We start from the raw sequence: 284,222 nt of genomic DNA, 5'->3' as shown, positions 1-284,222 counted from the left end.
AAAAACAAGTATTATATGCATGCATCAGTAAAAGTGCCGATGAAGCAAGCAGGCAATTAAGGGAGGACTGAGGAGTGCATGCATGCCCCATTTAATTAGTCCCAAAAACAAGAGGGAATCATGGATGGGCGTATTTGTCTATATATATATATGCAAGTGTATGAGGCATTTAATGTATAGCCCCACGAGATCAAGCCAAAAACTTTGAATTAATGGGAGTGACAGTACCGACTTCTATACTGTTTGGTCATTTTCATTTTCTCCGTTGAAATTAATTTTCTCAGAAAATGTGGGTCTCAGGTCGACTCTCAATGTTGGGTCCTGATCTCACTAATTACCATACTTCAGATCTTCAAAATTCCGACGCGAAATCTTCATCATCTTAATTTGAATCTCATGACCAATATCAAAGAAATATGTTCTGCGCTATATATATATATATATATATATATATATATATATATATATATATATAATAATGTTACTATATGTCTTTAATTTGTTCCCTTATTTTGACAGCTAGCTCATGCATTTAATTTTTGTTTTCTTAATAGTTAATGAAGTGTCTATTAGTGTATTTGTTTTTAATTTTTTAAAAATATTTAAAAAATATTTGAAATAAAAAAAAAAAAGAAAAAGAAAAATACAATTTTCATTAAGCAACTTTAATTTTGACAAGTAAAAGCCTGCATGCAGAGTGTTTAATTGTTTATTTGTCGACCGGAAAGTAAAATTGATCGACTGTAGCTCGGTTGAGATTACATTGGTTACAGCTCTCTGCTAATTAATATCATGAATCATGCATCCTTTTTGTTTAGGAAATTGGACACTGATCTTATCAGATGATATCATCGTTTCTGTTTTCATTAATCGATGTACGGGGGAAGCTAGCTAGCTAGCTGTTAAATTACCAATAATGCTTTAGTTGATCACAGAAATATGCGAAAAAATAAATTTAAATTTAAATTATTTCTATAGCGAGTATATTAATATAAATTCTTGTAAATGACGGTGCCCATGCACAATCAATGGCTCGAGTACATGATTTCCTTCCTTGGCTGCGAAAGTTATTCCTTAAGATTTAAAATTCCAAGAGCTGTTTGTAATTTTAGTGGGATTCTGAAATAATTCAGTGGGACTGTGGGAGTACTCGGAGAAACCACTTTCCGGCGGAATATATGCATGCATGCATGCATGGCTTTCTCCAGCTAGTTTCGAATTGAAGGGAGTGATCAAATGCATTTCAACGTGCATTACTTATTTTCGGAGGGAAAAATACTGTTTGAAATTCATATAATTAAACAATCATTAAGCACTACTGATCATCGATCTGCACTGCTGAAATAAAATAAAATCAATGGCACGAGGTTTAGAAGCTTCGCCGTCGACAAGAATCCGGGCTCATAGATTGAAGAGGCATCGAACATGGAACTCTGACAATTAATTACTTTCTTCCTATATCACATGCTTTAATTAATTAATTTTCCTTAGATTATGGTAATAATTTATAAGCGCATATATATACATGCAACCTTAATGATCTTTTCCCGTAGTACTTCAACTTCATTGTTTTTGGAGCTATATATATAAAAATATATATATAATTAACCTAGCTTATTTTTCTTGTCACGGGCACCTATGACCTATAAATTACCTGTCCGGGAAGCATGGTTTATTAAGTGAGTCATACGTTTTGTAAAAGAAATATTGTGACTGATTTTTTAGCTAAGCATGAAGTTGAAGGTGTTAACATGGACTGAATTGAAGACAAAGATCTTTTGCCAAGTAAATTGAGGGATCTTCTTCACATGGACATAATTGAAATTTCTTATCTGTGAATTTCGTAGTGAGGTATTTGTTATATTGCACTTGTTTTTCTTTGTTATTATTCTTATTAGTGTGAGCTGACGTTTAGCTGCAGGATTGTCTTTCTTTTTAGTTTTTTAAGGCCGTTTGCTTTAGTGTATTTGATTGACCTGTAAACCTTGGATATTTGTCTATTATTCCTTTATTTTAAGTTTTTAGATATCTGAATTTTAGTCCTTTATGATTATCTGTAACTACAAGGGGTCAGCATGTAACTACGATTTTCCTCTACTACAAATGAGAGCTAGTATCAATAAACTTGAGGTACCATATTTTTTTTTCTTTTATTAATGACCCATAAATTACCTATGTTGACTTCTTAAAATTGGTCCATACTACATATAAGTAACTTTAAGCGAACACGTACAAGGGTTCGAGGGCGCGGTCCATGCAGTGGTAGTACAGCTTACGAGCTCCGGCCATACTTACGCGTGATATATTATATCATTACATCTGCAACTAATAAAAATGAAAATATGATAATATACGTACGGCCAGCTCCAGGCCCCTTCCACAATATATATATTATGTTTCGTTTCATTAAACAGGTAGCTAGCTGATTCGACTTGGATATATAATATGGCCATCAAAGATATGCAGACCTGATCGGCCATTGCGCTCTAAGAACTTAACATTAACATAACAAATTGGGTAAGATATTTTATCTGTTGGCAGTCATGATCCGCCTAAGGATAAAATCAGATTGGCACTATTCACTACATATCTGGTTGTGACATTCTCCACATCACCCACTAAGAATATTATGTCCGTCCTCCTTTGGTTTTTTTCCAAAAGCATTAGATCTTTATGTAGCGATCGAGGTGAATGGCGATAAATTACTAAGAGCATCTTCGTTGGCTTGGTTAAAGTTAAAAGATAGCTAAAATTTAGATAATCTGTATCAAAAAGATCCCACATGAGATTGGGCATCTCTAAAACAATTTGAATTTCTACTACAATGGTTGGCCAAAGGTAGAGAACCACAATTGATTCACCAAATATTAAAATATTAATTTCTCACTCTAACCACTTGTAGATGTTTATGTAGGTAGATTTTTTATTGATATTGAAATGGGTATGTTGCTAGATATTTGATTAGTGAATAAGAAATTTAGATAAAATTTTAGATAAGTTTAATCTCAATTTTTGGTTATTAGCATTAAATGGCCTTTGAAAATATGATTTTTTTAATATTAATTTAATTAGAATATAATTATTATTAATATTAAATTGATATAATTATAAAATGTGATACAAATAAATTAAATAAAAAAAAATTAATTTAATAATATTTTATTATTATATAGAGAGTGAATGACTAATCTAATGTGGAAATTGAATTTAAATAGAGTGAACAAATGTAAAAGAATATGATATTAACTAAATTTTAAATATATATTTGACCAAGCTAATGAAGATGCTCTTAAAAAAGAAACAAGTAAAGCCTTTAAATTGTTTTATGTGAAAATCTTGGAGCTAGCCATTAGAAATTATATAAATAGCTTTTCCCGCTAAAACAAACTTGTAGTTATTTGACAGTCAAGACAATGGATTTACATACGTTCAAGAGGATATAGTCACATAGAGACAGTGTTCTTCAACGCAGAGATAAATATTTTCTTTATTTCTGGCGCAACGGCGATAAATGCTGCAGCCTGCTCCAGGTGCGAGGATATGAGTGTCAGACCACGCCAAAATTCTGCGCTGGTATTGTACCTATCATTTGAAAATGACTATCTAGTTTGAAATGAACGGCCCTGATTGTTGCCATAATGTCAGAATCCATGTAGAAGGACTACTGCCTTGTGGAAGATATCCAATGGTGGATATTACTGCAACGCAAAATCTCCACATGTACTTGTCCCTGAAATATTGGTCTGCATTGCATGGGATCTTTTTTTTGCCTATAATTCAATTACCTAAGCAATTTATAAATTGTCGACATAAACCCATGCATGAAGTCATTTTATTTAACAGAAAGAATGCCGTTTAAGAAAGCTCCCAATTCATGTAACGTAACTAATTAATTTAACCTCGTTTTCTGAAGTATTTTAGTTTCATGCTGCATGATATCATGCATGCATCACCATACATATATATATATATATTTAATTTCTGTATTAAGAAAGACTTCTAATTTGTCTTCTGCAATAAAATAAGAGGTTTCGTTTTTCTCAGTATTTCTTCCAAAGCCAGCTAGGTTAAAAAATGATAATTTCCATTTCTCAGTAGCGCTTAATTTCCTTATGCGTAATAGAAGGTCGACGACTCATGTTAACCTCATACACCTGCACCGTATACTTTGAATGCACAGAGAGAGAGAGAGAGAGAGAGAGCATAATTCCTCGATCTATATCAAAAACGTTCTCACTATCAGTTGTCAAAGCTACTGGTATATACATAATTTTCAATTAGAATAGACATTTAAAGATGAACTATCACCTTCTTCTTTTTTCCCGATCCCCTCCTGACCTTCTAACAAAGATAAACAAGGACAAATATCGCTATCTTCCTGATCAGCTTCCATTGAGGATATGCAACGAGTGGAAGATGAAGAAGATGAAGAAGAATTATAAAAAGATAGAGGAGAAGAAGGGGAATGAGAACAACAACAAGAAGAAGACGATGTAAATGCAAGGCCAACCAACAAATCAACAAAAGCTCCAACAATATACCCGTGGCTGCTCTTTCCATTTAACCTCAAATACCAACACAAGAGGTCTTCAAAACCTTCCCATTCTTTCACCCCATGAGCCTCCACCATCTCTTCCATGGACTTGCGAAAATCCACGAAAGGGTCTTGGGACTCCATTGACAATATCAAGCTGTCCTTATAGGGAAACAACCCTTCCTTTGCCTCTTCCAATATCGAACTCGTCTCTCCCAGCTTGAAAAACAGCCTCTCCGATTGCAGCCCTCGAATAATTGTCTCTATCGGATCCACTACTCCGGTGCTTTCCGAGGTCGTTGAGAAGCTCGTGGACTTGGATATTGACTTGGTGAAAGATGATTCAGTTGTCTCTACTACATCAATGGGCGTATCTAAGTAGACTGAGTTCACGGTCTTGTAAATGTCACTGCTGGTTCGGAAAGAAAGGGTTCTGGGTTGGTTACAAGAAGGCCAAGGCCAAGTAGACCTTGCCTCCATATTTTTGAAAAGAAAGGGGAGTTTCATTTTCTTGCCCATCTCTGGTTTCTTCTCAAAGGCTTGGAGAGAAATGTATGTGGATTCAAATGCGTTTTTTTGGGAGGCAAGTTGTTTTTGTGGCATTAATGGCTATTCAGAGGTTTGCGAGAGAGATTTGAAGGGAGTGATAAAACGAGTACTGGGGGAAGACGTTGCAAGTTGCAACTGGGAAATAGAAGGCTGGTGGGGTACTGGGGTCTTTTCCATATGTGTATTAAATTTTTGGCCATAGAAGTAAATGACCTTCAGCCGAGCTAGCTAGGCCATTAAATAATAGAATAGTAGTACTCGCTATATATGAGTAGTTTTTTTTTTTCTTGAAAATACAAAAATTACAGTATCCTTTCTCTTTAGGTACTGTTCCGTGTTCATGATCTAGCTCAAGTAACAATTATCATGTTGTCCTAATTACAAGAGAAAGGATACCGTAATTTTTATATTTTCAATTAGGTACTGTTCCGTGTTCGTGATCTAGCTCAAAATAACAATTATCATGTTGTCCTAATTACAAGAGTTTCAAAATTAATTAGAGCCTCTTTAATTGATTTTTTTTTTTTCAAATGTAATGTAGATTTCAGATAACAGAAAGAAGTTGCAAGCATAAATGATCTTATATAATATTTTGTTTTTCTTTAAGTATAAACAAGAAAATATGATTTCAAAAAATAACATTTTAATTATGTTCTCTGAAAACATACGGTTTCACATTAAGAATTTAAGATGGATTTTATATGGGAATTGATTTATACCGTTTTAGAGTATACGTGTAAATTTCGTGGATTCTATTTGAAAAATAAAATAAAATTTAGAATTTAAGAAAAAAATTCAACTTTTTCATGATAAAATAAACTTTTTTTTCAAATAAAATGTGTGAAACTTACCCTGGCTGTATCCAAAATTATGTATATTACCCTAGCCTGCCAGTATGATCGGTACCATTTCTATCGATTTAGAGACAATAATGCAGACATATATAGTCGATTTTACTTATATAATTGTTTTCTGAATGAAAAGTGAACCGGTTTAAAATTGTTTTGCGGCCATTAATTAAGCCTGATTTTATGGTTGAAAACTTGACGGTCAGCTAGCAGTAATGTCTGTTTATAAGACCAAATTAATAGTTATATTATATTGATATATAAGAGATCGATCATTTTCGTTTATTTTTCTCTAGTTAAGATAGTTTCCAAGTTCCAACGGATCTTTTTTCGGCTTCTTTAAACACCTGGTCCCTACAACATTGCTTATACATGAGAAACCACAGACTTCAACAGCTTATAATAATAATCAGATAGAACTAGAGACTAGAGTCAATATCATGGCCTCATTTCCGGGTTACCCATGCTTGCCAGTAGTACTAATTTCAAATGGGATCGACGGCCGCTAGCTAGCTCTCTATAATTCAGACTGAGGCACTGACCATATTCAATTAATTTTTGTAACTTAAAGAAAACAGAATTCAATTGATGAAGAGGAGTTTGGAGGAGAAAGAGATCGTGAAAATATCGCAAAGACAAAAAATCGTATGGGACATATGTGGATGAATATCATGTGGACTTAATTTCTAAGATGTAACTCTCTTTCACGTGCCTCCTCAGGCATGCCAGACTGAAGATTAATGAAACCGGCCCTTGAAGGCCATCTATTTCCCTCCCTAAATATTCATGGACGTACGGGTGCATGCGGGGCGGGGGAATATTCTGCGGCGAAAGGAAGAGAGAACTCATGAGCTACAAGAGGTTGGCCATGCTCGGGTTTTCGTAATCCTTACATTTAATATATATACAGCATCATGTTCCTAAGTTCCAAAACCTCCAAAATAGGTCACATGATCCATCGGCTCAAGATAATCAGCTTCAAGAATGCAACTTTACTTTAATCCTAGTGTTGTAATGATCATCGAATGATCATGACCGTGGGATATATACAAATTAGAGAGACATGATTATATGCATATAATAGGATATCGTTTTGTTGCAATTCTACAGCAGTACCATGCGCGGACACTATATATATATATATATGCAATGTTTAGGGGACCATGCATATTGTTCGATCCCGACTTATATCTTGTGGTCCTAGTTATGTACTGCATGTATATCCACCCAGTTTTTAACGATAGAGAATATTTCAGCCTAATTATTATATAATGAACTTTAAGAACTTCAAGGAATAAGATTCAGAGGTTCCATTTGCAACCAGAGGCAACACGTGCAACACAGTAGTCGATCGGTAGGTGACAAACGTGCATTATTTATAAATTTGTGGCTAATATTGGCACTCATGTTTTGTCTGCCGATATCTGGTAATTAAATTATATATTAGATATATACGATGATCATCATGATGAGTGTAAAACTAAGGACGAAAGATTAATAAGCGAATTAGGTTTTTTTTTAATTTTTTTTTATTTTCCCATGTCCCTCTATAAATTTGGTTATTCCACGTAATGGTGTATATGCCGGGTAGGGTATCGTTTATGCATGGGTGCTATTACCTTATCCATTTTTCAGGATTTCTAGGGGACCAATCCTTATGTTGATCTTTTCCTTGGCCAGGGTTCTATATATGTCCTAGGAGGATATTTTCCATTTGAAAAGCATAATATACTTACAGACAATGCATATATGCAAATCAAATGTGGCCACAATATCACTCAAAATATGCATTTGTGAAAGGGAGATTTTGTGCATGCCAGCCTGGACAAGTCCGCCCACTTCATCAAATGCATGTGACTTGATGGGCCAGGAAACGAGGAGGGGAAACCCAAGCCAGCCCAGGATATGAGGAGCACGCAACACACTCTCGGACGCGCCTCATTAGAGAGGAAAAGGCTAGTCGAGATCCTGTTTTCTATAGAATCGGCCGCATTAAATGCAATGTCGAATGGCCGGTACCAAAGGTCGAGTACCTATTGGTGATAGAAGCGGTCGCATTAAATGTGAAGTCACACTGTCTAGAACATATGTGTATCATTACAATGACAGGAGGATCAGAGATCTATTGGAGGAACATATGTATAAATAAGAGGAAGCAGGTAAAAGAGAAGGTTAATCACTCTATATGCGCCTTTAACTTTTCTCTCTTTTTTCTTTCTCTAGTTCTCCTACGGAAACCAACAACTGACTTAGGTATCAGAAGTGTCCCGATCCTGAACACACTCGACCACCCCCTTGATTTCTTGAAATATGTCTTAATAGTTTGCCAATCAAATGAATGGTGCCAAATTGAGTGCCCCAATCAAATGAATGTTTCAATCCATTTGTCAGCAAGTGAAAATGAATCCATCTCTGGAATGATCTCCTGACTCAATTATTTGGTCCTTGCCCTAGAAACAACCAACAAGAAAATCCTGACATTGCATCCCTAAACCAATTATATATCAGTAATGCAATAGAAATAGTGACGTGAATAGTTGGACCAAGGTTCAATCTTGTTTCATATGCTTTGGTATAGCATAATACAGTAGTTCTGATACATGTAACTTTTCAATTATTTGGAATATATTTGGTATTGTCCGCAAGAATTATTCGACACTCTAGGATTAGTACTAACAGCATCTTTCGTACACCATTAATGCAGTATCTCCTTTGGCATGCACATGGTACAATGTCCTCTTGTTAATTGGATTCATATATATGCCATTGCCCTCTTCCTGGTCTTTGAGTTCAGAGTGGTCTGCCTTTTACTGTATAAACTGAAGGTGACTCTATTTACTTGATGTAGGAATATTCGTTCAGTCGTCTTTAGAATATAGTAATAAAGATAACTCAAAAACTGGGCAGAACTTCGGAGTAATGTCAACCGAGTCTGCAGAAACTTCACACGCCAACTGAGAGATCGGTAGTACTTCCCTAAAACGTACATACGCATGCACAAAATATACATTTAGGACAAACCCACTGATCGCATTAAGCGCATGACTCAGCGAACAATAGAAATGCAGTTACCAACCAAAATGAACGTTGCAAATTAAAACCTTGTCTTGAATCTTACCACGTTTCAACTGGCCATCAAACATGGTAAGAAAAGACCAAGCATGGCTGAAACTGCAGTGCTTGGATGTAAAGTTGTGCAGAAATTGAGGCTGAGATCAGCTCAGCCGACAAAATTATTAACATCAAATATGAGTTGAGATGGGACCGAATGAGTTTGTCCCAGCAATCGTCATCAAATCGACTAGCTGGAATTGAAAAGCATGCAACAGATTCGTCCTCTAAAGAATTTGTTGTCAAACAACCACCATACATCTCTTAAATACGCGTCATTATCGTTTACACTTGACAGTACTATCAAAACCACAGAATATACCGAAGGCTCAAGATAACGTTGGCTGCCAGAGTGAATATACAAAAGGCTCTTTGTTTCAGATCACAAAGAATTCATTAATATTGTCACGATCCTTTGGATCAATTGACAACACCTTGATTTCTTACTAAGAGAACCAATGATCGAATCTCCCTCTCCATATATCAAACAAAAAAAAAGAATTCATTAATATTGAACACGACATTAGGATCAATTACAAATCATTGATTTGCATCCATGCAGAATCATGCCATGCAGAGTACTTGTACTTAGCTTACTATCTACATGATATTCTTATGAAACAATGTTTTCAAGACGCAACGTAGCGGCGCGAGACTTGATCATGACAGCTTGTTGCTGGAAAGCAACAGACTGCCTTTGACACTCTCCAGAAAGGATAATACTTCATCCACTGACAAAAGCCACCGATGGTGGCTACCGATATAATTTTTTATTTTTTATTAAGGAAGTATTTTATTTTAATAATGTTGTGATTTTTAAAAAATATATATATATATTTAAGAGTATTAAAAAATGTATGAAAAAAAGGTCATTTGGCCTTATCGGGGATATCTCTAGTACTACAACAGTACAACTCCTCGGGGAATCTTCTTACACAGGAATAAGATCCATGCATCTCCCCAGAAATCCTCCTCTATTCAAATATCAGAGCTGGCATAGAGATCACGCTGAAAAGGTCAAATACAAACAAATGTCCATCGTGTCAAAATTACATTTTTAATGAAAAATAAAATCGTCATCTACAGAAGATCCACAAGTACAACAACGCAAGTTCCAAATTTCATGTTAAACCAGATGATATGATGAACAAAGAGCAGTAAGAACACGAGAGACAGTTGGCCCATTTATCATTAAGAAATTTAACAGTGATTACAGAAAGGGTAAAGAGTCCAGGCCCTTATACCTCCATTTGACCAAGCATCCAGAGATGCGGCATCGTTTGTTTTTACAATTCATTTCAACTCATCTCATCTTATCTAATTATTATAATTTTTTTAAATTTTCATACAAAATATAATAAACAATACAACTTTTTCAAATCTCAATTCAACTTTTTCAAATTTCAAAATAAAAATAATATTAAAAAAATATATTCTAACAATATTTTATTCAACTTTCAACTTTCATCTCATCTCATCTCAAAAAACAAACAAGGCCGAAGTCATTTCTATAATTACAGAAAACAAACCGAATATAGCAGACACCAGTGCCAATCACCACCAATTTTGCTTCACAAAATTTTGATTCAGGACATCCATTAAATATTCAATATAAACGTTACCAACGGAGAAATATAAGCCAAAGCTTGTCCAATTATGCACTCATGTTAATTAATGAAACAGTGTTACATCTTTGCCTTAGCAATCCAACCTAAGCAAAATACTGAAAACAAGCTTATGGTCGAGTCCCATTTTTCTTCTCGAGTGCTACATACTATCAGGGTGCCTAACATATCACGATTTCATATAAGTCATATATACTCGGTATATATAAAATGTATATCCTGGCTAGACGGTCCAATCAAAAAATTACATGTATGGGATTTTCTTTTTTCTTTTTTGAAAACAATCAAGTATTAGAACAACACGGTTATTTCTCTAAGGGCTTATTGCAGTTTTTTTTCCTTATTTTCCGATGCTTAATGAAGGTAAAAGCAGAACCATCATCCACAAAGAATTTCATTTCACAAGTTTTGCAACATAATAGGATCAATCAGTCTAAATCCCTGAAGACCTTGAGATCAGATTTTCTCATCTGTTAAATAACTACGATTGTGCAATATGACGTTTCAAGAAAATTAGTAATCATCCAGTGATATAATTCTTTTATTTTGTGATAGCACTGGATCTGCTTGGTTACATTTTAACTTTTACAGATGTCTTCATGAATGCATAAATAAGGAAAAGTATGATGTGGACTGATAATAGACAACACTGCCAAAATTTTCTCTACTGCTAACACAAAACTAAATAATTCCTATGACTTCCTGAAAATTTACAAGAACACTGAAAAAAATATAAGAATCTGAGCCATGATAAGATCAAATACTATAGACAAAACTAAAAGACAGTTAACTAATAATACTTCAACAATGACAAGTTGGAACTTGATTTTTAAAGATTCTTGATTCAATGATGTTACAAAGGATTTCAAGGTGAACATGACAGCTAAATTGCCCCTACAATAAACATTAACATGTCAGAAACCATATGATGAACCAATGGCCCTGGCTTCTGCACAAGCAATGCAAAACTACTGTTACTGGAAATGAAGCAAGAAATTTTGCGTAAGAAATACAATTATTTGAACACCTCCAAGTAAAACTAATGGTCTTAGGATAATTATGGCTATGAGAATAACAGCTTAGTAAGTGAATATTTCCTTTCTTCAGCAATGTGTCAAAGACTCGTGATCCATAAGCAAAATATAACTTCTCTGCCAGACAAAAGCTATAAGGAAAAAAAAAAAAGTTTAAGCTCGTCATACCTTCACCATAAATCATATTTCCTGGTCCACAGAAGAACTATAAACAAATCCCAGTTTCTTACCTATATAAAGTGACCCGCGACCAGAGTAAGACTGTCTTACATGTCATTACTGGTGTAACTAACTAATGGAATCACTAGCTACATCTGCATTTATACTGCAAAAAGATTAGCCAAGATATACAATTGCAACTCGTTGAAAATATCATAAAGCCTCATTCCACATTTTCACCTACCAAAGGACCAATGGAACTTGACACTCAATGCACCTCTATCATAATTCACCAATCCAATGTGGGACTTGACATGTCGTTACCATGAAGGCACAGCCATCACATCACAGCTTTGTCATCAAAGAGAAAGAAAGGACCATTTTAAGAAATAGCTGTGAGATCATTCACCATGCAGTCTGCATTTGCTAGATTAGATCATGGTGAATAGTTTGTACCTATCAAACAATAAGAATGGGCCCCATCTGACCCCGTTGAAGCACAAGAAGAATGCAGCAACGGCCTGATTGTATCTCCCACAAAGAGAAGAACCACATAAGCAACCTGTGGTGAAGCAGTTATAAGGAGCACCTTTTAGAATAATCGCCAAACTTCCATTCGATTATTGCAACCAAATCCCTACAAAGTCATTAACCATGGAAATCAAATCAAATTAACTCCATTCTCTGCTAATGGCAAAAGATGTCATTAGAAACCAAGTAAGGCGCATGATCATCTTTGTTTCAACACCCCGTAGGTAAGATCACCGCCCATCAAAATACAGTTCACAGCCAATGCCAGATGGAAAACATCTGTTTTTGTATGGACAGGAGGAACTTTGACGAAATTTATTAGGAAAAGATCCTCCTCCAGCAGGAATGGCAGACTAAAGAGGAACGGGGATAAAAATCAAGCCCTAATTAGCTTCTTTTGGGGTTTATTTCCTGCTAATAAGAAGACTGATTCATACCAAGAATTCTTATAAAAGAATACAGCTAATGGACTTCCAACTATGAGAGCCAGTGGTTCCCTCGTGGTTTTCTATCAGATAAAATAAATTCTTTCCATCAGCCAAATTTTCACACTAGCTACAAACAAAGCCCTATAGGATTGATCAGAATAACAAGTTTTCCTACATAACAAATGCCAAACAGTATGCCAAACACTCCGTGGTAAGAAACTTGCATCACCCAAATCTTCTGATTGCAAACCAAGCTCAATCCTTAAAGCTTCAACCATATAAATGAAAAGGAAAAGCCAATCAAAAGAACTCATACACCCTTAAAATCATCTTACAGCCTCCAAATTATCATCCACAGCAGCTTATAAGTGCTTTCGCAAAAGAGAAACAACCAAAATTCATTTTCTTTCCCCTTCACTCGAAGGGCAAACCAGGCCACCTTCAACCTCAGCATCCAAAGAATCGGTTGCTGAATACCAATTTTTGATAAAACACTACAAAAGTTCTTCGCAAAACTTCCACTCTTCCCCAAGAGAAACCACAAACACAAAAGCCAAACCATTAAAGTCTATTCATTCCACATCCTCAACACCAGCAGAAACTTCAATTTTCTCAACAAATTTCCTCTAAATTTCTAAAGAACTTGACAGTGTACCACCAGCCAAGCCCCTAAAATCCTACTCCATATAAAATACTACTTTGAAGCTTTGGATTTCTAAACTTCGCAATTAATTCTCTCGCCCAAAATTTATTTGGCAAAAAGCAATCAATCACCCGCAAAACCAGGTATTATTTCTCATAGAATATAAATAAGGATCAAACCAATGCATGAGGGGAGAATGGGAAAAGATTAAGGTAGCCAAATATAGATTAAATAATATATTATAGATTAAGCCAAATGTATACCGGTTTTACCTTTTCCTTTTAATAAAATGAAATCTACAAGCAATATATTTCATCAAAGATCAGAAACATCTAATCCATACAATACGCCAGCGTACTTTTCTATCAGATTATCTTTGCTGAAATACTCTTTCTTGATCTTCTCGAATGCGTGCAGAGTCAGCAAGCTATCTGACCCGGCTTGGTGGCTCTTCCCAATAATCCGAATCACGTTTAAGGCCTGGGATACCCGGTCCAATCCACCATAGAGACTCGCACAGAACCGCATCAAATGCTTCACGTCGAAAACCCTAGGCCCGAAGAACACCCTAACAAGGGCAAGAAATTCGTGCAAATCTTCCGGCAAGACCCTCTGAGTCAGCATCTTTACCAAGTATCCGAAATCGTATGCGCTATGGAAAGTGACCCAGGTCATCGAGTCGTTGCAGACTAGCCCCGACGACATCATCAGCTCAGCAAACCGGACGGAATCGATCCCAAACTCCCGGTTCCTTGCAAAGTCGATCCCTTGGCGCCTCAGCAACTCGACCGAGTCGTGGGCGTGGGCGTCACGCTCCACGTCAAAGTCCCTGAAGTTAAATTCCCATATGTGAAGGTTGTCCGTGCCCAGATCCGGGAGATTTCCCTCTTCATCTGAGAGGGTAAGACCGATCTGGATCAGATTCAAGCGGTCAACGTTGGCCTTGAGGACCATGTAATGACGGGCGGGCTGCCGACCCTGGAAGTCCCGGTCGTCCGACTCAGGTCGAACCACGACGCCGGGAAACTCTGTGTCCATCGCGACGAGGGGGTAAGAATCTATAACTGATCGGATCAAACCGAACTCGGAATCAAGATTTTGGGACCATACCGATCGTATGCGGACGGGTCGAGAAGGCGAAGGCGAAGGCGGAGGCGGTGAGTCCGACGTGTGCATGGCTTAGGGTTTGGTCTCTGATCTTGATCAGAAGTCACGAGGAAGAAGAAGGGATTATTTGAAGTGAATTGCAGGCGTCTTTTAGGGTAAATTATTCCGTGGAGAAACATAATACGGAACAGTTATATTTTAACAGGCGGAGAGGTTGTGCGAGATTGGAGTTTATAATATAGGAGGCTTTAAAGTCGGTTTGGTTTTGTATTTCGAACTGACGATGGATATTGGATTGGATGCTAACTCATCTTTTCTTTTCTTTTTTCTTTTTTCTTTTTTCTCTTTTTGATATTAACTATCATCTTTTTATTCTTATTGATTTTTTCATAATCTGTTCGGTTTTTTTTTTTTTTTGTTTTTCACGGGGTGTTATTTATTATTATTATTTTAAAATATAATTTTTTAGTTCTTAAAATGATTTATTATTTAATATCACGTTAAATATTATTTTAAAAAATAACAACTCAAAAGATAACAAATAATATTTTCAATTCGAAAGTTAAATTATTCAATTAAAAAATATCATGTTTATAATTTTCGCTCTAAAGAAATTAATCAATAGTATCACGAAGGAAACATGTCTCGTTTATTTTCGTAGATAAGATGAGATGAGTTTTAAGATTAAAATTAAAGTTAAAAGTTATAATTATTAGATAAGATGAACTGAGTTGTGAGAAGTTGTAAAAATAAACAAAGTCGTAGGAAAAAAAAAAAAAAGAAAATAACGTTGAGTTTTTAAAAAAGTTTTACTACAAATCAATTATTGTTCACTTCACAGTTCACACACCCTACAATGATGTGAAAATTTTTTTTTATTTTTTTTTATAGGATGGGGATGTTTTCACAAGGTGTATAAGTATATTTTATAGGATATATGAGTACTTTTTATAAAATATGAAGTGTGTGATTGTGAATAATGATTGATTTGAATAAGTTTTCTTTTTAAAATTATAAATTAAGTCTTGATTAGCAAATGTTAACATTAGTCATTAGACGATGACAGAGAACGGGAAAGACTTGACTTTGACCTTTTTAGCATTTACAAAGGAAGTTAGAAGAAAGAAACGAACATGAGTCAGCTAGACAAGCAGACAGTGCGAGGAAGGGGAAGCGCACACGGTCTTTCACGTGAAAAAGGTGCGAGTGTGAATTTAGAGGGACGTTCAATGAACGTGATGAGACGATACCATAATTCAAAGTTTGTTGGCCACAGGCCCACGCACCCTTTTTGTCTTGAACTGTGTCAATGACACTACAATTCATCCCCTCTGGCTCTCCCTCATTCGTGTATCGTATCGTCAGATGGATCATACAGCATAAATTTTCATCCAAATTCTTCTTGCTCTACCCAAACTAATACGAAATAGGGTGCGGCTACTAGGGGTGAACAAAAAATCCGTTTACCCGACCCGCAAACTTATCCGACCTGAAAATCCGACCCGTTTGTGTTCAAAATCAGAAATAGAAGTTCCGCATCCGTTCAGCTTTTTATCGGGTATTATCCGTTACCCAAAAAAATCCGGAATAAGACCAGCCTTGCTTTCTTGGACGCCAAGCCAGAATATTGCAATCGCCAATCGGAGCGGAGAGCTCTTGAGTGTCGCCACCTGATGAGGTTCTAGAAGAGTTGAAAAATGGACTCTGAATTATCCTTGAAGGCAATGGTGGTTCACAACAAAGAAAAGAATTTTTAACGCTGCGGAAGCTTCTCCAGAGTTCTTGACAAAAATGTTGTATGCATTAACAGAAATGGTTTCTGCAATCTTTGCATGTGCATAATATGTAACAAGTTTGATATCGAGGTAAATACTAGCCTGTGAGCTTACAGTGCAAGCAGTCGGTGTCCTTGAAAATATCTCTCATGCCTTAAGAATTGGGATGAGAGAGAAGATAGAAAAGGAATTACAACCGATAAGGCAACACCAAAATTGGGGGTCGAAATTTTCAGTTTTGGAATTAAACCAATAAAACCAATAACTTTGCAAATCCGATATCGTATCTTCTCAGTTTTGAAATCTGAGTCCCTCGACAACCTGCTGCTCTGTGTCTTGGTCCTCTGCAACTAGTTGGGTTCAAAGCAAAAAAGGAAGTCACAAATTTGAAACTCAACAAATCAAGGTGCATGAAAGCCACAAAAATTAGCCCTCCCTCCACTGGCCCCAACAAATCCAGACTTTTTTGGTAGAATGAAACTCCAAATATCGTCTTTCCAAAAACAAGGCTTGTGTTCTTATATTCATGATTTGGCTTGAACGTTATTTCTCTTTATCTTTACTTCTGTTAGTTTTTTACCTTTTATTCTTTTTCTTTTTTCGCTTCTTGATTCCAAAAAAAAAAAATCCGAAAATGCGAAAATAATTGAGTCGGGTAATCGGGTAACGGAAACAGTTTCAAAAATCCCATTTCGGAAGTGTACTCATTCGGGTCAGGTTGGAATATTTGCAACTCAGGTCGGGTCAGGTCGGATGAACAGTCCTGCCGACTACCATGCCGCCCCATGTTGACCACTGGACAGTACGTAAAAATTTTTTTCTTTTTCTTTTTCTTTTTCATATTTTAAATATTTTTAAAAAATTAAAAAAAAAATACCAATACGCTTTTTCCTAAGAAATATGCCCAGTTTGGATGCCCAGATGGATCTGAGCGTACGGCATGTTTCATCTATCTATCCACAGCATAATATAAAATTTTATTTGGAAAATATAATTATGTCCACTCTTTTTTATACCTTTATTTAATTGCTGGTTAAAAAATTTTTTTTTATTTAATGATTAAAAAAATAATTTTAAATGTATTGATATATTTTTTTATTTTTTAAATATATTTAAATATGTTAAAAAATGTGAAAAAAAAAAATCATCAACAATGTCTTAACTACTGCAATTACTGTCTAACATAAAACAGTAAAAAGACATTCGACAGTAACAAGCACAGCACTGCTTTCTTTAGTGCTTCCTGCAGTTCTTTTTTTTTTTTTTTTCATCTCATTTCGAATTGTCTTCCTCTCTTCACGCCTCTTTACCTCTGCCGAAACCCACCATTTCACCGGTAACAGGGGAAACCAACGCCATCCCACCACAATTAACCACCCCCGTGCTTTCATACTGACTGTGCTGTACTCGCTTTGCACCATTATTGGCACGCAGGTGAACACCGAGACGACATTGGTGGTTTATAGCTTTATAGGTAACCATTTTCGGCCCGCAGGTGAACACCGTAAAGGTAACCATACCCCTCTTTTCCAGCCAAACTGATTTTTGTTTTCTTCCCCTTTGCAAATCTGTTTTCCCCATTTGCACCATTTTTCGAAATATCTACCACACTTTTCATACATATAATTATCTATTACAATAATCAGAATTATTCTAATATATAATTTGAATAAAAGATTTCGAATTTCCTCTATTTATAGGAAAATAAATAGGTCAAAATTAGAATAATATATTTTAAGAAAGAAATTTTAATTTTTGAAAATATAGAGTAATTTCGGCCAACAAAAAATATTTATAATTTGAGATTTAAATTTGTTTATAGATTTTTAATTAATAATAAATATTATTTTTAATTAATACATTCATAACTATTACTTAATAATTATTAAATAACTTTCAATTATTAGTGTGACTCACTTCTTTATCAAATCTCAAAGAGTACTGTACAAATATATTTTTTTACAAATTATCTCATTTTATTTTAACTCAAAAATCTTATTATTATTTAAAATATTTTATCTTATTTAAACTGTGTAACAAACGAGGCCATCTAATGCTATCATATATTCTGAACTGGATTAACGAGGGGAACCTTGAATGCTTTCTATCTAAGGTTAAAAGTATCGCATGCCCGTTTGAGCCTCAATAGTCTAATGTAATCATCAGTTTTATGCACGCAAGTTAGACTTCAGAAACAACACGTTAGAGCACTGGTATTTAGCTAAACTTTGGGTAAGTAGCTCAAAAGTGGTATGTATTGAAGTAGTTAAAATTTTAAAGCTCTACTTTTAAGTTACAGTAAATTCATCACTTTCTTTAAATTTGACTAGTCATAATTCATCTCCAAAACAATAAACCCAATAGTTACTATTGAATAATTAAGTTGAGGAAAAAAATTGTTAGAAAACAATAATTTTAAGTAAAAATTAAATTATTAATTAATATATGGAGTGTATTTGTAAAAAATATAAATAAATAAAATAAATTATTATTAAAATATCTAATATTTTATTATTATTTTGACTTTTAGATGGATAGTCCAATATAGATTAACCTCTTCAATGATTTTGACTTTAGCTAAAACCTCAACTTTTAGTCAAATTTTAGACTTAGTAATGGCTAAACCATTAGACCATTGTCAAGTCTAAATTTTGGTTAGAATTTTAAGTTTTGGCTATAGCATTAACCTTTGGTTAGGTGAATCCACATTACACTAGCCATTTTAAAATCAAAATAATAATATAATATTATATATTTTAATAATATTTTATAATTTTTGTTAATATTTTGCAAATACACTCTATATATTAATTAATAATTTAATTTTTACTTAAAAATTATTATTTCATAGCGAGGGTAATTTTGGGCGAGATAAGACGTTGGCATTGGTTTCCTTTGATTACTATTAGTCCAAACTGACTAGTGATGCGATCATTATGTGGAGCGTTGTTATGTGTGTTAGCGGTCCAATGGGGTTCTCACCAATGCAGGCTTGTACACCTTCTTGTCTGTTCCTGAGGCTCCTTGGTTCGATGTCAATATAGACTTTGTGCTGAGTTTACCCTGGACCCAACGATCCATGGATTCTATTTTGGTTATGATTGACAGGTTTTCCAAGATGACCCATTTTGTAACTTGCAGGAAAATAATGGATGCTGCTCGGATCGCTCATATTTACTTCGAGAAGATTGTTTGTTTACATGGTGTTCCCCGACCAATCACTACAGATCATGACACCATGTTCATGAGTCATTTCTGAAAGAGCTTATGGGAGAAACTAGGGACAAAGTTGAATTTCAGTAGCACCTACCACCTTCAAACGGATGGTCAGACTAAGGTGGTGAATTGGAGTTTGGACATTCTTTTGAAGAGTTTGGCTGGAACTAAGCCAAATCAATGAGATTTGGCTCTTTTCCGAACAAACTTTGCCTATAACAGATCCAAGAACAAAACCACATGGCTGAGCCCATTTGAGATTGTCTATGGTTAGAACCCGGACTGGTATGCTGGACTTAGCCCTCATCTCACGTGTAGGTCGTTTGAATCATAAGGCATATGAGATGGCAGAACATCTTAAGGGCATCTGTGATCAAGTGAAACTAGCCATTCACAAGAGTAATGCCAAATACAAGGTTCAAGCAGATAATCATTGTTGTCAGTACTTTTTGATGTTTATGATTTTGTTTGGGCAGTATTAACTCGTGATCATTTTCCTGTTGGCGATTATAATAAGTTTAAAGAGCAGAAGATTGGACCATGTGAGATCCTACAGAAGATCAATGATAATGCTTACAGGTTACGCCTTCTCAGTCATTTGAAGACGTCTGATGTATTTAATGTGAAACACTTGAGCCATTGTTTTGTGGATCCCGATGAAGCTATTGTGAACTCGAGGGCGAGTTCTTTCCAACTCGAGATGACTAATGCAGGAGGATCAAAGTCAAATGATACTAAATTATCAGATTGCATGTTGACTGCGTTGAAATATCTTTAGGTGATAGACCAGCACAAAGATGGCTGGAAACCATGATCTTTCCTTGATTGGGGCACTTATGGGCACGTTCCGATATTTTGGTCATAATTTTGGCTACGGGTATTAGAATCGCGTATATGACCCAAATTCGGAAAGTTCTTTACGGTGCACACATCGTGGGCACCAAGCTATGCTTGGTGTGCATCATTTTAAGCCAAATTCCACTGTTTTCCCCTATGAATTTATAGTTTTAGTTATTTTTTGCTTTTATCGTAATATTTCATTTACTGTTTTGGAAGTGATTCTAACCGATTTGGGTCATAATTTTGGCAGATTATTTCTTTTATTACGTATTTAATTTTGGCATAATTATTGAAATTTTGCTATTTTTGATAAAATTATGATACGGTCGATTTTCAACTATTACAACCCAGCTTGTGGGTTGACAGACCATTCTTGAATTTTAATAATTTTGAATTGAACATCAGAGGCGTTTCTCTGCATTTTTGGACGATTATTCTATCTTCTTTCTTGTCAATTATCTGTTAAAACTAGCCTGTAGAATAATCACTATTTTATCCGATGTTAATTAGGCTAACTAAATGCTAGTGAGATCTAAAATGTAGCTAAGTTCTTCTTAAATGGACTGCATTGGACTAGCTAAAATCTTTTAAGTGAAACTTCGAGTTACAGTAAATGAAAAGGGAAATCCAAACTTGGCTAGTAATTGTTCACATATCAAACCTATATTTAACTTCCAAACTTTTGATTGTTTGCATTTTAATGTTAACACTAATAATATGTTAATTAATAATTTAATAATTTTTAAACTATTAATTAACATATATTTAGTATAATTATAAAATATGAAAAAAAAATTTATTATTAAAATATAACATTATATTATTATTTTGAATTATTTTTACCTATTCCAATGTGAGTTATACTTGAATGGCTTTTGGCTTTTTAGTTTAACCAAATTTTGACTTTTGCTTTCACTTGGCCAATGCTTTGGTACGGGAAAAAAGAAAACAAAATAAAAGAACCGTGACCAGATAAAAGAAGCTAGGGGCTCTTGACAAGTTGGAATCGGAAAGTTTCCAAAGAAAAGAGGCCTACTCGGGCGAGGGGACATTTTAATATTCGACACGCAATATATATATAAAACCCATTAATCAAACAGCATCTTTCAACAGAGTTAAAGAACATAACGAAACAACAATGAAGCCCTAGAGACTATAAGAGAAGCTTTCTAGGCCATTCCCCTGTATGTTCTTCACTTCAACAGGATCGACAAAGCATTACAAATTATATATTGCAGATATATGCAATATGATCCGTGATATCTATACGGTGGTCTCGAAAGCTAGAAGTAGGTGCCTTCTGGAGGCTGGACCAGCTTCCTGTTGTGTGGTGCGGCCATCTCCTTTTTCAGCTGGGTCAATATATCCTCCATGGTGTACTCTCGTTGCCAATTCGCGAGAAGTCCAAACTTCTTTGGTTCCACCTGTCCCATTTCAACTATCTTGCTGTAAAAAACTGCATGTAGGCTATTTTATTTTTCATAGAATAGACCGGATGATATGTACGGTGACCAAGGACCGATGTGGTACATAGAGGGGAAAAAAGAGTACATATGGACATATACACACACACAGACAAGTTGTCTCCCGAGCTAGTTTGAATTCAGAGATGAGATGAGATGGTTTTAAATAAAAGATAAAAGTTAAAAAAATACTATTAAAATATTATTTTTTAATATTATTATTGTTTTGGGATTTAAAAAAGTTGAATTGAGATTTAAAAAAGTTAAAATGTTTATTATATTTTGCATAGAAATTTGAAAAATTTGTAATGATGAGATAAGATGAGATGAGATGATTTCTGAATCCAAATAGAGCATATTGTATAATAGATCTCTCTCCACAAGTCCACCAATAAAAATGGAAATATAAAAGGATAAAACTAAATATTTGCAGTGATGCCAATATCTTTTAGACCAAATGACATTTTCTGTTGTCATAAATATGGAGATTACGGTGATAATTCAATCCCACATGGGTATGCAAATTGTTTAACTATTCCCCAAGAGAAGAAGAAACAACTAATTGCAGCATATATAAAATCCATCACAACATTGGAAGATCAGTTTAAAGTATACAATGGAATTATAACTTACCACCCCCGTTTCATGGTTCACACAAGTCATATTAATCCGTGAATGAAAACGAACGCTTGGGGGCTTCTCTGGGTAATCCTTATCACAAAATAGCTTCAACTGATAAATTCGACCTTCATGCACAGTCTGGCAAATAGAGAAGAGGTTATTGCACTAGCAAGTAGCCCATACTTGGGCAAAGAAGAAGACAAAACGCTAACAAATAAACACAAAATATAAGCACTAAGAGCAGAGGAATCCACTATCTCTTAATTATCAAAACTGACCAGAGGTCCAATTTGCATTAGCATGTAAACCTAGCAGACTACTCCTACATCACCATTCAAGTTATCACCAAAAAATGTTTAATGAGCAGCTTCCATTCGGAATAAGCATGACTATTTATGATATCCAAGTATCTAGACATGACGCAGCATATGTGTGCACAGACACGTGCACATCCACCCAAGTGTTTGTTCGTGAACACCTCCAAACATAACCCTATGGCTAGGCTCAGAAAAAGCACCTAAGCAAGCCAAGGAACTTAAAAACTAAAGTAGATTCCACCAAGCTCAGGCAGCAGGAGGCCGCCAAGGCAATTGCTTCAGAGAGCATTCCATGTTGCAATGAAAGGGGTAAGAACTGATTAGTTGAGTTCTCCTATACTTTGTTTTTTTGTTTTTTTTTGTTTTATATATATATATATATATATATATATATATATAAGGTCTACAATCCTTTGTAAGTTGTAACACGGGGCCACATGATTCAGGCCTGCAATGCTGCAAGTCATTAAGCAAAATAACAACCAGCCTTCACCTTACAGGTCAAAACCGATGACTAATTTCTAGGCAGGACAGAAGTGTAAGTAACCTGATCAATTCATAAAATGTTTTATCTGTGCATGTGCAAACAAAAGCAATTTTTATCTGCCGGAAAACTTTACAGATACTGACACACATATGTAAAGGGAGAGAGGAAACAAAAGGCACTTACATTGTGAGGACCGATAATGGTTCCAGTCCAAGAGCGCATGTAAATGTCATCTCCATCATCCATTCCATAGCTGACAGTGCCATCACCAATACCTTTTTCACCACGTTCAAGCTCCTCCAACAATCTGAAGTTCCTAGGGACTGCAGGGAACCTCATTCAGTCAACATTAGTACAACAGAGAGACTGGAATTGGACTTAAATATTCAAATGCCTACAAACTCAATGTAGGAGTTATGGTTCAAATACAGATTTCATGGTAATGAACTCTTTCAATGGCTTTCCATATGACAGAAAATTAATCAGAAACTCAAGACTGAAATCTCAAGGCAATTACAGATTCTTTAAACATTATTTATTTATAGTCTTAACTTATTAGATCCCTTAGTGGTTTTGTATTGGGTTCTTAAATGTTGCAGTCTGGAAAAAAACCATGACTATTCTCAAAGCTATACTTTCAGGTGTAACTTATGAAACTGCTTCCCAGGCTTCTGTAGATTTGAATGATACGTATGGATCCTATTTTGTAAATGTATATGGAAGAGATACAGACTTCATATCAAGGCCAACAAACTTCATATTGTTTGCAATAAAAATAAAAGTACTATAGGATGTACTACAATCATAAAGCAAGGTCGAGATGATGAAGACACAAATTTCGCTTGCATACAACTTCGACCGTATGCATTTAGTCATCCTTTGAACTACCTAGGTAACATATGAAGGAGAAAAAATCTGCAAAAATATCCCAGGAAAGCAAGGCTGGTAATATACACTTAGAACATTATTATTTAGTATCTGACAAAACAAAGGAGAAAACACAAACAATCATAGTATAAAGCCCAAAACTTTTGGCTCAAGCAAAGCACATAAAAACAATCGCCATGTCTGCATAAAATGCATTCTACATCAAAGCAGTCCAAACAAACCCTTGACCATGTCTATACCAAACCCCAGAATCAAAGAAGTATAGTCCCAAGACCCAATTATACAACAACTCATAACTGGATCGAACTACACGAGCATGCCATACGAAATCTGGACTAAATTTTAGCATAAATAAGCCGACCCAAAAGTAGTTTTATGCAAAAATCATTAATTGGCCCAAACAAAACGAAAAGTTGCGAGAATTAGGAATTTCTCAAAATTTCATCATGCAAGGGAGACAAAGTACACGCATATATAAACAAAATAAAGCAACCTAAAGAGCCACGTGACTCATATGCGCAAATCCATCACGAATTTCCCACCAGAAAATGCATAAACAACAAAATTCATCAAACCTAAGAGCGGATTTCTCAATATATCAAACCAAAGAACTGGATCACCGAAAATTATGGAAGAAAACGGTGATGGGTTAGAGGCTCACCCACGACACTGGATCCTCCTGAGCCGAGCGTCATGGATGACTTGCTGATACTTAATCTCCGTTTGGTATATTGGGATCTGATCGAAGTGGGGGTTTTAAATAGCTGGAGGGGGAGGGGGAGGGGGAGGGGGAGGGCAGTCAGATGGGCAGAGCTAGAGAATCTGGAGAAAGAGAAGGCGACCAAGGCAAAGGCGGAATAAAGAGGCAAGAAAACAAACAATGATCTTTAATGGGGATACATGTTAAAGATAAGTTGCCCGATGGGTGGGATTTCTAGAATAAAGTGGTCTATGTGTTTATTATTATTATTATTATTTGTGACTGCACTTTATTTATTATATAATTAATGTAAAAAATCACCTTACCATTCGATAACTACTTAACTCAATTGAGTGATAGTGGTTAAAATTTCAAAACTCAAGATTTTTTATTTATGATCATTGCATTAATAGTAAAACAGTTTGTAGCAAAAAAAGAAAGATAGGTAAGTTCTCGGTCAAATGCATAAGATAAGTTTTGCAATAGGATGATAAGCGGGTGAAGGTATTAACTATAAATAAGATAGGTAGGACTCACATGTCTACATTATAAGTTTGATTAAAAGAATTAGCTATATATATATATATATATATATATATATATATACACACACACACAAACTCCTAAGAGTTGGATCAAGTGATAAGGATCTTGATTTTGACTCATGGTGATATGTTTTCTTTTAAGTCTAAAGTTTGAATCATGGGAAATGCTTCTCCCACAGCACCAATTATATTTTTTATTTATTTTTGACTTAATTGTTAAGTAATTATTTTAAAATGATTTTTTTAAAATATTTACTGAATTTTAAAAAATGTTTGGAAAAAAGAAGAAGAAAAAAGACAAATTTTTTTACCTATTCGGTGGTTGGTTTCGGTGGACTCCCTCTGTGAGAGTAGCATCGTCCTTGAATCATATCAAGTGTAAATAATTTATAGAATTCACCGGGTGCACTTGCAGAAAATTATTTTCAAAAAATTGTGGGTTAGATTATATTATTATCTACCAAACGGTAATTAAAAAAATGAATATATAACTGTAGTTCCAAAAGTTAAGATTGGCTATCTTATTCTTCAAATTTTGACAAATATGTAACTTTTTCAATTTTAGTTAATCATTCAAAACTTAAAGTCTATATTAGATTAGTCATCACACTCTCTATATAATAAAATATTATTATTTTTATTATTTTTAATTAATTTTTATTTTATTTTCATAATCTTTAATAACTTACAACAATCATATTCATTTCTATTTTCACAATTCAACAATCTATAATATAATAATCTCATATGTTTATATATGGTAAAATCTCATATGAATAAAAATCTGATATCTATAATATAATAATTTTAAAAAATATTTTTAGACTTACTATAGTTTTTTTTATATTTGAAAAGAATAATGAATTTACTGTAACTTATATTTTAGATAAAAATACTCTAATTAATTCAATATAGAATAAATATCGATGATATTTGTTAAATTTAAAAATAAAAAAATATTTAACTAATTCAATACGAGTACTCTTAAATGATATATTTTTTCAACGAGATTCTACCTACTATTGAGAAAAAGTAAGTTGTTACTTAGAAACCTGGAAAGGCTATCTCCAAATTTCAATAAAAAAATTAAAAAAAAAAACAAATGTAAATAGTTCCTGAATAATGCCTGGAAGAATCAATAAAAAAGGACTTTTGAAAGGGTACTTTTTAAAAAGTTACATATAATATGCCTCTTTCAACTTCTCAATAAGGAACCTCCATTTTCTAGACAAAATTTCACAATTTCGTTTTCAACAAAATTCATTCCAACACTATAAAAAAAAAAAAAAAAAAAGTCATATAAAAAAAGTTTTATAGCCTTATCCAAAATTCCTGATGTGATCCATAATATCTTCGCATTCTCGAATCTCATACTTTCTCAACGTGTAGTATTATATTATTTCAATGCGTATAGATAGAGACAATCTTTTTATAATTATTTCAATATTGTGTTTTTTCATTTTCCTATATCTCAACATTTCAAATTAATAAAAATATATCCAACTTATTTAAAAAAAAATAATCAGAATTTTAAAAGAAAAGTCTAAAGAAAATTAAAATTGATAAATTCAGCCAAAATGTTGTGAATTGTCATGATCCCTTGTACCATCTAGTTATTTTAAGTGGTTAAAGGTTCAAAATGTTCATTTCCTTCGTATTCTAATAAGAAAGTGTTTAGGGCTCTATAAAAAAATTAAAAAAAAAAAGTGTTTAGGGCCAATCAAATATTTGTTAATTTTTTAAAGAGTAATTATACTCATTATCTTAATTTTTATCATTCTCTTATCTGATATTAGATGATTAAAAATTATTTATTATATTTTATTTATAAATTTATCATTTAATACCACGTTAAGAGGAGAAAATACATAATAAATATATATATATATATATTTTTTAAAATTGAGCAACACTACTATTTATTATAAATTTTAATTACTCTAATTTATATGATTGTCGGCCAAAATCACTTTAAAGCGAAGGTTTATTCGCACAGTGAAAATGCTCGTCGCGAAAGTAAGCTAAAGTTGACGTAGTGTCGCCAGCAACTGGCAAAGCAAGATTGACTTTCTATGAAATCTTCCATACGAGACATTGCTTTTCTATCGGAGTAAGGTTAGAAATCAAAGTATTATTAGTTATTTGAAATTTTGACTGGCTCGATAATAATGTTCAGTAATCTTAAAATTTTTTATTTTTGGAGGAAAAAAAAAAAAAATGATTCCTTGCCTATTTGTTGAAGTTTTTTTTTTTTTCTTTTAATTTCTGTGGCCTGGAAATCACAGAATCCTCTATGTACTCTTCAGGTGCGACGCGCCGGGGCTTCCAGGATTTCGTTGATGCGGTTTGAGTCAACAAAGCGGACCGGCGGGTTTGCAGATAGGAAGAAAAGGAACGCACCAGACTGAGAACTCAAACATCCAAAACCCGGTACTATTGCATTTCTTTTACTTTTTTTCGTTGGTCGGTATTATTGCATTTATTAAGAACCCTAATGTAAATTCAAAAGTTTTATTTTGCGTAAGAGTTTTTTATTGGAACAATCGAAGTTAAACCCGTATGCGGTTTTTGTTAAGAAGGTGATTATTGTGATTATCACTTTATGCACAACAGATGTTCAATGGAATTCCTATGTATGGTACATTATGATCTCGTTTGGTTGCTTCAAGTTCAAACCTGAAGAGAAGATAAATATAGACAATGTATTTTAATACTTTTGTTCAGTGTTTGTCGCTTAGTCACAGCTAGAACTAGGATGTGCTGGTAGTATATGCTAGTATATATATTCCATTGTTTTCGTTTATTTTTCTTTACCACTCCCTGCCCAAGAACTTAATTACTTTGATTTGATTTTGATTGGGAATCAAGTTTTATTTATGTTTTTTTTATAATAAGACATATTATACTTTTATAAATGAGCAAAGGACATTACAATATGTTTGATACTATCTGGAACATGAGCCAGATTAACAATATCATTAGACAGATGAATAGCCTCTTTAGGTAGAAAATGAGCCTCTTGGTTGACATCCCTTGGTACATAACTGAAATCCCAAGCTGAGAAAGCAGACACCAAAGGAAGAAATATCTTGAACCAGATGACCGCAGGAGGAGTGTAAACCCGAACCTTCTTTAATGAATTTCACCACATTTTTAGCATCACCCTCAAATATTACCTTGTCCAATCCCAGCTCCATGCAAAAAACTACAGTAGAGTAAGCTCCAAAGGTTTCTGCAACTTGAGGTGTTGGATTCCCATACTTACTAATCTGCTTTGAGGCAAGAACAACCCCCTTTTCAAACCATTAGTTTGAGAAGAGGTAGAGCACACTGAACTTGAGTTTAATTCAAGTTTAAGATAATATGCACTTCAAACTGTATATCTACCATCATTAGTACACCTCCAGATCAGTTTATCGTCCCTTGACAGAGGGCTAAAGCACATGTTAAGAATCATATCAGCTTCTTCTGCAGTAAAAATAGCTTGCACTAAAGACTTATTCCATTCATTAGTACCAGGAAGAATCAGTTTTGAAACCAGATCATCTGCACCTAAAATAGATATTAGAGATTGGACCTTATAAGTAGAAGGTGTTGGCAGCCATTTATCCTTCCATATTCGAATACTGTCACCATTTCCAACCCTCCAGCACAAACCAGCATTCAATAAATACCTAGCGGAAAATATACTTTTCCATGCATATGAAGCATTTTTAGGCAACCCAGCCTCAATAATGGATGAAGTGGGAAAGTACTTAGCTTTAAGAATCTCAGTAGCTAAAGTAGAAGGTTGTTGCAGAATCCTCCATAATTGCTTTGCTAACATAGCTGTGTTAAAAGCCTCCAAATCCCTAAACCCCAAACCACCAGATTTCTTCGAGATACACATCTTATTCCAACTTAACCAGTGGATCTTACGAGAACTATCCTGATGACCCCAAAAAATTTCTGCATCATATTAGTAATCTGATGGCACAAAGTCTTAGGTAGTCGAAATAGGCCCATGCAATAAGTTGGGAGGGCTTGGATGACTGCCTTAAGCAATATTTCCTTTCCAGTCTGGGACAGAAATTTGGATTTCCAGCTATTAAGCTTACCCCAAATTCTATCAACAATCCCTTTGAAAGCACTATACTTATGCCTGCCAACCAATGAAGGTAGTCCAAGATACTTTTCAAAACAGCCAGTAGATTTAAGCCCTGAGATCTCTTTGATAATGTGCCTCATTTCAACTGCACTGTTTCTGCTAAAAAATAAAAATGTCTTCTCTCTATTCAACTTTTGGCCAGAGATTCTTTCATAGCACAGCAGAATGTCCTGTAATCGACTCCATTCTACTGAGGATGCTTTGATAAATAGTAAGCAGTCATCAGCAAAGAAAAGATGTGAGACACGAACCAAACCTCTTGCAATTGGCACACCAGTAAGAGAACCATTCAAATGAGCATGAGAAATAAGCCCACTAAACACCTTGGCACATAAAATAAACAAATATGGAGACAAATGATTCCCTTGCCTAAGACCACTTGAAGGTTGGAATTGTTGTTGTGGTGCACCATTAACCATCACTGAGTAAGAAACTGATGAAACACATTCCATAATCAGACTTATCCATCGCTGCCCAAATCCCAATTTCTCCATAACAAGCTGTAGAAAGCCCCATTCGACCCTATCGTAGGCCTTACTCATATAAAGTTTCATTGCCATAAACCCCTCTCGACCTTTCAAAGCAGAATTCATAGTGTGGATTGTTTCATAGGCCGCCAATACATTATTAGTAATCAAACGACCAGGTATGAAAGCATTTTGATGGGTAGAAATAATCTGAGGTAGTATAAATTTGAGTCTATTGGCTGAAACTTTTGATATTATTTGTAGACAACATTACATAAACTGATAGGGCGAAAATCAGTTAATTTGGTTGGTTTTTTAATCTTAGGAATAAGGGTAATAAAAGTCTGATTAATAGAAGATAGTGGAACACCACAGTTCAGAAAATCTAAGACCATATTACTAACCTTATCTCCAATAGTATCCCAGTGAACTTGAAAGAAAGAAGCAGAATATCCATCTGGGCCAGGTGATTTATATGGTGACATCTAAAAAAGAGCCTGTTTAATTTCAATCTCTGTGAATGGCTTGATCAACATAGTATTCATATCCACTGTCACCCTCTCCTCCAGAGTTAATAAACAAGCAGACGGGTCCTTAGGATTAGATTTTTTTTTTTTTTTTTTTTATAAGTAGGTCCTTAGGATTAGATGAAGAGTTAAGTTTAGGAAAATACTGAGTGAAGGCAGTTTTAATGGCTTGATCATCTTGTAAAATCCTCCCATCTTCTGATTCAACTTCCTTAATGAAATTAGTTCTTCTTCTCTGATTTACACATGAATGATAATACTTTGTATTTCTATCTCCAAATCTGAGCCAGTGAACCTTTGGCCCTCTGCTTCCATCAAGTATCATCCTTCTCCAATAATAAATTCCTCTCTGATTGCAGCCCCCTCAATCCATCCCAAGCTTCCTTTGACCCAACATTCTGAATAGCCTCCATCCTTTCTCCTATCTGCTGTAACTCTTTCCTTTCATTAGTCCTTTTATCTTTGCTTCATCCTTTCAAAGCTACACGACAGTGATTCAGTGAATTTTGTAAGTTTGTCACCTTATCTTTTGTTTTATAAGTAAAAATATTATATATATATATATCAATAGGAGTAACCAAGTACACTGGACGTATACAAGAAAATATCTAGCCCATACTAGAGAACTCCTAATGACCCAAAAAGCCCGTGAAAATTAGAAATCTATCCGAAATACTCCAAGCCTGAATTGGAATAGAACACACCTCCCCATCCCCAACCCCTTGTTTCCCTTAAGACTAATACTCCTCCTGAAACTCCCTCTACGAGGAAGTCTTCATAAAGCCCTCCTTTTAGTCTTCCCTCTACTTGAGCTACCTCCCTTAGTGTCGTAGTTGATTGCCCAAGAAAGACGCTTAAATTCCATGCTTTTCTTAAAACTTGATTTGGTTTCAAGCGAGTGGCCTGCCTCAATCGTAATGAGTAGTACTTTAAATTGGTCTTCACATCTTCCATATGAAAGCCTCACAATATGCTGAATCTCGTTAACCTTATGTAGAACCCAATCCGATGGTGAACCTGCTATATGGTTTATCGGAGGGAGAGAAACTAGGGAACAACATTATCCCCAGACACAGTTCCCAACTGCACTCTCGACCCTAGACATTCCTCCTCACAAGGCACCAACGACAAATCCATAATTTCCTCCCAACCATATCCTGCATTCAAATCCCGAACCTCCTCAACAGCTATATTGTTGCTGTCCAATGTTGATGTCACCATTAAAGGTTCCTTCACCTCCGGCATAGGTGTCGTCGTTCCATCGATGAGGACATTGCTTGTAGGTGCCCCACCCCCCGATGATTCTTTCTGTGCCACTTTGTCAGACCCTACTGCTCCCTCAGTAGGCATAGAACAAGTAGGGGAAGCACTACCTTTTGTTACCCCATTTTCATCTTTTAAAAGCTCGTCTGCTTCTTCCAAAGTATTCAAAACCCTAGAAGGACTCCCATCTTCAACTCAAAGTGAACCCTGACAAAAGGTATCAACTCCATTTGCAATTGGTGACTGAGGGTAGTCAAATGGCGCACTTGAGGCCTTCAAACTTGTAGGATCTACCCCTCGCCCCCCCCCCCCCTCGTCCGTTTTCAACCCACCACCCAAACCTGTGACCAAGTCTAGCCCCTTATCCACTTTAATCATAAGATCTCTCACATACTCCATAACTCCCGTCAATTGAGCTCTTACAGCCCACAAGACCCCCTCCACTTCCCCACCCTCAAACACCTGACAGAGGCAGCCATTCCACTTCTCTCAATGTCACCTTACAACCTTTGTCTCCTCCAAGTGCCTTACCCTTTCCTTCCGCCGCGGAGCTATTCTCTGCTTGACTACCCGTCGGTGACCTTAACATCAAGGCATATGAGGCACCTTTGACCAAGGGAGGCCTTCCCACTGTCTTTCCATCAACAAACTCCCATTTGTTTGCATGCTTTAGAGCAATGGCTTTGGACCCAGTGATGCTTCGAATGGAATGCAGAAAACCTTTCCATTTGATGCCATTTGCGCCTTCTGAGATCACCAACAAACCTTTTCTCTTTCTATTCCGAAAATCTGAGAGTTGCAAAAAATTGTCCCTTGCGTTAATATAATGTTGAATGATGATAACTCCATTGCCCATCCTTAACTCCCTGAAGAATCCCTCATGACAGATGAGTTCTAAACAATCATCTATCCCTTTAGCCACCTATAAAGTTGTTGTCCCACATAGACACATGAACTTAGCCATCATTTTACTACGATTAGAGATGCGAAAACCATTTCCTCCCTCTTTTGTAAAAACGAAAGTTTTTTATTCCACCTTCAACCACCTCTCACCATTCATATGAGACGAATCCGCGTCGTATGTCGTCATCCTCTAATCCCAAATCATAGGATCATTCATATGCTTTCTATACGGGAATAGAAAGCTGATCACCCTCCATCAAAACAGCTCTAGAAAATACCAGAACAACATGCAACATTTATATGCACAAGCCTTCTGTGCATCTTTGAGGAAACTGAGAGGAATACGGCTAAAGAAGAAGGATCTGTGAAAATGAAATCCCCTCCACAGAAAATTCTCAGATTTGACGCCAGAGCGTGTCGCCAGAGCTCAGCCTTGTCTGCGACAGACTAGATCTACGTCACTGAAGCCTAAAGGAAGGCTTTCTGTGAGGATCCCGATCGCTGGAGGGAGGGCCGTCTCCAGCGTGTCCTCCGAAGGGTCGCCGGAGCCCATCGGTTTTGTCTGTGGTGGCCACAGGTTCGACGGCACCTGGCAGATCTCGTTTCTCTCTCTTGTCTTGTCTCTATAGTGTGTGGGGGCTGCACGTTCAGACTTTCTATGGTCCAATGACGACAATGACGGCATAGAGAGGTTCGACAGCACAACATGATCGAGTGGGTATGTTGAGTACGACGGCACAGTAGGATCGAGTGGGTTCAGTGGGTTCTGGTTCAATGGGTTTGACAGTGACAGCACAATAGTATCCCAACTATGTCTGATAACCTCGTTACAATTAGAATTCATATTCCAACTTGCCTCATATCTCCATATTTTCCTTTGAAAAGGAAGAACCTTATCTTGATCTGGAAAGGAACAGAAAATAGGAGAATGATCTGAACAAGAAGTGAGCAAAGTCTGTGCAGGAGTACTACCAAATAAATTAAACCATTCCTTATTTGTCAGGCTTCTGTCCAACCTTTCTAAAGTAAAATTATCATCCATTCTATTATTACACCAAGTAAATTTAGGTCCTCGATAACCCATATCACACAAACCACTATCCATCATACACTGTTGGAAATCCATCATCTGCTTCATTGGTCTTCTGGCTCCCCCTTTTTTCTCAGAAAAAGATACAATTTCATTAAAGTCACCCATGACAATCCAAGGGGAAGAGATATCTTTACTTAGAAATCTTAGTAAATCCCATCCCTCCTTTCTGTTATGAACCACAGGATGACCATAGAATCCAGTGAAACACCAACATGGTCTATTTCTGCACTGCATTACTTTTTTTTTTATAAGTAAGAATCTTTATTGATCGAATGAAACTAGGTGTAGCCCAAGTACACAGGAAGTATACAAAATGAGACACATAATTACATTCTAGGAAGCTGAAAAGAAAACAAAAACTCATGAACATTCCCTTCCTTGAGTACAATAGCAGAAAACCACTAAAAAAGAGATGACACAAAGAAATTCCAGATTTCCTCCATTGCTTGCTCCTTGTTGATAAAGCACCTGTCATTCCTTTCCACCCATAAACACCACATTAAGCACAAAGGAGTCATCCTCCACGCCGCTTGCAGTTGACAGCTATTATGATGCCTATTCCAACATGCTAGTAGATTCACCACACTCTTTGGCATAACCCAACTCAGCCCAGCTCTACTAAGAATGCCAACCCATAACTCCCTAGCCACCTCACAATGTAATAGTAAATGATCAATCGATTCCCCATTCTTCTTACACATGAAGCACTGCTCCATTACAATCATACCACGTTTCCTTAGATTATCAACTGTCAAAATCTTCCCAAGTGCAGTTGTCCATGTAAAACAGACAACTTTAGACGGCATAAAAACCCTCCAAATGCTCTTCCACTGAAAAGAGATGTGTTGTTGGACTGTTAACGCCTTGTAAAAAGATTTAATAGAAAACTTATTACTCCCCGTATGTTTCCACAGCATTTGATCTCTTCCATTTCCTCCTATCTTCACAGAATACAAAAAGCTGAAAAAACCTGCAATCTCATCAAGTTCCCAATCTTGAGCATTTCTAGTGAAAATAACATTCCAATGCACAGTCCCATTAGCACGACACGATGCCTCTGAAACAGTAGCCTGCTGATTTCCAACCATGCTGAAGACAACCGGAAAAACAGTATTAAGAGCTCTCTCACCACACCATTCATCAAACTAAAAACGGATTCTTGCACCATATCCATTACTTGAACATGAATATGTCTGTGAGAGTAATTAATCAAATCCACCTCCAATATATCATCCCAGAACAAAGCTAATCACCCAGAGTTACCAACACCATCAACAGTTAATACATTATTATAGCCCAACTTCAGTTTCAATGACTGCATACTACTGCCCAACATTTAGTTTCCATTAAAAACACCATATTTGGCTTATATACCTTTGTCATATGACAAAGTCTACGAACTGTGCGAGGGTTGCCAAGCCCTTGACAGTTCCAACTTAGAAGATTCATCGCTCTTGGCGGGGCTGGACCACTTATGCCAATACCATAGAATATTGTTGGTTTACTCACACATACAAATAAGTGCCAAAGTAATTTGCTTTTGGGTTCCTGGCAAACTAAGTTTTATCTGAGGTAATGGATTCATGTTTCTTGGGAGAAAATAAAATCAACTAATAAGCTGTACCAGTGTTTGGTCTAGGGTATCCCGCGTTTTATATTTTTTTATTGGTGAATGTCTAACTTTTTATGTACTTGAAACTGGTGTCTAAGAATAGAAGAAGGTCCACCTTCTCCATTTGGAGAAAGTGTAGTCTGTTAGCAATTAGCCATCAAGTTTCCTGTGCCATGATCATGTTCCATCCAATAGTCTTTTTCTTTTAAATATATCAATGGAGGTGCATGACTGATTTTCCTTCCTATCCAAAAGTAACTTTTTGCGCTATTATTATTTTGCCAGATGTCGTTGTATATTGGTAATCTATCAGCTCGAACTCAGAGAGGTGAACTCGAACACATTTTCCGGAGGTTCGGGAGTTGTAATGTGCAGCTTAAGAAAGATGGATATGGGTTCGTAGTATTTGACGTCCGTCCAGATGCAGAGAAAGCTTTGAAGGCTCTGCAGGGTAGGAAGATCTGTGGTGAGCCTTTGACTCTTACATGGTCTAATAAACAGCCTCGACCTTTTCGAAAATATGAAAGAGGTGCTCGATTATATGAGTCGCAACATGGAATGAATGCTGGAAGAGGAGGAGATTATGCCAGTAGAAAAATGGGTTCAAATAGTTGGAGAGATTACAAAATGGGTTTTAAACACCCAGATAGTGATGGAGGAAGGCTCCATTCTGCTGACATGCTTGATGATGAGACAGCCTACAATGAAGACATCATAAAACATAATACAGAGGAAAAATTTCAAACTTTGCATGATGAAGGTGGAAATGTCATAGCCAACCTTGCCGACAATGATAGATGGGGTGGGAAAGCTTTTGACCCCTCAAACTATAATGGGGTAGAAAATGGAATAGGATTTGACCGATATGAACCTTACCAGGGTTATGATGGCAAAGGTGGAAGTGAGACCCAAAGGGTAGGATATACAGGCGGTTCTCCTGCGACAAGAAGTTCTCAAGAGAAATTAGGCAAAGAACAGATTGATGCTGCAGCTTTAAACTCCCCCAATGATTCTAAACCTCGGAAAACTTGCTACATTTGTGGGGGTTCTGGTCACAAAGTGCATAATTGTCCCAAAGAACATTCTTCGTGGAGAAAGCCGACCAAGTTCGATCTTAGGGAGGATGATGATGCCAATAAAAGTGGTAGAGGCAAAGGAGAGCTGGATAGATGTGGATCCAGATCATGGGGAAAACTGCAGTTGAGTAGGGATGATATGTCAGCAAGGAGACAGAAGGATAATAGGATAGCATCTGGTTCACGAAACCATCGGAGGTTGATAAAAGGTGGAAGCTCCCCCATAACAAAGGAAGCTGATAGGGAACACGAAGTGGACTATGGAGGTAAGAAGAGGAGGAGGAGGGAAAACGGAAGTCTTAGACAAAGTGTTGCCAAGAAAGCTCGGAAGCCAATTTCGTCTTCTCACCATTTCAAGTATAGCACATCTAGATCACATACGACTTCCCAATCGTCAAAGTCTCCACCAAATTCAAATAGATCGAGATCTGCATCTTCCAGAGCCGATTCCTTGTCTTCTAATTCAAGGTCAACTTCTAAATCGCAGTATACTGCATTCAGAAGTTATAAGACTAGGTCAAGCCCAATCTTGCCAACATCCTTGTCTCTATCACCATCCTCTTTAAATAAGGTGCCATTATATCTGAAAGAGACTCTGCATAATGCTACTACTCCTGAATCCAAGGCCATTCTAGCTGAACAAGGACAACTAATAGACCGTAATGCTGACTCCAAGAATGTTAGGATTGAAAAGCCAACGATGGTGGGGAATGAAACTGTACCATCATCCTCTAAAGTAGAAGATTTGGAAAAGGACCATCATATGGAGAGGAATGAGATTGACAACCATATTATGTCTGGGTCATTATTTGAACTTACAAATCCAAGCGAGTTGCTTTTGGATAAAGGTACTCTTACTGCTCGGAGTTTATCTCCCGAGAGACTGGGAGAGAGAACTGAATTTCAAAATTCTGGGGTATTGGAGATGGAGCAAATGCCACCACCAATCAAGAAGCCAGATTCAGAAATGATTGCCATTACCCAGACTAGCTGTTCAACGAGCATATCGTCAGAGGAGATGTACCTGGCTCTGAAGCATTATGGCCTGGAACTCCCCAAAGAAAATGAAAGGCATTTATCCATCGAGGCATACTTTGGTTCTGCTAGCTTATGGCCTTGGGAGATCATTTACTTCAGGAGGCTGAAAAAGGGCCCTATGTCAATTGAGAACTATGCCAGGCGGGTTGCTCAGAATAAAGAGTTTTGCATTGTGGATAAGTATATCAGAAGCAGTAGTGGATGGGGAGAAATGGGTGAAGACAACTCTTGAAAGGTTTTATTGCTGATATGCTGAGTTAATTTTTGTACTTGTAGACCATGAGATCTATCTTCATGTTGATTCTACCATTTTGGGTTTCACATGCGAAATTTCTTGTGGATCCTTCAAATAGAAGTTTTAGACAGGTAAATTTGCAGAATGTGTTCTACATGATTGTGGTCCTAGTGTCATGTACAACACGTTGGAACTCATATGACTTTGATGAACTTTTCTTCTTCAAATGATCCATATAATGTTAATTGTATGCTAGATTTTGAGTAGTAATACAAAACTTTGGAGTGACAAAAAATTTGGAATTTTTTTTGTTTTGTTTTCTGAGGGTACCTTTAGAGTGATGCTCTTGTCACATATATTCTCTGAGCATGCATTTCTACTATCTTGCATCCTCCAATGCTGGAATTCTATGTGCAACCTTAGGGGTGATGCTCTGGTCGCATGCATATTTCGCCAACAAGCATAATATATCTATTAACCGAAAGTGATTTATCCTTGGTGGATGCATGTCGTGACCTCAAGTGTTTGACATACCAAATTGCCAATATTTTAATTGGAGAAGTGTTCTACGAATGATGGTTGTGATGGGAATCTATTTCTTGGGTGTTATTTGTGTACACTGCAAGAAACGCAAGGACCTGTTTCTCTGTTGTTTGATGTACTCACCTACTGTCCGGTGTATGGTTCAAATCATCGATAGAGTCAAAGATCGTTTAGTGACCTTTCCTTAAACTCAGAGTTAGTAGTTAGTGGGTTTTCGACAGCAAATGAAGTAATTGGTTTCTTTCTATATGCTTGCATTAAATGCTTGTTGATTGACTGATTTTAGAAGCTGACGCAATCATCCAAGCTTAGAAGAATGTGTCCGAAGCCTTATATAGAGGAATTATGGCATGCAAAGCAGTGGCTGAATTTTCTAAGCAGAAAAAAACAACTTTTTTTTGTTACTCCTGAGAATTAATTGTTAATTTCTCAAACTGGGAGTAAAAGGATATTGGTTTAAAATTTGTTACTAGAGGATAACAACTGATGCTCGGTTTCGTTCTCTGCTTACCTGTTCATTTAATTACATGGAGGAGAATATGGTTGGATTTCTTCAGTTGCAGGTAGGCAAGGATGGGCTTTCATTAGTTTTTCTTATTATTGTTATCTTTATCGAATTTTATTGGAAATAACCACCTAAATAGGCGAAGGAGGCTTTATTTCTAACCACTCAAAATTTTGTCGACCCTTTGTATTGAGATTATATGCTTCTGTTGGTCAATTAATCATTCAATTTGAATTTCAGTTCAGGGGTTCATGAAGGTATGTTTTTTGTTCATTGCTCTCTCTCTCTCTCTCTCTCGTGTTTGGAAATGGGCCAAATTCTTTCCTTTATATCTTGTTAAGCATAATTCAGCATCAAGCAAGAGCATCTATGAAACAATCTCAAGTTAAATGCTGCCAGTGTGCAGTGTGGATTGATCTCATCAGCATTTAGATTCCCCATGCTAAAGTTATTACACTAACTATCTGACAGAGAGAGAGAGAGAGAGAGAGAGAGGGTGCAGGCGTTTGACTGTTTGAGTAAGGGAAAGCGTTAAGATGAAATGAATATGGACTATGGAGAACATGCAAAAGAGTAAGAAGTTACCAAAAATAGTGGATGGCCAAAGGAAAGATAGCATTTAGTGTCTAGTGAGAAGGGGAGTGAAAAGGAAGGCACCGAAGGAAGAGATGATCAAAGAGAGGGGGGCGAAGGGTGGAATTAAATTTGTATTTATCAACTGACGTAATATCCTCATTATTCTCAACTGTCTCAATTACTCTTTGCATTTATGTGGTTTTAATGGTCTTTCAATCCAATACAGCCTTCCACCCATCCTTGTTTTCAATGCTCGAACTACCCCAACCCAACTCTCCTTTCTTGATTTACCAGAATACCCTCCATTCCTTTCTCACCTATCTGTAAAAACCCACTTTTTTCGACCCCACATAATGAGGATGTAAATAGGGTCACCATATAACATAAAGAGGTTGATTAGTTGGCAGGACTTTTAGATCGCTTCTTAACTAAAACTCTTTATCACCTAAATTGGGCATATTTTGCCTACTTGATATCTTTGCCACCGACTGATGTAGGAGAGACATGTTCTTCTCTCTTTTCTTTCGATTTAGCTACGAAACCGAACATCCTCAAAATAAGAGTGGGGTTTTAAGCAGCTGTTCATCCTTGAGAGGAGTATGATAGCAAGTACATAACAAAACATCTCCCATTACCATATTATACTGAGTTGTGGCTGTACAGAGACACAGATAACTACCACCGGACTTGATGCTGATATTGTCTAAAGATTGTAACATGCAATGCTGGCCAAATGACTTGTGCTGAGCCAAACTCGTTTGGTCATGGTTATTGGTTAGTTTAATGTTTGCCTAATAACCACGTGATCGTTTTCCAAAAGACAAAAAAAAGCCATGAGGTCGTCTCTTGGGTTATTTGATTGGGGCCCTACAAGTGACCCCATGGGGCCAGTGCTCTAGATATTTGTAAGCAGCAACACAAGGTCATCTGGATTGGGAACAATCACGGCAGTGGGCCCAAAGACATACCGTTCTTCTTTGTCTACCTGCTTACAACTTTTTAGAGGTACCACCAGTGTACCAGAAAATCTACTGCACATCACAGAGTTTAGCCTATCTTTTCTTCAGGCAAAAGACGCAGATCTTTCACTTTCATCTCTGAAAAACATTTGTGCGGCATTTTTTTTTACTGTGTATCGCACGAGAAAAATGAAAAAAAAAAATAAAAATTGTGGGGGCTGTAAGGCAAAAGCAAATATTACCTAATATTTTGATAAAGAAGATTCTGGGCCCTTACAGTTTAACCTGTTTACATCGTCCTCTGCTAACGAGGGAAGAAAGCTGAACCCAGAAAGAAACAGAGACATTCCTAACACAGAAGCTAGCCCACCTCTCCCCTCCCAACCATATGCTCCCCCCCAACCCCAAAAAAGATTGCCCATTTCCTATTTTCTATGATTTGCAAAGTAAAAAGATAAATAAAGGTAGTGCTATTCGCGCTCCACCTTTCCGCAGGGGCTCTGGATCCCATCCACCAGGAATAACCTTCCTCAAAACTATGGGATGGAGCTAAAAATGGAGCGCAAATAGCTCTGCCTCTTCGAGAGACATATTAAAAAAGAACAGAGACTAAAAGAGAATAAAAGCAGAAACGCTTAAATAAGTCCTAGCTCCGATAGGGAAAATAAGAGAGGGAGGCCTACTCTCAACTCTTTCTTGTCTTTATGTTGGGGCTGGTGGTGTCCTGAAGAAAGTCCAGCAAAACGGTGCTCTTGCATTTGGGGCATTTGGGGTCGTCCTCGGATAGCATCACGTACATGAGGCAGCGTGGACACCCCACCAGCACCATAGAGGTGGCCTCGGGGCTGTTGGAGTACCGGAGAGAGTCATCCTGGTTGAGCTCCATTGACACACACGAGCTTGGTGGTGATGTCGGTGACACTGTGGCCGAGCGGCTTGGCGACTCCACTCGTGGGTTGGGTCTAGGTGGTGAGAGGTTCAGCTTCAATTCTAGTTTTGGACTGCTTCCACTTCGGCGACTCATTTTCGTGTACTTCCTGCAAATATATGTCACCCTGCCTACAGAATTAACCAAAACGAAACAAGCTCATTCAACAACGAAAAAAAAATTATATCTTGAAAATCAATTTAATCGAACTTGCACCACACAAGTTTCTGATTACGCAGAGCATGCAACTGAATTCCAATTAACACGTGAGGGCTACAAAACCTTGGTATACCTCGAGGTCGAAACGACAATTGTGCCAACGCCAATTTCCGCAGAGGGTGAGTATAGACTGATATGGAGAGGATTATAAGAGAGAGTAGAAGGGATGGACGGAGACCGGCTAGTTATGAACCGATCGAGACTAGCTCCGGCACCATCAACCTGGCCTTTGCGAAGTGGGTATGGACCTCCAAGCGCCATTATATATATATAAGGGAAATGAAGGGAGAGCGATGGGTGATCTTTAAAGCTTAATTTAATTGTGGAGGGTATAGGTGGAGAGAGAGAGAGAGAGAGAGAGAGAGAGAAATGGAAATGAATTGAAGTATTGGGTAGAAGAAGGGTGTTAAATTGAGGCCAGAGAAATGTATTAATTGTTGGGCAAAAACAATTCTCCGGATTCATGCGGAAAATTGCAGTAAATATTGTAATTACAAAAACTGCAGAAAGACTTCCCTTCATTCATTTCTTTAGCAAGGCCGTCGGTGTTTTTACTTCAAGAATTTGTGAGAGAGCTAGCGGAGTGCAACACAGGTAAAACCCTCAACGGCTTTTTAAGTTTTAAAGCCAAACCCATATTTAATAATAATAATAATAATAAAACCCAACGCCACCTATAAAATTTATTGGAAGCAAGATAAAGAAAAGACCGACAATTTAAGTGAACCATTGAAAATGAAGTTTAACAGCTCAGCTAAACATGATAATGCTGTACCCAACATTACATTTATAAAAGACTTCCTAAATAATTTATATTATTGAAGTTCCTAAATTTTTAATAACTATATAAAATTACATTAAAAAATCAATTAAATTTTTTGGCATATATATATATTTGTTTTTTTTTTTACTTAAGGTCGCAACGATCTCATAAGAATTCGGTTTATTTTAAAAATAACGGTCAATATTATAATTGAATTTTTTTAGTAATTCATTTCATCCCAATTATATACTTAATCTAAAACATTACAACAAAAAGTTACCATTTATTTAAGAAAAATGGTTTGTATAAGTTTTAAATAGACAAACTTCATACAAATTATTATAAAAAAGTAGATCTCACTTAAAAAAAAAATAAAAAAAATTTTTTTTTTATTAATAGTACACACTTTTTTACAAATAATTTATATTAAACTTATCTATTTCAAACTTATACCTAACATTACTCTTTATTTAATATTAAATTATTCAGCAAATTATGCAGAATCGTGTGCATGCAGTGAAAGATCTCAGATAAAATTATTAAATTATAAGATTTTATTTATTTAAAATTATATTAATTTATTTGACATCCGTATCACGTTATCACCATTAATAATATTTCCATTGCGACTTCTCAGTAAATCTTTCAACTGAAAGACGGACAAATGAATCCTCCATTTTCTTTAAAGAAAAACTAACGCTTTATTTTATTTTATTTTATTTTATTTTATTTTTGATTAATAATATTAAATCCATCGATCCCTCAATAGCATGCCGGGTGGAGGAATCTCCGACAACCACCAAGACAGTAGAGAGGGCGGCCGGATAGTATTTTGTTTTTATTTTTAGATATCAGAAATACTTTGTGTCCTGAATTCGAGACTTAAATAGTATCTTGAATGATTTTTTGTTTTATTTAATGATTAAAAAAGTGTTTTTTAATGTTGTAAATTGTTTTTTTAAATGTTTATGATGATTAAAAAAATATATAAAAAAAAAAGATAAAATACACTATTTGATAAATTTATTCAAACTATTTTTTCAATAGCCGTAACGCTCTTTAGATATATATGTGAAAATATTATAATGCAGGAAATTATATTGGACCTCAAATAATCTTGCTGGCCTAAATCGGAAGGACCTCCGGCTCCAATCAAGTGACTTGTCCTCTAAACGTGGGACATGGCTTTAGAAAAGTGAATGGAGACATGTAAATGACGCATTAATCTATCTAAAAGCCTGAAAACGTACACATCAAAATAATAAATAAATAAATAAAAGGGGAAGAGTAAATTAGGTTGCATCCCAATCAAATTGAATAACACTGACAACCACGCTATCACGTAGCGACTTCTCTCTCTCTTTTTTTTTTTTTTAATTATTATTATTATTATTAAAATATAAAAATCGCTTATCGATTTTGTTGTATAAAATATTGACAAAGAGACACATTTTTTATTTATTAACAAACTAATGTAAAATTCCATTACATCAACTAGCATTAAGACTAGAATATTTATATTTTGAATTTTTTATATTCAACGATAATAAATAATATGTTTGTTTTGTAGCTTTGTATAGAAAGAACCCTATTGCAATCAGCTTTCGAAGGCATCACGCTTTCTATTTGCTTTCTGATAATTTTGATAATGAATCCTTTTCTGCTTCAAAAAAAAAAAAAAAATCGCATACAATTGGTTGGATATGAGGTTGTGCATCTTATTTAAATTTTATAATGTATTATATTTATTGAGAAATAATCTCATATTACTTGTGTACAAAGATTTAGGCATGTTTATAAGAATGTGTAATTATCTCTTGTAGAATCGATTTTATGAGATGAGTTAGATCTATAAATTTCTTCATGATATCAGAGTGTGCTAGATGACGAATGACACTCACACTATTTACTTCGTGACAAGAACTAGAAAAAAATATTGACATGCATGTGAGAGAAGATGTTAAAAAATAATCATATATTACTTATGAATAAAATCTTAAATATGTTTATAAAAAATATATAATTTTTTCTTATAAAATCGATTTTATGATACAAATTAAGCCTATAAATTTCTTCCTTTATAGAATTCTTGCCATGCACTTTCAAAAAAATAAATAATAGCGATGTAAATGATAACTGCATCCTTGTAAAGCCTGTCCCTGGTGAAATTCCATTTTTCAAGTAGCATAAATTAAGATGAGTGAGAAAGTAACACATATTGATATATATATATATATATATATATATATATATGACACATTCATATCTGCACGTACATTTTCAGCGGCAGAGCCTGCAAAGATTCATCGTACATTTCATGGATGACCACTCGTTCTAATTTAGTGATGGATTACAGCTTTTAATATTACGCAGGAGGCAGTACATGAATTTCTCGACAAATCAATCATCATCCTATTATCTTTGTTTTTTTTTTTCTTTTTTTTTTATATCATTCTTTTAATTATTATATTTTTATAATATGGGAAAAAATACACAACCAAAATTTTATCAATTGTAAAAAATAATAATTAATTTAATAATTAATGGATAATATCACATTATAGACCGATATAAAAAAATTACAAAAAGAAAATGAGAAAAGGACGATATATTTATCATAGCCTTTCACTTGGGTTGGATTGATGATGTTAGGTATATATGCTACAGTACTCCTTTGATTAAACAAACTATTTGACCCATTTGGAATTTTTCTTCTTTATGTCAACATTTAACTTCTCTTAATGTTTGTACGTAGAAGATGGAGAAAATTAACCTCCAAAGACCGGAAGCATTACTCCCTGCTTCGTATTAAATAAGCTGGATGGATTTGAATTAATGAACTACTGGTTATTTGGTTATTCGAATTAATAAATAGTAAGCTGCAGCTTTTCAGTTAATGAGCGTTAAATTAACTTGGAGCGAGCTTTTAAGAGCGCCACCAAGGCGAGGCCAGGAGAACTAGCTAGCTAGGTACGTAGATCATCAGCTCCCTCATTAATATTCTACATGATCTTATTTTAACTCGATCAATCTTGGATAAGTACGTATTTATGTTAATTAGTCATCTATACTATACTAATATTATGCCAGTACTTCTATTTAAACATGTAACACTTCAATATAAGGTTCAAACTATATAATCTATACTTTAAAAGAATTAGTCAATAATATAATTGGAACTTCATTAAAACTTCATAAAGAACAAAAACTTCTCATTCACAAGCAATGTAAGATTCCATGCATTACATACCCTTATACTTATCATATGAAGTATCACTATCTATGTCCTTAAATTCCCAACGTCCTCGTTGGGCCAGTCTGTCGTATGTGGCATGGCTCAAGTTTCATATTTCTGATTGTAATAGATTCTGATACCATTTATAACTCCCTAATAGAATATCCAAACCACATAACATATACTTCAAAAAGACTATTCAATAATACAATTGGAGCCCCATTGAAAATATAAAGAGTAAGAACTTCTCATTCCTTGAGGCATCACAAAACTAATGAACCAAGAAGAAATTAAGCAATAAAATAAAAGATAGTCTCATTAATGAGTGCTTAATTCCTTTGTTAATTAGTATAAAAATATATCAAAAACTTTATAAAAGTTATTTTTTGTTAAAGATCATTAGCGAGAACATCAATACAGAAAAATGCATGATCTTGGGAAATTTTTCCAACTCGGATGGACAAATAAAATGTTGAAAATTAATAATCATTTGGACCTCTTTTTACTGGCTGTTCTTGTTTTGGTAGCTTTAAACCGATAGTAGTGTTGACCCTACTTTTCAGCATCTTCCAGGCCAGGAGAGCAACAATTCTAAAAAAATATCTTGCCTCAATGTAAGTTAAATCAATGCATGCCCAGAAGTGATGAATATACAATTACCCTCGACCGGAATTTTAGAGCTAATTTATATAATATACCGAATAATTAACTACGTACAAGTGAATTTCTTGACTTTAAATGGGAGTGAGAAAAAGAAAATTAAGGCTTCATTTTAATGTTGAACTCAATTTGTTACGAATAGTAATAAGTTAAATAGTGAAGAGAGTTATGTAAGATTCATCTAAAATGAATTTAAAGTGTATTTGAATGTTAATATGAGTTTAATACTTTTTATGAGAAGTTAAAAAAAGTTATGAGTCTCACTTATAAAGATGTGTTAAGTTAAAAACGGTTGTGTGTTCTATGTGTAATGAGGTTTTGAGTTGAGATGAGTTTAGTAATTTGAGAGTTGAATATTTGGATTGTAGACTCAGTTTAAAATTAGACTGAACTCAACTGAGCCTTGCAACCAAACGCAGCCTAGAGTGGTTTGAATTCAGAGATGAGTTGAGATGGTTTGTGAATAATAGAATAAAAGTTGAATTGTTTATTATATTTTGTGTGAGAATTTGAGAAAGTTATTTTAGGATTTGAAAAAATTGAATTGTTTATTATATTTTGTGTGAGAATTTGAAAAAATTATAATAATGAGATGAAATGAGTTAAAATGAATTGAGATAAATTTTGAATACAAGCGAGGCATGAGATGGTACTAAAAAATAATAAATAAACATTTACTCTGTTCTCGTGGCAGATAATTAATTGTTTCAAAATAAGCATAAATTAAAGAGAAAAGATGGGTTACAATCTTCCAAATTTCAACAGTACTAAACATGATGTTCTTACCCTAATATTTTAAGGTTATTTTGAAATGGTCGTGGGAAGTTGCTCTTCTAATGTTCAGCCTGCTGAGAGGAAAACTGCCTAATAATAATTTATAGAAAGCCAGTATTGAACATGGAAAACTAATTTAAAACTTCTCGTCCTCCTGCATTACCATTATTCCTATCGAGCAACTGTTAGTTTTTTTTGGTTTAATGGGCTAATTAATTCTGCATTTAAGGCACAAGCTGGTGTATAGATGAACGTAGATCGATGGCATGCATGCCAGAACCCAGAAGAGGTAGGTGGTGTTTGAATGGCACAATAAAAACTCTTTTTGAATCCGCAAATGGTAAACATAAAAAAGCTAAAGAAGTGATTTCTGTTGTTGAATCGTATATAAAAAAAGGAAGTTACGAGGGCGGTAATACACACTTTTTCGTTAGAATGGCAGGGTACGCACGTACGAAGCTTTATTAAAAAATTAACAGACTCCAGATTATGCATATATGGGACCTTCTGCCTCTGCTAGGACATATATAAATGCGTGCCTGGTCGATGCATGAAGCTGGTGACAATAAATTCCCTCAAGCTGTTATATATATATATATATATATATATATATATATATATATAAAAGAAGAATGAATATTTATGAAAGATTATCTACGAATAAAATAATTATTTATGATAAAAATAAAATTATTTTAACAGGAAATAGTCATTTTCGTAAAAAATAATTAGTTATAAATAAATAATTTTCTTGTGAATTTAATTTTATAATCTGATGAATCATATAAAATCACATCAATTTGTAAGATTATTTTTATTTAATTCATTTATGACAAAAGTATTTCTCTAAATATAATATCATTGATGCCAAATCTCTTATATATAATGATCGAAGTTATTCGTATATACTTAGTAGCTTAGTCGAGGGATAAAATCCATTGCTTTTTTATTTATTTTTATGAGGCGACAATTATTTACATATTTTATTTTCATTTACTTAAGAGTACTATATTAGTTGACGTAACTCTCAATTCTCTTTAGCTCATCACTTCCACGGTCCACCCCCTCCCCATCCGTGACATTGCACGGGTCTGACATGGGTCAAAAGTATATATATTTTTTTTTTTTTAATTGTGGGGTCAAAAGTATACATTTTTAACTCTCCTACCTTGCATGAGTACTATTTGTGACTTATAAATTATATTTGTAATCATAGGTCGCGTAATTTTTTTAAAAAAATAAATAAATTATATAGAATTTAGATGAAAAAATTAATTCTGGGTCAGAGGCTTTTACGTGGAGAAACATGATCACTATGGTCTTTGCCTGCAAATAGGAAACGTCGGTAGGTAGGTGGCAGCAATCATTTATGCATTAACATATATATATATTTCACCCACTGATGAAGATCTCTTTAATCATCAAATTCGTGAAAAGGGGCCGGCTATTTGAGAAAGAATAATGATAGGTTTATCCTACTATTATTATTTTTTATTTAATTTTTAATTTTATTTAATAATTAAGAAAGTGAGTATTAGTAAAATTATATATTTTTTAAATTTTTTCTTAGTAAATAAGGATGTTAAAAAAATACTTTAAAAAAAATGATAAAAAAAAATTTAAAAAATATTTGAATAGTAAATAGACAGTAATAGAATAGTGGTACTACCCTTTGAGAAATTATTAGACTAACATGGCTGCAGCTTTGGCAGGACAATGCCACTTACCAAGGGCCGGCCAGATCAGACAAATACACATTTTGGTTTCAATGAGTCGATGAAAGCTCGGTCCAGAGACGGCATTAATTTAGATATTAGTGGAACATCTCAAGATCAATAAGCCATGGTTGTTGGTGGCAAACACTGTGTCTAAAGGCAAGACTGTAAAGATTTTGTATCATTAAATAATTTACGGAAGGAATCTCACCTATTTTTGCATTAAATTGATCACTATACATATATGTGCAGAAGTATCAAATACTTGGTAGAGAAAGTAGTTCTATGATTTAAGGCATTAGGCAAAACTTTGCAGACAGTCCCGCCGCAAGGAAGTTGGTATATTACTAGGCAAACAGCTACCAAACACAGCCGTGCGGTGCAGTCGCAACATTAATCATAAATGGGATCTTAGCTAGCTAGCCTGTTACCCAATATTAATCATAAATTCTCTCTCAAGTGAATTTATTTTACTTTGAGAGAGAAAAAAAGCGAAGTTAAAAGGAGGAATTTATAGTTCACACGATCCTAAGTTGTAGCATTTATATAAACTTTAAACGCAAGCTAGCGGTTGTATGCTATAAATTTTAGTACTCTTATCTATAAAACTCGAATTCAATTCTCAACCTCTCTCATGTTGAAATGGATGTCAAGCATTTAGTCTATGAATACGGAGAGAGAGGCTACGGCGGGGGGTGAAAGTTCCGTTCCTTTTAATTTGATTGTATTCACAGAGCAGATCAAGAAGCATTCAGACTTCATTAACAGGCACATTTTATGTGCCAACCATTCCCACCAACAACCTCTCAGGTAATTCAAATGCTTGCTAATTGCCATAATGGTGAACATTTAAAGTTTACTCTGTTTTAATATATATATTATACATATATATATATATATATGCGCTTTGTTTTTTATTATTTTCACATATTATATATTACACTTATTTTTATTATTTTTAATTTTTTTAAGTTTTATTCTTTCTAAATTAATTGAATTTTTTATTTTTTATTTATATACTACATATTTGATAAAAATAAAATAAAAAAATAAAAAATTACGTATGATCTGTGATATAAAAAGATGAGGACTAAACTTTCATTTTTCTACGTAAGAAACAAATATCTATGCTTAGGGAACCTGATGATGGGCCCATATCTACTGTATCACGCAGCACTTGTGCCTGCATGTTTTCCACATGTCGCATACACGTGCAATTTCTTTTGACAGATACATGGTTTAGATAGGATCCAGAGAATTAGCGTTGGCACAGTTGTATTGAGAATTAAAGCCAGAATTGAAAGGGGATAAAATATTCTCAGCCCATCGAAGGGTGTTTATTAGAAGATAAAAGAAAGATTGAGGAACGAAAGGCGAAAAAGGGGATAAAGAAAAAAAAAGTGGAAGGAAGGAAATGTGGCCACCGAAAGTTAGCTTCTTCAACTTCACGATAAGAGCTTTAGCAAAAATACCTCATCTAATAAATAGATCTTCAGCTCTCATTATACAGAGATAAATGAGAGACTATAAAATATTCATATTATAGTAGATTTTTCGTCCCTCAAACATCTGTAAACGTAGACATTATACTGAACTACGTAAATCTATATGTCTTAATTTTCTTTATTTTCCTTGCATTTACTTATTATCCACTATCATGGATGTACATATAAATGTTGCATAGCCGCATCGGACTATTGTTGGGGGCTCCAAATCACACCGATCAAGGCTCGAATTGTCATAGCGGGCTAGGATTGACTCTTTCTCCCATTCTGGCCTATTGTGCTATTTTTCAGCATTAACAGTTAGTACTGTCTATGAGATTTGAGTTACTTTCTAGATCAAAAGCGGGAGAAAGACGATTTTCTGGCAAGCTAAATAATCTCCGAAGAAGTATATAAAAGTTTTCCAGATAAGTATTCTTGGCCTTGCAACTTTTATTTTTATGAACAACATTATTGTAAAAAACAAGTGAGTGAACCTTTTCTCACCTAGATGAGAACTCAAGTTACTTGCCACGTAAGCTGCAAATGCTCAGTGCACTTTGAGTGCAAAAAAAGGGAGAATACATGGGTTAGTATTGTGCAATTTAGCGCACAATGCGTAACACACCCACTATGGCATGACAGAGGCACTAACGGCCACCATGTGGACCGTTGGCATCTACTACCCCCGTCATAATGTCCGCGTGCGCTAACAGCACGACGGGTAATGGATGCGTGCACAACACTGTGGGCATCCTGGCCAACTACGAGCATATTGGCCACCTACTACCCATTCGTGCCTTGCTCGGCCACAAAGCATCACTCATAGATGCATCTCAGTCAGAGTTACTTGGCCATGCACGTATGAGCAAACCTGCATCTTGACCATGCATCCCAGCCACAAGCATCACGGATGGATGGATCTCAGCCTGAGCTTGGAGTTGCTCGGCCACCACTCAGCTCAGCCAGAGTGAGTCCCTCGACCACACAGGTTGTCTGCCACAAAGCAGGGACCTTCCTCGACCGTCTCGTGGTAGGCATACCCCCAACGACCATAAAGCATCTTAACCACACAAGATTGCTTGCTTGCTCGAACAAAGCTCCTCGGCCATGAACCAAGTTCCTAGCCAAGCATGGCGGGTAACACCCTGTCAAGCTAGAAGTTGATCGGCCCCAGAGTAGCTCGGCCAATGCCTTTCCCGACCTCCCACTCCTCGATCATGGCCCAAACTCCTTGGCCTTCGTTAGCTACTTGCCCAAGTTGCTCGGCTGCCACATGCACGACCCCACTTGCTCGGACACAATTACATGGCCTAGGCTTGCCTGACAAAGCCTCCTCAGTCACAACAGTTCTAAGGCCATGCACGAGGATCACTTGCTCGGTTTGAACCACCTGCTCTTCTCCAGGTTAATCGACCACTGTTAGCAAACAAACAATTCCTACCGCATGAGGTCACATGGCTTGAGAAAAATGTCCTACCAATAAGACTCGTTGGGCCACACGTTGCATGGGACTTGCATGTCTCATGAAACGGCCAATCCACCCACGTAGTCAAGGCTTGTCTCCAAAACGAGTTATATGGTGCCCCACAGGCTCCTTAAAGAGAGAGAAGAAGAAGAAGAAGAGGAGGAGGAGAAACAACAAAGGGCAACGAACAATTTTAGTCAAGCAAAATCAGTTGCAGCAACTAAAACCCCTAGTTTGTGTCTCTCAAAATTTGTGTGAATTTTATTTTTTACTAATATAATTGGTTCATGTGGCGTGAAACATCAGCTACATAGCCCCACTTAGGCGTCACTTGAGCGTCTTAATATGTCTCCATCAAAATAAGTTGCTTGGCATTGCGGGCACCCGAATCTTCACCATCACCTAAACATGGCCGCCCATAAGCCTCACCGGCACGCCTCCAGCCTTCGCCACTCTCTAACAAAGCTATTCAAGTTTACAAATCTCACATTTGTGTTTTGGATTCTTTACGCTAACCAAGTTTGCCTTTTTAGTACGAACAAACGTCGTCTCCAAAAAAGCTAAGTTCCTTGACTAGCTGAGATGCAAAAGTGGAGTACAAGTTTCTTGACTTGTCGACTCTCGCTCCAATAAATTTGAGTCCCTTGACTCGCCGCGATGTACGCGTCGGACACAAGTCCCTAGACTTTCCGACTAGTCGGACACAAATCCTTTAACTTGTCGACCCTCGTGCCAACAAATGTGAGTCCCTTGACTCGCTATGATGTACGAGTCGGGTACAAATCTCTTGACTTTCCGACCAGTAGGACACAAGTTTCGTAACTTGCCGACCCTAGCACCAACAAAGCCGAGTCCTTTGACTCACCATGATGTATGAGTTGAACACAAATCCCTAGACTTCTTGACCAGTTGGGCACAAGTTTCTTGACTTGCCAACCTTCACACTGACAAAGCCAAGTCCCTTGATTCTCCAAGATGCAAAAGTTGGACACAAGTCTATTGACTTTTCGACTCTTATGCAAGCAAAGCTGAGTCACTGGACTCTTTCCTGGACAACAATACCAGCATAACATCTTCTCTAGTAAACACCAAGTGTTACACTTGTGCCACAACTGCTGCCATCGGGTTACCTTGAGAAAGGAGCCTCCTAGCTCCACAACCACCCCAGAGGGTCGACGAGCTACCTTCAGGAAAGAGTCAATGGGCTCGGAAACTGCCAAAGATGAACCAAGAGGGTCAATGGGCTCCTTGACTGCTTAGAGAAGGTTACCATCAACAAATGTCAACAACAAAACAGGAACATCAACGACGATTCATATCAAGGGGAAAAAAACCCGCTAACACCGTCAAAAACAAAAACGATCTCATGCAACTTATTAGGCAAACGTCTATACAAATAAATTCATTGGCGGGAAAGGTCAAGGTCTGCTCGACCTTACCCATTCCTCGTCGAGAGTCAACATGCAAGTCAAGTCACTCGACTGCTTGACCTCCCTCACGACGAACTCATGGGAAGGAAAATTCAGGGATCGCCGGGCGTCCCAGGTGACTAACGGTCAGGCAAGTCATGACTGTTCGACCCAAGCGCTCAAAGCCGAGTTTCGCTCTTGCACCTTACTCGGTCAAGCCCATCTCCAACAAAATCTGAGCTCTGTGCTCGCACCTGATACGATCGAGTACATCTCCTGCCAAAAGTTGAACTTTGCACTCAAACCTTAGGCGGTCGATTGCACCTCCCAGAATTTATTTCTTTAACGGATTTCAACAGACTATCTTTGTCGCATATTTTATTTTAAAGATTCTCAAGGCCTTCTGTTGGAGCAAATCGACCTTAAGAATCGCAAGCAACTGAAGGGGGATAAAATATCCCAGGCCCAGATAAACCAGGCCCAACCCATCAAAGGGTCCCACTAGAAGACAAGGGAAGAGAGAGGAAGAAGGGATAAAGATGGGATAAGGGAAAATAAAGTGTCAAAAGGAAGGGAAGGTGGCCACGGAAAGGAAAATGAGAAAGTGGAGAAAAGAGAAGTGGTTAGACATGCAAAAAAAATGCTGCCATTCCTCCCACGCCCAAGGCAAGGGATAAGACCAGGCGAGAAAGAGGGGACTTCTTCAGCTTCTTCAACCTGGCGATGAGAGCTCCAGCGAGAATACCTCATCTAACAAATAGATCTCTGACTTCCATTGTACGGTAAGAAATGAGAGACTGTATTTACTCTCCCCAAACGCCCGTGGACCTAGGCATTATGCCGAACTACATAAATTTGTGTCTTAATCCCTTTATTTTCCCTGCATTTACTTTTTATCCACTACTATGTATGTATGTATGTATGGATGATGTACAGTCACACCGGACTACTGCTGGGGGCTCTAAACCACACCGATCGAGACTCTAATCGTTATAGTAGGCCATGAATGACTATTCTCTCATTCCGACCTGTTGTGTGATTTTCAACATTAACAAGAATCATATTTAGTTTACTAGATATTTTGAAAAACAAATTCATTTTGGTTGTGTTAGATCTCAAATACATGCAACACAATGAACAAATATGCTAAATGCAAAGCAAGTAATGGGGCCACAATTTCTCCAGGGCTTCATGTTCAGGCATAACGACCGAATGTTATTGTTCCACGAGTTATTTCACGTTTGGACTTTTTTCCCAACATCATGGTGTACACAATCAACAACCATAGAGGCTATATATAACCACTCTATTTGATGATCTTTGGCATCAATGACCATGATCCTAGCTGTAACACACTACCATAAATGCCAAGTGTTATTGCTTGGTCACAATAACCAGAGGTACTTCCCATTAGGGTTGAACAAGAACCACCGAAATTGATTACCGTTGATTGGAATCGACTGCCAGATTCTAGAATAGGTCAAAATCGATGCAGAATCTGTTGGCCGACAGTCTAAATTAATAAAAATAGACATCGACTGATTCGGTTCCGGTTTGAATCATGTTCAAATTGATGAACCGATCGATATAATATATATATATCTATTTTATTCTTATATAAAACGACGTCGTTTAACTCAAGTGCGTTAAAGGACATCGTTTTGGTGTTAAAGCTCTAACCCAAGCCCCCTCCCCTTTTCCTCATTTCTCCTCTATATATCACGTTGTTTCTCTCTCTCATCTCTCATACCTCTCTTGGCTATCCCTCTGGCTGCCCACCTCCCAGCATCGTTGTTCACCTCGCCCCATCGCCCATTTGCCATCTCTCTCTCTCTCGACTATCAACGACTCAACGTCGCCATGTGTGTCCCCCCATAACCGGTAGGTCCCAAAACTGATCCGTATGTAATGTCTGATGGATTTATCTCTTGCAATTGATGCATGATGAGTTTATGTTGTATTGAGTACGCGGTGCTCCATTGATAAAGCCCAAAATTGACTGGAAAACCGTCGAACCAACTGGAATCGGTCCGGCTAGTTTTCTCCCTTTTTGGCAGTTGGTTCGACCGGCTTTATACAAAAAAAAATACTTGTCGGTTCGGTTTTGGTTTTCAGCCTTACTTCCCACTATAAGCATGATAGAGCACCCCGTGGTAAAAAAAATTGAACATGATTTATTTATTTATTGAAATTAATTATTACTTATGAGAATAATTTGATATTATTAACAAAATGCTAAAAGTGAATATTTCTCGGTATGATATTGCTCGAGAAATAACATGTAAACAAGGAAAAAAAACAGAGGAGAAGGAGAAAATGTACGTCTGTCTAAAGATTTGGGACCTCACCAAAAAGTGAGTTGGACTGGTCGATAAATTCCGTTTTAATTTTTCTTTCAGGATCGGTGCTGCTAGTGCCACTTAATATGGTATATGTGGTTGCAAGTGATCAGTTTCGTAGGGTTGAAGTGAAATGGTATTACTCATTAATATTTAATTTACAAGTACACGAAAATGAAAAGTTAGAACCACCATTAATGACACCCCCCCAAAATTAGTGTGATAAAGATCGATAGCAACAGATTAGCGGCCGTATTAATCTTTCTTGAAGCATCAAGGGAAGTTGGGTGACGAGGGTGGCCAACTTTCTCGAGAAAATTTATCCAGTTTTGATTGCACATGGTCTTGTTTTTTCTGATCTGAACTCTGCTAACCACCGATATAAATAATTGTCATCCGAAACCGATAAGCAAGTCTGTTTGGGGGCTCTAGAGATTGGGTGGGTGGGATTACAATTTAAAGTTGATGTAAACTAGACATTAAGTAGGAAAGGTGGTCCGTTTTGGAATGCAAGTTCAAGCAAGGGGAGATTAATGGGTCTTTATCCACTAAAATGATGTTTGCCCGAAACGCCTTTTCACATTTGGGAAATACTCTAGCCATAAATGGAAAGTAATCCCACAACCTAACGTGACATGATATAGTTCGTCAGATTATAAAGTTATTTTTATTGTAAAATAGATCTAACGAATTATATAAAATCACATCAATTTATAAAATTATTTTTATATAATCTCTTTGTGATGATAACTTTTCATTTGACATATGCTAAAACTGAATTATTGGTATATTGAGATATAGATGCCGATGGATACTGCTTGTGAAAGACGATTTTATTTTTGTGTTTTGGGGTTATTTTCTGTAGAAGTATGGGTTTGGGCAGTAAAATCCTTTTCTAGAAATATTGGAACGAAAGGTTGGGAAAAGCTTTCTTCTTCAACAAAAATCTTGGAAGGCAATGATCATCTTCTAAAAAGGCGGCTCGATTATAATTTATGGGTTGTCTGCCTGCCTGTAGACAGCTTCAGCTGAAAAGTAATTTCGGAAATATGAAGCCTAATCTAATTATTGGAGTACTTCAGTTGTCTAACCCATTAATGATGCGAATATCAGACTTTCCTAGAAGACACGATCTATATAGTCGGGACTCAGCAAGGGTTGCCGCTATGCGCTAAATTCTCGAGACAACCGATCGAGTTTTATGATTTATAAATTCCTCTACTTTCATTTCACTTCCATTTTCATATATATATATATATATATATATATATATAATTGATGTCATATTATCCATTAACTGTTGAATTTGGTATGTCGTTGGGGTCTGTATATTCATGTAATCCAACGTCATGATTTTGGCGGCCCATAATGATAATAGAAGGATTTAACTCTCTCACACATAATTAAGAATAAGGAAAAAAGGGCTGACTGTTTATGGAATCAGTTGTGTTTTGTATATTATGAGAGTCATCATGATCTTATGCCTTCCTCAACAATCCGCACAATATCATGCCTGCTTTGTAAGTCTTGAGTTCGAAGCAAGTAAATTAACAACGTTGTACATTACTGTCTGGGTTCTTGGGCTTGCAGGGTTACGGCTAAAGGGGCTGTTTCCTGGTTAAATATATAGATACCAACTGCGTTGCTCACTCTATCACGCAAGTCCTAATTTAAGAGCCATCTATCCTTACACAGGCCAAGCTCTCCTCACTTCATAAGATATGACCAGAAATCCATGTTGCAGTCCCGTTGAGCTTAAAAATGGGCTACAGAAAACAGATGCATGAACATTTAGGACATTGCTATAGTGTACGTAATGCTCAACCAATAAACATTTAGACATAATTGTTAAGTTGGGAATCGACGGCAGAAATACTAGAAATGGTCAGACTAATTCAATGTATCCTAGAGATCAATGGCTCATAAATTGCCGAAGGAAGCAGGGCCCTTTTTGAATAAATTATTCCCAAACGGCCTGAGATCCCAACAGGCAACAACAGTACAAGGTTCATATCCCAAGTTATCCAGTGTAGAAGTCCCCAATCCAAAGGAATTCATCCACGCCAACTGCATGTGGGGAGTTGGGTCCCTTAGGTAGCACGGCGGCTTATGAAGATTAAAGGCCGACATTAAATCGACTCACCAAATACAAAATAGTTGGATGGGGGTCTCTTAAGTTGTACAGCATCTCAAATGGGCGTGCGCGCATTTGTGCAGGAAACATTAACAATATGAACAGAATATATATATATATAACAAACAATGGTTGCCGGCAGGAGCCAAGATCACAATTAGGTATGACAAAGTCTTTTCTTTGAATAAAAGGAAAAGAATAGGTAGGCGAGACAGGCAAGAGACTGCCATGAACCATGAAATTTCCAGATCGAAATGGGAACTATTGCAACTAAATGCCTCCCCCGCCTGGTGTAATGGACTGAGAGCTAGAAGGAAGTATGTTGGTAGGTAAGGATACCCCTACTTATTCCTATGACAACAATCTAACATAAATTTATACTTAACCTTCGGCTTTTCCTCTTCCTTATCTCTAAACCTCTAAAACCTTCAGATTGAACGAAAGGGAGTGGGAGCTTCGGCTCCTTTCCCCTCTTTCTCCTTCCCCTCCCCCCTTTTCATCTGTCCTTGGTATTTTTTGTGTAGTGTTTTTTTTTTTGTTTTATTTTTTTGTTTTTCAGGCCGAAGAAGGGAGGTTCGCCGTTCGGGTCTTTGCAGCCGTCGCTATCCTACACGCGTCCCACCGGGATGAAGCCCAGCCGCCGATCTTCAAGACCACCAAATATAGCGTTCATCGGAGTGGAGCGTAGCCCGCACGCACGGGACGAAGCTCCGGATCTCGTCGACGCGTGCCCATTACGCGCCACCACGGAGCCCTCTGCCGATGCCACGCTCGGCTTCTCTGGACTCCTTGACTCCGGGACTTCCAAGATCGATCATCGATTTTTCCTCCCCAAGTGACTAGGACCCTGCACGCGCCACTGTCGTCGCGTCGTGCACTGTTTATTCACTTTGGTTTTCTGTTTATTTGTTGTTCTCTTCCAGTATTTTGTTACGTTTGTTATTGTGTTCTTCTGTTCTTTTGTTGACCCAAGTGAGGTGTTGTACCTTTGGATCGTACGCAATTTGGGGCAAGAGCTATTCGAGAGTGGAGGGCGATGTTATGGCTGGTGATATCGTACGACCAGTGCTCGCGCGTAGGTGCTACCTGCGTAGTGGAGGCTGTTGTGTCCGTGCGTGAGCTGGGTGTTCATGCCATCAGGGCTCGAGATGCCGATGCTTGCGGTGAGCGTGACGTCCGGGTCACACCGAGGCTTGTGGTTTTATAGTTTAGTTGTTAGTTAGTAGTTGTTAGGTAGTAGTTGTTATTTTAGTTTTTTAATAAAATAGAAATAGGCTATTGGATTTAGTGTCCATAACAGTGTCTCATACTCTTCCTACTTAGGAGGATAGAGGGGTCTTCAAGTTCTGTCTACAGAACGCTTTCTTTGTTAGGAGAGAGTTTATTGAGAAGTTAAGACAATATCCACCACAAAGAAATTTGTGTGTGAGGAAGCCCCAGAACTTATGCGTATAGTCTGGATTTTTTCATGTATTGATAAATCACAGTTGTAACTTTGATTCATTAATTAAATGAGACTATTTCCATAATATATATATATATATATATATAAATTTATACTTGAGAATATCTATGAATGTAGCAGTTTTTATCCTACTCATAATCAATCTCAAAAGGCATTTTGACAAGGTTTCTTCCCATTTCCGTGAAGATTTTCTTTAGAAAAGAAATGCCCCAATTTTTATTTATAATCCTCGCTTTTGGCAAAGATACCATATTATAAAATAACTTAGGGTTACAAAAGTCTTTAACCAAGGTTTCAAAAAATTCTTATATAAGCTTTACGCAATGTGAGCAATGAAAATAAGAACTATTTGCATACATAAAGAATTTAGAACATTAGTATTGGTTTCATCAAATTTATCTCTAAAATGTAATGAAAAATACATATTTTTCATAAATTTAAAACCTCCCTAACCATAATCCCACATTGGATTAACCATTGGATTAGTCAAGATAATAATATAATATTTTTATAAAAAAAATAATTTTTTTAATTTTTTTTCATATTTTACAATTACACTAACTATATGTTGATTAATAATTTAATTTAATACTTAAATTATTGTTTCCAAACTTAAATATATTGTGGATCAAAGTTGGGAAACAATAATTTAAATAAATAAAATAATGATTATAGAGTGTGAACAATTAGTCTTTAAATTTGGAGATGAACTTAAATGTACTGTAACTCAAAATTGAAAATTTTAGTGTATGCTGAATCCAATGCAGTGATTTTAAACACAAATTCATCAAATTTTGAAGATGACACTCATTTGACAAGTAAAATGCCAATACCAAGTGAAGACTTCAAAGAACAAGTAATAATTGTTCATGAATAAGAATAGAGATTAAAGCATCTTATAATAATAGTGGAATGGTTTGTGAATAGTAGTAAAATGCTTTGTGAATAGTACTAAAATGGTTTGAGTTAAGATGTTTATTGGGTTTTAGAAAATTTTAGAAAAAAAGTTGAATAAAAATATTATAAATTTAAAATATTAGTTGAGTATAATTTTTTAATATAATTTTTGTTTTGAAATTTAAAAAATTTGTATTCTTTTTTGTGCTTTATTTGAAAGTTTAAGAAATTTATAATGATTAGATAAAAAAAATTAAAAATTTGAGATTGAAAATTGTTTTGTGTTTACGTGATATTTGGGAATAAAAATTTTGAGAATATCTGAAAATATTTAATAATACTCTTGTATACAAATGGAGCACGTTTGTTTTGATGAGATGAGATAAGTTGAGATTAAAATTAAAAAGTTAAATAGAATATTGTTAAAATATATTTTTTTAATATTATTTTTGTTTTAGAATTTGAAAAAATTGAATTATTTATTTTATTTTATGTAAAAATTTAAAAAAATTATAATAATTAGATGAGTTGAATTGGGATAACCGTAAAACCAAACGAAGTAATTCAAAGAGATTCACGACACTCCGTCCATACAAAATGCTGAAAGACATAAGACAGGTAATCACCGTAAACGATGATGTCATCATCTGAAAATATAAATCCTCGGCTGAAACTTGAAAAAGACCATGAGTAAAAAAATTTTGTAGTTTGTAAAGTTCATATCGAAATTGGCTAAAAGCATTCCGAGGACTGATTTTCCAGAATAATAATTTCAGTTTCCTAGGCTTGTCAATGTCGCTACTGTCACAGCCCAAGGAGCAGGCCATGGGCCAACGTTTATTTTCGTGTTCTGTTATTATTGTAATAGATATTGGACTTCAGCTCGTAACATTTGGATCCTTTGCATTTAATTATCCTGTTGTTTAACTAGAACCAGTTCTGGCATCGCTATTTAAGAGCATTTCCAGGCTCTAAGAGGAGGTATCGAAATTGCACTAAAATTTTCTTTTCATTCTCTATCATTATCTCTTCTTTGGTAGAGATGCTCCATTCGGATTGAGCGATCCTCAGAGTATTTTAATCAAATACCTGGGGAGTGTTACAGCTACCTATCAAACTGGCTCATTGATCTTTAATGGCTCAAATGGGCCCAAGAATCTTCATGTTGAAAAAGGTTTTGATCACCATTTATTCAGTTTTTAAAGCAAAATAGTAGACCCATTTTGCCAGAAGGGCTAATACAAATTGAGGTTACAGTTTCATACCGAATTCCAACATTACTTCGAGAGGACATCTGAGAAATTAGGGTTCTCCAATGCAAGGCCTTCAGGTACTCTCACTCTTCTGGGTTACTAGATACTGAAGAATTCACTAACGCGTGACTTTCCATCAAGTACCTACGAAACCAAGACACAGAATAGATTCTTCTAACTGAAAGCCCCTACCCCAATGAGATCCAGTAGCATCTACAAGCCATGGCGAAAGAAAGAAAACTAGGTTCTAGAACCTTTCCGGGGTCTCAGTAATTGGAGATCACAATTTTAAAAATATGGTCATTCCTATCGATTCACAAGAGTTATATACTATACCTTCATCTCATTTTTGTCACATTGCGTTGATATAATAGTACCCATCAATAACTAAATCAATTTTTTTTCCCTAAAAATTCATCGAAAATGATGCATCAACGTATTAGAATAGAAATAAAATAAAGATGTAGTATATAAGATAATTCTTAATAGAAGATATCGTGCATGACGTCGGTTTCATCTTTTTTCAAAGAAAAAAGCTAAAGGCAGTCAGTTGGCATGCGCAATCGCCGTGAAACTGATGCCCATGTGGAAAATAAAATGCTGCCGTTTTAGTCTTAGAACTCTCTCATTCCTTCCTTTGAACTCTGCCCCTCCCTTCATTGATCACGAAGCTTCGAAGACCTAGACCAAACTCTCCCCCTCCCTGAATCCTTTTGAACTCTCCCTCCCTTCGAAGAACCAGACCACACTTCCGCCCCCCCAGAAAAAAGCTAAAGGCAGTCAGTTGGCATGCGCAATCGCCGTGAAACTGATGCCCATGTGGAAAATAAAATGCTGCCGTTTTAGTCTTAGAACTCTCTCATTCCTTCCTTTGAACTCTGCCCCTCCCTTCATTGATCACGAAGCTTCGAAGACCTAGACCAAACTCTCCCCCTCCCTGAATCCTTTTGAACTCTCCCTCCCTTCGAAGAACCAGACCACACTTCCGCCCCCCCCCCCCTCCCCTCAAAGACCACGAAGCACAAAGTTCATGGATCTGCCTCTACCTCGCCAAATCAAAATTTTGTTGAATATTATTGTAATTGTATTGAAATGCTTGTTATGACTATTGTTACGTTGGAAATTTGCCGTAATGGAATATGAAAAACCCAAAAACTCAAATTCTTTCAAATGATCTTTTGGTTTTCCAGAATATAAGGCTTGGCAAATAAACGAATTGAGAAACTGTACAATTTCTAAAAGGCAGTTTCTTTCTAGTTTGAAACCTGTACAATGAATCTTACTATTACTGTCGTTGGCGCTATGGTACTCCACCGCTTGGTATTAAAAGGACCGAAAAATTGCAAAAAAAAATTAGCAAGAATCACTACTCCACTACTTGGTACAAATGGCCATGGGCATCATCTTCCCCCACCGCATTCAAGAAATAGTAAAGTATAAAGTCACCCAATCAAGAAATCATGAAATAGAGGCAAGTAAAAAAAAGTATTTTACCATGAATGTCGTAAAAATCACCCAGTAGAAATGACCCACACAAAGATGACCCAGTAGACCACGAAGAAGACCACCGGACGACCTAATAGAAATGACCAAGACGACTACCCTTCCACGAAGAAGAAGACCACTTGACGATCTAGTTCAGTGGTTCCTTACGGACTTATCCACTTGAAGAGTGAGCACAGATCCACTTGAAACCACAAAGTCGAAAACGAGCTCAAGGAGAAGACCACGAAGCCGAGTAGAAGAAGACCACTGGAGAGAAAGCACCAACGCCATTATAACGGCTGATGTGGTATAACTCCTTCGCGATTACCATCTGGCGACTGTACGCAGAAGAACTGTTTTTCAAAAGGGGAAAAAATATCTAAATGACAATATCTTGCAGCTGCAGGGAGGCACAAGTGGCCATACCTAACATGACAATCAAGATTGTTATAGATAGATCCAGCAACTGTTGGCCAGGACAACCAAGAAACAACTTTGCCCACTCAATTTATCTTCTCATTTTGACATCTTATATATTTTAATTTTTTTCTTTACTTAATAGTTAAGGAAGTACCTATTAGTGTATTGATATATTTTTATATTTTTTAAAATTTTTTTAAAATGATAAAATAATATAAATTAAAAAAAATGAAAAGTCCAATTTGGCCTATCGGTCACTTGGAGCGGTGCTTCTCAGGCGGCAGAGTAGCACCGCTCAAAGAACAATATTAGCTTCAGTCCGAGCTTCCCAGGCAGGAATGACAAATTTGGGGATGGTAAACACCTTACTTGGTAGTCCAGAATCAAGATTAAAAAATATTTGTCCATTGAAAAAAAGGGGCAAGCATAACTGACCGAATTATGTTAGAATCCGGTAGCTGAACCGCATTTTCCATGTCATGGGTTCAATGATAAACCATCGCTGTCAAAATCCCTCTGCTGCGTCTAATTGTAGAACTTGCAGCCTTTGTATCAGAATAGAACGCCTACATCTTGGTATTGTTAGTGCACCGATAAATTAGGATTATAGTTTAGATACTGTCGTCTATAACAAGGAACCAGAAGTTTGAATTCTATAGAATTGAATTTCAAATCATATCCAATTCAACTGCACCAAATGTGGCTCTAAATCGGCAAAACCAGGGCACTGCATGAGAAGAGATTCCAAGAAACCGAGCCTTTTGAACTAAATCCAACTGCAACCAGGTATTTTCCTAACTCCTTTTTCCTTCATTTTTTCCCTCACAAGAGAAACATCCAACCATCGGTCAGCTGCTGCATAGATGTTGGACAACAACACATAATTAGCGGGATTATGTGGCTCAAGCTCAAGAAGGCGAGCAGCAATCACCTCCCCTAATTCCACGTCGCACTGTAGCTTACAGGCCCCAAGAAGTGCACCCCAGGCACCAGCATGTGGCTCCACCGGCATTGATTTTATAAGTTCATAGCCTTCTTTCAGCCTTCCTGACCTGCTAAGAAGATCGACCATACAAGCATAATGATCAGGAGAGGGAACTATGGAGTAGTCATATTTCATGGATTCAAAGTAGTGCCAACCCTCCTCAACAAGCCCAGCGTGACTACACACTGTCAGGATGACCGTGAAGGCTACCTCATCCGGAGCCAGCCCTTCGTTTAGCATCCTATTGAATAGGCGAACAGCCTGTTTCCCATGCCCACGATACGACAGTCCTTGTATCATGGAACAATATGAGATTAGGTCCTTCTTGGGCATCTCCTCAAATAACTTCGTCGCCAACTCCATGTTTCCACACTTCGCATTCATGTCGACACGAGCTGCAGCAACATGAGGTTGACAAGTATCTATTTTGCTCCGGCTCACATAGGAGTCAACCCAAATAGCCAATTCCAAACCACCCACTTGGGAACAAGCGGACATCAAGCTTACCATAATATACTCATCCGGCTTTACACCACTTGAATCCATTTCAAGAAAAACTTTCAACGCGTCGTTTGGCTGACCATTCTGTGCATACCCCGATATCAAGGCCGACCACACAAAAACATCCCTATCAGGGACCTGCTCAAACAAAAACCTTGCGGACGCCATGTCACCCGCCTTTGCATACCCATCAATCATTGTAGTATAAGACACCACATCCTTTTCGGGCATTTCATCAAATATCCGTCTAGCACCCTTCAATTCACCCAGTTTTACTAGCCCGCCAATAATTGCATTCCACGACACTATATTTCTCTGCGGCATCTCATCGAACAGCCTCTTTGCCTCCGCTAAATCCCCAACGGTGGCATACCCGACAACCATAGCCGTCCACGAAACAACACTTCTCTCAGACATATCATCGAAGATCTTACGAGCACTCGCAATCTCTCTACATTTCCCATACAAGTTAATCAAACTCGTCCTGACGTAGGCATCCCCTTCAACTCCACACCTCAACGCGGACCCATGAATTGATTTCCCTAACCTAACCTCGCACTCGCAGGAACAGGATTTAATGAGCGACGGGTATGTGTACTTATCGGGCATGCGCTCCTCCCTCTTCATGCGAATAAAGATCGAAACGGCGTCGATGAAATGAGACTTCTCGCAGTAACCAATGATGAGAGAGTTCCAGAGAAAGGTATTGGGCCTGAGAACACGGTTGAAGACGCTGGTAGAGTAGGAGAGGGTGGAGAGGGAGTTGGAGAGGGAGACGAAAAGGGTGACAAGGAAGTGGTCTTGCTCGAGGCCTTTGCGGATGATGTGGGCGTGGAGTTGGTGGAGGTGGAGGGAGGTCTTGCAGGCTCTGAGGAGGGTTGGGACAGAAGGGATAGAGAAGTTGGTTCTGGTGCCGGTGGTCGAGTTAAGTTTGGGGAGGCAATTGGAGGAGAGGAAGGTAGAGTAACTGCGAGGGAAAGGCATGGGAGTAACGATGTGTTGTCGACATGGCTGTTTAAGTAGAGAAGTCTTTAGGTGTTCCTTTCGCGTCTTAAGGCTTTTTGTTTCAGCCCTTTTCAATTTCGGGCATGGAAAACACAAATTGGGCTGGCATAATGTCTATAGAAGTTGCTAATCCACTTAAAAAAGATAGTTTCGGCCCAACATGGAATCAACTCCTTCATGAACCACCCAACTAATGTGAATACCAGCAAAATGTATAACAATGATTTTTCGATGACATGTTCTTGTAATACGGTATACCTCCTTGGATTAAAGTATAGAAAGGCTATGGACTGGCCCAGTTAAAAAAAACAAAACAAAATATCAAAATCAAGGTGTTTGGATCAAAGCCCAACCCTTTTTTTCTTTAATGACCTTGTCTACATGGGCTTTAGATGGATGCAATGGTATTGTTTTGTAATCTTTTACATGTGTTTTGGTGTATTATGCACCGTCCTAATAATATGCATGGTTAGGTGACTTCAGCCATGCCCCATCTATATATAGGGACCAATCTATTAATTAAAGCTAGCTATATATAAGTAGGCGGGTGATCAAGGGAGGAGGGGAGGGAGAACTCTTCTTAATTCCTACTCATGACTGAATTTGTAATATAACAACTTGGGAAAGCTGGTTCCCCTGAGAGACCTGCGCGCCTAACAAACCAACGACTCAATCTAACATGACCATCTAGTGATCGACCAGCTTGACTTTGAAAATCCAAAGTTATTAGTTGGGGACATCAGAGTATTTTACCTTGACATTTCCGAAATCCTCTTCTTTTTCATCTATCTCGGTCCAAACTCCAAAGAGGAAGGTATAAATATATATATATATATATATATATATATTAATTCCTACTCATGACTGAATTTGTAATATAACAACTTGGGAAAGCCGGTTCACCTGAGAGGCCTGCGCGCCTAACAAACCAACGACTCAATCTAACATGACCATCTAGTGATCGACCTTGACTTTAAAAATCCAAAGTTATTAGTTGGGGACATCAGAGTATTTTACCTTGACATTTCCGAAATCCTCTTCTTTTTCATCTATCTCGGTCCAAACTCCAGATAGGAAGGTATATATATATATATATATATATATATATATATATATATATATATATATATTATTTCGTGCTGAAAATACATTTCCGCCCTCTTATTAAATATTAGATGTTTTGCGTTTCACGTCTTAAGCTATTGGATTAATTGATATATTATATTCAACTATATATATATATATATATTAAAAAAAAAACTTACAATTAACATGACATTCATTAATTCGATTTTAATAATTAAATATGGATGAAAAATAGATGGATGATAATGATAAAGTTTGACAGATTTTGAAGACTTGCAGTCATGTATTATGTCAATTTCGATAATTAAAAGATAAAGTCTATGTCTCATAAATAAGGGAGACCAGATGATCATGCAGTATGCGGTCTTCTTCAGTTAGCCTTCAAAGTTAGGCCACGATTAAGCTGACAGGTCAGTGCCCTGTCTAAAGTTCCTGGCCGTAGGGGTTTCTTATTAATTTGTCGCTTTTAGTCATTTTGAAAGGGCAACGTACCTGTGGAAAATTGAGGGCCGTCCCAAAAGACAAAAATCACCCCCTGCCAAAACAAACATGAAACACTGCAGGATCCATCATCCATCAATCCAATTCGTCCACATCCTATTTTATACGTAATGTCTCCATTAGCATTAATCATGGCCGGCATGAATCCCACTTAAACATCATGTGCTTTGTGCAGGACTTCTTGTCACATTTTCGTGTCTTTAATTAGGTTCTTGCTAATTAGTTAAAAACTGTCTTCACACATGAATAAATTAACAATACTGTATATTTCAACCTATTGTTTAGAAGAAATAATGTGATTTTTTACTTGAGTATTAATCATGTGCATGGCTCGTATCAAGAGATGATTTAAAGACTTGCAAATAGCAATTGCAAATGTAGTGCCCCTTTACCGTACCGTAGGTAAGGCTAGCTTGGTGGTCATGTTCTCGAGGGCATGCATGCTCAACGTCACATAGTCGGTAAGGGAAGAAAGTTCAGCATGCATGCATGGAGTTTGATTTGTTCCAAGTTCTAGAACGCATGCTTTAGAGACCCCGCATATAGAAATGTCCTATACACAACGCATGCTTCATTACCATGCATTCCTGTGAATTAAGGCAAGTCAACGGAGCTCCTTTCACAACTAAGGGCCAGCTCTGTCCCACTCTTGGCAAATGGAGGGGTCATCCCCCTCCCTCCCACCAAACAACAAAGGGACCATACTAGCTATTAGCCTTTAATTTGTACAACCCTACATATATATATATATATATATATATATATTGGTCCAACACCTAATATCTATATCTATATTTAAATATATATATATATATATATCACCAGCCCCTCCCTAAACTACGTACATTAATCCTACACCACCACCATTAAGTCCCAATCAATGACCTAATTGCATTACTCATGATTTATATAAATCAGCGTGTGCGAATTTTTTGAAAAAAAAAAAATCGATCACATCATAAAAAAAAAAAATGTATATATAATTAAATTCTTTCTTAGAGACTCTTTCTTTTTCAAATCCCAAACTTAAACATATATATAATTAGAGCGCTCTTTGGGGAAACCGTGAACCTACAACAGTCCAGATGGGAAAAAAAACATGGTTCGAATCACTACTGATCTGGTGGGCCCAGTTCTAAAGAAAAAAAAATATTGATGTTGTGGGCCCAAGTGGAATAGCCTCCGCATGCATTCTGATGGAGTTGAATTGATTTCATGAGCCATTTAGGGCCAGGCCAGAGAGCCAGAAAAAGAGGAGACGTGGCCTCTTCTATGTATATTCGGCTCCGACAATTTATTTATTTTTTCTTTCAATTAACTAGTTATGGTCTAACTGCAGTCCATGAATGTTACCTCTGGGAAATTGTTACCCTGTTTGGTTTTCTATTCGAATATATATATATATATATTCATATATATTGGTTGTTGTATATATGTTAGTCTATTGCTAGCTGCATTTAGGGTGTTGTATCCAGTGCCAGATATTTGCGTGCTTGATTGCCGAACAATAGAGTAGGCCACATATATATGTAGCTAGGATGGTGCATATATGGTGTCACGATTCCTGAAATATTAAATAATTGGGATTGCGCGCAGTACTTTCAGACCAATTTAATAATTTCTTGGGCAAATTCATTCATTGCCCGATCGATATGCCTGATATTTTATTAATATATTATATATATATGTATATATATACATATAGGGTTCTGGAATACGTCGAAATTTTAAAGATAAGTCTTATTTCAACAATATAACAAAATAATCGTCATGGAAAAGGAATATACGAAAGCATCGATCACCAGTAGATGATGAATGCATGAAAGAGGGACTGATCGAGGGAGGACGACGTAGGAGGTGGCTGGAAAGCAACAATTTTGACTGTTGAATATGACACGATCTTAATTAATTTCCAGGCACAAGTTGATAGAAAATTTTTCTGCAACTTAATTTCCATGTACTTGCAGTAGTCTTTAACCTCATAACTAGGTATTTTCCGATTAACGGCAAGTTGATGACCTACGGAGTCCATGCATGCAGTATGCATACATGTGTCAGTTCAATTTATGAGAATTTATTCTTTTCTGATGTATTCTTTTCTGGTCAATAATAAATGTGTGATATTATTATTATTATTATTATAATAAAAATAGATCGATGGCAGCAACACAATTAGTCTTAAGTTACGTTTGAATGTTGAATTGAGTTGAGTTGAGATAATAAAATATTATTAGAATATTATTTTTTAATATTATTATTATTTTAGAGTTTGAAAAAGTTAAATTATTTATTATATTTAATATTAGAATTTAAAAAAATTATAATGATAAATTGAGATAAATTGATATGGATTGATGATCCAAACATACCCAACCAACCAATCGCAGCCAAAAGTGTACGTAACATATCATGTCTATCTCATGCCAATTCGCGTTACAAAATATTCATATAGATCATCATATATATATATATATATATATATATATAATATTATATGATCAGGGACCACAATTTCATATTTATCCACATCCTCGTGTACGTAATTGGATGAGCTGCAAGTTTGGTGTGATCGAGATAACTTACCCTGCAATTTAAATATTGAAATTATGCATAGGATTCTTTTTCCTTCTTCTTTTTATATTTGTAGTTTCCCATCTTTCTCGGATTTCTTAATAGAATATTTTATCAAACTAATTTAAAATTTAGAGTGAGAAATAAATAAATAATCCACAATATTTATAACTATTTGATAAAATAAATTCCTCGTACAACATCATTAAGTCCTAATTAATAAGTGTCATGGGGTTACATTTATGTGTCTCACTCTGTCATATGTAAAATTTGGTAAAAAAAGGGTGTAGTTTCTATCTACAAACTGGTTTTGGCTGCTTTTAAATCAAGCCCATCTATATATATAGCTTTCATGGCTGTTAGCAAACCCCCAAGTCCTAGCACCAAGCAATATTTAGATCCATGGTATACTACAACATATGCATACTGAGTCTACATGCGTAATCTATATATAGGAATGACAATATGTGACACAACCTATGAATTTGACAAAAACACAAATTTAGTAGGTTTGTATTTGGTGTTAACGGGTTCGGGTTAAAACGAGTTGACCCGTTAAGACAAGATTTATAAACGAGTCAACCTGTTTAATACGAAATCAACCCGTTTTGACCCATTTAAAATTTCTTTCAAAATTAAAATTTTATTATTGTTAAGTTGTAATATTGGTATTTCTCAATATGCTTATATTTTTATTTTTTTACTGTTAGAATTGTAATTTTAGACCTATGCTCATATTTGTTATTGTATGGTTTGTAATATTGATTTTATTATATGTTAAAATTTGAAAAATATTTATATATTTTTTAAGATATTGTGATTATTAATAAATATAAATTTTAATTTTTATATGAAATTATATTAATCAAGTTAAATAAATTATGTGTTTTAGTTCAATACATTTACATGAAACAAACGGGTTTAAATGAGTGATATTGTGTTAATATATTTCTAATTAATTACTAAATATGTCAAAACGAGTGACACGACACGATATGAACGGTTATCTAAATGGGTTGGATTAGGCTTTGGAACTTTGACACATTTATAAGCTTAACGAGTTTTCATTTGATGTATATAGTCGAATGTTTATAACTTGATATGACACAAGTATGAACCGAAAACACGACTTGTCACCCCTACCTATACATGTAGCACGTAGAAGTAGTACTCCAATCCATCCGCACAATTTTTCTTTCGGGGGGAAAAGGAGATTATAATATTAAAACTCAAATAACATATATTTTTGCCTATGCAGTCAATTATTTGCTATGAAAGTAATTATTTTTTATTAAAACGAGTCAATTCTTATAGCAAATAGTAATTATCTTGGCCATAAATGTTAGTTTTTCTCGTAGGGTAACCGACGTGTATTTTAGATTATTGTTTAGTCCACTCCCTCCTTCCCTATTATATATCCGTGTACACGTATATCTAATTAAGGCAAGGTCTCCTGATATCAATTAATTGTGCAGTTAGGACTTGGTAATGGTCATTGAACTTCGAAGGAAATGAAAAGGTGGTGCCTGCAAATTATAGTCAGCCCCACCATTTAAGTAAAAGTCCAAGATTGCGGCTCCATATATGAAATCTTTATGCTTCATGATCTTTATGATCAGAGTTACTGCTCATTTTTGATATTATATATATATATATGTTTCATGTACTGACATGCAAGCTAGATCATGCGTATCAAACTTTATATTATGATACATTGTTCTCGGCCTTTCAGTACATTTTTGGACAGTATTACTGCTACAATGTACTGATACAGGCGGAATCAACCTCTGAGATTTAAACTTCTTCTTTCTTTCTTTTTTTTTTTTCCTTCCTGAAGCTGGGAACTATGGATATAAAAATTGTAACAACTAGCTAGCTAGAGATCAGCCTCACGGATTCATCTTACAAGCCAGGTAGCTAGGCAGATCAGTTTTACTGGGGAATTGAGGAATTCCAAAAATGGAAATAATAAATGCTTTTTCTACGTCAATAATCAATATCGTCCCTTCATATCCGTCACTGCTTTCCTTAAATATCTCATGGGCCTGTCTTGCTCCCCAGTCTCTGAATAAACTACAAGATTTTCCTGATTATATTACATGAGAAACGCGCGTATATGCTCCACGAATTACATGACAGATTCCTCACCCGGCCAAGTTGTGGATTTCTTAATGGTCAAGGATTCCCGCACTCGGCCAAACAACATCTTTGGAGAAAGTTGAAGAAAAAACTCAGGTTTCGGCACTTTGATAAGAAAAGAATAGTCTCATCGATCGATTGCAGCTTTGTTTTTATGAGGTATAGGTGAGAAACTATTTTATTCACTACATTATGTCTACAAACGATAACCTTTGGTAGGCTATTTGGACTGATCGATCCATTGAAGACCGTGACTTGTCATTACTCATTACTGAGACGAATTGCATGATGTATATTGTATTTAATAGCATAACCAAGATGACACAACATGATGTTTTTATTAGATAATGAAATAGGAATACTGCGGCCTCAACAACCTCAATTATATATGTGACTCCAACACGTACTTAAATTACAACAGCCAGTCCAACCTTTTGTAGAGATGAAAAGGTGTCCGGATCTACGTGGAAATTGAGGTGGGTTTTGTCTGAAACTCACACAAAAGACATATAATCTAACTAAAAAGAAATGATCGATAGAATAGAAAACAGTAGCATGAGAGAGAGAGAGAGAGAGAGAGAGATGCCCAAAGAGTCAGACGCAAGTGAGTGTTGGTGATTAATATATGAAAGAAATTAAGAAAGAGAGACAGAGAGAGAGATTGGAGTGTGAGGAGAGGATTTAAACACGACTGCATGCCCCAAAAAGGGAGTTAGCTCTTCTCAATTTGACAAATATATATATATATATATATATATATATATATATATTATCCCATGATCTCTCTGCTAATTATTGGAAAGGTAAGGGATCTGTAGATCGATTTATTTCAGGTCCCGGCCAATTATCGTTTCCTTTCCTCGCTCAATTTTTCAAAACTAAATGAAGGGCCAAACACCAATAATGCTGTCATGCACGTGACAAATACACTGATCTCAAACACGGGTGACAAAAAGACACTCGTTTATCCTACAACAAGGACCACTACTCCTGAATAATGATCCTAGCTAGCTAATATCCAAGTTTTTCTTTACCAAATTACCCTATTCTCCATGCATATAGTTGATGAACAACCCATGTTTACCATGAGAAAGATTATATAGTAATAGCATGCATGGGTACTAATTAATGCTGTCATATTATATAATATCTTTTTATTTTCCTTAGTAAATGATCAGTCATATATAATAATAGAGTAGGAAAATAAAATATAACTCTTTGGATATAATATCACGTACGCCTATTATATCGATAAAAACAAGAGATGGTACTCTGACGAGATTAATCAGGTCCTTTGGAGTCACATTATATATTTATCAGCTTTTCTTGCAACGAACTAGAACAAATTTGTATCTTATAATATTCCTAGCTATATTTAATGATCGATCCCCATCGACAAGGCACTGCAAATTTATAAAGCATATAGGCAAAGTGCTAGAGGAACCGTTGGATCATGGCGTGGAAGCAGATGACTGTTACGTCAGGGTGGCCCGGCGCCCTTTTTATTTGTTTGCCAATCTAGTAACGTGGGGTGTTCCTAGCTAGCTAGCTAGTTATTCACTTGTAGCATTTTTCTTCTCTCTCCACATTCGTGAAGAAACATGTTCTGCCGAATCCTTTAATTTTTACTGTCATATATCCTCATTCCTCAGTTCACTGAATAATTTGACACATGAATTACAAACTTATTATTCATACTTTTCAATTCAAATTCCTGAGGTGAAAAAAGAACACACATGGTAATGGGGGGAGAGAGAGATAGAGAGAGAGAGAGCATATCAAATTACACTGAAAACCTTTAAGTACTCTCGTACTTATATTTCCCCCTACTTTCCTTTTTCCCTTTTCCCTCTCGTTGTCATATCTGTGTTGCTACATCAAATGGTTCCCACAGTTTCAACGTCAAACCCATAATTATCAGGCCTCTCCAATAAAAACCTCCTCTCTCTCTCTCTCTCTCTCTCTCTCTCTCAAATGTCCATAAACGACCTGTCTTCGGACCTTCCAGAAACACTCTGGTGGACTCAACTTCGGCAGCAGCAACCCGGCATGGAGCCAATCCCAAATCAACCTTCATCTTCTTCAAACACCGACCCTTCTTGGACCCCCCAACTCTACCAGCAACACCGGGCCTGGCTTAAGTCGACGACAACCTCAACCACCCCCATCGGCTTCCACCTGAAACGCGACGACAACGACGAAGAACTCGACGACCAAATCCCGGAAAACCCCTCACACCAAGAAGTAATCCTAGAACAAGAAGAAGAACAACAACAACCAGCTCATAAAACCGAGAAAGAACCCATGTTTGAAAAGTCATTGACCCCTAGCGACGTCGGCAAGCTCAACCGCCTCGTCATCCCGAAACAACACGCCGAAAAGTATTTCCCTCTCAGCGGCGAATCGGGCTTGTTGCTGAGCTTCGAGGACGAGTCCAGCAAGTGCTGGCGCTTCCGGTACTCGTATTGGAATAGTAGCCAGAGTTATGTGCTAACCAAAGGGTGGAGCCGCTACGTGAAGGAGAAACGCCTCGACGCCGGAGACGTCGTTTTGTTCGAGCGCCACCGGACTGACGGCGAGCGTTTGTTTATAGGGTGGAGGCGGCGTGGGGCAGAGGCGCAAGTTAGCAGTGGAGGCCATGGGATATTGGCGGCACAGCACAGTAATAGCAGCAGAAGTGGGCCGGGGTGGACAAGATCAGTGTTCTATTCTGCGCACCCTTATCCTACGCATCATCATCATAATCCCCTCCCATATCCACCTGACTGTCTTCATGCAGGTGTCATGTCTTTCACATTCTCTTCTAACCCTATCTCTTTCTAACTTCAACAAACAACCCAGAAAGATGGGCAAAAAACAAACCTTGATTATTTTTGAAAAAAAATAATTAGTCTTCTATATTTTGTTGGGCACATAAAAGTGCGTGAAGAACACCTTCCAATTACTTTTGGAAGAATGTGTTCGTGTAACTAGTACAATTGGAGTATGTTACTAATTAATTCCTATATATGAAGCGGTACCGTGTTAGATTATACACATTGGAAGCATTCCCAGATGCATTTTGTCAAAATTTTCTCGTGAAAATATACATAATGCGCGAGTCTGTTAAAGAAGCTAGAGAATTAATTAATGATGAGTTACTGATCATCGAGAAACCGAGTCCTTACTACATGCACGTGTGGTTAATATTTACAGGGTCGACGCCTAATCAGAGGCGCCAAACGACAGTACCCGCGGTGGGAAGCTCGAGGATACTGAGGCTGTTCGGGGTGAACTTGGAGTGCCAGCCTGAAGAATCCGAGCCATCCACACCTGACGGCTCTCCTTTGTCGAACCAGGGTCCAGCCTTCCAACATTCTTATAATTACGGCCTGCATCAACCTGCTTATTCTAGTTCCGATCCTCGTCACAGTCCCATGGTACGCCGACCGATATATATATAGTTATGGTTTCATCAATTTAATTATTTTCTTAAGTAAATCTTTATGTAGCAATAATCTACTATAATATTTTTCTACTAGGATTTTGTTGTTTCCACTAATCAGACAGGTTAATGGAATGTACGAATATTAATGAGACCGAGGTCTCATGTTAGTGTATATAACTAATAAAAAAATGATAATCTTGGTCCAAAATTCGTCTACTAGTAGTGTTTAATACGTCTGTTGTTTAGCACATGTGAATTTCGAATGATCATGATATGTCTGACTCTGCATGAAATTAATTATTTCGTTCAATTATTGTAACTTTTTGAGAAGCATTAGTAGAGCTAGCTAGGCGGCTGGGTTATATAAAAGTAAAAGGCCGTCTGATCTTTTCTTGCCAACAATGTTGTTTTTAAGCTTATTATAAAATTTATTTTGATATTTATAACGGGGATATACACACACACACATATATATATATATACATGTATATAGATGCATGTGATATGAATTAAGGAGCATGAAAATGCAACTTGGTATGATTAATTGATTACTGGGGCTAATGCTGAATAATGTGGAATAAAAAATTAACCAATGCGGGTTTGATTTGTTGTGGGCCAAAACCATAATATATTACAAACATATTCGATATAGTCATAATATTTAACTACTACTTCATAATTACATATATAGGGACTTGCATGCCTTAAATATATATTCTTACCAAATCGAACTTGAATAGTAGAGGCCAGTTTGGTTAATTTGGTAGTTTTTGCTTCGGCTGGTTCCAATTTGGAAAGTTAAGAGGGCTGCTATTTCAAGTTTCAGCAGTCCAAACAAACATAGCAATGATATATTAAGCCACACAGCTGACCTAATAATTGATGGCCAACTAGAAGCAATGATCATATTATATATATAACTTGTCATGCAAAACTAATACTTGCTGAATGATGGAAGATTTTGCATATATTTCCTTTGTCAATCAAGTGTAATAATTATTAGCTTGTGTGTGGATTGTAGCAGGATATCACTTTCTCCCGAGATGCCAACCAGATCATGAGAAATCACCGCGGATAAAGATCTGTGGATGTGACGCTCTGAAGTTGGTCTGATTTATTTTCATCTACTTGAAGCGTCCCAAAATATATAGGGATAAAAATATATCTATAAAAATTGAAAAAAAAAATCCGAGATTTTCAGGCCAATTACTACTTACTATTCGAGGCAAAGGTAAGGGGGGGGGGGGGGGAACCAAAGGAAGGTGGGAGTCGTGGGAAAAAGAGACTGCAGAATGCCAGATAGCTAGGGACGAAGGGATGGGGGAGTAATTGGGACCCACGGAAAAAAGCTGGGTTTTGGTGACGTCGCCCATTGCCAAATAGGAAATTTGGGTCGTTGAAAATCAGGAAATGAGGAATCTATTTTCCACTGTTGAGATTCTGCCTGAAGATTTTTCAGAAGGGTTCATCATAATAATGGAAGGGTATGGTGCTGGTAATGGTGGTGTGGTGTGGTGGGGTGGGGTGGGTGGATGGACGGACTTGAATAGATTGGTGACAGCCCAGTCGTACTAGACCACTCTTCTGTCTTTGTATCTGTCTTTAATTATGTCTATCTCCAAATGTAGCTAAAAGCTGTCTTTGGTGCTCTCCTGGAATCTGCATAGTAGTGAGAAGCTGAGAAGGAGAGCATATTTTTTTCGTTCACGAAAATTTTTGTTCAACTTGCAAAGTCAGAAGGCTAAATTTTTCCAAAACACCATGTGGGCATGATGTTGATTGGGGGTTGGTATTCTTCATTGTCTTCTGCGTTCAAATATGTGGATGGAAAGGGCTGAGATCGAAATGAAAAGGAAAACGATTTGTAATGCATGTGGGAAAGGGGGAAAAAAAAAAGATCATCTAAGGGAAAGTAACTAATAGACAACAACGAGGTAAATGAGAGTGGAAGGTATCGTACTAATTTAAGTGCAGGCCCTAATGGGACTGTCTTATTGTTAACAGGGGCAAACAGAATGTTCCGCCAATCATGGCTTTAAATCACCAGAAGCCAAAGCTGACTTTTGTTTTCAATAACTCAATGAAACAAACCTCTGTGCTTTGTGCTTATATCCCTTGGAGACAAATGAGGAATCTGGTTAGAAACTGTGTCAAAATGGAGATATGAAACAACCCAGCAAAGAACACCGATGTAATTGGATTTTATATTACTGGTATGAAATAAGTTTACATTCCAGACGTGCAAATGAAGAGGCCTAATAGTTAGAAAAATGGGTCTCCATCAACTTTGTTACTTTCATGAAGGACGCAAGAATCTCTACTTATAAGTACTAATACATCTGCCGAGGAAAAACCAATACTCATATCTCTATCTGATATCCGTCAAGAAATTTGTTCATACATATCAATATACTGCTTGTGCTTATTGGCGTTGTGGGTGGATGTCCAATCCAAAATTGAACACATCTTATATTGATCAATGATATAGTCAGCTGATTACACAGGTTTTTCACCAGTTAAAAGTACCAATAAACAACTTGGCTGCTATTTATGTGCTGAATATTAGCCCTAGTTTCGGTGCATGCATTCTGATTCATCTTCAAGCATGTTAGGCACATGAATTGAGCAACAAAGTGCAAAATACCTGTTCAGATAACAACTGTGTGCGTCATGATTATGGGGGCCCATAAGATTTTGGTTCAGGGAGATACCAATTGACCTCTGCCGCGATGGTGTCCAATGTTCAGTGGCTCTATTGCTCTGCAAGTGGGAGGGTCCCCAGGTGTGTGTTGTGATAATTGAGCCAGATGCAGAATCGAACAAAGGAATGAAGGGATTTTTTTTTTCTTTTTATTTAGTAATGAAGGGGCTATTCCTGTATAATGGGGCTGTCCTGCCAGACTAAATTGAATCTTACATGACTCAGTACAGTACGAATATGGAAACACCAAGTGAGTATTTCTTCATTCCACTTAGCTTTTCCTCTTTCATGCTTTATTGCTTTTGGGCTCTAGGTTCAATCTCGCATTCACCTCCCTTAGAATTGAATATCCTGAGGAATAAAAAGGGCATCCTTTCTAGAATTGAATATCCTGAGGAATAAAAGCAAGCAATGATGTTGATATCAGCATAGACACCATCAATGATCGCAAGAAAGCATAAAACCATGCAAAAGAATCTCGCATTTCTTTGACCCAACTTTTTATTTTTATGTTGCCGAGCAATCTCTTAGATATCTGCCTCTTTGCGGGACAATGATCGAATGCTTCTAACAGGAGGGAAATATTTTGTAAACAAAATGAATCTTGATAACTGCTGCCCACGGCCCCATTACAGATTTGAAAAAGGTATAGTTTATTGGTCGTGATTATGAATTTCCATATCACGTTCCAGAGAAAAGACTTAAAGCAAGAGGCATGTGCATGAAAAGACTTGAAGCAAAACCCAGTCATGAGGCAGGAAGGAACTAAGATGTGGCAACACCACCAACCACATCACTTAACAGAGAAGCCCACAAAACAGTCCCTCAGTGATGTAACTCTTCCCTGACACAGAAAGAGCAATTGCTACCTCAAAATAATCTCTCAGGATAAATGATGGGTTAAGAAAGTGCTACCATGCCGCACAGAGCAAGCGAGCTTATTAGCCGAAACAGAAGGGAATTTCTCATTGTGGGGGCCTTGATTTTCGTTCAATGATTCCATTTCATGTGAAGTCATTTTCAATACTCTTATCTCCACGATGTAGTGTACTTAAAAAGTATTACCCTCGCATCTCATGGCCCGATTTGTTTGTCACATGTATTCTTTCTGAAGTCAAAAATGGTGTCCCACTGCATCTTCTTCGATCTTAAACAGATCTTCACTGGGAATTCGGTCCATCAATTGTGAAGGATCCATTGCAAGGCTGAAAAGAATCTCCACATGGGAGGAGCAGCAGCAATAGAAAAAAGAATGTTAATAAACTATCCATGCTGAAGCAAGATATCTCACTCACTACCCCCACCTTGCCACCTTAAACTTGAGCTGGTGGCATTATCAGACGCTTGCACTTCATAGAATCATTAACCGATGAAGTTCCATCTTAAATATCTGTTCCGTTCATCATGGTTGTACAAGCAAGATTATGCCAACTATTCCATTGCCTGGAAAAACAAACAGACAATATCCTTACAAGTATGAGGCATAAACAGACCACAAAACCAATTTCCTTCGGAATCAGCACTACCGAGGGATGAGTATTTCTAAAGAAATTGGCTATACAGAATAATTTCCAGTGTATTTATAATTCTCAAATTTTGCTTTACACAAAGACAAAACCTTTCGAGTATAATGGATTATGCTGGTAGTTTCCTACAATCTGAGCCGTAGAAAACCAACTCATCTCCCTCGTCAATTCTTCTTTATCTTTTGTTGTTTCTCAGTTCCAAACTCCCAACTTCCAACAGCAAAAGCACAAAGCTCAAACTTTTTTTATTCATAAATGCACAGCACTCAGTTTGGATACCAAAACCATCTCAACTCTTCTCATCTCATCTTATATCATCTCATCATTACAATTTTCACAAATTTACACATAAAATACAATAAACAATTCAAACTTTTTCAAAGGCCAAAACACTAATAATATTAAAAAAAATATTCTAACAATATTTTATTTAACTTTCATTTAAAATCATTTCATCTCATCTCACTATGCAAACCCCACCTAAATCTAACCAGATTTCAAGCTCCTTAAAAGATCTTTTCCATAATAAATATAGTCATGGAAATTGAGGTGTTTAGTTTTAGTTACAAATGGTCAATATATATAATTATCATTCCTCATTACTGTAACTTTTTTTCTTGCATGGTCCCAATAATCCCAGCAGGAATAACACAATAAGGAGCAATCTTTGTTACAACAAATTTATTGATGTATATTATTTATTGATTTTTTGCAATAGTAACTCGATAAGAATGTGTTATAGTAGTACGTTAGTTTCTTTATTTTTTGTTTCAATTCTATGTTGTATAGAATAACTTTTGCACTTGTACAAGTATAGTTAGTTTACAATTTTCTTAAAGTTTGGTTTCGGTATTTTCGTAACCATCAACCTTTCTTCTTGTAAAAGGTATTTCTCTACCAAAAACAAAGACAATCAATAAAATTTGGGTATTAATGAAATAAAGTTTTTGTTTCAATAAAAAAAATTAAATAAATAAATAAATCGCAGAAACTTATAGCACGAAAATGTTTATAAATGACTAATATTCTCAAGCGACTGTATGCCGCTTGCACACTCACGACTGCAAATATTATTTCTCATTCTCTAAATAAAATAATATCATTGGGTTCTACTATGACGAAAAAACTCGTGAACTTTTTCATGCGTTCATTGTAGCTTGTTTTCTTTTATGGCGGAACCTTGTTTTTATCAATGCAGGCAATATTATTCTATCCTCTAAAATATCGTTGGGTTCTACCATGACGAGAAAACTTCATGTGGATTTGTTGTGTTCATTTCAGTAGAACCTTGATTTTATCTATAGCATTATTCTATTAAACTGCCCCAACAGAAAAATCCTAGATCCGCCACTAAATGCACACATTTATCATCGACAACTCCGACATCCTCCGGGGATTTCCATCAATTCGACACAATGTACGGCAACTGCTGGCTGAGCTGCAGTCGTTGTCAAGGCCTTGGAGTAGAACCGGGCTCCACCACCCTGGAAATGCCATAGCGCAGGTCAACCAACCCATCCTTCGCCGAAGAGAAGTGCATATATACACAGCCTTATTGTCGCTACAAACTTAAAGTTACCAATTTGAGTACATATACTTAAAAATATAAACAGGAAAGAAAGCCTAATAAGAATGAGCCAAGTAGCCCAGCATCATTAAGAGTCAATCAATCAAAAAACCACATCGAACAAACCCACTAAGAATCAAACAAAAAACCCAACAAATCAACCGGCCGAAAATATACAAGAAAGCACCAAATTCAAGCCACATCCCATAACGCAAAAAGGTGAGCAAAGTTACCGGCCGTGGTGGGCACCCCCGTCTCGCCGTCCAATCCGTGTACATTTTCCGCCCTCTTCCTCCATAAATTAGCGCTTCGGGCCAGACCCGTCGATTCGCATGCTGAGAGTGAGAGGTCCTTGACTGTCTTAATTACGTTATAAACATCATCAGTCATTCGCGTGCATTTTATACGAACGGTGAGTCGTTTTGTCTAATAACACCAGAATGTAACAGCTAAATGGGCCGCTGTTAAATAGCCGCAAATTGCTGTGACACTGAGAAATTAAACAGTCATTCGCCTCGGAAATTATCTGATCTTCCACTTAATTATCTTATCGCCTTGATGTCAATTTCAAAATTTATTATGGTGATAAAGGATCGATAAACCATAATGACTGAATATCCATTAATATACTTATTTTGAAATATCGATGATATTGCCCTGAATATGGGGGGTGAGAGAGATTTTAAACGATCATTTTTTTAAAGAATGTTGTTATGTTTGACCAATCGGCTTATGATCTCAACTACTGTTTTATAATCGAATGATTTTGATGTTTTCCAACCTAATTACTATTAGAATATTCTTTTTCTTTAAAGAATTTTATTAAACATGCAGTCCACCTTTTAGCGGCAACATCTGTGCGTATTTCACGTAAACAACGACAACAAAAGTTAATTTGGAGTCTCTTTTTAATAAGAGTCGGTATTTTTTGTAGATAAAATGAGATAAGATGAGATATGTTGAGATAAAATTTGAAAGTTGAATAAAATATTATTCGATTATATTTTTTTAATATTATTTTTATTTTTAAATTTAAAAAAATTGAATTATTTATTATATTTTATGTGAAAATTTAAAAAAATTGTAATGATCAGATGATATAAGATAAGATAAAATAAAAAATTTTGTTAAAGGGAACGAGGGATAAATTCCAAGAAAAACCCATCATGCACGTCCTGATCAGTGATCACGAGCCTCTCTTAATTTCACTTCATTATTGACCTCATGCATACAACTGCCTAATCTCTCTCTATCTCTCGGCCTCTCTAATGACCTCTTCAACTCCTTCCTTTTCTTATGGATCTTCAACCCGCCTCTCGGGAATTAACCATAGCACAAAAGCTCCAGCTTCTCGGCCTCTTCCCCATCCTAACCAAAAGAGAACTTAAATGTGCACTTCCTTTTCTCTTTCTTCTGATCTCTTCCGTTGTTATTTTTAGTTTTGTAATCCCTCTTAATTCTCAGTCAATTCTTCGTATTGGTTTCTTATCGCAAATCCTACCAAACAAAAAGCCATCGCTAGAAGCTTGCGACTATTCTAATGGCAGATGGGTTCGGGATGAAAGCTACCGGCTTCGATCATACACTGAGAACTGCCCGTTTCTTGATCCTGGCTTCCGGTGCAGTCAAAATGGCCGGAAAGACGAAGATTACCGCAATTGGAGGTGGCAACCAGAGGGCTGTGATCTTCCAAGGTAATGGTTTGACAATGGAGTTTCTCTGTTCATGCATGCCATGCATGGAATTAAATTGATAATCATTGATTTGATATTATCTCGGTCGGACCTCAATCTTTGTTAGCTGAATCCCCAAAAACGTGGGAACGATAACTTCAGAACCATATTAGTGGGTTTTACCGTTCTCATTCAGAAAATAATTAAGTTCATTTTGTTTTGTGGATGGTGTCATGTTAACTGCTTTATAACCTCGTCACATCGTGTAGTTGATCTTTTTAAAACTAGGTATAACTGTAAATTGCTGGGAAAAAAAAAATCCATCTTTTGTAGTTCCCCTTCAATTGCAAAAGGATGCACATGGATCCCATCTGCCTAATCACACATCCACTACTTGATAATACACCATCCACGAATCCATGCACCCAAATTGGCAATTAGAAAATATCCTTCTTTCCTTATCCTCTGTAATTGCGAAAGACACGATATTATTGTTTGGTTGAGTTTTTAAAAAAATATTTTTTTTTTTTTAGGGATGCTACTTATCATCCCACACCACACATTTTATATATTTTATTTTATAAATTTTTAACTTATTTTATTCTTAATAAACTAATTGAGTTGTTCTACTCATCATCCATACACCACAGAAAAAAATAAAAAAAAAATAATTAAAAAATATGTGGCATGCGGAATGCTATGTATAATAATTCTTGTTCTTTTAGCTTTCTCAAAGGACAAAAACCAAAATTACAAAAAAAAAAAAAGATTTAATTTAATTTATTTTGGAAAATAGGATGTTTTCATTAAGTTTGCTTGATCTTCTTCGGAACAGCTAAGGAAATTTTCAATTAGTTTGCTTTTTCTTCTGAAAATTTAAGGAAATTTTCAGTTAGTAATTTCTAAAACATAAAAGAACATGTTTTGTTTTCCCCAAATCATAGATTTAATGCAAGCGAGCTCTTGGAACGAAGCAGAAATGGGCGTATAGTGTTTGCCGGAGATTCTATTGGAAGAAACCAGTGGGAGTCTTTGCTGTGCATGCTTGGAGAAGCAGTCTCCAACAAATCCAGAATATATGAAGTAAATGGAAACCCCGTAACAAAACACAAGGGCTTCCTCTCCATGCGGTTCCATGATTACAACCTCACAGTTGAATACTACAGGGCACCTTTTCTTGTTGTCATAGGCCGCCCACCTCGGAACTCATCGGACCAAGTCCGGACCACCGTCCGGGTTGACGAGTTGCACTGGTACTCCAAACAGTGGTCAGGAGCAGATGTTCTAGTTTTTAATGCTGGACATTGGTGGAACGAAGACAAAACTGTAAAGATGTATGTACGTAAGAGCCTCCATATAATCTAATACATATATATTGAATTCAAAACCTAATTTCCCTTCAGTTTTTGTCATCCTTTGTTATGTGGTAACTAAATGCCGTACGTAGTAAATCAGAGACTAGTGATCATGAAGCTAATAAATCATGTTTCTTGCCTACACTTACTATTGTGTTTTCAGGGGCTGCTATTTTCAGGAAGGAGGCAAAGTTAACATGACAATGGAGGTGATGGAAGCATTCTGGAGGTCTCTACTAACATGGAAATCTTGGGCATTACAAAATTTAGATCCTGAAAGGAGTCATACATTCTTTCGTAGCTATTCCCCAGTGCATTTCAGGCAAGTCCCGTAAAAGTAACAAAGAATAACTTTATTTGTGTATGGTTTAAGTAACAATATTCACCAGTACTACTACTTTCACACAGCCCCAAGACTGCCCTTGATTACACAGTACTTGACTACTTGAACCTGTCACGCGTGTATAATTTTTGCAGGAATGGCACATGGGATGGCGGGGGTTTATGCAGTAACAATACAGAACCAGAAACAAACCGCACAATGCTGGAAGCTGAACCATTGAATAATGTATTTATTTCCAATGTAATCAAACAGATGAAGAATGGAAAGAGCAAGATGATCCAGTACTTAAACATCACCTATCTAACAGAATTTAGGAAAGATGGTCACCCCTCAAAGAATCGCGAGCCAGGGACTCCAGCTCTAGCTCCACAAGACTGCAGCCATTGGTGCCTACCTGGAGTGCCAGACACATGGAATGAACTCCTCTATGCTCATCTCTTGTCAAAAGGATTCAGAACCAACTGATCATCAGGTACCGTTAAGCCTTTCAAAGAAATGAAAAATTCATGTGACCACTCACAATTGATAACATCGGCTGGCTGTACCAAATTTGCATCGGCTTCTAGTCCGGCAAGTTCCTTATGTGGATGATTTTATCTGCCAAAACGCATATCAATGATATTCAGTCGACTAGGAAAAATACGGGTTTTGGCATCTATAGAAGTTTTTTCTTGATTTACGGAAGGTTGAGTAGTTGCTCCTATATCCCACTGAACGGTAGTTAAGACAATGGTTATTCTTCCTTTCCAAAACTATCGAAGTACATGAACTTTGAGCTGCGCTATGACAAATTACCCTTGGTGTGCTTCTTCAAAAGCCACAACAAAATTAAATCGAGAAATGCCTGGGTCCCCATTTTGATTTTGGATCCCGAGCATTTCTACCGATACTTTTTTTTTTTTACTTAGTAATTAAGTAAGTATTTTTTAATGATGTTGTGAGTTTTAAAAAAAATGTTTAAAAGAGTTTATAAAATACATGAAAAAAAAAGTAAAATAGCCTTCTTGGTGGACAATGTCGGGGCCACTCTCGATGGCTATAGCACTGCCCAATTAAATCTAACCCATTTCACAAAATTGATGGTAGATAAATAATATTTACAGTCTTGGATGTGTAAGCCTACCATATTCTTTTGAAAAAAGATAATATATCTATGACTCACTTAAAAAAGTTATTTTTTAATAGCACTAGATTTTACTTTTTTTCAAAAAGAATACATGGGCATGATTTGTACACTCTAAAGATATTGTATCTAGCATCACTCTTGATAAAAAAAAAAACTTGAACTAGCATTTGGTTAACAAGGGACAACGAGGTAGCTTTTTGCTTTTTCAAAAGCTTAAGCACTCTCAAGAAGCTGTGGAAAGGCCCGTGAAACCGTACTGAATAATTGAAAATACTAGGAAGGACATAAGGTGTTTGAGGAAAAGTCTAACACAATGCAGACTTAGAGATGCTTTCGGATTCCACGTTTTATACATTGAAAAATGTATTACATCATACTATTTATAGAAAATGTTCATAACAACCTTAATTCCTTCTCCTATCATATTTTGATAGATGTCACTCTAGCTATTACATTCTGTTATAGTCTAGATTCTATAACATTCCAGATTATTCTCTTTGTGGTGTATTGAGTGTGTTGTGCATTGTTGGTGCGGTGCATTGCACTGCTACTGTCAAGTGAGGGGCATAGCCTTATGCTGCTGCAGTTGACTAAGGTGCCTTATTATCCTCCCGTGATTCAAGTTGCACAGAGGCAAGTGTGACGCTTGAGACTTGCAGTGTCTTGGCAACAACTCATTCACGAACAAAGTGGTAGTCTAACTCCACATGTTTGGTACGAGCATGAAGAATAGAGTTGACAGCCAAATAAGTAGCTCCTAAATTATCATACCACAAAGTAGGTGAGTCAGTAAAAAAAATGCCTAATTCTTTTAACAAAGATTGAAGCCAAAGGTCCTCACAGGCCGTGTTGGCCACTGACTTATATTCTATTTCAATAGATGAGCGAGCTATGGTTGCTTGTTTCTTAGATCCCCATGAAATTAGATGAGAGTCAAAAAAGACACAAAAGCCTCCTGTGGACTTGCGGTCATCAGGGCATCCTGCCCAATCAACATTAGAGAATGAAGATAGTTTAAAGGTTGAAGAAGCAAAAAAAAAAAAAAAAAACCCAAATGCTGTGTGTTTTGAAGGTATCTGAGAATTCTCTTAACAGCTGACTAGTGGGATTGGTGAGAAGAATGCATGTATTGACACACCTTGTTTACAGCAAAATATATATCAAGACAGGTGAATACAAGTATTGAAGACTCCCTACTATACTTTGGTATAGTTGGGGGTCTTCAAATGTATGTCCATCAAGAGCAGAAAGTTGAACAAAGGTGGACATAGGAGTTGAAACAGATTTGTCCTTATGCATGTTAGTACGTAATAGAAGATCAACGATGTATTTTGACTGAGATAGAAAAAGACCAGAGGACATACAATTAACTTCGACCCCTAGAAAGTAATGCAACAGACACAAGTCTTTTACTGGAAAATACAAACTAAAAGAAGCTATAAAATCAGAGATAAGAGCAGAGCTTGAACCAGTGACAATTATGTCATCAACATATATCAATAGATAAATGCAATCAGATTGAGTATTCATAATAAACAAAGAACTATCAGAGCGAGAACCATGAAACCCTAAATCAAGCAATTTCTCTGTAAGCTTTGCAAACTAGGCCCAAAGGGCATGTTTTAATCCATAAATGGATTTTCTTAACTCACACACATGGTTCGGATGATAAGGATGGAGGAATCCAGGCGGTTGTTTCATGAAAACAGCTTCCTCAAGATCTCTATGGAGGAATGCGTTCTGCACGTCTAGTTGGTGAAATGGCCACTATTTAGAGACTGCAAGATTAATAAGGAGGCGAACGGTTACAGGTTTGATAACCATATTGAAGGTTTCAGAAAAATCTACCCCAAGCTACTAATGGAAGCCCTTGGTCACAAGTCGTGCTTTACGGTGTTCCAAGGTCCCATTAGCTCACCTTTTGGTCTTCAAGACCCACTTGGAACCCAATACATTAAGATTGGAGGAATGGGGGACAAGTTCCCAAGTCTGATTTTGAATCGAGGCTTGAAACTCAATCTGCATAGCAGACCTCCACTCGGGCTATTTTGAAGCTTCAGAGAATGAGTTGGGTTCTTCAGGGATGACTCTCGAAGAGGAAACAAAGGGAGTTATGAAAGAGGTAGAGGGTCGCGGTGGAGGCCAAGGTATTGTACCATTGGTGCCTTTTTTTGGACACTGTATGTGAACCCTTGACCAAGGAACCATGGGATGAAGGGGAGGCTGAGTATAAGGTAGAGAAGATGAAGATAACTCTTGCAGTGAGGAGGGAGGCGTGAGAGTAGGGCTAGGGTTTGGGAGGTCTGGAAGAAACATCGCTAGACGAAGAGGAAGTAGTGTTCTGAGTTGAGGACATGTCAGTTAAATGCCTGGGTGAATTGTGGCCGAGGATGAATCGAGAGGTGTGCATTTCCTCTTATGTTTCATGTACAAGCCAGAAGGTGATTCATTCTTCTCAAATGTTAATTATCAAGGCATGTATCAAAGTTGCAAATTGAATGTCCCTTGACACCATACTAAAATCATATCAATGATGGAGGGGAAGCATTACCTATAACGGCCATGAGTAATTAAATATCTTCTACTTCTTTTCCCCCGCGTCAGTGGCATTAGGCCCATAGCTAGAATGGCCTCATACAAGTTATTGAATCTAAAAGCATACCGGAACCCATAGAACCTAGGCCTGTGCAGAAAAAGTTAGAACTCGGCCCATCCGTCTATGCGGCCCGACCCGACCCGACCAAAAAAAGCGTTGGAGCAACTTGCGGGTCGAACCCGCTGAAACCGATATTATAAATTTATAAGCAATCTCAAATTCATTTCAAATCGTCAAATTTGAACCCGTAGAACTCTCAAGAAAACACTTTCTCGCCCTTTCCTATCTGCCAAACAAACCACCTATTCCCACGGCCTCTCCTCAGATCTTCTCCTCTTTCAAGTACTTCGACAGCCTCAACGTCGTGGCCAAGAAGTTGGAGATGATGAAAATCGAATCCTCCGCCAAGATCGCCAAGAAATCTAAGACCAAAAAGATGGAACGCGTCAAGACCAGCCTCAAGGAGTCGAGCCGCGACCTCTCCCTCTTCAAGTTCAAGTTCGGCGCCGTTGTCGCCCTTGTCCTTTTCGTCGTCTTTGGTCTTCTTCACTCGCTCTTCTTAGGATTTTCACCACCACGCGGCGGTAGCTATCTTCATAATATTTTCAACTAATAAAAAAAGATGGGTCATGAGAGAGGACCAACCATATGAAGCAACCAAGCGAGGGCCTAAGACGAGGAAGCTAGCCCAAAGACTAAAAGCAAGAGCAACACGATTCGTGCTGTTTCTGGTTAGAAATTGAAGCGGTCTGACAGCATTAGCATTCATGGAATTTGAATGGAGTGGTTTAAGGTTTCTGTTCATGGGATTTGTAATTTTTGCCTGATTGTGCATTTATCCATGAATTCTTGAGAAAATGAGCTCTGTTTGTATCGGCAGTGCTGGGTTTTGATCGGATTGTATAGAGATAGTGGGATTTGTAAGGTTTTTGTTGAATCTGTTTGTATACGATTTGGGTTCCCTTTCAATCTCGGGTCGGGTCGGCCCATATCGGTTTGGTCCGTGTTTAAGACGGGTCGGGTCGGGTTGGGTTGGTCCTAGTAGCACCCCCCAAAACCAAAGCCCACTATTTGCTAGCTCTAAGATCGATCCGTACTCTTGCAATATATATGTGTGTGTGTGTGTATATATATATATATATATATATATATATATATATATATATATACCGAATCAAAGTGGCGCTTAAAACAAATATTACATTGATCATGAGATGGTGATAGATCAATTACGAGAATCTGACCCCTCAAAAGGGAGTAGAAAGAGGCCATTTGGTGATGAAGTTAATTGTTCACAACGAAACTAATACTTCTATGGTATTTATTATACTAGAAGAGATCAGTTGATCATATCTCTGCTAAAGCTACCAATGATCCAAAAAGCAGTGCTTGTGTAAGATCCCACAGATTACAGTACCAAGGGAGTCAATGGGTCAATAGGATTGGAAAAGTGCATGCTTTCCAATCCAAGTTTGTATACCTTATTGACTCAACCCTTTTTTTTTAAGAAAAAAATGAATTACCATCACACTTCATCCAAAATTTATTCCCCCAAGCCCAAATATTCAATCTCTCACTGAACTTATGGAATATTTAAGCTACCTAAATTCGTAAATTAGACAGGACAGTTACTTATCATCCCAGCAAAATGAGTATTGTTAATGACTAATTATCACGCTTTGATCGCGATGAGCCGGTACCGTGTCTAGACTTGCCGACGAAAGATTTGGAAAAGCTCGATGCAAGCTGTTTATAGTTTGGAAGGTCTCTGATGTTGATGGGGGCAATTCATGATATCATATAAAAATAAAAATAAAAGTACTCGGTCATGATCGTATATATCCAAGTTAGAACTCAAAAGGGCTAAGACCATGCGCTCATTGAAAGCAACAAGTTGTATGTTATTTTTTCTTTCTTCCAATTAAATTTAATATTAATTGAAGTTAGTTGTAGTTCTGTAGAAGATTGACATCACATTTTATTTATAGGGCCGTACAATTTTACATTGTATTCGCACACAAGAAAAAATCTAATTATAAGCAATTATGCGCACTAATACGCGCACTCATTCAATATGATTGGTTAGAAAGTAGATTTTATTAAAAATATTACTAATTTAAAATTAGAATATGAATGCAACAACATTAGTACGCAGATTAGTACGCAAACTTGCTTGTACATAGTAAAACTCCACACACAAACATCTATCTATATTAATATATATATATATAGGGCGATACAATTTTCTTATTTTTCTGTGAATACAATGCAAAATTGTACGGCCCTATAAATAAAATGTGATGTCAATCTTCTACAGAACTACAACTAACTTCAATTAATATTAAATTTAATTGGAAGAAAGAAAACAGAACATACAACTTGTTTGTGTATATTTTTCAGCCGAAGTATCCATGCCAGCATTACTAATTTTATGTTTTTGTGAATAAAAAACGCAGATTATCGAATACCCTATGTAGAGTCAGCTTCCCCCATATGAATGGCCGGCGACAAAAACAAGGAATCCGACTTCATGATTAATATATATGATCATTTCATTAATTGCACGTTTTTTCGACTTTAAATAAATATGTAAAATAAGAACGACTAAACTACCATGCCAGTATATATATATATATATATATATATATATATATATATATAATATTAGTTTATAATGCATGCGTAATACATGATCGATGCTTTTTGTTTTTTCGTGGTACATGCAATAACGTTAATTAAATAACATGTATTACCTAATTCCCATAATCAACGAGTGAGCAATATTATTATATTATGCACATGACCGGGCTGAAAGTACTAATATTCATTTGCCCATGCATAATATATATGCAGTACTCCACGATTCACTTTTTTTTCGCATCAACAATATTTTCTATTTTTAATTACCAACAATATATTGTATATATACCATTTAATTTAGTATTTATCAACCATTAAAAGAAATTATTAGGCAACCTATAAAAAATACTCTTTTAATTTGCAAATATGTGGAGCCTGATCATCAGTAGCCAATTAAACACATCGTTTTTGCAATACGTGAAATTTGGATCAGATTCTACTCTCCCTAGAATTATTGCTTTCTAAACATTATTAATTAAAATTATTAAATACCCTAGAATGTTCTCATCCAATGCAAGATTAATTTTGTATGTAGTCGTACTCCTCCATCCTAATTAGCACCAAGAGGCTAATTCATTCCAGATAGCGCGCTGAGAAATACTGCATGCCGGCTAAAAAAAAACAGATCCTGGCCTGCGCGCAAACACCAGTCGTACTGACCAGACTTCCCTTCAACCTGCAAAGATAATGGTTATCTCTAATTGCTTAGGTCAGTTCAACCCTCATCCTAATCCTTTTCTTAAGAAAGTGGAAAAACACGTCTGCGTCACCGAACAATATATATATATATATAATGGGTCAAGCCAGATGCAATAAAACTGGATTTAAAAATAAAAAAATAAAATAAAATAAAACCGTGTTAACAATGACCAGCTGCAGTCAACTAACTTAATTGCGACAAGTAGTGAATGGTAGCCACGTGATTATTGCAAAATTGGGGGGGCATTCACGTCTAAACAAAATAAACCAAACCAAACCAAAATAGCAGTACTCTCGCACCAACATTCCTTCCTATTATCCTATATAAGCCTTGAGGCATGATAAACCTCTCCCTCACCAAACTGTGAAAAGCAAAGCAAAGCTACGTGAATACATACAATATGGCTCCCTCCTCCACTACTACTCTAACGCCACCCATCCTCTCCTCCACCACCGCCACCGTAGATGAAGGCGGCGCCACCACAATCTCCTCCATCCATCCTGATATTATTCAAACTCATCTATTGACCCGCCTGGACGGGCCCACCTTAGCCTCCGCCGCCTGTACATCATCCCAGCTCTACACCCTTTGCACCCAGGATATACTCTGGACAAGCATTTGCCACTCCACGTGGCCCTCAACCAACACGCCACGTCTCCTCCACCTCATCTCCACGTTCCCCAACGGGTCCCGCTCCTTCTTCTCCGACTCCTTCCCGCTTCTCACCAATTCCGATCCAACCCCCACAGCCGACTCCCCGCTTAACCCCGACACTAGTCCCCCCGAGCTGATCTCTGCCGTCGATCTTTACTACAAAGGAAAGCTCGTTTTCTGCAAGGTCATCGAGACCGAGACCGTGTCCAGCTGGTTCCGGTGCTCCCCGTTTCGGCTTGACCTTCTGGACCCAAAAGACGTGGTCTCAACGCCAATACGGTTCCCGGACTGCGAGGACGCCTGCCTAGAGCTCGAGAAGGACCTTGCGCTGAGCTGGATTATGATTGAACCGATTGGACGGCGGGCGGTTAACCTCTCGAGCCACAGGGCAGTGTCGGTTCAGCGGCACTGGCTGAGCGGAGAGATACAAGTACGTTTCGCGACGATCATGACCGGTGAAAGAGGATCCTCGTCGGAGTTCGTACAGTGCGGGACTGTGATAATGTGCGGCGGGTCGGAGGGAGGGGAGCTGCAGCTGAGGGAGGTAAGCTTGCATCTGGAAAACATGGATGGGAAGCATTTGAACGGGAAGGATAGTTTGGCCATACTTGGGAGGGTGTTGGAGAGCAAAAAGATAAGAGGGAAAAGAAGGAGAGAAGAGGAGGAGGGGGGAAGGAAAAGGTACCAAGATTATTTGGAGAGAACGAGGGAGAGAAAAGCGAGAAAGTTGAGAACGGAAGGGACATTAGACACGTTGTGTATGGCATTTGGGGTGTTGGTATTTTCCAGTTTTTGGATGTTCGTCTTGTGCAGATAAAATCATGTCTTTATTTATTTATTTTACTCTGATTTCATTTCTTTGTGCAATTACATGAATTATACAAACAAGGAATTATTGTAAACATGATACTCTACTAGCTGCTAAGGTCTATATTTTCCTCAACTAATAATCGTCTTAGTTATCTAATAAGTCTGTGAATTAGATAAAAGTAGCACACTTTGGCAAAAGAGTTTAAATTGGTAACGGTTTTAATTGGGCTCAAGTCAAGTCAAGCGAACAAACCAAAAATCAAATTACTTTCTTCATACGTAGCTATGCAGGAATTTGGAAACGAACCATGTAGTTTAGGGATAAAACAAGGACGTGGTGCCAAACAAAGGGTAGTAAATATGCTATTGTCAACAACCATTAGGTGTTTAGGTTCTTTCGAGCTATAAAAATGAGATTCTAATATAATTTAGGAGGTTTTAGAGTTGTAGGGTGGTTGGGTTGTCGTAAAAGCGAGGCAAGGTGTGAGGCCACTAGTTTTTGTCCCTCCAGGGAAATTAAATTCACAAAAACAGTTTACGACTCTTGAAAGAAAATTGGTAGGCGATGATTTTAATAAGCATGGGTTACAGACAGAATGATCTTTTAAGTGAATATTCAGGCTAGACATGATATTGTTGGAAATAGAAAATCATGTGACATGCTGCACTAGTCTAATATCGTTCCTATCCGATGATGATATATGATATTATTACTTCTCCATTGAATTTATTTTTTAAAAAAATAAAAATTGATCTAATATATAATTGCCACATCAGGAATAAAAGTGCAATTAGAATATTATTCCATACAGCATAACTTGTAAAAATTATATAACAAGAAGGATGAATGAAAGAAGACCATCCAATGTCATTTCTTCTTTAACAGGCTAACCATTGAAAGTAACAGCAGTTGAGCATCACTCTAAATTATCTTGTGTTCCCAGCACTAACACACATTTCTATAAAACGAAAGGAGAAAAAAACTGTATTCAAAGATTGTTCGGAGATGCGTATGATTTATAGGTATGAGGTAACCAATTATTCCTGATAGTGGTCCTTGCACAAATAACATCTTCATGTAAGTAATCAATTGTCAGCCACAATCGGTTCTGGAGGCCCTCTGGCTATTGGCATTCCACCCCCAAAATCGGATTTGGGCTTTGCATAGTCCACAAAGACGACACGTCCATTCAATGTCTGCTAGCAATCATCTGTTACTGTTAGTTTGGAATCTATAAGCTTAAAAGAGTCGTATGGGGAAATCAAAACAGAGGCTGACCTTTCCATTCATCTCTTTAATGGCATTATCGGCTTCGTCTTCTGATGCAAAGGTCACAAATCCAAATCCTTTTGATCTGTCTGAGACTCTGTCCGTCACAATTTTAGCTGGCCGAAAAAGAAAAAGAAAAAGAAAGTGTTAAGCTCTAATTGACTGAATATTGCTACTGGCTTGACGAGAGTACAAAATGAGTCAATGCCATAGCACATAAAAAGCCCACGGTCACCTTCAATAACTTGACCATGTTGAGAAAATGCTTCTGATAATCCTTTCTCTGTGGTGTAGAACGACAATCCTGCACCATTAAAAGTTGCAGTTTTAGAGATTCTAAGCGAAATAGGAGCTCTCTCTCTCTCTCCCCCCCTCTCTGGTTTCCGTGCTTTCCTTATTAAATTACAATGCAGTGGAAGAGCTACCGGACTAAGATAAAGACTCAAATGGTTCAGTTGTTGAAACCATTCATTGGTCTAAACTAGTATCCCCAATTCCGAATGTAGTACCAGCAGTATACTACATGTACTACACGTTAAACTCTGGCCAGGAAAATAAAAATAAAAGGCTGTTTAGTTAAATGACGTGAACAAATTATAAAAACATATACTACTCATCAGAGTAGAAGGAAGTTGGAAAACTGATATAGAATTTGAGTGTACTCTAGCCTGCCAGGGCCCCAATAGCGCAGTCAATTCATATCGGTTATGGATGGATTAAATGAGCGTTTCTATAAAAATGTCAGAAACTTATGCATTATCTGACTAAAATGAAACAATAGTCAAGAAAGAACGAAAGGCCCAAGAAAGACTCGCAGAAACATTACGTCGAACAGGTTATGGTTTTATTTCAAATAACTAAACCGGACGGAACAGTACATAGACAGTGAAACCCATCGCTGTCCTTCTTGTTTGGAGTCAGACAAGTAGTGAATCAATATCAACGAAAGGCAAAGAAAAAAAAACTATATCAACGAAAGAAATAATGAGATAGACAAGCAAGTACCTCCGACGAAAAGCTTGGAAGCTATTCCTCTGCAACAAATTAGAAGAGCTGGAGGAAGAAGGGAAGCGTATGATAAATTAGGATTATGAACAACAAGTCTTCTCAGCGCCGCCATTAATGTTGAGAGGGAAGAGGGGAAAGGGTATGTTCTGCAGCGAGGTATATGGTGTAAACTCCGTACGTATGAAATGTGGGTATTATATACAGAGAAGAAGGATTTTTTTTTTTTTTTGACCTAAGAGAAGAAGAAATAAGGCAAGATAGAGAGAGTGAGTAATTATATTTTACTTGATCAGAAAAAGGAAAAAAAGAGTAATTATATTTTTGTAGAATACAAGCATCGCGTATTCTTTTTAAAAAAAATGAATAACTATTAAATTTACATAAAAAAAAATTAATTTTTTAATAATAAGTCTCAATTTTTTTAAAAAAGTATGCGATATTTATAAAAAAAAACGGTAGGGGAGAGTCGCGACTCCAGTGGCAAAAACACAGACCTCCACCGTCCCCTTTTTTTTTTTTTTTGGTTATAACTTTGTTTATTTAAGAAATAATTGACATTCCATAATCATTCTGCTATAGAAGGAATTTCACAAAATATTAAGAGAACCCCCGACATTTAAAAAAAAAGTTTTTTGTGCATGCTAATGGCTAAGCTTCCAATAAACTTATTTTAACAGACTAATGGAAATCAGTACAACCCAGTGCAATCTAAAGAAATGACATCAAACAAATAAAGCTTTACAACCCCTAAATGGAAAGAAGAAGAAGAAGAAAGAAACAACTGAAATTTGAAATGAAAATAAATCTCTATTTCAACTGTTACAAGCATTATATTTAAGGAAAGATAATAACATAACGGAACCAACCAAGCGAGCTCCACCCTTCCAATCTCCAAGCAAACAACTTCTCAAAGTGGACAAGCTTCCAAAGGACCAAGAGGTTGAAGTTCTAGTGTCATGTTAGACCAATAAGATATTTAACTGCCTTTGTTTCTGAAATCCGAGTAAACAAGCTATATACAGAACTGATCCTACAATAGATTTGCCTCAGCAACATCCAGAAGGAGCTCACTACTTCTCTACGGGTACTCTACAGATGTACATCTTAAAAATCTTCAGAAGGAAAGCACACTGGTTCCCGAAGGTACTCATGGATGGTGTACCTTCAACAATGCCTTGTAAAACATGTCAATAAATTGATCGTCCTGTTTAAAGAACAGTCCCATGAGTCGACCAGAAATTTATAAATTTTAGTCTAAAAGGCTGGGCATGATGGAATTAAAAAACGACATTCAAGAACAAGGAAGCATGCAACTAACTGCCAGATAAGTTGCAGTTGCAGTTAATACACTAGACAATGCAGCAGAAATCAATAAGCCTAACAATATGAACACATTAATGCCTTACCATAAACCTCTATACCGTGGCTCATTTTAATTCTGGCATACTTAGTGGACATATGAGCAAAATTATTCAGTAAACATCCAGAACAGATTACCGATCAAGAAAAAAAACATCCAGAACAGATTAGATAATCTAGGGAAAAAGGAAGAAAAAAGAAAAATGGAAATACCTGAACAAGCATAATAAGTGCATCACGAACTGTGTCTCTGCTAATAAATGGTGCATCATTTTGAGGAGCAGAGCTAGGAGTAAGAGATGGTGGTGGAGTCGGTGGTGGAAATGGTTGAAGCATTGGAGTGCCATATGGACGTTGCAAATTCAGGGGAGGATGAAGAGCGGGAGCGGTTGGCACAGATGAAGAGATTGGCAGCATCATCAATGCAGACGAGGAAGATGGGGGTGAAAAAAATAAAGAGGGCTTTAGAAGATTAGCTACCTGATTGCTGTTGCTGATTGGATCAAAAGTCTCATGGAGGGGTGTCGGATTAGAGGAAGCCAAAAGAGAGAGTGATGAAACTTGTGGAGTTGGTGCAGGAGAGGAAACACTGGGTGAATGAGAAGATAGAGGGAGAGCTGTAGAAGAATGATAGGAGGGCTGTGATGACAGTCTTGAGTTTGCGAGGTTTAAACCACTGCTTCCAATATTTGTAGCTGCCTGGAATAGTAAACGTGAAAATAACTTGTCAGGAAAGGGATAAAAGTATTCATCCAAGGGCCAACAGGCAAGGATGGGGAACTTAAGAGTATCTCATGTTAGCAAGCAAGCATACACTATCATATAAATCAGTTTCAGACTATAGAGGGCCAGGGAAACATCCAAGCCAAGCCTACAATTTTTATGTAAAACAAGGACAATAGTGAAGAAACCTCACATCTTTAGATCAATAAACTTCTCAACACTGCACCTGTGCATTCACTATGTAGCATTTTGTATATGCTATGGTACTCAAGTAATGAAAAACAGTAATACCTATGCCGAATACATAACCTACGAAATTTCGCATGCATTCCAAGAAATAAGCAAAGACATCTATATTGCTTAAGGGGTTGTCTGGAAGAGGTTTCATCTCATCCCATCTCATCTCATCTCATTTCCAAACATCACTCAAACACAAAGACTTTTCAATTTCAAATATTCAACTTTTTCATCTAATCATTACCTAATCATTACAACTTTTCGAAACTTCTAAACAAAAGACAAAAAATAATTCAAATTTTTCAAATCCCAAAACAAATATAATATTAAAAAATTATGTTCTAATTCTCATCGACGTAACAATGTGATTGAGTCGCTTCATTCAGGTACTCAGGTGCTATCCTCTCCCACTGAACTAGAAAGTCATATTGCACAATATTATGAGACATTTCTCATCGAATCGGTATCTTGGAGGTCGAAACTTGATGATTTATCGTTTGAGGCAATTGATCCGCAACTTGTGAGTGTGTTGGAGAGACCTTTCGATGAAGATGAGATTTTCAAAATCATCTCTAGTATGGCTAAGGACAAAGCGCCGGGTCCGGATGGTTTCTCATTGGGTTTCTTCCAAACTTGTTGGGATGTGGTGAAAGGTGATGTCATGTGGGTGTTCAGTGAATTTCACGTTTCTAAAAAGTTTGAGAAATTACTTAACGCGACTTTTACTGCGCTCATTCCCAAGAAACATGGGGCTTCGCGTACTGAGGATTTTCGTCCAATAAGTTTGGTTAGTAGTGTCTATAAGATTATATCAAAGGTTCTTACTAACTGGCTTAGTCCAGTGTTGGAAAATATTATTTCCAAGCCTCAGAATGCTTTTATTCGAGGGAGACATATACTTGATTCGGTGCTCATTGCAAATGAGAGCCTAGATGCTAGATTGCGGGAGGGAAGTCCATGTATTCTTTGCAAGTTAGACATGGAGAAGGCCTATGATCATGTGAACTAGGAATTCCTTTTGTATTTGCTCAAGAGGTGTGGTTTTGGAGATAGGTGGATTTCTTGGATGCGTCATTGTATTTCATCGGCTCGGTTTTCTGTGCTAGTTAACGGCACTCCTGCTGGTTTTTTTGATAGTTCGAAGGGTTTGCGGCAGGGGGATCCGTTAGCTCCTCTTCTTTTTGTTATAGTTATGGAGGCGTTGAGTAGGATGGTGCAGGCTACTGTTGATGGAGGTTTTTTATCTGGTTTTCAGGTTGGAAATGGCTCTGGCAGCCATTGTATCATTTCTCATCTCCTATTCGCAGATGACACTCTGATTTTCTGTGAAGCGGATAGGAGTCAGGTCCAAACTCTACGTGCAGTATTACTTTGCTTTGAAGTAGTGTCAGGGCTTAAGGTCAATCTTGGCAAATCTGAGATGGTCCCTGTGGGTGTGGTTCGTAATATATGCAGTCTAGCAAGACTTCTGGATTGTAGTGTGTCCTCTTTCTCAATGAAATATTTGGGCCTTCTGTTAGGCGCAACTTTCAAGAGTAGAGCAATATGGAATGGGGTGGTAGAGAAGATAGAGAAAAGGTTAGCTGGATGAAAAAGGGTGTATTTATCGAAAGGGGGTCGTCTCACCCTTATCAAGAGCACCCTCACTAACCTTCCCACTTATTTTTTATCTCTTTTTCCTATGCCTGCAGGGGTGGCGAATAGGATTGAGAAACTTTTCAAGGCTTTTTTATGGGGAGACATAGGGGAGGAAAAGAAATTTCATTTGGTTAATTGAAAGACAGTATGTGCCCTAGTTGTGAATGGGGGGTTGAGTGTATGTAATTTGAGAACTTTTAATAAAGCGTTATTGGGGAAATGGCTTTGGAGATATCATTTGGAAGGGGGATCTCTGTGGAAAGAAACTATAGATGCTAGATATGGCGTTGCTTGGAGTGGTTGGTGTTCCAATGAAGTGAGAGGGGGGCATGGAGTGGGGCTCTGGAAGTTTATAAGAAAGGGGTGGACAAGCTTCATAAATCATATTCGCTTTGTCGCAGGGGAGGGCAACCGTATCAGTTTTTGGCAGGACGTGTGGTGTGGAGATCAGACATTGGAAAGGGTGTTTCCGGCTTTATATCGTATTGCAATTAATAAGGAGGCTTCAGTGGCGGATGTGCGGTTATCTGCTCATGGTTCGCATCAGTGGAATATTCTGTTTAATTGGGATATTCATGATTGGGAATTATCTATGGTTTCAGACTTTTTCAGCTTGCTACACTCCTTGGGGACTTCTATGGCACAGCATGACAGTTTGAAATGGAGGATTCAGGATCACAAGAAGTGCACAATAAAGGCGTATTATAAACTCTTGATTGCACAGGATCACACCCCTTTTCCTTGGAAGAACATTTGGAGATCTCGTGTACCCTCTAGAGTTGCTTTCTTTGTTTGGAATGCCGCCCTTGGGAAGATCTTGACCACGGACAACTTGAGGAAGAGAGGATGTGTAATGTTGGATTGATGTTACATGTGTAAAAAAAATGGGGAATCGATAGATCATCTTTTACTACATTGTAATGTAGCAAGGGGGTTGTGGGATGAGACTTTTAGAAAGGTTGGTGTAGCTTGGGTAATACCTATGAGGGTGGTGGATTTGATGGCTTCTTGGAGAAAATTGCAGGGCAATCCTCAAGTGGCAGCAGTTTGGAGAATGATTCCGTTGTGTATCATGTGGTGTATTTGGACGGAAATGAATGCGCGCTGTTTTGAAGACAAGGAACGAACAATGGTGGAGCTGAAGGATTTTTTTCTACATACTTTATTGCTTTGGTTTTCAGCTATTGTATTAAATGGGGATGACATTCATGAATTTCTATCCGTAGTTCATCGCTCTTAGAATGTATTTAGGAGTTCTATTGTATACTTCCTGTGTACATAGTACATGCCTATTTCATTCACATCAATAAAGTTTATCTCTTACTTATCAAAAAAAATAATAATATTTTTATTCAACTTTTTCTCTCTCCTTTCCCAAAACCCAATAAAAACATCATAACTCACACCATTTCACTACTATTCACAGATTTCTCATCTCATCTCATTCACAAACTTCAGTTGTTATTCGTAATTGCTTCTAAACTTATTCGTATCTAAACACATTGGCTGGATAGTGGAAATGTATACATTGGCTGTATACTTAACTCATTCGAAATTTATGTGTTACCTTCACCACCAGCATCACTATCATTCCACCCCCAATCATTCACACACCGGTTTCATCTTGGGATCCAATCACTAAGTTTTGCAGCTTAAGTAAAATCAGTTATTTAAGATCTTCGTAACCTCACCTCCCCCCCACCCCAAAAAACGAACTAACAATAATCCAGAGAAACTAATTCTTGACAATAATTATGTCTTAACAGAAAAAACAGTGATTATAGATCATTAAACATTTTTTAGAACAAGCTTAACATTAAGACATGGAATTAAGATCCTAAAGAATAATAATATCAGTGCTCCGCTAAATGTTAAAATCAATGCTAAACTAGACCACGTACACTAAAAATATTTCGGAAAGAAGAATCTTCAGGAGCATCAGTGGCAGATGATGATGGCTCAAGAGGACCTTCCATCACCGACATGGTTGGGACTGCTTCAAGTTCCTCAAACTCGCTGAATGCAGGAAAAGATTTTTTTTTTTTTTTTTTTTTTTTTGGGGGGGGGGGGGGGGGGGGGGGGGGGGGGGGGGGGGAGGGGGATAAGAAAGAAAGATAGTCATAAGATTATGGCTTGTTTGCAATCAACATGATCAAATTATGGATGCAGGTAGCAGCAAATGTTACTAAAATATTTTTGCAAAAAACACATTGTGAATAACCAGGAACCAACCTGGAAATCAGAAACATTTTAGAAGTTGCATAATTTTGAAAAGAAATAACAATAATACTATTCTTACTCTTTTATATGGTTACCTTTTGCTTGAAGCTACTTTGGACTTTGAAGGAACTTTTGAAAATGCATTGAGCATCCTGCAGAAAGAAAACATAACAATGAGACATATAAGGCATTTACTAATTATACATCTTGATCTCATTGGCAGAATTACAATGTACTTCCTTTATACAACATAAGCGAGTATAGCATCCAAGATTGGTTTGATAAATACAAACACACATTAACATATATGAGAATCTGTATAGGGAGTATGCACAACCCAACTCCACACATATAAGCTTCCTTAGGCACTCTAGTAGTTCTCAAAACCACCCTCTACCCTTCTATGCAAGTTATCTACATAGTTCCTTCCACAATATGCAATACCCACTGGGATGTTTAAACAAGAAGTTAAAAACCGAAAGCTAAAGTAACAGGGCTAGGCAAAGAAAATACTGTACCTACTAAATAGATTTGCAACATCCTCACACTCCCGTGGATTGTAAAACCAAATACCATTAACCTCTTGGGATGCATTCCGGTACAACAGATATGGAACTTGAACTTCATACTCAAAGTCTCCCAATAGATTCTCCACCAGGTTATCTGTTAACAAAAAAGGTCAAAGTGAAATAGAGATAAGAGAAATAACACGTCAAGGCTCATGTGACATCTTTGTTGGCAGTCCCAAGAAGTAAAAGTAGGAATAGCTTTATTTCCAGCAGGCAACCAACCGCTGGTGGATTTGAAATCCTTTTTTGGAGGATAAAACACTCGATTATCATGTGATTACATACTTTTTCCTAGCAAATTTCTTGTTCATTCAACACGATATGACCCTAAGGGCATAAGTGAGGTAGTGAAGGTAAGGGAGGAAAGAGTCTTCTTCTACATATGGAAATACGCAGGTTGCCCTAATCAGCATATAGGAGAGAATCAAATAATCCACCATTCTCACCTTCATATCAAATGGGCCCTGATTTTTCTATTCTATACAAAAAACTACCAAGATTCACCAGAGTTTTAAACAGCACATACACTATCATATTTAACCTAATAAAACAGTAAATTCGAACCTGTGTTACGCCGATTCATTACAATGAACTGGAACCGTGGTTGAGTATTCCTAACAACAGCATTAGCAAGATAACCAAAATCATTTATATGACCACAACTGACCACATGAACTCTAACACAACAAACTTAACTATGAAGTTTTAAGGACAGGAAAAAAAAAAAAAAAAAAACTATATAAACAGCATAAGTCATCACAAACCATAAATAAAAGAAGAACAATTGTTACCTCTTAACGACAAAAAGAGATCCTTCAACGTCTTTGCGACTCTGCAAAATAGTACTTTGCATTCAATTGTTTTACTAAAAGTTAAGAAGTGGAATTGAGTAGGCAATATAATGGTATTAGGCACAGCTGAATCGAGGTTTATTGGATTACCAAATACGAAAAATCTAAGATTCCAAACTTGTAATTTTCATTTACTTTCAATCATTTTCTCAGCATCTAAGCAGAGGGCGAAAAATAAAATTGAGAAACGAACCCATTGGTTGCTCTCAATATTGAACGCGTAGAACGTAACATGCGCCGCAGTGATCAGAATCTCTTCGATGAAGGGATCCATTCTCTGGAGCACGGTGAGGTTGAGCATTTTGGTGGTCTGCTGATCGAGATTTGGCATCAACTTTCCGGTCTGAGACATGTTCTCGCTGGACGGAGAAAAAAACCCTAAATTAATATTTTCCTTCTGGAATTTCTTTCCTATTTACTTTCCCGGGAAAGTCATTGAGAGAGAAACAGAGAGGGGGGCATGAGTGCCACTTTGTAGTTCCACGAAAATTACCAAACTAGCCTTTCTCTGCTGATTGTTTTAATTAACTTTTCAAAACAATTAGTTTAAATTTTTACAAAAATTCTTAGGCATCAATAACTATTTTTATTTTATAATTTAAAATACAGATTATCAATATGTTCTAATAAACAACATATAAAGCATGACGTGATTACATTAAGATCGCCATAAGATAATAATCATGCAAACAAAGTTATAGATCAAATGCTTAAAATAATAATTGTCAAGAATTTTTAAGACAATAATTATTGTTGGAATTGATATTATGTAATTAGGAATTTAAGGCTTGATTAATTTTTATTGGTTAATGATGACGACGATAATGATAACAATAATAATAATAATTGTTTAGTTTGAATTGATGAGGACTGAATTTATGATATTAAATATTAAATAAAGAGTAAACCTTCTGGTCAGTACATCTGAAGTAGGCTTGAAAATAGTCTTCAATAAAATAAGGCCACGTAGCCCACCTTTTACTGAAGGAATGGTCATGCACTGCACCAAAGCTCATCTCTCTCTCTCTTCAAAAACACATCGCACAGGAGTTGTTCTCTCCCTCATGCTCGCCTGTCTCTCTCGAAGAGCTCGTCTCTCTCTCTTCGAAATAGCATCGCACAGAGGCATTTCTCTCCCTCATGCTCGTCTGTCTCTCTCATCAAATACCCATCGAAGCTCGTCTCTCTCTCTTCAAAAACGTATCGCACAGAATTTATTCGAGTATGGATCTATGTGGGCTATGGAAAAGTGCAAAATTTATTATTGAAAACCCAATATATGCACAATTACTCATGAGAAAATCTAATATATTTTTGAAAAAAAGCACAAACTGCAGATATCACAACCCAAGAGTTGTAAATTGTAATGAAAACAGTGACCCCCAATAACAACTATAAATGGACAGACAAAAAAGGGAGTTGTAAAAGTAAACTATGGAGGATAACAGTGGTGGCTAGTGGTTGACTACATCGGTCTGGTGGTGGCTATGCCGGGCTGGTTACAGCGTCTGTTGGCGGCGGCAGGGAGGCTAGTAGTAGTGACTAGTGGCGACAACGTCTAGATGGGGGTGGGAACGTGCGGCTAGGTGAGGTGAAATGATGAGTGAAAATATATTCAGGAATTTTTGGAGAAAAATCTGATGGGTGATCCTCATAGCATGTTTTACTATATTAGTGACGTGGCAATTTCTTATTTGAGGCTGGTTTCACCCAAATAAAAGAAGGTACCACTTCAAAGCGGTTTTGTTAAATAAATTGTTATGACATATGATATTAGAATTATGCATAGAAATATATAATATCATCCTTTATAATTTGGTGAAAATCTGTTACCATATGAGTAATAAAACAAATATAAATTTGGTAGAAACTACTGTTCTCTATTAGTTGTTTGTTTGCTAGTAAAATATGCATGAAACAATGTCTTAGATTTTTCTAATAATAATAAGTTAGTTTTGGTTTATGGGCCTTGTGGCCCATATTTTCAGAGGGCCTGTCAGGCTTAGGCTCATGCATATTTCCAACTGAAGATCCTAACCACTAGTGAAAAGATAGCTTTGGATAAAAACAGCATATCGTTTGAGACATGTCATCCGTGGCCCGGCCCATAATGTAGTAGGAATAAAAGTTAAGGAGTAGTACTACGAGTCAGCCCACTATAGGGTGCACACTTTGAACACGCTGCATTGTTTGTAATTTTTTTTTTTTTAAAGGATATCTGAAAATCAAAACGTACGTTTTCATCTTACTGTTTTCTTCTTTCCCAATTTTGAGTCTCTATTCGAATTTTGATTCATATCCGCGCCCACCCTCCTCCCTCTCCAGGACCCATGTCGGCTTCCTCTTCCCAGCGCCACCTCGCAACGGTGTTTCTCTGTTCAGCGCCACCACGCGACTCTCCTTCGTCTACCACTTCCCGCGAGATGATTGAACGGGCCAAACCAGCGACACTACTCCGGTGGAGCTCTGTTTTGCCGCTGCCCCACCATCAGCTTCGTAGGTAAATGTTGTACTATTTTTCCTTCCATACTATTACGTTCTTCTTGTGTACTGAGAGAAGTGATTTTTGGGTTTTGTGAGACGAGGGTATTGTGGCTTAGGGCATGGAGAAAAAATTGTTCTTTGGGTTTGGAAGGCATGATTCTTGTTCGGAACTTGTTTGTTTTATTGTTTAATAGAGTTGAGGGATGAAAATGCCATCTAATTTCAAACAAATATACAATTTTAAGTTTTCATTATGGCTATAAGATCCACTATACCTGAATTTGAACTCTATCATGCCTCGTTAGATCGAACACGGAATAATCATATCCTTCAAGGTAAAGAGACCTCATTTTGGACATCATATAGAATGGAGAAGGAGCATAAGTTGTACTATAATCACCGCCAGCCCTGCAATAAGGACTTCATTTCTTGGGTAACTTTATTTCTTGGGCTTTATAAGGACTTCATAAATTTTCATAAAAGAACATGGGATTAATAGCGTTTGCAATTGGCTTTCTATGACTACGAATAAGTCGTACTTGTTGATTATTTTCATTGAAGTCTGAATTATCTGGACTTCCAAACTCGAACGACTATAAAAGTTAGTCATTGGATTTTGTTTTGTTCGTGAGTTCCTTCAATGAGGCAATTTTTAGATGGTACTTATAGAAATTCACAAGAAGTTTCAGATAGCAATAGTTTGAATGATGTTTCTTAACTTCCTAATTGTTGTATGAGCTACAATATTTGTTACCTTTTTTAATTCAATTGAGTCCAAAGATTTTCAATCCAAATCATTTTCAATTTCGAGAAAAAGATCTATGCATATTGTTTTTTCTTTAGAAACCCTTGGTATAAAGATGTGTTTAGAAATTTGTTAAGCTTGTAATTCTTAGTTGGTAGTCACTTCCTTTCTTTTTGTCCAAGTTACTTCTTTTTTTGTCCAAGTTTCTTCTCTTTTTGTCTAACTCACTTCCCTTTTTCTTTGTGAGTTTCGGGAATATCCCCATTCATAGGTCCGAGATCCACATCTATGAATTGAAAGGTCCGAATGATCAACTCTGCAATCAGTTGTTAGAATCAACTTTGGTTATTTTGCATAGGGAAGAGAACTGAGCTTTCAACCCAATGGTGTTTAAACAATATTTACGAATATCAAAATATAGAAATGGTGTTTGATTTTATCTTTGAATTGCTTATGTGATTATCTTTTTGATAATTAATTGCTTCTGTGATTTTTAATTGTGTATGTTTACATATCTTCACTTGATTGTCCTGTTCTATGCATCTTGTTCCAGTAGAGGTATAGAAAGAGTACCTTGCTTTTACTTCTTATAGCTGAAAAATGTTGGCAGCTAGTTAGGGAAGAAGCTGTTCTATGTAGCTCTACCAGTTAATGATGAGAAGTCCTATTTTCTCCATAAGTTTGTAACAATCTATTGGAAAAGGGACTAGATTCCGAGATGAATTAGAAGTAATATGTATATGGCTTATAGTCTATACACTAATTGCTTTGTTCATCTTATCTATTACAATATCGGTCGTTAAATTTCCATGCTTATTTCTTGGTAGAACATGGTTTTCTATTTAAGGCGACATTTATTTTTCCTGTTGTACGCTTGGATGATTATAAGAATGTTAAATATGTGCAGGATGTTAATTCACTATTTGATATGTTTGTTTCTGCTATTTTTCATATCTGGGTTTGAACTTTGGTAAACATTCCACCGAGTATTTTGAATGGCTTTGTGGCACTTCTTTCGGATGGAGGATTTTAACAAAATTTGAAGCGAAGACATGACCAGGATATGTTTTCATTTGCTATATATATAGTTCTTGTATAACTTTAATTTTGGTATGTGGTTGCTAAGTATGCACTAATTGTAAGTGATTGTAGGAGGGAAATAAAAGGGAAATGAGACCTGTAATATACACGAAGTAATATTTGTTTACTTTGTGTTTCATTTACTGTAATATTTGTGAGATGAATGAAAAGTAAGCTTAGATCTATATATCCAGATATCAGTGTACAGCAGCAGTACTGTTAATCTTGCCATGCTATTAACGTGAGCAAACCTATCCACCATGCTGTTAATGTCCAAGACATTTAAAAGTAATATAAGAAGGGCTGCTACTCAACTTCTCCAGTTATGAACACAATTCAAGAAATGTTAATTTACACAAATTTTCATTACACGTTATTTAATCCGATCCAATTACTAAGCTGTTTTCATTACACAACTTTTCATTACAACGGTTAATTTACAAAGATCATTACAAAGGTCACCACTTGAGAAGTACCATTACAACTGGATCATTCAAAAATTTGCAATTCAAGAAGAGCTACTCTCAACTTCACAACAAACGCATTTAAGAGAGGGACATTTCATGCTATGCAAAAGATAATTCTTTGGTCCCCAACATTTTTAGTAACCCGTGTCTGCATGTCACAACTTGAAGATGAGCTGATGCTTTCACCATTATCAGCGTGCCTGTTACGCTTACTCTTACCGATAGCAATATACCGGAAGTTATGGAGTCCAACATCACCACCATTGCTGCCACTTCCTATATCATTATTAAACATAGCAAGGGAGAGGGCTCCACCTTCACAACAAAAGGGAATGAATGAACAACTTTACTGCTAGAAATGCATATTGTTAACTAATTAATCACAGCTAAATAGCAATCTACAAACCAAAAAGTATGGCCTGAGCACCGAGCACCTAAAGAAAATTGAAGAAGGGTGGTGGGTTGGTCAATGTTCCAGATCTGATGCATTTAGAAGTTTTTTTTTTTTTCTTTTTTTAATGAACTTCCACAAATGATGCTGCCAAGAATCTAGACCAAAACAATAGCAATCTAATAAACGATAACCTAAACCTTACTTTATATGGAGTATAGAAACAATTTATTTGCGGGAGTGAGGTAATTACCAGATTCATAATCAAATTCTCATTAGGTAACTTCAATTTATATCTTACATTGTCAATAGTTGTCATCATAATTTGCATCACCTTCAGGCAACTTTCATGAGTTAATTTTTTTTGGAATACTTATGTCACCACCAAAAAATTCACCCTTATTTTCAAGGAAAAACTTGTGGGAATATCGTATAATAATGTAACTAGTTTTATGTATTTTCTATTTTAAATGCCTACAAATTCCACTACAAATCAATAGAATTTGGCAGATAAAGATAATAACATGCAACCACTTTCATATGTGCAGTTCCAAACTAAGAGGAAAACCTTCATGACATATAACGGAAGCTCGAGAGGTTAAAGGTGGAACCAATGTATCCCATATAACCACATTAACACCATCGGAACTCTTTCCAGCTGCAGCAATGACTGATCTGCCAGAAACATAAGTAACATTCCTACAAAACCTTAGTGATGCACACCTTAGTGATGCACACCTTACTTGTTTGTTATCTACTTCTTAGTCGGATAATAAGAATAATAAATGAATAAAGTATAGCCAAGATTCTCCAACAAAACCTTCAAGGTTCTCAACCCAAAGAAAAGAAGGTGCATGCCTAGCTAGCAAGCCAATCAAGTGATCAAACCTAGCTCCTTTCTTCCTGATTCATTCCCACAATCACCCCCCAACCACCATAAGTCAGGAACAGCCAAATGATGATGGATCTAATTAATCCTTTTTTCCTTTACATTGGTTAAGATTTATATGTATATATTCTTACACTACCATTAATTCCGAACAATATTTGGAAAAAAATCTTGAGGTAATTAACGTTTCCAGTAGTCAATAAAGTAAAACAGTTAAGTCAAGAAAATAAGAATTGAAAACAAAAACAAGACAATCATGTAACTGCCAACTCAAAATTCACTCCCTTACCAGATATCAAACAATCAACATGTAGCAAATATAGAGAAAAAAAAGAATGAAGTAAACAGAAGAAAAAAAATCTGTGACTCAAACCCTAAAATCACGGATTATTTACCCTCCTACAGATTTGAGGGCTTCGCGTCAGTGGACTGAGGGACGTCAGTGAATTGAGGGTGGGCTCGATTTGGACTGAGTAGGGCTTCCCCTTGGCGTCAAATGGACTTAGGGCTTCGGGTTGGTGGACTTAGGGACGAGAGCTGAGGTCGAGGTGGGGAGGGCTGGGTCGGTGGTTGCTTGGCTTTGAGGGAGGAGATCGAAGAAAAGACGAAGTGTGAGGTCGAGAGGGGGAACGAATAAGAGGAGTTTCGGGAGGGTTCGCGTTTCAAAAGGGGGAAAATCGAATTGGTGGGGGTGCGATTCGAATCCATCAAATGCTCAACCAAAACTGGAAAAACCGGTCCACTGGTTAGTGAACCCGGTCCACACGTCATGTGTGTGTTGGCTGATGCGCACAGTAGGCTGATGCTAAGATTTATTCAAAAGTTAAAACGTAAGATCAGACGTGAAAGTACTACAAAACAAAACAAGCTTGAAAGCGGATTGGACTCAAATTTTTCAATAATTTTTTCATTACAGCAACTGCCATGCGTACAATGAAATAAATTACATTTGCCAAATTTCACACGGCACGACAAAGAGTTGAAAGAAACACCGAATTAAACACCATATATAATTCATATATATGTAAAACAACAATACAAAGACTTGTATAGAAAAAGTTTATTAAAGCATGAGTAGCTAGCTGGTCCATCTTGATCTCAAAGCTTTCGGATGGCCAAAGCAGATAACAAAATAAGGAACATGAACACAACCACTGAAACGAACGACGCCACCACGGCCCCACTCACTTTCTGACAAAAATCACCAAATTGTTGACATATAGCCAGCCAATTCGTGTTGCTATTGCCGTTGTGAGCCAAGTAAACTATGGCAGCAGCTGCAGCGGCAGCAGAAGTATTTAGAGTAAGCGCCACCTGAAATTGATGAAAAAATGGATTTTCACATGCAAGCATTAAAACGAAAAGAATAATTTGATGGGAAATGAATATTAGTTGCGAGGAGGATGCAGGCATGCATGCTGAGTCAAAAGGGTTACTGTGTCTAAAATGAGGAGTAGTAGTCTTGGTCCGATTGCATGGGGCCGAACGATGGATACAATGGAAAAGGGGAGCGACAGGACTAGGTACCCACCAACTATTCCCATTGCAATGACGAAAAACCTGCATGTTTTAAAATATCTTAGAAAATTTGACAAGTTTCATACATTCGATCTAAAGCTAGGCTTTTTGGTCAGAAAATTAAGTTCACTAATCATATTTAGTACTAGCTAGTATACATAGATCATCAAAAAATCACATACTGAAAAGTGGGCAAATCATCGTAGCTAGCTTGGAACTGGAAGAACTGGGTGAAGAATGGGAGAGTCTCGTCGCTAGTACCCATGGTGGATGCGGCGGCTAAAGCAGCTACAATAGCTCCTAGTCTGAGAATGAAGTCGAATATGGCAACTCCTCTTTTCCATCCACCCTTCTGCTTTGCGACTGTCACCAGAGTTGCTTTCCCTTTAGGGACAGCGCTCGATTGTGGAACATTAACTGTGGTTGAATCACCGGTCCTCATTTTTTTTTTTTTTTTTGGCCAAAAAAGAGAGATTGAGACCTAGAAAATCAAAATGAGAATGGTTGATGAGAAAAGAATGTGCTTAAAAGCTGGGAATGATGAGAAGGAATGAATGAACGAACATTATATAGAGCAGCATGAATGAATTGGTTGAAAAAGTATGCATTTAAAAAATGAAAGTCATGACTACTTGACTTTATTTTTGTTATCAGGAATTGAGCAAGTAGAGAGGCATGACAGGCAGATCATGATCATGGAGCAAGTAGAAATAATATTAGTTTTATATTTTTCTCACAGGTTGGAGGTCAGCATGCAGTGGTGAGTGGGGGAGTCCATAGGAGGAGGCTCTCATGCATATAATAATTTAAATTAAAATGCCTACCTGATATAACTAACAAAGTTTCTTATTGATCTCCTAATCCGTCAACTAAACCATGTAGCTAGCTAGCCTCGCTAATCCAACAACGGAGTGTACGAATCTTTCCCACCCTACGTACTTCAAAGTCTTTATCCTTCACCCTTATTATTTTTATTTCAAAAGCTGAACCCACAATCTAATTAAAAAAAAAAAAAAAGGAAAACAAAATGCATCCTTTTATGGGCATGACTCAAAGCCATTTATCGATCATTTATTATTTTAAACTTTTAGTTCGAAGAGAGAGCTCAATAGACATACATACATACATATATAAATATATATAAATGATCGATATATATATATATATATAGACATACATATATATATATATATATGTATTTATGACAATTAACAACGTTTAATCTCCCCGGAAATTGCTTCCAAAATGCACTACTCCTAAATGGAGGGGATGGTTGACAGAAGAGCCGCCCTTAAATCATGCTCAAGCGATAGAAAATGAAAGGGAGATCAAAATGGTTATTAGGTTTAAAATACTGCGCACGAAGAATGCATCAACCCTCATTTTAACACATACACCGGAGGCCTTGGAATCGAACCCCCATATGCATAAATAAGCAAAGAGCGGAAAAATTCTCAACTAAACCAAACTAGTTGAATCACGTATCGGAAATTTAAAAGACAGACTGCTTTCCATTGTAATTGTCAAACATTTCAAAATCCTTGTGGTATGGAACAAAATCGATGGAAAGAACTAAAACAGGGGGGTATAAGCCAAATTGGCCAATCTGATCAGAGTGAAGTACTGTTGCAAAATTGGCACATCTTCACCCTCTGGAATTTCCAGGTAAAAGAATGAATGCTCCTGATTGGAGGCAAATATCCAACTGCTGGTAGACTACTGGGCTAGGTACTGATCATGCAATATAAGGAAAACCAATTAAGTGTGTATGCTCCATCCACGCTCGGCAATAGACGCATTCACACAACTAGCAGCCTCTATGTTGTCATTAAGTGGAGGATAGCTCCAATTATCTGATATCTACAAATCAAACCACACAGTGAATGAATATGTTGATTATGTTTAACGTGACCAGTTTGGACAAATATAGTCCAAGGCACATAGACATTTACTTCTGCAGCAGAAAATTGTTCTATCACATAAGAACTGATCACATTGATATTTGTAACTAGTAAACTTGCAGATGCTAGTTGCATTTACCTACTTATTTTTAAGGAATATTATAAAATTAAGTTCACAGTTGTGTAAAATTAACTGGTTTAGAGCGATATTGAATCATTAAGAGGAATCAATAAGCTAAAATTAGGCTCACAACAGGGGCCATGAGATAATTCTCCTAACAGGACCAACTTTTAGAAGAAATAATACTAAGGTAAAGCACAATATTTCAGCAGAAGAGAACAAAAAAGAAGACAACTGGCAACTTACATCCTCTTTACCAGTGAATGGTCGAACAGCTCCTCGATCTTGAAGAGACTTCTGAAAGTCAGAAAACTTCCATGTACAACGCTCAGCTCCAACTACATAAACAGGCTTCCTATAGACGGAAGAAAGTCTTATTAAAACATATATATATATATATATATTATCAAAACATATGAACTTCAGTCCAAAAGAATGACTCAACCCAAAATTTTCAGAGGTTAATCCTCAGCATCATACTTTAAACATACCCAGTAGTGCAAGCCTCACTCAACATGCTTACTGAATCAGCTGTGATGACAAAAGCATCAGCCCAAGCTAGATGTCCCATATGTGGATTTGAACCTAAGCAGTATTACATACATGCATGTTAATTAATCTTCCTTCTTATCAAATATTCTTCGTAATATAATTAAATATTCTATCTACAATTGTAGCAGCTTAGTACCTTTACCATCCCAAATGAAAACCTTAGGATTGCTTGTAAATTCTCTTACTAGAATGTCGGATACCTGTTGATAACAGCATCATGAATGACTGTGTACCCATCAATAATACCTTCAAAAGAAATTGTGAAAAACAAGTGTACCTTCTCAGGAGTTCTTCTAGAGAAAGATATCCTGACAGTGCCACAGCTCCAAAGAACATTCTGCAGCCTGGCAGCTAAATGATTGGCAAGATCCGCACCATATAGACAGTTTTCTAGGAAAATATTATTAAATACAATATGATAACCTTTCACACGGGGGAACATCAGGAAAAGGGGAAAAAGAAGAGGGGTTCAGGATGAAATTTTATTCAAACAAGTATTATTTCACAGTATAGACATAACCACCGTTGCTGATCTAGAAATACCAGACTAAACCATGAAACATCACAGTTCTCCATGCATGGAAATCAGATTGCTCTGACTTCAATTGAATTGGGGTTTGAAATGAGCAAAAGTTTGAAAGATCATAGGTGCAAAGGAAATTACTTGTAGGCCCTCCAACATTGACTACAAGCAAGGGCTTTGGAACCGGTGCCAACTCATCATGCCAGGCAGAAGCGGCACTCCTAAGTGCAGCAGAATCAGCCTGGTGAAGAGCTCCCACTGTGAGAACCTGAAATTCAAATTCCAACATGTGTGAATGTGAGCTTCATAAGTCACTGCGGCAACTAAGATCATATTCTACAGCCAAGTACCTACCACATTTTTTCCAGGAGATTCACATGGAGTTATCCACCGGCGGAGAAACCAAGGAATTTGCTCCTGTGCATGAGGAGTCAATGGGTAATAATCATGGCATGGAGTAATTACCATGTCAAACCTATTCAGATGTGACCTTGGATGTTGTATCTGAAATATATTGTCAAAGAAAAAACTATCTAGAATCAGACATTGTAGTGTTTGCATCCATGAATTCATTAAGACTGCATAGTAACTACTGGGAAGGTGGTGGAACAAAGAAAAACGGAATGAGAAGAATTACTACCGCCAAAATGAATAAAAAATATTAAATGAATTGTTCAACAACACCCTCACTTTATTACTCTATTAAAAGGAAAACTACCCAACAATTCAAATTACCGTTTTCCCAAAAGCACCTGTGCTGCCAGCATTATGGAAAGTTAAATCATCGCAAAATGGAAGTTTAAACAAATTTGTAAGGTATAACTCAAGTACATTGGAAGTATAAAAGATAGACACCAATTTAGGAGGAGAAAAAGATTACAAAAAAAACAAAATCAAATTTTCATATCATATCATTTAAAGATACTAAACTGTTTTATAATAATGTTTGACCTGAACAACAAAGACATTTTCTGGGGCTAAACGTTTTATGGAGCTCGCAACAGAAATAGTATCTCGGCCGGATGCAACCACCAACAATGGGCCCTCTCTGGATAAAAACAAAAATCACAAAACTATATTAAATTAAAAAAAATAACAAAAAAGAGGCACCAAAATGAGCAATTAACAGTCTGTTTTGCAAATATTTGTCTTTCTAATTATTAGTCAAATTATCATGTAAACTAGAGAATGCAAAAGTGGACAAATTAATGCATCAACGATGAATTATATTCCATTAAGTAAGGTTCCATGGAATATGCATGATGAATCACAATCGTTAATATGACTCCATTTAACCTAAAGTAATCCAGATATACTCCAGAAAAGAAAGGTTGGGGGGGGGGGGGGGGGGGGGGGGGGGGGGGGGGGTGTGAGATGCATACTTCTCAAACGTTTCACGAGCCATTTTTGAAATGTGCTTTGCATCAGCTTCTAGAATATTAGATAAGCCTGTGAAACCACCATTTTCAGCAGAAATAACTAATCAGTTTTGTCTTCCAGAATGCTATCTGAATTTCAATTCTAATCAATTTAAGAACAAATTGACCCTGTCCATCATAAGCAACCGCTGTCTTTACTATACACCCATCTCATACATATTTTAAGGGTGAACTGTGCTGTGTACGCTACCGCTAGTTTCAGAAGAGAGAGCCATCACTTTTTGCTTTTTAAATGTTGCTTGAAGCCCCAACTCGCCTCGGATTCGCTGCATGAAAAAGTATAATTTTTTTGTGTAGAGAAACTGGAAGCCAGTGAAGCCACTCATTGATTCCTCCTCTTGGCCGTGTAACACGCTGCAATATATATCATTACCAAGAACAATACATGAAATGCTCAGAGGCAATTAGAGCATTAGTAGTGAACTAGGGTTCACTAGGCATGGTCAAAATTTAGCTAGTTTGCTTAAAATACATCCACATCAAACTCATCATATCTACAGTAAATTTAACTATCTAGTTTTTGACTGGCCAAATGTAGCCAGCCAAAATTGCTGGCCAAATCATATTTTCACAATATTTTATTCTTCCCGCTTGAGACTAATGCTCAAATTCGTGCGCTCCTCAGTTTCTCTCCACAAAACAGCTTCTCTCAACACAGAGAACACCTTCGCCACCGTGGGTCCGTGAGCTCTTCATCTGCCACCGTTGACCTCCACGAACACCATTGCCGCCTTCTGGTAAGCTCAAGCCGTCGCCGAACTCTCCTTTTTTTTTTTTCTTTTTTGGTTTTGTTTTTCCTTCGATTTTGGTTGTTGATTTGGGTTGGAGGATTTGGGTTGTCTTGTTGATCTGGACCCTCAAAAAGTTTGATGCAAATATATTTTCATTTGTTGATCTGGAACCTCATAAAGTTTGATGCAAATATATTTTCATTTGTTGATCTGGAACCTCACAAAGTTTGATTTTGGGTCTATTTTTCCCTCTTCCTTCTTGTACAATATTTTCACATTTGCAGGTATACAAGTGTGTTTTCATTTGAATGTTACTTTCCTTAATTCCTGTGTATGTAAACTCTCTCCCCTTTCAGACTATGTAAAATATGCTTCCTGGTAGGATTTCTGAAGAAGAGCTGAAGCTTGAAGAGCTTAAGCAAGTTTAATGATTTGAAATAGAATTTCCATATAGGGTATGAACCATTAATTATGGTATAGTGGGTCGTGTTCCCAATTGGAGTGGGTACTATCCACATAAACTTTGATTTTGTTTTATTTTCTACTTTTCTATTTCTGAGGGTTAAGAAGATTGTTTATGTTGCTCACCAATTCCCTTTTCCATGCTCCATTGCAAATTACAAGGCTTTTTATAGGAGCAAATTTCAGGTGGGATATTTGCTTCAGTGAGAAACTTGATGTAGCAGTGGCAAGGGTGGTTGGAGTTTATATGTTTGTCGATTGGAAAGAAAGCTTTATATGTTTATTGGAGTTTCTGGTTTGTCGATTGGAGTAAAATATGTTTATATGTTTATTGTTATTTGCCAGCCAAGTGTTTGTGTAAATGACTAAGAAAGGCTGCTATATGATTTATTTTGGATTTTGATTCTTTAGATCAATACTTTCTAGTCTCCATCAAATCTCAGATCAATACTTTCTTCATTCCAAAGAGCTATTTTTTCCAGTACAATTAGCAGCATGAAGTTTTTTTTTTTGATAAGTAATTAGCAGCATGAAGTTTGGAAATGAGGTAGATCAATACTTTCTAGCACTCGCTTTGTTAGTGTGTTCAAAGTGATAGTGCTGCTAAAGAAATGAAGTAGTTCATTAAGATTTTTGTATAGATTTTAGTATAGAATTTTGTATTGGCTGTTTTGTATATTCTCAGCTTGCCTTTCCAGACATCTCTAATGGTAATGGATTCAAGAACTCATCAAGATGTCTACTTCACAAATCTTCTAAATAGCAATGACTTTTTGATGGAATCCAAAAATGAGATAAATGAACGGCAACCATCTCCATAGAGAAACTTGACCATTGGGAGAAAATGAAAAAAAAAAAGATCTCACAGAGAAACTTGAGTTGAAGTGAATAAAATTGTTAAGGAAGTGTTATGTTTCATAGTGTAAGAATATAACTGTTGGAGAAATATAGCCACTAAAAAAATATATCTGTTGAAAAAATATATTCGTTAGAAAAATATGACTGTTGTAAAAAAAAAATACCGTTAAAAAAGTATAATTGTTGGAATAATATGAACATTAAAAAATTAATATATACTTTTTTAACAACGAATAAATATTCTAATTACCATTAGAATTAAAATAAATGAAAATACTAAAATTAATATTTTAATAGAATAGCGATAGATTTAGAGAGTTTGTTATTTGGTTTTGTTGAAAAGCTAGCTAAATTAGAAAAAGTAAATTTTCTAGTCAAATTTTGGCTAAAGAATAGCTAGGCTACTACTAATGCTCTTACCGCATAAAGATCAGAATTATAGCAATGCCATTAAGAAATCCAAAGATGCATACATATATACATCATACACGTTTATATGTATTGCTCAAGGCTATGGACAAAGAAGAAATCATGCAAACAATTTCAAAATAGAAAGATTCGTCCCGAGAAATCTCAACTAACATTTATATTATATATTTTTTATTTAGTATATTAAAGTTATATTATATACTTATCCAGTGAAAATTAACTTTTTGAATTAGTTTTGCTCAATTCCGTGTTAATTAAGCCATGATTATATACACAAAGAACTAATGCATTCTCATTCATTTTCTCGGCAACCAAACTGAAACAATGAGAAAAAATGATAGAATTGCAAAATAAAATGGATGAAAAGAAAAAGAAATCGGTTCATTTGTAAATGCTTACGTATAAGGCTAGGCTACCAAAGAGACCGATAGCGCGAACCAAACCAATGCTCTGATTCTCTGAGCCCGCGAAACCGTTTCCAATTACGACCGCCCGTCTGATTGCGGAGGAGACCCCACCTTGAAAGAAGTCGGGCAAGCCCGAAAACCCGCTGGGCGGTTGGGGAAGCTTGATCGGTCTCATAAGATGGTCGCACAGCCTACGGAACACCACCGGCGATTGGGAGAATGTGACTCATAATTGAGCTCCGTCATTTCATTCTGGGCGTTTTCCGTTTCGCTATTCGGATTCGGATTCTCTGACGGAATGAAATTTGTTTCCGACCTGTCGTAGTCAGTGCGCAGTACACTGTACAGCACACTACACACTTCCAGGCGTTTTCAGTTTCTTCCCTATTGAGTTGAGAGCGAGGTGGGCCAATGCACGCGCATTTTATTAGTTAGGCCAGGCCCAAACAGCCCATTTATTAGCTCCAATAGGTTCCGTGTTTATTTAGACCCGCTATTTCACAGTTTTTTCAGTGTGAATTCGAGCTGTGACTTCTGAGCTCTAAAACAAATCAGTTCAGACACACCCCTCCGTCTCCGACTCCGTCTCTCTCTCTCTCTCTCTCTCTCTCTCTCTAAGATGTGGGCCAGCGCAGAAGGAGGGCCTCCGGAGGTCACGCTCGAGACGTCAATGGGTCCTTTTACCGTTGAGGTGCTTTCTTGTGCTTAATTACCTTCAGTCATACTATACCGAAGAAGTTTAGGTTTCGAACTTCAATTTATTTTCTTTTTTCATGCTCCTTCTTGCAAATCACAGCTATACTACAAGCACGCACCGAGAACTTGCAGGAACTTCCTTGAACTTTCTCGCAGAAACTACTACGACAACGTTAAATTCCACAGAATCATCAAGGTCTCTCTTTTCTTTCTGTCTATCAATGTATAGACACAAACCTATGCACGCGCATACATGGTTGTCTTTCCATTGTGCCTTTTTCTTTTGAGAAATTTTTTGTTCACATGCATATTGTTCGATTTTCCGAGTAGGATTTTATGGTGCAAGGTGGGGATCCTACAGGGACCGGAAGGGGTGGAGAATCCATATACGGGTATGCTTTGATTTTTATTTGATCATTTATAACATCTATATGTGGAAACTTATTCTTTAAGTAGCTTTTGAAATCAATGGCATAGCCTTAACATATCACATTTTTCAATCCCTTTCGACTCTCCTTTTATCCAATCTGTTCCCAGATTGTTTAGACCGCAGTATTTTTGCATTGAACCAATGAAAACTGTGAATGAATATTGTAATATTGATATTTAATTTGAGAGGAACTTCTTACATGACTCTTTTTATGATGCATTGCAGCCCAAAATTCGATGATGAGATTAAACCAGAGTTGAAGCATACTGGGGCTGGGATTTTGTCCATGGCAAATGCTGGTCCGAATACAAATGGAAGTCAATTCTTCATCACCCTGGCACCATGTCCATCTCTGGACGGTAATGAGATGATCCTGCCCATCATTTAAGATTTGTTCAAACGTATGGAATGTAAAATGTGGTAGTGCATTACTTTTATCATTCAGTTGCAGAAAATAGCAACACTCGACGTTAGAGGTGGTTTTTCTACTTAATGTACAGGGTGTTTAGGGCCAATTTGAGTTTTGATTGTACCTATCAAAAAAAAAAAAAAATTTGAGTTTTGGTTGTATGATTGAACTTTATCTTTCTTATTGTATTTATATCGTGAATGATACATTGGGTCTCAACTGCTGAAGTCACTTAAAAATCCGATGACAGTCTTAAAAGTTACAAACTTGCGTAATGAAACTGCCAATCAGAAACTCTAGGATCCTATCATCCTTGCAAACATAAGGTGAGTACATGCTGCATTTTTGGTCAGGCAGAAGTATCGTTAGGTGATAGGAAATGTTTATTCATCTTGTTGTCTTGCACGAAAACATAGCTACCTATTTTTTCCTTGCTACAAACAGTAGTGGCTGTAATATTTTTATTCCTTTTATCTTTGGATTTTTCTTCTGTCTTTGCTGGAGGAGGTGTGGTTGGAGCTTCCTGAATCCAATGAGTGTAAAGGAATAAGTGGTTCTCCTGTTCCAAGAATTCACGTATCATAGAGTCGAAAGAGTTAATGCGCTTTCCCTTCACCTAGTTCATTGTATTATTTTAAAAATTCTAAGAAATTTTTTTTTTGAAGGTCGTCGAATTCTCATTTGATGACAGCTCACAAATGTGTGGATTTGGGGGTTGGAGCATCTTTCCCTAACAAATTTTAAGTAAATTCCTTCATAAATTGATTTTGAAGCTGCTGACATGTCTGTAGTGAGAAGGGGAGAATCTCCAAAACTTATCCATGAATGGACTACTAGAAGTTGTTATTCCTATGTTTAGGGCCTCTTAATGATCGAATGTCATTTGAGCAACAAATATTTCTGACATTTATTATCTTTCTTATACACTACTTGTTCTGGATTGTCTCGAAAAATGATATTTTTATTATTGGATATTCCATCTGGAAAATGGTAATTATGGTTGTCCTTTTCTTGGGCAGATCCATATCAGAAGGTTTTTTGTTTGCTAATGGTGCTGAGCCGATGTTTCTGTGCAGGAAAACATACAATATTTGGTAGGGTTTGTAGGGGAATGGAGATAATCAAAAGACTTGGCAGTGTCCAAACTGATAATAATGATAGGTATGTCTACCTTGGATCTGTCAAGTACCTTTAAGGGCCTTGATTTGGGACACCTCGAGTTAACTGTGGCATTCTTATCTGGATATAATTTGTATTTTTTTTGGGTGCTAACAAACTGTTTGATAGAGAGCAAAACATGGATATTAACAATCACCCAAGGGTACCAATATTCTAAAACTCCATAAGTTACTGGCAAAATGTGGCCAGTTCACTTATTTACTGATTAAAAAAAAAAATTATTTACTGATTAAAAAAAAAATGTGGCCAGTTCACTTGGATTAATCCAAATAACTCATCACTGCTTGATTAGCCTTGGTTTTGAAAACTGAAAACTGAGAGAATAATTATGGTCTCAAAAAAGGTGGATATGATATGAGTGGTTATTGAGATGGCTCGGCATGGTTGCTGATCTATTTCATTGCTAGGCGCAGAGTGAAGTGAACTTCAAAAATAATGATAAGAGTAGATGATTGTCCCATTTAGCGAGTAAAAAATGTAAGGTAGGGGATTAAGTCGGATGTTGAAAAAAAATCCCATTTAGTTCTTAAAACGGGGCCTGGCGAAACATCATACATGTAGCTAATCATTACTTTTGCATATATGCTGAGTCTGCAGAAGTGAGTATCCCCATCGGCCTTGCAAGCTGACAACATTTTTTTATCTTAATTAGGAGATAGGAGATAGGAGATAGGTTCCCTCCATGTGTGTTAGATTTGTAAAATAATGCAATTACAGCTCGTAGGTTTCACTCAGATATTCTTCGTTGTAACTCTTGTTTCTGGTGATTGCCGTCTTCTGCACAGTTTAAAGGCTTCTCTTTTTGTGTTTCATATGTGCGTGATGTTTTTTGTTTTGACAGACCCATCCATGACGTGAAAATACTTCGGACATCAGTCAAGGACTAAAATGGTCAAGACTCGTACGGTGACGCCGTATTTGGAAGGGCTTGTAGGACACAGGCAGAAAGTTTTGAAATTGTTTGAGGATTTTACTAAGCTACTCTAGTGATGATGACTGCTGTTCTTTTTTAATAACTTGTTCTCCTTTACGTAAGTTTATTTATCTTTTAACCAAACTGTTTCTAGTCCCATGTCGTTCTGTCAGTCTTTAGATAAGTAAATGATAACAACCACCGTCGATTATCTTCGACCCAAGGAAGAACCCTCAGTATTGAGTTTTTTAACCAGCCGAATATTTTTGACTCACCCATTTCTGGATCACCTAACGAGCTTCAAAGAAGAAAAAGTACTTGACAGAACCATGGATGCATATTGATCTATACATGTACAATTGTGCTCACCATGACCGAACAGAATCTATGGTAAAGTTGACAAAGTTTGGTAGAAACTCTGCTAATGGTAAGTCAATATGTTTTCAATAATTAAACTATCCCAATCTCAGAACAAGCAGCTCTATTTAATCATGTCCATAAAAGTAGAACTCAAGAGTTTGACATCGACTCCGATGACTGCTCGCCCTTCAGTCATCTGATTATTCATGCCAATTCGTAATCAGATAAACAAGCCATGCAGCAAAAAAAAACAAAAACTTTCGTCATAATATACAAGCCACCACAACTAATTCCTATCGTTCAGGTTAAAAAAAAATGCAATACAGCTATATATAAAAAGTGGCAGCTAATAGCATCACCACCTCTTTCCTTTCCTCTATATCTATTTCTTGCACAGAAAAAGAAAAAAAAAATGACGAGCTATTGCCAGCATTCTTTCCCCAAAAAATGTCATCCTATGCAAGATTGCCCTAAGTTTTGCCGCAACAGTAATCACCAGCCTCAGTTTCAGCAGCCGCAGCCAACTACAAATATACACACGAGTTTAACCCCAACAAAGTAATGCAGCTTCAAACCAAAAATGCCATGGACATGCAACCGTCGGATAAATTGAAGTTCACCCCAGGTTGACCGATTTTATATTTTGACTCAACCGATCACCATTTCCTTGTCAAGTGGACGAGTTTGGCATAGATGGTGGTAGTGGACTATATCCATTGATCTTGATATCTCCAGGAGGGCTTTCTCTTGACTTAATATTCCTTGTAGGTTCTGAAATTTTAATAGCCGATTCTTCAGAAACCACCAACTTCTGTTCTAGCATTTCCATGCGCCTTGAAGACGGCACATCGCCTTTGCAGTACCTGTGCCACATGTTTCGGTATGCTGACTCAAGACCAAGGGTAAAGTTTATTCCATCACAGACGGGGGACTTGGACATGAGGTCACGGAGAGACATCCTCAAATTTGAGAGTGCTGTTGTGTCAGAGGCCAACTGCAGTGCCAATTGGACATATTCATCTTCACTTTTGGCAACAAGATGTCCCAAGCCTACAGCACATAATGGAGAAGTTCACCTTAATTAGAATATATGCTTGACTGCTGATGTCTAAAGCTTGGAAGATATATGCTTCTTCTAAGCCATCAACAAGTTACAAACTAGGCATACCACGACAATGCAAAATACAAGACACCAGATGTATATTAATCAAGAAGTGTGAAGGGATGCTTCCTCACCAACTTTGCTGAGAAGACTCACGCCAACATTGTGAGCATGCACTGAACCGGCCATAGTGACACAAGGGACACCCATGTACAAAGATTCACATGTCGTGGTAGTTCCAGCATACGGAAAAGTATCCAAACTACATGAAGAGAACATATATAAGAATCTCTAAATAGGATGCATGGGAAAAGCCACTAGAATTTACAGCTAACTGAGATGCCATCCTCCTTAAAACAGATGAACGCTAGGAGTGTGGAAAGGTTGTTTGATATCAAGTTTATAGATACATGGTCTTGGCGTTTCATACTATCATCGCCAAAATGATAGAATCTTAAGAGGTTATCCACCTACATCAGCACCCATCCCATATACATGACAAGCATTGAGAAATGCTGAAAACATAAAAAAGGGAAAGGAACTTCGAATCATAGTTTAGAGCATATTTTTATGGGCTCTACTGTCACTGGTCTTCGACAATATTGTTTGATCCAGAGAAAATAGGTTAATTCCAATCACAACACATCACACACGAGGTAGAAAAATGGAATAAAAAAATTTCCCATGTACGTTATTTGTCACATCAACTCAGATAAGCATGTCAGTAACTGGTATGCGAGCATGGAAAAAGAAGACAGCATAAAATTAGGTTTGCATGCCTGGCATAGTACAGGTAGTTTTGAAGTGTCCATTTCTTCCTAAAAGTAATTTGACTGGTCATTTCAAAGTACCTTGTGAGTCCTGAACATATTTTACCCTTTACCACATTCTTATATGGAAAATGGAGATGCCATTTGAGTAGGAGTTGAATTTTTATTGCAAAGATCTCCCAGGAGAACATATTTCCCTCACAGCGAAAAAGCTCACTAGGTATGCAACACGGCACAGATGTTTCTAACAGATTCCATCTTATGCCTCCTTGTCCGACACAGGTACTAGATGATTTCATGTGTCCATGTAAGAAGAGTATGAGCTTATGTCACAATTCAAAATATGAATTCGCATTAGGGAAATCAATTATATTGGTCAACTCACAAACATACCATACTATAGTTTCCTTGTATATGCCAAGCGTTACATTTACGTTCATAAAAAACTGAGTGTATGTTCAGGCACAAGTTTTGTTTTGTAAGCATAACAGGCGATGACTTCAGTGAACTGAGAACACATTCGATTACAAACTCGTAAGTGTCAAATTTATTATGGCCGAATGGTGGTTCCTTGAGCACATAAAATCAAATTCTAGGACAGTTATTACAATCAAATTCATTACTTCTGCTCTTACTTAAACTCCTACTTGCTCAAAAAATTTCCCACCCAAGATGTCCTAGAGAGGCCGTCTTGTAAGATCTTAGCAGCTATTGGAAGGAATGTCACTGACATAAAACTAATTAAAGCCAAATGTATGACAAAACAAGGGATAGAGGGTGAGGCCATGTGTTAAATCCTACACGGGTGCAGTAGAAATAATAGTTAGTGATCAAAGATAAAAACTATGCACACCAGCCCATGGTATAGAACAATATCCAGAAACCTACAGATAAAAAATATGGAAGAAAAAAAAAACAATTGGCATTTCGCCAGACTTACTAGCTCAAGGACTACAAATTGAACTTTACCTAATGTCCATAAGAGAATATGCTTGCATATGATCGTGGTTAAGAAGAATCAGTGGCAGAAGATCAACACGTAGAGGTTCCAATCCCAGTTGCTCCAGTGTTGAAAGAAATCTTTCCCGTACACTATCACAACAAAAAGGCTTACATTTTACCACAAGGCGAGAATTTGGAACTGCACAGAGAATCCTTGCCCAAACTTGCAACACCTTGGGCGTAATCTAATGAAGGGCAAACAAATAGAAAGGAAGACAAGGCATTAAATCAAAAAGAAATCAGTATGACTTTAATAGATACACATCTACAAGTAATTTGATTATCTCATTATAATTTAAGCAATACCTTCGCTAGATTATTAAAGCTACCAAAAGTAATAAAGCCATTGGAAAGAGCAGGAGTTGGGGAGACTGGCCCAGCCTCAGGAGAAGGAGTATAACAAAGAAAGCATTCTGGTAATCGAACTAACTCCTCCACATGCCTGCCATTTAATAATACTTCCGTAAAGAGAGAAGAGTGTGAATGCAAACGCCACTAAGACCAACTTTAGCACAGTACTTAAGCATGGAGATAAGAAAAAAGGAGACCTACTCTTGCTTTGTATGAGGAGAGTCTGCCAATGAATCAGTGATTCGATAATCAATTGCAGGCAAACCAGTTGTATTTGGGTAGCCAATCCAAGTCACCTACAAGTTCAACAACAGCAGAACATATCAAGAACGCCATACCACCGATGCAACCATTGTCAGATATGCATAATGAGCACATTTCACTCCATAAAGATGGAAAAACTCTGAACAAGGACACAACATCATGGACCATCAATGCTCGCCATTCTTTTAAGTAATGATGCATGAATAATTAGATAGCAAACAGTATGAAAAAATAATCTCATACAATATGAACAAAATAAGGTGATTATTCTCTAAGGAAGCAAGTTCCTAAGTTTCGGCTCGCATAATATTAAGTGTTAGAAGATAATGTAAATCAAGAACTGTCTTTTCATAAGACATATAATACTCACATAAATTTTGCGGAGAAATTCTTGAAATAATTCAATCATTTGAGCTTCTTAAATATAATAAAAAGCATAAGAAAATTATTTTACACAGAGCAAATTTAAATTACACACTATACGATAAGAAGATCTTTTGCAGAAAATCGTGGAGAAATTTTAAAAATGAAAAAGATAATGGCCCCTAGCATACCTGGACAGGTGCAGGTCGACAAGCCATCATTCCCAACTTATTGTTAGCAGTATGACCAGTAAGTTCTACCAAAATGTCAATTTTATCTTCTCTAACCATGATTGCTACCTTCTTTTCGTCAATCCCATATATATCTCTCCATATCCCACCTTTTTTTATGACTTTCTCCTTAAACCTAATGGTTTTTGCGTCTGCCTGTAACATCATTTAAAAATAAAATTCAGACTGGGTTAGGAAAATCCAAGAATGAAAAGCGTATATAAACAGATATTTGCTTATACAGTAAAGCTATCTTAGCGTAAACATAATTACAAACAATTCTTAAGCCACTCTTAAACTAAAACATTACGAGAAAAGAAAGGGCATTTCTTCTGAGCACGTAATGCTATAATTAATCTATGCAATATAAGGAACTGAATACCCAACCTGAAGTCTCCTTTGGGCTTCCAAGTGGAAACAGGAATTGAAAGCAAAAGGTAGCTTAATTTTAAGATAGCAAACAAATATGGCAAATATAAAGGTACCTATCACAACAGCAAGCATAGAGCTACAAATAACACAAACATCTGGACTTCCAAGGCAACATGAGCAAGTTGTAAAAAATATTTGTGGTATTAAGTCTGAAGATAATACCTTCACAACTGCTGAATAAACAACCACCTTGTAATTTGCATAGACATGATGGACAAGGGGGGCTTCTATAAAATAGGATACAGAATGAGTAAAAAAATCAGGAGATACATATCCAATCACAAGCGGCCTTTCCAGATCCTTCGCATTGTCCCATGATGTGTACTGTGGATATAACCGCATAAAGCGCTTACCCCAGTCCCTGCATGTATACATTTCAATTAGATCAAATGCGTCCCATGCTACATAACATACTAATGCTCAGGCAACCTTAAATTGTCAAACAGACATAGATGTAGGACTATATATGAAATGCCCAAAATCTGGTATTGAACACATGCAATTGAACAAGAGACCATCTCTTGTGTGAGTATCAATTTAAGTAAGGTGTTTTATCCTAAATCATGGTATGAGCCCTTTTATAGCAATGGATTGGTGTTGTATGTGCAAAAAAAGTGGAGAAACAGTAGATCACTTGCTACTTCACTGCGAGATCGCAAGTGCCCTGTGGAATGATTTCTTCAAGAGAGTTGGGTTAGCATGGTAATGTCCAAAAGGCTGGTTAATCTTCTTGCATACTGGAGAGTATTATATGGCAATCCCCAAGTCGCAGCAGTCCCCATCTGCTTACCATGGTGTATTTGGAAGGAAAGAAATTATCAGGCTTCCGAAGACCGAGAACGCTCATTGGATGAACGTTGAAGTCTCTTTATCAATACCTTGTTTTTATGGCAATAGTTACAGATTTCAATGGGCTAAGGGCTTATTTCGGAACACAACTGTTCTCAGATATTCTCATACTACATCACTATTATTCACAAACTATTTCACTACTATTCACAGCTCATCTGAGATACTCTTAGTATCCAAACAGAGCCTAAGTCTCCGTGATTTCCCTATATCAGTATCCGTTTCTAATCCTTAGCTAGGTGCTTTCTCTTGTATACGTTCCGTGTACTTGGGCTAGGCCCACTTATCATTTATCAATAAAGTTTTGTTGCCTAAAAAAAAGCCTACACAACCCCCATACAGAATTTTCATTTAGGTGGAATGATCCATCTTGCACAGTAAATGTAATCAATAAGTCCAAACAGATGCATTCAAAATAATATTGCTTAAAGCCTCTTGCTTTTAAAAATGGGAAAAAAGTGCTTGTTTAAAGTTTCTTGCTTTTCCTAATTCTTTTAAAGAAACTAAAACTAGAAAATAAATAAGGAAAGGTCAACATTAGAGTTGTGAAGTTTGATAGTGAGTAAATTGTCACCACTTCTCTCAGAAAAATTCTACTTATCATCCCCTACACCATGCACCAACATGTGATTTGTCATTCTTGTCCTTCTACGTAAACACACATTTTTTTTTTTTTTATCGATAATCAAAGATATTGTATTTATAGAAATAGGCAAAGTCCAGGTACACAGGAAGTATACATGAAAAAAGCCTAACTAGAGGTTACAATAAAAAGAAGAAGATCATGGACACAAAGTCCATTACAAACTATAGCCCCCACCTATAGGAACAAAGACTTAAAAAAGAAAACTTTAAGCTCATCCATTGTTCTCTCTTGATCATCAAAACATCTAGCATTTCTCTCCCTCCAAATACACCAACACATGCATATTGGTACCAATCTCCACATTGCCGCTACCTGAGAATCTCCATGTAGTCCTCTCCAGCTTGCAAGGAAATCCACCAATCAACAAGGCATAACCCAAGACAATCCGACTCTTGAGAAAAAATCATCCCATGGCACCTTGGCTACCTCACAATGTAAAAGTAGATGATCAACTGACTCCCCATGCTTCTTACACATACAACACCAATCTAAGACAATAACCCGTCGTTTCCTCAAATTATCTGTGGTGAGAATCTTGTCCAAAGATGTTGTCCAAACAAAGAAAGTTATTTTTGAAGGGGCTTTCGTCTTCCATATGCTCTTCCACGGGAACATAGACATTCCAGAGTTCGTGAGCTTTTGGTAAAAAGAACTGACTGAGAAGATACCTTTCTTAGAATGATTCCAAAGCATCTTGTCTCCGGAGCCCCCTGGAATACTTGCGGAATATAATGCCGCAAAGAACTCCGTAATAGACTCCAACTCACAATCATGAGCTACCCTAATGAAGTCAATATTCCATTGAGGGGTGCCATTTGAAAAGGTCAGAAGATCGGCAATCGTTGCCTCCTTTACTTTGGCAAGCACAAAGATGGCAGGGAAGGTATCTCGTAGACAATGGTTACCACACCATATATCAAACCAAAAAGGGACACGCGAACCATCGCCTACAACAAAATGTTCATGTCCTCGGAAGGTCCCCCAAAGGCTCCTTATGTTTTTCCACAAACTCACTCCATAAGTGCCACATACTTCATCGAGCACCATCTTCCCCAAACTGAGAGTCTATAACAGACTTCCATAGTGCCTCCCTTTCATTTTGATACCTCCACAATCACTTACCCAAAAGAGCTTGATTGAATTTCATCAAGTGGCGATCTTCAACCCTCCCCCAGAAATTGGGATACAAACAATTGACCAATTAACCAGGTGGAATTTGAAACCTTCCCCAAATCCGCTCCATAAAAAATCCCTTTGTAGCCTCTCAATGCGGTTAACCATTTTTGTGGGAAGCGAAAACAAAGACAAAAAATATGTGGGTAAGTTAGAAATAGTGCTTTTAATCAAAGTCAACCTACCACCTTTCAACAAGTATAGCCTCTTCCAAGTAGCCAATCTGCGCTCCACCCTTTCAACTACATTCCAAATCCTTTCAGATTTAAACGAGGCACCCAATTGTAAGCCAAAATACTTCATAGGAAGCAAAGATATCTTGCATCCCAAGGTAGTAGCTAACATCTCCACACCAGGGGCAGCCCCCACTGGCACTAATTCCGACTTTGCGAGGTTAACGCTCAAACCTGACATGACAACAAAACATAGGAGTAGCACCCTCAAGTCTTGGACTTGACCAAGGTGAGCACCACAAAAAATAAGCGTGTTATCAGCAAATAACAAGTGAGAAATGTTGAGATCACCATTCCCTACCGAAAATCCATGGAGAAACCCACCATCCACCAGGCCCTCAATCATCTTGTTGAGAGCTTCCATGACAAATAAGAAAAGTAGAGGAGAAAGCGGATCTCCCTGTCTCAGGCCACGAGAGGAGTTGAAAAAACCTACCGGTGAACCATTTACCAAGATAGAGAACCGAGCTGAAGAGATACAAAATTCTACCCATTTCTGTCATTTCCCCCCAAAACCACATCTTCCAAGTAAGTAAAAAAGAAACTTCCAGTTAACATAATTATATGCTTTCTCCATGTCTAACTTACAAAGTAGCCCGGGTTCTCTAGACTTCAATCGACTATCCAAGACTTTATTTGTGATAAGTACGGAGTCTAGAACTTGTCTACCTTTGACAAACGCATTTTGCAGCTTCGAGATTAGTTTTTCCACCACCGAGCTTAGTCTATTTGCTAAAACTTTGGATAGAATCTTGTACATCCCATTCACAAGACTAATGGGACGATAGTCTCTCACATCCCTAGACCCCACCTTTTTAGGAATGAGGGCTAAAAATGTGACATTGAGACTCTTTTTAAAACTAGCATTAGAATGAAATTTATGAAAGAATTGCATAATATCTTCCTTGACCATTGCCCAACAAGCTTGAAAGAAACCCAAAGTAAACCCATCTGGACCAGGAGCCTTATCACTTGCCATACTTTTGATAACATTGCCCACTTCCTCTTCTGTAAATGGCCTTTCTAACCACCCTACACTCTGCTGGTCTAATGTGGAAAAAGACAAACCATCCACTCTTGGTCTCCAATTATGCTCTTCAGATAAGAGTTGTTGGTAGTATTGTTCAACGTGGTTTCTGATAACCATCTGATCCGAAGAAGCTGCCCCATCTACCATTAGTGTATCAATAGCATTGCTCCTCCTGTGAGAGTTAGCCATCCTATGGAAGAGTTTCATGCATTTGTCCCCTTCCTTAAGCCAGAGTACCCTAAATTTCTGTCTCCATGAAATCTCCTCCATCAAAGTAACCCTTTCAAGATCAGCAACTACCTAGCTCTTACGAATTTTATCAAGTTTAGAAAGGGTTCTGGCCTCCTCCTCGCCTTCCAGACCCTGAAGTTCCTCCATAAGAGAATGCTTCTACTGAAACACATTGTCAAAAACTTGTTCATTCCACTGCTTCAGGTCCTATTTCAACGCTTTCAACTTTTTTGCCAAAATGAAGCTTGGAGAGCCGTGGAAAGTACAGGAAATCCACCATTGTCTGACCCTGTCTACAAAACCGTCAGTTTTAAGCCACATATACTCAAATTTAAAATACTTTCTACCCCATTGGATGCCTCCACAATCTAAAATGACGGGAAAGTGATCAGAGCATAAGCGGGGTAACCTTCTTTGAGCTACATCTGGGAAATGAGACTCCCAATCGGGGGTTAGCAAAAATCTATCGATCATCGACCAGGATGGACAATCTCGGTTGTTGGACCAGGTAAACGTGCCTCCTGATAGAGGAATGTCCATGAGCTCCTGTTCTGAAATAAAATAAAATAAAATCTCTCATAGCTGGAGTGATGTGATGAGCTCCCGACCTTTCGCTTGGAAAGCGAGAAGTATTAAAATCCCCCCCAATGCAACTTGGTAGCTCCCACCAACAAATGACTCCTGCCAATTCTTCCCATAAAAATCTTCTCTCTGAATCAATATTTGGGCAGTACAGACCAGCAAAAGCCCATTTGAAGCCGTCTTCTAGATTAACAAAAGAGCATGCAACCGAAAAATCACTCACACACTCCTCCACCCTTTCCACCACCCTTGTGTCAAACATAATTAGGACTCCCCCGAAAGCTCCTTTTGATGGTAGGTAAGACCGCCCAATATGTTGACCTCTCCATAAGTTGCGAACTACTTGTCTTGTAATAACTTCCAACTTAGTCTCTTGTAAGCATATGATGTCCCCTTTCCATTGGCGAAGTAAATTTCTGACTTGGAGCCGCTTATTAGGATCATGCAACCCCCTCACATTCCATGATATTATTTTCGGCTTCATGGGACAACCATTTTGCCCCTCCCCTTACTACGCTCCCGAGTAGAGCTCTTCTCACCTCCATCCTCTCATTGCCCAAACTAGCTTTTTGAGTTCTTTTTCCCTTTTTTTGGCCGAAGCCAAGGATTGATCGGACTTGGATTGGGTATTCACAGCCTCTGCAGCTGTAAGTGGGCCATAAGTTCAGCTTCGAAATCCCCGTAAGAAATTCCTACCATATTCTTAATGTCCATTGCTCTCTGGACAACCCAATTTGACACATTGGGATGAAAGGAGTAGAGTGGAGTTGGTTCATCCTCCCCACCCCTATTAGCAATGAACAGAACCAACGGGCCAACATTTTCAAAGACATAGCTCTTCTACCATCTCAACACCCGAAGAAATAACCTGATCCGACACCTGCTCTTCTACCATCTCCAACAAAACACACTGTGATAACTCAGGGACTACGAAAGAGTTTTGGCCAACGAGGGCTTCGACCACCGGATTCAAGGAATCTTCCTCCCGAACCAAGAAAAGGTCACGGTTGCAACCCAAGGGTGCGACAGGGCAAATCGGCCCTCTATGAGACAATGTTGAGCCTCCGATGTCCTGAGAACAGACGGCGGCGTCATTTAGACCCAGACCTATCGATGCCATCGACGACGTACCCTTAAGTCGCGCACTGTCAGTGCCAGTAGGGTCGACGGTGACGGTGTTAATGCCGGTAGGGTCGACGAGGTCCGGCGACATTTTCTGTGGTACCGGCAAGGTCGCCGGCGAGGGTGCCGGCGGGCTTAGGCTACACAAGCCTAAGGTGAAGTCTCGGGCCAGAGTGGAGGACTTCGGCCCCCAGACAGAGTTGATGGGCCTCGTGGGCTTCCCATTTACAGGCCCAACCCAATGAGGAAGGCCAGCGGCCTCTTTGTGCTTCCCAGTCCCTTTCCCAGCCCCCAACTCCCTGGCCCATTACCACTTAAGCCCCAATCGACTTTCCTCATAGGAGTAGAAATTTCTTCTGAAAGACCTGACAGATGGCCTCTGACCTCCCACAGCACTCCTTCTACGTCGCCCAACATAGGACCTGCAACAGAGGCTCCCATATCACCCTTGTTAGCTCTGTTAAAAAGATTTCCTACGCTACCCAGCCTTTCACCCACTGTCTTATTCCTGTCGGCCACTGTAACAGAATCACTCCTTGCCAGCAAACACAGTGCCGCTGCATATGATGCACCGTTAGCAGGACTCTCTTCCTCTAGGTCCCTAGCTGTCTCCCTTGTCGAATGGTGGCCGGCGAGTTTGCCCAAATGGTAAGCAAAATCCTCCCAACCACTACCCTTCAAACCTTCAGGGACCATCACCGATCCCCTCTTCTTCTCAAACCCAAGTTCTGCCAAGTGCAAGAAGCACCCCTAGCATTTACATGCCTTTGAATGACAAGGACTCCATTTCCCATCCTCTTTTGCCTAAAGAAAGAGTCCCGTCGACGAGAGGCTAAGCCGTCCTCCACCATCTGGACCACCCATGTAGCCAAAGCCCTGCTTACTACAATGGACGTGACCAATCTTCTGCTACGTTCAGTGATACGTATGCTACTACCCCCCTCCCACGAGAAAACAAAATATTTTGCTTCCACCTTGAAGTGCCTAACAAACTCCATATACCAATACTCTAACACACTAATCACCAACTGGATTACACTCCAAACTGGACTACACACTAATCACCGCAAGGAATTATTGCCATTGAAAGAGCAAAAAAAAACCAACGAAGCAAAGAGTGTATGGAGAGAAAATGTTTTAGGAGAGAGAAACGACCAATTTGATATGTAAACACACATATTGATGTGTAAACATGTATGTTTAAATAGAAGAGCAAAAATGACAAATCACATGTTGGAGTGTGGTGTGGGGATGATGAGTAGCATTTCTCCCCTTTTCTCAACTAAGAACACTTCGCTTTTGTGGATCAATAAGATACTAAAATACTCATTGCACGGCTCATACAGCACAAATGAAAAAGAGTATAAGCCGATCCCATATTCCTATGCACATAACAATATATAAAGACTTTTTCAAAATACAAAATTATTTCAATTCTAAACAAGTATGGCAAGATGGATCTCCCGATTTGGAGAAGGAAAGAAGGCCTCACTAATTCAGCCAGCAGACAGCTGCATAGCCTACCAAACAGAGCCATTATACCAACCATGTAATTATGCATCTGCCTAATAGCAAAAGAGAGGAGCAATAAGTTCTATAAATCTGAGGTGCAAGATGCATCAGGTAACCCAGAAAACTACATAGTTATCCTCATCTAGAACAAGCGGGTCACAAATCCTGCCCACCCTATTGAGTGCCCCCCAGTCCCCGGAAAAAACAAGAAAAAAGCCAAAAAACTGAGAAGTTCGTCAAGATTTGTAACAAAGGATGATGATATATAAATTCATACAAGAAGGTTTCTGGCAATGCAGGAATACTACTATGCTCCTGGGAATATATCATTAATAGCATACATTTTGTAATACATAAATATAAGTTCACATTAGTTATCATACAATGAAGAACAAGTGCATAATAGTTAATTAGAGATAGTTGAAACCTGTGAGCCTCAAAAAGTTTATCATCATGTCCTTCATTTATGTAATTCATTGCAAGCAATCGATTCTGCAAAAATAAAAAGGGGCCCGTCATACACAGATAAGAACACGTCGTTCAATAAATGGGGTCCAACAATTATTAGGGAAAAAAGGACAAATCTAGCAAAGAATTTATGAACAGGCATTAATTTGAAAATCTCCCAGCCACCCCTTGCCACCCCCTCCCCTCCCTAAAAACAAAGGCCAAGCCACCAAATACAAGAAGAAAATAGAAACTCAAGACTCTTAGTCAAGGCACTGCATTGTTGTGATATGGAAGATGATTCCTTTATGTTTGATGTGGTGCTTATGGTTGGAAAGGAATGGGCGGTGCTTTGAAGATAGAGAAGACTTGATGGGAGAAATTAGAGAGTTTTTCTTTAGTACTTTGTGTATTTGGGCTAAGGTTCTTGTATTGAATGGAGATAATCTTCATGATTTGCTTTTAGCCTACTATAGTTCCTAGCTTGTTTTCTCTTGTATACCTGTGTACTTGGGCTATACCTATTTACTAGTCAATATTTCTTATTAATTATCAAAAAAAAAAAAAAAATTCTGGGCACCCTGAAAAACCACTAGAGGCCCTCACCAGCTTCCCAACCTCAAAGGTTTCTGCAAGTACTACAAACAATTAACCGCAACCGTGGTTCCACATACAACCCATCTTACATTTTCCCACATAAACTCATCAACATTACAAGCATTGTGGCTCAAATAGATGGTAAATTTCTATGTTGCAAGAATTCTCCATCCAATATTTATGTGAAAATTTCTTCTGCACTTGAAATTGCAGTTGCTCATCCTTGCTCCGGTTGCTGCTGGCTGCCCTCTTAGCCCAATGCCTTGCTTCGCTCAATGGCTAGCGGAGACAACTAACACAATGAGGACAGGAGAACAACTTGGCTCGAATTAACACGCTCTTGGGGCATCAGATATCAATGGTAATCATCTATCTCATTATCCAAATCAAGCCCCGTTCAATAGCGATCCATTTCATAACCATCCATCAATCCCCAGTCAATATATCACGATATTAACAAAAACATATTCAGAATCAAACCACTACCAAAAACACTCTTCATGCACTGAAAAACTTTAAAGTCACACGATCACAATTACTGACAACACTTAACAAGCACCTCGCATTCCCGGGACTTTGCAAGAGTGAACATACCTGTCCTGCATTTCGAGAGTCAGGATCTATCTTAAGGCATTGCTCATACGCATCAATAGCAAGAGATATATTGCCAGCATCTCTATAAAGAACCCCTACACAGAACAATACAGAGGAATGAATCTACAACAGAATTACTTTAAAATGAATTTATAACAGCAGCTTTCAAGTGATCGTAGTAAAAAGATATAACCAAAGAAAATCCCCTGAAAGAATACAAAGGAAGTGGAAAACAGGAAGTAACAAGGTGCCCTGACGGCTGAACCACAATAACGAATATCCTAGAAATTCCAAAACGCCAGGTCACCACAACAAACTTTGGCATCCAATCCTGAATTCACTATGCATAGCATCTGCCTGGCCAAACTTTATCCTTACCATCCTTAGAATCAGGGGAGAGGATTCTGCAAATTCACAAGGAACCTCTAAGCAGCTCTTAGGTCCATCCTCCAATAACGGAGTTAAAGCCCCTCAGATTCTCCAGATTTCTGTAAGCACCGACCTTTTCATATTTACCTTCACAATCTATACGTGTATAGATTGAGATTTATTGCACTAATTCTACTCAATAGAAGGCTAATTCCCAGGGTTGGTCGCGCCAAAATAATATATCATTATGAATTCATCATGGGTTCAGATAACCAAAGCAGCATAGACTTCCTCATTTCCTAGTTGAAGATGATCCTTCTAATGCAATCAACTACGCTTAAAAAAGGCTTCCAAATGCTCACAGATAGATTTTCAAAATAACGCACCATTCAGATCAGACCTAAAAATTCATTCTTCCAGCATACAGAAGCCTAAAAGTGGCAACACTTCCCTCATGAATTAACAGACAATTACTTTCACATCATAGGAATATCAATTTTACAAGATCATGCACTGTCCAGTGAGTGATGTGTATGAGAGGGATTCAGAAACAAAAGACAGAAGATTAAGAGAGAGAGAGAGAGAGAGAGAGAGAGAGAGAGGGGGGGGGGGAGACCTAAATTATTATATGCCTCTGCATATGTGGGATTTGCAATGATGGCTTTCTCGATCAAGCTTGCAGCAATATCCATTTTACCCTGTCAATGAAAAAGAAGGTTGTGACTGTCTTAGACTATGTGCATTTCACACGAGTCGTCAGAAAACATTCAAATCAAACCTGGACGGTGTAAACAACACCAAGATTGTTCAAAGATTGTGAGAAGTTTGGTTTGATCGACAAAGCCAACTGCAAATGATCATAAATAATGAGGATAATGTAGAGGATGTTGACAATGGTAAAGTTAACTCTATACACAGAGAAGGGAAGGGAGTGATGGGGAGAAAGAGAAAAAAAGTATCTTCCACAAGCATTGAAAATTGCCTGATAACACTCTACAGCTTTATCGAGGTTGTCTCTATCTTTGTATATTACTCCAAGATTGTTGCATGCCTCCGCACATTGGGGATTGAAGTGGAAAGCAAGTTCATAGAATACGATAGCCTACACATATATAAATTGATTATTTGATTATGGGATATAAGTTCCCAACGGCTGCAATCAATAAAACAAAATAGAATGGACAAACAGGCTGTGTGTAGAAATCGAGATAATGTAGTTTCCCCCAGGAGTCACTTACCATATCAAATTTAAGCATTTCACCATAAGCAACCCCTAGATTATACATAGCATCAGCATAGTGCCAATTATAATACAAAGCCTTCTTGTAATATCCCACGCCTTGATTGATGTCTCCCTCCAATTTAACCTAAAAAGGCATCCCAAATCAAGTATCAGGCATAGATCAACTGAAAAGTTGCTAATAAAAGAAAACCAAAATCAGAGCACAGATAACCCATTAGGGTGTCTGATAACACATTCATATAAACAATCTATGAACAAATCTCAGTGGAATGATACCATGTTAGGATATCCAACTAACACATAAGGGGGGAAAAGAAAAGAAACATGGAGACTGCAATCATAGCAAGTGCTTACCATCATGTTTACCTTTATGGTCTAGATTAAGCAAAACAACTATTTTTTCAACTGGAAAAAGAGAAAGGCTAGTGATAAAAGTGCAAAAATGCAGCATGGAAGTTAAGAAATTTGAAATGGCCTAGTGATTGAAGGGGTTTCAGAGTCTTGCAAGATGTCGATCTATTGGCAATGCACTTTGTGAGCTTTTAAAAATAGTTCTTACTAGCATATACATAATGAAAACTTGAATATGGCTACAAGAAGACAAGTCAATGAATAATAAATGAATGAGAAACCACCTTTGTTCCTAAATCTGTCAGGGCTATTGCCATATTGTTCTTTGCAATCTCAAAATTTGGCGAAACGGCTAGACACCTGAAACGGGAAGGCAAGCAAGCACACATAGCATCAGCACAGGAATTCCGTAGAAAGAAAAATAAACAAATCGCATGCAAGGTACAGCTCGAATCTGGAAAGATTAAAAAATACAGGCCCAGCAAACAGCAAGCAGCAAGCCAGACAGCTTACTCACATATTACCTCTCATAACAAGCAATAGCTGACTCTAATTCTCCACGATTCTTGTAAATGACACCCATGTTGCAATATGCTTCAGCATACATAGGCCTCTCTAATGCAGCCTTCTCGTAGCAATTAAGGGCCAAATCGAATTGCAACATCTCAGAATAGACAACCCCAAGATTATAATATGCCGGCTGCATGTATCAAAGTTTAAAGGATATATACTTGTGTTAAGTACCAAAAAGAAAGGCAGACAACCGCAGAAAGTGTGAGTAAACAACAATATTAAGTTACAGCATAGTGTGGATCTATTTTGAGTGCTTCGTGGTACTTCTGAATCCCCTCTTGAACACTTCCGGCAAGCTTTAAGCTGGTCCCAAGATCTGTTAAGACAATGGCCAGGCATTCCGCAGCTGGTTTGTATGATGGGTCTGCTCTCAGAGCCTTCTGATATGACTGCACCAAATCAAATTGATCAAGGCTAGAAACAATAACTCAGTATAAGATTTTCAATCAATTACTCAAAACACAATGTAGATCTAGTTCAACATAAAGTACTTTGTTTTCTTCCATTGATAGGTAAAATAAGTCATGCACCCATACAGAATTGAACCCATAACCTCACCCTCCACCCTTTACTTACGAGTTACAGGGCCTTGTGTGACCAATAAAGCTTGGGACTGTTATGCACGGTAAATAAAAATTAAAAGAACAGCTTATATATGGGTAAAGCCAGGTCAAGCTGAGGATGGCTTTAGCTTATAGCTAGAATCATCACACTCAAAACAAAACTCAGCCGTAGCCCCGTTCAGCGCACAATGGTCATCTACCTCAACCATATGCTTTTTTTACAAGTAAATACACCAAAATTTTATTAAAAAGGGAGTGTAAACCAAGTAAACAGGCATCTACCTCGACTATATACAAAGACGGCAGTGCCTATCAATGGGCTCTTGACATTGATATTGACTATAAATGATACCACAGCAGATGTGGAAAGAAAGATGCAGTCAAGAGAAGCCCTGGGCCCATATAAGTGGTGTAGAAGAACAACATATTACTAACAGAGCGCTAGGCGCCCACCCAAGTACACGGTAAGTATGCAATGGAGAACACCTAGCTAAGGTGAGGGAGAAGAACAAGAATTTAGAACACCTAGTTAAACGGTCTTACCCAGCTAATGAAAGTATTAACATGATCAGCGTCAACAACTTACAAATAATCATTATAATGGCACTCATACAAAACAAAATCGGTTCTTTGTGGTAAAATACAGCAGGGAGAAGAGAATAATACAGATCCTTGTGTATCTGTTGCGAGTAATATGTTGCATGTCACGCCTATAAATGAAACTTTGTTGCACACATCCTGCAACTAGCCTCCGTTATATACTCCCCCTCCCCCCACAAAATAAAAAAGGAAAACACTAACAGACTATTGTTTTACCATGAAAGAAGTGACTTAACTGTCATGAGCATACCTCAGCAGCCTCTGCTAGGCAACCCTCGTCTTTGTACACTATACCACAATAAGTTAGTGCACAAGCGTTCTGTGGGTCCAATCTGATTGCCTCGGCAAAACTGTGAATTGCAAGCTTTGGGATATTCTGCATCTGCAGGCATATTCCTTTGCCAATGTGAGCTTCCACATTACCACTCTCTCTCTCCAAGACACTCTCGTAGAGATCAAGAGCCTCGGCAAATTTGTTCCTCGAACGAAGAATGTTAGCATAAGAAATAGCATCTTTTCCTTCAAACCTCTTCTGCACCGGGGAGACACTCACAGGTGAGCCACTATTACTGGGAGACGGCTGTGATCCGTTTAAGAAACCATTATCTCGAACCGGGTCCCTCTCTATCCCATTACCAACAACTTTTTCCGACCAGGCCATCAGAGCATATCAACAACCTTACTTTCCTGAACCTGAACCATTATACACAGACGTTCATTCTTCACAATTCAACTTCAACCAGAAATACAACATCCCTAGCCAGTACATTTGAAAATTGTCATCTTTTATAAAATGAACAAAGCAAAAAACCAAGGTTTGAGGCCTTGGAAGTGATAAGTTCATAAAAAATAATTCAGTTTAATCCAACTACTACATGACCATCGGTAAGAATAATAGAACACGCAAAACGGGTAAATTTAAAACGCTAAGCTACAGCAGGATCGCAGTAGTCACTCTATTTAGCTAGCTATAATCTCTAACATGAACTGATCATAAGAAATAAAAAAATAATAAATAATAAAACAAATAACAAGATATAATAAAACAAAACAAAAAAACCGCGTGGATAAATTATAGTAACAAATTGACATTAAAAACATGATAGCACAGTAGTACAGCGGGTTAAATATTAGGGATTTATAAGAAATGGGATTCAATTAGAGCAGAGGGAGGATGAGAAATTGCGCGAACGATTAAGATTCGACGCTTACAGTCAAGGTCGTGAGCTTCTTCGAATACTACACGCACAAGGTAAGGTTTTCTTTCTCGGCTCAGGCAGTGAGAGAGAGAGAGAGAGAGAGACGGTCTCACCCTCTCTCCGACACAGTGCTTCGATGTCTCCCAAAAACCCCAGAGACTCTCCCTGATGTTCCGTCCGCTATTTACAACGTCTGGCATATAGAAAAGTTATAACCTGTCTTTTGAACCTTGTTTTCCGTCGGTATTTGCTTTTATACCACTGCTGCTGAGGCCGCTTAAATCCTTAAAATAACCCAGGCGTTCAATTTCAGGGGTGTCGTTGTCTCGCAGATGGTGAAAATGATGACGTGGCTAACGTGCTCCGTCTCGACGGTATTATGATATTATCCAATATCCGGAGGGATCCTTCTTCTCTCTCCGCTGAGTAAGCGTGGGTTTAGAAAATTAAACGAATAATATCTTTGAATAGAAGTGTTTGGAAGGTGACACTACCCCTATTATTTATAAATAATTTTATTATTATTATTATTCAATAATTTTTCACTCATATTTACGAATTATTTAAAATCACTTCAACATTTAATCGTAATTTAAACTTAAGACTAGTTTGAATAGTAAAATATTAATACTCATGCTATTTATTATTTTATTATTATTTATTACTATTATTTATTATTAATTAATATTTTATTATTATTTTTTAATTATTATTCATATGATATTTGAGATCACCTCATTGTTAAAACCAAACCTTACACCTTAAAATTTAGGATACGGAACAATTTTGGGACCCAAAACTTCTACAAATTGGCTTCCAATTGGAGAGACCTGAAATAAAACATCGTGGTTATCGTACCCCCATTTCGAGTGAACAGTTAATAGATAATTAATAAATGGGTCATTACTCATTTCCCTACTCAATTGTTTTTGTCATCATATGTTTCCATGTTGTCTTCACCAATATTTGATTATAGATGTTTAAACATCATCCCAAGTTTCCAACTCACTCTCTCTAGCCGATACCAATTGTAGAGATTCCATCTCTCAACTTTTGAATGCTGCCGCTACTGAAAAATATAAAGAAAATCTAATTGAGATATTAGGTTTTTGGGACCTAAATTAATTAATTTTTCTTCATTAGTTGACTTTTGGTGCCCCTAATATGACCCTAACTCTTTATAAGACTTCGTTTGGTTACACAAACAGGAGTAAAACTAGGATTTGGTATATAAGGTGGTGATTAGCAAAATGTGTTGTATGTATGAGTAAATAGTAACCGACATTTATGATAGCAAAATGTGTCACCGACATTTAATATTAATCATATAGGGTAGCTATCTAGTGACAAACTAAATTATTAAAGTTTTCAGTCTGAACCTCTCACTTGAGCTCCAAGAAACTCAAGTGAACGATAAAAATTAAGATAGAAATATCTATGTGACATTTGTTGAAACAAACAATAAAAATTAAGTAAACAAAATATACAAATTAGCTATATCGTTTTATCTTTGCTTTCACTCCTAATTAGAAGTTTAAATTGGTCGGTCCGGCCCAGTCCAAGGGGTGATGGATCAAAATTTTTGGTCCATCATTTTTTCAAACTAGACCGAACATTCATAGGGACTGAACCAGACCAGTAGATATCGGTCCAGTCGGTTCAGCCCAAATAAATTTTATTTTTTTCTTCTTTTTTTCAAATAAATCAACAAAAAAATTATTTAATTTACTAAATTAAAATTAAGTGATTTATTAATGTGAATTATGTAACTAACTCATTAAAAAAATAATTAATTATAATTATATTGATGATGTTAATTGCTAATTTATTACTAACTTAGAGTGTGACAATGTATTATGATAGTCAATGCATAATGAGCTCTATTAAACTTTTTACATTTTGATTATGAAGTATAAATAATTGAGTTATCCATAGCTCTCCGTCCATACGTTCTTTATATTTACTTACAACTTAAAAACTTTATCTAATAACTTTAATTAGATCATAGATGTAGATGTTAGTAATTAATTAATAGTGAGTTGATGATAGGTTAATTGATAATATACGATAGTTAATTAATAGAATATTAATTTGTAATTACATATTTAAAATTTTATAGTATTAATAGTGATAGGTTAGATGAAAATTATATAATTAATTATACAATTATTATATAAAATAATATATTTAAAAACTAAAAATATATATTTTCATATTCGGTATGTCCGGTCCCAAAAAATCCCACCCCAGGACAGGACCGAAAATTGAAAAAATGAAATTTCTTGGATCGAGACTGACCGGTCCCAACTTCGGGTCCGTCCGGACCAACCAACTTACCTCCCTACTCCTAATTATTAATTAGATGGTAATTTATATGTACTTACTAACAAAACTAATCCAAAATAATAAGCTAGATTGTGGAAAACTTGAAATGAAAAGTGTAAATAAATAAGAAAAATGAGATTGTAAATTTACCAAATAGCTTATAAAACGATATCAAGATATTCTATTGCCTCTTACGAGATGTGAAAAAAATGAGAATGTGAAATTCTATTAATGACAAAAAATAAGTTTAAGTATGAAAAAATTGATAAAAAAAACTAAAAGAAATTTGGACAACTAAGTACTAGGTAAGATTTTTTATTTTATTTTTTTTAGGGAGGGGGAATTATCTTTATACTATGACATCTTTTAAAAAAAACCATATACTAAAAAAAGATGTGGTTTTTTAAAAAAAAAAAAAAAAAAAAAAAACCATATACTAAAAAACCATTTACTTATAAAAAAAAAAACCATATACTAAAGCATGTTTAAAAAAAAAATTGGGGGGCCAACCATCAATGTAAGTCCGCCCCTGTACACAAATAAGATGAGATAAGATGAAAATTAAAAGTTGAATAAAATATTATTATAATATAAATTTTTAATATTATTTTTATTTTAAAATTTGAAAAAGATAAATTATTTTTTGTATTTTATTTGAAAGTTTAAGAAAGTTATAATAATTAGATAAAATGAAATAAAATAATTTGTAAAACAAACAATTCCTTAACAGTATAACAAAGTAAACATGACTTCAGAGCATTCATATCCCATTTCCCATAAAATTCCCCAAATTTTAACTAAAATATATCATTTCCTAAAATTTATCCCAAATTTTACCTATCTTCAAAAAACCTCTTACATCATATTTCCTATCTTTTTCCTATTCTATTAAAATAACTTTTATCTATTAATTCTTTATTAGTTTTTTCTCTCACTTCTATTTCCATTCTTAACTATTAACTTTTTTGTCTCTTTCTCCTTCTTTTTAAAAATCACATTTTTAATCTTTTTTCCAACGATAATTTTTTTTGTCTTATCTCTAACGGTAACATTTTATCATCATATTTTAATAGCAACTTTATATATATATATATATATATAAATAAGCATTTTGGTTACAATCACATTCTCCTGAATATAACCCATATTTCATCTTGCAAATTGCCAATTTTTTACTTTATCTCACACTCACTTCATCAAATGTCCCGTTCGTTCTTCCGCAAGTTGTTGCTTAACTCTCTAAAGATAAGTTGGAGGTTGTTCCTAGTAACGATGACGGATCAACATCCCGGTGTGGTCGCAATCGCCAGCATCGTAAATATATTTGGTGTGATCATAATCAAGGGTATGAGCAGCTATTTTGTGACTATTTTACAGAACTACCAGTATATTCCTCAAATATTTTTCGAATGAGATTCCATATAATTCATTCGCTATTTCTTCGTATTCTTAATGAGGTTGAGGCTAACTAGCCCTACTTCATTAAAAAGAAAAAAGAAAAAAGAAGAAGAAGAAGATAACGTTGGAAGACTTAGTTTATCTTTTAAGCAAAAGATAACTACTGCAATTAGAATGCTTACATATGAAGTAACTGCTGATTTTATAGATGAATGTATACGAATTGGAGAAATCACCGCAATGAATAGCCTAAAAAAATTCGTGAAGATAATCGTTATTGTTTTTTCTAATGAATATTTGCAGTCTCCAAATGCTAATTATATTGCTCGATTGCTCACGATTGATGAACAACATGAATTCTCTGGGATGCTCGGAAGCATTGATTTCATGCATTAGAAGTGAAAAAATGTCCCGCTGTGTGAAAATGTATGTACTCTGGCCACTATCGTGAACCAACAATTATTTTAAAAACGATTACTTCATATGATCTTTGGATATGGCATGCATTTTTTGGTTTGCTTTATTCACATAACGATATCAGTATGCTAGAGAGATCTTTTATTTTCACGGAACTGGCATAAAACTGTGCTCCTCCAGTAAATTACTCAGTCAATGGCAATGAGTACACAATAGGGTATTTCCTTGTCGATAACATTTATCCAAAGTGATTAACTTTTATGAAGACAATTTCATCTCCACATGGGAATAAAAGAAACATTTTACAGCAGCACAAAAATTAGCACGAAAGGATGTAGAACGTGCATTTGGTGTCCTTCAACAATGATTTGCTATCATTCGTGAACTTTCACAAATGTTCAAGATCAAAGATCTTACAAATATAATGCAAGTATGTATTATTTTACATAACATGATCAACTTGATGATAAAGTCCTGGAACTATCGCACAATCGTACAACTAAGCTTATGGATTTCATCGAGCGTCATTATCAAATTAGAGATAACTCGAAATATCATCAGCTCCAAGCAACATCAATGGCAATTCTATTCCCAACAGTAGACTAGCAGCATAATATTTGTATTTCCTTCATGTTAGTATTGACTATATTTTAGTTTATCAAATTTTTATTCTCTAGACATGTTCCATCAACAGAAGATATAAATTATGATATGTAATATAAGGGGATAATCTATAATAGTTTATGTAATTGGAATGGTCAATTTTCTGTTTTTAAAATATCCATGCAAACAATCTAATATCTATATCTTTAACCTTCTAGCATAAATTTTAGCTGCATTAAAAAAAATTAAACTGTCTCAATATCAATAACATCCAACTTCAGTAGAAATTGTAAATAGTACACTCATCCATACAAAATTTTAAGAAACATAAAATATAGAAATAAACTTTTTAAAAAACCAAATCATAACAAATCGGATATGAACCCATATGAATGGAATCCCTTATAGGGGTGCTACCCGCCCTCGCATGGGCGGGGGTTTGTTTTTTTTCCTCGTACCCCGCCCCGCACCCCGTCCGTTCAATGGGGGCAGGGTGCACCCCAATCCATTTGCCCCCCCTAATGGGCATTCGGCCCAGTACATTTTTCTGTGCCATATTTGGGCCCAGAATTTAACTAAAAAAGTTAAATATATTTAAAAATTGAAAACATATATAGTATATACATATATATAGATAGAACTATATACTAAATTTCAACTATTAACTACTAAGTTATTACAAACTATAATTTACAATTATACAAATTAAGACTCTAAGAAAACTAATAAACTTAAACTATTACAAACTCCTCTAAAAATATTAAAGATTACAAATTGTAGCAACATTATACTTAATTGTAAATTAACAACTATAACACATAACTTTTCAATTTGATCAATTTGGGATGGCGGCGTGGCGTTGTGGAGGGGTGAATTTACTGAGTGATGAGTTTTGTCGATTGCTGTGAGACTGAAAATCAAGATCATAAACGTTAATAACTTATAAAACCTTAAAGGCTGAAATATTAATAAGTTAAAAATAAAACAAATTAGAATTATAAAGTTATAAAATGAAACAAAAATTAAAAAAATTAAAATACAAAATATTAAAAGTACCTTTTGAGATGAGATTGAGATTGGGCAATTAGAATTTGAGATGAAGATGAGGCAGATGAGCATAGATCGGTCATTAGGATTGGGCATATGTATAATTGTATATTGAGAATATGAAAGCTAAAATAAAAACAAGCAAAATAATTAGATACTAAAATATGATATAAAATTATAAATAAAAAAAACAACTAAATGACAAATTGTGCAAACCATGGCAATGGTGGGTCCAATACAAAGTCATACTACATAAGAAGTAGCCGTAGACGTCGTCTCATGTATCACTATAACAATAAATTTTGAAATTAAATTAATGAATACTAATTAAATGAAAATAAATAAATTAATAAGAAATTAGAAAATAAAATTAAAATAAATACCAGATACAGGCTGATCACCACCCTCCTTCTCGACGTCGGCCTCCTCATACTCAAGAACATCCAGAACATGAATTAGAGTTCCCTTGATCCAATTCTGCGTGCAAATCAAAGCCTCTACAGTGGTATGAGCTAATGAACTTCGAAATGAATTCAATACACGCCCTCTGGTGCAAAAAGCTGACTCCGAGGCTACGGTGCTAACAGGGATGGCCAAAAGACTGTGGGCTAGCTCTCCAAAGATGGGAAACTTCACGGCATTCACCTTCCGCCAACTTAATATATCGAACTCTCGTGAAAATGTTATTACCTCCACTGCTAAGTATCTGTCTATCTCTGACTGAGCTTCTACATAACTCCGCATTAAGGGGGTCTGCTCAAACCTCTAACTCCAGTCCAATCTACGTCTTTTCCCAGTATTGACTTCTTAAACTGGTGTGGGAGTAGGTGTAGGTGCCGCAATATTACCACTCCGCAGGACGGTAAACTCATCAAATAATCTACAAAGGGTTTCCTGAACCCTTGCTGCAATAAGCTCCGCCCATGCTTGCCCATACACAAGGCCCAATCCAAATACCATGCCATCCACCTTACACATCGGGTCAAGGACGACAGCTACATATAACAAAATATTAGCCCTAGTAAAATCTCTTCAATACTTGTCGTACTTTGACATCATAATCAATGCCATATCCCGCAGCGAAAAGTGACCACCCGCGACCATGTCATTCAATTCTTCTTTTACCTTACATATTTGCTGACAGAATTGATGGGATGTAAGGTACAAAGTTCCAGATATTGTCGTGGTGACCTCATAAAAAAGCCTCAAAAATATATACAATCTCTCAATAATCATCTACGGGTTTCCCCAATCCCCCGTGATCATCAAAATATTTAACATATTGGATGTCTTCATCACCCAATATTGCAAATGCCTGCCTATATTCTTGAGCCGCCTCCAACATAAAAAATGTTGAATTCCATCGTATAAGCATATCAGTACAAAGGCCCTTTTTGGATGTTAGGCCCGCAGACCTTGAAGCAATCTTGAATTTCTCCAACCTCGAAGGAGAAGATCTCATCCATCTCACAGCAATTCTGACTCGAGCAATCGAGTTATGAAAATCCCTCAAACCATCAGTAACAATAAGATTCAGAATATGTGCCGCACATATCACATGCAGACACTCACCACTCAAGATTGTCTTACTTGCCTCTCTAAGATAGGTCTTCAAATATCCCAATGCGACATCATTAGACGAGACATTATCAACTGTGACTGTAAGTACTCGGGTCAACCCTCACTCCTTTATTGCGGCCTCTAAGGCCTTATCAATTGTCTCACCTTTATGATCGGTGATTTGACAAAATTTTATAATTTTCTTATACAATGTCCAATTACAATTAATAAAATGCACAGTTAAAGACATATAATTAAAATTTTAGACTGATGTCCAAGTATCAGTGGTAAGACAAACAAATTGACCGGCCAATTCACCCCTCAACTTCTCTTTTTTTGACCAAAATTTTTTTTTACATATTTTGCTACCGTGTGACGAGAATGAATATTAAACCTTGGTTTCAAGTAAGGAGCAAATGCTTGGAACCATTTCCCATCAACAACTTGAAAATGTAGCTTGTCCATGATAACCATACGAGCTAAGTGTCTTCTACACTTATCTAGATTATACTTAGTATACCCCTCAAAGTTGTACCCCCACTAGTCCCATCCGTCATTTTTTAAAGTCTAATTTCTAGCTTAGATTGGCTTTTCTCTTGTAATGACCTTAATATTGGACTTTTTTACATTGGTCTTCTAAGTGCACCTTTAATTGTGAGGTGTCATGTTTCTTATTGTGGCATCTATAGATTTTTCCAAAATAATTACATTTGGCTTGGGGGTTATTGGGGTCACCACCCTCTAGTTTGGTGAAATGAGCCCAAACTATAGAAGCAGGTTTCTTGTTGGGCTTAGGGGCGGGGCGAGGTACCGTAGGGGTAGGTGTTGGGCCAAGAGTAGGTGCAGGGGTAGGGGTATGGGTAGGAGTAGAAGTAGGAGTAGGTGTAGGGGTAAGGGTACCCTGGGCATCGAAAAGAGAGCTCGCACTAGAATCTGTTGGTATATCCATTAACTCAACCAAACAAGAAATCAAGTGAACCACATGCACAATCAAGTCTCCACAGCACACAATTCACAAAATTTCATCATTCATCTCCGATTACACCACATCCTTCCTCCAATCTTCATTTCATAAAATAAATTACACAATAAATTGTAAGAGATGGGTTTCTTACGGTCTTACCTTCGGGCCTCGGAGACGGAGATGAACTGTGACTGACGGAAGGCAACGGCGACGGCGAGCGACGGACCACAGAGAGCGCGACGAGTGAGCGACGGAGCTGCGAGAGAGAGAGAGAGAGAGAGAGAGAGAGAGAGAGAGAGAGAGAGAGAGAGAGAGAATCAAGTGACTGGGAGGGAGGGAGTCGGGGGGGAATTCTAAACAAAAAGGAAACGACTCCGTTTCACCATTAAGGAAACGGCGTCATTTCCTAATGAGTATATATATAAAATAAATAAATAAAAAAATAACCCAGGCATGAAACGACGTCGTTTCATGCCTTGGTTATTTATATATATATATATATATTTATATATATATAAACTGAATAGCGGGGTTGCCCCTATCCCTCCCTCGCCCCAGCCATGGGGGTCAGATGTGGGCGGGGCCACCAGCCCCCCACATCTGATGGAAGGGGGGCTCCGCCCCGTTAACCGGGGGCGGAGCGAAAGCGGGGCGGGGCAGCGGGGTGGCTGCCCACCCATAATCCCTTAAACCCATAATTAATTTGAAAACTCGCCCAAGAAAGTCAAAATCAAGCCAATGGAAAATTTAGACCCATTGAGGATCTCGTTTCAAGAACTTATATTATAATGAAAATATAGACCCGTTGAAAAATCTGTCTCAAGAACTTAAATTATAAGGAAGAACACCACAAATGTGGTGATTTGCCTTTGATAAGTTTAAAAGTCTATTAAAAAATAAGAGGAGATAAACTTAACTCACAATAAATAAATCTTTTGCAGCATTGTGTCTCGTCACGATTTACCTTTGTCGTTGCTGGAAATATACCCGCTACAGTCTAGGCAAGTTACTCCCGTTGATCATCATAATGCGCTCATCCGCTTCCTTTTTGGCAAACTCTAGTTTCTCTGTCTCCAACTTCAGTCTCTCGTCCTCTTGACGGATTTTATTTTCCTCTTTTTTCCGGTCATATTCCATCTTCTCGGCCTTGAGGCGAAAAAACCTTTTCTCTAGAGCACGTGACTCCTCTAGAAGCGTATACTTCAGCTTGCTGAGCTCAACAATCTCCTCAGCTGGCCTACCTTCGGCCTTTTATTTTCTTTCTCAGTTTTCCTTCTAATTGGTCACTCCAAATATTGAATCTCATTGTCCAGAACATTCTCTACCTCAAGATCAAAAACTGAATTTATAGTAACTCCCGAACATCGAGTTGGGGTCGAGGACAGGGACATCGTCGACCTTCACTTTGGACCCTCATTTGTGCAACGTTGAATCCATTTAGGTTGGTTCTTAAACTGGTGTCAATAATACTCGAACTGGAAGGAGCATTTGGTATATGATCTTGGTTTTGTCAAACTTGCATGTAAACAAAGGAAGACAATTAAACCAAATGAGATAATTATTGTGTAGGACAAGTAAAAGCATCAATATTCTACATTATCTTGCTCAATCATGTTACTTTGATTCAACCCTTCAACCTGGGCTAGTTTCGCAAAAAATTTGCTCATTGCCATTTGATTGGACAACCACCGATGTATTAAAAACTAAATTATCCAGTCATTTGCGGTTTGTTTAAATTGCTGGAAGTATTCAAAAGATTTTTTCCGAAGTTGAGAGTATTTTTTGTCTGTTCTCTAGATGGCATCAAGGTTACAATTAAACAATGCGGAAACAAATAACTTGATAAGAGATGTCATGTCTGGTACCTGGAATATTTTTGGGATGACATTCAAAATTTGTTGGAAGGAATGAATGTGAAGTTTATTCATGTTTATCGGAAAGGAAATTCTTCGGCAAATTATCTTGCAAAACTAGGCGCAAAAGGTTTGTCAGATCATTGGGAGATATATGAGGATATTCCAAAATTGTTTAGAGGATTTTTGAAAACTGAAAAACTTGGTCTCCATTAGCTTCATATATTGTTTGGTTTATGTTTAGGCGTTGTTTTGTGTTTGTGATGGTTGTATTGTAATTTTTCATAAGTTAGTTGTTATTGTAACCACAGTTTTCCTTCGCCACAAGTGAGGTTTCTTTAATAAAGTGCTGGAGGTGCCACCCTCCTTTTGGTAAAAAAAAAAAAAACTTGTCTTCTTTAGGGGTGAAGTTCACACCCCTAACTGCTTTCCTTACATCGAGATGATCATTATGGGGTATAGGTGGAGAGTCATCAACAGTAATATGAGACTGTCCACTTTGACCACCGTAAGTGGGGTCGAGTTGAGGATCTTGACTTAGGAGGTTGGTGAAGTACATATATCCAGGGTCTTGTGAATCCATCTCTAAAAGAGCATATATATATACAACATTTGGTACAAATGTTATACACGTAACAATAAAGTCTGGGGTGATTTTGTAGGCGGCTTAGGAATCGAGTGGTAACATGTTAGAAATTTGGCACCCTCCAATGGCTGCAAAACCGGTTGGCATAACTTATTGGCAGTCCAAATTACCATGCCATGAAGGAGCTAACCAAATTTCCTGTGTCACCATCTTGGCTTTGTCATCATCACAGTCGAGGAAGGTAATACAACAAAAGTTAGGTGGGGTACATTACTTCTCGATCACAAGTCTTATACCCTAGTTGCAAGTATTAGGTGAGTCACATTACTTCTCTATCACAGTAAAACTAGCAACATATCACAAAATAGCTGCAAAATCTTAAATCCCGATTGTCCTCTGTGAAAAAAATCACAGAATGTTTGATGACTATCCAGGTTATGACTGCCATGCCATATGTATGGAGCCCTACTAACACTTATGAATTAACCATCCCAAGTATACAAATTGCTATGTGTTCTTTCAATGTTATGTTCTGTTTCAATGCTTCGGGTTGGTCTGTGAAAACCCATTCCGTGGTATAAAGTTATAAACAATTAACCATTAGCATTGAAACAACAAATAAGACTTGACACGACACATAAACAATGATACAACATATAACATTGAAACATCGAATAAGCATTGACACAGCAGAAGGACACTAAAACATAACACAACATTGAAACAGAACATAACAATGAGTTTGCACAGACCAACCCAAAGTATTGTCACGGCATATGGCATTGAAACATAACACATTATTGAAACAGACCATAGTAATGGGTCTGCACAGACCAAACCAAAGCATTGACACAACACATAGCATTGAAACATAGCACATAGTATTGAAACAACACATTGCTTTGAAAAAACATATAAGAGCATTCACAACCCATTCTACAATGACATAACACATAATACATTTGGTACAACAAATAAGCATTGACACAACACATATCAATGAAATAACAAATAAGCATTGACATAGCATAAAGACATTGAAACATAAGACAACATTGAAACAGAGCATATCAATAGATCTACATAGACTAATCCAAAGCATTGACACAACACATGGCATTGAAACATAACACATAATTGCAACAGACCATAGCAATGGGTCTGCATAGACCAACCCAAAGCATTGACACAACACATAGCATTGAAATACCATACAACATTGAAACAACACATAAAAGCATTCGCATCCCATTTTGCAATGACACAACACACAGTACGTTTGATACAACAAATAATCATTGACACAACACATAGAATTGAAACAACAAATAAGTATTGACAGAGCACAAGGACATTGAAACATAACACAACATTGAAACAGAACATAGCAATGAGCCTACATAGACCAACCCAAAGCATTGACATAACACATGACATTGAAACATAACACATCATTAAAATATACCATAGCAATGAGTCTGCACAAACCAACCCAAAGCATTGACACATCACATAACATCGAAACACAGAACATTACATTGAAATAGCACATAAGCAATGACATAACACATAGCACTGAAACAACAAATAAGCATTGACATAGCACATAGCATTGAAACAACAAATAAACATTGACAAAGCACGAGGGCATTGAAACATAACACAACATTGAAACAGAACATAGTAATGGGTCTGCACAAACTAACCCAAAGTATTGACACAACACATGGCATTGAAACATAACACATCATTGAAACAGACCATAGCAATGGGTATGCACAAACCAATCCAAAGCATTGACACAACACATAATATTGAAACACACACGAAGCATGCAAACATAACATAACAATGGGTCTGCACAGACCAGCCCATGGGTGTATAGATTAGTCTTGGCATCAATCGAAACATCACATGGCAATCAAACCAAACAGAACGCGAATAATGTCAATGGACATAGCAATACCCATTTCCAACAAGAAAAATGCACAAATCGAACCCATCGTTGTAATCAGAGAGAAATCTAGGGTTTTTTTTAAAACCTTAGATCTCAAAATCTAGCCATGGAGGAACTGTATAGGGGGTCAAATGGGGTAGTGAATTTCGGTACAAACAGCCATGGAGGATCCTAGATGGAGGAGAGTTCTCCATAGAGAAAGCCGAACAGTCGTGACTACACAATGGACATGGGGAACCCATGAAATGGAGGAAACCAAATGCGAGGGAATGGATTGGACTTACAGTGATGAGAGGATAGAGATGAGGCCGTTAATGGTGGCCATGGTGCAAGAGAGGGGTCAAAACGACGAGCGCAACCTACAGTCGAAGGAGGGGATGCAGAAAGGAACCCAATAACCAACTAGCAAGAATGGTTTGGGGGATGAATAAACTGTAACATCATCATCCATTCACTTCAAAATGGGGAATGGGATGGAGAAGAGTTTGGGGCAAAATCCCCAGATTGTTTTCTAAAATTTAAAGATTTTGAGAATTTAGAGAATCGGCTACGGAGGCTCTAAGTATTATATAACAAAGTAACACATAACTAATAATGCTAACTACCGTAATCCCAAGAAATATAATTTGGTCTGATTGAGCGACAACATGTCAGAGTGTATAACAAATCCATTAGCCCGTCTGGACGAAACTTCGACCCAACCCGATAGGTATGGGTCGATAATCCACCTGACTATCTTTCCGTATTACTCGAAATATCAAAGATTCTGTGTTAAACGATATCAGCAAACTTTAATTAAAATATAAATAAGTAAAAATAAAATTGAATCCAGTCGGAAATACCCATTTTTTAAGCGATATTTGAGCAAAAAATTCGGGCAGGTATATTTTGGATCGGAAATATTACTTACGGCCCATCGTCGAAGGTACGAGTAAAAAACTGACTAAACTCCAAATACAAAGTACAAACAAAACTGCAAATTGCAATTGAAGTACGAGTCTTGATGACGGACTAAACTCCAAATACAAGACACAACCTCTTCTATTGTAATCGAAGTAGGAGTCTTGATTCTTCAATAAAGTGGGACAACCCTTATTGTACAGCAACACCTGCGAAAACAGAGCTAAGTGAACTCAAATAATGATTAGACTGACTCGCGCATTACATGATACGATGTAAAATGAACCCCATGCCAACCAAAGAGAGTCATAACAGCTGGAAGGACAAGGAAAGGAAATAAAAAAATCAAAACTAGTTCGTATTTACTTGTGTTGCATATGTCAGCTTTAGATTAGCCTTTAATACCAGCGAGAAATGCACAATAGCAGAGGGACAAAGTCAAAATAAAGATTATTTTTCATTTTTTTCATTATCTCATAATTTCATATCAAATTATTAAAAATTGATGAGATATTTAATAATAATTCACTTCTTTGGAATTACTGTTTATGATGAAAAATTGAAAATTTTAATTAAAGTAGTTAATTTGATGGCCAGGCTTATTCTTGTGATAAGTGTTATTTATAATTTATTTATAGTCATTTTTAAAATTTTTTTATATGACATGGATGGATTTATAATGTTAAAAAATGACAAAATCTACTTTTTGATAGTCCACAATTAGTTGCCTTTATTTTTAATCTTTGGTGCAGTTGTTTTATTTGAAGTTGACTTGTGCTTAGTTTTGTTACATAAATAAGATAAGAAGAGACGAGATAATATGAAATAAAAGTTAAATAAAATATTATTATAATATAATTGTTTAATATAATATTATTTTATAATTTAAAAAAGTTGAATTATTTTTCATATTTTATTTGAAAATTTAAAAAAATTATAATAATTAGATAAATTATAAGATAAGATGATTTGTGAAAATAAATAAGTAGTGGACTCTTTTACAGTTTTTATCACTTTTACAGAATCCACTGTAGCAAACAGTGCCCATGAACCAATCATTTTGTCCTAAACGTTTTTGAGTTTTTTTTTTTATTACAAATATGAACCGAGAGCGTAGGGCTAGTTTGGGAATATAGTGTCTTAAGCTATTTTTAAATATTTTCTTTTCAAACCTCCCTCCATTACAAAATACTTTTTAATTTCAAATTTTTAAATTTTTAATCTAATAATTATAATTTGTTTCGAATTCTCAAACAAAAAATATTAAATTTTTTCAAATCTTTAAATAAAAGAGATTTGCTGTATATCAGCCATTATTCACCTTCATATCCTACATCTTATGAAAAAATAATAAAATATAGAGTGTAGGATAAATAGTGACTGATTAAAAGAATTATTCATTTCAAAATTCAATAAAATATACTAACTCAAACTATTTAACTCGTGTTTACAAATAATTCTATTACTATTTAGATATATTCTAAAATATTATAAGTGTACAAAAAGCAAGAAACATCGTGACAGATTGTTATCTGCAAGTTTAAAACAAGATTAGCAATTCGATAGTACTCACAAACTTGAGACTGAACGGACCAATAATCCAAGTAGGCTGACGAAATTTGTGATAGGACTGTTCATCTGGATTGAATTTTTTTTCGACCCAATCTAGAACCTGAGAAATAGGATTCCGGTTTCGGATTTTAGCCTGGAATAAATCTGGGCTGAAACCCGGATTTCAAAACCCAAGTATACCCGGTAACCAGAATTTTTTTTTTTTTTTAAGAGTTGCCTTTCCTTGCACATTCAACCTGACTTCACGTTCTAGTTCTTTATTTTCTTACGCATGACTTGCGCTTCATTGCCGGAAAAACAATGGGAAAGTTAACAAAAAAAAAAAGCAGCTACTTTTCAGCTATTCTTTTTTAATAAAACTAAGTACTTTTTTTGTATCTTTCTTTCTCTCTTTTGTCGTCGAGAAAATGATTCTAGAAAAGTCAAGACCAAAGGAAGAAACGCCTGTGTTGGGCAAACTTACAGAGCAAATGAACTCATGAACCTTGTTTTCTGTGTTGTTTCTGCACCACAAACCCCTGTGCTTGGTTGCTGATAAAGTGAACCAAAGCCCACAAAAGAATGATTCGACTACGTTGGTGGAAATCAGTTGTATTGGATTCACTTTAGTAAACATGCAGGTCCATACGAAGAACAGAGAAATCGACTGAGATTAAAAAGAGAGGAAAACAAATCCGGATACTCAGTTGTAAATTCGGATTCTGGGTTTACAATTCAAATTCATCTAGGTTCTGATCCAGGTCTAATTCGGGCTAATGTGGTCCGGAACTCAGACCGGATTTGAAATCCCGTTTCGGCCTGAATATACCCGAGTTTTCAGGACAGAATCCGAATGAACAGTCTTAATTTGTAGAGTGAAATTAAGAGTCGCTCGTTACATTTTTTGTTCAAATCAAATAACCAAGGTCAGGGGTCTCAATATAAAATTTTAAATTATAAATAGTGAGATTTTATTTAAAATTGTGTTCTTTAATGTTCAGATATAAACTTAGTCATCAAGTATTTTATCTTCAAAACTTTCCAATATATTTCAATGATTAGTTTGTGGCGGATTGATCGTAATAAGTAGGGGTATAACTAATTCGGTCCGGTTTTGAACAAAATTTAAGACCGAATCAATATGCACCGATTTTATATTTTTCAAAACTGATTACGCATCGGTTACCCTCCTAAACCAGTATTTCTGATTTTACCAATTTCCGATCCGATGTTCCAATTTTGATAAAATGCAATGATACTGTACAATGGTCTCGAGAAAGTATTGAAGATGGGCTCGTCAGTTAGCTACAAGACTATTCGACATGTGTGACAAATGGTAATAGCAATGCACAAAGTCTTTTAAGAATCGAAACAAAGATCAGGAAGTGTAAAAAGAATAGTCTCAAGATTAAGTTGTAAGTATATACCAGTCTTCTAAGGAGAAGTGTGTGGTTATTTGAGTTCCATCAGAAACAATGGATGAATATCACAATTTGAAACTGCACATACCCAATTAGAATATATTAAGTGCCACACCAGCAAGCAATATTCTTCAATTAAGATTTCAGAATGCTTTACTCTTTTACCAAATCATTTCATAATGCTTCATGCACCCAGATTTCAGAATATATTAAGAAAAATTTATATATAATTATAATTTATATAATTATATATTTTAAATAAAAATATTATATATAATATTAAAAAAATTATTTAAATACATATTATAGTGAACCGATCCGATCCTAAAAATCATAGAACCGGAACGGCCGGTTTTTTATTAAAATTTACACTCCTAGTAATAAGATTTTACTAACATTTCATACCCATATTCAAACTTTTTGCTAGAAACAATTCATGTACAAAATGCATATAAATTTTAGAGAAATAAAATCTGTAAGTTTAATGATGAGCAATCTTAACTTAGAACCATGATCAATTAAAATCAACTTGGTTGATAATAAGTATGATTAATTCAAAACACTAGAGCCTAGTTTAGATACTATAAAACAATCTCAACTTATCTCATATAATTATTATAATTTTTTAAATTTTTAAAAAGAATATAATAAGTAATTTATTTTTAAAAATTTTAAAAATTTTAAAAATTTTAAATAAAAATAATATTTTATTTAATTTTTATCTCATCTCAACTTACTATGTAAGTTAAATATATTAAATTCGGCCCTAACTCAAAATGTCTTAAATTATTTATAAAAAGTTCAGCATGTATGAGTTTGATTCATAGGATCGGCATAAAAAACGATAAAATTGGCAACTTTGTCTATGGCCCTCTGAAATGAAAGATTGATGTTTGCCTCTGTAGAGGGAAAAAAAAGCATGAAAAAAGAAACATAGGACTACTGATTTGGGCATGAAAGTTGGCAAAAAAACAAAGGAGGCGGCTACTATGCCGCACCATTTTGACCGCTGGGTATATCATACAACGTAAATTTTTTTTTTCTTTTTTTTTTCATATTTTTTTAACATATTTAAATATATTTAAAAAATAAAAAAATATACCAATACACTTAAAATCACTTCTTTAATTATTAACTAAAAATAAAAAAAAATAAAAAAATAAATTTTAACTAAGTATCAAATAGAAGTGTTAAATTAAAAAGGTAAAGTAGACTTTCTCAAAAATAAAAGTGTCATGAAACGAAAAGTACGTAACATCTAAAATGTGAGATACACGTTAATGCTAATTGAACTAGAGTGGCACTACCACCGAAAAGAGCAGCACTACAAATTCCAAAAAAATATCTCGAATAATTGTCCGGAAGAGCACATTTTATTTATTTTTTATTTTTTCATGTATTTTTTTAAATATCATAAATATTTTTAAAAAATTAAAAAAATTTACAACATTATTAAAAAATAATTCCTTAATCACTAAGTAAAAAAAAACTAATTAATTATTAAAAAAATAAAAAACCTTTCAGGCAAAATGTTGGAACTCATTTTCGAAACCCAAGCATTTCTCATTGAACTAGGGACAAGAGTGAAAATAACAAAACTTGTGCTCAATGTTTCCACTCTCGGCCTAAATAAGTGTAATAAAATCTTACTCTATAGAGCACTGGTATTGGCTAGGCACTGGTCAAATTTTGAGTAAGTAGTCTAAAAGTGATTTATATTGGATTAGTCAAAACTCTCCAAGATTCTATTTTTAAGTTACAATAAATTCATCAATTTATTTAAATTTGGTCAGCTATTATTTATTTTCAAAATAATATTTTATTCTAAAAATATTTTCAATGTCTACTATTGATAATTAGGTTGAGAAAAAAAAATTAGAAAACAATAATTTTAAGTAAAAATTAAATTATTAATTAATATATAGAGTGTATTTGTAAAATATAAAAATGACAAAAATGATTATTAAAATATATAATATTATATTATTATTTTGATTTTTAGATGAATAGACTAATATGTATTAAACTCTTCAATGATTTTTCTCAATTTTTAGTCAAATTTTAGACTTGGCAATAATTTTCAGTCCAATGCGTACTAGCTATTGCTAATGCTCTAATACATCTTAATCTAATAGCGCTGGCATTGGCTAGGCACCGATCATATTTTGACTAAGTAGTTCAAAAGTGGTCTGCATTAGATTAGTCAAAACTCCAATACTCTATTTTTGAACTACAGTAAATTTATCAATTCCTTCAAATTTGGCTAACCACTATTCATCTCCAAAATAATGTTTTACTTTAAAAATATTTCCAATGGCTACTATTGGATAATTAGGTTGAGAAAAAAAATAGTTGGGAAACAATAATTTTAAGTAAAAATTAAATTATTAATTAATATATGGAATGTATTTGTAAAATATAAAAATTATTATTAAAATATTTAATATTATATTATTATTTTAACTTTTGGATGTATAATCCAATATAAATTAATCTCTCCAACGCCAAAATCTCGACTTTTAGTCAAATTTTAGACTTGGCATAATATTGCCAATGCTCTAATACATCTATTTAATACCGAATATTACTGATTTTATTATTTGGGGTTTGTTCAAAGCTCAGTGATCACTTGCATGTGTCGATCAATTCTATTGTTCTTAGTTTTACCGGCCTCTCTGTGTAATTAACTTTTGATACATTGATTAACTATAAGCATATTTATTTTAATTTTTATTTTTTGAATATGAGGAGAAGAAAACTGAGTTTGGATATGACAAAGTTCAGATAAAAAAAATGAATGTGTCCGATAAAAAAAGGAACAGTTTGATAAATTTATTATGAAATCATGTACATAACATAACACGAGTGCAAATGAATATTCAGCTTAACAATTTTGCATATTAGAAAATGGTAAATTTTAATTATCTTCTATTGTAAAATTCCTAAATTTAACTGGCTTAATTCATTGTTCATCCTAGGCTCTTTTTTTGTTTTTCTTTTTCGATTTTTGTCCATCATATATACTTATAAAAAAAATCTCTATCGGCCTAACTATCGAAACCAATATATCAGAGAAAAAAATAATTATTTTACACTTTCTTTTATAGTGGAATCTATTTTTATACTAATATACTTAGAACTTGTTCAAATTATTACTCTAAACTAATATACTACAATGCATATTTATATGATAGTACTACAAGAAAATGATTGGCTTACAACTAGTTTACAATTCTATATAATATAATATAATATAATATATATTTTAATAAAGAAATTATAGAATATAAATATATATATAAGATCCAATCAGCTTTCAGCAATTAGTTACTTAGTTCCAATCAGCTTTCAGCAATTATGTCCCAATAAAGCAAGACAACAAAAACGCATTTTGAAATAGTAAGAAATTAACAAAAGAAAAAACTTTTTTAACTTCTGGAAAAAGCTAAAGTGGATGGGTCTCGATATATATATTTTTTTAATTTAGTAATTAAAGAAGTATATTTTAATAATATTATAGTTTTTTTTTTAAATATAAACAAATGAATGAAAAAAAAAAAAAACAAATGATCTTATTGAAACCTATTCTCGAGTTACACCCTCTGGGTAGCATGACTCTAAAACAAATCAATGCATATAAGGTAACAAAGGATCTGATCTCCTCAGATCCCCCACAAAAAGAATAGTTATTGAGAACTTAATCGTTAAATCATGTCCATGAGAGTGTCACGCATGCATTGTAAAATCACGAATATTTTACTGGTGATTCTTTATAAAATATGCATAATAATGCATCAATATTTGACCTAATTTTTCTAACGTTTTATATAAAATAAATAAATATTATGTTTAATTTCACAGTAAATCGAACAATAATAATTATATATAAAATTTGCGCATCGATAAAATCATATAATTTATGAGAAAAATATAGTTTGCCATATACATATAAAAATAAAGTTATAAAAAACATAACTTATCATCCATTTTAGAGGATGCTTGAAGAATAAGACGAGATGAAAAGTCTGTGCATAAGTTATATTTTTTTTATAAGATTTTGATAAATGAGAGAAAAAAAAATTAAATAAAAATATTTTGAAATTAAAATACTATTATACTATATTTTTTAATATAATTTTTTTGGGATTTGAAAAAGTGGAATGATTTTTTTTGTTGTGTTTCTTTAAAAGTTTAAAAAAATTGTAATAATTAAATGAAAATTTTATTGTATAATGAATTATAAATGATAAAAGTTCTCAATTATATTTTCATGCAAGATATCAATCTTAAATAATTATTCTAGTGTTTATTTCAGCACGTGTTCCATATTAAGAAATTTAATATTATATAATCAATAATTGTGGGGTCTATATTAATAAGTTTATTATTTTAATAAATTTAATTTTAAGTCTTTTAAAATCTACCCATCAAATTGAAAGAATTGTTGGGGCCAAAGAAATTAGTTTTGAAGGTTCCACATCATAATAAACATATGATATATGTAAAACTTAAATAAAATTTTTGAGTCATATAGGAAAAAAAAAAAAAAAAAAATGGAGAGTACATAAGAGTTACAATTTTTGCGGGGGGTCGATTTCTATATCAATAAACTTTTGACTAAAAAAATAGGTAGAAATTTTGAATTATAAAATTTGTTGGGTGCCATGGCCACTAGCCCATAAGGTTTGTTCCACCGCTCCTTAATTTGATGGTGCCCGTCCGGTCCAAGCTATTGGATTTGGTACGCTCGTGGCCTCGATATAGGTATACTGCATTTTCTACTCTAGGTTTTATTTTAAACAGATCGATGGGCAGGATGGATTCTACCTTTTATAATTATAATATGATTAACTGACTCAAGTCAACCATCAAACGTAATTCTTATTGTTCCGATTTAACTAATTCAATCCACGGCCCATCATTTCTGGTGGACGTGTTCTTGATCTACTCAATTCTAAATTATATTAAAATGGGTGGCCATTTGATTTTATAATAATTAACAATTCATGCGTAGCTCATATTTTGATCTGCTGTACTCTTCCTTTCTCATAAATATCCTGTGTCTTAGTTGTACGTTGGAATTATCGAGTCATAGCTTTAAGCAAAACGGGCAATTTTATACCAAATGTACAACGTGACGTCAAGCAGTACCAAGGTGCCGTACTGAGATGAAACGTGGCATCGAAAACATTGGAGGAATGAAATTCAACGTTATGACTACTCTCTACCCAACTTCCCCCGCCTAACAAAAAAATTAAAAAAATATAAAGAGTAAAGAGCAGTTCTACATCATCGAGAACAGTATTTTTTTAGATGCGATAAGAATAAAAATATTTTTTATTTTTTTGATTATTTTTTTTATATTCCTAATATTTTTTTTTAAAAAAGTTTCACAACATTACTAAAAAAATATTTTCTTAATTACTAAATAATAATAAAATAAAAATAAAAATTTCTAGAGACCCCTAACATTTTTGAATAGTAAAAGAGAGAGATCGAAAGAAATCGGACCTTCCGATGCGGGCTCGTGCTGCCGTGCTCCTTGACTATTAGCTTTACCTTCCATTCCTTAATTTTGAACGTGCTCTCCCATTTAATGCCTTAATCTCCCAGATTGCCTGAGCCGATACCAGTCTGCCTCGTTCCGATTATATGCAAGAGTCGATATGCTGCAGGAGCGAGCCCATACCAAAAACTGCTTTTCACCAATGTAAGTCTATCTTTCTCTTTAGCCATTTTAAGCTACTAAAACATATAACTACAGTGGCGCCCATGGTTTTTTTTTTTTTCTCAGAATCCTCTCTCTCTCTCTCTCTCTCTCTGCCCATGCATGTATGGTAGAAACTCAGTTGAAGATGTTCCATTCTTAGGTTTTTCAAGCTTTCTTCCTGATGCTTAAGCATGTACAGTATCCACATGATATGTTGTTTTTCCTCTCTCTTTGTATATATCTCAATTTTTCATTGCATGTTTTCTCCAATTTCTCTCCTTAGTCATGTATAATTATTAAGTTCTTGAATTTCCCCTATCAAAAACAAAAAAAAAAAAAGTTCTTAAATTTCCTGTGTCTAGCTCATGTATAGTATAAAAATAGAATATATACCAAAGGAAAAGTCAATAAAACAAGGAAACAGCACCGACATAATTAATATCTATAATTCCTTTTCAATTTTCTCAGTTAATTAATTATTTTTCGATCTTCTCGTGTTCGAATTTACTAACCCAGATAATTAATATTCCGACTAATTAATCACTAGATTATAATATTATCATAGGGACAATAACAATTTTTTTTCCTGGTAGAAGAAAAAGGTTATAATAATATTATCATATCTTTCAAGGGTTCCTCAATTGGTCTATATGGTGGCGAGGCAGTATCGTCCTGCATGCATTTATGGTTGACGACCTATATATATATATAAACAACTGCAGTAGCAGCAATGATTTTGCAAAACGCTTTTATTTATTTATTTATTTTATAAACAATTATCACAGAATTCATACTAATTAGCGGCCTTATAATTGATGTACATGTGATCATGTACAGTCTTGCCGGCGGCCTATTTATTGATCGAATTGGAGCTCGGAGTAGTACTGCACTGTTCTACATATTATATAAAATGATATTTTGCAGTTTTTCTTAAGAATATTTTATTAATCACCATACCTCCTACAATTAAAATTCCTCGATCGGAGTAATGCTGCTAATCGATCATGCAGCACTTTCTGGTATGCATGAAATTCGATCGACCATAATTCTCAAGTTTATAGCCTCCATGCATGGTGATGCCGTGATGGTACCTTATGCTTAACTCATTTTGCCAGCTGCTATATATATATATATTATAATTTTGATATTATAGATCAATAATTAATGTTTTAGAAAAAAGAAACATCTCGATCTGCCTAACTTTTGGTGTGCCTACAGTACTGCGTATTATTTCCTAAGTTCCAGCATTGGATGGCATTTGTCAGTACTGATGGGACGGTGTTGGGTCCCAAAAGCGTGAGTTCAGGCAATTGACCTTGATTATTTATTAAGGTCTATATTTACTGGTCATATATATATAGAGAGAGAGAGAGAGAGAGAGTTTAACATGCAATAGTACTGTTATTGTCGGCATGCAATAGTGTGTATATATATATAGCTATAATTAGTACTGGGTGGATATATTGGAGTAATTATATATATATATATTATATGTACGGCTTCTGCAAATTAAACAATCAGATTTATAACATGCAGTACTGCCAAGTTGCCAACTGCATTCAGAACTTTTATGACTGAAAGACGAATTTAATTAATCTGTTGAATCATATTTTTATAAAGGAATTTGATCGTTCTTTTTTACCGTTTGGTAAAATTTTTTATTTTTATTTTTATTTAGTGATTAAGAAAGTATTTTTAAATATATTGATATATTTTTTTTATTTTTTAAAAATATTTAAATATATTAAAAAATATAAAAAAAACAGCATTAATATATTATATATAACGAATCCAGAATTAATTAATTAACGTGCCATATATCTATCATGATATGCAGAAATTCCAGACCATAAATCCATTCATATTCAGTAATCCCATTACTTCGTTAACTCAGCATGCAAGGCTCACTAGAGAGAAAACCAGGGGTTTACACCTACGTCGCTCAATGGCCAATCTGCACACTAGCTTGGTCGGTCCGCCATGACAAGAACACTCGCCTCGCCATAGGAAGCTACCTCGAAGACTACAGCAACAAGGTGGAACTGGTTCAGTTCAACCATGCCACCTCTGATTTCACCACCGACAGCCGCCTTGTCTTCGACCACCCATATGCAGCCACAAACCTCATGTTCTTCCCCTCCGAGGACACCACGAATCCCGACATCATAGCCACGTCCGGGGACTATCTGCGGCTGTGGCAAATCCACGACGACCGCATCGAGCTCAAGGCCCTCCTCAACAGCAACAAGAGCAGTGAATTCAATTCTGCCATTACTTCTTTCGATTGGATCGAATGCGATACGCGCCGTGTGGCTACGTCTAGTGTGGATACGACCTGCGTAATTTGGGACATAGAGAAGGAAGTTGTGGACACCCAGTTAGTAGCACACGACAAAGAAGTGTACGATATTTCATGGGGTGGCTTCAATGTCTTTGCTTCTGTCTCTGGAGATGGTTCAGTCAGAGTATTCGATTTAAGAGACAAAGAAAGATCCACCATAATTTATGAAAATCCTATGAGGGACAGTCCATTATTGAGGTTAGAGTGGAACAAGGCTGACCCAAGATTCATGGCCACGGTTGGGATGGACAGCAACAAGGTTGTAATATTGGACATTAGGTTTCCGACAACTCCATTGACGGAGCTGAGCAAGCACAAGGGTAGCGTAAATGCTATAGCATGGGCCCCACGAAGCGGACGGCAACTATGCTCTGCTGGGGACGATTCGAGGGCTTTGATATGGGAAGTGGTGGGGACGGATTTTCGATCAGAAGCTAACGGTGATGTGGAGCCAACAGTGTGGTATGGTTCAACGGCCGAGATCAATCAAGTACGTTGGTCGCCTATGGAGTTGGATTGGATTGCTATTGCGTTCTCAAAGAAGCTGCAGGTCTTGAAGGTTTAGATATCTTTTTATAAACTAATTAATTAAAGAGAATTATTCCATGTTACTGAATAAAATTAGTGCAGCAAATTTAGGGTGGGGACGTACGGGCGGGGTTGACGTAATTAGTACATATTTGGGCAAAAAAAAAAAGGCTTGATAATTAAGATTCCTGTCCGATCCGATTTCATCATGTTAACGTACAAAAAGCTTGATAACGGCGATTATATTCTTGTACGTACTATATATCCAATTTCATGTTATTTGTCTGAACGTCAGGATCGATGATCACAATAATTCTGGATTCAACTTTCAAATATATGACACATGTTGGCTTTCCGGATCCCAACAATAAATAAATAAAACCATTTGTAGATCGGTACAATTATGAGCTAATTAATTAAAGTACATATATATCCATGATTATTGTTATCGAGTACTGATCATGCAGTGATTTGGCTCCATTTACGGTACTGTAACTAGTATATATACGATGATCAAGTGCCATTATTTCCTCATGCCATGTTCAATTTTCTTCTTCACCGTTAATGGCTTTGATGACTGCTTGCGCATCTCCCGTACATGAGTGCAAGAACATCAGCTATAGTAGGCCCGTTGTAGTACATTCTCAGATTTTCAAACTAATTTTCATAGATGAGTGCGTTTCGTCTAAGCCATGTCCAAATTCTCATTATGGTTGCCAGTTGCCACCAACTACTCTAGCTCCTCATTTAATTTGTAGCTATTAATTCATTATCAGTTTCTTCCACACAACTCCCAAAAATCTTCGTCCAATTAAGCTCGACCATTTCTGTACCGCCCGGCTAGTAGATTTTGTCCATACATTAGAGAATGGCCGGCCAACTGTTTCCTTGTCTCATTCACAGATTGGACATATGTGATTATCAATTATTTTCCATTTGAACAGATTTTTCTTGTTGGTAGAATGTCATTTCTAATTTTCCATAAAAGATTCCTAACAATACCCGTGACATGATTCAATCCCCGTATCTCTTTCCAATTTGTTACTGTTGAAGTTTGCATAAATTGAAGATCCTATTTATATTCTCCCCTATTTTTTCCGTACAGATATGATAGGAGGAGGAGCGTCCACGCGAAACTGACCCCCTCATTTATTGCAATGTAACGTATGATTTAATTACTACCATTCAATATGGTAATTAAAGGCTGGCCTTAAAGGGCCAGCCGTGTATAGAAGAACTATATATAATCTTTCTTAATTGATTTTTTAGAATCATCTAAAATATATAAATTTTTTTTTTTTTGTTATCTCTTGATAAGATATTTAGACTGTAAATTTGTTAAGTATTACTCTAGTTTTATACTACGTAGTACACTTCACCACTAAGAAAAAATACTTGTGATTTGTCAATTTAGAGAAACTTGTGGAGCAATTTTATAAACTGAACTTGAGATATTTTTCTACTATATTTTCTTACATTGCTATCAGAGCTTTTATAGTTGCTTTTGATTTATATTTTTTCTTGCATATGCTTGAAATCTGGGTACCATTTTTTTTTAAAAAAATCCCTATGCGCACCAGTGGTGCTACCCCTTTTTTTTTAAACTTTACTTTTTAAGCCAGTGAGCATCACAAGGTGCTGGGAGCACAACCAAGAAGGTGCTCACCACCATGGTCCAGCGCGCACTAGTGAGGTGGTGCGGCACCACTTTACCGCTTGGAGTTGTCATTCCAGTAGTGGTAGCAGCTAATGTTGCTTGTGATGGACCTTAGTGGTGGTTGCGGTGTTGCTGTGTAAGGGCTACTGTTCACGTGAACAGTAGCCATCTGTAGATTGAAGATGGCTGGGCCCTTCAGCCCGTTAGTTTTTTTAAAAACAGAAGAAACTGGGCTAGGCCATTCGGCCCTTCTGTGTTTGTTTTAAAAAAATGGCATTTTTTCGGAGCCCAATACTGTTTGAGCTCATTTTTTTAACAAAAAAAAAAAAAAGGATTAAAATGGCACCCCTGGGTTGCAACTTACCTTTGGTTTAGGTGTGGGGGTTTTAAATGTATTTATTATACATTTATTTCGTTTTATAAAAAGAATAATTTTTTTTTGACATGATTTAATATATACTTAGATATATTGTTATATTACATATAATCTTTTTATTTAAATATTTGAGATTAAATGTGATTACATGTATGTGTGAATTGAAAATGTGGATATGTGATTATTTTATCATTTATGAATGTTAGGTTTGAATGTTTAGACATTAGTCTTTATTTCTTTTAGTGATAAAATAGAAAAATTCACACTAAGTAGTCTTAGTTAGAATTTTCAGTGTAAATGATAAGCTGAAAGAATTGCAGTGACCCTAATAAGAACTGTAAATACATTGTATATTCAAAAGACCATGGTGGCCCCATTCAGAATTGTAAATGCACTGATAGAACAAGAAAAATGAACTGTAGTGGTCTTATATGAACCATCTTTGTGGACTGGCCCAATAGGTTGTTGTGGTTGGAGTAGCTGTCCTTGTAGACTGGTCCAAAAGGTTACTGCAATTTTAGTAGGATCCGTCTTTACGCGTGACTAGGACTAGGCGACTACTTAAGATAGTGGGAGTATGGTTGAGATTTATGATGATTAATTCTCCTATATTTGTTTTAAATTTGTGCGGAAATTAGGTTAGAAATTTAATAATTGGATATTGTGGCACAATAGATGATTATGAAGCCTAGTGATTTTTCGATCTTGCGACATGTTTAAATTATTATTTTTCTAGCTTGGATGGACGTGGCAGATTTCTTAAGTGTGTGTGTAATATCTATTTTTTGTATATTGTAGTGAAATGACATCCAAGAGTATTGTTGTCGACTTAAACCAATGGAGAAATCAGATGAAGAAAACTATGACATATGGCATGGCAAGATCCAATATGTCTTAGATGAACAAGAGGTCTTGGATGCCTTATCTCACTCCCTTACTGCGCCTAGGGAAGAGACCTCGGAACAACATAAGACAGATAAACCAGCCTATACTCAATGGGCTAAGAAAAGTCGGTGCGCACGCATAATAATGTTAAGCAGCACGCACAATGATCTAATGTATGAGTTTGAGATCTATGACACTGCCCAAAGCATGTGGGAAGCTTTGAAATTGAAGTTTGGTGGAACTTCAGCCACTAGGTTGCATGGATTAACTATAAGGTTTGACTCCTACAAGATACGCTCTGATCACATGATGAAGCAGCATCTTAGGGCTATGTCGACCATGATATGCGAACTTAAATCCGCAGGAAACCACCTGACTGATGAATAGCAAGTCCAGGCAGTGATAAGATCATTGTCGAATTCTTAGGAGAATATGTGTACGCATAACGAGAATATCAAAGACTTTGATGATGTCTCGCGTCACTTGGAATTGGAGGCGGAGCACCTAGAGACTGTTAAGCCCAATCATACGGACTATGTGGGTGATTCTGGTTCATGCAAGGCATTAATGCCTAAGCACAAGAAGTCCAAGAATGGTGTAGCTGCTGGACAAATTAAGAAGGTGTCAGGAACTTCTCAGCACAGCAAGAAGGGCAAGCGCAAGAAGAACAAGTCAAAATTAGAGTGCTTCAACTGCGAAAAGAATGGTCACTTCGCTCGTGACTGCACTGAGTCGAATAAGGTACACTCTGACTTTTCTTGCATTGTTTTTGTAACTAGCCATGTGATGGTTGCTCACTCATATCCTGTGTGGACTGTTGATTCAGGAATGATCGAACACATAGCGCGAGACAGAGTCGGGTTTGCGGAGTATCACCAGATTCCAGTTGGGAGTCGTGATATCAAGATTGGGAATGGAGCTAGCGTAGAGGTACTAGGACTTTGAACCTACAAGCTGGACTTGCGGGGATGCCGTACTCTTTTCCTCCACAATGTGCTATACACTCCCGAGATCCGACGAAACTTACTTTCTGTAGTCACTCTATTAAGACTTGGTTTTCGAATTGTATTTGAAAATAATTTTGTTTCCTTTTATTTGAGCCATGTGTTTCATGACAATGCTTTTCTTCAAGACGATTTTATGATATTGAATTTGGATTATTCAAATATAAATGAGTCTATTGTTTTTCTTTTTGCATCTGATAATTTGGATTCATATAAATGACATGCTAGGTTTGGCCATATAGGGCAAGATAGAATGACTCGATTACCTAGAAAAGACCTGATAGGCAATCTCACTAAGGTCATCTTGCCCACATGTGAACACTATCTAATGGGAAAAGCTAAGATAAAGTCGTTTGAAAAAGCCATTAGGTCATCTTTTTCACTGCAATTAGTCCACTCAGGCATCTGTGGTCTAATGAGTGTGAGGGCAAGACACAGAGGTGTCTACTTCATCACATTTATAGATGATTTTTCACATTACGGTCATGTCTACTTAATCTTCCATAAGTCTGAAGCATTGGAATGCTTTAGGTGATATCTAAGAATGATTGAGAATCAGTTAGACAAGAGTTTAAAAACTCTAAGAACTGATCGAGGACAAGAATATCTCTTTGAGCAATTTAAAAGGCTCTGTGATGAAAAATGAATTAAAAGACAATTGACAATGCCGAGTACGCCACAACAAAATGGCATGGCGAAAAGGAGAAATCGAACACTACTTGAGATGATTAGGTCAATGATGGCGCAAACAAACCTCCCAATTTCTTTTTTGGGGGATGCACTTTTCATTACTGCCTACATTCTTAACCGAGTGCCTTCCAAATCAGTAACTTCCATCCCATATGAACTATGGACTGACTAGAAATCCAATTTAAGTAACTTGCGGCCAAGGGGTTCAACGGGTTTTGTTCATGATCTTTCTCACAAGTATGTGAAGTTATGCCCTAGAGGGAAGAATTGTATCTTTATAAGGTACTCATAACACTTTAAAGGGTATGAGTACAATTTGATGGCAATGTGGAACAAGAGGTAAGGTTGATATGAGTTTAAAACTTCATGAGATTATGGAACAAAAGGAAAGTGCTCCAAGGAATTTAGTTGAGAATGAGGAATAAATTCTTCAAACTTCTACCAATTATAAAAAGGATTTGAATTCGAGTGGGAGCACACCACTTGTCAATCAATTACAACAACCTTAGTCGCGTAGAAACATACGTGAAAGTATTCCCTGTCATCTTTTTGAGATTGAATGGGAAGCTTTTAAGGTAGATCTGCATGATGATGACAAGCTTAGGACAATGCATGAGGCTCTCTCATATTCTACTAAAAATGAGTGGATGAAAGCTCTTAATGATGAGATTGAGTCTATGAAGACTAACAAGGTCTGGGATCTGGTTGATCTACCAAAAGGGCGTAAGACTATTGGGAACAAATGGGTTCTTAAGGTCAAACGCAAGTTGGATGGATCAATAGATAAGTACAAAACTAGCTTAGTGGCGAAAGGATATACCCAACATGAGGGTATAGATTATGAGAAAACATTTTCACCAATGGCGAGGTTTGCCTCAATTCGCCTAATTCTAACTATAGTAGCAAACATAGATTTGGAACTAGATGGACGTTAAGACAACATTATTTCTCAATGGAGAACTAGATGAGGAGATCTATATAGATCAACCAACGGGTTTTGTGGTCAAAGGTCAAGAGCACAAAGTGTGCAAGCTCAAACGATCTATATATGGCCTAAAGCAATCATCTAGACAATGGTACCTCACATTCTATCGAGTCATTCTCTCGAATGGGTTTACGATGATCACAGAGGACCATTAGTCTATGTCAAAAGGTCTAAGAAGAATTTCGTTATGTTTTCATTGTATGTTGACGACATACTATTAGTTAGAAATGATAAATGGTTGATAGTCATCATAAAAGAGTGGTTATCCTTCAATTTTGAGATGAAGGATATGGGTGAGACAGAATACATTCTGGGAGTTAAAATTTACAGAGTTCGCTCAAAGTGACTTTTGTGTTTGTCCCAACAGACTTACATAAAACAAGTCCTCGAGTGCTTCCTAATGAGTGGATGTAAACCAATTGACACCCATGTTGCAAGAAGCGAGAACTTGTCCAATGAGTTGTGTCCTAAGACTCAAAGAGAAAAGGAAAATATGGCTCATGTCTTTTATACTAATGATGTGGGTAGTCTGATGTATGCAATGATGTGTACTCGGCCTGACATATGCTATGGAGTTGGCTTAGTGAGTAGATTTCAATCTAATCCCAGACTGGCTCACTAGAAAGCAGTCAAGAGGATAATGTGATATCTCAAGGGAATTGTGGACTATGTGTTGTGCTATCAGGGTTCAGATTTGCAGCTGAGAAGTTGCAATGATGCAGACTGAGACAGTGACCTAGATGAGCGCAAATCAACCACTAATATGTCTTTCTGCTCAACAAAGTCGTCATTACATGGAGTAGCAAGAAACAATTCTGTATAGCTTTATCCACCATGGAGGCAGAAATAGAATACATAGCTTGTTCTGCAATAGTTCAATAAGCAGTTTGGTTATGGAGGTTCCCCAAGCATTTAAACATTGGCACGGATACTTCAGATCTGATGACGATATTATGCGATAGCATGGCAGCTCTCGCATATGTTAAGGACTCAAAGTATAATGGAAGAACCGAATACATAGACGTCAGATATCACTACATTAGAGACATGGTAGCGTAAAAGGAAGTGATTTTGAAACACCTTTCTATGAGTCGCATGGTTGTTGATCCCTTAACGAAGCCTATTGTAAAAGATGTTTTTGAGGCTCATGTTAGGAATCTATGACTACGTAGACTATAAATGTAATTTATGTTTCAAATGACATTGAGATGTAATCTTTCCTTTGGGATATTAATACAATATGATTAAATTATTGTCTTTATCATATTGTTTTTCTAAATACATACACAATATATGTTAACAGGCTAAGATCGGCTCACTCACACGAGCAATCGCCTTTAGCACTTGAGTAGCGAGTGGAGATGAGACATTATATCCCTAGGTACTTGTCCAAAGAGATAAGTTGGTTGACACAAATATATGTCGTCTTAGTGGGAGTTAAGATGAGGTCCATTGAGAGAACTATACATTGGTTACCCACTATCCATATAGCTTGTAGCTAGCCAGATGCGAGATCCTCTTTGACATCTTGGAGGCGTGCAAATAGAGGACCTCGGGTTAGACGCTTAAGGAGCGACTAGACTAAGATTTGTACGGTGTTGATATAGACATTTGCTCTTTGAGAAAGAGAAATCCACCATAGCATATGTTATATGCTTATACGACCATATGAGTAAGTGAGTAAAAGGTTCTCATTTTTCTCATTATGTGAATCTCATTTTTAAAATGTCATTTATTTTTTACTATGTCACGAGATGGAAGTTGTGATGTCTGCTACTTTGGCATGCTGTTTATAACCATGATTGATACGGTCTAAAGAGGCATTGTTGGGAAAGCAGTTTGACCAAAATTGAGTGATATGAGCAAAGTTTTAAATTTCGTACCGTACCGGCCGGTACGGCCGAAATTTTTCGTTTCGGCCGTCCGGCCGGTACAGGTACTATATCTGTTCCGTACCGGCCAAAATACCGGCCGTACCGGCCGGTACCGGTCATACCGGCCTCAATTTCGGCCTGTACCGGCCTATATTTCGGCCGGTACCGGCCGATATTTCGGCCTGTGTGTTTTTTTTTTTTTTTTTTTCGTTTTTTCATTTTTTCAAACTACAAACTTATTTTTTAACCCTCAATTCAGACTATACTATTTATAATTTATATATATATGTATTTGTATATAATTTATTTATATATAGACTATTATTTTAGAATATAATTTTTATATATATAATTTATTTATAGATCGACTATCCCGAAACGTTATCTCGAAACGCTATCCCGAAACGGTACCGGTACCGAAATATTTCGTTCCAGTGCCTTGACCGGTACGCTATCCGGTACGGTATTCAAAACATTGGATATGAGTGCAAAGGGAAGACTCTTTGATATCGTATCTTCGATAGTGTTTTCTGACGTCAAACTATGATGTTACATCTTGGTAGCGGCTAAAGGTTGTGAACACATTGAAATGATTTGGAGGTGGTCAAGCATTGTTCTGAGTTTTTTAACTCAAAAGGGTTTGAAAATGTTTGATCTTGATGTGATCGAATGAATCTAGGACATGACCAGACACTTTAAGAATATTACTATGCTAGTCTTCTCTGTGAGAGATTTGGTGTATGTACTCCCACCTTTCTATAGATGTGCTTGGTGGTCGCACAGCCTATTTACTTATATGAACAACATTGAGAATATTATAGAGATGCAGACCTGAGGTCATGCCCACTATGTGTGAGTGAGAGATGTTAGATGGAGGGGCGCCCACGTGGGGCTGACCCCTTCCTTTACTGCAGTGTAACGCATGGCTTATTTGCTTGTAACGCATAAATCCATGCGTTACTGCCATTCAATTTGGCAATTGAAGGCTGGCCTTTAAGACCAGCCGTGTGGAGGAGGATTATATAATCCTCCTCAATTGGTTTTTTGGAACCATCTAAAATATACAAAAGCTCTCTCTCTTTTTATTCTCTCTTAATAAGATATTTAGGATGTGAAATTGTTAAGTATTACTCTAATTGTAGATCAATTTTATAAGCTGAGCTTGAGGTATTTTTCTTCTGTGCTTTCTTATAAGATCAATATTATATACATCCCAATTTTATTTGACTCTAAATTATCTATCTAGGATCTTTACTGCATGGAGACTGAATAATACCATTTTAGTATGTACGTATTAATTATAAAGATGTGTTTTTTGAATTACCTATATATCTTTTTTATATATCCCCTTTATAGTTTTAATGGAATATTATTTATTGAAAAAAGGTAATCCAATGATCATTTCAACACATTTATGGGTTGAGAGCCTTCTTTTTAAGAAGAAAGATCACAATAATCATATATAATATCTAATAAAGAATCATCTGTATAATTTTAAGATATGTAAGTTTTATAATTTACATTTAAATAAAATAGACGGATATAGAATTCACATTAAAAAAATCTACTACTTTTACTATTGGGTCTTACTATTTTTCAAAGATAGTGTACAAAATTAATTTGTTTATTCTAAGATTATATCTACCATTATTCTATGAAAAATTGGAGTAGCATTACTCAATGAAAAATTGGATCTACAGTACGTACCATTAATAATATATATGTTACATAGCTAACTACAGAAAACAGGCATGTTGAAAAATATTAATAGTACACTCTAAATACAGGTGCCCTCTACTAAATATAATTGCATATTAAGTGTTAGTGAAATACACAATAATATAATAAAAATTACTATAAAATTAATATTCAAATGAAAAAAAATTTGGAGTGAACCACGAAAATCTCGTTCTCTTTAAGGAGATTCAATCCTTCTGCAGTGTACAAACTCTCAAATTAACAGATGTAGCAGAATTCCTCTTGACTTGACTCCTCCAGGATACAACAGCTCAACTGATCGTTATATAACCCGAACCAACTCTACATAAGTAGTTGAACCCTAAACTCTACTAAAAAAACATATTTCTATTATCCGAAAATACTCTTAAAAATGTATACATACCCCACCCGTACGAAAGAAATAACTCACCTTATAAATAAAGTTACCTTTCTTTTCTAGCCTCAATTGAATTAAAAAACAAATGAAAAAGATAACCCTTTTTTCCAAGAGATCCGGCCACTAGTAATTGATCAAGATAATTAATGCAGGCTAAATAACATTCAATCGATAAACTCATATTAACATCTAATAACTTAAAAGTTTATAACCGTAGATTTTTCAAACGGCTCGGTTTAAGCAATTGAATAATAAGACAAATATAATGAATAGTAAATAAGGATGCTTTTTGTAACCGAAAGGTATCAAAGGCAGCCAACGTCAATCTCAAAACGTTTTGGAATTCTTTTCGATTACCCACTTGAATGCCAAAGATAATAGAAGGAAATCAACGATTATGACCTCTTGAAAGAAACGTTATTAAAAAATATTATCTATTAAAAAATACCAACATTAAGTATTATATCTGGAATGCATTTTATTTATTTAATTTAATATAAGATGGTTTAATCGTTTTATTTTGTTTATCGGTCTATTTAATTATAAAAATACAATGAGAAGATATCTATAGCTAACAATAAACATAAGTTCGAAATGGAAATGCAAAGGATAATCGTAAGGAGTTTGTTATTAAGATATAAGATAAATAATAAAATTGACATATTCTCATTAGTTTAAGTTTTTTGGATAAATGATAATTTCACATAGTATCAGAATATAAATTTTGAGTTCGAATCTTGACTTTACACTCGATCATGTTTAGTTAAATATTCTACAATGGTCATCCATTAAGAATGAGTCAAGTGAGGGAAGTGTTAAAATATAAAATAAATAATAAAATCTATATATTTCTATTAATTTAATTAAATTTGGTATCAAGTGAGGAGAATGTTGAGATATAAAATAAATAATAAAATATATCTATTCCCATTAATTTAAGCTTTTAAAAAAAATAATTTTACATTTGTGTCCATATTTGAGAAGATATTTTACATTTTAAAAATATTTTTTTAATATTAATCATGTTTACTAAGGAACTTAATGGTTTAGCGGACCACCTTGCCACCTTACTTTTTCCTCAATATTTGAACTTCCCCAACATATAGTTATCCATAATTTATAGCATTATTTTATAATGTTTTCTTTTTTAGCTTTGAGTAATTTTCTGTTGTATTTATTCAACTGTTTTTTAAATAATATTTTTTCTATGAACATGATTTTGAGATTTTTATTGTAACTCTATGTCATCTTTGTACATGAGTATTAGCATTGGATTATGTAAATACAAATATAAAATTTGTATAATATGACATGATTTTGCATTTAGTTATTTCACTCAAAATTAATTCTCACATTAAATTATCCATCTACTAGTTAAAATAATAATAAAATATTTTTAATTTAATATTTTTATTATTTTTTACCTAATTTATTTTTATCATATTTTACAATTCTACAGTTCATATCTTAATTAATAATCAAATTATAATTAATATTTCATTTAATTGCACCAATTACACCAGTTAATAATCAATGACATTACGATAGTAGGAAAAAAAACCATGAATACTGAAAGCATATGGAAGGTTAAACAAAAGTAGTGATTGCATGCACTAATTCTTGATAAGCAGAGTATAAAAACAGAGGCAAAGAGAACTCTCCCAAGAAACGAAGCGAAAGTCATTGGAGTAAGAGAGAGAGAAAATCTAGGTAAAGGCTCGAAGTCTTCTATCTCTTATGTAGCCACCACATCCTGTTGAAAAAGGAACTCAAAGAAATTTTTATCACATTCTCTGATCAAGATGTGCGTCCATTTCTTCTTTGAGAGATGAATGTGCAAAAATTATACTGACATTTGGATAATTCAATACGAGTGTTCTAAGTATTTTTTATTAAGGATGATGCTAGTAGTACGCTGCTTGCTACAAGCAGTGTATGGCTAGTATAAATTTATAGATATTTTTTTAAAATTATTTTTTTAAATGTTTTTAATTATTATAAAAAATAAAAAATATTTAATTTCACTCATTTCTTTAATTATTAAATAAAAAAATTAAAATACTCAAGCGGTTATTTTTGAACGATAATTTTAAAAGGATTGAGTAGTATTTTTCTTTTATTAATAAAATTAGAATTCGATTCCGTTAAAAAAGAAAAACATTCACCGGCCGTATTTTTTGTTTTTTTTCCCTGCAGGGCTACCCGCTGACCACTGTGACTTAACTGGCCGTAATTAACATTTAGAACTGTGACTTAACTGTGATCGCACGTGTATTGATATATTTTTTTTATTTTTTAAAAATATTTAAATATATTAAAAAAATATAAATAATAATTAAAAAAGGTTACTTTTACATCTAAAGATAATACCGAGCGGTGATAATCGGCCGGCAGAGCCGCTCTAATATTTAATAGTCAGTCACCCGACAAGGTGGGTCTGAGAAGTTGAGTACGCTTTCGCATTCCTCTTCGCGCTCCCTTTTTCCTCTCTCGGTAAATACGAGGAGCTACCCCCTTCCAACTATGGCGATGTCCATTGAAGGTACGATTCCTACTTCAACTATCTCTTTTTCTATACAACTTTTGATTATGCAGCAAATTATCGCCCCGAAAGAATATGATAAGAGTTTCAAGCACAAATCCTTTCTAATATTATATATATGGGATCTGGACAGTGACAGTATGAGAGGCTAATGTAGATTGAGATAGTTAACCAATTTGATTTTCGATACAAGTTGCTAACGCAATCTTTTCTTATAATTTTGCCGGTATTAATTATTTTTTGGTATGCATCTATTGTTATGGCTCTAATAATTTCTTGTTGCGGTGCATGGATATGCTGGGATTGCCAAATATTTATGTTCTATACAGTGTGAGTTGGGAATTTGAACTCTTGTGATCTCTGCTCCGTCTGCAGCTTTTAGTTAAATAAACTTACTGTTTTCCTCCCCCGCTGCCCCCCATGCAGGCTTGCTGGGCTTGCTTTATAATCTGTAGCTAGCATCTTGCTACAGATCCTGGTATGTTTTCATAATAGACTGGTTCTAAGGTTGTGGTGGTCATGCGCTTTATTATTTGTTTTTTTTCCCCGGGATAAATAGTCCTAGGTTGTTTCTTATCATATCAATAATGCTTTATAATCCTGTATTTATTGACTTGCATGAGGTTTGGTATCTTCAAAATTTAACTAACTAAGAGAATCAAAGGAGCTAATATCTACTAGGAGGGTTGTGACAAGAGTGAAAATTTGTTAGACAAGGGTTCTAATGTACGTACTTCATTTCCAACAATATTTTCATGTGTGATGCTCATCAGTCACACAGAGGATTTCTATGGCGTGCTGTTGGTTTGTATCTCCCAGTACCTGAAAACATACTGTGATGGTCACGACTTAATTTTACACCAAGTTATTGCTAATGCTCTGGAAATAACTTTTGTATTTAAAAACTTAAATAGGTGTTCTTTCGGCGACCAGTGTCAAATTGGACTGGCAAAAGCTGTACAAGTTTCGATGACCATTATTCAAATATGAGTTTCCCCACAGAAGGTGTATTTTTTTTTTTATTATTATTTTGTTAGGACAATTGCCTTAGGGAATATCCTCTCCTTGGGAAAATTTACGGACGAGGCATGTTTTGGTAGTTGATTGGTGTTATATGTCACAAAGTTGTGGTGAATCTATAGTATTGACCATCTTTTGTTTCACCATGACGAGGCAAATGCTTTTAAGGAATCATAAATTTGGCCTTGTTTATTTTCATAACACATCTCATCTAATTATTACAATTATCAAATTTTCACACAAAATAAAATAAACAATTCAACCTTTTCAAATCTCAAAATAATAATAATGTTAAAAAAATATATTCTAATAATATTTTATTCAATTTTCAATTCTTATTTCATCTCATCTCATCTCATCTCATCTCATATGTAAAAACAAACGAGGCCTTAGTCTATTTGGAATGGTTTTAGTAATACCTAGAAGTGTGAAGAATCTCCTTGAATGTTGGAAAGAACATTGAGCTGCCACCATGGTGAACTTCTGCGGAAAGTGACTCCATCATGCCTAGTGTGTTGTTTATGGTGAGAGAGAAACTATCGGAGTTTGGAGGATGGTTGGATATCAGCGGACGGGCTTAAAGTACCTTTGGGTGGCCACCCATATTTATTTATAATAATGATCATAGCTTTCAGGATTTTCTTCTTCTTTTCCCTTTGAATATGTATTGGTTTGAGGATCGAAATATTTTGCTTGGTAAGTTAAGAGGTCTTCTTCGTATGGATATAATTGATCTTCCCTACTTGCATCTATTGTAGTGAGATATTTTCTTATTGCAATTGTCATTTCTTTACTATTCTATTATCCGTTTGAACTGACTTTTTCTTGCAGGTGGTTTTTTAGATTGATTGTCCTGAGTTTTATGTATTTTCTTTTCAACTTGAAATTTAGTTTGATGTCTAGGGTTTTTTGATACCTGAGTTTTGGTCTTTTTTGAATATATGTAACCCCTAAGCTTCACCGTTTCTTGAGTTTGAATGAAGGAAAATGCTAGTCCCCCCCCCCCCCCCCCCTCCCCCCATTGTTTTTTTTTTTAAGAGTGTTTTTTCTTAATATTAAAAAAAAAAAGAAATTGCCCCATATTATTTTTTTTTAAGAGTGTTTTTTCTTAATATTTAAAAAAAAAATTGCACTTGGGGGCTAGGGAACAAAGTTGGGGGGGGGGGGGGGGGGGGGGGGGATAGTGGCATTGTCCTTGAATGAAATTCATGTACTTATTACAAAAATTGAGGTTGCATATCATCTCGTATATGGGGAGGGTTTCGCCATTCTATCAGCAACTATGTAAGTGGTGCATCACCATATTGGAGATCAGGGAATGCTAAAATGAGAGAAGCCTAGAGCCTTTTATGCGAAATGAATTTGAAGTCTTCTTGTGTATTTGTTTACTCACTGCTCATCTTTTCTTCTCTGTTGCTAGGCTTGTGCAATATACAACAATTGGTGGCCCATGTTATCAGGTTAGTAAGGGTGTTTCGAGTTTGTTTTCTTGTTTATTTTAGATCATTGTAAATATTGGTGATGTGAACTTATTTTACCTGCAATGCCTTCCTTATTTTTTGGAGGTGCTCAGTTTCTGACTAGTCAGGACAGTGGGGGGTTAGTATTGCTCAATCTAATCCCAATTAACCTACACAATCTTTTTCTCTTCATTTAAACGATATATATGTGTGTGTGTGTATTGATCTGAGTGATAAATTTGAATCGTGGCCGTATCTTTAGGATATGCTGGTCCTATAAATACTCTATTTGTTTATTTTTATTTATTCTGTCTGTCAATTTTGTAATGCAGTTGGATAAATGCTGCAAAATTTTTTACAGGAGCTTCAGCTGTGGGGAGCATGGCCCTTCCTATAATCCTTAGGCATGCTAAAATGATCCAGACAGGAGCTATGCTTACCGAGTTCACATCCTTCTTCATATTTGTTTGCACTGTCCTGTGTTTCCACCGTGCTAGCCTAGAAGACGATTGGTGATAACCGTGTGTTTCCATCATGCATACACTGGCAAACATACAAAATTTCCTGCTATGTAAAATCCGCTTAATGTATATCTTTTACCAGGCTGTTCGATGAACTCGTAGTTTGCTTTATTCCCTCACAATTTCGGGTTCTTATGTAAGTCTAGATATTTGGAAGATGACGACAGAAATATTTGTAAGCCAGTACGGTTATGGTAAAAGGCAGATTGTTATGAGCACTTGATTGTACTTCGGGTTATTCGGATTCGTGCATGATTTGGATTCAGATAATTGTTTTAGATAAGTTAGATAAAAGAATATTATTTTTAATATTTATTATTTTTTAAAAATTTGAAAAAATTGAATTGTTTATTATATTTTGTATGAAAATTTAAAAAATTATAATGATGAGATGAACTGAAGTGATTTTCGAATACAAACAAGAGTTAAGGATTACATGATACAAGATTCAATAGGATGAGTCTCTAACAATCATCTCAAAACAAACAAATACAACATTAATGAAAATAAAAAAGAGGCATATGGAGTCAAAATTTAGCTCTCATTCATTTTCAAGGAGAAGTAGCTTAAGCAATTTTTGAATAGTCTGATATATAGACTATTAAACTAGGACTATAAGGCGCAGTGAGATGGTGTTTGCTGTAACTTATTTATCTAAACTGGTTGTACGAGTCTTCTACAATTACTTTATCTTAATCATCAATTAAAAAAAAGCAGGAATTAGAAACGTAGTAATCGGATGACCAGTCGATACACCGGCGTTTGCTGCTTTTGTGATCGTATAATTCTTTTCGATGTTGTAAGTTACTAAGTTCTGTGTTTCGTGTTTATAAAATTATCTTCCGTTTAATAATTTTTAAGTTGATTAATTTTCTAATTAATTTAGGGTAGGCCTATCCTATACTATAAACGCGTCGTCAGCTATATGTAACCCTTTTTTGATATTTTTCTTCGAGAAAAAAACAACTTTCAATTGAACCAAAAATGAAGGTGCAAGCAACGTGGCCCTGGCCAACACCACTAATTGACTGAAGAAAGAAAGACAATCCCTTTCCGTATTGGCCCACACGTTCGCACGTGTTGTTCAGCACGCGGTCCAAAGTCAGGAAAATGCGCTCCGATTCCAGTGTGAAAAGGGGGGAGAATTTATTTCTTCGAGCGAAAATGAGGGGGTCGACGATAATGCCATGGAAGTTTCATGAAAAGGTCGCAGCTCTAATGAATAAAGACCAGCTGGTCAGGCAGTCTGGCTAGCTAAACTTCCCACATATTTATTCTTTCCTCGACAATAAATAATAAAAAATAATTACTATTTTAAACCTTCGATTAAGATCCAATATTTAAGATTGCATTCCATTTTTTAGTTCTTCATTCATCTTTAATAATCTTAATTAACCGAGTTTACAAAATGTAAGTATTTTACCTTTGAATAGTACTGGAATATTGTAGCGAAAGAGTAGTACGAATTGGATTCCATTCTATAATTCAACTTCGAATCGACTCTGATCGTTAAAATCAACTTTGATTCACTCTACATGCATGCATGGCTCGATCTTGTAATTAAAAACCATGTTTATAGATTAAATTAAATTAATGGGAGTTTAATTTCCAAGTTGAAGAAAGATTGGGGCCGCAAAAACCATGTAATTTATATGAGAATTTTTAATGGATAGGCCGTGGGGAATTGATTAGTTGGGACTTGGGGTAGGATAATTAATAGAGTAAAGTACGTAGTAGTAGACGTGATTAATATCCTTCCATATATATATATATATATATATATATATATATATAATTTGCAGGAAAATGGAAATTAACTGATCATCTTGACGAAAGATGGATCGACTAGCGATGGAGTTGACAGATTGGTAAGAATAAAGTAATTTGGAATATATATATATATATATATATATATATATATATATATATATATATATCAGAAACAGTAGGTCTCGTTGACTCAGAAACTTTATTATTGCAGAAAAAAGAGGTAGATACAAAGTCCCCAATTTTGTGGGACACTGGGAATTAATATAATTATGATAAAGTGGAAAACTGTATAGGATCAATTATATATAGAGCATTTTACATAAGAGTATGTCTATTTTACCTCGGGGTCAATTCAGCTTAGCGTGGTCTGGTCTGCTTTCACACGGATTCAATTTGCCCGTTCTTGTCCAATTGCGCGTGAAGCCCTGCGAGACTTTCAATTGTATCAATATTTGGGATGGATGGATGGATGCGTCAAGTGTTAATTGACTTTATCTTGACTCCATTTTTTCTTATTTACCATTAATAATTTACACGTGCATCATCATGATGTATATATTGGCCTGTCACAAATTAACTCTCCGTTTAAATACTACGAATAGTAATATTTTAGATGATTTTTTAATAATAATGAGATAATAATATATAATTTATAAATAGTAATAAAATAGTTTAAAAATATTTAAGAATAATTATATTTCCAAACAAACTCTAACTCTCCCAGCTTTCTACCTCTCGACGTGGTCCATCTTGACTAACTATATATTAGCAAGGGCAAAGGGGGATTAATGAACATGCAATTCCTAACCTATAGTGTATTGTGCACCAAAAACAGACTTTTCTTTTTGGAAAATCAATTCGAAGAGTCCCACCTCTCATGCATGCATCTTCAACTAAGAGCATGTTTGGGATTGAGATTCAAAGCTTAAAAAGTACTTTTAACTATTTAAAAACTTTTTTAAAGAAAAAAAAATGACATATTTGATAAATTTATAAAAAAAATACTCTAATCACTTAAAAAAGTTAAAAGTGTACTTTTTAAAAAGCACCAAATTATAACTTTTATAGAAAAGTTCATGCAGATAATTATATATTTTTAAAAAATTAATGTAACTAATTTTAAAAGTACTTTAGATATATATTTATCAAACAGTAAAGAACTTTTAAACTATAGAGCTTATTATTTAAGTTATAAGTTATAAATCTTAAAGTTATAAGTTATATTTTCCACCACAAATTTAAACATGTACTAAAACCCAAAAAATCTATGATGATACTAGTCTAGAGAGTCTAGAATTTTTATAAACCCTGAACCTTCAGTTTTCAGAAAGCTTAATTTACTAGCTATTCAGGATATTGCGAGTTATCACTCTAGAGGTAGAGACAGAGTTGTTCTTTTATTTTTATTTTTATTTTTTATTTTGACTCCCTTTATAAAAAAAAAATAAATAAATAAAAGGAGGAAATAAAATAAAAATTAATTAAAAACAAAATTACGTACGTACCAAAGGTTTGGTCGAACCATCCTTGATTAAAGTTGAGAGGGTAGTTAACCAAGACTAGATTGCATGGGTCTCGGATAACCGTGTACCCCTTCGAGAGAATAGTCAGTCGTAAAAGGAGTGGATCGAGCACGCAGCTCCCGAATTCATGACCACTCTTAGGCCGATTGGCCACTCCAAAGGATGTTTGGAGAACCAATATCCCCAGTCTTGGGGTGGTTTGGTCATGATGATCTTTATTGTTTGTTTGTTTTTTTGTTTTTTTTTTCCTGAAGTACTGTTTTTTCTTGAGGAAACATTTTCTATTTTCATTTTCCACACCGTTATACATAGGAGTTTGATTTTATATGCGGCCGGGACGAAGTTTTCATGTATTCATACACAGATATAGGCTATAGCTAGTGTTTCGAAGAGAAGGAAGCCAGCAGTTCTCATATTGCGTGCGCGCGCGTGCGTCAACAATTAATTTCATCAATATCGGCGACAAAATTAATACACGAATTTGAGAAATTACCGATCATTAGTTTTTCTATACGGTACAAGGTTTGATAGAAGAATCTGAAACGTAAATTACTTTGAACAGTGGTGATGATTGGCTAAACTTGAAAAAGAAAAATCTTGCAAGTTGAAAATTACCCCCATGCAGTAGGAAAAAAGACAGCTAGTGCGCAGTCATGGTTTCGACGAGTGTGTACATGTGTCTGCATATATGTGTCATGTGTGTGTAAATTAGCTGGGTGCAGAAAGCCGTGGAAATTCAAAAGATGTCGGTTTGGAATCTGGATTCACGCCTAAAAGTACTCTAGGAATTTAAAGGAAGTCATGCGCGCACGGCACCGCACGCAACCACTCAACCTGACTCAAGTACGAACTGATATTTATAAAAAAAAAAGTATGCACTGATAAACTAAATTAATAAATTATAACGATATATTAAAGGCAGTCATTGGAATCCAAATGTAAACCGAATCCCATACACGCATATCCAGTCTAGTATTTAATTCCTCGATCTCCTAATTTATTTTTGACATCAATAGTAACATTCATTGACTTTTACCGGGAATTATCATGACTTTGTAATTTTTAGAGTCTTTAATTTGAACGGCCACTGCCGTGATTTCGAAAGTCAGTTTTACTTTGTTGGATTCTAGATAGTAGAGGGATTTCAGATGATCTGTAATAATAATAAAAAAATAATAAAATATTAAATAATAATTAAGTGAATTAATAAAAAAATATTAAATAGTAATGAACAGATCATTCCACTATCCAAATACAGCCTTAAATTAACAAGATCAAGGCCGCAAACTTAATATAAATTTCCATCGGATTAAACAAATTTCCATCAGCTTGTAATTTTGAAGTCATGGAACTTTTGATCATACATCTTGTTGTTTGCTGGACAACCACATGACTTGCTGTAGTACTAGCTGGAGCTAGCTAGCTAGGTTATATTATCCTTATCTTAGGGTCTGTTTTCAAATGTTTTTAGATTATTTTATTACTAATATTTACCAACAGTTTATTATTATTTTTAAATTATTAATTACTATATACATACAGATGATTTGAGATCAGAGCTTTAAATTTTTACATATTTCTTGCATTTTAAGATCTTGATTTGGAAGAGATAAATACTTGAATATTAATATCTGACCATTATATATATATAATATTTCTCAATTCAATCTTAGAATTCAGCTAAGATTTTTAAGAAGTATTTTTTTTTATCGGTATTAATTATATGATAAAAGACGTACGAGAACATGCAATATATTGGAAATATGTTTTGTAGTTAGATTGTAATTAGTCTCGTTTTGGACATTTTTTTATAATCGAATAAGTATCCATCGATTTTGAAAATTTAAGAATTGATATCGGATCGATTCACTATCAAAATCAAAACTTCTAATTTTTTTAATTTCAGTCTAATCTTTTCAATTTTATGAATAAACAAAATCAATTTCGAATAAAACTAGTTCAGCACGCAAGTGATTGACTCATATTTCTCGTTTTATGTTATACTAATGCTATATTAATTTTATGTTATAAAATTAAAATTTATATGTTATATCAAAATTTAAATGTTATATTAAAAATTATAAGATTAATTTATGTTATATTAATTTTATGTTATAAGATTAATAGACATTAATAATAAGATTTTAGAATTTTATTTTATATTAATTAACAATTCAACATGTAATATATAATATATAATATAATATAAAAAATCAGATAAAAATATTTTTTATATAATACAAAAAATTAAAAATAATATATACGTATATATAGGTCCAATTTGATTCGAATAGTTGTTCTAAAAATCAAAATTGAAAACGGATGGAACCCACCTGCTCACCAGCTTTTAATTTCTCAGGCAACTGTGCATCTATATATAGCACGTTAGCAACGTGTGCTGTAATCCGGATTCGTCCTCGGCAGTTCAACGAAAATTCTCGACATTTAAGACGCGCATTCCGAATAATTTAGAAACAAATCATACTTTATTAATGGCCGTCATAATCAATAATTTCGTGATTATGATCTTGTCCAATTTTTTCTGGTTCCTTGACCACAACTTGTAAGGCAGGCTCGTTTAGATAATGATAAATGAGGTAGTTTTAAATGAATTAAATAAAATATTATTAAAATATTATTTTTTAATATTATTATTATTTTAAAATTTAAAAATATTAAATTATTTATTATATAATAAGATGAGATGAATTAAAAATATTTTTATATATAAATAGACCTTAATTATATATAAAAGTGATAATTGACTCCATATATATATATATATATATGTGTGTGTCCCTTTATCGACGACAGCACGTAGTTAATTTGTAAGAAAGCCATATATGTATACATTTATGCTATCGTGGCCTAGTGCAGAAAGCTAAGGTGGGGCTATGAGCATCTACATCGAGCAAATTTTTTCTTAAATTTTAGTTAAAAATTATTATTCTCTAAATTTTACTCATCTTTTCAAAACATTTCACATCTTACTTTCTATTATTTTTCTATTCTATTAAAATAATTTCTCTTTATTTTTTTTTATTATTTTCTTCTCTCACATTTATTTATATTCTTTTTTTATGCTCTATTAAAATATAAGTTTAGAATAAAAAAATATAAAGAATGATTCAGGATTGCTAAATGAGTTGCTAGCAATCCTTAATTCAAATCTTATTTTTGGGAATGAGATGTAGCTCCCATTTTTCTATTTTTAATGTACTTTTCCTAAAATTTGGCTAATAATTGGTTATAGGGAATGGGTTTGCTATTGCTCCAAAGAGTACAGTCCAGATGAGTAAATTTTTTCCTAAATCTTAGCTAAAAGTCATTTTTCTCTAAATGTTTTCTTAAATTTTACTCATATTTTTAAAACCTCCTACATTTCAATTCTTATTCTTTCTTTATTTTATTAAAATAATATTTTTTCTTTATTATTTTTTTCTCTCACTTCCTTTTATATTGTCTCTTTATATTCTATTAAAAATCAATTGTACACATCCTAAAATCACTTACTATAGGAAATCAGATGTAACACATTTTTCTTCCATTTTCATATTTTTTCCCTATAATTTAACTAAGTACAATTATGAGGATGCTAGTGCTCCAAGAGCATTGTCATTGGACTTGCCAAATGCCAATGTATCTTTATATTTTGGCTAGGTATGAGAAAAATCATCTATATTAAACTAGCCAAACTACTAAAGCTCAAAATATGAGCTACAGTAAATTAAGGGGCTAGTCATATTTGAAGAGTTACTGTTCACATACCAAACAATTATTTTAATATTTTCAACCAATCATCCCTCTCTCTTTCCCTCACTCTTCTCTCCCTCATAGGAAATGTTTTTCACTTTTATGCATTCTGTGCATTCTTCTTCTATTTTCTTTTTGGATATTTTTATTTTCTCATTATTTCTTTATTTATATATTTTCCAGTAGTTTGAGAATTGGGGTCATTGTTTTTATTTATATTTTAAGCTGAAAGAAAATTTGGTTTATATGTGTTTGTTGGATAATTAAGTTGAAGGAGAAAATAGTTAGAAAATAATAATTTTAAGTAAAAATTCAATTATTAATTAATATATGAAGTGTATTTATAAAATAAAAAAATATATATATAATTATTAAAATATATAATATTGTATTATTATTTAAAATTTAAAATGACTAATCCAATATAAATTCACCTAACTAAAAATTAATGCTATAACTAAGACTTAAAATCCTAGCCAAAATTTTAACTTGGGAATGGTCATTGCCGATGCTCTACTTAGAGCATTAGCATTGGTCTATGCATATGCATATGCAAAATCACCTCTTTTGCATATTCACTTTTTCATTCAAATAAAATTCTCACATTGGCTTATGCATATTTGAGACAAATCCTCCACTTTACCTATTATTTTATTATTATTAATTTTTTGCTGATATCAATTTTTAATATATATTTTGTAATTAGAATTCACTACATACATTTGACATTAATAATACAAATGCAATAATAAAAAATATAAATTTTTTTATATATTATATTTAAAATATAATAAAATGAAAAAATATATAATATATTATAATAATAAAATAAATGTGCAAGTGAAGGTTTGTTGTGTTGTTGAATGAGGGAGAAAAGGAAATGATTGTGAGAGAGAGTGGGAGGAGAGAGAAATAATGATTAAAATATGATTTATAGGGTGAATAGTAGTTATCCAAATTTAGATAAGTACTGTTTATAAGTAGCTAAATATTTAGATATGCATGAACTAATGTGAAGGATTTTATGGTCATATTATATAAATTTGACTTTACGTATATATATATGTATAGATCAATACTAATAACCGGCGGGGAAATACTATGCTTGACTGATTCAACAAGTTCTTCACCGCTTGGTACGGACATAAGCAGGAGACATAATTCTTTCGACACAAGCGCGTGGAAGTTTCCCGGCAACCCCAAAGTCTCTCTCTATCTCTCTCTCTCCTGACTTTCTTATTTTTCACGGTTAAAGCTCTCTCTCTTTTTTTGCAATATTCTTGCCTAACTTTCATCAATTAAGCCTCACCAATGTCGAAGATGAGAAGTTGAAACCACAATATATAAGGAACTAGATTATCCTTTAGCATCTCCTAACACAGTTGTCCCTGTGTGTGCGTGTGCGCGCGCGTGAGAGATAGAGAACAAAGAGAGAGACCAGGAGTAATGGACGATTTGCCACCTGGGTTTCGGTTCTACCCAACGGAGGAAGAATTGATTTCATTCTATTTGCACAACAAGCTAGAAGGGAGCAGGGAGGATTTGAACCGAGTTATGGACAGGGTTATACCACTTTTGGATATATATGAGTCCAACCCATGGGATCTCCCACGTAAATATCTTCTAATTCTTTGATTATAAATATATATGTCTCGTTCTTGGCTGTTCATTTTATTTCTTCTTCTTTTTAATTTCCTAATCAAATTTCTATATGTTGTACAAATAGTCGGAGTTAGTTCTTGCCAGTTTGAGGCCACTTTCAATTCAATGCTTTGATCGATCGGCCTGTATAATTAATTACGTATATATACATGAGTACACACCAGGGAAGTTTCCAGCAGTATTTGTTTTTAACTTTTATAAGCATTATAGCTAGCAGCTTTCAATAATATCTCAAATTCAGTACAACGTTAAGATCTCCTTTTCCGTTGACCTGGCCGGATACATGTAATATAAGATGGTGATCTCTATATTGCATGTTTGAAGTCTCTGGATGATTATAGATTAAGATCAGAATATATAAAAATGCAGAAAACTTTAGAATCTTAGATAGAATAAACATTCTTAGCTAGCCCTAAATGTACGTAGTGATCAGATTCTTATTCCTTATAAATTTCTGCACCACGAGTAGGAATATAAATTTCTGCACCACGAGTAGGAATTCTTTCTTTCTTATAACCTCGTACGTATCTTGGAGCTTAATTAACCTTTTTGTTTGAATTGTTTTGTAATTTTTTTTTTTTATCTTGGATGAATACTACAAGCTTTTGCTTCCACGATTTCTTCTAATCTCTCTTTTTCGGGATAATCAGAGTTTTCGGGAGACCTGTGCTATGGAGACCCTGAGCAGTGGTTTTTCTTCATTCCCAGACAAGAGAGTGAAGCCCGCGGGGGAAGACCAAGACGACTCACTACAATAGGGTACTGGAAAGCTACGGGGTCTCCTAATTATGTCTACTCTTCCAAAAATCGCATTATTGGAGTAAAAAGGACCATGGTTTTCTACCATGGAAGAGCTCCAAATGGAAGAAAATCCGAGTGGAAGATGAACGAATATAAAGCCATCGAAGGAGAAGAGTCCGCATCTGCTGGTGCAGTTCCTACGGTGCGTATAAACTGAATATCTGTCAACATATATTCACAAAAGTCTTTGCTTAATTTTTTTTGTAGGGCTAGTTATAAATTTATAATTAGAATAATGTTTTGCATCCTCCTGATTGCAGGGTTTAATGTTTTCTCTGAGTATATATATATATTCATGTTGATATATATCTTGATCAAGATGATCGATAAAGAACCATGTCATGATAATTAATCAACATATCATGTGTACGTCGAAGTTTACAAGTATGAGCTAATGTAATCCAATTACATATGCCTTAATGGTGGGTCGGTCTGTTATACGTTACAGCTTAATTAGTTTGGTTTGGATCGGCCTGTTATGAAACCCTAGCATTTATAATTAATGATCTGGAAATTAAACAAGCCTTAATATCTTATATATGCAATATATATAAGATGAGTATGCTAGCTAGCTTTGAATATCGAGAGTACTACTAGGCCTGATCATGCTCATGATGATCATATGATTGGTTGGATATATATGATCTTTATGGTTTTTTTTTCAATAGTTATTATTATTATTGTGTATACCTTTCCACAGTTACGACAAGAATTTAGTTTGTGTCGAGTCTACAAGAAAACAAAATGCTTGAGGGCATTTGATAGACGGCCATCTGGATCAGTAGTAATAGGCCGCGGTGAGCCAGCAGCACAGCAAATTCATCATGGCGATGGTCAGGCAGTACCAAGGTCATCTGGTCTGAACCTTCCATTTACTGATCGGAGAACAACCTCACCGGAGAGTTCATCCTCAGGAGACCATGGCCAACCTGGCCGGGAAGGTAAGAACAAGGGAATGGCTGTTGATGATGATCAGAACTTGTGGGATTGGGATCAGCAATTGAATAATTGGTTCCGGCCCGATGGGATGGAATAGATCATCATGATCGCGAGTAAATGGAGAGGATTTTCTTCTGATGAATATTTATGCATGGCGTACTGTCCAAACATAGATATGACTTAATTTATTAATGTTAGTAGAATACCATTACTATTAATAATTATGTTAGTAGAACACCATCAAAGTCATGGTTAACCCACGCAAAGAAAGTAAGTATATGGTACTTTTAATTAGTACTGTATTTTTGGGGAAGGCTAATATTTTTGGTTTCCTCCTGTATTAATGTAATTCTCGTTACTTTATCGATGGTCGACGACTCGACTTATATTATATATTATGGCACGGGTACAAAAGAGTCGTGTTACAAATTAAGAGAAATTGGTAATAATTATATATAAGAGTAATATGTATAAATCTCAAATATGTAAGTCTTTTGTAAAAATATGAATCTTATTAAGAAAAATGAATTTTTCATATTTTTTTATGGTAGGATCAACTTTTTTTTATAAAGAACTTACGTGAGGTTTGTAAATTAAAAATTTGTATATATTATTTCTCTAATTATATATAAAGGATGTTTACGTACCTGCGAGTCGTTTTCTTCACATGACATAGATTTTTAATATTGAATATAATTTTAGGATGTAAAAATTTTACACTCTTTTACAAAAAGTAGATTTTATTATTATAAATTTATTATTTTTATTATAAATTTCTTACTTTTTTTTTCCTCAAAAAAATCGCGAGATTTATGGGTAGTCTCCCTCCAACAAATCCATCACAGTCACAGCAATTAATGATTTTAGGTAAGTAATTTCCTTCCAACTCTACTAAAGTGGAAAGCAATTAATTAATATAGCATAATTTTGTTTTTTTTTTCTTTGGACATGACATATATATATATATATAATTATATAATATTTCTATTAATTATAAAGATAAATGCTATTATCCGTCCCACTTATACTGTTTATTTAATTACCTTATTGATGAGGTAATGCTATGTGACTTATTAAAAAATTAGAAAAAATTTAAAATTTAATTTATTTTTAATGTTTGTAGACATTATTTAATTTTAAATATATATATTTTTAATTTTCTTAATAAAGTACGTGGACGGAGGAAGAGGCTAGGCAGTCTCTCTCCAACAAAGCCATCAGTCACAGCTGCTAACTGTAGAGCTCCGCCAGTACTACCAATGGTTTTAGGTAAGTAATTTCCGTCCAACTCTACTAGAAGTGGAAAGCAATTAATATAGAATAATTTTGCTTCTTTTCACTTGACATGATATGTATATAAAGATAAATGCTATTATGTCGTCTGTTTATTATGCACTATTGATGTAGTATGCACCATTGTGATTTTACGTGACTTATTAAAAAAAAAAACCATATATATATATATATATATATATAAATGGTACAAAAAACTTAGAATTCCAACCTTATTCTTTATATTTTTTAACGCCAGTTTATTTTGAGTATATATATATATATATATATATATATATATATTAATTCTCTTAGTAAGCGATGTGGCAATGGAACGCGCAAAGTGAGCGATATAATTGGGACTATATAGTTGTATTTCTCATTTATAAATTAGTATGAAGGACACACTCTTTATACTGTTAACATGGTATAATTTAATTTGTAAGAAATTTAAATTTTAAACTGTTTTTGCAAAGTTTTGCCATATCAACAATATAGAGGGTGTGTTTTACACATGACTTACCAATATAATTTTCCCCACTCACACATATGTATGTTGAATAATATATATCGATAAGTTAATTTAGCTACTAATTCGGCATATCTTTGTTCATGTATATTTCTTAATTAATGTGTGTTTATTGTTATTTTCCACGATCGATAAGCATACTGTATGTAATCAATAATCATGATAACAAATTAATTAAGCCGATCAATGACTAAGCTGTCATCCACGCTGATCTCTTTAAATATTGATTAAATGTTGCGAGTCTGATCAAATAACTACTGATAATTGGTAGATTGGGATTTGAATTTCCATAATTATATAATTACAAAAAAAAAAAAAAAAAATTGTCAGCTCGTTTCCATGCACTGAGTACTGTTTAGGATATGATTTTCAATTAGTTGCAATCACATTATTTGCAAAGACTTTGAAAGACAAAAAGACAAAAAATTTATGCAGCTTTGAATTTCACAGGATATGATTTTCAATTTGCATGATTTGAATTCACGGCTATATATAATATATCAACAACGTCGTTGACAGATCGCGCGATCGATCGAAGAACAACCTTACAATTTTCTTTACGAAACTTTGACAAATTAAAGAGAACCTCATCCATGCATGCATTTCAAAGAAGTTGTTGTCCACATGATGATTCATGCATGAGACAATTAATAATACTCTTGGCGTCCTCGCTGCATGTTGTCGGAGATGTACGTTTGCTGGTCACCTCGTGGTTGAAATTTGAATACCTTCCGTGCGTCATGTGGTACGTACGCAGGGCCGATTCATAAAAGGCTTGAAATGTTGACTATGCATGTTTCATGTTGGTCCTGCAAAAATGCAATCACTACTAATTTCATGAATTGCGTGCTGACTCGTTATTATCGTTGATTAGTTTTCATCATTGTTTTCTTATACAATAAATAGCATCCTTTATCCGTTTGATATATAATTTGTAAACACGCATACGTAATATTTTATATATATATATATATATATTAAATATATTTGCGGTCGGAGATTTATTAAACTCGTGACCATGATTTTTATCGGCCATTAATTAATAAATATCATAATGAGTTATTCTATTATCAAAATTGACGAAATCACATTTAGCCTAGAGGGGCTATGCATGGTTAATCCCCCTAGCCTCCCAATAAATAATTAATAACTATTATTCAAATTCAAATAAAATAAAAAATAATATTATTAATGATCCCAAAAAACTTGGAAACTTCTTGAAATCTTTCCAACATATGAAAAGTACTTCTAATCCCATCTACAATTATTAAGTACTTCATAAATTTTACTTCCAAATAGAAAAACGAGTATACTTACCTAAAAAATAATATATATATATATATATATATATATATATATCTCCACAAATTTAAAGACTTGAAGATACAAGTTTAAAAAATCCAAAATTCGGTTGCTAAATTATGACTTTACATATATCTATATGCGTTCATATAGATTTCTTTTATAAAATCCAAAAGTCATTTTAACAAAAATCAAAGTGTCTTTTTTAAACAAACGTTTGCATATTCTCTCCTAAGTTTCTTCAATCAATAAATCAATCAATCTTTCATCTAATGAAAAATACATGAACACAAATATACATTGGGCTTTCTTATTTTATTTGAATTAAAAATTTTAATATGATCAATTATCATGTTTGATAAAAAGGTTTGTTATAAATCGAAGGAATATGAGATCAAATTGCATCTATAATGTATTCTTTTATAATTATAAACAACAAAGTGTATAATATAAACATATACATACACATATGTATGTATGCAAGCATAGTCTTCTTCATATAGATCTATATAGCCCCCAACGTCAAAGTTTTGGTTTTGCCAATAATTCTCATGCCAGTCTGTAAAATAAATAATTTAAATCGCTTAAATGATAAGATTTGATTTATAATATCTAAATTTTAAAATTTATCCTAAAAAATTTATATTACATAAATACTTTTACTAGATATATTCTGTTCTGTATACGGATTTGTAAATAAAATTTTTATATTACAAATCATGGACGGACCTTTCGGCATACTTTGAGTCAAAGCCGATCATAGTGCTTGATATCCGTTAAGTTCCATATTATTTTCGCGTGAGGCCTCATTTCGCAACAGTTCCGGCGGGAACTAAGCCCATTACAATCGGGCCAGAACTCACCGGGCCTAGTCCACTAAGAGAATCTGTGAAATTAAATTAGAAAATATTTAAACTTCATCAAGGTAAAAGCAAATGAAACGATATAAGCACCGCTATGCATTTCGCCGCTAAATCATTTCCTTTCCCTGTTGCTTAGGGTTTCTGCCCGAGGTTTTTCTGTCTAGTGTCTTTCTCCTATGCTTCGAAACCATCTCTAAGCGCGGCCCTTAAGATCGCCTTCCACACTAAACAATGGAAGCGTTTCGAGTCATAGCTGCGCTAAATCAATTCATACGGTTCTCTCTAGGGTTTCCTTTTGAGTCCTCTTCTCCCACCTGGAAAGGGTTGTCCGTGAGGCATTTCTCTTTGCCATTGGATCTGTCACTTCCTCATTTTTCTTTGGAGCCTTGCGGTGGATAGCCTCCGTGCTGTTTCATTCGCGGGGGTTTCAGATTATTGATTGGGATTTCAGCTCCTTTGGTACTTTTTCTAGTCTCACCCTAAGGCGGGGAACAGTTTTTGTTTCTTTCAATATTCTTATTAACTGTTACTAACCCCTTTGATTTAAGAAAACAGAGATAGGATGGATTTTCAAGAATGATGATTCAATTAGATGTGTGAAAGGAGAATTCCTTGATGAACTCAATTTCTTGAGGCATATTTAATTGTCTGACTTGTTGTCAGTTTGATCCTTAAAACTTGGCTCCTCGTTATTTCTTATGTTGTTTTTTGGCGGTTATTTTTTCTTGTTTTTATATGTTTGGGTTTTGTATGCGATCTAAATTAGTAAATTGAGGTTCGGAATTTGAATGCTTTCGTTTTGAGATTTGAGTCATGGTATGCATGATTTTGAGTCATAGTATAAAGTTTTGCGGTTCGGTCGTCCCTGTGATCTTTTTGAAGTATCTATAATTCAGTGAATTTGTCCATTTGAATGAACCCGATGGAGAAAGATTTCTTCAATTACTTTTTATTACAAAGAACACAGATGATGTGTATTTGTTCTTGGTAGTGCGAGACAACCTTGGTGGATAAGTTTTTAGAAAATGGTCTTTATAGCTGGGTGTTCAGTCTGTCTGTCTTCGTGTATCTCTTTGAAAATTAGAGTGAAAAAAACTCCTGTATTTGGTACAGTGAGTATATGGGACATTTCGTGTATCTATAATTTTTCAATAAAAAGAAAACCATGTCAATATGCAGAAGGATAAGTCACTACGTTTACACTTTCGAATGTTATTTTTTGACCGTTTCTGCTAAATAATTGTTATTCTTGATTTCTGTTGCCGAGTTAGTATTGCTTTTGACTCATTTTGTTCTATTTTCATGTTGGCTTTTAATTTGCGTGCTTTTTATTTCCAGAGCAGATTTTTTTTTTTTTTTTTTTGGCCGGCACTTTCTATACTTTTGTTGTTTATGGATAGATTATGGTTTCGATTTAGGCTTCGTTTGGAAGCTAAACTCATCTCAACTCATCATTACAATTTTTTCAAATTTCAACACAAAATATAATAAACAATTCAATTTTTTCAAATTTTAAAATAATAATAATATTAAAAAATAATATTTTAATAATATTTTATCATCTTAATTCAACTCAACTCAACTCAGTTTAACATCCAAACGTAGCCTTAATTTTAAATTGTTGGGACTATCCTCTGTTTGTTTTGGCACAACCCACAATAACCTTGTTTCAGTCCGGAAGAATTGAAATGCAAAAGAGGAAGATAGGCTGGAGCCTGCAGAATGAACTGGTCTCAAACGATCTTTCATGCTTTTGTAAAAATGATACCCCAATTTCATGTAGGACGTCCATGTATGAGACCAAAATATGCACCAATTACGCACCGGAAGCGAACGATTGCTGCAGCGTGCAAACATCTTTTATCAGCAGGCAAGAACCAAGGCAAAGGTCCGAAAATATCAAGCGTCCAAGTGACTTGGAGAATGTTGACTACCCATCCCCCTAGTATCTATTGAGCAGGCTACCCTTTCCTCCAGCTCACGGGTGATTCAGCAGCAAAACTCCAACACAGCAGCTGATCTTCTAGAAGACCCTGGGATCACGTAGACTAGGTTGTATTGCAACGCACGTCAGGTGCTCGAGAATATGTCCATACGAAGTCTGTTAGAATCTTTCTTATATGTATATATACCTCATTGTATATCTTACCGTAATGAGAATCAGAAAACTTTCAGAAAACTTTTCTCTCAAAACTTATCAGTATCATAACTCAAAAGCCAACCAACAAGAATGGAAGAAGGGCATCTTAAAAATATAAACGGATGCCGAATTTCATCTAAGTTCTTGTCTTCTTGGTCCAAAATCTGCAGATAACATTAGAAAATTTCTATATATACACAATATTAGTAGGATAAATTTTTTGAAACATAGACCCCCCGTCCACCTAAAATTCTGAGATCTTAGTCCAAAAAAAAAACTGAGATCAAAATGCTCATTTGAACAAGAAAACCTCTTCTTTTCCACCAAAAGCAAAAACTCTGGCCAGAACACCTTCGCACTGGTATACCCGAAAGCTAAAGCATCAATCCAAAAAACCAGTTTTTCGCCAGATGGCATTTCTGACCTGTCGCAGATCCCTTCCCTTTAGAGTCCTTCCAACCCCTTCGAGAACCGAAAACGTCGTCTTCGGGGACACACCCGAGCCCCTGGCGACGATCTCGTGAGGCGGCAACATCTCGGCCTCGTCTCCGTCACCAACGTCCACGTCTTCAAGCTGTTCCTTCCTCCTCTTCGCCATGGCCTGAGACAGCACTGGTACCTTCATCGGTGCCGACTGGTGGTTGTTTCGGAGGTGGTGGAAGTTCCTGCCCTGTATCGGCTCGCAGTACTCCCTCTCCGGCGGTCTCGGGATCAACGGAATCGCTTTCGAAGACGAAGATGACGCGGTCGAGGGCTTTCGGCACAGCACTGGTCCGTCGTGGAGGGTCCGGAAGCTCAGATGATCGGCGTCGGGTAGCACAGAGAGGATTCCGGATCCCGTCTGTTGATGAAAATTCAACCGTCGATGGTGATTGTGGTTGCTATTGGAGTGAATCGGTTCTGTGAAATCAGCGGTCCAGAAGATCTCGGCTTCATTGAGCTCGTCTTCGCCACCGCCGGAGGATGCTGCACTTGAGGATAGTGTCGAGGAGAAAAGGCCGAGGAATCGGTCGGAGGACGTTGATCGGATGTGCCGGTAACCCGTGGACTCCATTTTGATTGCGCCTCACAGAGTCACCGAATAACAGAAATAGAAACAGTGGGGGTTGGAGTGGGGAACTGAGGTGGTGGAGACTGGAGAGTCGCGAATTATGGTAGTGGGTGGAATGTAGGTAAAAATATATATATATAAAAACAAACCGACTTCTTCCGTAGGCTGTATACAATAATATAATAGCTTGTTTTTTAAATAATAAGTTAATAACCCAATTTATAAAAAAAAATAACGCAATTAAATTCGTATAGGATTAATATTATAAGATTATAGTTACAATAATTTTTATTTTTTATAATAATATAATATAATATTATTAACTAAAAAATCTGATGCTTCCATCTAATTTCAAGCTAACAAAAAGTTATCAATATTATTTGGAATGCCTTTCATTTAATTTTTGATTAGTACTCGTTAAATTTTTATTAAATAGTGTAATTATAAAATATGAAAAAATAAATAAAAATATTATTATTAAAAAAATATTATATTATTATTTTGATAAATCTAATAGTTAATATAACATGATTATATGTATAGAGAAATTTTAAAATTATAAAAAATATATATTTTTTATTAAATTTTAAAGATATTATGATGAATTCAATCCAAATGCTCTAAAAAAATGAGAAAATAATGGACGTGCGACCCATGTGTCGTATTCGTATTGACGTGGCCGATGCAATACTGCTTCAATTGTTCGTCATTGGCCTCAGATGCAAATAAAGAAGTGGGGTGGGGGGGGTAAGGGTCACGTCAGATACTTATCTGATTGTGGGGGACTGCAATAATTTCGGCTTCATATGCTTATACGATGAAAATTGATGGACCCATACGATTATATGCGTATGGATGTGCTTGTATATGTTTGTTTCGAGATCATCGTCATCCGAATACGATGTTATAAGAAAACTACGCGACTAAATAACATATTATATTGAAGAAGGTGTTACTTTACATCAAAATATTTATGATCAAAGACTAAAAATTGAATTTTTAACAACAAACGAAAAAATTATTTTAAATCTAAATTTATTGGTCCCCTGTCTTCTTATTATCCCAAAGTGATTATTCTAAGATATGGATGAAGATTCTTAAGCCTAAAGGAAGTTATTTCGGGAAGAAAAATGTTACTTTATCTATTCAATTTATTTTCTCATTTTGATATCTTATATATTTTAATTTTTTTATTTAATAATTAAGGAAGTGGCTATTAGTATATTGATTTTTATATTTTTTAAAAATATCTTAAAATGATAAAAATATGAATAAAAAAAATAAAAGAGTGATGATAAGTTACAGCAAGCTACTCTGAACGACAGAATAGCATCGTTCTATTCAGGAAAGGATAGTGTGCCGTTGTTTTCGGAGTTGTTCCGTCCTTTTATTTGATCATTGACATTAATCTGGTCTCCTCTGGGATGCTAAAATGGCTTGATCATTTATCAACAGTTCTAGCTGGAACTAGCCTCCCAAATCGAATTCCATCACAGAGTTATTGTAGATAAACCACTCAAATAACGCCTAAGCTGCCGCTGCGAGGTGCTGGTACAGTGGTGTGTGTGCCATATGACATCAGTTGTTGCTGCTTGTTGATTTTGTCGGAAGGTGCTAGTTGGATCTGTTGCCTGGTGGCTGGTGCTAATTATTGACAGTCTCTGCTCAGTGTCGCTGCCTTGCTGCAATGTGTTGTCAATTGGTGATGCTGCTTCTGGCTGTTTCTTTGCCTTTGCCATTTTCACGAGACTCCCCGTGGTCGTTGGTTCCTACTGCTTAATGCAATTTGTTGCTGCCAAAGTCTTTTATTCATTCTGCCTGTTGGCATAAATACCCCCATCGGTCTTAGAGTTAGAGTACTTATCAATGGATGCTCTATAGTAATTTTTTTTTTTAAATATAAATAATTTTTTTTAAAAAGTGCCTTTCTCTTGGATTTTGTATTCCATCTTTCATTTTACATTCTGCTACAGTAACATACTAGATGTGGAGAGAGTTGTTCATCATTGTAAACATTTTAAATTAGTTTATCTCTCCTGTTGTTGATTTTCTCTATTTCTTCAAAAGTCATTTATTTTCATTTCAGATCCTCTCTCTCATTCTCACGCTTTCTTATTTGTTGGGCGCCAAAGACAAAATCTGAAAATGAATTAATCTCTTCTTTTCATTATATAATTTTTTTAATTAATTTATATTTTAGATTAGCTTATAAATTTAGATTAATTTAAAATAGAACATAATTATATGACATTGTATATGAAAATATATTGCAAATATTAAAAGATACGAGAATATCATTGATAGTTAGAGAAAATATTTGAAATGAATAAAAAATATTAAAAAGTATAATGTTTAAATGATTTGAAGAAAAAATAAATAAATTGATATATGATATATGATATATTATAAAAGTCAGTATGTAAAATAAAATAAGTAAATTTTGATAGTATATTTTAAATGATAGAATGAAGATTGATTGAGATGAAGATCAACTTGAGGTCATGTTAATCTTCATCTGAAGGTGCTCGTTAGGGTCGTTGGGAGACGTTCCTTTCCCAATTGCACTTCTATATATAATGCATGCTGTTGCAACTTGCCTAGCCGGTAATCAATGGATTCTACCATATGAATTAGGGCGTTGGTGTAGAATTCTCTTGTGAGGGGAAAAAATATCCATAGCCTGTAAACCTAGGGTCTAGCCTGCCAAACCTTTACTAAGGACAAAAGGGGGATCAGGAAGAGATAAGAAGAGACATGAGAGAGACATTAGGGTTGTATAGTGTCAGAGGATTAGGGAGAGAAGGCAGAGAGTTAGAAGAAGAAAGAAAAGTGTTCACGCAAGAGAGATCTGCCAACTCATGACAGGCTGGTATATACAGTAAAGGGTCAGGCAAGCCTATAAGAGGAGAGTCCCAGACAACATAAAAAGGGGAATTTTAGTAAATCGAAGACTAATGAAAGAGGGACATCGAGACAAAAAAGCAGATTGAGAGATCAAGAAGACAATCAACAGACCTTCTCTATACAGTGAGATATGAGAATCCATAAGTGATTGTAAACAGATATATATTATATTGGAGACTTTCCTCCCCAAACTCCCGAGGACGTAGGTATATTGTCGAACCATGTAAATCTTGTGTCATATCTTTTTACTTTCACATCACTTATTTTTCATTCACCATCATAGACGTACGAAATACCACCGAACAGCCGCACCGGAATACTGTTAGGGGCTCCAAATAATTCATATCGCGGTACCGGGGTGTGGATTTGCCCAAGCCCACGAGACACGACATCAACATCTCTATATATTGTTAATTTCATATGAAGTTTTCAACTTTTCACTGTGGGTTGAGTTTATTTGAATTTTTTAAAAAACAACTTTGTATCTTAAATTCATCATATTTAATTCTATTAACTTATGTGATGCTGATACAATTAAGGATGAAAAAAATAAAGTATGAAGACAATTTTTATTTTTATTTTATTTTATTTTATAGTTTTAGCACAAAAAGAAAATATGTTTCTTAAATAAACAGAATTGCTACAGCTACCCAGCATTGCATACCGTTTGAGGAATCGACTGACGTGGCCGGTATTATTTATATTACAAAAAAAAATAAAAAAAAAGAACTAAAAACAAAGGCAGAAGCAAATCAAACCCATCCCCAACGCCAAAATCATCTTAGTAGCTACAAATCCCCCAGTGCCAAAATCCAAAATCGGTCTCACTTGTAAAGCAAACCAAAGAAAAAAGCTGTAGCGTCGAGTACCTGTAGCGTCTCTTGCAAAATTGATCTCACTACAAAATGGAGACAAATTGTGAATCGTAAACACCAAATGCTCTAGTCAAAATTCGAGAAAATGTTCCCAAGAGAAAATGGGGTGCAGTGCGTACGAGAGAGAGAAAGACGAAGAGGGTTTCGAAGTCCAAACAAATGAAGGAGATTAGGAAGAAAATCCTATAGCGTTGATTTAGTAATATGAGCGAAAGCCAACGTCGGTTGGTTTAATTTTTAGGAAGGAAAACTACAACTTCACTCTGGAGGAATGTTGAAGATGTGGTAAAATGAGTTTCCAACTGTGCGGCATCTTCTCTTCGCTATGGGTTTGGTATTTGGGTTTCTCGTACCTATATTGATTTATTTTGCAGTTCTTCTCTCCATGGATTTTTTCTTCATATAAAAGTTGTTCTATAATATGAAGATAGGAGTGCTGCGAAAAAGTGAGAAGATGAAGATGAAGAGGAGAAGAAGATGCGCAGTAGATGCAAAGAAGAAGTGAGACGAAAAAAAATGGGTCTGCACGAAGAACCTGATCTTGTTCTTCTCCATGTTTGAACCAAATCGCCGTGATTTTGGGTATAAACGAAACTCCCCGTTTCATTTTGTACACGTGGATGGCCGTGTACGTCGGGTTCTCCAACCCCAGGTGCAAGTAGCTTTTTTAAAAAACAACTTTGTATCTTAAATGAAAAACTCTATATGCAACCGGCCTGGAAAACCACGAGAAAACCGCATCCCACGTGGCAAAATACTGAACGACGCCGCTTGTTTTTTTTTCCTTCATCTTCATTTTTTCCTCCAATTTCCTTCGTCTTCCACTTTCCCACTTAAATCCCCCATTTCCCCATTTGCAGAGCTCTCTTCCATCTTTCCTTTTCCCTTCCATCTTTCACCTTCATCTGTCTAAGAATATTCTTCTATTTCACTACTTTTATTTTGTGCCAAACCGCAGCCATTTTTTTTCCAACCACGTGCACATGGAGACACCCACACAAAGCCAACGAACAGATGCATTTACGAGATCTACCAGTTGTTGTCTCAAATCTCATATTTGTAGGATATTTGATTGTGATTTTCCTCTATTTTCTCGGCAATCAAACATTCTGTTACGGAGTATTGTTTTGATTTTCCTTTGTTTTCTCTGTAACCAAACAAATTGTTACGGACTATTGCAGACTATTGCATGATTTTTTTCTATTTTCTCGGCAACCAAACAGACTGTTACGGATTATTATGTGATTTTCCTATGTTTTCTTGGCAACCAAGTTATGGACTATTGTAGACTATTACATTCTTCTATTTTCTCAGCGACAAGCTTGAAAGTCTGATCAGCGAATGGGAGCTTGTTCTTGTCCAGATGGAGGAGCAGCGCGAGAAAGACGTCCACCACGGCCAAGATCTGATCGAACCCATCAAGAAGGGGCTCCATCTCCTAAGCTAAGATGGTGAAGTCTCTGGAAGGATATGTTTTTTTTTTTTTTAATATATCAATGACGTGGTATTATTTTATTTAAATATATGGCTGATTCCGCCAACGGTTTCACTGCTCGGTTACATGTATGTGATGCTGATACAATTAAGGATGAAAAAAATAAAGTTGAAGACAATTTTTATTTTTATTTATTTTTATTTTATAGTTTTAGCACAAAAAGAAAATATGTTTCTTAAATAAAAGATACGTAATTTCATACTCCATCAATTGAGTGCACGCCGAGCAATGCAGTCGTATTGGCAAAGACACCAGGTGTCCACCTAGACAAGCATTCGTTTCCCTCGTGTCAACTTTGCGGGCCAATTATCTGATCTGGCGAGCTGCGCACCGGCGCATCATAGCTAAAAAAAAAAAACAAAAAAAAAAAAAGAAGTCCAGAGTCCTCGCTGAGGTCGCAACGGGCCCTTGCCCTTTTGACCCTTCCGGTTGAAAGTTCGGTGGCTGTGGTTCGTATACCTCATTTCTTCTTCATCAATTCTCACTTCTCGAGTAGGCCATGATTGCCACGGTAAATTACGAATCTGCCACCTCCTTCACTCTCCTCTATCGAATTTATCTACCTCCATTTTCACAGTTTCCTATATATATTCGTTTGTTTGTTTTGAAAAGTAATTTTTTGGAAAATTAATGGAGCAGCAGAGAAGTGTATCGGGGTCTTCTCAGAGCCCTAGATCTCCGTCTTCGCAAACGTATCTTTCAGTCTCAGTGACTGATCCTGTGAAATTGGGCAATGGTGTCCAAGCCTATATCTCCTACCGAGTTATCACTAAGGTAATTTCTCAAATTTGAGCTTTTATTTTTTTTTCCCGTAAAAAGAACTATTCCAATTAGGTTAGGGTTCACTTAATGATAGTTAATTTGTGTGTATAAGGCTTTCTAGTTTCGAGAGCTATCTATGCTTTCTTGTTTGTTCATGTTAATCTCGAATCTACGATATTAAAGAGGTATTAGCTGATCGGTATTTTTTTGGTTTATCATATCATTGCGTGGAAGATGATATCTTGTGTTTGTAAAAAAAGGGAAATAAAATACGGAGACAACGACAAAGTTGCCATATGCTGGATTTTATTGATGTAAGAACGATAACATTCAATTGCCAAAGAACAATAATCAATTGATGCACACTTTTGGAGGTTGACACTGGGCATACGAAGTGCCGTATTGGATGAAGGTTTCTGATTGGGGATTTACTTGTCCAGACTTGGGACTTCATTTAATGGGGCCAGCTCCGTTACACTGATGCAAGGGGAATTGCTTTAACGAGATTATGAGGATCATCATGTAATTTAGATCATCGAGATATAATTTTCGTCCTGTTGATTTAACTCTTTCCTTCTGAGTTTAACATGTGGCTTTGAACATTGTGATGATGTAAAGTGAATAAGTTTTGCCATGTTACAATTTGAATGTTGGAATATTTATTTTTTTTCGCAGACAAATTTACCTGAATACCAAGGCCCAGAGAAGATTGTTATTCGACGTTACAGTGATTTTGTTTGGTTACGTGATCGTCTTTTCGAGAAGTACAAAGGCATTTTTATCCCTCCTCTTCCGGAGAAAAGTGCTGTAGGTAACAAGCTAACCATCATGTTTTTCCTCTAACACTTCGTCAACCTTTAAGGATAGGAAAATGCCGTGATGATAATTGCTTTTCAGGGTGTAAAAGATTTGTTCATATCCCTCAAGTTACCCTGTTGTAGATACTTTGGCTTCTGGTTACCATTATCAGTCAAGAATTGAGGCAATGCCTTGGCAGTTAGACCTCCACATTGCAATTTCTGTTTTTTTTTTTTTTTGTTTTTGGGTGGGGTAATTTAACTAAGAGAAAAAACAGCCAAGATAAAATAAATGAAAATTCTTGTCCTTACCATTGTCTTCCTAACATGACGGGTGCTATACTGACTAAAATATTTGCTTTTGGTGTGTATTGCTCCCTGTTTTGAGCAGTAGACTTTGTTTTTCTTCTTTTCCCCAAAGAAAGCAAGGAGAGGTCAAAAGGAAATTTTACCAACCCTCGTCATTACTTAACTAAAGGGAAAATCATTAGGTACACATGAATGACGTGCGCTTCCATCGTATCATAAAGTGTCTTGTCATTAAAATTGATTATATAAGCACTATTTTAATGACATGATATCATGTGATACAATGGGAGTACCATGTGTCCAAACTTTGGGACTAGTTAATGATTACTTGTAATTAAATGGCTATACCACTACCTATGGGCCCTACCTTTTCTTTTTGTTTTTTTAGATTTTTTTAAATAGATGAAAAGTTCTTTTTGGGAGCTGGCATGGATGGTAAAATACATATGAATTCTATGTATCCCATTTGAGGTTGAGAATTGACCCTGCAATTTGTTGGTGGAAGAGGACTATTCTGATTCTTGCATTTCAGGCTTATGTTTTGCTCACCAGGTTGTTTGAGATCTGTTATGGCATGTGAATGGCTAAACTGTATCTTGCGTTCAACTAATGTTTAAGAAAGTATGCTTCTTAGTTAGCATTCAAATTATCTTATGCTATGAAATGTTGTTTGGACTTAAATTATGTTTAGATCAGTATTCTTTGCTAATGAGCTTCATGTGCCAATGTGCTCCCTTAACATGTATAGCATGCCTAAAGGCAGCTTTAGCTTATATGTCTGTTGAAAGTGCAGTAACCTGCATTGATGCTATATGTGCTCACATGTTTTTTTTTTTAAATTTTTTAAATCATCATAAATACCCTTGACTTGAGGTAAAAGATGTTTCATTATGATTGTTTGTGAAGCATTGTGAAGTTTAATTGGGACTAACATCAGTTTTCTTATGACAGAGAAGTTTCGTTTCAGTGCTGAGTTCATTGAGATGAGGCGTCAAGCTTTAGATATATTTGTTAATCGTATAGCTTCGCATCATGAGCTCCAGCAAAGTGAGGATCTGAGAACCTTCTTGCAGGCAGATGAAGAGGTGATGTTTCTGAGTCTGATGCTTTGAGTTTTAGGGCATGTTTGGATGCTTGGAGTATCTCAGAATTTTGTGAGTAGTAGTGAAATGGTTCAAGTGAAGATGTTTTATTGGGTTTTGAGAAAGGAGAGAGAAAAAGTTGAATAAAAATATTATAAAATTACAAATTTGTTTGAATATAATTTTTTAATATTATTTTTGTTTTGAAGTTTTTAAAATTTGTATTGATTTTTGTGTTTTGTTTTGACGTTTGTAAAAGTTTTATTGATTTTTGTGTTTGAATAATGATTAGGTAATGATTAGATGTAAAGGTTGAAAATTTGTAATTGAAAAGTGTTTTACGTTTGAGTGATTTTTGGGTATGAAATTATGAGAAGTTTTGAGAATTCTTATGTTTGCCAAACATCCCCTTACAGTTCCATCCTTTACTATCCTATGAATTATAACACACTTGATAAAGAGAATAATTACTTTTTATTAGCATGGCTGCACAGCGTTTTTTTGAAGGAATCCAAGAACATCAATACTTGTTAGTACTTTTGTGTTGACATCACCTTTTATCAGCATGGGCCTTTTCTGGAAATCTTTTTTAGGAAGATTTTGCATACTTAGTGAGGATAGTAGCCTAATTATTTATTGAGTTTTGCTACTCATCATTCCCACACACCACACACCACACTTATTTTATTTTTTTTTTAATTTTTTTTTGGTTTTATTATTCTTTAACTAATTGAGTTCTTCTACTCGTCATCCATACACCACACATTTGATAAGAAATAAAAAATAAAAAAATAAAAAATTATGTGTGGTGTGATAATAATGAGTAGAATTTTTCTTATTTATGGAAGCTTTTGATGCTTGCACTGTTCCCCAACATTGCTTGTAATTCCTACTCATGTTTCCTTATTTGCTGCTGCTAATATTTTTTATTTGTTTGTTTTGCCTCTTGTTCAGACAATGGAGAGGTTAAGGTCACAAGAGACTGGTATTTTTAAGAAAAAGCCAACTGATTTTATGCAAATCTTCAAGGTTAGATAGATTCTCCTTGATATGAAGATGATTTGTAGAATTGAGCACTAACGCACATGTTTTCACAATGTATGACGCATTTGCAAACACTTCGACTAACATTTCTTCTTGATTTTTAAGGCTAAAACTTCTAATGCCAGTAGTGGAAAGCTGTAGAAATTGTCATGAACTATGTCTGAGGCATAATGCGCGACATGAAATTTTTCCATTTCTATTTTTCTTTTATCTGGAGAACAGTTGTCTGATCTGGTTTCTCAAACTTTCGGATTTTGAATACATGATATAAAAATCCTTGAATTCCTGGAAAATAGGTCTATGCTTTGAACCCGATATTGCATCCACCCTCTTCGTAGTTCTTTAGGTGTGTAGTTGCTTACAAGTTTTATTGACAGAGTAATGGTCAGTTGAAAGTCCATTCCTTAGGTCTTGGTACTATCTGCATAAATTTTATATGATAGTAATAAAAAAATGATAGTTGAAATCATGAAATGCAAGCACAAGAGGTCGCCTTTTCTTCCTCTGTATAAATGTTTATCTTCAATGCCTCCAGTATTAAATGAGCTACCTGAAAGTGTGTGATACATTTGAAAGATGATCGGATCTAGTAATAACTTGTCTGGCTGACTATTTGACAGGATGTACAATCTAAAGTGAGCGATGTTGTTCTTGGGAAGGAAAAGCCAGTGGAAGAGTCAAATCCTGAATATGAGAAGCTGAAGCACTACATTTTTGAGCTTGAGAATCACTTAGCTGAAGCTCAGAAGCATGCATATCGTCTTGTAAAGAGGCACAGAGGTAACAAGGATTTTAAAGGCTTTTTATGATTTTTTATATGCTTTTCCTGTTGATGTTATTCTTTCTTTCAGGTTTTTCACTTCCTTCAGTCTCATTTTAGAATGGACTTACAAAAATGACATTTATTGTTTACATTTGTTTCTTCAGAGCTGGGGCAATCTTTGTCAGACTTTGGGAAGGCAGTGAAACTCCTTGGTGCTTGTGAAGGAAATTCTCTGGGGAAGGCATTTTCTGAGCTTGGGACAAAATCAGAGACATTATCAGTTAAGCTGCAAAAGGAGGTAGGTTTCAATTGAAAACTTGTCATTCTTCCTTTAGTGAAATGTCTGTGTGTAGTTTGAGGGTTTAAAAGCTCACAACGTAATAAAGCATATTACCTTTTATTAATTTGCAGGCGCACCAGCTACTGATGAACTTTGAAGAACCCTTGAAAGATTATGTTCGCGCTGTGCAATCTATTAAGGTAGATTTAGCATGTCATTAAGGATATTTTGAGGATTGTATAATCTATTTAGATTGGTTGAAACACTGATAGCAAGTGATTATATGGGAAAAATTAATATCATGAGGGATCACTGGAAGATTGTTATTTCCTTTTCATCTTTTTATCCCATTGGTTATCCCTCCATCTATCCACTTTGTTCTGTTTTCTTGAAACAGGCAACTATAGCAGAGAGGGCCAATGCCTTTAGGCGACAATGTGAACTGGCTGAAACAACAAAGTTGAAAGAGATAAATCTGTATGGTTTTGTCGATAATTTTGTTGTATTTGTTGTCTATGTAACTCTATATGAGGGGGCTTTTGATAAGTTGCATTTTTATCTACAGTAACAAACTCACACTAATGCGTTCTGATAAGGTGGGGGAGGCAGAGATCGAGTATCAGGAGGCAAGTCGGCTTACATGATTATTCTTTCTTTTAGGTGTTTTGCAGGATTTCTTGTATTTGATTCAACTGGTTTGGTAATGCAGTTGAAGGTAGAAAGCGAGGAAGCAACGAGAATGTTTGAGATAATTGTACGACTGATGAACGAAGAGATTGTGCGCTTTCAGGAACAAAAAACTTTAGATATGGGGATTGCTTTTCACGAATTTGCAAAAGGACAGGCACGTCTGGCAAATGGTATTGCAAATGCTTGGCGTAGTCTTATTCCTAAGCTTGAAGTCTGTTCCTCCTCTTGATAAAAGAATTCCAAAAATAGAGCATAGTCAATATCCACTTTAGTGATGATTGCTAGGAAACAGACCAAGGTACTCGTTCACTTGGGTTGTTTCTCACGGATGAGAGGGCCAGCTCTTACCGTGGAAAAACTTCACCTTTCGGCTGATTCCGCTCTTCTGGTGTTGCACGAGATTGTGCTGGTTTTTTTTTCTTTTTCTTTTTTTTTTCCCCCTTAAAAAGAAATGTACAAATTCAAATCTAAGTAGGAAAGCAGGTCAATCTTCTGAACGTCGATTACATGGAAAAACTTTCCAGTTTTTTGTATTTCTTTCACTTCAGAGCAATTTTTGCGTTTAGAGATATGCCCATATGTGGAAGAACTTTTTCGGTAAATTTTAGAGCTGGTTCTTAAAAAATGATAGAAGAAAGAGAAAATAAAGATGATTTGGGAGGCGGGGCGTTTCATTTTACTTGTAGGTCAGGGAGACGTATTCTCTGCATCCTTGAGTTACAATGTAGCTCCATGTAAGAGCATTGGCATTGTACTCATGGAATTAGCTGCATTGAATTAGTCAAATTACTTCAACTCAAACTGTGAGCTACAGTAAATAAAAAAGTAAAGTCAAATTTAGTGAGGTACTATTTACCAATCAGAAGATTTTTTTAAGGAAAATGATAACATTACTATTATTTTTTAACTCCCTATACTCAGGTCCGTACCCTCTCTTCAAAATATATTTGTCTTTTTCTGCTTGCCATGGTTTGTGGACGGTTCGGATCTGCACGAGTATGAGATTTTTTTGGCTCTGATCTTAATAATTAATATGTTCTTTAAGGTTGATAATTTGTGTAGAATTTATAATAATCGTATAAAAAGGAAGTAGTGGAAGCTTGTGATTTGCGTCGTTTGATTTTGAGACCTTTGTATTTTTTTTGGAGCTATAGAGGCATTTAAATGGCATGTACCATAATATATAAAGTGTATTTGCAAAATATTATAATTTTTTTTTTCTGTAAAATATTATTAAAATATATAATATTATAATATTATTTTAATTTTAAGATGATTAGTCTAATGTGAATTCACCTAACTATATTGAATTCACTAACTAAAGGCAGCTAAATTTTAGACTTAGGTGGTTACAAATGCTCTTAACATCCATATATTTGCGTCAAAAGGTTTCAGAAAAGTGGGAAATTGTGTAATTTTTTCGAATCTTTTTTAGCATAAGATGAGTTTCAAAAGTACTCCCGGTTTTCATGTTCTCTGCAGTGCAATGTTTGAGGGAGTTGAGTGCAGTCACGAAAAGGTTTCCTGTGGCGAACTTTCGAAATATAGCGTCGAAGTCTTACGTCGCAATAATAAGCCTTCGTTGAGATATTACTGACGTGGCATGAAGTTAATTTGAATCGAATAATAATAGAGAGCTGTTCCCCACCTCAAAACGCTTCGCTCAGCTTCTTATCCAATCCAACGTCCAAATGCCCCATCTTATCCCACGCCCCCCTCCCCCTTCCCCCAACCCCTTTCTTTTCCGCCATTTCACTCAATTTCACTACTTCTCTACACATTTGCTCTGTAATTTCTCTCCTGCTCTCTCTATCTCTCTGAGAAGCCATGCCCTACGCTGCGAGGCTACTGCCCCATCCCTTACGTGTCAATTGGCACGTGCAGCTCTCCTCTCCTTCCCCTATTGCGGTTTCCCGTTCACCGTTACTCGCTGCCGGTTGGATCAAAGACCACAACCACCGCTTTCCCTATAAGCTCTGCCAACTCTCCTGCAGACGGAGTCTTACGTCAGTGCCCAAGTCTTCGCCGGAAAGTGACGGCATTGTGCCTGCTGACGATGCCGAAGACGGTGTCTCCTTGGGTACTTTGAAACTGCCTTCTAATACTGATCTTCAGCGATTCGAGACCTTGCTCTTCCAGGTACATTCACACCCTCACTGACTCAGTTTTTTTCCTCTACGATTGTCTTTAGATATCGACCTCTTAATTTGTTTACTTTAAACGAATATATTAAGGATTTGTATTCATATTTATTTATTAAATTTTCCTCCATACAGTGGGCCAACAGTCTTTGCCAAGGAGCTAATCTGCCACTTCCCGTACCTTTGAAGGTAGGTTGCATGTACATGACTTTTCATTTTATCGCGCACACGCGCAAACAACACACATTAATTAGGTCGGCCTACATGCTTCAGCATCAAGCAATAGACCCTTGGCCAATGCACATGATGTGCGTCGTCTGAGAATCTGCATCAACAAAATTGCTGGTATTTTACTTTGGAGCAGTGTGGAAGGTGGGTTGGTGTATTAATTTAGTGGTGAATTGTGGGTACGAAGAGGCTCTTCGGAAGAGCAGGTGAAACCCAATCAAAATTCATTGGATTATAAAGTCTTAAACTTCATGATCAGTTCATTAGAAAAAACTTTATCATGTTTCTGTTTGATATCCGATCCTTTCATCAAACAAGCCAAAAGAAAAATCATCTCATTATAAAGTCTGGTAATTAACTTAATTTGGAGCAACCCAAGTTGGACCGGGACGACATGCATGTAATCATGTATTACCAATGAAGACTTCTAAAACATCTCGTTTTTCTAACTGTAGTAATTTTCTTGTTCCCAAGGTTGTTCACACTTGAATGACCTATTTAAGAAGTCTAGCCGTATATGCAAGTTTGTGCTGGTTGAATTACTCTCGAATCTGGAATGAACGGAATAATCTGCATCCCAATATTGCAGGTAGACAAAGTACCTGGTGGAACCAGACTGGGTTTTATTTCAATCGGCGATGGAAAGACCGAGGTGCTTGTGTACATAGATTGCTTGGTTTATCCGGCAACTGCTAATGATACAGGTCCAATTTTCCGAGCAATAAGAAATGGACCCTTAAAGGATCAGTCACCCCTGGTGAGCCCAGAATCATGAGAAGTCTTCTACAAGCCCTACAAAAGTCAGTTGAGATCGCCAGAGTGTGAATGAAGTTCCAGATTTAACCAAAAATAGTATAGATTCTATTCAATTATTTGAATGCATCTATGCATACTTTGTACTCTGGGATATCCTGGTCCTCTGTCTCATGTCTCTGCTTGCTGACGGATGGATCAACCTGAGTTAGATATATATAGTCTAAACTTGATACTTTAGCCTATGTTTGTTCGTTCGCAAGTCTCGTGTATAAAACTATGAAGTAAGATTGGCTACGAGCCTGAGATTTTATCCATATTTGATCCGTCTTGAGATTTTAATGGCGAGTCTTCTACTGACTCCAAAGACTTCTTTTCTCGCTCACAGGCATGAAGTTTAGCAAGCCTGCTTTTAAATATTAGAGTTGTTGTGGAGGGTTTAGGGCATATTCGGACGTGCTGATTGGAGAAGAGTCGTATAGCAAGTATTTTTTCCCTACATTCTATCTCATATCACGTCAGCTCAGCTGCAGCCTGCCGGACGAGGCAACATTGCAACCAAGTGATAAGGGAATTAGGAAGCACGCTGATTAAAGAGGCCTGGAGTGGGGTAAATATTGAACCACTACGAAGAATACGGAGGATTTGGCAGTTAAGGTTATGATTGGACAGTGAGAATACTTGAGAAGTGTTGAGAATGTTTGTGAATAATAGTAAAAAAGTAATGAAAAAGTAATAATAAAATATTAAAAAGTAGGTGAAAAGTAATGAATAGTAGAAAAGTAGGTAAAAAGTAATAATAAAGTAAAGAATAGTGATGAGAATATCTCAAGTACTCTTACTTGCCAAACACATCCTAAATAATTTAATTTCAGATATTTTATTAAGTTTTAAAAAATAGAAAGAAAAAATTAAATAAAAATATTATAAAATTAAAAAACTGTTTGAATATAAATTTTGTATCGAAATTTAAAAATGTTATATTAATTTTATGTTTAATTTTAAAATTGATAAAAGTTGTAATGATTAGATAGTAATTATATGAAAAGGTTAATAATTTAAAATTAAAAAATATTTCTATTGTAGAAATATTTAAAAAAAATTGTGAAAATTTTTGAAAATTAATATCTCATAGTCTCCTTACGTTATAAACGTTTCTACTTTGTACCATTGCTCTGATTATTATGAAAAAAAAATTAGAAAAAAGCTACTTTATCACTTTTGACCGCTCTATTTAACTGCTGTTAAATTTTTTTTTTACTTAATAATTAAAAAAATAATTTTAAGTGTATTGGTGTATTTTTTTTATTTTTTAAAAATATTTAAATATATTAAAAAATATAAAAAGTAGAAAGGAAAAAAAAAAAACCCACCGGTCGGTACGCCAGCGTACGCCGCCCCACTCAAAAAATTATCGTTATTTTAACTATCATTTTTATATTATTTTTTAATTTAATGTCAAATAATTGAAAAGTTATTTTTCATCTTTTATATTTTTCTAATACATTCAACTTTCGTTTAGATTCAAAGATGAGTTAAGATCAATTGAAATAGGTTATAAATAGTAATGAGATGGGTTGTAAATAGTAACGAAATTTGTGAGTTAAAATTAATAAATAATAATGAATAATAATGAGATGAGTTGAGATAAGTTGAGATGAACTGAGATGAGTTGTGAATCAAAACAGTGCCTCAATCGAAGATGACGATAAATGATATTTTTTTAAATTTTATTTTAGATGACAGGTATTCCGTAGGGCCCAGACTCGAGAATCTAGATGCTGTGTCATTATTTATTTCTAGATTCCAACTTAAACCTCGTCAGTTCCAACAAAACACTCCGTCTCTCTCTGCACTTGTCACATGAGCGAAGGATAGCTGCAATGTCTACTCTCTCTCTCTACTCTCATCTTCTTTATCCGCCCTCTCCTCCGAAGTTGGGTTCTTCCAAATCCCTATTTTTCTCTTCCTCTTACGGTGGAAATGCGAAACCTTTCGTTTTATTCAAAGGCACCTCCTCCCGGACTCGCATCGCCTCTTCTTCTTCTGCAAAGGACGCCTCCAGCGATAACAGTCCTAGGTTTTTTCGTTTAAATTTTCGGCTTTTTTTTTTATCCTTTGTTCGCCTTACATCTTATTAAGTTTTTGGTTTTTTTTGTTATATTAGTTGCCTAGAAAAAAAAAAATGTGGGAAAGAGATATCAGTATTTGGGAATGAATTTGCGAGGGCTTCTATAAGTTAGGTTCAGTTGCATGCATCAGTTTTCCCATTGAATTGTATGAAAGAAGAAAAGAAAAACTATTCCGCCTATATAAGTGCTTTTCATTATGGATTTTGCTTTAGATTTGTAACAATTCTGTCTGAGAATAAGTTATTATCTTTGCATGAAATTTGATACGAATCTTATCTGTAAAAATTTTTGTTTTTGGTTTCATTAGCAATTTCTGCATCATAGAAGGTCCGGAAACCGTTCAGGATTTCGTTCAGATGCAACTGCAGGAAATTCAAAATAACATAAGGAGTAGACGCAATAAGATCTTTCTCCTCATGGAAGAGGTGAAGTTTGTTAATATTCTTTGCCTCGGTCTAAACTGTAAATAATGTTGCATGGCCACACGGACCAAGCCATCTGCTAGAGCCTAATTCCTTCATTCTGCACATTGCGCGGTCTGTGGTTAACCTGTGCTTTTTAAATTGATTTAAATAATTTTTTTGAAGTGGAGCTTGTATAGGTAAGGAGATTACGGGTACAAGAACGCATCAAGGCTGTGAAAGTGATCGATGAGAGCGACGAGGAAGAAGCAAATTATGAGATGCCCGACATTCGATCTTCTATTCCTTTCCTTTCTCATGTGGTGAGTTTCGAAATAAGCATGTGCACGTAGGGGAATCACCTTAGATTAGGGCTTTGCAATTCATCATGGACAATACAGTGAGGAAATTGCTAATGAAAAAGATGATGTTCAATATGTTTTACCTAATGCATTTCTGAGCCTATATTGTGGGAACAGCATGCCCTCACGCTCTGCTCTCTTTTGTCTTTAGTCATTTTGAATTTTTGTTCTCTTGTCTGTTTTGTTAATGGGACATTTATTTATTTATTTTTATTTAATATTAGGCTAACCTTGTTCATTTTCCATTCGAACTAGACGCCGAAGACGTTGAAGCAGCTGTATTTGACTAGCTTATCATTTATATCTGGGATAATCCTATTCGGTGGCCTTATTGCACCAACAGTAAGTCAATATCATTTCTTATTCATTTTGTCTAGTGTCGACTTTTGTTGTCCAAAGAGAACTGTTTTTTTTTTTTCTATCATTTTATTGTGTGGGTACTGTTGGTTTTAATAGTATGAGTGTTTATGTTCTTAACCATGATCCGCATGAAATATTTAAAGCTGTTTCGTTGCAGTTGGAGTTAAAATTAGGTTTGGGCGGCACCTCGTATGAAGATTTCATACGCAATATGCATTTGCCTTTGCAATTAAGGTATTCACAGGAATTGCATTTATCCGAATTCATGGATCTGAATTACGAGCAACCAAGGAACGCATCTGTTTGATTAGCGTACTGAACCACTCATTTTTAATTTCTTAAATCAGCATGGTTGATCCCATTGTGGCATCTTTTTCGGGTGGGGCTGTGGGTGTCATTTCAGCTTTGATGTTAATTGAAGCCAACAATGTAGAGCAGCAAGAGAAGAAAAGATGCAAATATTGCCATGGAACTGGTATGAATAGTTTTAATCAACCGACTGTCTTTTAATTTGTCTATTGATGGGATTTCAATTTTCCTGTTTGTGTTCATAGGCTTGGGCCGTGGTTCTTTTTTTTTTTTTTTTTTTTTGGCAGTGTATTATCGCTTATGTTTATTCAAAATTTTGGTTCTTTTATTAGAGGGTACAAATGAAAATGTTCATTGTTTTTGTTTATTTGTTTTTTTTTTTTTAATTCCTCTAATATTTATTTGTTTCAACAGTGTACCATATTTTCTGTCGTCCTGTGTTCAGGTTATTTGGCCTGTGCTCGATGTTCTGCAAGCGGTGTATGCTTGAGAATCAATCCTCTCTCACTATCCTCTGCTTCTGGTCGCCGTTTGCAAGTGCCAACAGCTGAGAGGTGTCCAAATTGCTCCAGTGCAGGGAAGGTATATAATCTGTTCGAAGAGAGCTTATTCATGGAAAAAATAATTTGGAATTTCAACTTAACTTGGTGCTTGATCCACTGATCAGTCCTAGGTGTTGTGTCTAGTTTTGGTCTGTGTCAACATGTCTACCGCGTATTGTGGTACAATCATTAATCTGTGTATGTGTTCTACGCAGGTAATGTGCCCGACTTGCCTGTGCACTGGGATGTTGATGGCCAGTGAACATGACCCACGAATAGATCCATTTGATTGAAGATGATTGGATTTCTTTCCTTTCCTTCTCTTTTAATTTATAATGTAGCTCGGGAAAAAAGAAACAAAGTAAACAGTTTGTTAAAAAGACAAAAAGGCAACCTATTTTTCCACTAAAATCTTCTGTTATAGCTGTCTCTGTATAATTGATGCGAATTTGCCCTTTAGCAATGCAGCATTTTGCACCAAATCATTCGTTAGGCAGCTTTGCCACCTTCCGTTCGAAATGTGGATGATAAAAATAGACTCAAGTAATATTCTGTTAAATAAAATGTTTGACGATTCAAGTAGCACGAAGACAGTTTGGCCGAGTGGTCTAAGGCGCCAGATTTAGGCTCTGGTCCGAAAGGGCGTGGGTTCAAATCCCACAGCTGTCAGATTGTATTTAATAATTTTGTTAAATTGGCAATCTTTACCAAATCGAGAATACGCCGTCGTCTGACCAAACCCTCGCTCCGTATCCCTCTTATTTTTTTCACTTGCACGCGTCGAACGGTAATGCAAGTGAAATGGCGAGAATTCTGAGAAACAAACAGCGTTTCCACCTCCTGAATCGGGCCCTGAACTCACCCAGTTCATCTCATCGTCTTGGAACCACAACACCTCTACAAACCCTAGCATACGAAGAAGTCCGAGCTTCGACGGAGACAAAGGGCAACTTAACGGCGTTTGTTCTTCATGGCCTCTTGGGATCTGGCAGAAATTGGAAATCTTTCTCTCGAAACCTCGTTTCCACTCTCTCCAACTCCTCTCCTTCATCTGGTAAACTCTCTCTCTCTCTCTCTCTCTCTCTCTCTCTCTCTCTCTCACAGAGGAGCGCGCGCACGTGCACTGCCCTTAATTATCGGGAAGATCGATGTGAAGGAAAATTGAACCCAAAGGGTGATACAAATGTGTAGTTTTATTTCTGAAACCGAAGCAATTTGGAATCTTGGATTCTGCCGTAACTATGGCTATCAATAAAATTATTGGCACCGTAGTCTTCCTTAAGAAAATGGATTCTTAAGGAATCTTGGATCATAAAATTTAAAATTTTTAGTTGTTCCCATACTGTCTTTTGTTTTATGTTTTTCTCTCGGGAACCAGACGGATGGAGAGTTTTTGTTTTTCGAACTCACCTATTTGCCTTTTATTTTTCCCGGCATGTATAGAATGGAGAATGGTGCTTGTGGATTTAAGAAACCATGGGAGATCAGCTGGGATAGAAGGCCTAGAACCACCTCATGACTTGGTCAATGCGGCCAATGATTTGGCTAATTTAATAAAGGCTCGAGGATGGGCTTGGCCTGATGTTGTTATAGGCCACTCCATGGGTGGTAAGGTTGCGCTTCAGTTTTCAGAGAGTTGTGCTCGTGGCGACTATGGTGAATCTGTTGCTTTGCCCAAACAGGTTTTTCTTTAGCAAAGTTTCACTAGTTATCCACTTTTCTTTTGTGCGGCGATTTATATTAAACATATACAGTTTTGTGGCAATGTATTATATGTTCAAATTTATAGTCAATTCTTTAATTTATGTTGTAGAGTGGAATGCACTTGTTCCAATCTTTGTTTATATGCCGACTTATATTTTGATTAATTTTTGTGATTGTCTCATTAAGCTTTAAATGTAACATATTATTTCTACTGAGAAAAAACGATAATATTATTTCAAAAATTTGATTATTTCTTCTTCTGCTTCATAGACCATAATGTCTCTGGAAATTCAATAATTATTTTGGCTTAAAGGTTACACTGTAAAGATTTTCATGTTAGTGTACTTTTCAAAAGTATTTTCATGTAAGTTCTATTCCATAATGATGTAAATTGCTTCATATACTGAAACTGGAAGCTTATTAATATGTATGTTGCACTTTTTTTGTGTAATTTGACTGCTGTTGTTACAAGTTTGGGTTAGTAATGTTCAGTTACTTGCACACGCAAAAAGTTTTGGGCCAATTTTAATTTCCCTGATGCAGAACAGCTGTGGGTACTGGATTCCGTGCCTGGTGAGGTGAACCCTGAAAACAGTGACGGGGAAGTTGAGAAGGTGTTGCTGACGTTACAGGGCTTGCCTTCATCAATCCCTTCACGAAAGTAAAACCCTCCCTCTTGTAATGTATTATTAGTTGTGGCAAACCTTAGGTCAAGTACTTTTAAGTAAAAAAAGGTCCCCATATTGACTGTAAATGTTTTGTTCAACACGCATACACAAAAATTAGAAATAATATGAGTTCATCCGTTAGGCTGAGTTTATTTTGTGACACATCTTTTTCCTGGCTTCAGGTGGCTTGTGAGTCATATGATTGAACTTGGGTTCTCAAAGTCATTGTCAGAATGGATAGGCAGTAGCCTCAATAAATCTGGAGAGCATGAGACATGGGCATTTGATCTAGAAGGCGCTGTGCAAATGTTCAATTCGTACAGGTAAACATGCGACTTTTTTCATAGAGATAAATTTGAAATCACTTTTTTTTATGGGGGAAAATCCTCTATGGGAAATGAGACAACACACAACTATCAAATAACTCTTCAATAAAATATATATATATATTTGAAATTTTAAACCGATCGAAATCAAACAAAATTCAAATATAAAAATCGTTTCTTTATCAAATAGTTGTGCAAAAGTTGTCTTTATCATTTTTTATCTTCTATTAATTTTTTTCTGGATATTACTATCAAATGACATAAAGATAAAAATGAATGTAAAAATCCCTTAGGGAGAAGTCTTATTGGTCTCTTTTGGAGCATCCACCAAAAGGCATGGAGATTTCAATCGTGCGAGCAGAGAACAGTGACCGGTGGGACTTAGATGTGATCCAGCGGCTTGAAAGCCTTGCCAATCAGGGAGGAGATGGATCTGAAGGGAAGGTTTCTGTCCACGTTCTGCCCAATTCAGGCCACTGGGTTCACGCTGACAATCCAAAGGGACTTTTAGAGATTATTGCTCCAAAGCTTGCATCTCTTACATCTAATATTGGTTGATTTCTTGGATATCGGAAGTTGAAAAACTACTATATTTATTGAATTCAGTATCAAAGTCTTACCTGTTTACTCATAAACTATTATACTTTATGTGCTGAAGTTTTATTGTTTATTCAATAATGGCATTCTTAGGAAAGAACCAAAATTGTGGATGTTGGGATGAGGCAGTGCTAATGGTTCTGAATGTATTTTATTTATTTTCTTCCTGTTTCTGTATTGCTTGGATTTTCTGGTCTGATCTCAGGACTAGCATGTTTGAAAAATGCCAAAACATAACCCATCTCACTGTACGGATGTGGCACTAGACCATCGAATTATTATTACATTTTAACAAGAGGTGAGCCAGTGGCGGTAATGCGACGTCAACAAAGTGAAAGTGAAATGAAAATAAGATAAGAGTGTAATATATATGTATATACATGCCCCGCTTTACTTGTTACACAGACCCGAGTTTAGTTTAGTTGAATTCCGATCATGTAGTTGTTCTGACCACGTTTTTTTGTTAGGTTTTTTTTGTTTTTTATACGTTACTTCTAATGTTGTTGGTGTGATGTTCTGAAGGAATTGGATATAGAAGCATGACTTTTTATTGTCTTAATGCATCTGCTTGTGCATTCATGCAAATTTAATTTCAATTTTTGGGAAATTTTTGTAAGGATACTTTTTTTTTTTTTTTTTTGGTGTGTGTTTTTTAACCATGATGGAGTGAAGCTTCCATAGTCAATATTTTAAATTAGAGAAATTACACCAAACAAGGAAGGGGGAGAGTGTGGGTGATGTTGGGTCCTTTTATAAATAATGATGTCTCTAGTATGGGCCCATACCAATCAATTATTCTTGCTGCGGCCCAATTTATCTGATGTAAACCCATAAAACAGCGCCTGGTTCGGGTCGGTTCAACTACTGAGGAAATCAATATCGAATTCCTAGACTGGACGTCGTGGCGTCGCCTCTCGAGACGTGAAGAAACCGAAGTGAAACCCTAGATCAAACTGTATTCTCTCTCTCTCTCTCTCTATATATATATATATAAAAGCGTTTCTGTCATTTGCTACTTCCTCGGCAATCCCTTTCGCCTGGAAGGAAATAGGTAGGAAGGAAGAGAAGGATGCAGATATTCGTGAAAACCCTAACGGGGAAGACCATAACTCTCGAGGTCGAGAGCAGCGACACGATCGATAATGTCAAGGCTAAGATCCAAGACAAGGAAGGTCCTTTTACATTCAGATCCTAACCCCTTTCTTTCTTTCTTGATTTAAGTGGGAAAGAAAATCTGAGCTTATGAGATGCCATGGTGTGCATGACTTCACAGGAATTCCACCGGATCAGCAGCGCTTGATATTCGCGGGAAAGCAGCTCGAAGATGGCCGAACCCTAGCCGACTATAACATTCAGAAAGGTCTACCTTTCCCACTTTCTGTGTTGAGAATTTATAACCTTTTTATGAGTATCGGGACTTTGGAAATTTTTTTGAGTTTCCTTTTTTGTGTTATTCAGAATCGACACTGCATCTTGTACTGAGGCTTCGTGGTGGTATCATAGAGCCTTCTTTGATGGCATTGGCCCGTAAATACAATCAAGAGAAAATGATTTGCCGCAAGTAAAAATGCTTTGTTTTTCAAATCCGTTATTCACATTTAGCATTTCCCTCACTACGTGTGGTTTATATAATTTTCTGCTTCGTTGGGTTTCTGAATTGGTTATTCTGAATGCTTGTAAATTTGTCATTTCTCTTGCTGATATTCTCACTCTTTGGTCGTTTGCTTGATGTCAAAATGTAGGACACGAATAGCGAGCCATGTAGTTGCATTTTTCTAGCATGTATCGTGCCAAGTCCTTGGTCATGTAACATTTATGTACTTTACCCACCTGTATTAAAGCGAAATCGTATAGTCGACAGAACTTGTATTCATGTACCTTTCCCACCTGTATTGGTCATGTATCATTGATTGAATGGCGGGTTCTTTTTCTTCGTGTTCTAAGAGTTGGAATTAATCTTTTGCTTTCTTCTGTGAAAATGGGTTGCTACGGGAAAAATAGATATAGCCTCTTCTGCTGACGCAATGCACAACAGGTTATGGTTTTCCCGATATTAATTTCCATTCATCAACTTTGTCAGCTGGACTTGCGAACTTGCAGTTGATTTTCTAGGGTGGGACATCATAATAAATTCATTTGATGATATAAGAGGGGTGACGCATTGTTCTTGTTTGGTCTTGGAATAGATGGGTGAGATTCAATTTGAGAGGGTGTCCGTGGGTGTGCTCGGGGGCTGTGCTTTGGGATCGTTTTAAGTAACTCGCATGTGTTTTGCGATGTGGGACATGATACATTTGTTTTTATACTGGCGGGACAATAACTTAGCCTCTTCTGCTGTTTCAGTGCAAAAGTGGTTATTCTTGCTCCCAATACTGATTTCCATTCTTCAACTTTGTCAGCTGAATTCATATAACTGCAGTTGATTTTCATGGGTGGTACATAAGATTTTTGTCAGCTATACTCGTGTCTGTTTGTGTGAAAGCACCAGTTGTAAAAAGTTGTCTTGATGAAATCCTTCCATGCGCATGCAAAGCTTTGACTTTAGCGTTTCCATGATGTGCTGTGTTTTGCATCAGTGATTAAGTTTGTATACCTCTTTAGTTATTTATCCTTATTTTTACTATATCGGTGCTGCTATATCTATTTTGTTAACCAAGATTGATCTTTTCTATTTTCGATCTGCTAGATGTTATGCTCGTCTTCACCCAAGGGCTGTAAACTGCCGGAAGAAGAAGTGTGGTCATAGCAATCAGGTATTTATGTATAATTAAAGGTTCTAATAACAAATTACTGTCATGCTAAGTATCGACGGAGCTTAGTCTCTGTGCTGTTGAAAATTATAACCCTATTTTTATATCATGCAGTTGAGGCCGAAGAAGAAGATTAAGTAAACTCTGGACCACTGTTGTGTTTTGCATCTCTGCGTAATTGAAATTCAATATTAGAACCAAGATAACCAGTATATTGTTTACATCGTTATTAATTTTTCTCTTAATCAAAACTAGTTGATGTGTTTAAATTTTGATACTGAAATATCGCAGTGCTTCTTATTAGCTATTATTTTCCCAATTTTTTCCTCTATCCCAGCAAACATTTAACTACGATGTACGAAAAGATTGTGCAAATATTGCAACTACCATGGCATAGTGAGCCCTCCAAAATTTGGATTGTCAATGCTCCAGGAAGGGGCTTGAACGTTTAGTGAGTTGTGAAATAATGTCAATTGTTTTGGAGAGATAAGCAGTTAAAAGGATCTTTTGTAAGTTAAATTTTCGGGGTAATGCCTAATACAAAAATTTAAATTGTATAAGCTTGGTCTATTTCATTGTATTCGTTATATAAATTGCATTGATCGAGTATACGTGTATACTTCAAAATATTGCATTGCATGGTTTCTTGGTTATGCAATGATGCATACATGGGCTATGTTTGCCAGTAAAGCAACCATAAAAATTGTACAGAGATCAGGTTGTTGAATCACAGAAAGGGATTATATTGGAGGAAACAACATATGAAATCCTTATGTTTGTGAGAGGTACTGTGCAATTGCACACAAGATGCTTTGGACAACATGATAATTCTTAATCGATAGGCTTCAACTCGTTAGTACTAGACTTTCGCGCCTCAATGCTTATATGCTTCGGCTTAGTTGAGCGCTATCCATGCAGTCTCAACGATAATATTCTCTGCCCCGTTGTTAAATGCGAACAAGTAATCGTAATGGAAGACTGTGTGGGATAAACCCTAGATGTGATGTACGGCCCCAAAACTTTCCACAGCAGAATGATCGATCTGCAATAAAACATTAACCAGAGAGAGACTAAACAAGACAGGCGTATATTCTTCTAGATTTTCTGAAGCCAATGTCAATAATCCAATGTTTGCATCATAGTATTTGGCATCTTTTTCATCATGCAAATAAGTAGGCATAATGTCTAATATATAAGCATAACAGAAATATACTGTATGAAGCAAACTTGAGCAGCAGTTATTCCTTTAATCTAGAGATGATCTCCCTTTTTGACCTGTCTATCGAATATTTGAAATTTTTCCCCTCTATAAGAATATTTATCCAATAGGCCATTGTAACAATTGCTTCCCACTAGTACCAAGCCACACCATTCTCGGAACAGCCTGATACAATTCTAATGAAAATCAAGTAATTGATCAGCAATTGAAATATAAGCATTGTTGTCCGGAACCCCAAAATTATTTATTAATTACCTGAATTCCAGCCCATCTTTTACTAGTTATCATCTTGATGTGTATCAGCCTCTTAGCCCAACCCCACAAAATCCTTCAGTTCTTCCCAGCATCGAATGATGTCTTTGAGGCATAAACGCAGCCATTGTCATATCTCAGCTCACTCCAACCATCAACAGATGTGGTATCAAGTACAATCTTTCTTAGGATAATATGTTCCAATTGTATAGTACTCATCCAGTAAGGTAAGACTCGCCTGTAATACATGCTTTACATTGCGCCCAAGCATTACATACGAGCATAGATAATCATAAGTTCGATCACCTGCCTATTTAGAATCACGTTACTGAATTGAGTCTCCCACATCAAGCATTAAGACTAGATGTCAAATGTATGTAAGCAGCAGTCAGCCAACTACCAGATGTGTGGGGCTAAGACCATCATAAGGATAGGTTCTCGTATTACTTCTTTCATGTTCAAGATACAACTATTACCTGTATAAGTTATGATGTGAGACTGTCCAAAGCATCAGCCAAAAAGTCTCGCTGCAAGTCCCAGATGGCCTCTATGGTAACAAATGTGTTTCGCAGATATATGACTGACATTCTTCTTCGATAACTTTGAGTTTAAACAAACTGCCCAAATATACCATTCATGCTTTGGCTGCTCTCAAGTAAGCAAGTTACCAATAATCATCGCACGAGCAAGCACCCATCTTGAAGTGGTGAAATCGACTGGCATCTCGAACAATGATCTCCCTGTGTGTAATGGCTGACACCATCTTACTGAATGTGTGACAGTCACCACAAACCCTAAGATTTTTTGTAATCCTGATAGGAGTTCCCTCGGGCGTTTTAAAAAGGCCGAAAGCTATTGCCAACTTCTCACTATGCGTGTACAAAATTCCTAGCTTAACTTCCTCTTCAACATCATGCAACACAAAATTTGTGTCAGGGACATAACCAGCCAACTCCAACCTCTTGCTCAAACTTTTCAGCATGCCATAGATCTCCTCTGACTGAGGATGGGTTTTGTCACCCACACTAAATTGATAAATTATTTTATCCACCTCAATCCAAGTCCAACCAGGAACCTTTTTTAATCTCCTTCGCATCATCATATTCCTGATCTTTGCCACATCTTTCCACCTTCCTGCTTTTGCATAAATATTTGAAAGCAATACATAGCGCCCTGGGTTCCGAGGCTGGAGCTTAAGAAGGGATTCTGCGGCCTTTTCAGCCAGGTCCATATGGCCATAGATCCTGCATGCCCCGAGCAAAGCACCCCAAAGCCCCTCATCTTTCTCAACTGTCATATTCTCAATCAGTTTCAATGCCTCGTCAAGTCTCCCTGCACGGCCCAAGAGATCAACCATACAAGTATAGTGTTTCACATCTGGTCTCACCCCATGATCATCCCACATCGAGGAGAATAATTGAAGGCCATCTTCAACTAAACCTGCATGACTACACGCATATAAGAGTGAAATAAAAGTGATCCTATTCGGTGATATCCCACTTCTCAACATCATAGGGAATAGAGCAAGAGCTTTCCTTCCTTGTCCATGATACCCATAAGCTGCAATCATAGCACTCCATGAGACAACATTCTTTTCTTGCATTCCATCAAATATTTCCTTCGCAGAATCAACATTCCCACACTTAGCATACATATCAATCATGGCAGTTCCCAAGGTGATATCCAAGGAAAACTTATTCCTACAAATATAATCATGAATAAATATCGCCTTATGCATAGCCCCAGTTTTGCACATGCATAAACCACCGTCAGCATAGCAACCTTATCAGGGACAATGCCTTGATCTCTCATCCTATCAAACAAAACCAACGACTCTTTAGCATTCCCATACTCAGCATACGCACCAATCATCATTGTCCATGTCACAAGGTTCCTATTTTGCATTTTATCAAACAATAGTCGAGCATCCTCCATTGCCCTACATTTCGCATACATGTCCACGAGTGAAGCACAGACGAAATGATCCGGCTCCAACCCGCATTTCAAACCAATTTCGTGAATCACTCTACCCATTTGGAGGTCCACTATATCCCTACAGGCCCTTATCATGAAAGGCAATGTATAATTATCTGGCCGCACCCCACATCGAATAACCTCCCTAAATATCCCAAAACAATTCATATAATCACCAGCTTTAGCAAACCCAGCAATCATTACATTCCAAGTAACGGAGTCTTTCTCTCTCATTCCACCAAATAAGACGTAAGCATCACCCATAGCTTTATGCTGTGCATATGTGTATAAGAGCTTGTTAGCCACAATGAGGTGTCGGAGCATCCCAATCACAGCCACCTGGGTATGAACTTGTCTAATCTGAAATACGTTTCTACAGTTCAGCAGCAGAGATATGCAAACCATGGGGTCCAGAGTCTGAGAAAAATGAGATTCTAGTGGTGGTTGAATCTGGGTACAAGGAACTAGTTGGTGAAAATAACGGTTTCTCGTAGAAGCTGAGAGTAGGCGAAGCGTATCATTGTTTGTGAGTAACAGGATCTGGGTTTTAAGTTTGAACATTAGAACATTGGAATATTGCCGGTAACGTCTAACTACCTTCGCAACCGGCAAGAATTATTCAAAGAAAGCCATGGAAATTCAAGCATTCAACCACAGCAGCTGTTGGATACGATTTTATAGTTTCCTTCCCCTCGCCAATGGCTAGAGGCAGGTGAAGGCGAAACATCCGGGCCAAATCTCCAAACTTACCTAGTCGGCCCATTAGAAACTATATCCTAAGTTTAAGTAAAGGTATTTTCATTTTAATTAAAATATACAGTATCTATTTAATTAAGATAAATGTTTTAATCACGGAAAGATTCTACAAAAAAAAATTCATAAACTGATATAATTTGATAAGAAATGTTAAATTGCAAAAATATTTTTATTGTAAAGTAAATATAATATATCATATAAACCTATGTCAGTTTTTAAATTTATTTTTATAACATTTTTTTGTAGTTGCAACATTTCTCATTAATATAAAGTATAGATTGTAAAGGAAGTTATGGAACAAATAGCATTACTTTAGAATTACCGTGTCAAATGACAGCAAGTGTTATTCAAAGAGCATTCCAAAAATAAATTTCAATCGTGAACCAAGCTTTTGCGTCAATATACAACATCCCTTTTATCAAGCTACAGATTGATAAATCCCAAGACAGGATTTACTCATACCCTGTACGGGACATGACACTACACCCTCTGCAGCACCAGCATTCTAAGAATTTCTCGTACAGCAACGGTAAGTGTACAAGAATAATACAAATACATATATCTCATTCCCTTATGCAATTTGCAAATGAGGCAAAGACCTCGGCATTTTTAGTTCAGTTGGATAAGCGGTGAGCGTGGTATGAGCGAAGGTTTCAGTTCCTTCACTTCCAATGATTCATATGAATGGTTTTCCCGGAATTCCTCAATAAGGGCTTCCATTGGCATGGCTCGAAGTGACTCGATGGTCCCCCTACTTGGAACTTCTGGCTCAAATCTTGTTGGTGTTGTGCCACTGGCCTCATAATCCTGCACGGTATTGCTTAATGTAACTATATCTTGCAGAGGCCAGTAACAGATTCGTACTAATTTGCGAGAATACTACGTAAATAGATGAAATTACTAGTTTGGCCGTAATTGTGCCAAAAAAAGTAAGGTGAAGCCTCAGGTTGACTTGTGACTGAGACACTCGGCCCAAACACAGCGGAAAATACGAATCAACATTCTCAGCATAATACCAAGTGTTAGATCAACATACCATATATTGCTGCTGAAAGGTTTCTCGTGCCTTCTCCTCCATGCATGCCGCTTGGCCAGAGTGATCTTCCCTTAGAATTTCGAGGCTATTTGCATGGGCTTTCACAACCTCCAAAATTCCAGATATCGATGCTCGCTCCTGCTCAGATACACCTGCAGCAATCGATGTCCACAAGGAAAACATCACATTCCTATTCATATGATGCAAAACAACATCAATAGTAATGATATATCATCAAACGTCAATCATCCATCTTTATTCATAGAAATTTGCATGCAAATAACCAAACCTAATTCAAATATAACATAAATCAAAGATATCACGTACTTGTAAAAACAATGATATTGAACCTTCACTATATTCAAGGCCAGAACTAGGTTTAAAAATTCACTCACAGTTCAAGTCCTGCAAACTTCAATCCTAGCATCATCACGTGATTTCCACACATTAACCAATTGCCTAGTGGTTGGATATACTTTCCTATTTTGTACAACGATCACTAAAGCCTCCCCTGGTTTTAAGTAAAATGAAATCGATACGTTTTCCTTCCAATTTCTTAGATTCTCCCAGGTAAAGGGCAGGTGTTAATGAACTATAAATTCTAACCATTAGCTAGCCCCTACACCACTAAAAATTCAGTGATGTGGGTTACTAGTTAAACCTAAGCATAGAGTGATCATTCACAATTTGCTCTATATTTTGAGATCAAAATTAAACGGATCTGCATCAGAAATGAAAAGCAAGCCAGTTAGAGAATCATAATAACAAGAATATGCATAGAAGTACATCATCCATTAACTTTTTTTTTTTTTTTAATCAGTAAATCATAGAAGTACATCATCCATTAATAACGGATTATAATATTACCTCAGTGGCATCTTAGGACACATCAAGAACAGTGCAACTTAAATTTCTATTTATTGGCTATTCTCTATAAGATTCAGGCTAGTTAACAGAGGGTGAAAAGTTTTCCTCAAAAAATGACTTTCATATCTACTTGATTTAATGGAAATTCCTAGGTTAATTGCAAGTTTGATATAAAGCTAGATTATATTCAAACAGGTCTCAACGCATAACACTCACTATCAACATGCTGTAGAACATCCTCGCTATTCTTTGACACATCTTGCTCAGCTGCAACCCGAGCAGAACTAATCTCAACATCATGCTGATCATTGCTATCAGAAGCATTCCTGCATCAGACATTTGAAATTAAACTAATAAAGTAGAAAATCAGACTAATGAGGAGCATAAAATCAAGAGAAGAAATGAAGATTCAGGCATCCTTTTTCTTTTTTTGGCCACAATAATGATGTGTCCTTAAGATCAAGTTAGAAAGAGTTGTCAAAGTAAACATTGGGCAGAGGCACCCACAAAATGTAATAAATCAAGAGGAATTCAATAGGACCCATCAACCACTCACCTGATAAGTGACACCATAGCAGAAACATGTTTACTGCCCATCTCATTCACACACTCGTGTGTCCTTTTCAAGTGTTTGAAAGCCGATTCAGCAGTATTTACACTAAACCAATTGGATAAAACAAATGTTAAAGAATAGATGAAAATATATGATTCAGAGTCAAAGGAAGCATTGAATCAAACTTACCATTGCTGCAGGAGTACCTCCATGCGACAATGTTTTGCAGCAGAGTATTCAGCACCATCATTGGCATCATTCTCTGCTTGTGTAGAAAATGCCTGCCACTTTCTTTTTGCATCTGTTGTGATACCCTCCACCGATGAAACATGTCTATCCAAGAATGCCTTGTTTGCAACAGCACTTTCTCTAATATCAACAAGCCTTGTGTCGACCTGTCAACTCCACTCTTAAACAATTCTCGACAAAAACATAGAAACAAAAATGGAAGATATATAAAGAAATACACACAACAGACCAGCTCTTTTTGACGCTGAATGTGATCGGAGACCAAACTGGTTACATCAGCAATGAGCTTGTCTGCTTCAAATTTTGATTGCTCCTGCAAAAAATAACCTTGACATGTTATTTCCACAGAAAAAGATATATCTGCAGTAAAGCTCATATCTTTCATACCTCATAGGCCTTTTGAAACTCAGCAATGCTCCTCACTTGAGTTTCATCAGCATGCACTGCATAATTTTCTAGCCTCTTTGATTCTTCCAGAAGCTTTTGAAGAAATCCGTGAATGTAATCAGAAATGTCCCGCGTTTGCTCAATACTAACGTTAAATCTCTTTTCAATACAAAGCGAACAAAAGAAAATATTAGATCATATTAGTGAAATAGTTTAAAACCAAAAAGGGGAGAACAATGGCAAGACCAAAAAAAAAAAGACAACTTTCCAATTCTTTCATTTATCAAACTTTCCACTCGTAGATCAATTAAGAAAATTTCACTAAAAATTTATATCAAAAGAACACCAAATTTCCATGACAAGGTTCCTGGCGTTAGATGTGCCAATCTATAAATTCTTGCTAAATTGTGAAGAAAACACTAGCAAACACTCCTTTGTTTGTTCATTGTCCTTTCATTTTGGTCTGTCAAAAATTGGATGTCCATCTTGAAAACTCAATCCACCAGTCACTCAACTAAAAACCTATTGTTAACAAATTTTCAGAAAACAATCATGGGGGAAAGAAAAAATGAATTTACAGCAAGACACCAACCTGTCGCAATTCCCTTGCAAAAACAGCCAATTCTCCCTGGTGAGTGGATAGAGTACCCTGAAGATCATTGAATATTGAAGAGGCTTCACAGGCCTCTGATGCTAAAAACTAATTCACGAACAACACAAAATTACAACAAAACCAATACACAACAGAAAAAGGAATTATAACCACAAAATAAAAAAAACCATTCATGAGGTATAGTAGGAGATAAAACAAGAGGAAACTTGATCCGTGTACCTACTTCTTCAATAGAGTGTGCATTAAAAGCAGCCAAAGAAGAAATCTCCTCTAGCCCAGCATTAGAGGTCGCCTTGTGCAAGCGCACAACATTTTGCACTGCCTCTGTATGAGACATATATAAAGCCCTCAAAGCTGTAACTTTCTTCTTGACATCCACAACAGCCTAAAGGCAGGAAAAAGGTGACTAGATCAAATATGAATGAAACACAATAGTGTGCTGAGGCAACACTACAATTCCAAAATATATATATATATATATATCATAAAAAATAGTTCAGGCGAAAACAAATAGTTAATGAGAATGAAGAAGCAAGCATCATTTAATACCTTATCATGTATGCCTGTAAAAGAATGGCATAGCTTCTCAACACTCTGAAGCTGCTCTTTCTGTTCATTCATTGAAGTTGCCACCAATTTGCAAAGAGAACCAACTTGGTGGGAAAGCTCTAATTCAAAATTGTTCACCACCAATCTGTTATCAGCATTAAGTTTGTCTTCTCTTCCTACAGCATATCACATAGGAAAGCAGAATGTTTTTCAGTGACAAGTCAATACAATTTGAAGCCTAGAGATAAACTGTGGACTGCATACCAATTTTTGAAAACAATAATGCATTATCTTGAAGAGCTTTTTCCAAGTCAGATTGTAAAACAGAAGCGTGATGAGCCAGTGCATTTTCTGTTCCACAAATAGAGCAACAATATGAATACGCGAGATAATATCAAAACATGAAAAAGAGTGATTCATGCATACCTGATTTTCTCTGTTCAGAGATGATAAAATTCTTTTCCGTCAAAGCATACCGACATGTATGGAGTTCCTCCTCAGTGTTGGCAAGTAATTTGTTGGTTTGATTCAGGTTTTTCTGGGTGGTATCTTCCACATCAGGATCAAAACCCACCCAAAAATTCTAAAACACATACAAAAACATATAACAACTGACCTCAGTAGCATCAAGTTTATGGCACAAATCAGAGCATTGCCTGATTTGGACATTATATTTATCTTGCAATTCCTCAACTTGCTGTTTGAAACATGATAAAAATATAATAGGTTAAAATTTAACAGCTATATGTAACAAGAAAACAATGTTTAAAAACTAAGGCCGCACACAAACCTTCTGATGTGTTTCTAGCATAATCCCCATTTGCTCAATCTGATCTGTCATAGCCTAAGCTCGAGGAAAAGAACACATTCCATATAAAGGAAAAAATAATGCATCAGAATTGACTAAGCAATGAAAAAAAAAACACAGAAGGTGAGCATCTACAACATTCAATATGTATCTGGTGCTTATTCCAAGTCAAATAAGGACATCCCCCCCCCCCTCTCTCTCTCTTAACAATACTGTATCCACAGCCACATTGAATAAGTATCACATTCACAGTGCAATAAAAATGAAACAATTTATGACAATGGCGATCAAAAGATACAAATGGAAGCAATAGCATTAAGAAAAAGAAGAAAATGGGAGGAGGGAGGAGGGGAGAATGCAATACCTTTTTTTCACTCTCCTCCTGATAGTATCGCTCCTTCGGAATATAGACACCATTTTTTTCACGTGCAGCATAAACCTCTAAATAAAAGGACAACGGTGAAAAAACAAGAATATAAGAAGCCCACACAAATTTCACACAGCACCACTAATTGCACGCAAATATACTGTTTTACCAAAAACGAACACCTATCTCACCTGCCTTCAGGCGATCAATTTCACCATAAAGATCCTTGATAAGAGTTGACTTCATCATTTTTTGGTTAACCTAAAAGTAACCAAAACAAAGAAAGAAACTTGCTATAGACATAATAATTAAATTTGAAATGCTTAAAACTTTGCTAAATTACTGAAAGTAACAACACAATATGTGCACGAAACCCATCCCGAACAAACCTACAAAGACGTCGAATTTGTGAATATCAGAAAACAAGAATTTGCATGGAACGCAAACGGACCCCCAAAGATCCCTCCACGCAATGTTCAAGGTCAACTATAACTTCAAAGTATAACCTTTCTGGCATTACTCCTAAAAATCCCAAAAGCAAGCAGAGAAAAATGGTGACACTAGGTTGTGTACCATTTACTCAGACCACAAAGGTATGAGCATTTACCAAGATCCTATCAACAGAACCCAACATGGAAACAGAAGTACAAAACAAAAAGTCATGATTAAAGGAAACTAATAAGAGTTTACTAAAGAAAAGGAAACCAGAAAGACGTGTCGCAGGGTATATCATTCAGTTGTTCATAGTATATAATGGGCAAAAATGCATGGAAATGCTAGCAGAAATGCTAGCAGAAACGTTTACTCTTTAAATCACACCAGTAACTAAAAAACATAGCACATAAAAAGGCATCCATACAGTAGACAGCAGGCTTATTCTTAATGTTTTGAACATATTATTCTCTCAAAAAAATCATGAAATAACTAACCTCGGGCTTATTTTTTATGTTCTTGGCCCTATGCGCGTAATCCAGCGTACTTAAAGTTTCCTCCAAACAGTGTACAGCTGGTGAAACCGTGGCTATAATGCATGTCTTCGTTCTTCCTCCCAGCGAGTCACGAAGTAAACGGGTAAGCTTGCTATCCCTAAATCACAGTTAAAAATTTAACCATTGGTGGGAAAAAGATAATGGAGATATAACCTCAATAACTTTAAAAAAGAAGTGCCAACCTGTACGGGATATGCCCAAGATGCTCAACGAGGGCATTAATCACTCTCCCTAAAGTCAGTAAACTTTTGTTGATTTCTCCAGCTTCTCTTGCACGGCCCTTTAAGAATCACGGTTAAAAAAAAAGTCACGTTACACAGAAGTTTTGTAAATTATTTAAAAAACATATAATTTTATTTTTTTATCCTCATATTTTATATTTTATGAAGCATAAAATATGATGATAAAAGAGTAAAATTACATATTTTTAAGTGGCGTGGAGAGTGTAGAGCTTATTTAATTTTTCTAAAAAAATAATCATAACTTTCAGCTTGAGGTGTAGCGCAATATCAGAGGTAAATACAAAGCAGAAATAGAATCATGCATCAAACAAAGTATGGTTACCTCCCGAGCACCAGAACGAGAAATGTTTTCCGAGCCAGCTAAATCAACTAGATTCAGCTTGCCACATTTAATTAGTTCTTCACCTTCTGGTGTTGCTTCCTTAATGTGTATTGTAATGGAAAACAAAGAATGTGATCGACTGCAGTGAAAAACATATTGTTAATTACAAAAGGAAGCATGAATTTCACTCTAAGCATAAAAACTACTTTAGAAACAAAAAGTACCTTGACTGCTTGTTTAGTAAAGTTTCTGCAGTGCGACGTTTTGCAGATCCTCTTTCAATAAGAGTAAAAATCTCACTTGCACTTGTCACAATTTCCTCCTCCAGACCTCTAACAAGAACTCCACCTTTCCCATCCTCCATCAGAGGCAACTGCTTTTTCGTCTTATCCTCCAAAGCAACTCTCGAAATTTCCTCAGGCGCAAGCAAATCAGTGATCTCCTCATTGTACAGTTCCAAGAAAGTTACCTTTACACTATATTCTGCATTCTGGCTCTCAAGAGTATCAAATATCTGCTGAACAGCCCTAGGTATAACTCCAGCTTCTGGAGGCAATTCTCCGTTTGGCCCACTCTATCACAACATCACGGGACACAAACAAGCTCTCATATTATGATTCACGCAGGAAAATGCACGAGCGTTAACATGAACCTAATGTTTAGATACGAAGATATTATACCTTTGACCTCTTGCATTCACCTTCCATTGTGTAAGTCTTTCCCGTACCAGTTTGACCATATGCGAATATGGTACAGTTAAATCCCTCTAGAACTTCATTCACTATCGGGATCACTGCTTGTTCATACAGATCTTTTTGTTGGGCTGAAGGGCCAAAAACCTTCATATATCCACACAACAAACTCTTAGCATCCACCACCAAACATCAAAATCGAGTTCAAAAAACATTGTTGAATGCTTCTGGCACTTACGTGTGAATTCTTTACATTTACAGCACTCCCTCGAAGAAAACAGGATTTACCAAAATTCAAAAATATATCGTAATCATTTTACCCTGTCTTCTAGAAGTGAAGTGCATACAAACACACGTGAACCTACTCTAGTGCTTACCCTAGACCAAATTGTATAGAAAATAATCCGCTGAAGCCAGCTAATCCCCAGCACCAAATAAAAACCTAAATTTCAGCAGCAATTCTAGTAGGAGATTTAAAACACAAAAAGCGCCTCAAAATAATCCTTCTAATTAAGAAAAGAGACTTCGAAAAATTGGAGGCTGATTAAGAAAAGGATTCTAAGAACCCAGTTGTGAAATTAACGCTGTCCCACAGCCCGATAATTTCATGAAATTGTTAATTGACCCACAAAATGGGGCACCGATAAACAGGTCCATAGCACTTTCCACAATCTCAAAAACCCACCTCGACATTTATGTCAGCAAATTAACCAGGCTTAATTTTCATACCTTATCGAAAGTGAAAACCCTGTCGATATGCTTCCCGGCAATGTTTTGGGACACAGCCACTTCTCTATTGTACTCGTTGCAAGTAACAACCTGCGGTGCATTGCTCCGCAACTCTTCCTCGCTAAAAGGCCTGAGAAAAAAAAATTAGAACAAAAGGACATATACTAGGGAAAAAACCACGAATCAGTTACATGTTGCAAAGCGTACTTTCCAATCCGAAAAAATAAAAATAAAAATACCCGATGATGAGTAATTTTAGTAGTGTATGAAAGAAGACTGAGTACCTGCACCGAAGAAGGACCTGAACGTTGACGCCCTTCTCTTTCTCGTGGCGGCCGGACATTTTGGATCGGCGGCGAGAGAGAGAGCGGGTCCGCTACTGAAAACGCTAATCTCGCTGCTATGAATGCGAAATGGTTCGCTATCGCAGTCCACTGTCCACCGGCTTTGTGCTCTCTCTCTCTCTCTCTCTCTCTCTCTCTCTGAAGTTAGGAAGGGAGCGGGCTGGGGTAGAAATTTGAATTTTTCTCGAAGCCGCTCCCTTCCTCACTTTGGGAATGTATCGACGGCCCAATATGAAGGAACAGTGATCCGACGATCAATATTCACAATTCTTTTTGTTGACTGGAGTACCCCTATTCTACTTCATAATGACGGACTAGCCCTATCGTTTGGATTCATAGGGTTCGCAAACTGGGTTGGGTTGAAAAGTTCTCTAAGGCCTGAGTCCGTATATTACGACCCGTTTTGGTTTTAGATGTCTCAACTCATCTAATCACTTTTCATTTCATCTCAATATCTAAATATCATTTAAACATAAATATTTTTCAAATTTTTCATCTAATTATTATCTAATCACTACAATTTCTCCAAACTTTCAAACAAAACACAAAAAACAATTTAATTTTTTCAAATCTCAAAACAAAAATAATATTAACAAATTATATTTTAACAATATTTTAATTTTATAATATTTATATTCAACTTTTTTCTATCTCATTTTCTAAAATCTCATAAAACATGTTAATTCAAATTATTTCACTGCTAATCATAAACTATCTCACTATTACTCACAGATTTATCATCTAATCTGCATAACCAAATGAGGCTCTCGTTTGGATTCGAAACTCACATCAATTCATTTCATCTCATCATTACAATTTTCTCAAATTTTTGCACAAAATATAATAAACAATTCAACTTTTTCAAATCTCAAAATAATAATAATATTAAAAATAATATTATAATAATATTTTATTTAATTCATCTCTAAATCTAAACAAAGCAGAGATAAAACATACTAATTACTTAGAACTAGATTATAAATACTTTTTTTCTCTTCAAATTACTATGGGAATGTTTGGATAATGAGTTGAGAAAATATGAAAGTTGAATAAAATATTATTAGAATATAAAAAAAAAATTTGAATTGTTTATTTTATATTATGTGAAAATTTGTAAAAGTTGTAATGATTAAATTAAATGAGATGATATGAGTTTTGAATTCAAACCTATTTTTTGCAATTTTCACCCAAACTAGCAATACTGATATATTGTATCCTCAAGTTATTGGAACCTAATTTATGGTTTTAAAACGCAATATATCAGTTTTGGCAGTTTATGATAAACATGGAAAATCATCGATAATTTTAGAGTGTATTTCAAAAATACTAGCTCAACATTTTTTAAATACTCAATTAACGTTAAAAAATGCTCTCTTAGCATGCGATACCATTACTTTTTTTGAACAATGGAAAATAACAAAAATAAAAAACAGAACTTGCCAATGGCTCGCTAAGTTGAGTGTCACCCGTGGAAGACCTTCAAAGGCCACCGTGGAGGTAGGCCCCTTGGCTAGGTTTCCACCCACAAAGGTGGCCAATAAGCCCTCTTTGGTTGCCCCAAAGTGGGCTCGTTATGAAGGTAGTCGGACTGATTTGAATTCAGGTATGAGATGAAATGGTTTTAAATAAAAGGTAAAAGTTGAAAAAAATATTATAAGAATATTATATTTTAATATTAATATTATTTTAGAATTTGAAAAAGTTAAACTGTTTATTATATTTTGTATGTGAATTTGAAAAAATCGTAATTATGATATGAAATGAGATAAAACATTTTCTGAATCTAAAATGTGTCTTATCAAATGCCACCAAAAAGTTGTGAATTTAGTTATTTTTTATTTTATTTTAAAGTATATATTCAATTTTTAGTTAGTTTTTCTAGATTTAGTTACTTAGTTTATATTTAATATTAATTTTATATGTTAAGTCTTAAAATAATGAATGTGTATCATCATGTGATTAATTTTGATATGGCAAATGAGTGTTATGTTAATATTTTTTATCACAAAATTAAGTGAAGTGGGATCAAAGGACCTATATGAAATTTGCTATATGCTATAATGATCCTAATTTTTTATTCCATAAAATGTACCCTAAAAAGTTGCTTAAAACTTCTAATGATCAAGGAATGAGTTTGCCCTTTTGCGGGTTAGTTGGATCATGTCCAATTCATGACCAATTATTATGGCTTTACATTTTAGTTTTAATACAAGACTTCGCATGTTACCTTGTATACCAATCTATACGTTTATAATCACTCGTAAGGGTGTAATCGGTCCGGTTCGGTCCAGTTTTAGATAAAATCTAGGACGAAATCGGTATGTATCGATTTTGTATTTTTCAAAACCGATTACGTCCCGGTTACGCTCCTAAACCGGTACCTCCGATTTTACCAGTTTTTGGTTCGAACTGGTCCGATTTTTCATTTTTTTAAAATGTAAAAAACATATAATAAAGTGTTACTTCTTATAATAAAATATTATTAATAATTTAATATATATATTATATTTAAAGTATATGATCAATTAAATTTTCATCATTAAGACTAAACTTTTATTTTATAAACTATAATAACATTATTTTATATATAATTATATTACTAACATATGATCAAACAAATTAAAAATGTTCATATTTAAGATTAACATTTTATGCTATAATTTATAAATTGTAATATGAAATTATTTCATATATGATATATAATTATATATATTATATATAAAAATTTAATATATAATTATATATTATATATAAAACTTATATATATATATAAATATTTTGTATAATATATAAAATTGATTTATATATATATATATTTTTCTAACCGGTCCGGTCCCAAAAACTACGGAATCGAAACCGGACCGGATTCGGCCGATTTTCATAATATAGGAACCGGTTCCGGACCGGTTTTCCAGTTTACCGGTTTAAATTTACACCTTAATCACTCGTTTAACTGCATCATTTATGGCTCTTTTGGATACAAAAATTATATCACCTTATCTCATCTCATCATTACAATTTTTTCAAATTTTTACATAAAATATAATAAATAGTTAAATTTTTTAAATTATAAAATAATATTATTATTAAAAAATAATATTTTAATAATAATCTATTTAACTCATCTAAAACTATCTTATCTTACTATCTAAACGAAACCTTAATCGTCCCACCTAACCATGTCAAATACTTAATAAAAGTCCCAAATCCATTTTGCATATTTATCTTATTTATATCGATTATAATTAACGTTTTAATAAAAGATTCTTGAAAAATCTTATACATGAATAAATACAGATTAATACATCTTATTAAGCCCTTGTTTGGATTCCAAACTCATTTCATTATTATAATTTTTTTAAATTTTTATATAAAATATAATAAAAAATTTAACTTTTTTAAATTTTAAAACAATAATAATATTATAACATTAATATTTTATTCAATTTATGTAAAATCATCTTAACTCATATCTGAATTTAAACGGAACTATACAGTCTTGACATAAACTTAGAGAGATAAATAAAAATTATTTTTCTTATAAAATAGATCTAACGCAATATATAAAATTACAAACTGTGAGTTTATTTTTATAAAATCTTTTTATAGTTATTATTAATAATAATGATCCCTTAAAAGATTTTGAGTTAGTCGCAGTTTTGATGATAAGATGAGATGAGATAATTTTAAATGAAATATTATTATTATTTTAAAATTTAGAAGAATTAAATTATTTATTATATTTTATGTAAAAATTTTAAAAACTTATAATAATAAAATAAAATGAAATTAAACACTTTTAGGCCCTGTTTAGATTTAGAGATGGATAGTTTGTAAATAATAAAATAAAATATTATTATAATATTATTTTTTAATATTATTATTATTTTGAGATTTAAAAAAATTAAATTATTTATTATATTTTGTAAGATAATTTAAAAAAATTATAATAATGAAATAAAATAAAATAAAATAAAATTAATTAAAATTAATTTTCAATCCAAATAAGGCTTCTATCCAAACACAACTTTAGATGAGGTTGTTGAGAACTTGGGAGTCGGGACATATGGTTAAGGTGAGTTGATTGGGGAGTTGGGACAAATGGAAGTGGGAGGCGTATCAATTTTAGCACATCGATGCAAAATGAATGGGGTGGCCGGGGAGAATGAAGATTGGGTTAGGAGGTAAAACCGTCTATACAACTATATTTATAGTTTTAAAATAATAAAATGGTAAGTTTTATATATATATTTTTTAAAAATATAAATAAATCTAAAATTCATGTAAAAAAATCAAATTTTTAATAATATATTTCATATTTTTTCAAGTATGCTATTTTTTTTTATAACCAAATTTTTCGTTAATAATCACCAAAATCATTACAAACTTTGTTTATGTTCGCAAACAATAGAACTGAGCAAACTCCCAGACATTCATATCTTCAATGTGCCAAGCATACTTGGCCAACTTGTGTGCTCCTTCATTGCCCAAGCGTCCCACATATTGGTTGAACACCCCTATCCAATATTTTGAATACCGTATCGGATGTCGTATCGGTCAAGATATTAGAACGAAATATTTCGATATTAGTACCGTTTCGTGTACTGTTTTGAGATAGTCGATATATAAATAAATTATATTCTAAAATAATACTCTATATATAAACAAATTATATATAAATACATATATATGAATTATAAATAGTCTAATCTAAATTAAGGATAAAAAAATAAGTTTGTGGTTTAAAAAAATGAAAAAAAAAATTAAAAGCCAAAATACCGGCCGATATTTAGGACGGTACGAAATATATATAGTACATGTACCGGTCGGTACGATATTTACAACACTACCCCCATCAGCTCTTTAATCTCCTTGACCAAAATATACGGTACTAGTCGGTATGGTCAAAATATACGGTACTAGCTGGGTAGTTGATACAGACAATTATATTGTTTCATACCGGTCAAAATTTCGATCATCTTGACCAGTACCGAGTACTGGCCTGTATTGGCTGATGTATCGGATTTCGGCCTATATTCATATTTTGATCTTTACTTTTTTTTTTTTCATTTCTTCAAACTGCAGACTCATTTTTAAACCCTCAATTCATATTATACTATTTATAATTTATATATAATTTATATTAATTCATTCACATATAAACTATTATTTTAGAATAGAATATATTTTTATTCATATATATATAAATTATTCTAAAATAGTATCGACGTTGAAATATCTCGTTTCAATATCTTGATTGAGATGATAGTCAAAACGATATTCAAAATATTGGCGTTAACTGTTAATAGCCTGAACTAACACAAGTGAATCAAATTCTATAATTCAATTGGAATGCCCCTATGTAAAAGCATTAGTATTGGTCTATGGATATGCATATGCAAAGTCATATTTGCATAATATGGCCCTAAAATCCTCTACATTGGCTTATGCATATCTAAATATTTAGCTACCTATGAACAATACTTATCCAAATTTGGATAACTACTATTCACCCTACAAATCATATTTTAATCATTATTTCTCTTTCCTCCTACTCTCTCTCTCACAATCCTTTCATTTTCTCCCTCCTTCAACAACACAATAAATCTTCACTTGCACATTTATTTTATTATTATAATATATTATATATATTCTTTTTTCATTTTATTATATTTTTAATATAATATATAAAAAAATTATATTAATTATTATTATATTTGTATTATTAATGTCAAATGTATGTAATGGATGCCAATTGCAAAATATATATAAAAAAATTAATTTTAGCAAAAATTAATAATAATAAAATAATAATATTTTATTATTATTTTATCTCAAAAAGCTAATGTGAAAATTTTGCTTGAATGTCAAAGTGAATATGTAAAAGAGATATTTTATATATGTATATGTATAGACCAATACTAATACTCTAAGCTGAGTTGTAACCCTAGTAAAATAGCTAGCAATTCAACTTCTCGAGGACCATTCACTGCATATTCTTTCTTGCTAGCAGTCAACTGTACGTAACGTTGCTCGAGTGTCAGGTGTAGGTTTCAATTAGGTACAATTTAAGATACAGTTGTAGAAGTTAAAAATTAAATAAAAATTATTAAAATATTAATTTTTAATATTATTATTATTTTAAAATTTTAAAAAATTAAATTATTTATTATATTTTATATGAGAATTTAAAAAAAATTATTATAACAAGATGAAATGAGATGAAAAGTTAAGTCTTAGAATAAATCTTCACAACCTCCTAACACCCCACACTCCACATTTTTTTTAATTTTTATTATTTTTTTCTTTTATCAAATATTTATTATATGAATAATAAATAGAAAATTTGAAATAATTAAAAAAAATAAACTCAAAAAAAATTTTAAAAAAATATTAAAAAATTTAAAAATTTAAAAAAAAATATGGAGTGTGGAATGTGGTAGAGATTGTGTAGCAAATTTTGGCAGTAAGATAATATGAGATGATTTTAAATGAAAATTAAAAGTTAAATAAAATATTTTTAAAAGATTATTTTTTAATATTATTATTATTTTAAAATTTTAAAATATTAAATTATTTATTATATTTTATATGAGAATTTTAAAAAAATTATAATAATAAAATAAGATGGAATGAATTGTGATTGAAAACGTTTTGAAATCCCACGCCTTAAATGTACAATTTCAGCGTCCATGAATGGTGATCTTTCTATTCTTGTGTAAGAATATAAAAGGAAGTAGAGTAGTGAAACCCGACATTAAAGAAAGAAAGAGAGAAAGTGAAGCGTCAGAGACATTAAAGACTCTCAAGATATATTACGGGAAGAGGACAACTGGACAAGAAAGCAAGAGAAGATCAAATTTATTGCCATAAGGCAATTGCTGTGAAGGTTGTGTGAATTCTATTCTGAAATCGGATCGAACACCAAAATCACTTCACTGCTGTTGCAGCATGTCTTCCCAGATCAGGCTCAAACCACTACCTTTCGTCGACCCCAAGGGCCGACCCGTTGGTGGCACCGAGTATAGTTGGTGCCGAGCGGTGCCTGGTGGCACTGGCATAGCCGTCCTCGCCATCCTCCTCTCCAAACCCCCAGATATTGCACTTCTCCAAAATGCCATCTACGAGCTTCAGAATTCCCACCCAATTCTCAAGTCCAGAATACATTCCAACACCAGCACAAACACAATCTCCTTCATCACATCTCCTAGAAGTACTGGTACTCCTTCCGTTCAAATAAAATCATTCACTTTGTCAGCAACCTCTAGTATTCTAAACAGCCTTTCTTGTCCTGCTAATACTATCTCAGCCTTCCATGCAATCCTCGAACACGAGCTGAACCAAAATGCTTGGTATAATATTCCGAATCCTTCGTCATGCACCACCGTCGACACGTTCTTTGCAAGCATATACGCTCTTCCCGACACAAAGTGTGCTGTGGTGTTCCGGGTTCACGTCTCGGCATGTGACCGCACCACGGCGGTGTCTATACTGAGAGAGTTGCTGGTGTTGATGGGTGGGTCAGGAGATGGAGAAGAGGAGGCCGGAGAGAAGGAAATATTGGGGAATGATGAGGGGAAGATTTCATTGGGAATTGAGGATCTTATTCCTAGCGGTAAGGCTAAGAAGACTCTTTGGGCACGTGGAATGGACATGCTTGGTTACTCTGTCGATTCTCTACGCCTCACAAATCTCAAGTTCAAAGATACGAGGTCGCCTAGATCGTCTCAGGTAGTAAGGCTCCAAATGAACCAAAACGAGACTCAGAGAATCATCGCTGTAAGTTGATTTATATGCATGAAAAAACTTATTTTTAAGCCACTTTTTTATGGGCCGTTGATGGCTCGACTCGTTCTTGCAGGGATGCAAATCAAGAGGGATCAAACTATGCGGAGCATTGGTAGCAGCTGGATTGATAGCCGCATATAGATCTAAACGCCGAGCCGAAGATCAACGAAAGAAGTATGGAGTAGTGACTCTCAGTGACTGTCGTTCCATTCTTGACCCTGCTCTTTCCACTCACCATTTTGGTAAGCCCCAGCCACCAACTCAGTCAGTATCTATTAGCACACGATAATTCTGCATTTTTTTCCCTTTGCTCGTTCAAACTCCTTAAATTCTGGTGGTTTGGATAGCACAAACAAAGTCTTTGATCAACCCAAAAAAAAAAAAAGAAGATCGAGTTCTTGCCATAACATGATTATAATTTATGATCTGCACTTAAAACTTCATCATCCAATTTGTGAAAAATTCTGCTTACTACATTTTTATTTCACTTTTTATTAATTATATTGTTGAGGTGACTTCTAATTTTTCTTTAAAAAAAAAAAAAAAAACAATCTAAGACGGATGAAAACTGAAATAAGAGTATGGATTATAGAATTATTTTAATTTAAAAAAATAGTATGTTATAAAAAAAAATGTACAAGTCATTAAGAGCTCGTTTGTTTTTAGAGATGAGTTGAGATTAAAGTTAAAAAGTTGAATAAAATATTGTTAGAATATATTTTTTAATATTATTTTTGTTTTGAGATTTAAAAAAGTTGAATTGTTTATTTTATTTTGTATAAAAATTTAAAAAAATTGTAATGATGATATGAGATGAGATGAGATGTTTCCTGAAAATAACCGAACGTTATAGGGACGTATAATAGAAATTTAACCGTCAGTTTCCACGTACTTGAAAACTTGGCACGTTACTTTTAACCAGCTGTTGGATAGCTTGGATTGGAGGCAAGCCTTCAACAAAGGTAGGGGTGTATAAAAAATCTGAACTGGTGGGTTTAGTTTGGTATCGAGTTTAGTTCGGTTTGATATTAATTTTATTCTATTTTAAATTGATCAAATTAAATTGATTCAGTTTTAATTTATTATATTTTGTATATAAATTTTAAAAAATTATAATAATAGAATAAGATGAAAAAAATTTTTCGAATCCAAACAGGACATATAATTGTAAAGGCCATACAAGTTCGCGTAATTCATTGAATGAAATATGATTCAGGATTAAAAAAATAAAAAAAATTTGCATGTTAGTTGCTGGCCGTATCTATTAAGCCACCTAGAACAGCTAGTACCACATAGCCAAGAGACAGGCTCAAATATTCAAGATTTTTTTTTTTTCTAAGCGAAATATTCAAGATTAACATATATATGTACTGGCTGTGTGACACAGTAACTAGTTGACTGACCTTGCAGTGAATAATTTTTGGGCTATTTTTCAGAACAATTCTAGGAACCTCTTAATTTGCCGTGCATGATAAAACTTCTAGGACCCTTTGATATTGTCACTATTTGAGTGCATAAAATTTAACAATATGGGCATTTTTTTATTAATAATTTTTGTCCACAGGTAATATTATATGGTACCGATCAATAACACTGTCAACATCTATAATATTCACATAACATCCCTGATCTGATAAATATGTATTAATTATTAAAAAAATAAAGTCAACTTTCAATACATGTATGTCACATTAATAATATTACACGAATGTGATCATATGCTATAATGTTGTAAAGAATACTGCTTAATTCCTTCAAACTGGTTTTTTCCTAAACAATACTGGGGAGACCGATCATGAAGTGGCCGATAAAAAAAAAAAAAAAAAAAAAAAAAAAAAAAAACCATAAAAGTGCGTATCGCGGACCATCGGTGCACTTCATCCATGCATGCAGTACCAATCTTTTTCGTAATACCCAATAAAACTACATATTAAATTAATTAATCTTTTTTAATTTTTCAGGATTCTACCACTCTGCCATCCTCAACACCCACGTCATCAGGGGTGGAGAAAAGCTATGGGAGCTGGCTGAGAAAACCTATATGGCATTTGCGAACTCTAAGAATTGCAACAAGCATTTCTTAGACATGGCTGACCTAAACTTCCTCATGTGCAGGGCCATTGAAAAGCCTGGCTTGACTGCGTCGTCTTCCTTGAGAACATCCTTCATGTCAGTCTTCGAGGATCCCGTGATTGATCAATCCAGCGAGTTGCGGCGAGATGTAATTGGAGTGGAGGACTTTATGGGGTGTGCCTCGGTTCATGGTATCGGCCCATCCATCGCAATCTTTGACAAGATAACAGATGGAGGCTTGGATTGTGTATGTGTGTACCCAGCTCCACTGCATTCGAGAGAACAAATGCAAGAGCTGGTTGATGCTATGAAGGGTATTCTTGTTGAAGGTGGAAATTACTATATGGAGTGAGCGAGAGCCTAGATGCATGCATCATGACTCGCGGGTTGGATTAATGGTTTACTAAATTCTGGATATTATTTTAGCAATGCGAGGGTACTTACATATATTATGTATGTGTTTCTGCATAAATTGTTTATTTCACATTAATATTTAGTGCTCACTGTTAAATATTAAAATAATCATTATTTTTTGTAGGGATGGACAACATGGTGCTGTACCCCGCTAATCTGTCCCTGCATGAGCGGGCGGGCTACCCCACCTTCCGGGGCGGGGTGACATGCGAGTATCACCCCTAGTTGTTTGCCCTTATGCTGTCAACTTTGGTCAAATTATTATTTGCCACTATTTCGTTAGTTAACTATTAATTAAAGCTAATAAATATATGATTCGTATGTCTTATATTTTAAAAATTAGAAAAACATATAAATAATATTAAAAAAAATTATTTAAAAATTAGAAATAAAACTTCTAAAAAACACATTTGCATCGCAGGAACAATTTTAGTATTTAATCTTGATCACTTTTTTATTTTCATCCAAACATACCAAAATTCTAGACACGCTTTATCTAAGCTCCCGCTTATTTTGGCGAAATGAGATTAAAATTAAAAGTTAAATAAAATATTATTAAAATATATTTTTTTAATATTAATTTTGTTTTGGTATTTGAAAAGTTAAATTATTTATTTTATTTTGTGTAAAAATTTAAAAAAATTGTAATGATGAGATAAAATGAGTTGAGAATAATTGTTATTTTATTTTGTATAAAAATTTTAAAAAATTTTAATAATTAAATTAAATAAATTGAGAAAATCTCAACACCACACACACAATGATATATCGTAATGTAAGAGCATCCTCAATGGATTAGTCAAAGTTAAAGAATATTTTTTATGAATGTAATATAAATTTAACTTTTGGCTATTCTATTTACATAAATCTCTACATTGAAATAGCTATTTTTTCATTATATAACAATAAAATAATGTAATATGAATTTGATTTTAGTTATTCACATCAAATATCTATATTGAATTATTTATTTATTCATTATATAGTAATGGGTAACTAATAATTTCAAAAATATTTAATTTTTTTAATTATTAATTTTATCATATTTTACTATTCTACCTATTATATATTAATTAATAATCATATTCTAATTAAATTAATATATCACTAACTCAAATTAATATTATCAATCGTAATAAAATATGTGATAGAAAAAAAATGAAAGAGAAATAATTGATAAAATATATATTTGATGTATGTATAATAACCTTCAAATTTAGAAAACATTTTGAAAGTCACTGTTATTTAAAATTGGGAAAAGCTTGTATGCCGCCCAAAATGTACCGCTCTAGTTTACCACTGCAAATTTTTTTTTTATATATTTTTTTTTATTTAGTGATTAAAGAAGTGATTTTAAGTGTATTAATGTATTTTTTTATTTTTTAAAAATACTTAAATATATTAAAAAAATATAAAAAGAAAAATAAAATAAAAAACTAAAAAATAACAAGCGGTAAAAACGGCGACAGAGTAGTACTACTCTTTAAAATTTAACTAATTTATTGTAAGTATATTTCACTCTTCAATAACTAAAAGATGAATAGATTTAGCTAATGTTTTGATAATGCTCTCAGAACCCCAAATGTAGCGAAGATTTTCAAGTAAAAATTCTCTCTCTCAGACGTCTAAGCAACATTTTCTTGCGGAATATTCCACTGAAGATGTCGAATAAACGCGTGGAAAAATAGTTTTTTTTTTTGTAAGAACGGGGAGAGTAGATTTATTTCTTTGCCTTCTATTTGATTTTGTCGATCTCTTTCACTCTCTTGCTCCCTTAATTTCTTTCTTGCTAGCATGTCTGACGAGAGCCCCAACCCAGAAGTAGCCGGGCCAAAGACTCGAACTGTGGGTGGCACCGAGTACAGCTGGTGCAAAGCCGTTCCCACCGGCACCGGCATCACTGTCATAGCCCTCCTCCTCTCTACACCCCTAGATATCTCGACCACCCAAACTTCCCTCCAAAATCTCCAAAATGCCCACCCTATCATCCGCTCCAAGCTCCACTTCCATACCACGACTAAGAATTTCTCCTTCCTCATTCCTCCCACCACTCATCTCCAAATCCGACCGTTCGATCTCTCATCAACGTCCCAAATCCTCCAAAGCCTCCGAAACCCAAACGACCACCACTCCTCCATCACTCCCTTCCATCTAATCCTCGAACACGAACTGAACCAAAACAAGTGGTTTGATTCCGACCACCCATCGTACACAGGCGAAGACGTGCTCTTCGCGAGCGTGTACACGCTGAGCGAAGCCCAGTGGGCCCTGACGCTCAGGCTACATACGTCAGTATGCGACCGCACTGGGGCCATGTCCCTACTGAGAGAGCTGCTGGGGTCTGGAAGAGAAGGGGAAGGAATGGAGATGGAATTTGGGGACAAAGGGGAGGTTAATTTGGGAATTGAGGAGCTTATCCCGGCGGGCAAAGCAAACAAGCCGTTCTGGGCGCGTGGAATGGACATGCTTGGTTACTCTTTAAATGCATTGAGGTTAACAAATTTGGATTTTAGGGACGCGAATTCGACTAGATTTTCTCAGATGGTGAGGCTACAGATGACTGCATCTGATACTGAGAAGCTTCTCGCAGTAAGTCGTATTGGGCAATATTTTCATCACTTTTGCCACTGTTTTATAGTCTTTACCGCTTTACAATTTCTAGTATCTGCTAAGGCTGCCGTTGGTTGCAAGTTTAATTTTAATGCGGTTGGTTGTGAGACTAGTTCAATTTAATTTTAAACTCAGTCTCTTAAATTATTAAATTTATTTTAATTAAAAACCTCTTACAAATCTATAATTTTTTTTAACTTAACACATTTTTCAACTTTCTATCAAAATTATTAAATTTATATTAACGTATAAACATATTTTAAATTAGATTTCACGTAATTTTTTCCTAACCAACTCATTATTCTTTATAAAAAATTAAATTCTGCTCAACTTAGAAACGCAACCTACATCCCCTACTTTTTAACGTCAACTGTTTATTTGGCACCGAAACTCGCATTTTTAGAAATGTAATACCAATTCTCTTTATCTTAAAGTTTGATATTTTTCATATTATATATATATATATATATATTTTTTTTTTAAGTAGTATAATATATTTATTACGATATTGGTTGGGACGATAATTATGCATTTATTTCGTTGGCATGATGTGCGGCTATCTTAAGTTGCGTAAGAAAGATGACAATTAAATGTCCAAAGTACGGCCTGGGCCAGGTCCTTATACTTGAGCAACGTACACGGACCCTTTTCTCTTTGTTCAAATGGCTTCCACTTTCCTATCACCAGCAGCAAAGATGGGGCGGTGTGGGCCTATGGGGCTACTACACCTGTGCAGCCCGTCGTGTTCATATTGAACTCTAGACGTAGACAGTAGACTTGATATATTGGGTTTTTATGATATATATTTTTTTTTCAGTGAACCTTATCCCCTGGTATTACTCCCTTTCTAATATGATATCACCTGTTTCCCAACATAAAACATAAGTTGTAATTTACCCAATTGTAAAGAGGTGACTTGTAAAATGGATGAAAAATAAGTGATGTGACACGATCTCAACAATTTTATGCTAAACGAGGATGAGCAGTTTGTTAGAAGGGTGGTAGTTCAAGGGTAAATTGATAACTTTAGTTATCTGTTGGTCATCTTTAGTTAGGAAGGGACAAGTATAATTTTCCCCAACTTTCAAATCAATGTTTTTGTAATGCTGTCAAGGGCTGGCTAGAATAATTTTTGTCTGTTCTTCAAAGGCTCAAAGACTGACTTATAACCTTACTACCATATGGTATGAAGCACTAACCCTCAATGATTCATATGATAAGATCTGTCAAAGGTGCATTAGGGGTCACTCATATGCGATTCAAATTTTCAACTACCTAGATGCTTAATATAAGTTCTTCAATTCATAAAAACATGAGCGAAAATGCTTTGGTCCATAATCTAGGTGAATTTGTCAAACAACGGCATACTCTTTATAGCTATCTTAATTAAGTTGGTGAACTATATCTTAGAGTTCCAAGTTTGGTCATTAGCATCTTCCGTTTGTCTTTTCTTGATTCGCGACCTCGCCACTTGTGTTTTGGCACAAATTCTGTAGAAATGCAAGTCAAGGGGGATTAAACTTTGCGGAGCCTTGACGGCGGCTGGATTGATTGCAGCTTATACCTCTAAACAACACCTTCCTGATCAGCAGATGGAGAAGTACGCTGTGGTGACCCTCGTAGACTGCCGTTCAATTCTTGATCCTGCCCTTTGCAGTCACCATTTAGGTAAACCTCGTTCCTAAGAATCTTATGCATGCTAAATATATAAGGGGTTATGGAGTTGTTTTGTATGCCCAAGTCTTCTTTGCTCAACTTGAATTAGCTCTATACAGAAGTTGGTAAGATGACAAAGGTATTTGTAACAAGCAGGATTCTACCATTCTGGCATTCTGAATACACACGACATGTCGGGGGAAGAAAATATATGGGATCTGGCGAATAGATGCTACACGTCCTTTGCAGCTGCTAAGAAAAACAACAAGCATTTCTCAGATATGTCTGACCTGAACTTCCTCATGTGCAAGGCCATTGAGAATCCTAGTTTGACCCCATCATCGTCCTTGAGAACCGCCTTAATCTCAGTGTTTGAGGACCCCATTATTGATGATTCTAATGAAATGCATCAATTGATTGGGTTGGAGGATTATGTCGTATGTGCTTCAGTCCATGGTGTGGGTCCCTCCATTGCCATATTCGACACAATACGAAATGGTTGTTTGGACTGTGCATTTGTGTATCCAGGGCCCCTTCATTCAAAGGAGCAGATGCAAGAACTAATTGATCATACGAGGAGGATTCTTGTGGATGGTAGTAATCAATTGGAGAGTGAGAGCTAGACGCCTGCTTTCTTTCTTGGAGCTATATATTTTCTTACGAGCTTGTGATTGTGAAATGCCCCCTTTCTTTTGTTTGGGACGATGAACATACAATCGTTGCATTTGATCTTGATGCACATCTCATTCATTTCCCTTTCCTTAAAATGTTGGAATTTGATCATATGTGGTCTTCAAACTTAAACGGATCAAAATGATCCATTATCCAACTAGCTGCACCAAACCGTGTCTCAAAACCTGCAGTACTCCAACCGCACCAAAGATACATATGACTGCATGGTTGAGCAGGTGAGAACACAGTCCTGCATATAACTGCATCAATCATGAATGGAAGCCAGAGTTCCAATGATCCATCGCTTGGGTTAGAGAACTTATCGGTTAACTTCGCTCAATCAGTGGTTTGCTTGGATATTTGATTCCGATGTGCACGAGATCAGCAGCACTATCGGTTTTTGTGAATTATATATATGAAAAAATTTTCTCATCAGTTACTATTTACCATCTCACATCTTATGAAAAAACTATAGGTGTGGGGTGTGAGTAAATAGTGGCTGATGCATAATAAATTACCTATATACATATATTCAGTGATTCACTTAGCAGTTCTTTAGATATCTTTTTGAATCGACATGTAGATTGCAGAGGACAGGTAGTCCAGCTGCAAGTATTAATATACCCAGCAAAACAATCCCAGCTCTTTTAAGGTCTATTCTTTTATTTTACCGTGTGGATTATATGGATGAGTATAACCGTGGAAATCTACTATCTGTAAAAGGGGGGAGGGAATCAACGTGTAACCCTTCCATTTCGTTCGAGAAATTGGAATTATGTTCATAACACATATGATCAAAATTACCTCAGCCATTTTGAAGAACTGACTTGTATTTCTATAATACATGTCAAATATCTACAACCACTGAATGGTAAGCACCTATTAGAGATCATTATAAGGCCCATGCACTTGCATTGGTATAAAAGTACGTACTGGTTCTATATATATGCTATCTATCTTCTACAATCTAAACAAATTCCTCAACTAGTTTCCCGAAGTCAAACTTCCCGTTACTGCATTCTACAGCGTTTAAAACCTCTTGAAAAGTAGAGACACTGCATGGAACCACCAAACCAGTGCTTTGCTCGAACCCAAACTCGTTGCATGACTTCTCCAACAGCATCTTGAAAAGGGGGTGCGAGAGAAAGCTGGTTGGAACCACGAACCTTTGGCGCTCGTCACCTACATACACAGCGAAGAAGCCTGTTGGCGTTGTGGAAGAAGGGGAACCTTCCTCAAATTCCTGGAGCAAGCATTCATGATGTGATGGCTCCTGATCAACTCCACCCATAGCCTTTACCTTCTTGGTTAGCTTCTTGAAAGATACCATTTTCTTCCCCAGCATTTTTTCCCCTTATCCTACAGTACTTCAAAGAGGGGAGAAGGGAGAGGGTGGTCTAGCAAGAGGATGATGAAGATTTTGAGGTCAAACAGAGAGCTAAAGGGGAAGTATTCTCATGACTTTGGGCAGTGGATCAAATGGATGGGTGGAGAGGGTTTTATTTGCAAAGTAGTATGGGTGGAATGTCGCGTAAACTGTTGTATGTTTGACTCTATAGAAAAATGTGGAATCTATGATTAGAGGGATTTAATTATTGATTCATTTATATTAGGAAACTATTTGCAGTTAATAGAAGTCTAAGGTTAGAAGATATTCTCAAGTATTCTATGAATAATAACAAAAAATTAATGATAGAATATTAAATAGTAGTAAAAAATATGTGAAAAGTAATAATAAAATAATAAATAATAATGAAATATTATGAGAATATCTGAAATATTTTCAATATCTAAACTAGGCGAGCAAACAAGCATCTTTGCTTAACGATTTAAAGAAAGATAACCCATGATGGGATGGCACTACATTATCCTCCACATTTGTTGGTGGCACATTGTTGAGTGGCCTGAGAATCCTAGTCAACTGTTTTTATTTGGAGGTCGGTAAGAACCCCAATAAAAGTGATACTCGATCTCACATGACGTGCATGTAAATCTGTCAGGTCCATTAGGGGGTTGGGGGAAAATGATAAAGGTGGCCATTTGCTGAAGAATCAATTGAGCTTAATTGAATAAATTAAGAAAAAGTGACGACCACTGATTGTTGCTTAGTTTAGTGAATTTTTAAATCTAAGCCACCATTTCTACCTTATCGGAATCTTAGTTCAATCAGTAATCAGAACAAATAAATAACTTCCACATTTTAAACCAAACTCCATATTTTATGCCAAAAATAAGAAGAGGAAGGTTGGGTTGCTCAAAGGAGGGAGCGCGCCTCTTAAACATCTGTAAATTCTCTTCTCTTTGCTATGGGGATTTTGATAGAAAAATCCCATGGCCATGTAGAAAAATGCTTTGCCAACCATTAAAATATATATATATATATATATATATATATATATTCTTCTCTGGAATTTAAGGGCAGAGAGAGAGAGAGAGAGAGAGAGAGAGAGTGTGTGTTATGGTGGGTGGCATGATATATACTTGGAGCTCCATTATTAGCATCAATTTAGTAAGGAATAATCAATAAAGTATGTTCTTAAATATTATCAGTACTTATTAAAATAATGGTCAAAAGACCACTCAAACGTGTGAGGTTGGGAAGTCCTCTCACCTACAACACAAAAATAAAGAGCCGGAGAAATTATAATTAAGGGAATAGTTGACATCCACGCACAAGAGCCAAGAGATCAACACGAATTAGGCTTCGAGTGGGGTTGAAAATTCATTAATAATACGACACGTTGACTCGTTAAGTCGCATGCCGGCGTGAGTCTTCCGTATGTCCCCCCCCATCGTCCAATTTGTACTTTGAAAGTAGAATGCATGCATCATGTACCGATTTCACTTCGACTTTTGGATGCCTACTTCCACTTGTTTGCCTAAGAAGAAAGTCAGAGAAAAAAGAGAGAGATACAGATACTCTCACACTACTACAAACGAGTTGGACTTTTGCAATCAACAATCTCATTGGTGATAATCACTTTCTGTATGCAATTGTGTAATTGCAATGATATTACTTCATTTATCGTGAAGAAAATTCATGAACTAAATATGAACTAGATCTATAAATTTTTTCATGATATCAGAGTCTACCACAGGATGAATAGAGATATTGTCTACATGCAATATGAAATTATTCTTCAACATATCGGTTGCTGAAAAAATTGCGTGGATAAAGTTCAATCCGAACAAAAAATCTTGTCATTAGATGTTAATGATGATATTCTGAACGGAATTTAATAAATTGTTATAAATTATTCTACCCTTACAACCATATTCTATTGTAGTGTCAGACTAATTTGTCAATTTCAAACGTCTTCTAGTTTGAGAAATATCATTGGGCCACTATAAATTAAAAGTTTCGTACATTGTAGACTTTCGTTGGGGTATAATTCAAAAGTTCAAGTCTATCGATTGATCACTTTTCTCATTTGGCATTGTAATCTCAATATCAAACTTCACATTGAGTGTAACATGGAATTACTCCACTTGCAAGGTCCCATCTTGTCTTCGTCATACCAGTACCTTATTTTTATCTTAATTTCATTATTTTTACTAAATTCAATTTTGAAGCATTATGAACTATGAATACATTTTTGAAAAATGATCAAGTATTAATTTGAACCATGATTTTCAATCAAGTAATATTAGATACAATCACGGAGTGCGTAAGCGTTACGCAATCTTTTTAAAAAAATGTGAGATTTATTATTATAAAATTAAATTTTTTTTTTCATGTAAGTCTCATATTTACTTACTTTTTAAAAAAAAATTACGTAACACTTGCGAATTCTATGACTGCAAATATCATTTACTTTTATTATTGTTGTTGTTATTACTATTACTATTGTGTCTCTTGATTTCATTTTGATAGTTTTTTTTTTATTATTCAGATTCATGTTTTACAGTATCAAAAAGTAATGCTAATCAAACTCCCAAGCAATTGGGTGTTGATCAAGATCCAGAAATAAAAAAAAAAAACAGTTAGTGACTTTTTAATTTAAAAATTTTAATGTGTTAAATTGAAAAGAGCGGGTGTTTGGTCTAGTGGTATGATTCTCGCTTCGGGTGCGAGAGGTCGCGAGTTCGATTCTCGCAACACCCCAGCACTTTTTATTTTATTTTAAATTTCAAGGGGCCAATTTCGTCTCATTGAGGCCCATTACTACATCTCCAGCCCAATAGATAGCCAATGTAATCCAGTCCAGCTACTAGCAGAATATTTTATTTAGGGTTTTGCGGAATCCCGCCCGCGCGTCCTCCTCCCCTCTCTCTCGCGCGCGCGCGCTCTTACCCGCTCGTAGGCCCTTCAACATGAGCAGATCAGGCCAGCCACCGGATCTCAAGAAGTAAGTCTGTCACTCATTCTCTCCAGAGCAGTTGGTAACTTGGTTCTGGGATTGTAAATTTAGATTCTAACTCTATATTTTCCTTGTTATGTAACAGATACATGGACAAGAAGCTTCAGAGTAATAACATTTCTGCCTTCATTTCTTTTCCATTTTCTTTTTTAGGTTTTGTTCTATTATGCATTTTTTCCTTTTCTTTGGTCCCTGAGAAAATCCAGGACTCGATGACCAAGTTGACTGTGAAGCTTAGTTGTAGCCATTTTTTCATTTTTTTTCACAGAAAGTAAAACTGCTTAGAAGTTAGTACTTGACATTTAGCTTCTCATTTTGTTCGTCGCCGTCTATTAAATTATTTAACTGTAGCAGTTGCATTCTCGGAAAGTGTCTATTATTTTGTTGTTGGGCTTGTGAAATATTGTGTTGTATTGTACTTTTTGTTTGTGGTCCTTATAAGATAACCCTGCCCGGGGTACTATTGGTATTGCGGTCGTTTGGTGAATGTTTTGTACCGAAACTTTTTTTTGGCGTTGACTCTTTGTTGCTATAAGTGTGAAGGTAAATGTTACTTACACTGGCCTGCTCTTGTCTTAATCACTAGTCACGGGTTTTACATTGTGGTTAATTCGTCTCGGGGATGTCTTTTCAAGTTTGTTTGGTTGTCTTCTTTCGTATTTGTATTCAACTATCGGGTATACCATAGGTCTCAATAAGATTATAAGAAGTAGAGAGTCGTAGAGACATCCTCCATGTGCCTAAGGATGCACATATTGGAAGTCCTTGGAAAAGTAGTTTAAAGTTTAGAAGTGCTCGTTTGCAGAGGTTCTTTTGCAATTTTTTGTTAGGGTTTGTGGTTTATGTTCTCTACAAAGTCTTTTTTTTTATGAAACTCACTTGATATCTTGAGACAGTGATGTGCATCTCATCTCCTGGGTTCGTTTTGAATAACACAACATGCTGACATCTCAAGTCATTTTAAGTTTCATCCCTGAATTATTTATTAGCCCATGTATGGATTTTACTGAGGACTTTTAATTAGATTTCTGTTTCTGGTGCCTAGTAATATTGGATACATTTATGAGCAAGCAAAGATGTAACTGATGCACGTGCGCATGTTTATGTGTACCCGTGTGGCGGGTATGTAGATTAGGTAATTAATTGGAGCAATGCTAGGTACAAACCCCAAATAGGCAAGCCTCATGCAGGCCTTTTGTAAAAATGTGCGTCTCACTAAAACAGGAAAAAAAAAATTTACACTTTTTTTATGGTGGGGTCCACTTTTTTACAAAGTGTCTACACGGGTCCGTTGGGGCTTGTACAAATCATTTCTCAATTAATTGTGTTTTCTTTGGACTCTGAGCTTCTTAGGCTCAAATACTCTATATTTACAATATTATTATGAGCATTCTTCTTGTGCCAATAAAGGAATGATTGACGTATATAGTTAATATATTTGTAATGGTACCAACTAGTTTTATTTTTGAAGCAATTGGTGTTTTATATTGCAGTCAAGTTGAATGCAAATCGGATGGTTGTTGGAACGCTTCGTGGTTTTGACCAGTTTATGAATCTAGTGGTTGACAACACCATGGAAGTGAACGGAAATGAGAAAAATGATATTGGAATGGTGGTGGGTACTTTCTTTTTTTGTTTCCTAGCTAGCTGATTAAACCACCATTAGAATAATGATAAGCTAATTACCGCTTACTTTTTAGCTCATATTACTTTTACTGCTGCAGGTGATCAGAGGAAATAGCGTGGTCACTGTTGAGGCTCTTGAACCAGTAAACAGAACTTAGTAGTTTCATAATGCTGCGTATTCTCTGTGTGATCTAGTGTTTGCTTTGGATATTATGGCTATTATTGTGGTAAGGAAGGTGTTCTGATAATCTGGATTAGGTGCTGACTTTGTGGAGCAGTTTTAGAATTTATTTCTGCATTCCCCATTTTCAAGCAGATTTAATAGTATTGTTTATTTGTATGGATGCTGTTGGAATAGCCATGACTTTGGTCAATATAGTTCTGATACTTTATAACGATTGGCTTATATGCTTTGCTTCTCCAGCTGTGTCATTGCAACTAATTTATATATTTTTTGACTGTGACACGTCTGTTCGGTATCAAGGTTTTGGCGGATTATATGTCCTATCAAATCAGCCTGAATATTTATATTTGGCTGTGGTTGAGCCCAAATGTCAAGCTATATTACCATTATTTGTTTAATCTTCATTTTTGTCCGGTCAGATGAGGTAATGCTTATTCATAAAATTTAAAATTATTCCTAGCATTTGCAGGTTGCATTTTATCCAACAGAGAGGCCCCCTCTTGCCGGCTCCCTAGACCTATCCCCCTTCATCTCAAATGCATTGGGCAATTAGAATAAGAAAGGCTTTCTTTCAAATTTTCCATTGAACGTTGTATTCCGTTTATTAGGATGCAATATGAATGGAGGTTGATATTGTTCGCGTTTCATTCTTGTGGTTAATATTCCTAGGACTACTGGACTAGCCCTTCGGTTTTAGGGCACACAAAAAGATGAACAGCTGCCCGCCCCGTGCAATTTGAATTTTGAATAGTGAGTAACCTTGTGAGTTACAACGGTTGTCTTCTATTGAAGTTCGCTTTTCCAATCCAATAAAACAGGTCTATTTTGCTTTTTCCTTTTTCTTTGTACGCTCACTGATAACTGAAGAGCTGTCTCAGAAGGGCATCAAGCACCTTTTGGTAAGCAAACTTAAAATTGAAACCGGCATCGAGCTCTAAAAATCAAAGTAAAAAACAACCAGCTATATATATGCTGGGAGATGCTTCACACGAAGTAACAAAGATCTATGCATTATGTTATAATAGAGTCGAAGACAACTCAGACCCACCAACCACTGGAGAATCTCTCTGTTCTTACATTATTACCACTTGCTAAAAATTTGTGTGCGTTAGAAAGGTGGCACATGTGTTTGCCGGCAACAATACTAGATTAAGGTCATGATGGCAGTGTGTTTTTACAGCTGCACTTTCATTGCTTATACAATACTTTATATCGCACAAGTTCTTCTTAACCTTTTTTTTTTTTTTTTTTTATATCAGAGTCGGAAGTTTTTATGTCTTCTGGATCTTGGAAGAGGGTAGGTTGTTGTTGTGGTCCAGAGGCTTGTTTAATCATTTGAGAAGAAGAACGAAAATAAATTTTGGTTGTCACCATCTTTGGTTGGTTCCATGCATTAGTTAATAATGGGGTTTCGGATAAACATGCTTGTGTGGATAGCTCCTAGTCCAAACTACAAAGTTTTCTCGTCCAAAACGATCATTATTAGGTCCAGGAAATCCCTTATTGTAAGGGATTCAATCATCTTAAGAACTCATTAAGCTTTGATAAGGAACCAAGGAGCACAGTACAGACAATATTTTCTAGTTTCAAAATAGAAGAACCAGCAAACGTGTTTTCAGGAAACTGGTGGACCCAGTTTCAGACAATATTTTTAATGTCTCTCATCGAAACTTATTACTAGGTCTGGAACTAGGTGGCCTTAACTCTTCGACATTACTCAACGAAACCCCCCCAAAAAACAAACGAGAATAAACGAAAAAGATTAGTCTTTGATGGTCTAGTTGGTCTTTGATTCTGTCTTTACCTGTCAGAATCATGCGGCTTGCTTGCTTAGAAGACCGTTTGTGCTTCTAGACGTGTAACTGTCTAATTACAGTCTGCATCCTAAAAAATGTAAGCATATCTAGTAGAATTATGGTTATAAAATAACAGCTGTTTTGTTTATTTTCAAAGATAAAATAAGATGAATTAAAATAAAAATTATAAGTTGAATAAAATATTATTAGAATATATTTTTTAAATATTATTTTTATTTTAAGATTTGAAAAAGAAAAATTATTTATTTTATTTTATATAAAAATTTTTAAAAAAATTATAATAATTAAATGAGATGAAAATAATTATAAAAATAAGCTATGCCTAATTATACGAAAAAGTTTTGATATCACAATACTTGACAGATTTTCATTAATATCCTTATAATGATAATATTCTTTTTCCCCTTGAAAATTCTAAAAGTCATCACAAAACTTTGACAGTTGGAGATAATGATGGATAAAACACAAATGTGGAAGTAAGCATAATGATTGCAATCAGGAATGGTATATTCAATTTCCGTTTTGTAATTTATATTTCTGTAATAATTGTATTAGACAGAAATTTAAAATTATACTGGAATCTTATACTGGAATCTACCATATTGCAGTTGACTTAACACAAAAATGGCAGAGATCAATTTCCAAGCTAAGGCTCTGTTGAGATATAGAGATGATTTTGTGTCATTATTATAAATTTTTTAAATTTTTAAATAAAATATAATAAATAATTTAATTTTTAAAATTTTTAAATAATAATAATAATATTAAAAAATAATATTTTATTTAATTAATATAAAATTATTTCATTTTATCTCAATATTTAAATGAGCATTAAAATCTACAACCTATATCATCATAAAATCATCGTCCCCGCCAGGACTATTGACCATCGTTGTTAGTATAACTATTAATCTTGTTTCCTTAGGGTACAATAAGTGCACAAAGCCCTACAATCCCAAGGTGATTAGACGGCTTGCTTGTGAAATGCGAAGCACAAACAACTACCCACCTCCATTTTCTTCCCTCGAACTAGAATACGAAAGCAAATTATAGTTCTCTCTCTCTCTCTCTCTCTCTCTCTCCATTTCCATCCTACCCTACCCCCCCTCCCCTTCTCTCTACCGCAAATTCCATACCCGTTCTACTTCTCTATCTGTCTCTCGCTTGCTTCAAACCTCTGCGCAAGAAAAGCCTGCAAGGATAGAGGAAATAAAAGAGACAAAAAAGTTGATGATAGGCACATCTTACCCTCCAAAGACCTTCCTTGAATCCAACTCTACTCCACATTCATTCCCAAATCCTGGTCTTGCCATAGACCCCTCCGAAAAAATTCCAATAAAAATTAGCCAAATAAATTTCGACGAAGAAAAAAAGTGGAAAAAGACTGTGTCTTGCCCACCAAATAATTTCCCTAAATATGACTGATGTACTCCAATCTCCATCTCACTTCCCTTCGCCTTCAAGCTCTTCCACACCGAATGATGGGTCACACCCTCGTGCCCTTATTAACAGTCCTACAATAGAGGACCATTCGGATATAGAGGAGGGAGAGGAAGGTGTTGGAGGAGGAGACAGGAAAAGGAAGGAAAGGGACAGAGAGGGGGATCAGCTGTCTCTTTTAGCACTTTTGGTGGCCGCTTTTCGGAAGTCTTTGATTGGGTGTAGCACTGCTGGTTCAGGGAAGCTCTCTTCCATGGAGATTGGTTGGCCTTCCGAAGTCAGGCATGTTGCCCATGTCACGTTTGATCGCTTCCATGGTTTTCTTGGTTTGCCTGTTGAGTTTGAACCTGAGGTCCCCAGAAGGGTCCCTAGTGCCAGGTCTGTATATAAATTTCGTGTTTTCTTTCATATTGTCTTTTCTCCCACAGCGTGTATGTTATGTTTTCACTTAGAAGTAGTTTTTGGTCTTTATGAAAAATTTTACTCTGGGTTTTCATAATCTGGTCTAACACATCCTTGAAATTCCGTTCTGAATTTTGGATTTGTTTGTAATTCTAATTATTTCTGTTTTCCTGTCAATTCCTTCAAGTAAGTCACGTTCTTTGCTTATACAAATGGGTAGCTTTGGATTTAAGTAAAGAATCTGGTTTTGGGTTTTATTTCTTGAATTATAGAGGGTTATGCCCCTCGTAAGGCATCGTATGATGATATTCTTCGTAATCTTGTGTATGAATTATGTGACATTATTATGTTCGATTAGCATAGTACCATGTCTTTAGGAGTTGTAAGATTTGTGCGGGTTGAATAAACTAGAACTGGGGCTGGATTGGAGTCACTAAGAATCATCTTGACCGTCTGTTTATTTTGGTTGTGTTTCTGATTTGGAGATTTTCTCTATCCTTTTTGAGTTTATTTACTTGGCTCTAATTTCGTTTTAATAATATGGCATTATGTTTTGCTTTGGTCTTTGGTATTAGACCTACTGGCGTACCTCATGTTGGGCTCGGTAATTCAATTTCACCAATCATCTTGCCTTTTCCTTTTTAAATGTGACCTACTTTTGAAGGGTGTGTTTTCAAGCAACCAACTGGACCTTTAGTCTCTATTTTCTGGTTTTTCATTGTGATCCAAAGCCAATTGGAATAACCACTCTAACTCCTCTTTCACGAACAATATATTGACAGTTCCGTTAAAGAAGGAAATAATGTGGTTTTATGTGAGGGTAAAAACAAGTATCCACTTGATGCTGTATACCTGGGTGGTCCTTTGCGTTCTCTCACTCCCCCCCTCTTCTGCACACTTATGCAAAAGTTTTCTTTATTACCACCAGAAATCACATCAGTCTGCTTCTTAAATTCCCATATACAGGACAACTCTTGGGCGATCTCATTCTCTTTCATTTTTCATATATTCATATGACATGCTTCTGTTGTCAGTACCTTTGCATTTGCTACTATTTTTTTTCAAAAGGTTCATGTTACATAGTCTACTTACTATCTGTGACATTTATATACATGTTTGGTTGTCATTCCGCAATGATCTGTGTGTATCTTCTCAAGTCATATGGCATATTCTACTTTCTCATTTTCAATGATGACTGTTTCCAAGCTATTTATACTAATGACATAGATAATTTTCATCTGCAGTGCAAATGTTTTTGGGGTTTCAACGGAATCTATGCAGCTTTCATTTGATGCAAGAGGAAATAGTGTGCCAACAATATTGCTGATGATGCAAAGGCGATTGTATGCACAAGGGGGCTTGCAGGTACTTGATTATTAGTCCTTTGTTGTCCCTTTATTCTTCCATCACGATTGCTTCTTGAATGGGATTTTATAATGTAGCACTGGAGCTTTTAGAAATCTTCATACTGTTCCACTCAAGTAAACATTAAGGTATCGTTTGGATTCGAAGATGAGTTGAGATGAGTTGAGATGGGTTGTGAAATGAGTTGTGAATAGTAGTGAGATTTGTGAGTTAAAGTTGATGAATAATAATGAATAGTAGTGAGATGAGTTGAAATGAGTTGAGATGACTTGCGAATACAATCTGGGCCTAAATGACTGTGAACTCAAACATGCAGGCAGAAGGAATCTTCAGAATTAATGCTGAGAACAGTCAGGAGGAGTATGTTAGGGACCAATTAAATCGAGGTGTGATACCAGATAACATTGATGTACACTGCCTGGCCGGTCTTATAAAGGTACGACATTGCTGACTGATCTTCTCCTAATCTGTTCATGACTAATGCTTCGTAATAAAGAACTTGTGTATTGTTTACAACACGCCAACTGAGTTGTTTTTTTTTTTCCTTTTGTGGTACTGATTTTCTAATGTTAACTGTAAACTGTCAACGGTTCTGGTTCATCATTCATAGGTTGCAGATACCCCCCCTCCAAAAAAAAAAAAACCAACCTCTCAATTTCTTCATGCTGGTGGATTCAAGGTTGTCAACTTCAACTTCACATTTTATGTTAATCTGACCTTTTTTGTGCTCCAATAGGCTTGGTTTAGAGAGCTCCCATCTGGTGTTTTGGACTCCCTCTCACCGGAACAGGTGATGCAATCCCAGTCAGAAGAGGAGTGTGCTCAGCTTGTGCGACTACTTCCACCAACAGAAGCTGATCTGCTGGATTGGGCGATAAACCTAATGGCAGATGTCGCACAACTGGAACACTCGAACAAGATGAATGCTCGCAATATTGCCATGGTATTTGCACCCAACATGACTCAGGTGAATGAAAGTTATTTTCTTTCTTACATTTGAGTCACATATATAAGCCCAATCCATCTGTGTGGAGTGGAGTGGTGCTGAGGTTTGATTGTATCCATGTTCATATGTTCCTCAGTGGTGTTCATAGTTGTGCCTTAAGCTTGTGAAAATAACAGAGTTTGTTGACACGACAGGGAATTAACTAGGAGCATGCCAAAATCTTCCTAAAATCAGATAATTGTCCGGATGTTTTACTAACATGAAAATTGCGTCACGATGTTTTACTAATAATCTTGTTCTGCCGTCTGTCTTAGTAAGAACCTTATCTTTCATTGACCCTAGTGCTCAGGTTATTATACCAAAATATGGTTTTGATCATGCAATCTGGTTAATTTGAAGTGCAATAACGGCCTTCCTAAATTTGATGCAACTGCAGATGGCAGACCCTTTGACTGCATTGATGTATGCAGTCCAGGTGATGAACTTTCTCAAAACTCTTATTGTTAAGACGTTAAGAGAAAGAGAAGAATCTGTGGTAGAGTCAACTCCTAATTCACACCTGGAGCCTTCTGATGAGGATGGATATCAAAGCTCTTCAGAACTATGTATTCAGGGACCCAAAGATGAGGAAAACGGTGTTGAAGAGAAATCCTTTGCTGCTGAAGAACCGGCATTAGAGAGCCCTGGTCACTCAATTCAAGGTGACACTACAATTGAACGTGGAGCAAGAAATTTCCTCCATTCTAGTGAAATTGTCACTCCTGGGGGGAATCAGTCTCTGGTTGATAACTGTCCCTGTGAAGTTGTTTCTCAAGTGAATTCATCCTTTGTAAGCGGACTGGAAGAGGGTGGTTCAACAAAGCCGAGTGGAGGGGTTCCAAAAAATATTTCCAAGAGCAAAACTGGCCAATCAAGTATTTCAAGTATCAAGAGGGGATCCAAAAAAGTCAACGAAGGCATCATGTCTCGTGCACCAAGACCTGCAGAGAAAACCAAGGGGCAAGGAATTGTTGGGCGTATAAACTCAAGGACGGAGCTGTTTGAAGCCTGGCGTTGAAGGGGCCTTTTGATTGCTGTTTCTGGTGGGATTGGGTGGTGGGTGGGGGTCGGATGGCCAGCGGGTAAAACCAGTTTGGGATGTTGCATTTTCCACCTCTGGAAAAAATGTGTATGATCTTCATGTGTGCTTTTTACAATGTGCTTCTGAGTGGGGGGTGGTGGGTGTCTTTGAACTTTTCTTGCTTCTTTAACTTGTCCTTAACCAGTTCTAACATCTTTGTGTTTCCACTTCCATGGTACAGCAGCCCTTGTTCAATTGAAAATTCCTTTGACCACTGAGCTGTGGCTTTTGAAAACCCTCGTCAATTCTTCTTCTTATGATAAATATATATATTTTTTAATATGATGATCTATTATAGCAGGACAAAAAAAAAAAAAAAAATCTATGGAAGAAAACAAATTTTCAATTATCATAATTCCTCATAAAAAGATGATTTGAGGAGAAGATCGTCAAATCATATTCAAGCAGTAGAGAGGGCCCTTAAGATTGACTTGGTACTGGCCTAGCCCAAAGGAAACGGATAAGTTCTCAGACCATCAAAAAAGCCCGACCCAGTCAACCATACCGACGCGCGTCCGCCCGAGCTCCTTCGTCAAACCTTCGTCTGGCACTGACATCCAGTCTGTGCGGTAAAAGAGATCCATTTCAAGCGCTGTCTTCTACACCCCTCCATCCAGCCTCCAATCCGAGCGGTAGATTTCTTTTCCTCTTACTCGAATAGGTTTTGATCTACAAATCTTGGACTGGTACTCAAGAATTCGAGTGCACTTTGATCACTACTAAGCAGTCTAGAACCAGTGGCAACTTAAAAATAAATAAACAAAGTTTGAGAAAAGGTAAAAAATCTAAGTTACATTCATTGTGCCATGATTAAGATCTAATGTTAAAAATCTGTTTTTTCATCAAAATGCTCGTTTTCTGTATATCTCCAATTAGGAGTGTAAAAAAAAATATACCGAAAAGCCGGCCAGACCGGTCCGATTTCAGTTTTAAGCTTTTTAAGACTGAATTGGACCGGTTTCATATAATATATATTTTAAATTATTTTTTTAATATTATATATAATATTTTTATATTATATAAAATACATAATAATTTAAATTAATTTAAAAATAAACTGAAATTGATAAATCACATCAATATTTTTTTTATCACTTAAAATCAATTTAAAATCCAAAAAAAATCCTAAATATCAAAATATTTGAATTTATAGACCAAAGTTGTAAATAAGATCACTAAAATATTATTTATCAAAAAAGAAATAAAATCACTCAAATATTATTACCAAATTTTTATGACCTAATAAATTCTCAATATATTCTTTTTGATAAGTACATAATACATTAGTAATATTAATATATATTAGTATATAATGTATATTAATTATAATTTACATTTTATGGCCTAATACTAATTGTCAAATACTGTATTACTATTAGTAATATACTTTATGTTTATATATAAATTAGTATATAAATCATTATATTAAATAATTACATGTGAAATAATGATATAGTAATACTAATACTATCACTATAGTCTATCAATAATTTAGTTATAATAAATTAAACTCACTATAACAAATAATAATATATAGTTATTCTAATCACTGTAACTAATACTAATACTAATAGTCTAATATAGACTATAGTTACTCTACGTATATTTTTCTTTCAATTGAAGCTACTGCAACACGAACAAGGCTTATCTCTCTCTAAAACTCTCTCTCTTTTCTCTAAACTTTCCCAAGAACCGAATTCAGCTAGAGGGGGTGGGAGATTCAGCTCCTTCCCCCTCCCTTCACCTCTGTTTTTGCTTTTGGTGTTGTGTTTTTTTGTTTCGTGTTTTATTAGGTTGAATAAGGGAGAATCTTCGATCTGGGACTTTCGGGTGACCAACAGACTACATGCGACCCACCACGGTGTTCCCCAGCCGCCAATCTGCAAGGCCACCGAACGTGGCGCCAAACAAAGTAGCGTGTAGTCGGCACATGCGGCGGATTGAAGGTTGGCACGTGGCTCTCATGCGCCACCATGAAAGCTTTTTGTTGACACCACGCGCGCGCGGCATTTTTTGTGGCCTACGACTACGGGACTATCCAGATCTACAGTCAGCCTTCCTCCCAGAGTAACGTGTCCCCTGCACGCGCCACTACGATCCCTTCTCCTATGTATTTCTTCAATCCAAGTTTTATTTTGTTTGTAGATCCGGTTTCTCCAGTTCTTCTATGTAATTTGCAATTCTGTTGTTTGTTTTTTAGGTAAAAAAATAATAAGGAATAGACTATTGGACTTAGTGTCCATAACAGTAGAGTCTTGTTCCTCATTTGGCAGGAGTCGGAGAGATAGATAGTAATCCTCCTCTTAGGGAGGATGAAGATAATATTTCTCTTCTTTTGGAATAGGGGGTGATTAGTTTTGTTTTACAAAGCGTTCTTCTCTGTTAGGAGATAGATTTTATAAGTTAAGACAGTGTCCGTCATAAAGAAATTTGTGTGGGGGTGCCCCATAGTAGATGCATTAGTTTGGTTTGTAGTCTGAATTTTTTCCTATATTGATAAGTCGCAGTTGTAACTTCGGTTCATTGAATGGATGAAGTCTATTTCCATAAAAAAAAAAAATATATATATATATATAGACTATAGTTATAGTTGTTAGTTATACTAAATCACTATAATTAATACTAATACATAGCTATACTAATAATCTAATATTAATATTATTATATAATCTAATATATTATATAGCTATAAGTAGTACTAATAGTCTAATATAGACTATAGTTTTTTTGTTCTTTTTTTGATAACCAAGCAACAAACTTCATTCATCGAAAAAAAAAAACCATCATGCTCAATGATATGTGAAACCATTTCAAGGAAAGAGTTCTACCAAACCATTAAGTCATGTAGATGCCATGAATATTTTGCCAAACAATTAGCAGCAGCATTGGCCATACTACATCTATGCTATTTCAACTTTTGGAAACCTTTATAGTAGATTCCTAATCTCAAAAACCAAAATTTCCCAAATGGACATTAACTCCTCTTCTTTTATAAGCTCTTGTACAACCAACAAAGTATCACTTTCCACTTGAAAATCATGAATTCCGAGTGATAGACATAATTGTAGGCCCTTTAGCAAAGCCAAAAGTTCTACTTCTATAGGATCAATGCTCTCGTGCTCATGTTTACTAGCAAATAAGATTACCTTACCAGTTTCATCTCGGAGGATCATCCCCACACCAGATCTACCTTGTTCATGAAATAATGCTCCATCAACATTCAATTTTAGATTGCCAACAGGTGGAGGAATCCAACCACGATGAGGTTTAAGACCTTTTTTCTACTCTTCTGCAGTACACTCATACTTTTTTGCAACTAATAGAGCATGGTCTATTGCTTGTGCTGGATCTATCCTCTTATTCTCAAATATTAGTTGGTTCTTACTGTACCAAATTTTCCAAGCACATAAGAATAACTTTTCCATTTCTTCGGGATTGTTCATTCAAATTACTTGATCCATAATATGAATGAAATCTGTCTGCACTGCATTTTCCTTTAAGAAGTGTAGCTGAGATAACAGGACATCTTGGAGTCGAGGACAATATAGCAGGGCATGATTGATATCCTCCTCCTCCATGTTACACCGTTTGCACATTGCATCTGCTAGTACCTTCTTTGCATGCAAATTCCTTTAAAGTAGGTAAACCATTTTGACATATCCTCCAAGCAAAGATTCTTACTCTATTTGGAACTTGCAGTCTCAAGATTTTCCTCCATACCTGTTTTTGCTCATCTCTATATGATATCTCCCCCAACTGTGTCTCTTCTTTAGATGCTATAAACAATTTGTAGGCACTTTAAACAGTAAACAAACCATGCTTCTCAGGTTCCCACACTATAGTATTAGGTCTGTTATTAGTAGGAAGTGGTAGTTTGAAAACCTCATAGGCTACTCTAGGGTGTAAGAGTCAAGAGATCTTTTCCATATCCCACCTATTTGTGTGATCATCAATAAGCTCAGAAAATGTCCAGTTTAACTGTGTTTAGGAAACAAATTCTGAAACTGGAACAAGTTTGTAATGAGGCAGCCAATTATCAGTCCAAACATTGATAACCTTACCATCATCTACTCTCCATCAACACCCTTGTAGTAATAAACTCTTTGCCTCCCATATTCCCCTCCATACATAGGAGAGTGTTGCACCCAACTTGGCATAAGTTGTTGGAAAATACTTTGCTTTAAAGATGTGAGGTAACAAAGAGTTTTCTTCCTTCAAGTTCTTCCACCCTTGCTTGGCTAGAAGAGCCATATTGAAAGTGTGTAGATCTTTGAAACCCAAGCCCCCTGTCCTTTAGAATTACATAGTTTTCTCAAATTCACCCATCTAATTTTGTTCTCTTCCTTCCTTCGAACCCATGCCTCCGTCCTTTAGAATATAAAATATAGTTATGTTTATATTAATATAGTTATATTAAATCATTATAATTAATATTAATATACAATTGTACTAATGGTTTAATATTAATACTATTATATAGTCTAATATAAACTATAGTTATACTTATACTAAATTACTAATATAGTTATAGACTTGTAGTATAAAAATTTAGTCTAAATAATCAAAATTATAACTAAACGGTGCCGATGCACCTCTAGTCTCCCAAATCCAAGAGGTACATTTAAATATTAAATCTATCTCAACTCTTCATTATAATTTTTTTAAATTTTAAAATAATTATATTAAAAAATAATATTTTAATAATATTTTATCACCTCAACTAAGATACAAAGAAAGTACAAAGAAAGCCTAAACGGTAAGACCCGCCCCCCTCTTCCTCACTATCTCACTCTGCCTCGCAGCGTCTCTGCATCTCTGCCCTCTCACGCGGCCACGGCCCACGCCGTTGCACTGTGCAAATCTCGCCGTCGCCCCCTCAGCCTGAGACCCCTCCCTCTTGCGGTCGCCCCCTCAGAAACACAGACCCGCTTTCTCGCCGTTGCACCTCCCCTCACGGCCTCACTTCTCGAGCCGTTCCCGTCCCACACACAGCCCATCGGCCCCTCTCTCAACGCTGCGCTGCCCTCTCTGTCTCTCACCGTCTCACGCAGCCCTTCCATCTCTCACGCAGCCGGCAGCCCCTCTCCCACGTCTCTCTGCCTTCGACGGTAATTTTTCTTGGAACAATCTCGGATGTGTATACATTTTTAATCTCCGTTGGTTCAATTGTTATGGTAACTTTTTTGTTTCAAAGGTTTATTGGTTAAATGGGAACTTTAGACATCTTTGAGAATTTTCGTCTAGGTGTTGCTGGTTGGACTTAATTCCTATACAATTTTGTGCATCTTTCTTTGAGTTCAGGATTGTTTAGACATATGCTCCCAGTTGTTAAAAGAAATCAGAACAGAGAAACTATTTTACTTTGGGTTGTCGATTTCAAACACAACAAAGAAAGTCTAATACTTCCAAGTTGAGTGAGACTCTTACGTATGCAATGATGTAGTTGGGTTGCGGACTTCCTAGGTTTTTTTTTTCTAAGGACCACGTTAGCCGAAAGCTCTGTTTGTTTTGTTTGATTAAGCATTTAAGTTGAATGAAAGCTTTCAAGTGGCTTTGCTCCATTGCCTTCAGTCCCATATCTCTTGTATGACTTCCAAAGATGAAATCTCCCATTTCTACTAAGTCAAAAATGAAAAATAAAACATCTACTGAATTGTAAAAAAAACCTACCTACCATTTGGATGCCCTTTTGAAAGATTTATTTGCTCTCATACATAGATGGAGTCAAGATATTAAAAGTAAAAAAAAAAAAAAAACAGTTAAAATCATCTTCTTGAGGATCTTTATTTGTCTAACATCAATAGTGAAGATCATTATTTTTTATAAACTTACTAAACATATTATATTCTTTTCTAGGAATTTGTATTATAAATTTTTGTAAATTTTTGTGTTTCTTAAATTTACTATTATTATTCCTTTCTTAAATCATTTTTTATAAATTTACTAAACATATAATTTTTTCAAAAGGTTTATGAAAATGTGTGGGCAAAGAGCAGCCTTTTACCTCTTAAGATAGGATACATTCCCAAGCATTGTATTGGGCTCTCATTCATAAACAGTACTGTTCCCCAAGAGCACCCGCTTTCATATATAGTGATGAATCTGATCTGTAATAATATTCTAGCTAGGTATCCTTTTGATGCAGTTTCAGATTCCATGCATTTGTCTTCAGCTATTGGTCTCTCTCTCACACATATATTTGTTCCAAGTTCTAGATTGCTAGCTACTTTCAATGCTTCTCTCTCTCTCTCTCTCTCTCACAAATCTCATGCATTCACTAAATTAAAACCTGAAAACCGGACCGGAACCGGTAAAGCCGGATGTACCGGTTTAGAGGGGTAACAAGTGCGTAATCGGTTTTTGAAAATGCAAAACCGGTACATATCGTTTCGGTCTTAAATTTTGTCCAAAACCGGACCTAGGACCAGACCGGACCGGTTACACCCCTATCTCCAGCCGTCCTCGACATTTTCACCGTCCTCCTCTATTTCTTCACTATCTTCTTCCTTGTAACCTTCTTCTTTGACTGGCCATCACTTTTTCATTACATTCAAAGGTATAGCAGATGGAGGCGGCAACCTCAAGTTTGGTTTGGGCCTGCTTTGTTATTGACTTTTGCCATTTACATGCTTTCCACCATAGGCATCTTGGTCACTGGCTTCATCCTTCTCATTCAGCGTTAGCTAGGGCATTCTCAGTTTGGGAGAGGGTCTCTTTGTTTTTTTTTTTAACATAGTTTTTTTTTTTTTTTAAATTTGAGCATATCTATTTTTTAATATTAAAACATGCCACATAGCCCATGCCACATCAGTCGGGATGGAGTCTCGGGACTTTTTATTGGTGGATGTAGCTTTTTCCAAAATAAAGTTAACAAATTTAATCTCCTTCGCAATTATCGAAACGAACCCGTTTATGGCACCTTCCCATTAGACGCCTCTCTTTCTCTGTGAACTTTGTAACTTGATACCCCAAGAAATCAACGATCTCAGGGATTCAATTTCCCCCAAGGGCAAATTGGAAGCTTTGTGAAATTCTTCATTTATATATTTTGTGTAGTGCAGCAGGCTTCTTTAGGGTTTACCAGTCAAGGAAGGCTTATGTATTGGATATAACCAAACCATCTCAAGCAGTGGATGTTGCTCAGGCGTACAAGGAATTGCTTCATGAATATACGTTACTTTCAAAGGAACTTATCTGCTGCTTCATTCCCGCTGGTCCCAGTACCACTTCCATCTCGAATGTATGATGCTTTATGCCATTTATTTTGTATAGTATCTAGCACATATGTATTGCCGATACGGATTAGGATTGTTCTATGGTGGATTTCTTAAAAAAATTTGCATTATTTTCAATTCAATGGTCTGTATTTCATTTTCTCAGCGCTTACTACCTTTGGAAATCCTTAATTTTTCTTTATTTATTTTAATTTTTTTGGGATTGTAGGGAAACCCATTTGTGGTATATATTACCTAATGAGGTTAAGAGTGAAACCCTTCTTAATCAATATTTGGAACTTCTGTCACCATGCGAGAAAGAAAATGTTTGCCGCATGCGTGGTTATCAGCTGCAAAAGAGAGCCCTGCTAGCTCGTGCACTGGTTCGCACTACCATTGCAAGATGTAGGTCCTCCTTCACTTAATGCTTTCTCGTTCATTCTGCTTGTTATTTTCATTTGCTTATATCTTACTTTTAGTTTGCAAGATTAAGGTAAAGTATGGTCAGTTGGTGAAGTGCTTCTTCTTACTTATATGTACATTGGGAAATTCTGCGGTTTTGTTGTGTTAGGAAACGGATTATTTATTTACCGTTGTGTAGATTACTATTAATATTAAAAAGCATTTTTAAGCCTGATTGAAGAGCATGGTGTATGTTAACGTAGATTTTCTTTTCCTTTTTTAATGATTATTTTAATGGTAAACTTCCTGAATTAATCTCAGTATATGCATATATGTAGAAAATGATTTTAATTATCTCAAAAGTTTATAAGAAAAGGAGATTCTTTTTAATATTTTTAATTATCGAAAAGAAATTAATTTTAATTATTAAAATACCATCCGCATCCTTTTGTTTCATTACTTGTATATTTATGTTCTCTGTTCAGTGCTGTACCCAACTTTGTACAAAGAGATCAGATGGGTTTCTAACCATTATTCTTTATTACTAGATCAGACAAAGTATCCAGTTCATCCAAGATCCTTGAAATTTAAGAAGAATATCTATGGAAAGCCTGAGGTGAGTTTGTTTCCTGACCGTTGATGGATTGTGAAAATTGTTGGCTACATTTTCCTAGACTTTGCTCACTTTTCCTTATCATATGTGCATGCGTGCATGTGTTACTAAGTTCATTTTGTTTTCTCATATGTATACAATATAACTGATAGCGGACATGAATAGGTAGAATGGGAAGATGTTGATGACCAGCAGCTTCCACCATTGCATTTCAACATTTCACATACCTCTTCCTTAATTGCTTGTGGAGTGACTGTGAATTCACCAGTAAGCTTTCTGAATATTGACGGACCACTTATATCTCCTGCATTTGCAATAATTATATTATCCTTTGATTTTGTTTTATACATGTCTGTTTATCTAGTAATTTATTGTTGTTTGGGTTGAAGAAACACTGACTTTAAGCCGTTGTGACTCGCTTTTATAATTGTAGATTGGTATTGATGTGGAGGAGAAGCAACGGAAGTTAAAGAACAATGTTTTAGCATTTGCTCGAAGGTACTTTTCTCCTTATGAAGTGGAACTTTTAACTGCCATTTCGGACCCTGAAATTCAGCATCAGGAGTTCATAAAATTATGGACTCTCAAGGTGAGTTTGGTCGTAGGAATTCGATATGCATCAAGTGCTTTCAGTTCATAGTTATGTATGATTGAACATGATGCTAAAAGACGCTATACTCACCTAATCTACACGCAGTGATTGTAGTAGAAAAATGGAAGTGCATTTTTAACTTGGTTAGACGGTTCTACAAAATTATACAGTTCAGTGTTGGATGCTCAGCAGAAGTTTCACCTTTGAGAAACTAGGAATGGCTACATATTCTTTATAAAAGCAACAAAAGAAGAACTAGACTTTGAGATGTTATTGTTATGCTTCTTTTACTTTAACCATGTATTAAGATTATGGGTCACACTTTCAGGAGGCATATGTGAAAGCGTTGGGGAGGGGTTTCTCGGCTGTACCTTTTAAGACCTTTACAATTTGGTTTAGGACTACTATGGAAGGGGAAATTCGTCCTCCTGGGCATGGCAATTCTGAGGTATTTGACTGAACTTAGAATGGATGCATAATTGCAAAGTTTGGTCTACTTACTTGACTATGCGATCATTAGGTGTCTGTTGGGGACATTATTATAGGATAGACATTCCCCCTTCATCCTAGTCCATGGGTGCTACATATGATAATAAAATTTCTCCCATCCTCTCTTTCTAAGCACAATATTCTACTATTTTTTTTTTCTTGTAAATTTTCATGAAATGTTGATCATGAAACACAATATGCTGTCAGGCATTTGATATAGTCGTCGATTCTTTTAATGACCATGAGAAGCTTACAAACAATTGGCAATTTGTGCTCTTGGATTTGGCGGGTTCTCATTATGCTGCGATGTGCATTGAAAAGGACAGAACAACGTCTGGAGGTGAGAATCTGATTTTTCTATGATGAAATAGACTAATTAGAAAGTTGTGTCTACATTTTTATATCATGGTATTTGCAGGTGAAGGGACCCTCCCAATGAAATTTACAGTACGTAGAACCATTCCTTATGTTGAAGATGAATGTGTTTCTGGTATCGTAGCAATAGGGAATGGTTCGTATCTGTAGTGAACCAAACTCTCTGAGCTTGTGTTCTAAATTATGTGTCGTAGCAATGCGCCTCTACATTGCCCCGTAGAATGGATACTGTATTTTGTGAGAGATTTATAATGTACATTTATTTCATTTTTAAAGATAAATTCCTTGCATCCTTGTGATGAGTTGAAGCCCCATCGTTTGTATTGTTAAATTTTTCACAGTTCATAAAAGTAGAAGTTTAGTATGCCGGTCGTTTTTATTAGACTTAGACTAACTGATTACTTTGAAAACAAGGTTACGATGTCTATTAACTATGATATTTGAAAAAAGAAAAGCGTTATTCACCCGTCCTTCTAAACATCATCTTTTCATGGTCACCAATAATAATAAGATAGTTAAAAAGAACAATGATGAGCAAAAATAGAAAGAATACAGAACAACTTTTTTTAGTTGATCATTCTGAAGTTTTTCAAATAATCCATCGTTGCTCAATTATGCTTACATGTTGCTCTTGTTTATGTTGTGTGTACTTGAGTTATGTCTATTTCTCATTCTCATTGATAATCTTTGTGTGCGCGAGAGAGATCAGCCACTGTCGGACTCTTCACATCCGGAGTTCCCTGTCTATGTGTGATCTTTAATACACCATGGATTTGGAGTGGGTGGACATTGGACTTAGTGACCGTGTGGTCGTTTATCACGATGGTAGGACTTTGACTTAAATGGATTATAAGTCAAATTTGTTAGATGTCTTTCTTCATTAAGTAAAATCTGTAAGAATTAGAAAATATATATATATATATATATGTTTGGGTAAATTTTCCAAATTATCACAGTATGTTCTTACAAAATTTTATACAATTTCCCAATTAATTGATCTGGACTTCCTTAGCTTTAATATATAAAAGAGTTATTCTATTCATCATTCTTATATTACACACATGTTAAAGAAAAAAAATAAAAAAGGTAAAAATAAAAAATAAAAGTAAATGTGTGTTGTAAGGATGTTGAGTATAATTTTTTTATATAAAAATGAAGTAATAAATGAATTTTGGGACAACCACGAGATCGATTTCAACGGCTCTTGATGTCGAAAAAAAAAAAAATAGAATGCTAGAACTTTAAGCTCTCTCAATTTTTAATAAACCTAAAATTATGGTTGTACATAAATCGATGGAATTGATTGTCGCTAAACCAACAAAGAACTGGTTGGCCAGCAATAGGAAATTGATGAAGGTCCCGGTTTGGACCAGCTTCAAACCGCCGAATCGATCTCTGATTTTACCAGTATCATTTAGAAAAGTAAAATAAAGAAATTAGAAAGAAACGACGATGTTTGGTTTAATATACCAAATGACGTTGTGTGGATATAGGGTTTAATATCCCTCTCCCCTTATCTTCTCCTGATTCTCATTTATCTTCAACTCTCTCTCTCTCTCTCTCTCGTCATGACGACGCGACCTCTATTCTCTAGGTACTATCTCTCATCGCGCCACCAACGAACTGAGTGGAATCACATCGAAATTGAGCATGCCGATTTTCTCCTTCCTTAATTGGAGGGTTTTAAACATGTATGAAACTAGTCGGTTCAGACCAAAACTAAACCACATCTGTAGGTTTTCGCTCATACTTAAAACTCTTATAACTCATTTTAAATCAACTAATGTAATTTTAATACTTCACTAAAATTATTTTAATTATAGAATCATCATTCATTTTAAATATAGTGATAAAATTACTAGAGGGTTTTAAACATGTATGAAACTAGTCGGTTCGGACCAAAACCAAACCGCATCTATAGGTTTTCACTCATACTTAAAATTCTTATAACTCATTTCAAATCAACCAATGTAATTTTAATACTTCGTTAAAAATAATTTTAATTATAGAATCATCATTCATTTTAAATATAGTGATAAAATAGACTAATTATAAATTTAGAGAAATGATATTTATAATCATAGAGTACGCCAACGCTAGACACTCTTATTGAAAAAAATAAGTAAATATGAGACTTAAATAAAAAAAATTAAAATTTTAATGGTAAATCTCTCTTTAAAAAAAATAAAATGCAACACTTGCACGATTAATAACTACATTCCTCATAAATTTATCATTTTTCATTTCTGAAGTCCGAAGTCGTCTATGTTTAGATGTTGAGCTGAGTTGTAAATAATAGTATTTTCTAGATCCCATTGAGATGTATTCAACTTTTTTAGGTTAGATGAGTTTAACTTTTTAGGTTAAAATGTATGAAATAGGTTGAGAAGAATTTAACTTTTCAATGAGAAGTTGAAAAGTAGTGAGTCTCATTAATCATGTTTGACATGAGTTAAGTTTGATTTAACAACTAAACACAACTTGATATGGATTAACTTTTTAGGTTAAAATGTATGAAGTATGATGAGATTAATCTAACTTTTTTATGAGAAATTGAAAAATAATGAATCTTTTCAATAATTAATTTGAGATGAATTGAGATAAGTTAAATTTGTTCCAGGATCCCAAACGCAACCTAACATTGATAAGATAGAACCGGCCGATATTTCCGAGCGTTTTCAGTGGATAAACCCACTGTACACTCTGGGAGAAAAGGGGCTTGAAATTCTCCACGGCTCTGGGCGATGGAGGCCGTGCAATTCTCAACTGTAGCTTCCCGCCAGTTCTCTGCAGCTTCTCACTCCTTCTCGACCAACACAAAAAGCTGGAGCCGCGGCGTTTCGACCGACGAGAGGAAACCGAGTCGACTTCGCTCGTCTTGGACCCGTTCTAACGGTCCCGTCTCATTCTCTTCCAGGAACTTGTTTGCTGTAAGCCACTATGAGCCATTGATAAGTTCGCAATGCTGTTCAAATTAGAATCTTGAGTACTTTAATTTTTGCTATATCGGGTTTTTATGTATTGTAAATTAGCGTTCCTATTTTTCCACAGAGAGAGGTATGGGGCTGGGTGAACTCCAAGAGTGTTATTCTGGGAAGTGGTATGCGCGGTGTTGTTGTGAGAGCTGAGATGTTTGGGCAACTCACGAGCGGTCTTGAGGCGGCCTGGAATAAACTGAAAGGAGAAGGTTCGCCTTGCCGTTTCTTTTATCAACCATCTACGTTTATTTGTTTCCACTCGCTGTATTTTTTAGTCACTCTAACAAATAAGTTGATCGATTATTCCCTTGCGTGCTTGAAAAGAAAGGAGCGACCTTTTGATATAAAGAGGTGTATATACACAGGCACATTGCCATAATATGATTTCTTTTGTTTAGCTGTTTTCCTCATTATGATTAGTTCCTTGTCTTAATGTGTGATTTCTCTTCGCTTCAGAGGTTTTGACCAAGGAAAATATAGTGGAGCCCATGCGAGATATTAGAAGAGCTCTTTTGGAAGCAGATGTAAGTGAGTCTCTGTCTGTGTGTTGTTTTGCTTGAGTTTCAATGTAAACATAATAAATGAAATCGTTATTACATTTCTGTTAACAGGTAAGCCTTCCCGTTGTAAGACGGTTTGTTCAAACTGTCAGTGAGCAAGCTGTTGGTGTTGGGCTGATTCGAGGTGTGAAACCAGATCAGCAGCTAGTTAAGGTATAGATGCCTATTAGCTAAACACTTCGTTGCAACTAATACTTGTTCTGATTTTATCATGTCCTTAATTTCTGTTCAACTGAAAAATCATATACAAATTGCATTAAATTGTTGTTCATTCTGCTTTAAGATGGTTCGGGTTTCCAGACTATGCCGTTCAGCTTGTACCCTGAGAGTCTGATTGAATGTATTCTGCTTTTATTAACTTTCATAAATCTATATGCACTTTTTTTTTATTTTTTATAAGTAGATCTATATGCGCTTTTGGTGATTGCATATCTCGAGATCTTGGCTGTGGTAGATTCCCATGACCATTATCACTTGTTGACGTGGTACTTTGTTCTTTGATTTCATATTTTCCCTTTTCGGTTTTATTCATTAATATAATGCCGAAGCAAGAAAAGGCTAGGTAATCCCTATTATTATTATTGTTGTTGTTGTTGTTGTTATTATTATTATTATTTTATCTCTATTGAACTTTTACCGGTGCTATAATAAGGACTATGTGCTTTCTGTTTCTTGCAGATTGTACATGATGAGCTTGTGAAGTTGATGGGTGGGGAGGTATCTGAACTAGTTTTTGCGAAATCCAGTCCCACTGTAATTTTATTAGCTGGTCTACAGGGGGTTGGAAAAACAACAGTGTGTGCAAAATTGGCTTATTATCTCAAGAAACAGGTTTGTTTCCAAAACCCTCTTTTCTATGGAGGGTTGGTGTATGTATAATGGTTAATAATACATTACTTTACTTTATAGCTAATCTTTACTGACACCAGTGACATAACATTGACCACAGGGGAAGAGTTGCATGCTGGTTGCTGGGGATGTGTACAGACCAGCTGCTATTGACCAACTTGTTATTTTGGGTGAACAGGTATTGGTACTCTTTAATTGTTAATGAGGTTTTGGAGCTTCAAATTCAAGGAGAAATATACCATTTCAATAATCTATTATGCTTTCATTCCATTCGCTCTTCACATGAATAATAAGTCTTTTCCGACACAAACTTTCTGGAGTCAACTCAATGCAAACTACTGTTCCAAAATTGAAGCAGAAAACAACTTTGCACACGACTAGAATAAAGTATGAGAAGGGGAAATGTAGAATGATTAGCATTTTGATGGCTTTTGTGTCTTTTGATTGTTGTACCTAAAAGACTATACAAGTAACTTACAAGGGATTTTATAGAATATTTCCTGCTATAAAGTGATAATTTGTTTAATATGCATAAATCAATCGAGAGAGGTTTTTTCCAATCTGGACACTTCATATAAGTACCGTTCATCTGAATTTGCTCACAGCTCATTTCATTAGCTCTCAACCAATAGAAGAAACAAGAGTATAACAAAGGGGATCGGGTAGTTATGAATCTAAATTTGTGATTTTGAGAAAGTTTCAATTTGTTTTCTGGTCAACTTTCTGATCTGATGATTTTCTCCAAATTAAATTGCTGATTGGTTGTATTATTGAACTCATTCTCACATCTCTTTATAGCTTGTGACAGGTGGATGTGCCTGTTTATGCAGCAGGGACTGATGTTAAACCTTCAGTAATAGCCAAGCAAGGTTTAGAAGAGGCCAAAAAGAAAAACATAGATGTAGTCATAATGGATACTGCTGGGAGGCTTCAGGTTGTACTTCCTATATGTTGGTTTATGATGATTTTATAGATAGTTCTAAATTGATGATGATAACAGCAGCTGGTTTAGCCCCAATTTGGATTGGAAACTCATTTCAACTCATCTCATCACATAATTACAACTTTTCCAAATTTCCACACAAAATATAATAAACAATTCAACTTTTTCAAATCTCAAAACAATAATGATATTAAAAAAATAATATTCTAACAATATTTTATTCAACTCATCTAAAACCATCTCAACTCATATCTGAATCCAAACGGGATTATCAATCTATGCTGATATATGCTCCATTTGTTATCATTTTGAGCAGATAGACAAAGCAATGATGGATGAGTTGAAAGAAGTGAAGAGGGCATTGAATCCCACGGAAGTTTTGCTTGTTGTTGATGCAATGACGGGACAAGAAGCTGCAGGTAATTAAAACTTCTTTTTGCTCATTGAGAATGAAACAATTCCGGGGTTTATATTTTATTATCAATTTTTTTTTAGTTGTCCACTCATGTTATGGAAATTATGAAAGCAATCCTATGCTACGATCTAAATTCGTTGTGTGACATATAAGTTTTAAGGTCAGAGTTATTGAATTGGATCGGATCACCTTTTTCTTGTTTCACTCCCTCGTTTGATTTCTGTGTTTAGAGCATGAATACTCTCAAACTTGAATCTCACCCTCTTTTATGTGAACTTACAGCCTTGGTGACCTCATTTAATCTAGAGATTGGGATAACAGGAGCCATTTTGACAAAGCTGGATGGGGATTCTAGAGGTGGAGCAGCTTTGAGTGTTAAAGAGGTTTGCCTAATGATTCTCCCCTGAACAGAACTGATATGATTTTTAAGTTGCTTCTTTGAATACTTTGAGTAGTGAAGATTGTTACCTCCTTGGAAATCATTGTTTCAGTTTTTAAAATATCTATGTACTTGTACTTCAAAAAAAAATCTAACTACTTGTTAAATGGTTTTCACTAATGAGAAATTTGTATTTTGTTTCTGTAACTACTAATGGTTACAGGTATCAGGAAAGCCAGTCAAGCTTGTAGGGCGGGGAGAACGTATGGAGGACCTTGAACCTTTCTACCCTGACCGAATGGCAGGACGTATCTTAGGAATGGGAGACGTCCTCTCCTTTGTTGAAAAGGCACAAGAAGTTGTAAGTTTTGGAAATTCTATATTATATTTTATATAAAAAGAGATATTTTGATGGGTTTTGCATTGTCTGCCTAGATGCGACAAGAAGATGCTGAAGAACTGCAAAAGAAGATAATGAGTGCAAAGTTTGACTTCAACGATTTCCTAAAGCAAACTCGAGCTGTTGCACGTATGGGCTCTGTGACTCGTGTTCTAGGAATGATCCCTGGTATGGGGAAGGTATGAAAACCTGGTTTTCATGATACTCCTATTTTAATTTTACTGGTAGGTGTAATGATTAAAATGATGATATGAAATCTGGTTCCAGTTTTGCTTTTTTGAAAAAAAAAAAAAAAAAAAAAAAAAATCCTGCACCAGTTTCTCTTTCTGTAGTCGTTTTCCTGGTTTACATTTGTGGTGCTCCAAGTTTTGTACTTTTTTATGAATATCTTGAGAAAGCCTTGTGAGGTTGCTGTTCTTATGGCCATTTTCCAGTTATACCAATAAAGTGGAAGTTTGATATTGATGGTATCAAGTTGACTCTTAAGTGTTACTATTTGTGTTCAACTCTGTAGAATTAACTTCCCCACATGCGTGCCTCAGGTTACTCCTGCACAAATTCGTGAAGCAGAGAAGAATTTAAAGATAATGGAAGCAATGATTGAAGCAATGACCCCTGGTCTCTTCATCTCTCTACTTTATATTGGAAGTATATTTGATAAATGATAGTTGATAGTGTCTCTTGTTAGCCCATGGTATCACTCCCCAATGAATGAAACAATGTTCCTTCTTCTGTGTAGAGTAGGGTCTTCAGTTTAGGTTTTTTCTCTGGTTCTTATTGTCTTCTTTGCTTGCAGAGGAAAGGGAGAAGCCAGAATTATTGGCAGAATCTCCAGCCCGGAGGAAAAGAATTGCTCGAGATTCTGGGAAAACAGAGCAGCAGGTTTGTATTGCTGCTATTTTATGCAAGATTGGCAAACTGGCTTCATCTTAACTCTCCTTGACGGGATGTTTTGTGTGACATAATAGGTGAGCCAAGTTGTCGCTCAACTCTTCCAAATGCGCGTTCGAATGAAGAATTTGATGGGTGTAATGGAAGGTGGATCCATTCCTACACTGAGCAATCTTGAGGAGGCGCTCAAAACTGAACAAAAGGTGCCTTGACCAATTTCAAGCTTTCTGCATTTCTTGTATGATTTATTGAGGCACGCTGGTGTTACCAGATGTGCAATAAGTTCTAACTAGGACAGACTAAGCATGCTGGTTGTACCCTGGGCATATTAATAAAATTTGGAATACTGTCTTTTTAAAAAATAAAATGCTGGTTGTATCCTTTTTGCAAGTTCATAAACTCTATTGTTAAGCATGCTCAATGCAAATGAAGACTCAAGCCTCGTTTGGTTACACAGATGAAATGAGATAAAAGTTGAAAGTTGAATAAAATATTATTAGAATATAATTTTTTAATATAATTTTTGTTTTATGATTTGAAAAAGTTGAATTGTTTATTATATTTTGTATGAGAATTTGGGAAAGTTGAAATGAACATCATATAAAATGTTTGATTCTTCCACGAGTGCTCTCTCATCCTTGATAAGTTTCATGGAAAAACAGTCAATTTATTTGCAACTTTGGAGAACTGATGGGCCTTTTGCAAACTTCATTACTGTTGAGTGTCGTTGGTATGATTTTAATAACGAACTTAATTGATTGGGTTTTATAACTGTGTCAGGGTCCTGCTGGTACTGCAAGGAGAAAGAAGAGATCGGAATCAAGGAGGCAGTTCATAGACTCGGCATCAACAAGGCCAAGTCCTCGTGGTTTTGGGGCAGGGAACTAATCGCAAAGAGTTTCGTGCTGTATCAAACACTCGAGGTCGATTTACTACAGGATCTGAATTTGCTGCTGTGGCGAGATGTCAATATTTTTAACCTCCAAGGTTCTTTAAGCTGCGCAAAGCCGTTGCTTTTTCATCACGTTCACGGTACTTTGGCAAATGATGTTCCTGCAACGGTCGATGTAATCGAAACACCATGCACATCAACATTTCTTGTTTACAAGTTGGATTGTGTATTTGTAATGCATCATTGCTTGAAATGGGGTAATGTTACAATGTCCAAACTAACTTTGAAAATGTTGAAAAGTTCTTAATAATTGTCCCAAATCAAATCGTACACGTCTTCATAAAGGAATATTTATTAATTATGCAAATAGATAAAAAAAAAAAGTTTGATCCAATAATCATTAAAATGCGATTTAGATAGTGAGTTGAGATAAAAGTTAAAAGTTAAATAAAATTTTGTTAGAATATTATATTTTAATATTATTATAATTTTGAGATTTAAAAATGCTGAATTGTTAATTATATTTTGAGTAGAAATTTTAAAAAAATTATAATAATAAGATAAAATGAGATGATATAAGATGAAATATTTTTGTTGCTTCGGTCAAAATCCCAAAAAGAGCCACCGGCTGTCTGTTGCGGTAGGGACCTATCTAGATGTTGTCATTGGGCTTAAGTACGGGAGCAATTACAATTAGCAACTCCAAACCAGTATCTATCTGTTATGAGTAGGCTCCAAAGCCAAATGCGAACTATGGTGGAAATAGCAGAACCGAGGGTCATCCCGTCATTTGAAAACATCCAGGATTAGTTAATTCCGACAGTTTTCTCGGGCAGTTAAGAACAAGGAAAGGAGGAATGCTATAAACATCTGGGGTGCCGACACGTGTGCTGAGACGTGTCAGTGACTCGAGTTTCATAAAATATGACAAACCCAACCTGATAATCTCTCTTTTTCTCTCTTCCTCTCGGAAATAAAACAAAGAAAGAATACCAACCTAGGAGCTAAAACTTTCGTCTTGAGGAAATGGCAAGCCCGGAGGCAATTGATGGAGTTACAGAAGCAACCTCTGAGGAAATATATGGAGCTACAGGGGCCTCTGATTCGACATTTCCGGCGGTCGATACTGACAACGAATTGAATCCCGGGACGGACAAGAATTTCGAAGTTGATCCCACATCGCATGACGTGGCTACCTCGTTGGAGACGAAGGTATATTTGGTAATCTTTATTTATTTATTTTATTTTGTAGAATGATCGTGCGCGTAATCTTAAGATATCTATCTTGTCAGCCCCGATTCTCCAGAAATTTTATTATTATTTTGAGATGGGATCTTGAAACTATACATGATAGACAGACCTTATGCGAATGGGAAGAAATTGAATGAAAATTTAATCATGCATATAATCATTAATCTTAAAAGGAATCAGAGAAGCTCCAGTTTTTGTTGGAAAAAGCTACATGAATTCAATATATAAATACGGAAATAACACCAAAGGCCAGCCTTTTAATTTGACGTCGGTTTTCGCAGGTCTCTTAGATTATGGAGATTCACTCCAATACTAACAGATTTCTCCAATTTTTTTGCACTTATATCTTGCTAATTGTGCCATATTCTTTATATATGCTAAAGCGACAAGTTGAAGAAAAGAAAAAGGAAGCGAAGAAGAAGAAGGATGGGTTGCAAACCCTCAAAACAACCATTCTAGTGTCGGTGGTTGTCGTGGCTGTGGCAGGGATGGTCTTTGCTGTAACCAAGAAATTGAGAGAGAAATGAACTTGTTAGCCGGATGATAGTAACTCTGGCTGCTTCTTTTTTTAATGTTGTTTTATTTTTTATTGTTTATTTTTTAAATTCGGGTGCTTTTCCTTCTTCGATGTTTAATGTCGAACATGGACGTAGTCACACGGTAGTACCCTGTTTTGTTCTCATAAATGTATTAATATTTAATAATGGAATGAAACAATCAATTATGGGCTGTAAATTGAGCAGGTCAGGTATTTCTCCAACAAAAACAATCGAGCTTTTCAAATTTATCGTGGGAAAGAAAAAGCAAGAACAATTGATTATTAGATAAACTATCTATCCCTGCAACTGCAAATTACAGCTGCTTTTCTATCTGTTGAATAATCTTTTGATGCAATCCATGTCTAACTTTCCGCGCGAGAAACTGTAATAACATTTGTGGATTGGTGACAAGTACATAGAAATAACGGATACAGTTTGAAGGACGACACTGAAATATGATGTTTCTAAAATGTAACGTGTATTGTAAGGGTTTTGGCTTATTAACGCAACCAGTCTCAAGGAAGAAGATGATGCGGACTCAGCAGCAAAATGTTCTCTGGATGCTCGACAGAATTACATTCTCCTGGAATATCCTCTGACAGTCAACCATTTACACCGTGACACATGGCCTGAGTCTAGAAG

General features: G+C 35.8%; 31 protein-coding genes, 2 long non-coding RNA genes, 3 other non-coding genes and 1 pseudogene across 47 annotated transcripts; 24 read left to right on the top strand and 13 right to left on the bottom strand.

The window, feature by feature from the left end:
* Positions 1-4,217: 4,217 nt before the first annotated feature.
* On the bottom strand, positions 4,218-5,296 carry LOC121264163 (transcription repressor OFP13-like). The gene has a single exon (XM_041167239.1). The coding sequence runs from the start codon at positions 5,135-5,137 to the stop codon at positions 4,274-4,276; it is 864 nt and encodes a 287-aa protein (XP_041023173.1). The 5' UTR covers positions 5,138-5,296; the 3' UTR covers positions 4,218-4,273.
* Positions 5,297-13,685: 8,389 nt separating this feature from the next.
* On the bottom strand, positions 13,686-14,812 carry LOC121266038 (probable CCR4-associated factor 1 homolog 11). The gene has a single exon (XM_041169731.1). The coding sequence runs from the start codon at positions 14,636-14,638 to the stop codon at positions 13,778-13,780; it is 861 nt and encodes a 286-aa protein (XP_041025665.1). The 5' UTR covers positions 14,639-14,812; the 3' UTR covers positions 13,686-13,777.
* A 6,639-nt stretch (positions 14,813-21,451) lies between these two features.
* LOC121265519 (ubiquitin-conjugating enzyme E2 variant 1D) lies at positions 21,452-25,054 on the bottom strand. Its single transcript, XM_041169173.1, has 4 exons — positions 24,838-25,054; positions 23,472-23,611; positions 22,497-22,622; positions 21,452-21,824 (listed from the first exon to the last, which is right to left on the bottom strand). The coding sequence occupies exons 1-4, from the start codon at positions 24,869-24,871 to the stop codon at positions 21,684-21,686; spliced, it is 441 nt and encodes a 146-aa protein (XP_041025107.1). The 5' UTR covers positions 24,872-25,054; the 3' UTR covers positions 21,452-21,683.
* A 2,361-nt stretch (positions 25,055-27,415) lies between these two features.
* LOC121265518 (serine-arginine protein 55-like) lies at positions 27,416-38,067 on the top strand. Of its 3 annotated transcripts, none has more exons than XM_041169171.1 (3): positions 27,416-27,536; positions 27,728-27,851; positions 35,719-38,067. In XM_041169171.1, exon 3 carries the CDS (start codon positions 35,719-35,721, stop codon positions 37,777-37,779), a length of 2,061 nt encoding a protein of 686 aa, XP_041025105.1. In that variant the 5' UTR covers positions 27,416-27,536; positions 27,728-27,851; the 3' UTR covers positions 37,780-38,067. The 3 variants fall into 3 exon arrangements, with proteins under 3 accessions (XP_041025105.1, XP_041025106.1, XP_041025104.1); XM_041169172.1 differs by having other exon boundaries at positions 27,429-27,536; positions 27,707-27,851; XM_041169170.1 differs by lacking the exon at positions 27,416-27,536 and having other exon boundaries at positions 27,573-27,851.
* Positions 38,068-40,984: 2,917 nt separating this feature from the next.
* On the bottom strand, positions 40,985-42,170 carry LOC121265521. Its single transcript, XR_005940678.1, has 2 exons — positions 41,586-42,170; positions 40,985-41,424 (listed from the first exon to the last, which is right to left on the bottom strand). It is a non-coding gene; the product is annotated as an uncharacterized LOC121265521 (long non-coding RNA).
* Positions 42,171-63,402: 21,232 nt separating this feature from the next.
* Positions 63,403-65,608, bottom strand: LOC121265517 (putative pentatricopeptide repeat-containing protein At5g37570). The gene has a single exon (XM_041169169.1). It carries the CDS (start codon positions 65,481-65,483, stop codon positions 63,780-63,782), a length of 1,704 nt encoding a protein of 567 aa, XP_041025103.1. The 5' UTR covers positions 65,484-65,608; the 3' UTR covers positions 63,403-63,779.
* A 7,982-nt stretch (positions 65,609-73,590) lies between these two features.
* LOC121265516 (B3 domain-containing protein At2g36080-like) lies at positions 73,591-77,459 on the top strand. The gene is made up of 3 exons (XM_041169168.1): positions 73,591-74,580; positions 74,997-75,220; positions 76,253-77,459. The coding sequence occupies exons 1-3, from the start codon at positions 73,776-73,778 to the stop codon at positions 76,304-76,306; spliced, it is 1,083 nt and encodes a 360-aa protein (XP_041025102.1). The 5' UTR covers positions 73,591-73,775; the 3' UTR covers positions 76,307-77,459.
* Positions 77,460-82,318: 4,859 nt separating this feature from the next.
* Positions 82,319-84,940, top strand: LOC121265515 (protein trichome birefringence-like 9). The gene is made up of 4 exons (XM_041169167.1): positions 82,319-82,716; positions 83,640-84,029; positions 84,214-84,372; positions 84,528-84,940. Exons 1-4 carry the CDS (start codon positions 82,319-82,321, stop codon positions 84,856-84,858), a joined length of 1,278 nt encoding a protein of 425 aa, XP_041025101.1. The 3' UTR covers positions 84,859-84,940.
* Positions 84,941-91,789: 6,849 nt separating this feature from the next.
* Positions 91,790-92,976, top strand: LOC121265513 (probable F-box protein At2g36090). The gene has a single exon (XM_041169166.1). It carries the CDS (start codon positions 91,856-91,858, stop codon positions 92,924-92,926), a length of 1,071 nt encoding a protein of 356 aa, XP_041025100.1. The 5' UTR covers positions 91,790-91,855; the 3' UTR covers positions 92,927-92,976.
* Positions 92,977-93,767: 791 nt separating this feature from the next.
* Positions 93,768-95,440, bottom strand: LOC121265512 (small RNA-binding protein 11, chloroplastic-like). The gene is made up of 4 exons (XM_041169165.1): positions 95,195-95,440; positions 94,425-94,493; positions 94,199-94,305; positions 93,768-94,116 (listed from the first exon to the last, which is right to left on the bottom strand). Exons 1-4 carry the CDS (start codon positions 95,307-95,309, stop codon positions 94,006-94,008), a joined length of 402 nt encoding a protein of 133 aa, XP_041025099.1. The 5' UTR covers positions 95,310-95,440; the 3' UTR covers positions 93,768-94,005.
* Positions 95,441-95,846: 406 nt separating this feature from the next.
* LOC121265511 (mRNA-decapping enzyme-like protein) lies at positions 95,847-103,261 on the bottom strand. Its single transcript, XM_041169164.1, has 8 exons — positions 102,988-103,261; positions 102,735-102,775; positions 102,508-102,557; positions 101,893-102,037; positions 101,470-101,526; positions 101,056-101,170; positions 96,770-97,255; positions 95,847-96,401 (listed from the first exon to the last, which is right to left on the bottom strand). Exons 1-8 carry the CDS (start codon positions 103,144-103,146, stop codon positions 96,345-96,347), a joined length of 1,110 nt encoding a protein of 369 aa, XP_041025098.1. The 5' UTR covers positions 103,147-103,261; the 3' UTR covers positions 95,847-96,344.
* Positions 103,262-106,667: 3,406 nt separating this feature from the next.
* On the top strand, positions 106,668-107,339 carry LOC121265510. Its single transcript, XR_005940676.1, has 2 exons — positions 106,668-107,088; positions 107,167-107,339. It is a non-coding gene; the product is annotated as an uncharacterized LOC121265510 (long non-coding RNA).
* A 2,411-nt stretch (positions 107,340-109,750) lies between these two features.
* On the bottom strand, positions 109,751-117,919 carry LOC121265508 (mitochondrial fission protein ELM1). 4 transcript variants are annotated; one of them, XM_041169160.1, is made up of 12 exons: positions 115,095-115,174; positions 114,848-114,914; positions 114,417-114,513; positions 113,820-113,882; positions 113,607-113,733; positions 113,220-113,332; positions 113,079-113,142; positions 112,882-112,975; positions 112,637-112,745; positions 110,551-110,849; positions 110,287-110,410; positions 109,751-110,164 (listed from the first exon to the last, which is right to left on the bottom strand). In XM_041169160.1, exons 1-12 carry the CDS (start codon positions 115,117-115,119, stop codon positions 109,949-109,951), a joined length of 1,398 nt encoding a protein of 465 aa, XP_041025094.1. In that variant the 5' UTR covers positions 115,120-115,174; the 3' UTR covers positions 109,751-109,948. The 4 variants fall into 4 exon arrangements, with proteins under 4 accessions (XP_041025094.1, XP_041025096.1, XP_041025095.1 ...); XM_041169159.1 differs by having other exon boundaries at positions 109,758-110,164; positions 113,820-113,969; XM_041169162.1 differs by lacking the exons at positions 114,848-114,914; positions 115,095-115,174 and adding an exon at positions 117,784-117,919 and having other exon boundaries at positions 109,757-110,164; positions 113,820-113,969.
* A 377-nt stretch (positions 117,920-118,296) lies between these two features.
* On the top strand, positions 118,297-121,462 carry LOC121265509 (peptidyl-prolyl cis-trans isomerase CYP18-2). The gene is made up of 6 exons (XM_041169163.1): positions 118,297-118,482; positions 118,588-118,683; positions 118,818-118,879; positions 119,143-119,276; positions 120,403-120,487; positions 121,347-121,462. Exons 1-6 carry the CDS (start codon positions 118,411-118,413, stop codon positions 121,390-121,392), a joined length of 495 nt encoding a protein of 164 aa, XP_041025097.1. The 5' UTR covers positions 118,297-118,410; the 3' UTR covers positions 121,393-121,462.
* A 420-nt stretch (positions 121,463-121,882) lies between these two features.
* Positions 121,883-140,487, bottom strand: LOC121265507 (probable UDP-N-acetylglucosamine--peptide N-acetylglucosaminyltransferase SPINDLY). Of its 2 annotated transcripts, XM_041169156.1 has the most exons (18): positions 140,220-140,487; positions 139,258-139,700; positions 138,072-138,233; positions 137,796-137,971; positions 137,556-137,631; positions 136,916-137,044; positions 136,660-136,779; positions 136,456-136,524; positions 136,294-136,375; positions 135,309-135,403; positions 134,098-134,162; positions 126,455-126,653; positions 125,822-126,016; positions 125,205-125,299; positions 124,959-125,094; positions 124,620-124,837; positions 123,015-123,142; positions 121,883-122,828 (listed from the first exon to the last, which is right to left on the bottom strand). In XM_041169156.1, exons 2-18 carry the CDS (start codon positions 139,666-139,668, stop codon positions 122,449-122,451), a joined length of 2,736 nt encoding a protein of 911 aa, XP_041025090.1. In that variant the 5' UTR covers positions 139,669-139,700; positions 140,220-140,487; the 3' UTR covers positions 121,883-122,448. The 2 variants fall into 2 exon arrangements, with proteins under 2 accessions (XP_041025090.1, XP_041025091.1); XM_041169157.1 differs by lacking the exon at positions 140,220-140,487 and having other exon boundaries at positions 139,244-139,375.
* A 21,872-nt stretch (positions 140,488-162,359) lies between these two features.
* Positions 162,360-165,656, top strand: LOC121265506 (WD repeat-containing protein LWD1-like). Of its 2 annotated transcripts, none has more exons than XM_041169155.1 (2): positions 162,360-162,498; positions 164,336-165,656. In XM_041169155.1, the coding sequence occupies exon 2, from the start codon at positions 164,394-164,396 to the stop codon at positions 165,402-165,404; it is 1,011 nt and encodes a 336-aa protein (XP_041025089.1). In that variant the 5' UTR covers positions 162,360-162,498; positions 164,336-164,393; the 3' UTR covers positions 165,405-165,656. The 2 variants fall into 2 exon arrangements, with proteins under 2 accessions (XP_041025089.1, XP_041025088.1); XM_041169154.1 differs by having other exon boundaries at positions 162,362-162,498; positions 164,393-165,656.
* A 3,457-nt stretch (positions 165,657-169,113) lies between these two features.
* On the top strand, positions 169,114-180,492 carry LOC121264715 (annotated as a pseudogene).
* An 8,343-nt stretch (positions 180,493-188,835) lies between these two features.
* Positions 188,836-191,303, top strand: LOC121265503 (NAC domain-containing protein 90-like). The gene is made up of 3 exons (XM_041169151.1): positions 188,836-189,155; positions 189,856-190,148; positions 190,707-191,303. The coding sequence occupies exons 1-3, from the start codon at positions 188,990-188,992 to the stop codon at positions 191,040-191,042; spliced, it is 795 nt and encodes a 264-aa protein (XP_041025085.1). The 5' UTR covers positions 188,836-188,989; the 3' UTR covers positions 191,043-191,303.
* Positions 191,304-195,476: 4,173 nt separating this feature from the next.
* On the top strand, positions 195,477-195,572 carry LOC121266672. The gene has a single exon (XR_005940893.1). It is a non-coding gene; the product is annotated as a small nucleolar RNA Z266 (small nucleolar RNA).
* A 1,644-nt stretch (positions 195,573-197,216) lies between these two features.
* Positions 197,217-198,221, bottom strand: LOC121265504. The gene has a single exon (XM_041169152.1). It carries the CDS (start codon positions 198,103-198,105, stop codon positions 197,434-197,436), a length of 672 nt encoding a protein of 223 aa, XP_041025086.1. The 5' UTR covers positions 198,106-198,221; the 3' UTR covers positions 197,217-197,433.
* A 5,425-nt stretch (positions 198,222-203,646) lies between these two features.
* Positions 203,647-209,645, top strand: LOC121265502 (sorting nexin 1-like). 2 transcript variants are annotated; one of them, XM_041169147.1, is made up of 11 exons: positions 203,647-203,887; positions 204,016-204,150; positions 204,814-204,949; positions 206,196-206,329; positions 207,281-207,355; positions 207,991-208,150; positions 208,298-208,431; positions 208,545-208,613; positions 208,811-208,890; positions 208,979-209,039; positions 209,123-209,645. In XM_041169147.1, the coding sequence occupies exons 1-11, from the start codon at positions 203,876-203,878 to the stop codon at positions 209,330-209,332; spliced, it is 1,206 nt and encodes a 401-aa protein (XP_041025081.1). In that variant the 5' UTR covers positions 203,647-203,875; the 3' UTR covers positions 209,333-209,645. The 2 variants fall into 2 exon arrangements, with proteins under 2 accessions (XP_041025081.1, XP_041025082.1); XM_041169148.1 differs by having other exon boundaries at positions 203,716-203,887; positions 204,019-204,150.
* A 1,154-nt stretch (positions 209,646-210,799) lies between these two features.
* LOC121265505 lies at positions 210,800-212,542 on the top strand. The gene is given in 4 exon segments (XM_041169153.1): positions 210,800-211,242; positions 211,380-211,433; positions 212,062-212,221; positions 212,224-212,542. Coding segments are annotated over 4 exon segments (600 nt in total). The 5' UTR covers positions 210,800-210,930; the 3' UTR covers positions 212,298-212,542.
* Positions 212,543-214,031: 1,489 nt separating this feature from the next.
* LOC121265433 (protein ORANGE-LIKE, chloroplastic-like) lies at positions 214,032-216,738 on the top strand. Its single transcript, XM_041169065.1, has 8 exons — positions 214,032-214,305; positions 214,665-214,782; positions 214,959-215,081; positions 215,376-215,462; positions 215,638-215,714; positions 215,828-215,955; positions 216,235-216,371; positions 216,547-216,738. The coding sequence occupies exons 1-8, from the start codon at positions 214,109-214,111 to the stop codon at positions 216,622-216,624; spliced, it is 945 nt and encodes a 314-aa protein (XP_041024999.1). The 5' UTR covers positions 214,032-214,108; the 3' UTR covers positions 216,625-216,738.
* A 182-nt stretch (positions 216,739-216,920) lies between these two features.
* On the top strand, positions 216,921-217,000 carry TRNAL-UAG. The gene has a single exon. It is a non-coding gene; the product is annotated as a tRNA-Leu (tRNA).
* Positions 217,001-217,017: 17 nt separating this feature from the next.
* Positions 217,018-219,799, top strand: LOC121265434 (protein ABHD11). The gene is made up of 5 exons (XM_041169066.1): positions 217,018-217,385; positions 217,775-218,013; positions 218,584-218,696; positions 218,886-219,026; positions 219,323-219,799. Exons 1-5 carry the CDS (start codon positions 217,133-217,135, stop codon positions 219,585-219,587), a joined length of 1,011 nt encoding a protein of 336 aa, XP_041025000.1. The 5' UTR covers positions 217,018-217,132; the 3' UTR covers positions 219,588-219,799.
* An 809-nt stretch (positions 219,800-220,608) lies between these two features.
* On the top strand, positions 220,609-222,622 carry LOC121265476 (ubiquitin-60S ribosomal protein L40). Of its 2 annotated transcripts, XM_041169128.1 has the most exons (6): positions 220,609-220,798; positions 220,900-220,986; positions 221,085-221,187; positions 222,313-222,379; positions 222,491-222,531; positions 222,595-222,622. In XM_041169128.1, exons 1-5 carry the CDS (start codon positions 220,696-220,698, stop codon positions 222,515-222,517), a joined length of 387 nt encoding a protein of 128 aa, XP_041025062.1. In that variant the 5' UTR covers positions 220,609-220,695; the 3' UTR covers positions 222,518-222,531; positions 222,595-222,622. The 2 variants fall into 2 exon arrangements, with proteins under 2 accessions (XP_041025062.1, XP_041025061.1); XM_041169127.1 differs by having other exon boundaries at positions 222,491-222,622.
* A 1,657-nt stretch (positions 222,623-224,279) lies between these two features.
* On the bottom strand, positions 224,280-226,382 carry LOC121265375 (pentatricopeptide repeat-containing protein At4g21065-like). The gene is given in 2 exon segments (XM_041168986.1): positions 224,280-225,593; positions 225,596-226,382. Coding segments are annotated over 2 exon segments (1,869 nt in total). The 3' UTR covers positions 224,280-224,511.
* An 804-nt stretch (positions 226,383-227,186) lies between these two features.
* Positions 227,187-235,512, bottom strand: LOC121265363 (kinesin-like protein KIN-5C). The gene is made up of 23 exons (XM_041168968.1): positions 235,265-235,512; positions 234,981-235,110; positions 234,240-234,398; positions 233,784-234,133; positions 233,560-233,698; positions 233,178-233,275; positions 232,936-233,092; positions 232,198-232,267; positions 232,004-232,080; positions 231,622-231,675; positions 231,448-231,528; positions 231,258-231,369; positions 231,096-231,182; positions 230,832-231,007; positions 230,506-230,667; positions 230,262-230,369; positions 229,670-229,828; positions 229,512-229,595; positions 229,223-229,428; positions 229,037-229,138; positions 228,697-228,806; positions 227,614-227,765; positions 227,187-227,384 (listed from the first exon to the last, which is right to left on the bottom strand). The coding sequence occupies exons 1-23, from the start codon at positions 235,321-235,323 to the stop codon at positions 227,187-227,189; spliced, it is 3,030 nt and encodes a 1,009-aa protein (XP_041024902.1). The 5' UTR covers positions 235,324-235,512.
* Positions 235,513-242,110: 6,598 nt separating this feature from the next.
* LOC121265404 lies at positions 242,111-245,690 on the top strand. The gene is made up of 3 exons (XM_041169020.1): positions 242,111-243,103; positions 243,186-243,354; positions 245,074-245,690. Exons 1-3 carry the CDS (start codon positions 242,276-242,278, stop codon positions 245,535-245,537), a joined length of 1,461 nt encoding a protein of 486 aa, XP_041024954.1. The 5' UTR covers positions 242,111-242,275; the 3' UTR covers positions 245,538-245,690.
* Positions 245,691-247,333: 1,643 nt separating this feature from the next.
* Positions 247,334-250,648, top strand: LOC121265407. The gene is made up of 3 exons (XM_041169023.1): positions 247,334-248,188; positions 249,706-249,877; positions 250,022-250,648. Exons 1-3 carry the CDS (start codon positions 247,394-247,396, stop codon positions 250,486-250,488), a joined length of 1,434 nt encoding a protein of 477 aa, XP_041024957.1. The 5' UTR covers positions 247,334-247,393; the 3' UTR covers positions 250,489-250,648.
* Positions 250,649-251,117: 469 nt separating this feature from the next.
* LOC121265477 (auxin-responsive protein SAUR15-like) lies at positions 251,118-251,989 on the bottom strand. Its single transcript, XM_041169129.1, has one exon. It carries the CDS (start codon positions 251,880-251,882, stop codon positions 251,505-251,507), a length of 378 nt encoding a protein of 125 aa, XP_041025063.1. The 5' UTR covers positions 251,883-251,989; the 3' UTR covers positions 251,118-251,504.
* Positions 251,990-254,570: 2,581 nt separating this feature from the next.
* TRNAP-CGG lies at positions 254,571-254,642 on the top strand. Its single transcript has one exon. It is a non-coding gene; the product is annotated as a tRNA-Pro (tRNA).
* An 89-nt stretch (positions 254,643-254,731) lies between these two features.
* Positions 254,732-256,943, top strand: LOC121265487 (probable small nuclear ribonucleoprotein G). Its single transcript, XM_041169142.1, has 3 exons — positions 254,732-254,886; positions 256,392-256,513; positions 256,623-256,943. The coding sequence occupies exons 2-3, from the start codon at positions 256,412-256,414 to the stop codon at positions 256,680-256,682; spliced, it is 162 nt and encodes a 53-aa protein (XP_041025076.1). The 5' UTR covers positions 254,732-254,886; positions 256,392-256,411; the 3' UTR covers positions 256,683-256,943.
* Positions 256,944-259,512: 2,569 nt separating this feature from the next.
* LOC121265398 (rho GTPase-activating protein 5-like) lies at positions 259,513-264,037 on the top strand. Its single transcript, XM_041169013.1, has 5 exons — positions 259,513-260,343; positions 261,612-261,732; positions 262,049-262,168; positions 262,469-262,699; positions 263,115-264,037. The coding sequence occupies exons 1-5, from the start codon at positions 259,943-259,945 to the stop codon at positions 263,733-263,735; spliced, it is 1,494 nt and encodes a 497-aa protein (XP_041024947.1). The 5' UTR covers positions 259,513-259,942; the 3' UTR covers positions 263,736-264,037.
* A 4,516-nt stretch (positions 264,038-268,553) lies between these two features.
* LOC121265438 (4'-phosphopantetheinyl transferase gsp-like) lies at positions 268,554-273,847 on the top strand. 3 transcript variants are annotated; one of them, XM_041169075.1, is made up of 9 exons: positions 268,554-268,906; positions 270,863-271,038; positions 271,242-271,417; positions 271,963-272,030; positions 272,193-272,294; positions 272,461-272,616; positions 272,948-273,067; positions 273,316-273,448; positions 273,527-273,847. In XM_041169075.1, exons 2-9 carry the CDS (start codon positions 270,932-270,934, stop codon positions 273,631-273,633), a joined length of 969 nt encoding a protein of 322 aa, XP_041025009.1. In that variant the 5' UTR covers positions 268,554-268,906; positions 270,863-270,931; the 3' UTR covers positions 273,634-273,847. The 3 variants fall into 3 exon arrangements, with proteins under 3 accessions (XP_041025009.1, XP_041025011.1, XP_041025010.1); XM_041169077.1 differs by having other exon boundaries at positions 270,860-271,038; XM_041169076.1 differs by having other exon boundaries at positions 270,355-271,038.
* A 2,307-nt stretch (positions 273,848-276,154) lies between these two features.
* Positions 276,155-282,110, top strand: LOC121265379 (signal recognition particle 54 kDa protein, chloroplastic-like). Its single transcript, XM_041168990.1, has 15 exons — positions 276,155-276,413; positions 276,535-276,670; positions 276,918-276,985; positions 277,073-277,174; positions 277,700-277,852; positions 277,971-278,048; positions 278,679-278,804; positions 279,130-279,232; positions 279,511-279,611; positions 279,831-279,968; positions 280,043-280,186; positions 280,550-280,625; positions 280,804-280,889; positions 280,976-281,101; positions 281,679-282,110. The coding sequence occupies exons 1-15, from the start codon at positions 276,228-276,230 to the stop codon at positions 281,784-281,786; spliced, it is 1,731 nt and encodes a 576-aa protein (XP_041024924.1). The 5' UTR covers positions 276,155-276,227; the 3' UTR covers positions 281,787-282,110.
* Positions 282,111-282,685: 575 nt separating this feature from the next.
* LOC121265479 lies at positions 282,686-283,769 on the top strand. The gene is made up of 2 exons (XM_041169130.1): positions 282,686-283,002; positions 283,425-283,769. The coding sequence occupies exons 1-2, from the start codon at positions 282,817-282,819 to the stop codon at positions 283,566-283,568; spliced, it is 330 nt and encodes a 109-aa protein (XP_041025064.1). The 5' UTR covers positions 282,686-282,816; the 3' UTR covers positions 283,569-283,769.
* Positions 283,770-284,222: the final 453 nt, after the last annotated feature.

The sequence above is a fragment of the Juglans microcarpa x Juglans regia genome, chromosome 5D (assembly GCF_004785595.1).
Source record: "Juglans microcarpa x Juglans regia isolate MS1-56 chromosome 5D, Jm3101_v1.0, whole genome shotgun sequence".
NCBI lineage: Eukaryota > Viridiplantae > Streptophyta > Magnoliopsida > Fagales > Juglandaceae > Juglans > Juglans microcarpa x Juglans regia.
The sequence above is the reverse complement of the archived record's forward strand: the minus strand, read 5'-3'. Positions and strand labels throughout refer to the sequence as shown.

What these genes read in the sequence shown, in the direction of transcription:
- LOC121264163 (XM_041167239.1), bottom strand. Translation starts at nt 5,137, where the DNA reads ATGCCACAAAAACAACTTGCCTCCCAAAAAAACGCATTTGAATCCACA.
- LOC121266038 (XM_041169731.1), bottom strand. Translation starts at nt 14,638, where the DNA reads ATGCACACGTCGGACTCACCGCCTCCGCCTTCGCCTTCGCCTTCTCGA.
- LOC121265519 (XM_041169173.1), bottom strand. Translation starts at nt 24,871, where the DNA reads ATGACGCTCGGCTCAGGAGGATCCAGTGTCGTGG. An exon ending in CCATTATCGGTCCTCACAAT is followed by an intron (nt 22,623 to 23,471) that starts GTAAGTGCCTTT and finishes TCTATTTGCCAG; the next exon opens with ACTGTGCATGAAGGTCGAAT. An exon ending in TGAACCATGAAACGGGGGTG is followed by an intron (nt 21,825 to 22,496) that starts GTAAGTTATAAT and finishes GAAATGGGACAG; the next exon opens with GTGGAACCAAAGAAGTTTGG.
- LOC121265518 (XM_041169171.1), top strand. Translation starts at nt 35,719, where the DNA reads ATGTCGTTGTATATTGGTAATCTATCAGCTCGAACTCAGAGAGGTGAA.
- LOC121265517 (XM_041169169.1), bottom strand. Translation starts at nt 65,483, where the DNA reads ATGCCTTTCCCTCGCAGTTACTCTACCTTCCTCTCCTCCAATTGCCTC.
- LOC121265516 (XM_041169168.1), top strand. Translation starts at nt 73,776, where the DNA reads ATGTCCATAAACGACCTGTCTTCGGACCTTCCAGAAACACTCTGGTGG. An exon ending in ACCTGACTGTCTTCATGCAG is followed by an intron (nt 74,581 to 74,996) that starts GTGTCATGTCTT and finishes TAATATTTACAG; the next exon opens with GGTCGACGCCTAATCAGAGG. An exon ending in ATCCTCGTCACAGTCCCATG is followed by an intron (nt 75,221 to 76,252) that starts GTACGCCGACCG and finishes GGATTGTAGCAG; the next exon opens with GATATCACTTTCTCCCGAGA.
- LOC121265515 (XM_041169167.1), top strand. Translation starts at nt 82,319, where the DNA reads ATGGATCTTCAACCCGCCTCTCGGGAATTAACCATAGCACAAAAGCTC. An exon ending in GAAGACAAAACTGTAAAGAT is followed by an intron (nt 84,030 to 84,213) that starts GTATGTACGTAA and finishes TTGTGTTTTCAG; the next exon opens with GGGCTGCTATTTTCAGGAAG. An exon ending in TATTCCCCAGTGCATTTCAG is followed by an intron (nt 84,373 to 84,527) that starts GCAAGTCCCGTA and finishes TAATTTTTGCAG; the next exon opens with GAATGGCACATGGGATGGCG.
- LOC121265513 (XM_041169166.1), top strand. Translation starts at nt 91,856, where the DNA reads ATGGCTCCCTCCTCCACTACTACTCTAACGCCACCCATCCTCTCCTCC.
- LOC121265512 (XM_041169165.1), bottom strand. Translation starts at nt 95,309, where the DNA reads ATGGCGGCGCTGAGAAGACTTGTTGTTCATAATCCTAATTTATCATAC. An exon ending in ACATGGTCAAGTTATTGAAG is followed by an intron (nt 94,306 to 94,424) that starts GTGACCGTGGGC and finishes TTTTTCGGCCAG; the next exon opens with CTAAAATTGTGACGGACAGA. An exon ending in TTAAAGAGATGAATGGAAAG is followed by an intron (nt 94,117 to 94,198) that starts GTCAGCCTCTGT and finishes GATTGCTAGCAG; the next exon opens with ACATTGAATGGACGTGTCGT.
- LOC121265511 (XM_041169164.1), bottom strand. Translation starts at nt 103,146, where the DNA reads ATGTCTCAGACCGGAAAGTTGATGCCAAATCTCGATCAGCAGACCACC. An exon ending in ATATTGAGAGCAACCAATGG is followed by an intron (nt 102,776 to 102,987) that starts GTTCGTTTCTCA and finishes ACTATTTTGCAG; the next exon opens with AGTCGCAAAGACGTTGAAGG. An exon ending in CTTTCCGAAATATTTTTAGT is followed by an intron (nt 97,256 to 101,055) that starts GTACGTGGTCTA and finishes TTACTATTCCAG; the next exon opens with GCAGCTACAAATATTGGAAG.
- LOC121265508 (XM_041169159.1), bottom strand. Translation starts at nt 115,119, where the DNA reads ATGGCTCTCTCTTCTGAAACTAGCG. An exon ending in TCTCTCTTCTGAAACTAGCG is followed by an intron (nt 114,915 to 115,094) that starts GTAGCGTACACA and finishes GTGGTTTCACAG; the next exon opens with GCTTATCTAATATTCTAGAA. An exon ending in TACTCCTCATTTTAGACACA is followed by an intron (nt 110,165 to 110,286) that starts GTAACCCTTTTG and finishes CATCAATTTCAG; the next exon opens with GTGGCGCTTACTCTAAATAC.
- LOC121265509 (XM_041169163.1), top strand. Translation starts at nt 118,411, where the DNA reads ATGTGGGCCAGCGCAGAAGGAGGGCCTCCGGAGGTCACGCTCGAGACG. An exon ending in TGGGTCCTTTTACCGTTGAG is followed by an intron (nt 118,483 to 118,587) that starts GTGCTTTCTTGT and finishes TGCAAATCACAG; the next exon opens with CTATACTACAAGCACGCACC. An exon ending in CAAACTGATAATAATGATAG is followed by an intron (nt 120,488 to 121,346) that starts GTATGTCTACCT and finishes TTGTTTTGACAG; the next exon opens with ACCCATCCATGACGTGAAAA.
- LOC121265507 (XM_041169156.1), bottom strand. Translation starts at nt 139,668, where the DNA reads ATGGCCTGGTCGGAAAAAGTTGTTGGTAATGGGATAGAGAGGGACCCG. An exon ending in AGAGGCATATAATAATTTAG is followed by an intron (nt 135,404 to 136,293) that starts GTCTCCCCCCCC and finishes TGTTCTGTGTAG; the next exon opens with GGGTTCTTTATAGAGATGCT. An exon ending in GCTTTAATAATCTAGCGAAG is followed by an intron (nt 124,838 to 124,958) that starts GTATTGCTTAAA and finishes GCCCTTCATTAG; the next exon opens with ATTACGCCCAAGGTGTTGCA.
- LOC121265506 (XM_041169154.1), top strand. Translation starts at nt 162,455, where the DNA reads ATGCTGCAGGAGCGAGCCCATACCAAAAACTGCTTTTCACCAAT. An exon ending in AAAAACTGCTTTTCACCAAT is followed by an intron (nt 162,499 to 164,392) that starts GTAAGTCTATCT and finishes TCGTTAACTCAG; the next exon opens with CATGCAAGGCTCACTAGAGA.
- LOC121265503 (XM_041169151.1), top strand. Translation starts at nt 188,990, where the DNA reads ATGGACGATTTGCCACCTGGGTTTCGGTTCTACCCAACGGAGGAAGAA. An exon ending in CAACCCATGGGATCTCCCAC is followed by an intron (nt 189,156 to 189,855) that starts GTAAATATCTTC and finishes CGGGATAATCAG; the next exon opens with AGTTTTCGGGAGACCTGTGC. An exon ending in CTGCTGGTGCAGTTCCTACG is followed by an intron (nt 190,149 to 190,706) that starts GTGCGTATAAAC and finishes ACCTTTCCACAG; the next exon opens with TTACGACAAGAATTTAGTTT.
- LOC121265504 (XM_041169152.1), bottom strand. Translation starts at nt 198,105, where the DNA reads ATGGAGTCCACGGGTTACCGGCACATCCGATCAACGTCCTCCGACCGA.
- LOC121265502 (XM_041169147.1), top strand. An exon ending in TCCGGAGAAAAGTGCTGTAG is followed by an intron (nt 204,950 to 206,195) that starts GTAACAAGCTAA and finishes TTCTTATGACAG; the next exon opens with AGAAGTTTCGTTTCAGTGCT. An exon ending in AAGTTGAAAGAGATAAATCT is followed by an intron (nt 208,891 to 208,978) that starts GTATGGTTTTGT and finishes TTTTATCTACAG; the next exon opens with TAACAAACTCACACTAATGC.
- LOC121265433 (XM_041169065.1), top strand. Translation starts at nt 214,109, where the DNA reads ATGTCTACTCTCTCTCTCTACTCTCATCTTCTTTATCCGCCCTCTCCT. An exon ending in GTGGCCTTATTGCACCAACA is followed by an intron (nt 215,463 to 215,637) that starts GTAAGTCAATAT and finishes GTTTCGTTGCAG; the next exon opens with TTGGAGTTAAAATTAGGTTT. An exon ending in ATTGCTCCAGTGCAGGGAAG is followed by an intron (nt 216,372 to 216,546) that starts GTATATAATCTG and finishes TGTTCTACGCAG; the next exon opens with GTAATGTGCCCGACTTGCCT.
- LOC121265434 (XM_041169066.1), top strand. Translation starts at nt 217,133, where the DNA reads ATGGCGAGAATTCTGAGAAACAAACAGCGTTTCCACCTCCTGAATCGG. An exon ending in TCATCAATCCCTTCACGAAA is followed by an intron (nt 218,697 to 218,885) that starts GTAAAACCCTCC and finishes TCCTGGCTTCAG; the next exon opens with GTGGCTTGTGAGTCATATGA. An exon ending in CAAATGTTCAATTCGTACAG is followed by an intron (nt 219,027 to 219,322) that starts GTAAACATGCGA and finishes AAAATCCCTTAG; the next exon opens with GGAGAAGTCTTATTGGTCTC.
- LOC121265476 (XM_041169128.1), top strand. Translation starts at nt 220,696, where the DNA reads ATGCAGATATTCGTGAAAACCCTAACGGGGAAGACCATAACTCTCGAG. An exon ending in TAAGATCCAAGACAAGGAAG is followed by an intron (nt 220,799 to 220,899) that starts GTCCTTTTACAT and finishes ATGACTTCACAG; the next exon opens with GAATTCCACCGGATCAGCAG. An exon ending in AGTGTGGTCATAGCAATCAG is followed by an intron (nt 222,380 to 222,490) that starts GTATTTATGTAT and finishes TATATCATGCAG; the next exon opens with TTGAGGCCGAAGAAGAAGAT.
- LOC121265363 (XM_041168968.1), bottom strand. Translation starts at nt 235,323, where the DNA reads ATGTCCGGCCGCCACGAGAAAGAGAAGGGCGTCAACGTTCAGGTCCTT. An exon ending in ATGCACACTCTATTGAAGAA is followed by an intron (nt 230,370 to 230,505) that starts GTAGGTACACGG and finishes TTCGTGAATTAG; the next exon opens with TTTTTAGCATCAGAGGCCTG. An exon ending in GAGGTACTCCTGCAGCAATG is followed by an intron (nt 229,139 to 229,222) that starts GTAAGTTTGATT and finishes CAATTGGTTTAG; the next exon opens with TGTAAATACTGCTGAATCGG.
- LOC121265404 (XM_041169020.1), top strand. Translation starts at nt 242,276, where the DNA reads ATGTCTTCCCAGATCAGGCTCAAACCACTACCTTTCGTCGACCCCAAG. An exon ending in AGACTCAGAGAATCATCGCT is followed by an intron (nt 243,104 to 243,185) that starts GTAAGTTGATTT and finishes TCGTTCTTGCAG; the next exon opens with GGATGCAAATCAAGAGGGAT. An exon ending in TCTTTCCACTCACCATTTTG is followed by an intron (nt 243,355 to 245,073) that starts GTAAGCCCCAGC and finishes TTAATTTTTCAG; the next exon opens with GATTCTACCACTCTGCCATC.
- LOC121265407 (XM_041169023.1), top strand. Translation starts at nt 247,394, where the DNA reads ATGTCTGACGAGAGCCCCAACCCAGAAGTAGCCGGGCCAAAGACTCGA. An exon ending in ATACTGAGAAGCTTCTCGCA is followed by an intron (nt 248,189 to 249,705) that starts GTAAGTCGTATT and finishes CAAATTCTGTAG; the next exon opens with AAATGCAAGTCAAGGGGGAT. An exon ending in CCTTTGCAGTCACCATTTAG is followed by an intron (nt 249,878 to 250,021) that starts GTAAACCTCGTT and finishes TGTAACAAGCAG; the next exon opens with GATTCTACCATTCTGGCATT.
- LOC121265477 (XM_041169129.1), bottom strand. Translation starts at nt 251,882, where the DNA reads ATGCTGGGGAAGAAAATGGTATCTTTCAAGAAGCTAACCAAGAAGGTA.
- LOC121265487 (XM_041169142.1), top strand. Translation starts at nt 256,412, where the DNA reads ATGGTTGTTGGAACGCTTCGTGGTTTTGACCAGTTTATGAATCTAGTG. An exon ending in AAAATGATATTGGAATGGTG is followed by an intron (nt 256,514 to 256,622) that starts GTGGGTACTTTC and finishes TTACTGCTGCAG; the next exon opens with GTGATCAGAGGAAATAGCGT.
- LOC121265398 (XM_041169013.1), top strand. Translation starts at nt 259,943, where the DNA reads ATGACTGATGTACTCCAATCTCCATCTCACTTCCCTTCGCCTTCAAGC. An exon ending in AGAAGGGTCCCTAGTGCCAG is followed by an intron (nt 260,344 to 261,611) that starts GTCTGTATATAA and finishes TTTCATCTGCAG; the next exon opens with TGCAAATGTTTTTGGGGTTT. An exon ending in GCCTGGCCGGTCTTATAAAG is followed by an intron (nt 262,169 to 262,468) that starts GTACGACATTGC and finishes GTGCTCCAATAG; the next exon opens with GCTTGGTTTAGAGAGCTCCC.
- LOC121265438 (XM_041169075.1), top strand. Translation starts at nt 270,932, where the DNA reads ATGTTGCTCAGGCGTACAAGGAATTGCTTCATGAATATACGTTACTTT. An exon ending in GTACCACTTCCATCTCGAAT is followed by an intron (nt 271,039 to 271,241) that starts GTATGATGCTTT and finishes TTGGGATTGTAG; the next exon opens with GGAAACCCATTTGTGGTATA. An exon ending in CTGGGCATGGCAATTCTGAG is followed by an intron (nt 273,068 to 273,315) that starts GTATTTGACTGA and finishes ATATGCTGTCAG; the next exon opens with GCATTTGATATAGTCGTCGA.
- LOC121265379 (XM_041168990.1), top strand. Translation starts at nt 276,228, where the DNA reads ATGGAGGCCGTGCAATTCTCAACTGTAGCTTCCCGCCAGTTCTCTGCA. An exon ending in GATTGAAGCAATGACCCCTG is followed by an intron (nt 280,626 to 280,803) that starts GTCTCTTCATCT and finishes CTTTGCTTGCAG; the next exon opens with AGGAAAGGGAGAAGCCAGAA. An exon ending in CGCTCAAAACTGAACAAAAG is followed by an intron (nt 281,102 to 281,678) that starts GTGCCTTGACCA and finishes TAACTGTGTCAG; the next exon opens with GGTCCTGCTGGTACTGCAAG.
- LOC121265479 (XM_041169130.1), top strand. Translation starts at nt 282,817, where the DNA reads ATGGCAAGCCCGGAGGCAATTGATGGAGTTACAGAAGCAACCTCTGAG. An exon ending in CTACCTCGTTGGAGACGAAG is followed by an intron (nt 283,003 to 283,424) that starts GTATATTTGGTA and finishes TATATGCTAAAG; the next exon opens with CGACAAGTTGAAGAAAAGAA.